General features: G+C 39.7%; 4 protein-coding genes across 5 annotated transcripts in view; 2 read left to right on the top strand and 2 right to left on the bottom strand.

Annotated features, from left to right (window-relative positions):
• SNTB1 (syntrophin beta 1) overlaps window positions 1–95,699 on the top strand; it is a 113,389-nt gene extending 17,690 nt beyond the window's left edge. The window contains exons 2-7 of the mRNA XM_058039096.1: window positions 38,202–38,418; window positions 53,753–53,960; window positions 81,281–81,420; window positions 87,975–88,171; window positions 89,700–89,890; window positions 92,286–95,699. Of these exons, the coding sequence (XP_057895079.1) occupies window positions 38,202–38,418; window positions 53,753–53,960; window positions 81,281–81,420; window positions 87,975–88,171; window positions 89,700–89,890; window positions 92,286–92,378 (1,046 nt within the window). The 3' untranslated portion in view covers window positions 92,379–95,699. The remainder of the gene's footprint in view (window positions 1–38,201; window positions 38,419–53,752; window positions 53,961–81,280; window positions 81,421–87,974; window positions 88,172–89,699; window positions 89,891–92,285) is intronic.
• Window positions 95,700–99,064: 3,365 nt separating this feature from the next.
• On the bottom strand, window positions 99,065–127,757 carry MTBP (MDM2 binding protein). Its single transcript, XM_058029614.1, has 22 exons — window positions 127,679–127,757; window positions 127,156–127,236; window positions 126,057–126,130; window positions 125,795–125,940; window positions 125,262–125,320; window positions 124,294–124,438; window positions 122,675–122,792; window positions 122,003–122,137; window positions 121,115–121,209; window positions 120,268–120,340; window positions 118,565–118,682; window positions 115,615–115,788; window positions 114,371–114,484; window positions 112,984–113,148; window positions 112,543–112,636; window positions 110,740–110,895; window positions 108,533–108,628; window positions 105,213–105,479; window positions 103,760–104,012; window positions 102,513–102,626; window positions 100,773–100,838; window positions 99,065–99,369 (listed from the first exon to the last, which is right to left on the bottom strand). Exons 1-22 carry the CDS (start codon window positions 127,752–127,754, stop codon window positions 99,334–99,336), a joined length of 2,655 nt encoding a protein of 884 aa, XP_057885597.1. The 5' UTR covers window positions 127,755–127,757; the 3' UTR covers window positions 99,065–99,333.
• A 70-nt stretch (window positions 127,758–127,827) lies between these two features.
• Window positions 127,828–156,919, top strand: MRPL13 (mitochondrial ribosomal protein L13). Of its 2 annotated transcripts, XM_058018804.1 has the most exons (7): window positions 127,828–127,906; window positions 128,457–128,580; window positions 131,337–131,430; window positions 133,206–133,266; window positions 141,549–141,635; window positions 141,953–142,074; window positions 156,482–156,919. In XM_058018804.1, exons 1-7 carry the CDS (start codon window positions 127,880–127,882, stop codon window positions 156,504–156,506), a joined length of 540 nt encoding a protein of 179 aa, XP_057874787.1. In that variant the 5' UTR covers window positions 127,828–127,879; the 3' UTR covers window positions 156,507–156,919. The 2 variants fall into 2 exon arrangements, with proteins under 2 accessions (XP_057874787.1, XP_057874797.1); XM_058018814.1 differs by lacking the exon at window positions 156,482–156,919 and having other exon boundaries at window positions 141,953–142,078.
• A 2,774-nt stretch (window positions 156,920–159,693) lies between these two features.
• COL14A1 (collagen type XIV alpha 1 chain) lies at window positions 159,694–274,132 on the bottom strand. The gene is made up of 49 exons (XM_058018790.1): window positions 274,031–274,132; window positions 270,706–270,827; window positions 265,033–265,149; window positions 263,795–263,938; window positions 260,668–260,754; window positions 239,797–239,952; window positions 238,995–239,114; window positions 237,497–237,661; window positions 236,940–237,101; window positions 235,439–235,587; window positions 234,372–234,501; window positions 229,929–230,074; window positions 228,492–228,621; window positions 225,192–225,331; window positions 223,425–223,551; window positions 222,326–222,465; window positions 219,203–219,335; window positions 217,979–218,050; window positions 217,112–217,263; window positions 212,966–213,095; window positions 211,823–211,945; window positions 210,339–210,488; window positions 209,584–209,700; window positions 207,649–207,795; window positions 205,359–205,433; window positions 203,880–204,019; window positions 202,570–202,693; window positions 200,883–201,026; window positions 198,785–198,949; window positions 197,226–197,264; window positions 196,887–197,025; window positions 194,520–194,662; window positions 193,554–193,663; window positions 192,181–192,339; window positions 188,095–188,172; window positions 187,728–187,814; window positions 182,517–182,570; window positions 182,017–182,112; window positions 180,718–180,771; window positions 180,228–180,281; window positions 174,461–174,514; window positions 173,509–173,580; window positions 171,446–171,481; window positions 170,964–171,030; window positions 170,277–170,465; window positions 163,073–163,150; window positions 161,976–162,131; window positions 160,529–160,621; window positions 159,694–160,438 (listed from the first exon to the last, which is right to left on the bottom strand). The coding sequence occupies exons 2-49, from the start codon at window positions 270,791–270,793 to the stop codon at window positions 160,299–160,301; spliced, it is 5,571 nt and encodes a 1,856-aa protein (XP_057874773.1). The 5' UTR covers window positions 270,794–270,827; window positions 274,031–274,132; the 3' UTR covers window positions 159,694–160,298.
• Window positions 274,133–288,358: the final 14,226 nt, after the last annotated feature.

Raw genomic sequence — 288,358 nt, 5'->3', positions numbered from 1 at the left:
TTTTTGGGAGGTGCCACTCTCCTTCTTTACTATGGGATACTAGCTTGGTGTCCAGTTACACATTTTAGGTGATGAAAGCTATGTGACATATATTCCCTCTCTTACAGTGTTTTTCAAGTTTTTCCTTTGCAACCCAAGGACATTTCTGTATCTCTCTGTTCTCATTCAGTTACATGGTTCTCCAGAACTGGAATTTTGTGTCAGGCAGGATATAGTCCAAAGAGCAGGAAGTGCTATATATCTTTGTTACAGTAATAATATGAAAAAGACATATATACTTTTTGAAAATGTTAGCATGTAATTGTGTTGTGTGTTGGCCTTGGCAAGAGACTTCCATGAGCATCCCTGTGCTGCACTGCATCTCTTTGGGGTTGCAGTGAATTGTGTGATGCCATGCCAGAAGCAGATTATTTAAACTTCCATGGGTTAAATGTGTGCTCCAGAAAAGATGTCATCTCAAATGCTCCTTTCTCCATGATGGAGCTTAGAGAGCAGACTGGACAGCAGTTGTGTCTGCAGAAGGGAGTTGTGGACTCCAGCACAAGACAGAAGTGCTGAGGCTGGAGGAAGAACCCAGCAAGATGGTTTTGTCACTGAAGCCAGTGTGTTGTGAAACTGCAGCTGAGCTGATCAGAACTTTCCTGCCATCCTCCTGCCCTTGGCAGCTCATTCCTGCTCCTCCACCTGAGCTCTGCCAGCTCCTTCCCTGTGGCCATGCTGTCTGTTGTGTGTTCCAGTTCCCTGGGTTGGCTTTCTGGGTGGCAGCAAGGCCATGAGAAGCTTGAGTCATTGGAGGTGCCTTTTGTGGGACAGCTCATGTGTAAGATCCATGTAAAGCCATTGTGAAACTGCGCTCATCATGCTGAGGCTTGTCTTGCTGCTGTCAACATGCAGTGGATGAAATCTGGCCCTGGTGAAACCAACTTCAAACACTCATTGATGGAGCAGGGCCAGGATCTCTCTTAGTGTTGCAAGTTGTGTCACAGTTGAGAAAAAAGCCACCTTTTCTCCTTTTTCTTTCTTTTTTTTTTTTTTTTTTGAAGTGCTAGACTTCTGAGTGATAATCTTGAATTTTCAGTGTTAATTGTGTCACCTACAAGTTAAAGTGTGCTTCTCACCTGCTTTGTATTCTGCATATCCCAGTTTTTATATAACCTTGTATTGCTGTACAAAGGATGGATATAAATCTTTTATACAGAATGTCGCCTGGATTGTGTGGGGGAGTGAGAAATTTTGCAGAATTAAAAGTACCTGTCCTGAACAAAGGCTGGGTTGATTTGGCAGCAAGAGCAATGACCTGAAAGTTGATATGAGGAGCAAGATGTAGAAAATTAGACACTCCCCAGGACCTTCAATGGGCAAGAAGAGAGAGAAGTGAGCCTTGTGCCAGGGAGCAAAGCACAGACTCAGCTGAGCCTCTGGAGCTGGGCATGTTTAAGTGTTGATTTGCATCAACACAGGGGGGAGACTGAAGTGCAGCAGCTTTGCTTGTATACACCTTGCTTAGAGAAAAAATAACTCTTATTCATGAATGGGTTTCTGTGCCAGCAGTGTCCTAGTTTCATGTTCTTGCTAGCCATACATAGACATGTCTTAAAAAACTTCAAATTCACTGTGGTCCTGGGCATGCTAAATTTGGTCCACAGTTTGCAGTGGCCACACTTGAAATGTGGGAATCCTGTGATATTTATTTTTTAGTGTTTTCATGGATCTCAGTTCTGGATGACTTGTCCTGTGCTATACGCAGTCAAGCTGTGTTTACTGTGCCTGCAGGCCATTTAGATACTTTGGCTTTTCTACCCATTTCATAGCTGTTTGGATTGTTTTTTGAGGTCTGCAGCCTTTCCAAATGCTCTGTTTTATTTATGTAAGGTTTTTTTACAACACTATTTCCTTCTGTATTCAATCTCTGTTGTATTAGTAACAAATTTGATTTTTAAAACTTGTTGCTTGTCATTTCTGTTGTGTCTGCTTTCTTATTTCTGAGTTTTGGTGACTCCAGCCTGAATGTTCTGGTTCTTTCCACCTTCACCAGTAGTGTGTTCCACTGCATCCTCTTCATACTAAATTAATCTGGCAACACTATCCAGAATACAGGTGCTTGAATATTTAAAGGCTTCTTTTCTTGAAAAAATATTTTTTTAAAAGCCATAAAAATCAGGAAACACCTCCAGATTTGTAAGAAGCTTTTCTTTAGTAGCTAAATTAGAAAATTGTGAATGTTCCAAAGATCTGCAAAAAAAACCCCAAACCCACAAAGCACTAAAAACCCCCAAAGAAAACACCAATAACAAGAAAAACAACAAACCAAAACAAAATAAAACAATGGAAAAAAAGGTGGTATTAGTAGGTTTGGAATGCTCTGAAATGATCTTGAGAACTTTACTCACTTCTTGGACTGTGCAAAAGGTGTGGTGACCCTTAGGTTTGGTTGCAAGACTGGCTGCCTCATGCCTGCAGGCTGGCTTTGCATTTCCTTATTCAGACAACAACTTACTTCTTATTTCTTATTTTTTTCTGTTACAAGTTATTTCTTAGCACGTGGCTTCTTTCCTGGTCCTTGACATGGCTCTTCCAGAAGATTGAGTGCTGCTATGTGGAAATACAATTTTGCATGATCCAACAACTTTAGCGTATTGATCTGGTGTGAGTTAGTGCACATGTGAGAACTTGGGGTGTTGGTCTTCTCGAGTGGTTGTCACTGTGACACCGATCTCCTTCCACCCCCAGCTGTGTGTTCTTGACTCTTCATGGTTCAGGCCTTTGTCTGAGTTTCTAGGGCCTGGCTCAGAGAGTTAAAGCAGCAATACTTTGGGGCTGTTGCACTGGCCATGCAGGCCTGAGCTGTCCCTCATGTGGTGTTTTTGCAAGCAGGCAGGGGTTGGTTCACACAGCTGAACACGAGGAGTGTTTGTGTTGTTTCATCAACAGGCTGAAATGATTCCCTACCGGAATATCTTTTCTGATTCCTTCACTGTCTTTGGCCCTGCTCCAGTTTTTCACCCAGGGCTCTGTTTTCAGCCCAGTAGAGGGGGTGGCAAACAGCAGTTTGTGGATAGGACCGAGAATTTGGCATGGCGCTTCTTGAACCTGCTGGAGAAGTTACTATTACATGCTGACTGGTTTCAGTTTTCTGGACAGCATGTTTTTTGAGCATTGCTAAATGCAGTGCTTTTGGAAGCAGCAGCCTTCTTTACATCCTTTTGCATTGTTCTTACTTGTTGGGGTTTTCATTTCCCCTTAACTGATACGTTTTAGCATAGTACCAGTTTGTCTGAAAGTTTCAAATTCTGTGAAAGTATGAGAATAAGAATCATTGTGTCTGAAACAGTGATTATCTCCTTTTTGGAGGGTTACTTGAATTAATCAACCTGACTAAAAAGCACTAGAATGGGGAGGCCATGGAAACCCCTTGCTGTGAATAGCCCAGATGACATCTCTCCAAACTCACAGCTTGAGCATACAGACTGAAATACCTCACATGTCCCTCTTCATGCTGTTCTATATTGGGTTTTGGGAAATATGCACGAAGTTTCCCCTTTGTAGTGTACTGCATCAGCCTTTTACTGAGGTTTGTGTGAAGGCATGGTCAGCAGTGAAGGCTGGAGATCAACACAGCTACATGGGTTCCTGGGCTCAGATTACCTTTCAAATATCCCTAAACATTGTTAGGTCCAGTGCCCACAAGGAAGTACACAGTGGAGGCAGTCAGAAAACCTTCAGAGACTTTTGCCTGTAGAGCAGATGAATAGTGGCAGTGTCAGCTTGTCTCAGCAATTGACGTGGTAGAATCTCCTGGTTTTCCCCTCCTTTCCTTGTCCTCTCTTCCCCTCCTGGGTCGCTGCTGTGAGCTGCCAGTGTCCCTTTTGTTCAGAGGTGCTGTGGGGTGGTGACAGTGACACATGGCAGATGGTGAAGTAGAGAACCAGACTATTATAGCTCTGCTTGATGCACCCATGATGGTTTTCTTTCCTTTTCTTCTGTATATGAACATCAAATCTTATACACCACATCTCTGCATGTATTCCTGTAGTTGTTTTTGCTCTTTCAAGCTCTTTCACATGGCTCTGCAGGTTAATTTTTCTAGACCTCACAAAGTCTCTCATCTCTTCTTCTCCCTTTACCTTTTTCTTTCTTTTATTTTTCCCTTTACACTAACACCAAAGTGTCTAAGCAGCAGTTTTCAATAAAATATTTGTTTCTTTGCTTTCTTGAAGTTGCAGCCTTCCTGTGGCTTGTATTGATGGAGGCCTCTGCCCTTTCCTGGAGGGGGTAAACACCAGGTCTCAGCTTTAGGGAGGTAAAACCCAGGCCTAGCTGCACATTTCTCACCTCTGTGGAGAGAACAATGCTATTGAAAGTTCAGTGGTTCAGAGCCTGTCAGTTTTGCACAGGACAGAGGAGGTAGGAGGATTTGGTATCTTTCTTGCAACACCAAAGGCAGCAAGAGGTGCAAGATGTAAGGTTGACCCAAATTTTTTTACTTTATATTGAAATTAAGCATGCTCAATCTGGAAAGGAGCTAAAATATTAGTCTGCCTTAGGTTATTTTGGCAAACGTGTGAGCCCTCTTGACACCAGTAATGGTCCTTGAGGAGCAGGATGGACATTAGAAAGTATAGTTTCATTGCTGTAACAATTTGAACATTTTAAATTTGGGGTGAGCAAACTTAGCTAAGAAATGCTAAGAAATGATAATAAATGTGCTCCATATTGAAATCTTTGTAAGTACTGATGTTTACTTCTGCTGATAAGGCTACAAATCTCCTGAAATGGAGGTGCAAAGTAGAGAGCTGGTAAATGTATCCTTCATATAAAGAAGCATTTCTGTGAAACTAAAAAGCACATCTCCAAATCCAATAAAAATTAGAGATGAAAAGTAATCTGTCATCTAATCCCAAGGACCTGCCACAGCAGTGAAGCTAACAGCCCTCACTTCACTTCAGGATTCCTGATGACGTACCTTGAAAATGGCATCCTTCATTTCCATGACAGAAAACTACTGAGTTTCACATATGTTTCCAGTTTACACATAAAAATAGATAGATGGAAATTTTTACCATCTATTAAAGTTTGAAAGGAAGTAGTTATGTTTAGTTAATTAGCTTTGCTGTTTGAATATCTACAGTCCATCCTTTACTGGCATGTAGATTTAGTAAAGAATCCATTACAGCAGTGAGAGCCTGGGGGAGTGTGTCTGTCCTGTAAACCCTCTTAGCTGATGGGAATTATGAATGTGTGTGAAATGTCAGCTTTGTTCGAATGCAGGAATAAAGAATGCTTTTGTAATATGCCTTTTTTTTTTTTTTTTTTTAATCTGGTGCTTGATCAGAGGTTTTGGCTTCACAAACCAAAGTAGTAGAGAGAGTGAAAAGGAAATAGTGTAGAAAACAAAGAGGAACCAAAGCATTTGCAAATCTTTGCAGAATGTTTGAGGCTGCTGTGTGGATGGCTTTGAGGGTGTGTGGTCAGCTTAGCACGCTGTTATCTTCATGTGGTCTGTCTGTGCCTGAAGTATAGAACACATAGACATATTCTGTGAAGTGAACCTTCATCCACATCAGCAAGGAGCCCAACAATTCTCTGTTTGCCTTTTCTCTCTGTTTTTGTGTCTTCTGGGTCACCATTCCTTGTATATTTTTCCTGGTTCCCACTCCGGTGTGTCGTGGGATTCCACAGCCACTGGAGCAGGGGGAAGCTGCTTGCACAAAGGCACTGCAGCTCTTGGCTTTTTTTGGGTTTTTTACTCAATTTAAGCTGTGAATTTTCTTGCTATTCAATTTAAAGGCCCTTCAATTTAAGTTATGAATCTTCTTGCTATTTCTGTTCTATGTTTGCTTCCCAGTAAATATGTACTTATCTCTGCCTTTCACAAACCTACAGAAAGTGCAATTTCCAGGCTGTGTTTAAGGATTGGGTCTTTTGCAGGCTGGCTAAGAAAACTCTCCTCTTATGCAAGGTAATGGTATTTTTCTTCCCCCAAGTGTCTCACCTGCTGAAAAAAATGGAGAGAAAGCCTCCATCAAAGGAGCGTATGACAAAGTCAGTATTAATTCAAGGCTGAAATTGTACATACATGTGTTTGTGCATTTCTGTGCACAGTTTAATGTCTTTGAAGCTGAGCAACATTTTTTCCCAATTTTAAAAACAGTCACTTTCCAAAATGTCCAATTTTAATGGAACTGAAGCGCATTGGGGAGAAAAAATAATAAAAAATGAAAGCAAGAAAAAAAGCAGAAGTTGTTATGGCAAAGCCTTGCATCCACTGTGTTTTTAATAATGAAACTATTCTTTCTTAAATGGCAAGGGAACAAATATTATGGTTCATTTCAGCAGGATCTTTAAATATGGTGAGTGTTAATGTACTTTATTTGCTGTAAGAATGATTTTTTTATTGCATCATTAGCAGATCAATTACATTCCTTTGAATGTGCTATGTCTGTAGGAGATTAAAACTGAAAGAGACCATGTGTGTTTTCTTGAGTCTCAATCACATATTGGAACCTAATCCAAGGCCTTTTTAAGTTGCTAAGTAGAAAGAAATATTTTCACTGACTTCTGGTTTCTTTGGACAAGTCTTCAGAAGAAAAATTCATTTGGACAATTTCATTCTTGTTACAAAATGCAAATATAAGTAGTGTATGAAACTGGATTTGTGCCTACATGTTTTTTAAAAAAAATGGTTGTTGTTTGGATGATTAGGAGATGAATGAGATTTTACATGTGCAAAACATGTATGTTCATCAGGTAGGTACCTTTGCTGGTGAATAGGATTTGGTACATTTATTTTTGTGGCCACCTAATAGACTGTTGGAATGGGGCACCCCATTTCCTTGGCAGGTTCAGAGCTCTGAACTTTAACTGAAAGACCTAGTGAGACTGTTCCCTTTTTCGTGCAGCTCTTAAACTGAAACAAGTTTTGAACAGTTGCAAACTTCCTCTTTACTCTAGAGAATGATGTTTGAAAGTAGCCCATCTTTATGTGGGACTACTAAGGGTATTGGTATTTCAATCACTATTATGGTGGCCTGGAGGATACTACTAGCAGGGCACATTTGATTGATTTTGTCAGTACTTTTTTACTACTTGAAGTAAAAGAGGCTTATTTAGAGCTGTAGGGGAACTAAGAGAAAAATGTTCTGCCTTGCAGAAGTTTCCAATGCTTCTGGGAGATGCAAAGTGTTTTGTTGACCCCCCCAGCAGGCAGACCAGAGATGTATTTTGTCTTGATCTTGTTATTGTGAAGGTATGAGATTACCTCCGAGAGGAGGAGAGCTAGAGAGAAAATTAGAGCTAGAGAGAAAATCTTGGGGTTTTCTCAGAGTCATTTATATTTGTCAGTACAGTGTTGCCTTGGGGATTTTTTTTTGCACTTGTTAAAAATAAAGACAAACCTCAGGGGGGGTGGGGAGCCTGGACAGCCTCTGATCAGGGTGTGGGAACAGCGTGGGCATTTGACTCCTTGCGACATCCTGTTTCCCCAAGTTATCACAGCAAGTCTTTACTCTTTTTCCAGCCAGGCTTCATGAGTCCCTCCTCTCACCCTGCCCTCCCATCTTTAACTCTTTTTCTTCCTGCCTTGGCTCAGAAGGAGGAGGACTTGACTGTAAGGATGTTTTTGCCACTGTTCTTTGTGGAGATGGATGATGGAGGTTGAGGAACTTTCCTGTGTGAATCCAGAAAATGTTGGCTGGGTGAGGACACTACCAAAGTGTGGGTTGCTGGCAGAAGAGAGATCTGCAGCTTTGCTGGCTGTTGGAATCACATCTTCCTAGAGGGACAGAGCTGGTGAGCATCCCTGGAGTGCCTCTGAGGGAGGGCTTCCCCCCTGGCCTGGGATGGGGTGGTGAGCACACCTCCAGCTGCTGGAATGCTCTCTCAAGGGTTTCTATTGGCATTGTGCAGGAAGCACACAGGGCTGCTGCTCACGAGCAAGGTACTGTCCAAAGCTGTGGTGAAGATCATCCCACAGCTCCCTCTGGGCTGGGACCACCCTTAGATATGAAGCTTTGATCTTGTGTGTGTACATAAACACCCATACAGATATGGCTGGATGCCTGCCACCCCAGGATTCTCTCTTATACTGGCCAGTAACCTGGTATTTGGGGGTGTCATGGTTTAATCCCAGCCAGCAACTCATCCCCACACAGTGCTCTCTCACTTATCCCTGTGGGATGGGGGAGAGAACCAGAAAAGTAAGACTCAGAAAACTCATGGGTTGAGATAAGGACAGTTTAATAGGTAAAGCAAAAGCCACACATGCAAGCAAAGCAAACCAAAACAAGGAATTAATTCACCACTTCTCATGGACAGGTGTTCCTCCATCCCAAGGAAAGCAAGTCTCCATCATGCAGTGTGGGTGACTTGGGACGACAAATGCCATCACTCTGAATGTCTCCCTGTTCCTCTTTCTCCCCCAGCTGTATGTACTGGGTGTGATGCTGCATAGTACAGAATGTCCCTTGGGTTGGTTGGGGTCCTGGCTGTGTCCCCTCCCAGCTCCCTGTGCACCCCCAGCCTCCTCACTGGTGGAGAGGCAGAAAAGGCCTTGGCTCTGTGTAAGCACTGCTCAGCAATGGCAAAAACATCCCTGTGTCATCAACACTGTTTTCAGCAAAAACCTAAAATACAGACCTCACATCTCCTCTGGAGAAAATTGACTCTGTCCAACCCAAAACCACCATGGTGGGGAATGTATAAAAATATACCTGAGTGTGAGGTGAGCCCTTCCTTCCCTTCATATCCTCTACTGCTCTGGACTGCTGCATTGTGCTCCAGCCCCTGCACATCACAGCCACCACTGGCCTTACCCCATAAATCTGTTTGAAGTTTTTTTAAGCTCTGGAATACCCGAAGCTATGCCTGCAGTATCTTGCAGCAAGCAAATGTAGAAGAAGAAATACTTTTCTTTTAAGCTGTCTAGCTGATAATTTCACAGCATGATCATTAGTTCTCTGGCAGGAGAAAAATGATGAATAGTTGTTGTTTTCTCTGTCATTTCTATCATCAAACACATTTTTTGAACATGTTCTGATATCCTCAGTCTACTGATATGTCTGGAAACTGGCACTTACAGCCATTCTTTTAATCCTCTCTGCCTTTTCTTGTTTTTCTAAATCCTTTTTGAGATGGGGTGACCAGCAGAGAAGTCTGTGCTGGGGATGTGAGTGTATTGTCAATGTATTTCTCTTTCTTGCAGTCCCTCGTTCTGATGTTCCCTGAGCCTTTTCCACTGTCACCTTTAGATTTCTTCACTGATTTGTAATAGCTAATGTTAATCTCATCAGTAATGCCTTATGGGAGTATCCTGATGACTGTCCAGATTGGCTTAAAGTAACCTTGGAACACTTCTTGTCTGGTGTAGGATTGGGAGACAGATAGCATCTCCACAGAGAACTGAAACCCCAGAGTCCCCAGCAGAGTGAAAGCAGAGGGATTAAGGTTGATGAGTGAACTTTACTGTCTTGTGAAGAATTGCTGCCAGCTCTGTTTGACAGACAAGCTACAAAAAATACATTTTGGCACTTCAACCCTGCAATAACTTCAGTGGGCATGGCATAAGGCACATGGGGAGGTTTTATGAGTTCTTTGTGACTCTGTGATGTACTTCAAGTGTCAGTGATTGCCCAACTCAGCCCTTCTGCCTCTGACCAGATCCTTAAACCAGGACATGGACCCTTTCCCTGGTGACGTGGCAACACTTGTGTCCTTCAGCCGTATTTGAACAGCTAAATTGCACCAAGAAGGAAATGCTTGGATTTGTTGACTTGCATGGCACAATTTCACCTTCTGGGTCAGAATTTCTTTGGGAACAAGGATGGAATCAGATCTGAGATGAGGTGAAGTCCTTCAGCAGACAAATGGAAACCCTCTGAGCTGGAGGCCAGGTTGTGAGGGCTGCTGTCTGCTTTAACCTTGCAGCTGATTTCCAGCTACAGCCCCAAGTGCGGTGGGGTTGAGTGTTTTTAAGACTGTTTACTTCAAACCTCCAATAATTTAAGTTTTTAAATTAATCAATTAATCTAACTGGAGGGGGTTGTAGGGGAGAAGCAGGACAGTCTCTATGGAGGCTCAGGTAAAACTGCTGTTTAATTGGAATAGGAGTTTTTTCCTGTCTCTGGATCCTCAATGTCATCCAAGCCAAAAGTAATATTACAAATAATTAATTTTAGTAATTAGAATATTTATGCTGTATCTATTTATCTGGTGACAAAGAGGAATACACCAAATATCACAGTATATAGCTGCATGTCAGTGTATTTTGATAATTCAATGCTCAATTAGATAACTTTCTTTTAAGAAAGAAAGTTATAAATTTAAGATTTAACTTTATAAAAAATGCAAATTAGGATAAAAATGTTATGTTTATTTAAATCAAGGCTTCCCACTGCCTTCATTGTACCAGCCAACCTCTTCCTATCTTTTCAGCCAGTTGAGTGTAATAATCTTAAAGCTTGTGAACAAACTGTACTTATTTATTTGCAAGCTCTCACTGGCTTGTACTGTTTTGTTTTGTAATATCTCTTAATTAACGAGTAAACCCTTTGGAGAGTCTCACTGGCTTATCCATTGACAAATCCTGACCCTGTTTAGCAGCACAGCCTGCCCTGATTCTGGCGCATGGTGAAATTTGGGGTGTCAGCATCCAAATATAGGGAGGAGTTCAGGGTGCCCATGGTCTAAATAAACAATAACTGTGAGGCAGAGGGAGAAGGAGAACTGAATCAGTATGTGCTAACATGCTGTGTGTTAGCTCCACAAGTTTTATTTTTTATTCTTAAGTCCTCATTTTATGGCTTTGCCCTTGGAGTAGCAGACATGGGGAACCCACGTAGCAGCCGGTGCTGCAGCTTTTCCTGGAGCAGGTAGGGCCGCAGATGGTGCAGTGCTGCAAGCTGGGAGGCAGTCACCCTTCTCTTCAGGCTGATGCATGCAGCACATCTCTGCTTGCATTGCCTCTGCTTGCAGGAGAGCCAGATACTTCCCTTTCTGTTCAAGGCGTGTGAGTTTATTGCTGGGCAGACTGAATGCCAGTGATGGAATTATCTCTGGTTTATTTTTTTCTCCCCTCTTTTCTCTTTCTAGCGATTTCAAAGTAATGATTTGAAAATTGCATCTACTTAGAACAGCCCTTTTCCTTGTAGCAATGCTGTTGAGAAAAACTTGAAAATAAGCACTCAAATCCTTGCTCCCAGACTTTCTGCAGTTGTAGCAGGTAAATGCACTCTTTACATGCATCTTAGGCACTGTGTAAGGTAAAACTCACAGCTCCATTCCACTTACATTTCTGTCTGAACTAATCCATCTAATCTTGCTTTTACTCACAACTGGCAATCAGATTTTTCTTCGTGGGAGTTCTACTGTGCTGATGATCGTGGCTGTTTTGGGGGGGTCTATCAAAATAAAAGTATCTGGGTGTTCTGAGGATGGTGCATTTCCTCAGACTCATTCCCAGAAGACTTTTGATGATGCATGCAAACCTGGTTGAGCAGAGGACTTGGACTAAAAGGTTCTTGAGTGTCTGTGCTAGCATGCTGATTTGGCTGTCCAAAAAGGTGAAGACTTTCACCCCAAAACATTCACCCTGACATGGTACAGTCTTTAGGTTTTTTCCTTTAGTGTACTGCAGACTTCTTGTTCCCTAACCTGTCTCCCTGTTCAGTTCCTGGTGCACCAGCAGCCTTGATAGCATTTGGTGGTTTGCTTCACGAATTTGAGAAAACAAAACTGAGGTCTTCCACGGCTGTTTGAAATTCAGTTCATGTCAGTAGTGATTGAATCCTGTTATCTGATGGTTGTTCAGTGACCTTTGCAAATTAATAGCTTGTTTGCTCTCCTTGTAGTTCTCAGTAGATAAATACTTATGTTACAGGACATGTTCATTGATGATACTTTTCTGATTTGTCTTGGGGTTTGGGGTTTTCTTTCTTCTCCCTGAAGGATTTCTTCTCTTTTGCACTTCTAGAGAGAAATGATTGAATCAAGTTTTAGGAATGGCTTATCTGTGCGTGCTGAGCTGTAGTGAGGGCTTGCTGAAGTGCTGGTTACTTTAGTAGGGAGAGGTGGGGATTTGCTAAGGATGTGAAAGCTAAAGCAAAAATATCATCCTGCTGAGCACAGAAGGGATGTGGGACAGTACCAAAACTCAAGTCTTAGACTAAGGAGTGCTTAAAGTTATGGTGAAATATGCTGTGCTGGCTTAGAGGCAGCTGGAGACTGTGTCACACATTGGGATTTTTTTGTTTCTTGGGGTTTTTTGGAGATGACTGCCCTGTGGGTTTGAATCTCATGCCTTTTTTCCTGCCAGTTGCAGATGTGCAGCTTTTTTCCTGTCTTTTAAATTCAGGAGGCAGCCAGATACTGAGATCTTCTTCCAGTCCTGTTTGCAGCCTGTCTACTGCTTATACCAGCTCCTAGACTGCTTGCTAGACTATTTAGAGCAGAAAAAAGCCCTGTTGTCAAAGTGTAACAGGTTACATAAGCATTGGAAAGCATTCCCTCTGGCACTTAAAAGTCTTTCAAGTGTCTTAGAAAAAAAATAAAATAAGTTACAGGCTTGCTGCCTTTTCTACCCCAGCCTTTTGTACGTGTGAAGGTAGGATCCTTGGTAACATTTTGTTCTGCCCTCCCAAAAGGTAAATGGCCATGCTCTTTCTGCTGCATTCATCAGTGACTTTATATAGAAAAAAACAGAGATGAGGTGAACCACTTAGAATTGGAGTGGGTTGACAGATCGTAGGCTTTTTAGCATTTCCTTTTTGAAGACAGAACTGGAAATATGAAAATTAATAAGAACTAAGTATTCTTTCCTTTTGCCTGTGAAGTTTTGTAGGAAGTTTTTACCTGAATAGAATTTAGAGTATAGAATTTAAAATGTAGTTTAATTCAGCCTTGCAGCACAAGAACTGCACGTGGTATTTCCAACTGAGAGACACAAGTTTAGGAGCAGACAGAGTACTTTGGTACCACCTGCCAAAAATAATAATAATAATACTAATAAAAAAAGCCCTTCAAAACTGCTTTAGTCATTTGATTGCCTGCTGTGTATTAATATTTTATTCATTTTTTTATGCACTGTCTTCCTGTCTAAAGTACCAGACGATTCTGCTTGTTGGGTGCAGGTAAAACTGTGTTGGATTTTAGGGTCTTTATCGGGGTTTTTGGTTAACTGAGCTGTTAATATTAAGAGAGCATCAAGCTTATCTGGTCTAATTCCTGCAAACTGCATTACAGGCATTGTTTTCTTAGCAGTGTGAGGCCAGAAGGACATGATGAACAGTAATCACAAAGTCAAAGTGTCTGTGGTGGCCATGGGTTTTCAAAATCCCAACTATGCCCTGCAAATTTGTAGATCTCAGTGGATGGCAAAATGCAGTTGTCAATGTGACTGAAAAACAAAGAAATGTCACATGGAGGTAATGTTTTCCCTGTATCACTTGGGCATGCTTCCTCCTCCCACTTTGCTGCTTTTCCATTCATGCTAATGAAATGTAGGTTCACAGAAGAACCTCATCTGAATAGATTCACCACATGTTCTGGCAATTTAATCTTTATTCAATTTAGTACTTTTGTCATACTACCACCTAATGGTTGTTCTATACCTACTGTAACTTTTTTGTACCTTAAGTACCTCAATAATCTGATACCCCAAGGTTTATTTCTCATAGGATTAGAGCAACAAGTCCCAAATCCATGGTTCCCATCCCCTAACAGTCTTGACCCCAAAATATTCAGTTGACCTCCTGTAATCTACTTTGTGAATTTGTCTTGAGGTAAATTCATCAAGATGACTGTAATTAAGTTGATATCAAGAAGAACAATTCAGGAGATGTCAAGAATTAGACCACCAAAAGCCAACATTTTGCATGCTTTTTATCCTAAAGAACGTGTTTTGCTGTTCATATTTGCCTTATATCAAAAACCTAAGAAGTTTTCTGAAGACTTTCTTGTCACTTTCATGTCTTGGTTGTAGAAGTTTCAAGGAAGGTCTTTTGTGTGTTAATTTATTTTGCACATTCTTCTGTGCTTCAGTTTCACCTGGGGGATGAATGGTTGACTTGTTGGCATTTAAAATTACATTTTTTTACAGACACATCTTAACCAGAAGAAGAATCTAGACTAAGAGAGTGATGCCTTTGCAGGCCAAAACCAGCTTGATAGTGTTGTGCTAGAATTGTTGGAGTCTCCTTATGAAACAAATGGCAGGATGTGCATAAACCAGCAGGTGACTTTGCTGTGGAAGAGGAAGCATCCCTATGCTGTAATGGAAAGGAGGCTGTGGCTACCACTGAACTGAGTAAGAACTGGAGAGGCAGCTTTTGGCCTTTAATTTTCTGTTTTCTAGGTGAATGTAGTTGTCATTTTTGTTTCAGTAGGCACATGGGATGACAGAGCTGACTGATCAGTTTAAAGGTTATTCATAAAATGACTCTCTGGTCTGACTGATCGCTAACAGAGACAACTGAAAGAGAAAAATAAGGTCCTATCACGTGCAACCTAAATGTGTGATACACAGCTTGGTGGTAGAACTTCCTGATGAAAATAGGGAGAAGGACCAACTGTCTACATCTGGTTTATACAAATTGGAATGTACAGTTTGTATAGCTGACATTTTCCTGCTTTGGGATATAGCTTCTAGATCTCTTGTTTGTCTCTTAATAATTGTTTTCTTGCTTGGTTTTGTGCTTATTGCAATAAAGACAAAATCTTCTTTCTTTTTTTTTTTTTTTGTTGGAAATATTGTTGTCAACTGGCACTGTCTTGAGATTAAAATATACATATTTTATTTGGGTCAGTATTAAATCAGAAATTACCATCAAGCTGTATTTTCTGATATACACGTTTGCAGCCTGCATAATTCAACAAAACTTTTGAACACGTTCAGACCAACTCAAACATTTGTTCCGTCTGTTGTACTCTTGACCAGAGTTTATTTGCTTTCTTTTTATGTCTGACTTAAAAAAAAAGAAATAGTTCCGCAGATGAAAAGAGAAACATCAGGGACAAATTTAATGGTGCCAGCAATTCAGAAGCGTTTCCTGAGCTATTTCGCTGCATCTGGTAATTCTTCGCATAATCTTCTCTTCAGAAATCTTATCTAACCAATTGTATCCAGGTGACATATTTTGAGCATTTAATCTTCAAAATCCACAATGTGTGAAACTTAAAAATTTCCTAAAGAGTTGATTAGTGTTAGAATTGGATAAAAATACAAACAAAACAGCCGCTCCTCGTGGCACTGACCCAGGGTCCAGGTTGGAGCCACAATCAAAAGCACCCTAGGCCCTTGGCCAAAATACCTGGATAAACTCTGGGAAGAGAGAGAATTGACCATATGTGTGTGTCTCTAATAAACTTAGTTGATGTAGACTTTTTTCCTTCCACTTTCCCATCTCAGTGCTGAGGAGTTGGGATGTGCCAACACTTGCCGTTCTTAAGGCTTCAAATAGCCATCGTTGATATTTTCTTAATCTTGCAGGTTGAAACAAGGGAAATTCCAGTTCAATATAAAGCAGAAATTCTTTAGAATGTGAGGTCAAACCCTGGGACAAGTTGCCCTGAAAGTCTGTGTAATCACCGTCCCCAGAGGAATTCAGAACTTGCCTGGGCAGGGCCATGAGCAGCTGGATCTTGGCTGGAGGTTGGTCCTGCTCTGAGCAGGGGCTGGACCAGGCAACCTCCAGAGGTCCCTTCCAACCTCTACAGCTCTGTAGCTTTTGTTCAGTGGTTAATTAAATTCTTCTGAAGGCTTTCAAAATGAGTCCAAGGTAAGGAAGGTAAACACAGATTCTTTGGATTAATTTATCATTACTTTCATCAAAAATTGAGCATCTGACTGCCAGTCAGAGATGTTTGCAAAAAAATATGCATGAAACAGGAAAAGGGAGGAAATTGGTAGGAGGCAAAGTTTTTCTTTCAGTAATCTGCTGGTAACCACAGAATATTAGTGCAAATATTTAAAAGGGAAAAGAGTACTTTGTCCTCTTAGAGGAAATTGTATTTGCTGGCTTTATTCAGCCTTTTCTTGCAATTAGAAGCATTTCTGTAAATAGATTGTGTATGTCCAGACTGTTCTTTATGTCTCTGATTTTGGTAAGCAAACCTGTGCCTGGCAGCAGCCTACCCGCAGTATATGTTAGCAAAGCCTGTATCAAGAGGATATTCAAAGTCTTTAATCTTGTAATGAAGTAGCTTACAAGCATTTCCCTGCAGGCTTGTTTGTTGGTGGCAGCTAAGCTGAATTCTCCTTTCAGCTCTGGCTGTGACAAAGTTCTTCATATTAGAAATGGATATGGGTATTTTTTGACCTTCTCTGGGATTAGTGTTTTTTTTTTTCCTCTGCATACACCAGTTTCATGTTATTGCCTTTCAGAATTACAGAATCATCAGGGTTGGCAGACACTTTCAAGGTTTGTCTACTCCAATCAATCCAGCACCATCATAATCACCCCTAAACCTGGCTCCTCAAGTGCCACATCCAAATGCCTCTTAAACAATTCCAGAAGTGGTTACTCCACCACCTCCCTCAGTGGAGTAATTCCAATGCCTGACTCTTCTTTCAGTGGAAAAAAAGGATAAATTCTAATATCTAATCTAAACCTCTCCACATGCAGCTTAAGGCCATTTCCAACTGACCCCTATCTCATTACAACCTCCTTATTAAATCACAGAGATTTTGATTCTTGCTGAAGTAAGGAAGGGGGTCAACAAGACCTCTGCCTTGGACTTCCAGAGGGTGGACTTTGGCCTGTCCAGGACACTGGTTCAGGGAGTGCCTTGGGAAAGAATGCTAAATAGTGAAGGAGTCCGGGAAGGCTGGACATCTTTTAAGAATGAAATCTTAAAGGTGTGGGAACTGGCTGCCTGTGTGCCAAAAGATGAGCTGGAAGGGAAGAAGACCAGCCTGGCTGAGTAGAGAGCTTTCTCTAGAACTCAGGGGAAAGAAAGCGAGTTTATAACCTTTTAAAGAAGGGTCAGTCAGTTCAGGAGGAGTACAAGGATTTTGTTAGGTCATGTAGAGAGAAATTAAAAAGGCAAAACTCAATTAGAACTCAGTCTTGCCACTGCTGTAGAAGATAACAAAAAGTGTTTTTATAAATACATTAATGACAAGAAGAGGGCCAAAGAAAACCTCCATTCCTTACTGAGCATAGGGTGGTAAACATGGTCACCAAGATGAGAAAAAGACTGAGGTACTTAATGCTTTCTTTGCCTCAGTTATGCCCAGGGAAACCATCAAACCAACCCCCTGAGCAGGTAGACATAGATGGGGAGCAGAGCAGACTCCCTGCAATCCAGGAGGAAGTAGTTAGTGACTTTCTGTGCCACTTAGATACCCACTAATCTAGGGCTGGATTGGATTCACCTGAGGGTACTGAGGGAGCTGGTGGAAAAACTTGTCAAGGAACTCTCCATCATTTATCTTTAGTCCTGGTTAAGCTGGAAGGCTTTGGATGACTGAAGGTTGGCCTGTAATGCCCATCTTGCAAGAAGGGTTGGGAGGAGGATCCAGGGAACTACAGGCCTGTCAGCCAGGGAGGGACAGATCATCTTGAGTGTGATCACAGCACACATACAGGCCAACCAGGGGATCAGGCCCATCCAGCATGGATTGGAAAAGGAAAATCCTGATCTGCTATGGCCAGGTGACTCGCCTGCTGGATGAGGGAAAGGATGTGGATGTTGTCTACCTGGACTTTAGTAAAACCTTCACTGCTGTCTCCCTCAGCATTTTTCTTAGAGGCTGGCAGCCCATGGCTTGGATAGGTGCACACTTTGCTGGGTTAAAACCTGGCCAAATAGCCAGGCCCAGAGTGGGGTGGTGAAGGCTCTAGAGGGTCAGTCATAGGAGGAGCAGCTGAGGGAGATGGGAGTGTTTATCCTGAAGAAAAGGAAGCTCAAGGGAGACCTTATCACTCTCTACAGCTACCAGACAGGAGTGTGTAGCCAGGTGGGGATTGGTCCCTTCTCCTAGATAACAAGCAATAGGACAAGAGAAAATGGCCTCAGGCTCTGCCAGGGAGATTCAGGTTTGGAATCAGGAAGAATTTCTTCACTGAAAGTTTGGCCAAGCACAAGAAGAGGTTCAAGAAATGACTGGACATGGTTCTTAGTGCCGTGGTTCAGGTAACAGGATTGTGTTTAGTCAAAGCTTGGACTCGATGATCTTGAAAAGTCTTTTCCAACCTTAATTATTCTATCTGGTTTGCATCCATGAGCAAAAAGGTGGAAAAGCCCAGAGGGGATGAATTAGTTTTGATTGAAACAGCAGCCATACTGGGTCCTCCTGATTAATGCTTGGTCAGCTCTGATGCTGTCAGCAGCACCAGGAGGGGCTACAGGTTGTGGTCGAGCCAAGGCGTGCAGCTCTCTGCTGGAGATTAACTGTGATCTTGTTTCTATTGTAACCATAGACTGCTTCAATGGAAGGGCTGTCTGGGCACAGAAAGGATTTACTTCATTGTTGAAATAACTTTTGGCCCCTGAATGTCTCCAAATACAGCTACCAAATAACTTCCTTAGAGCTCTGTTTCTGACCATTATTTTTACCACCCATCCTTGACTGAGACTGTGGCAGAGAGAGTTCAGTGTCCTGTTTTAGCTGCCAGAAAATAAAAAATATTTTCTATGCAAACTAAAATATGTTTCTCCATGCTGTAGTCAGCTTAGACCTCTATATGTTTTTGAGTATGGACTTGGAAAGCTTTGGATTTTCTTTTGGTTTTATTTCTACCTTGCCTGGTTTGAGGTTGATTTCTTATGTTTTTTTTTTTTTCCCCATAGCTTTGAATTTCTTACTTGTTATATACCCATGTAACTCTGGCATTTCAAAAAGTCAAGTCCTGTACTCTCTCCTTTCTACGTACACTTTTTAGCATTTGGAAATGAGGATCCCCAAAATAACTTTTGGTCAACGATACATATTAATGTGCAGAAAACAAGTTCTGAAAGACCTCCATATATAGCTTTACTTTTAACTTGTACCTTGAAATTGTGCATATGAGATTGGAAAGCATGAAGTAATGTGAGCCTGGAGAATTGATGTGATGAAAACCTTGGGCATTGGGGCCAGTTGTTTAAAGCTGTTGTTCAGAACAAGGTTCCCATGTGGACACTAGTTTTTCAGAGGGTGAGAGAATTGACCATGATTTGAGGGTACTAGTCATTATGCTTGAATATAAATGCAGTCTAAGTTCCTAAATAATTGTGTTCCAGATTAGTGCTTGCATTAGAGAAAAGTAATTTATGATTGCTGAAATATTTTGGAATATGGAATAAAGTGGTTTGTTTTCTCCTGTCCAGTTAAGACTAATTATTGTAATTTTACCATAAAAACGGAATAAAGTAGTAGTTGATTCAGTGATGGGAGAGGGTTTAGAGTGCAGTTCAGATTTTAGTTGTATAAATAAAATGATGGTTATTCTTTTAAAAGAAGAAAACATCAATTAAAACATAGGCAACATGTTGTCTAATTCCTGCAACCTTTTTTCCCTTTGGCAGTACTATATTCTGAATTTAATTCTTCCCTACAGACAGTCCCCTCTGTTCAATGCAAATGCATGAGTTCGTTGGCTTCAAAGTAAAAATCTTCACAATAAATACTGGTGGTAATAGTAAGAGAAATTAACAGTCAAATTTGCAGGGTTGTGTGTAACTGCATCATGTTCTGACAGCTTGGCCTTTAGTTTTAGTTCTTGTTCATGTCATTGGGAGCCATCACTGAGCAGAGCAGTGGAGTGAAGGCAGTCAGGGGCTGAAAGTCTGGCATCGCCCCAGGGACTGGGGAGAATGCTCAGCAGCTGAGTTTTACTGTTCAGCTCAGATACTATTAGGTGTAAATAGTACATTTCTGGTGCCTCACTTGTGATCTTGGATTTATGGAGACAAAAAGCAGGACATTTGAGAACCCTCAGGCTTCCACGAGAGACTTCCAAGGAGAAGTGAGCAGCGCTGCAGGGGCTGTGTGTGACAGGTGGTTCCAGAACTGTCAAGGTGAATATTGAGTTGTGTAATGTATTTCTTGGTGACAGGGATGTGTAGTTGTGTAGCTATATGAAAAAGGACAATACATTTATTTATTTGTTCTTCGATTGTCATGATCTTTTAAATTTATATTTCTGCTTAGTTTTGCCTCACACAGATAGTTACTTTAAGAGATTATTCAATTTCCCACCTGCTGAGAAAAGTCTTTATCTATCATCCATTCCTCTCTGTCTATGCAAGATGCCATCCAAATAAACTTGCACAGAGGAATTCCTGAATGTCTGTCCTATCTCTGCCTATCTAAGCTTTGTATTGGCAACAGGATAATCCATACTTTTGACTTGGAATAGGTTTCACAAGGAATGGGGAAAGGAGGGATGGATGGGTTTGAGCTTCCTTTTTTTTCAAGATCCATTAGTTGGGACTTGCAAAACTTAATGAACTGCCTTGCAACTTCTGATTATGGTGTGCAGTCAAAAGAATAATGTATATGCATGTGATTTGCGTATGGTAATGTAATCAAAAAAACCTTATGGAAACTCCAGAGCATTTAATTTACTCTTATTTTCCTGTCTCCCAAGTCTTTGCAGTAGCGCTTCGGCATTCACAAATTATAATTGGATGATATGACCTTGGATTTAAAATACTGAATTCGATGCAAGATCAAATACAGGTTGATCAAGTGGAGTCTCTTGGTCTTCTGGGGGAAGTTCATTCCTCTGAACTTTAGCTAAGTGCTTGACAGCTAACTAAAATGAGATACTGACTCTTCATGCTTGTTAACAAAGAAAAGGAGAAAACCTGGCAGCTCCAAAAGCTGATTTCTTCCCACTTTACAATAACTGCTGCATGAATTGCCCTCTTGAGAGGACTATTTATCTTTGTGAATTATAGAGATTGCCAGTTTCTAACATAGTAATTTTAACTCAGTGAATTCCTCCTATTATGCCACATTGTTGGCTGTCTTCATTTTAGATTTTAAGTTGTGTTAGATCACATTAAAGGCCTCCTTCTCTTCACAGTCTTCTTATTTTTAGTCATTTGATTTTGCTAACTTGATCACCAAGGGAATAGCAGCAGCATGTGTCTACCAAAAGCTAACTGTGCCGAAGCAGCAGAGACAATTAAATCATCTCCTGAAGTCTTGGGAGCTCAGCCAGGCCTGTTTTCTGTTCTACAAGATTTCCTGGTCTTTTTCATCTTAAAAAACCAATGTCACCATGCTTGGTTAAGCAGGGGGATTGGTGGCTTTGGCTGCTGCTCTGGATGCTGGTGGTGCCCAGGCAGTGCCATGTCTCTGAGCATGTGTAGGAAGAAGAAGGTTTATGGCTCTTCAGGCCTCAGTTCTCCACTCAGCTTCCATCAAGGATTCCATCTGGCCCTGTATGGAGCATTGCTAAGTGGGGATGACTATTTGCTCATGGGTACTTTTGGCAAAGACTTGACACAAGCCGAAGGCAGCTGCGTGTCTTCTGTTCAGGCTCTTTCTATTGCAAGGCAACAGGTTCCTGCTCAGACAGAGTGTTATTTTGGGCTTGGGTTCTCTCTGTAAATTCTTTGAGGAATGTAATGTTCTGGGTATTTTGCTGTGCATGTAATTGGACTTCCTGGTTATTTGCAGAAAAACATGAAGTCTGACAGCCCCAGAATTAATAGAGCCTGGTTTTCGGTGAATCCTGTTTCACAGTTGATTTATTTCTTAATCTAATTAATCAACTAGAAATATTATAAGACTGTGGTGGGAACTGATGTCTTATAAACATCAGAGTCTAGTGTCAAGAGTGAGAGTTATAATGTCCTAATGCAGGAGACATTTTGCTGTGCTTTTATATCTCTTTACCAAAGAATCTGCAAGGGAATAAAATATTTCATAACCACTTTCCTTCTGTAGATCCTCTGGTGTCTAAGAAGGGTTTGCCTCTGGTTATTTCCTTTAGCAGCCTGCTGATAATACTCTGCTGTTTGATCAGTGTTTCCAAGGAGGTACAGTATATTGTCTGAGGTTTGAGGTGTGTTTTCCTTCCTCCTGCCTCTCCAGCTTTTGGCGGGACTGCTGGGTGTCTGTAGTGGTAGCAACCCAAAAGCAAGACAGACTTTTTTTCATTCTAGTGAATGTCAGGATCATATCCCTGCAGTGCTGGGCAATGCAGAAGGAAGGCAGAGGAGACAGTGCATTGATTGAGGAGTTCAGTATTTAAGGATAAGGTGTGACAAGTGTGTGTAACTGCTGATGAGAATAAAATAGGGATGAAAGGTGAGAATAATAGTGAAGGATGGTGAGCTATTACATATTCTTAGTTTTGTGGAATTACTCAGGCCTGACCTGCCTGAATGATTGATTGTATGAAACAAATCAGATGGTGAAATAGAGCTGATCTCTTTTCTTCTCCGTAGTGGTTACCAGTTGGGAAAGCCCTATAGGTTTTTTGTCAGAAACACAGCACAAGCACAAAGGGGTATCCATAAAAAGGAATGTAGTGAGGATATCAAAAGCAGAAGATGGTAGGGAAAGGTAATTTAAATTGAATGCCTGTTTGAGGCTGCAGAAGGACTGTAGAGTAGTAAACAGAGAATATGTAAGAAGCAGAGAATATGTAGGGGAAAAGGCAGTGTGTGTGCCTTTGCTTCTGCTGATGTTTCTGTGTCTGATGGATGCCAGAACAGGCAGGGTTGTGTGAGCAGCTGGGGCTTTGCTCCATGCAGGATGGCCTGGATGGCAGCAGGGCTGCCTGTGCACACTTCCTTTCCTCCCACTGGAGGAGCAACTGTTGAGTTTAAAGAAAAACAATGGTCCTTCTAAAAGTGACAGCCCTTGCAAAGGAGCCTGCATTTTGTCACAGCACGAGTCAGAGGCTTGGTTTCAGACAGCTGTAGTTACAGCAGAGCTCTGCTCCAGCACAGGGGTGAGGGGCAATGGACACAGAAGAAGGGACTGCCTGGGCACTGTGTGCTTGGACCTGCTTTCCTCACCTCTTCCCTGGGGAATGAAGAGGCCCTGCTGCTACATGTACACTGTAGGAGATTGGGGAAATGGTTTTAAGTAAGTGTTGGACCAACGCAATAGCACAGCCCATCATCTTTTCCACAGCTATGTTGTTCAAGAGAGTCTCATCTACTACAAAAGCCCTGATCACAAATTTTGAGGTAAATATATGAGGCTCCTTCTTGAGTCTCATGGGTACATATCACCCGCTCACTCCTCAGTGTGTATTTAAAATGATAATTATTTCTGTTCCCAAGTAGGAATAGGAAGATCTGGGGTGCAATAGGACTGGTTGCACGTCTGGGAGAAAGCTGTTGGTAGCCCATTGGGTTAGTCTTGCTGGAAGGTAGAACATGACTTGATTGGCTGTGGTTTTTTCTTGGTGTTTTACTTCTCCTGAAGAATTTTTTGGGCTTTCCATCTCCTGAGCACAGCAGGCATCTGCACAATTACTGCGGCATGATGCAAAGAGAAGGGGGAAGAAAGTGTTGAATGTGGGATCCTGACAAACATTATTTAAACCATTGGAGAAGTGCAGCAGATTGACTCCCTGGCCGTCACTGCTGATAATGCTGCTCATAGAGCTTGTCAGCATTCCAGCTCCACGTTTTTATAACCATTTAATTACTGCCTGTATTGAATGTAGCTGGAATTCACCATTGCAGCTAATGCTCTGGAAATGCACTGTAGACTATAAGAAAGTGAAGAATTTCAAGGAGATAGGCAGGCAGTAATGAGTTTGCTCATCCTGTTAGGTAACATCTCTTTAACAGCCCCAATAAACAGTCTGTTTGTTTTGTGTTTGCGTGGTTTGTGGGTTTTGGTTTTGTTGGGTTTTTTTTGTTTTGTTTTTAGGATACAGTATCCTTGATTTGATAAAGTTTTCTTTTACTTTAAATCACAATCCCTTTCTTAAAACTTAATTTGACTTTATATTATTAAATATATTTTGTCTTTTAATTTCTTCTAACTCCCCATGCCTGCCAGAAGGTGGTGGTGGCCATACCGTGGTCCAGCCTGCATACCTCATTCCTGCTTTATCCAAGGCATCCATTTGCAGAGAGCACTAAAACTCCACTGCCAGAAATTGATCTGACTGGTGGGTGCTGAGCTGCTGTGAAGTGACCTGAAAATACTGGTTAGAGAGTGCTATCAATGTTGTAAAGATATTTTGTCAGGGAGACGATATTTCTGTGTAATGGTAGATAGAATTCCTGACATGAACATGTTCTCATCATTCACCAGAGCACAACATGTAGCTCATGGGATGCCTCTGCCCTTGCTGCTGTGCTTTCCCATGGGGACACTCTGCAAGCACAGCCTGGGAGCTTCTTGCAGCACCTGTCCCAGCACAGGGCGCTGCCAGGGTGGGAGAGGAGCTGGGGTCCAGCAGCAGCTGCTGCTCCCTGTGTGCAGCCTCTGCACGAGCAAAGGGGGAGAGGCAAGGGCAGCCTGGCTCAGCAGCACTGGCTGTCTCTGTGCCCCCTCGCTTTCCTCCTTCCCTTCCTTAGCAGGAGAGTTTAGAGGCTGCTGCTGTGGGAAGGAAAGGGTAAAAGGGAGGGTGAGGTGTTCTGGGCAGCGAGGGAAGAGACTGGCACTCAGTGGGGTGGTGAGAGGGGTGTGCAGTGTGTGCCCATGGCAGGGAGGCAGCAGAGGGGCTGGGGCACACCCTGCCTGAAGGGGAGCCTGCTGCTCCCTTCCTGACAGAGGAACAAATGTAGGATTGGTTCCAGGGGTTGAGGGGTAGAACCCCTGTGATCAGGTAACAGCTGCTGGAGGAATGGGGAGCCAGAAATCTCTAACAGTACCCTAGGACATGGCATGTGTTGAAAAGATGCATGCACATCTGTGTACATTTATAAATGTCCATGTGTTACTGAACTGGCTTGTGTCTGTATAGTTGCTCTGTTGTATATCTGCTGCTACTGAATTATCTCATTAACACTTTTGTTGAAGAGGGCTTTCTGGTCATTGATCATTAGTGTCACTGCATGCTAAGTACAAATCCTATAAACCTCAGAGTATGTGCCAGGTCTAGTGTTTGTAAGCTAAACTGAGATCCAGGGATTGTGCTGTCAATCTGCAAGAATCCTACGAGTCTCCTAGTCCTGCTGTGAGGGTGATGATGATTTGTCCCTTCAGTGGGCTAAGACAAGGAGGCAGTGCAATACAAATAGTGTGAAAAAAAGTCTGGAGGAAGCTGAAGTGACCTAGAAGTAGTCTGTTTACTGGCACAAACTTCAGAACTGGTCTGCCCTCTTTCACAATTGATAGGCTTGTACATTCTCTAATCTATCATGCATTTAATGAAACAACTACAGAATTATCCTTGGTTGAGCAAAGAGTGTATACAGCACTCCAGTATTCTCAGCTCTTAACGTGGGATAACTAGTGGGCCATTTTTTATCCACCAGAATAAGTTTCTAACACACTCTGTGCTGGAAGAGATGTAAATGTCACAGACATACCTCTGCCACCAGCTAGCTTAAAATCCTCTCCCAGATCCTCATGTTTTTTTCTTAAATTCAATAACCAATCAGGCAGATTCCTCAAAGGTTTTGCTTTAGGCTCTCCATCTGCCACCAACTTCATTTCAGCCTCTTACAGTCTCTAAAAGGGAGGCAGTTGCAGAACTGGTCTTTAAAGAGTTGTAGATGAGTATTGAATTATAGATAAATATTGAATTGTAGATAAATACGGAATTATCCGTTTCTGATATTTGCTGAAATCTAGAGTTTCAGACTTGTCCTTTAAAAACAGAAGCACAAACCTACAATAGCAATAAGTCCAAAGGTCTGCTTATTTATGTGAGTGATCTCTTTAGAAATTCATGTTGATATGATTCTCATGGTCTTTGGTGTGCAAGATGAGAGAAGAGTCACCTTGACTGTAGGGATACAGGCAGGCTGGTGTTTGCAATCTGCACTGAGGTATGGTGTCAGCACTAAAGCTGACCAAGCTCTTTTTCAGTGGTTCCATTTGGGATATCTCTTGTTGAACTGGAGTTCAACAGCTACTCGTGCTGCTACATAACCTGCCAGTGTTAGTTTTCCTCCCACTTCCCATTCTTTGCTTCTTTATAGACTATTCATATCTTCAGCTGTGACCATTTGACCTGAGCTAATTCCCACTGATAATGAACCCAATGACTTTGGCAGAAATTGTAAGTGACCTTGAGATCAGAAGCTCTTTGAGGCAGAAATTATTCTTGATACATTCTTTCCCCCTCTGTGCCCATCAGAGCTGCTGCTGTTAAAAAAAAAGGCAAAAAAAAAAAAAAAAAAAAGGCAGCAGCACTGATATAATCTGATTGTGCTCTCTGCAAGTAGCAGAGAGACCTGCCCTTGAGCTAAATAAAGCAAACAAGCCTCAAACAGATAGTTATCCCTGTTGTGTATCCCCAAGCCTGTGTAAAAGCACAGATGATGTGGCTGAGAAAGCTGTGCTTTCAGCTCCTCATTTCAAAGGTGCTTCCACACCAGAGCATAAAGCAAACCAGTTGCACTAATGAAACATGCACATGTATTATCCTTTGCTTTCACTCTGCAAGCCTTGCAAGCCTATTTACTTTTGCAACAGGATTATCCCCAGGTCTCACCGGACAGACATACAAGCAGGGTATTTTTTCCCCCTTTTTTGTGCATTGGCCTGAACTTGTGAAGCCAAGACAGAGATTGGGAGGTTCAGCAGAGCTGCTGTCAGTCTGCCCATGTATTGAGGACTTTTCATTCTGTGTGCCTCGAGGCCACTCTGCCTGCCCATACAGGCTCTGCTGGGCATCCTCATGTGCCCAGCTGCTCCCAGTCACTTCAGCTGTCCTTGCTTCAGACAAATGCTTTTATATCTATATTCAGGCTACAGCTCCAGTGTGAAAACCCTTTATGCCCGAGGTGGTGCTGAAAGTTTATGTCTTGATGGAATCCCTTCTTCGGAAGTAGCAGTGAGAACAACGGGAAATTCTTGCCACTATTCATTGTGAAAGCATCCTAGCAACTGTGTCACCCCAGTCAGGTTTTTTCAGTGTTTTTACAAACAGCACCTGCTACTGCTGTCTCTGTTACAGGGAATGCAGTGCAGCTGTAACAACATGGGGAGATATGTGCATGATTTTTACTGTGGGCTGTTCTGCCTGCTTATTTTCTTGTCGTGTCCCTATTGTCCTTTAACTTGTTCTCGATTTCTAAGATCTTTGGGAGGGGACCAGCTTTTTGTTCTGTGCTTGAACAGCATCTGAGGCTGTCATGCCCTGGTTCCTCACTAATCCTGGTTAAGTGGTCCAATAATACAAATGGCAAATAAATTTGAGATACAGACAAATTACCATTCCTCTCACTGATTAAACAAATGGTTTTCTGTGTGATGATTTGAACCGGTTGCATTTTATTACAGCCCTTTGAAGCTCAGTTTCTTTTCCAGCCTCTGTTATCAGCCTCCTGTACGAGCTGACCGAAAAGTACTTGGCAGGCAGTTTGCAGACTTCGAAAAACAATAGATTGTACTATTTTAACCTGGCTTTGACCTAACCTGAAACAGTCAAAACCGGTGCAAATGTGTTTTGATGTGCCGAGTGGACTTCACTTGCTGGCAGCAGCTGCTGAGAGCAGCCTGTGCCCTACAGGAGATGGGGGGACTGTGCTGGCCTCAGCATCAGCACAGGGCCAGGGCAGATTCAGTAGCTCTCTATAGTAGGGCTGGAATGAAGCAGGGAATTACTTTACCCTTAAATTGAAGATTAATGTGATTTTTTTTTTCTGGGACAGAAAACACTGCTTGTTTTCTGTAAGGATCAAGTGCCCACTGAAACGGGATTATATTTACATTATTATTGCAAGGCGATCTGTGAAATAGGCTTTCTGTGCCTCAGTAAAGAGCCATGACCCCTCACAGAGTTATCTTTTAAGCTGCATGCTAAACCCAGGGGGGCTTATGGCTCAAAGCTAATGGGGATTTAACTTCTCACTGAAAGGAATTTGCAGCCTAACCCTGTTTAGATGCTCTTTGCTCTCATTGATTAAATGCCCAGTCCACTGCAAGAAACCTAATAGAATCATAACTGTATAAATTTTCCAGTTGACAAAATGGATGCTGGGAAACTCTATGCAATATTTATTAGAAAAGGAGTTTGATCTTAAAAAGTCATTTTAAATCAAAATGTCAATTCGCAGTTCTGTTTTGTTTGTAGAGAAAGAAAAGAATTTGAATGAAGATGTATTTTTAAAGCACTTCACAAAACCATTTCATGGAAAAAAACAGTTTCTGAAATCAGTATTTTTGTGAGGATTCACTGTGTTTTGTGAGTTCACTGTGTTCACTAATTAGTTTTTGAGATCCTGTCTGTAGAATAGTTTTAGATGAGGCTATTTAAATGTAATAAACCTGCCCCTCCTCCCAAGTATTTCTCACCCCAAATTGCATTATGCACTGAAGTTCCAGGAGGACCATATTCCATCACAGATCATTGGCATTTTTTAAGATACAGTAACTGTAGCTCCTCAGGGATGAGAACAGAGGAGCTGTGGTCTTGGTAAGAGACTTTGAGATGCAAAGAGCAGCACACAGAATCACAGAATCACAGAATCACAGAATTTTCAAGACTGGAAGAGACCTATAAGATCATCTAGTCCAGCCGATGTTCTAACTGTTCAACTAGATCATGGCAGCAAGTGCCACATCCAGTCTTTTTTTGAATTCTTCAAGGGATGATGCCTCCACCACCTCACTGGGTAAATGATTCCAGTTTCTGACCACTCTTTCTGTGAAGTATTTCCTTCTTACTTCTAACTTACATCTACCTTGACGCAACTTGAGACTGTGTCCTCTTGTTCTATCCGTTGTCGCCCGGAGAAAGAGGCCGACCCCCAGCTCACTACAGCCACCCTTCAGGAAGTTGTAGAGAGTGATGAGGTCACCCCTTAGTCTCCTTTTCTCCAGGCTGAACAACCCCAGCTCCCTCAGTCGCTCTTCATATGGCTTGTGTTCCAAGCCCTTTATTAGTTTCGTTGCTCTCCTCTGGACATGCTCAAGTAACTCGACGTCACGATGCCATCCACAGTCCTGTGGCAGCCTAGCTGGGTTTCAGTCTCAGTCTCTTTCTGTATTAGTTCTGAGAATTTCCCATGCCTGCTCCAAGTGCAGGTGGTTTCTGAAAACCTTTTAGCTGATGCTAATGACTGGTGTGCTTATTCTTTAATTGTTGATTGTTGTAGTTTGTTGATAGGATTTCAGTGGCTTATTCCTAGAGAAAACCATAATCCCTTGTAGAAAAGAGCTCCATTCACTTGGGAGCCAAAGAACTGAGGCACAAGGATGTGGTTTAATGTTTCATTGTCCAACTCTTTTCATCACCCTTCCTGCATATACAGTCCTGTTTCCTTTACCCCTTGCAATACAAGGGGTGGTGTCATGTGAGCTCTTCCCTCCCTTCCAGTGCCTCAGTGAGCAATCTGTCTGCTTCAGGTGGTTTTCTTTTGCCTGTAGATGAGCCAGGAAATAGGTGTACAGCCAAGCCTCATCCCATGTCTGCCACTCTCCTGCTGAGTAGTCTTGCAAATGACTTTAGGTAGAGTGAGGCAGTGTGAGGCTGAGCTTGGGCTTTGAAACCAGGCATTCTGGATATCGCCATTGGCCTGTCCCGTTGAAAAGGTTGCAAACTAAAGGATTCCCCAAAACAAAGACTTTTATAATGATCTGATGCCTTTTGGTGTACAGCCCAGCCACAGGAGTTACAGCAAGTTCTAAGCTGAATGCGTGCCTGAGTTTGTTCGTTTTGAAAGCTCTTGGTATTGTCCAGTGAAGAATGAAAAGGGTGAACTGAAACTTTGCAAGTGATTGCAGCTCTGCTCTTCAAGATAAATCCTGGAGATCTTAGAAGATCCTCAAAGGTCTTCTCTTAGGGAGAAAACAGTAGGCATTGCAAATCCAGTTTTCACTGGCACTAGGATCTCTGTGACTTGTTCAAAGAGAAAAAGTAATATAGGTAGAAATCGAGTGCAATGCTGAGAACTGTCTGTGACTTACTGCATGACTTTGAGGAAGGCAGTTTAACTTGCCTGTGTCAGTTTAGCCATCTGTAAAAGAGGTACAATCATACACAGCATAATAATTTCCCTCTCAGTGAGTGCCATTTTCAGTCTACCCTGTACTTCTTAATGATTTGTGTGCCTGCTGAAATAACAGCATCCTCTAAAACCGTAATACCCTGTATTTTTCACATAATCACTAGCGGCTGAAATATTTGTTCTGACACTTGAGATTACTCATGTAAATAGAAAAATTATAACAGGCTGGCAATGCCAGACACCTTGAATTCCATCTGAGTGTGTGGGTGATGGGAGAGGGATCTATAAATACTGACAGAGGCAGGGAAACAAGCATGAGCAGCACACAAGAAATTCTGAATCAACTTATTCCTGACATATAGGTAAAAGATTTTAAAGTGTAATGTCAGTTTTGGGTAGGAGAAGGCCCTTAGGAATCTAAGTGTTACAGTTCCATTGAAGAAATGTATTTTGCTCCATTTCTCTGCTTTACATGAAGTTACATTTTTCTGTTGTACCTTTGAGTGGGGTTACGTACTCCATTTGACTAAACTACATAATTTTTCCTTTTTCAATTTTTTTCTTTCCTTTTTTTTTTTTTTTTTTTTTTTTTGGGTTAAACTTAGAACACATTCAGCTTTGGAGACAAGCAGAAGCTCCAGTTTGGTTATCAGTGAGTGACTCACAGGTCCTACAATGCTTTTTCTCAAAATGTGACTGCTAATTTCCATGTTCAGCTCCCAAATTGCCAGTTTCAGATGTTTTCCACTTCCATTGTGAAAGATCTGCGTAGTTCTAATTGCAGAGTTCAGTGTCACATAACAATGTAGCAAATGAGCTGTGTCACATTTTACTTAAAAATGTAGTAGGTTAGGCAGCTACAGTCTTTAGGTTTTGGCAGTAGTTTTTTTCAGTTTGCAGTTTATTTGATATGAGATATTTGTGCAATGTAGCTGCTTCTTGTTCTTCATTGAGTCCTGTTTCTTTTGAGTACAAGCTCTTCAAGATAGCATCAGTGTCTCCTAGATAAAGCTATAAGCATCTTCTTTTTAACCAAACTTGTACTTCTGGGATTTACAAGCTAAAATTTGTTTTTCAGATTATGAAGAGATGTATATGCCTTTATTTTGCTGCAGTACGTAAAGTTTTTGAAAGATAGATTAATAGCTTATGGGACCTTGACTCTAGAATTCATGCAGTTATTGTTAGTGACATATCAAAACTCTGAACTGAATACATCCAATTGATTGAAACAGAAACTTTGAAATTTAAAATAAACTAAATTACTTGAAGGAAACTGTAGGACATTCAGCATAGTAGGTATGTAATGGACATTCTAATGGAAAGTATTGAGAAACACCCAATGGAAACAGTCTGCCATTATTATTATTATTATTATTATTATTATTATTATTATTATTATTATTATTACTACTACTACTACTACTACTACTACTACTACTACTACTACTGCTACTACTTCTACAGTTTGAAAATTTTCTGTACCAGGTTACTGACAATCTGTGACTGCTTGTAATCAATTCATCTGCTTAAGTGCTGGTGTCACATATTCAGCCTCCAGTTCCATTGTTGATTCCATTATGTGCATGACATAAGTTTGTGTCTGATTAATTTCTGTTAATCTTTTTTGAACAGAAATACAGAAAATCTCACCCCAGCACTGAAATTCATCCTGCATTCCTCAAGCATGCATGCTGTTAACTTCAAACATGAACTTTATTATCAGACCATGGAAGTTGAGCTCACAAAGGAGCTGAAGGGGGATGGTCAGCAGTGACCAGCTCCAGGTGACCGCAGAGAGAAGTGACTGCAGGTGAAGCTTTCAGGCTGTCTGCTGCAGGCTGGGGGGGCCTGAGCTGTGTGCTCTGCTCGTGCTGCTCCATGTGCAGTACAAAATCATAGCTCGTGGAGGAATGAAAAGGAAATTATTATTTAGAGGCTTTACAGCTGACAAAATTGATACGCTGCATAAGATAAGAAGACATATAAAGCCTTCCCTCCCTAGAAAACATTTATGCTGAGGAAACTCAGAAACTGTTGAAGAAGTGTTTGGTGAAGGGAGACGTCAGGCCTAGGGAATCAGTGGCTGAACCAGCCCACACCACAGGCAAAGTCTCAGGAAAAGAAACTGAGGATAAGTAAGGGAGGAGTTTTTGGTGTTACACAGAAGCAGGGGATAGCCTGGGAATGTAATCTCCATTATGAGTGTAAGCTTCACAAGTGCTGAAACCAGAGTGGAGGCCCCTGGTGCGGGTGGGAAGGAGGAAGTGGCCACAGGGGCTGCTCCAGCCAAGACCTGTGCTGGGTTTTCCCCTGCCATTTCTTAACTTCTAAGACATTTTTAGTGGTCAGTTATGTTTTTTGAAGTCTGATGTAGATAACACAGTTTGGCTAATCACTGTGACCTATTCAAGTGGTCAAACCCATGAGGTTTCACAAACTGCATGCTTGCATGGTTTCCTGAGAAGGGCTTATTTAGTCCCATTTTCTCCTGTTTGATGGGGCCAGGACTGCAAATCTCTTGCCTTGTTGACAAAAAAATTCTCTTAACTACATAAAATTGCTTATTGCAAGGTACTTTGAAGGTACTGCCTTCATTTGTTGAGTGCAAGTGTGTGATGGTGCTTATATCCCTACTTAACATAGCTTCACCTTTCCAATAAAAGCAGCTGCAAATTTAAAAGCACACTGTGAAGTATTCTTTATATTTTTAAAATGCAGTTGTTGATCTTTTAAATCCAGCCTATTTGTACCCGACTGAAAACTCAAACTTGAAGCCTGATTGCTTACTAGCTACACTTAGGGCCAATTGCTAAGGTGCTCCTTTCAGGTAAACTTTATCTTAAAGATGTCTTTGTCTTCTGGATCCTTCTGAAGTTATTCTTTTGAAATATTCTTTCTTGTATTCCACATAAGAAGTATAATAAGTGCAATATATTTTAAGAAGGATTTAAAACAGTCCCTTATGATTTAAATCCAAGCCTGTCTCTTTAAGAGATGAATAGACAATTCAGTGAATTCAATGGAATTGTTTTAAAAACAGCAGAAAAGCACAGTCTTACTACAGGGTGAGAAATGGCAAAAGCATTAAGGAGATTTTTACTCTTACAAGGTGTTTATTTTAACTAATTTCTATCTTCTCCCAGAGGTGGAAATCTGATGCTTTTGGCAGATCAAGAGGTTTGCTATTTCACATCCATTTCAGCATGGGGGAAAGCAGATGATGTTAATGGATAATACTTGTCCGAGCGTAGTAACAGATGTTTCTGTAGGAAATGTAGTGGAAACACTGACAAGCAGGATTGTTGACTGCTTTTTGGTTTATGCCCAGATTAAAGCTGCTGAGGGGATCATGTGATGTGTCTTCATAGATGGTCTGATTCATAAATTCTTTTCTTTGGGTCGTAGTTTTGATGATGGCAGCAGCAGCTCATCTCATTTTTATACAGTGCTTCACTGTAAGGCATGCACTTGGCTTGAGTTTAGAGGAAGTTTGATCTCTCACATAAAGCCTAGCAGGCAAATGCTGGTATTATGTTGGAGGACACTGTGCTTTTCTCCTGCGAAGGGGAATTCCTTGATCAAGTGTCTTCAATCAGATTCGGGTATGTTGCTCCCTTTACTTTCGTACTGTAAACCTACACATCCTGTCCTCATTCCTGTAGTAACAAAAGAGCTTTCCTCAGGCTTGCTGGCTTCCCCTCAGTGGTCTTTGTCCTCCCTCCTAGGAAACAGTTTGAGTGTGTCAGAAGAGTCCCAGTTCCTCAGAAAGGCGTCTGGCCAAAAACCTGACCAAGTTGGGCTGTAGTATTTCTCTCATTAAAAGCCTGCTTCTTCCCCCCAGAAAGTCATCTGTGAACAGTAACAAAGCATTCATTGTGGAGTCCTTGGACTTGGCAGAAGCACAAATAAATGAAGTGCTTTTTTGGAAGCTACATTCCCTGTCTTGCAGATCAAAAAATAAATCCAAACTGTTTCAATGTGTATCAGTGGATTAATTCATTTGATTGCCACTTCCCTTCCTCTTCTCTTTGTGGGGAGGGGCACTCCGGAGATTGGAATTTTAATTGCTTGACCACAGTTTCTTATTAGTGGTGCAGCGAAAGGGTATGGATCATTAATTAGTACTGAATATAAGGATCTCTGAAGTTGAGCTATAGCATCAAACAAATGAGTTCAGACAACTCCTGACTAAACTTACAGTCTATAAGTAAATTAAGTTAAAATAATGAAGGTATTAGATTTTTTTCCTGAGTCCCTGCATGTTGTTTTCTGTGTTTGCAGTATTCTTAGGGTCTTAAAGATTGTGGCATTTTAATATAAATACATATTTAATATTTGTATATATGTTAGACATATGTACGTACTCCAAAGATATATTTGTTAGACATATGTATATACTCCAAAGATATATATGTGTATATGTGCCAATAAAATAGTTATTCATAATTTAAAATTGTTATGCAATGGCATGCTTTATTTATTTTTATTACTATTTTGAGGTTTTAATTCATTAGGTAGTTTCATCGGCAGTATATAAACCCAGTGATTTTGATAGTCGCTTTCTTTTTCAGTCAGTACTTGAATTTGTGCCACTAGATCCAAAAGAAATCCAGCTCTTGAGTGTAATGCTCTGAAAACAAAGTATTATTCACTTTATTACTTTAAAGTCCAATAGACTATATAATCTTTTTTCTGGTTTTAAAACTTGATGATGGAAGTGAATTGTATAACTGCAGTTTAACTTTGCTCTATCCATGATTCTCAGATAGTGCAGTGTGGAATAGGAATATGCCTGTAATAGATACTGGTATCAACTTGTTTTCTGCTATGAGCGTTAAGAAGTGGCTAGTGAACAGGCTGCAGAATGTAAAAGTGTAGGGTCATCCTAAATTGCTATGTATGTAGTAGGGTTGCTGGTGCATTGTTATAAAACAGCATGTTCTGCAGTATTTGCACCCAGAATTTAGAGGTAAATAGGAAATAGTTGCTGATAAAACTTATGAGTCATCTGAACAATGTGTGCCTGATCTCAGCTAAATTCATAAATTGGGCTTTGGTTATGGACATGTAATTACAGATGTTGGTGAAATAAATGGAAAGCAGTGGCTTTGAAGTTTAAGGAACAGCAAAAAATTATATAAATGGATCAAGTTATGCCACCTGTTCCACTCCCATATTATATTTGTGCTTTTATATGTATCCATTTTGGGGCTTTTAAAATATGAATCATACCTGAATTGCAACAGCCATAAAGTCTGGGCTGTAAAACCCAGCAGAATTCAGCCATGAATCCAGAGACCTGTGCTTGTGTTTAGTAGGAAGTGGGATGTTATTAGTAGAAGCTAGAAAAATGTGGGGTTTTTTGGGGTTTTTTTTTGGTTTTTTTTACAGAAAGCATATATTTACTTCATTTTTTCATTCTACTGTGGAATTTCATATGAAGATGGTGTTAGCAGTTTATTAGTGCATTAGGAGCTCTTTGTTCATATCCCTGGGACTGAGCAACCATCTTCTGTTGAGATGTAGTAGAAGCTAGATGTCTGTGAGTTCAGAAGTTGGAAGGAATTTTCATAGGATGTACTTCCTCAAGGTAGTTTCTTGGCTTTTGCTGTGTTTGAGGCTCAGTTTCTGGAAAGAGGATGGTGTTTCTGCTCTCCCCCTATTCGTGCTTCCTTTTTCATGGGACTTTATGAAGGACTGCAGCTGTCTGCCATGAATTCACCGGTACATCCCATGGAAACTTGGCTTTTGGGACATGGAAAGGCTGCCTCTTTTCTTCTGTCCTGTCTCTGGGGAATTAAATTCTCATTTTGTGTTCTGCTTAAGGTTCCAGCCAAAGTTTTTACTTCAGCTTCCTTCCTCTCCCTGCCCCTCTCTCCTCCTCTTAATTAAAATATGCCAGGGTTGAATGGATATAACTGCAACTGGAAGGACAAAAATAGCACAGAAGAAATAAAGATTCAGTTGAGACCTGGACCTTTATTTGGAATCACATTTGCTGGAATGTCATTGTACCAGTGTTCAAAAACTGACTGGATTACTTTTTTCAACAGAGCAATCATTAATCTCTGATTTTAAAGGGAACAAAATTTTGTTTGAAGTTGAACGTGATTTTCACAGCTTCAGCTGTTCCGCCCATGGAAATTAATGACAAGGTCGTGTTCAGTGTTAACAGGAATAGATTCACACATCTGTATCTGTTCTGTTCTTGGCTTCCCTAAGGCTGTGAGTACATCCAAACTGAGATGGCAGCTGCTGAAACCAGTATCTCTATGACACTGGCAACAACTGCTTATTTTCAGCACCTTTGAAAATCATGTAATTTTTGGAGTCCGCAAAGATGAGCACTGGTTTGAGGAGTTAGGTGACACCGCTTTTTAGATAATGGACTTTAGGTAGATATCTAAAAAGTTTTTAAAAATCAATCTCAACTCTTTTTGCCTGAAATAGTTTCTGGAAGCCTGGCAGAGTTCTTTGCCAACTCTTCCTAAGAAGGGAATGAATTAATTTAAGAATATACTCAGAATATGGTCGGACAAGGAACTAAAAACAACAGTGTTCAGTGGACTGCCTTTCTGATAAATCACAAATGGTCCTTCCCAAAAAGGAATATCCTAAACAGAGAAATCCTCGTGATTGAAGTTAACGTATTTTTTTTAAAAGGATAAAATGAACAATGGCAACATGGGCACTAAGGTGTTTTAGAGAAAAAGAGCAATAGGTGCTCACAGAGCCTGGACTCTAGATTTGTACTGGTTTCTCTCTTGGTAATTTTTTTATGAAATGCCTTGAAATAGTGCTGCTGAAGCTAATCAGCTGTTCTGTAGTTTTGATAATAGGAACACTGTTGTTCTTCTCCACTCTTCTGAATACTTCTCTTGCTTTCATTTTGAACTGAAAACCTTCCGTTGACTTTCCCTAATTTAACGTGGTTCACCGCAATGCCCTTTTGTAATTTACCCACCTTTTTGTTATTCAGTCATTCCCAGCTTCTTCAGCTGAGCTGACATGATGATCTGCACCATTTCCTTGAAATGTTCTCCCACAGCATTTTAATAACTCCCCCAAGCAAGTTCACAATGCCCAGGCCCTTTCAGATGGTGTCACTGCTGTTTGAGTTGTGGGGACAATTGAGTGGCAGCAGCCAGTGATGCAGCCACAGCTGTGTGCTGGGGGAATATTGGCTTAACCAGGGCACTTAAATGGGGTGTCTTGTCTGAGTTCCATCAGGTTTATGAAGGGGAAGGAGGCTTTGACTGGCAGACTTGTCAAGTCCATCAATAGCAAAAGCAACCATGAGCTTAAACTATGAAAATGATTAAAAAACAAGAGAAAAATGTTGCAGTATTTGCCTGCATAAAGAGGGGAATATGAAGCATATGTGTAAAAAAGGTATAACGCAATAAGATAATTTAATATAGTAAGATAATTTCAGAATCCTACATTCACTTTTCTTATCCGTTCTGGAAAAAAGCCTGTAACAGGCTGAGATCTAATCTGACACCTTCACTCTCTCAAAAGGCTCAAATTCCATTTAATTTCCCCAAGAGAAGGCTAAGAAGTGATTGGTTTTTGTTTGCTCCATATATATATATATATATATATATATATATATATATATATATATATATGTAGATTAGACAAAACTGCTTCCCAGCAAGCGGAAATAATTGTTGAGATTAGTGGTGGAGCACTGACAAGTGTGAACCAGAAGCGCAGAAGCGAGATGTGAGTTGGAATCACTGGAAGTATTGCTGGGACATTTTAGATAGGGGAATAACAGGGTCACTGTCACTTGGTTGAATGTCTTTCTTTAAATATCCCTGTACCTCAGACTGCTCATGGCTTCTGTGTGAAGCAATTGTTGCATGACTGATTACCCACTGTCACAGAAAGGTGGGATGGCTCTCCTGGCCCTGCACTGTATGGCTGTATGTTCTTACGTTGCTAATTCTGTTTTTCTCCCTCATTTTACTCATAGCACCATACTGATACTGGCAGCAGGCACATCTGCATCTTCTGTATTTGCACAGCTTCCCATGCTGGGATGCTTGGTGAGCAGAATTAATGGACAGCATCGAGGGTTAACACCAGTCCAGAGAACTCACACGAGCATGCAACTCCAGAATATTCATTTATTTACTGTTTTCCATCTCTTTTTCTCTCTTCCACAGTGAAATACATGAGAGAAGCAACCCCCTATGTGAAGAAAGGCTCCCCCGTGTCAGAGATCGGCTGGGAGACGCCTCCGCCCGAGTCCCCGCGCCTGGGCTGCGCCTCGGCTGAGCCCACGGCGCAGCTCTCGCTCTCCATCCACAGGGACAGGAAGACAATTCCCCTCAAGATGTGCTACGTGACGCGCAACCTGACGGTGCCAGACCCCGAAAACAGGTGAGTGGGGATTGCCTGGGGCTGGGATTTCACTTGCATCTTGAATGGTTGCTGCCATTTGCTGCACTGGGGTTGGTGAGCAGCACCGGGGCTCTGGCCACACAATTCAGCAAGGGGAGCCAGCAGCTTTGGGAAGGGTGGGTGGTGTTGACAGAGCCACATGAGGTGTGGCTCAGCTTTTGGGTTATGCTAGAGGAACCTCAATGCAGCAATCCAGCACTTTTGTTGGAAATAAAATCTCGGGGGGTTGTTTTCATCCTGATCAAGTGTCTGCTTTTGAAGGAAAAGACACTGTACACACTAATTGGTAACATCCTCCAGGCTGCCTAAATCTGATTCCACTAAATTGCATTTTCTTTCCTTTTTTAAATGAATATTGTTTTAAGAATGGTCTGGTTTGAGTATTCAGTTCTGGACATTAAAGTCAAGAAGAGGAGAAAAGTTCCACTTACACGGCATTAATGGGGAGTTTTTGTGACTTGTTTTTTTTCTTAATGTTAAAAATAGGATGAGGTTTTACCAGCCCTTATTTATAACATATGTGGAACAGCTGCACTGCACCAGCACACTCCCTGATTCCTTCTCTAACAGCTGCTAATAAAAAAGGGAGCAGTCAAGTCAGTGATACAGACTAATTCTCCATCCAAATAATGGCCTTTTCATTTTTCTGCAGTGCTCAGAAGCTGGTGTAATGCCTTTGATTCTCAGCATTTACATATAGGCATAAACAAAAGTTACATTTTCATTTGCAGAAAAGGATAAGGAGAAGTGGGAAGAGAAGAAAGTGGCTTGGGAAGGATGTAATCTCTGTAATCGCTTGCACTGCAATTTAGAAACTTTATTAGTATCTGTATTGTTTTCCATCTTTCCTTTTTATATTTGTCTGACCTTTTGATTTTCCCCCTCTATACTTTATTGTTTAGTATGACTTTACATTGCCTTGGCTCTTCATCCCACGTAGTGGTTGCCCATAGTCAGCGTAACTGACTGCTGACTGTAAAAATAACGCTAGCAGTCCTTCTCAGCTTAGATCTAGATGTTTATTGATATTGGCCACTCTTTTCCCACATATGTCTGCATAGTTTAAGGTTTGACAGCCGTATCACCTGTCTGAGAGTTTGTCTTTCTCTCTGCCATGGTGTGTATTTTAAAAATATTCATACAGGTTGCATTTTTGGAATCAGTACAATGTATTGATACTTTGCCTGCATTGACTTTATTTTCTCATATTTTTCCCCTTTCTTTTTTGATTTTATTGTAGTTTTCACCTTCTGTCGCTCTCCTGGCTCTCAGTTGGTTTGAGAGCCAGGACTGACTCAGAGGGACACACACTCATTGCTCATGGTACCTCTGCAATGGAGCTGACTTTTTTGAAGTATGCTACATGTGTGTGTTTTCTTCAGTGTTACTAGGAAGTAATGTGTGGGAGACTCGTATTGCTTGTTATCATGGTTTTCATTTTGTGTTGCTGTCATTTCCTGTGGAAAGAGTGACTTCTGATTTTTACTGTAGTCCAGCACAGTGCAGTCTGAGATGGATTTTTCCATCCAAGCATGCAGTACCTCAACGTCGTGGTAGCTGCTATGTTGTAGTAGCACCCCATGGATTAGCATCTTTACTGGTTTCAGTGTTTTTTAACAATTCTGAACACTGGAACTCATATTTCCCAGTATTAATGCTATTACAATGTAGTGACCCTTTCTTACTGGAATGCCTTCCAAGATAGTAATCCGATTCCAGAACAATAATTTTGTCTTTGCTCACAGCAGAGCCTAAGCCACGTCCTTACATGCTTACAACACTTCTGTTTCATAACCCAGTGAACTGACACACATAGATTTTGTAACTGATGGTGTCACTTTGCTGGATGGCCTTAAGAGAGCTCTGCTGGCAGGATGCCAAAGCATATGTTGGCCATTAAAGGGCTCCTTTGGACTATAACTGAGCTAATTTTCGTTTAAGAGCAAGTGTGGACATGGAAAGCCTGAGTTTTCCAGTGCAGTGATTTCTTCGCTGCAGGCTGGGGATAATGTCAGCAGCCTTCTGGGACCAGGATGAACTGATTTGATGGCCAGCATGAGAAAATACCTATGTTAAGGGACCCAAAAGGAAATACTTGCTTGTTGGCACTGAATTATCTCCAATTATTAGAAAGCTGCAGTGAAATGTGGATTTAATGGGCATGGAGGATTGTTTTTCCCATTAGAGCTGGTAGCCCTGCATAGGACTTTTTTCTTCTCATGGACGACTGACCTCAGTTCAGAGATTCTCAAGTCTGTGTCTACTCTCAGATGTTTTGGTGAACTTGTTATTTTGGAACAGAAGTGATGTCTGTTGCTTTTACAGCCAGCAGTTCTCAGATGTCTCCTTCACCTGATCTGCCTGTGGGTTCATTCTGGAGGAGATCTTTTCTGTTACCTGATAAAAAAAGTTGTAAGATGCCAAGGAGAAGACCCTTAATACAAATCAATACCAAAATTAGTGTGTAGGATTTTTTTTTATGATAAAAGCATGGCAAGAGGAGAAAAGATGTAGAGCATCTATGCCATTTTTCTCTTGGTGCAGGGCTTGTTATATTTTAGGCTGGAAGAAACTGGTTAAAATAACTGCTACTAAAATCAGTTGTTTGCTGTGTTTTCACTGATAAGTGAAAGTGACCTTTTTGGGGGCAGCAGTAAAGGTTAATGTCAGGCCTCACTGAGGAGCATCCCCTCCTAATGAAGGAACATGGAAATGATCATGGCTAGTAATGCAAATAAACAGAAAATCTTCTGCAGTGTAGAAAGCTTTTCATCAATTTCTGGTGATGATGGTAAGGAACAGGAGAAAAAAAATGTCTCTCAGGTGAAATTTTTTCTGTTGGTGCTTTTAAAATCTTGGGATATAATACAAAGGTACTTCTGTACACAGCACAAGAGACACAACATTCCCTGGAGAAATGAGACAATGCTATGTGGGTAGCAAAGGTTTTCTCATCTGCTCTTGAAGTCACCCTAAAATTCTGCTTGCACATCTTTCAGCCAAACGCAGCAGGTGTGGGCCTGGTCCTGTCAGCACGCATCATGTTCTTCCAGTGTCAGGAGTCCAGAGCAGTGTGAATCTCACAGGGAACTTCAGCAGGGTCCAGCCTTAATGACTGGGTTATTCATTGGCATGATTTGGCCCTCTGATGGGAAAGGTTTGCTTTGGTCTGGAAGCTAGGAAAAATGGACTGAGATGGATTCCCAGCAGTGAACTTTTCCTATCACTGTCCATTTCAGGATTGGACTAATTGCAATCAGAAGATAAAATTGATCATGTACATTCTGTAGGTGTGTGTTGGGTTTGCATGGCCAGGTTCTGGTAGCAGAGAAGCTACAGAGGTGGCCTCTGTGAGAAGCTGTCAGGAACTTCCTCCGTGTCCTACAGTGCCAATGGCAGCCAGCTCCAAGGTGGGCCCACTGCTGGTCAAAGCTGTTGGGAATTGTAGTAACACCTCTGTGATAACAGATTTAAAAAGGAAAATAAGAAAGTTGCTTTGCAAATGTAATTGTGGCCAGATAAGATTAGAGTGAGAATATGTGAAAGAAACAGCCCTGCAGCCACCAAGGTTGGTGAGGAAGGAGGGGCAGGAGATGCTCCAGGTGCCAGAGCAGAGATTCCCCTGCAGCCCCTGGTGCAGCCCAAGGTGAGGCAGCTGTGCCCCTGCAGCCCATGGAGGATCACAGGGATGCAGAGACCCACCTGCAGCTCGGGGAGGATCACAGAGATGCAGAGACCCACCTGCAGCCCGTGGAGGAGCCAGTGCCAGAGCAGGTGGATGCCCAAAACAGTCTGTTATGGGAAATCTGTTGTGTGGGAAATCTGTGCTGAAGCAGGTTCCTGGCAGGGACCTGTGGAGAGAGGAGCCCATCCTGGAGCAGGTTTGGTGGCAGGACTTGTGACCCCGTGGGGGATCCATGCAGGAACAGCCTGATCCTGAAGGACTGCACCCTGTGGAAAGGGAGCCACACTGGAGCAGTTCATGAAGATCTGCAGCCCATGGGATGGACTCACATTGGAGAAGTTCATGAAGGACTGCATGAGAGGAGCCCCACACTGGAGCAAGGGAAGGACTCCTGTCCCTGAGCAGCAGCAGAAACAACCTGTGATGAACTGTGCAGCCCCCATTCCCTGTCTCCTTGTGCCACTGGAGAGCCTGGGAAGGAAGGGGGTGGGGGGGAGAAGGTGTTTTTAAGATTTATTTTCTCAGTAATCTCAGTTATTTTGTAAGTAATGCATTCAATTAATTTCTTGAAGTTGGAGCCTGTTTTGTCTGTGATAGTATTTGGTGAGTGATTGCTCCTGGTCTTTATCTCAGCTTAGGAACTTGTTATATTTTCTGTCCCCTCTCCACTAGTGGAGGGGAGTGATAGAGTAACTTTGCTGGGTGCCTGGGATTCAGGGTTGACCTACTACAAGATGGCAGAGGAACTGGCTGGTATCTATTCATTCTGGACTCTGCACAGTGAGCTGCATTTGGGAATTGCCTGAGCTTCCCAAGACATCAAGCAAGTGCAGAACAGGACAGACTGAGACATTTACTCCAAGGGCAGCAATAGATTCAAGCAGCTTCACTACTTTGAGGTGTTTTTGTTTGAGTTTTTTTTTGTTTTTTTTTTTTTGCATTGGGAAATACTGATTCATTGAATGAAGTATTCCCAATATCTGTTGTGAAGCCATTGCTCCCCAAACTTCCTTTTGCACACATTTTTAAATAATAATTTCTTCTTACATTATTTAATAACAACAATGTCAGTAAAGCACAGTAATAGTGTCAGTGAGATTTAACATTTTGAACTGTAGTTGGTGTATAAGTAACTTATGCAGCATGAAATAGCAGTAAGATTCTAAAATGACGTTTCAAAATCTTAAATATAAAACAAATTCTAGTGAATTTGCATGTATTTACTTTTGTTACAATAAGACATGAAAACAACAGTTTAAGCTTTTTTAAAGAAAAAACTGAATTTCAAACAGATTTAATATGACATAGTAGAAACAAGTCCTTGCATCAAAAAAAACTTGAGTCATGAATGCTCACAACAAATATTAGGCATAAGCAGAAGATTGTAAAAATGCAGTAAAAAGACAAACATCTTGAAGTAGGTGAGGGAATGAAAGACCAAGCAGCTCCTGTACCTCTTTGAGTTCCTGCTTATATAATTTAAGGGGAACTGAGGGGATAGGGAGGCAAGTATTAGGCAGTAGAGAAGGTTCTGGATATCTCCTTGATGAAAACATGGTCTGGCTCATGCCCCCAGCCTGCCTCTCTCCTGTTTGGTGAACAGGACCATGCCTTGGTTCTGCCAGCTATCAGCAGGCTCTGATGTGCAGATTCTCCTCCAAGAGCAGTGTGCCTTAGGGGTGCACCCTTGCAGCCTGGGGTTTTCTCTGCTGTTGGGGGAATGGTTTCCCTGAGTCACTTAAGTTTGGGGCTCACAGAGGGCAGGGCTGTGCCACAGAGGGCAGGGCTGTGCCACAGAGTGACCAGAGATGAGTTACAGCCACTCTTGGAGAGCACAGGCCACACATCCCTTGTTTCCTGCCTCTTAGGAGGTGGTTTGACAGCCCTGAGCATAGTCAGTGGCACTGGCAGCAGCAAGCCCAGGTGGGGTTAGTGCTGGGCAAAGGCTGAGCCCTGCACCAAGGAGGAAGGAGGCGATGCCCATTTCCAGCACTGTGCTGGCAATGCTGACACGCTGGAGCTGTGTCACTCCTGGGTGGACATCCACAGCTCTGTAGGGCTTCCTGGGGAGGTGGGAATTTATTTCCCTAGTGCACAGTACAGATTTAGCTGGACTGGGCTCTGGTTTAGGAAACTGGGGCCTTTTTTCTGTTCCTATATGTTGTAGGTAGGCAAGGAAGGACAAAGAATTTATGTCTGCATGGGGGATAGAGCATGGATAAAGATACAGAATGGGTGCATTACCAGTATTAAAAGTTGTCCTCCACATCTCCTCAAGGAATTTGTGCTTTGCTCCCTGTGTTGTTATTGAGCTGCTCTCTGGCTGTAGAGCCTCTGTGAAATGCACAGACCATACTTAATTCATAGTGTTGTTGTGAGCTACAGCTTGAGCTCCTTGGATGAAAGGCACATAGCAGTTAATTATCATTATTGGTACAGACATGTTGTACTGTATGAATATCAATAAGTCCTTTGAAGAAGTCATTGAGCATGCTTGAGTCAGTCTGATTTATATCAAGAATTTTTGTTAGCATTTGGGTTTTTTTTCCTGGTGGGCTGTGTTTATTATCTCCTTAGATTACTATATCAACAATCCAACATTAAAGTAAAGCAACTTGAAAGAGTATAATTCAAATCCAGAAAAGAACAAAAGTGCCGATAATCAGGGTGAAACTCTGGTTGACTCTCCCCTCATCCTTAAATCACCCTGTTGTGCTATTACAGTGTGCTTGATCTGTTACAGCCTGGCCCACAAAAGGCTGTGAATTTAAAGTCATGATGAACATGTGTTTTTAACCTTAGCTTCCAACTATTTTACTGTAATGGATTCAAATCCAGCTTTTGTGTGAAGCTGGATGTGTCTTGTTGTGTTCCTGTTCTGTAACTGCTGATCTGCTTACAAAACCTGCTCTTTATGGGAAGAGATGAACAAGTAAGCAGCACCTGAGTTTGTCTACTGTTGCCTCTTTCAAGCTGAGAGAACTTAGGTAATTCAGTTAAAAAGGCATTGGCTGCATCCTCTTTAGTACTCTGAGAGTAGGAGAGGGAAGAATTTGGGGTATGGACAGCAGGAGTGGAGTTGTGGGGTGGGTCATGGGGAAGGCCTCCTTTTCCTCCTCAATACCCTGCATGGCTGTGACCCTTCTCAGTAGCCAGGGTCACTGCATTCAGGGCTAGGGTTGCCTCATGAGGCACTGTAACTTTGCATTTTTTCTCTCATAACAGTGTTTTGGGGGCAAGTCATTAACTGCTGCAATTAATAATCCATTAACTGCTAGATTTGATAATTAATGGTTCTATAATTTGTTGTCTGACAGTTCTCTGCCATCTACATCATCTGCTTTTTGGGCAGCCCTGCAGTTGCTGGTGCATTTTGCAAGCTGCAGTCATCTATCTTGATCAGGGGAAGTTTTCTAAACCTGTAGGAGCTGGAGCTTTGAAGCTTCTAGACAGAAATAGTGATTTCTAAATTTGTTTTTCATTATGTGAAATAGTTGTTTTCTATAATTTGTGAAACTCCCCACAAGCCAAACAGTTTTAGTCTGGGTCATACCAGCTTTTCTGTTAGCCACAGTTTTTTTCTCATCTTTCTTGAAAGGCCACTGAGATAATACACTTCTGTAGGACTATCCCTCCCATAAAGATGAGCATTTTTGCCTTTTCAAGACAAATCATGAAACTAAAATGAACTTCATTACTTTCTTTTTCATTATTAAATTCTTGTTCTGTTAAGTCCTGTTAAAATAGGTTTCTAATGTCCTAAAGACTGCTGTAGTCTCTGGATAATGGTTTGAGAGCTGAATTACTGGGAGATGTGCCAGGATCTGGGGACACAGTGGAAACCCGTGAGTTTTCCTGCAGGGTGCTTGAGATACCAGTGTAGAACTGGATTGTTACAGCATGTTGTGTCTGATCTCTGCAGGTCCTGGTGAATTTGGGACTAGGCATGTCTCATTTTCTTGAAAAAAAAAAAAAAAAAGAATCTTTTCTCCCTTCCCCATCCTTCTGGGCCATACAGGTGAGCTCCTGGTGTCCTTCCCATCTCCAGTATAAATCTAATAGGAATGGGTAAATCTCTTGCACGTGTAACTCAAAAGCAGTGTCTGTGCATGCATGCATATATGTGATTGTAAATAAAACTTTATGGATATCTGTGTGTATGTGTGAGCTGGACTGAACATGACCTGACAGGAATAAAATGTGTCCCTGTGAGTTGGGTGGTGAGGAAGGATGTGAGTGATGAGGAGGTGGCAGTAACTAAGGCTGGAAGAAAGCTTTTAGCTGGATATTTGATTAACAAGTTTTTAATCAAAGTCTTTATTTCCTGTGAAAATATTTAAATAATGAAAAAAAACCACCGTATGCTGGTGGGGTTTTGTGTTGTATTTTGGGTTTCTTTCAGCCATTGCTTCAGTTAGGGGAATTTTGAAAAAGTCAAAGAATTTGGATTTTTCCAATCAGCTTCAGCTGTAGAGGGTTGAGCTGAGAAATGGAAAAAAGAGCAAAGGAACTGGAAAATAATCAGGTGAAGGGAAACAGGAAAAAAAGGAACTGCCTTGGGAAATGGATGGAGGGAAGAGAGGAGCACAAATTAAGAAAAAGTGATTAAAGAAGAAGCCAACCAGCAAGGCAGAGCAACAAGCCCAGAGAGTGAAGACTGCAGCAGACTTTACTTAACAAAAACTTTTGTAAAAAAGAAAAAAACCAAAACTCTGAGAAGGTGTAGAAAGAGAGATGCTCCAAGAAATGTGTCACAGAGTAAAGGGAAAGGAAGAGCAGTGGGAGTGCTGCAGGGAAGAGGAGAACAAATAGTTAATCATGTTTTTATGTGCATCTGTATGTAAAGGTATATAAGTGCTGACACCCAAGCTTCTGCTAAATAATGTTGAAGAGCAGTTTAAAGACCCTGAGATGTCCCAAAGAAATAATGTTGATGTGCAAGGGTTTCAGTTTCCTGCTATGCTCCCAGTCCCCACAGTCCTTGTGTTATGGCTTGGAGACACTGACACCCTCAAGGCTCTTTTTCCTGCCTGGCTGTTGTCCTGTGCTCAGTGCTGGCCTTTCCCTCCCCTACCAGCCCATCTGCAAATTGGATTTCAGTCTCACAGCTCTGGTCTGGCCTGATCTGCCATTGATTAAGGAGCAGGATTTTCAGCTGGTGTATTTACATCTGCTTTCTCTTGCACCTCGTGTAGCCAGGGGAATGGCAGCAAATGGCAATCACGGTGTGAGCCCTGGTGCTGGGCTGCCATCAGAGGTGCCCCAGCTCAGTGTTGATACATCCTGAGGCTGGTCCTTAGTGCTTAGGTTGTGTGTGAATACTTTGCTATTTTAATAATACCTTCTGCTCACTTCTAGCTTGCTTTCTCCTGTGTTTCTGCTGATGGAAATTCCTCTTTTACTGTAGTAACAGTTTTGCTGAAGTTGCTGCTTCTTCTCATCACTTACACACAGCTTTTCCATCAGACTCCATGTCTATTCAGTGGGAAGATGGGTCTACTGCCAGTTGTGAAAGTGTCAGGAGATGACCCATGCACACTGTCCCCAGAGAAGCTGGCAGTATCTCTGGGACACTGGCTCCCAGGTGAGGCCTCCTCCTACAGCTCTCAGAGGCCAGTAATTGATCCAGAAGGAATTTGTGGCTTTGCAGTCATGGTTGTTTGGCTTTGGTTTTGCTTCACTTGGCAAGTAAGCAGTGATCCCTGGAATTCTTGATCATGGAAGTCAAAAAATAGATCTATAACATAATGAGACATTGAGACATACCCTGCTAGATAAGGCACACCTGCCATTTCTGTCTTCCAGCAAGACTTCCTTCTGTGACAACTCATCTACAAGACAGAGCTGATCTGTCAACAGCCCTACTAATTTTCCCTGTTTCCATATCAGTTTTCACCTGCACTTGTGGATCACATCCTCTTCTTTCCCCTGGGTCCTACTACAGCATTTCCTAACAACAAGAGTGGCATTCCTTTCACAAGACATTAATCCATCTCCAAACCCGTGAACTTATGCAGCAGCATGAGACCCTCCACCCTCTTCTCAATTTGAAGGGGGCATTTCCCACTGTTACCAGCTGCAGCTATATGCTCTTTGCCAAGCCCAGATGCAGCTCCAGCTGCTGAAGGTTTGCTTTGCTGCTGCTGCCTTGAGTTTGCTTCAGGGAGCTCTGGTCAGTGTATTGAATATACCAATCACATCTTCTGCTCTCAAAATTTCAGCATCTTCTAAAGTTAAATTAAATTCCTGACGTCTCTATGAAATAATGCTGTTTGTGGGTTTTTTCCCCAAATAATTTACCCCAACTGCTCCTTGGAACAGCACTTTTGCCATTGTTTCATGCTGATTCTGCTGTGAAGAAGGCTGAACTCTTTATTCCTGGATTACCAATATTCAGTAAAATTAAAACCAGAATATAAAAGAAAAAATCAAGAAAATAAAATAGAAGAGATTTTTTTGGGCACTGTGGTGTAAGAGTCCTGCTCCTTAATATTCATATACATTTAAAAACTATTCAATTACTTTTGTGGTTGCTCTGGGTGGAGAAGGCAGTCTGTGATGTCTCTGCAGGTTGGTCAGCATCTGCATGCAGTGGTGTGAGCAAGTCCCTTGCAGAACCAAATCCTTTTTTTACTTGCATGTGGCACAACTCCTCTGATATCCCTTGTATTAAAGCCCAGCTGGTAGCAAATGGAAATGAAATCAACTGTGACAGCTCATTAGTGATATATACACCCTCTGGTTGGACATCAGTCTAGTCCAGCTCCCAGGAAAGTATCTACATCGTTTGTAGCACTGTAAGCTGAAAGTCACCAAGTAACTGTTAATACAGCAAATACTCTTCTTACAGCAAGGGGACTGAGAGCCTTTCACATAGAAAAATTCCACTTGGTTACCAAGCAGTGCTTGCTTGGTAAAATTGCTTTCACTTCCATTTAGGTTCATCAAATGAAGATGCTTCTTCAGAGAGTATGCTGGGGAATTCACTGCAAGCCTAACAGTCTCTCTCTGGAATATTTTCCTTGCAGACTAAGTCCAAAGTTTCCATTGCTTAATTTTAATGTATTCTGTTCCTGGTTCATCTCCTGATGCAGCACATAGAATTCAAAAGAACCTTAACAGTTTTTCAAAATTTATTTTATAACAAAACCTACAACTTTTCAAATATAAAACAGGTTGTGTTCTTCTAAATCCCCCCATTTCCTGGAAAGGTTCCTATGTTTGTATACTCAGAAAAACCAAAATTATTTACTGTGGTTTCATGTGCAGACAGTGATAGAGGAGAAGTGCAGAGTGAACAGTTTGGCCTTTGATTCATCTTTAAGTTTGCAAAGTCAGTGACAGACTGTTTTGTTCCTCTCTGTGCCAGTGCAAAATCAAAGTAGTGTGATGGACTTGAATAACTCTGGCTCCAGCTTATCATTAACTTCAAGGGATTTACCCCACACTTTAATCAGTTACTGAGTACATAATCTGACCCAGGAAGAGTCATGAAGTGTAACTCAGTGCCTGATTTGGTCCTGAGCCAGTAATGGTGGCAGAAGTACTCTCAAGAGTTTTGATAAAAGGTATTTCTTAGATAATGAACACTCCTACAGAAAGAAGCTTTATCAAAAGTGGAATGAGTATGGTCTTCCAAACATTTGCTTTCAACTCCTTCTGATCCTCTGTGAAGTAGAAAATCTGATGAGAAGAGGAAGGGAGTTTTCCTCTTACGTGCCAGGCTGCAGCATTTGGAAGCACTGGGTTTTGTGTCACCCCCGTGTTCTGCGGGTGGAGAAGGGGATGCTGGAAACACTCCTCAGCTCACTGAGGGTCTTTGAGAAGGAGAGAGAAAATTACTCTTTTATTATAAGGTTTGCCAAATGATCTCTGAGAAAATGTGATATCATTCATATGCATTGCCAAGCTGGAGAGATGCCGCGCATCTTGGCAGGCATCTAGAGCTAACATATAATTCCTTTGGGTTGGTATGGGCTTTATCAGAAACAGCTCCATATGCAGTATTTACATAACTGTGGTGGAGTGTGAGAATAAACACAGCTGTGGCATTGCCCTAAATATTTCAATTCAGTGGGGAATTAAGGGAACTTTATCACTGAACTGCAGATAAACAGAAGTCAGTAAGAGGTGGTCAGTTTAGCAAGGAACAAATCAAAACTATAATGGCTAGACTGCTGGAAGCATTTAAGTGCCTTAGTCTTGGAGTTTACTAAGGTCACTGGTATTTTCTTCTTTTCAGAAAGTATGGAAATGCCATCAGTCAGCTGCTGTACAGAAAGCATCATCCATTTGGACTGGTGAATCAAAGCAGCGTGGGCTGAAAGGCAGAAAAGGAAAGAGTTTATAGGGATGCAGCACTTTCAGCATCTGATTGCAGTCAGAGCCCATGGGCTTCCGGGAAGATTGGAAGTTTATTTTATTATCTCCATCCCAGTTGACTGTGGAGACAGGAGTCCTGGGTTTTTGGTGGAAATCTGCAAGCTTGATTTCCTAAGGTTTTCTAGTCTAGATCTTACAATAATCACCAGTAGCAGAATTGAGTCAGTTGAGGATTTAGACTTTGGGGTGTTGCTGAGGAATGATGCCTGCAGATGTATTTCTGGGAGTGGAAAAGTGCTGTGGATAAATAATAATTTAAGAATAATTTTCAGCATGGTCAAAGCAGCATCCTGTATTGAACTGAGTTTTGAGAAGTGTCAGTAGTATTGTCCAGTCATCTTGTTACTCAGCTCATGGAACAAGGAAGACTTTCTGCAATTGTGGTGCATCAGCATCACACTTTGGTGACTTTGGACAAGCATTCCCAAACTAGCTCCATTACAAGTCACTGAGGGATGAGTATTTTTGCAAGCATGGCTCAGTATGTGTGTATGCATATGTTTACTAGAATTTAGACTTTGGTATCACATTTGAATATGTAGATATTAGAAAGAATATGCATGGTTTAGAACCCCTTATACACAACTGTTGACAACTGTCTAAATGTTCATTATTTTAGGGGATAGAACTCTTGTAGAAATACTTAAATAGTCCCATCAAGGCAAATGCACTTTAATGAAGGCCAGAGTACTAAAATACCTGCTTGTATGTTAATCCACTTGTTTGAAGGAAGAATTTACAAACTAGAGGTAAATAAGTTGCCATTTGCAAGCTCTTTCAGCTCTCAATAATTTATTTTTAAGTCAAAACCTGCTACAACTCTAACTTATAAAGAAGTCACACAAATTTTTTGCTGTTCCTTTGTAGCAGAAAAGCAGCACTTTCTTCTGAGTCTTCAGAGTCTGTGTTCAGCACTTTGTTTACTGCATGATGTGCAGCGAGTTTGTAGGTGGAAGTCCCCTGTAGAAACCACAGGCTTTGTAAAGAGCATTGTTTCACACAATCTGTAGGGTGTGTTAACATTTTTCAAATGCAGCACAGTACTGCTATGTTGTCCAAATAATTTATGTTTTTAAAAGAAGTATTAAAATGGGAGACAGAGGACTGAAAATCCTGATTGCTGCTCCTGGCCTGTTCCCTGCCTTGTCTGGGTTCTTCGCTTTTCCTTTTTTTTGTTGTTGAAATGAGGATGCTGTCACTGACCTCATTTGTGAAATACTGTAAGATCTCCTGCCAAAAACTGTTCTGTAAGTAATAAGCAACATTTCACTGATTACCACAATGTATTTTGAAAATCCAAGCCTGTCTAGCTTGTTTTTGGTGGTGGCTGCCTACAAGAACACACTCCAGCTGCAGTTCAGAGTCACAGTGGGACTCAGCAGTGGGAGAGCTGTGTTTGTGATGGAAAGACGGACTGGAGTATGGTGGCTGTGCATGATTGTAATGATCTGTGGACACAAATGGCTAAATCCTAACCATGAAGGAGATGGCTGTTTCTAGCAGTTCAGAAAAAATGGGAGTGTGATTTGGAACATGTCTATAAATACAGTTTTCTAGTTCACAAGACTGCCATCATGTATCAAGGAATTTTACTTTGGTACTTGAAACTGAAAATTTGGTGCATCCTGGGGTGGCTAAATAAGAACATTAATTTTCAGATAGTGCTGAACTGCAGCAGCTTTACTGAGGAAACATGCATTACTGTGTTGGCTCAGTGCTTCCTGAAAAATCAAACCACTTCTTAAGCTATCCAGTGATTTAGGACCCTGAACAGTTCAGCTGCTGAGTTTGGAAAATCATGACCTTTTCTATATTTAGAACAGTGTCTACGTGGAAACCTCCCCTTCTCAAAATGGACAGGCATGAAACCAGGGATCCTTCCTCTCTGAGCCCCAGAGAGCTGTGCAGATCCAGTCACCCTCTGTTCTGGATTCTGCTCTGGTTTAACCAAATAATTAAAACCTCTTAATTGTTAGTTAAGCTCCCGATTGCTGGATTTTGTAATTGCACAACAAATATTTGCATTACAGTCTGTTTTGAACTTCAACCTGAATAAATTCCACTGAACTAATTAATTTTCTGCTGCAGAAAGGAGTCATTGTGTGTCCCAGAGCCTGGGCAGGCATACACAGGACAGAAGTACATGCTTAGGCTCTGATCCCAGGTTGAATTTGGGAGGGTAGCATTTGGGGCTGTCACTGTACTTTTATAATAAAAAAGCACAAATGTGATACAGAGTTGAGTGATGGGCAATGACCAGGGCTTTGTTTCATAGTTGCTACATAAAGATAAAACAGGCTATTACTTTGTGGGTTATTTACCAGGTGTTCAAGTAAAATGGCCCACAAAGCTATAAAGAGCACACAAAGCCCCATTAATAACTAATAACTTCACTAAGAACAGAGCTGAAATAGCTGCAGCTGCCTGTCAAAGCACTTTTGTTGTTGTTGTTAGCAAAGGTGTTGGCACGGGTCCCATTACCACAATGAACAGGATTCATTTTCCTGAAAACTGTGTTCAGTTGTAATTTTCAAACCGCAGTGGAAACCACAGGATAGTCCAGTAGGAATGTTTTCTTTGAAACAGAACTCATTTCCTTCTACAGGAGTTTGAAAATCTGTGAAAGGTGCCTGCCAGCAGCAATCATATGATTGTTGTTAGCACTTTCTTGTAGCCACTGTTAGCAGGCTCTAAATGGAGCACTGAGGATGCTGGTAGATCCTGGAGAAAGCCAGCTGTGCCAGGCCTGTGTTAATGTGTAGTGGTATCACTGAAACCACAGAGCAATCCTAGGAAAATCCCTCTGTTTGGGATGGGGATGATTTTCATTTATCTCTGCATGGATAAAATAAAACATACTGTAAAACTCTGGTTGTGCCATGATAACCAGCTAAGGAAAGCAGCAGCTTATCCCTGGCTTCTCCACAGTCACCTTCCATGCAGTCTGTGGTTCTGGGCAGTGTCCGTGTCAGTGAATTTATATTCTAAACTCTATGGACATGCTGTATGAGGGGTTGCATCAGCACTGGCAAATCCCATTCTCAAGGATGTTATCATAATGCCAGTAGAGACCTGGCTTCAGTTAAGATGATCCTACTCTGTTCAGATGTTTTAAAGGTAAGTTTTTAGTGCTAGGTCTCAATATTAGTATCCAATTTAACTCATTGCATTCACTAAATGAGGTAATAAATGTAGCTGCCTATTAGTATATGAATGAACATAATGTTTTTCCCCCCATTTTTCTAGAATTATTGAAGTTCATTCACCTGATGCCAAGCACACCGTGGTGCTCAGGAGTAAGGATTCAGCCACAGCCCAGGCCTGGTTCAATGCCATCCACTCCAGTGTCAATGAGCTCATCCCCAGGGTGATTGCAGAGGTCAGAGACCAGCTGGGTAAAACAGGGATTGCTGGAAGTCGAGAGATTAGGCATCTAGGCTGGCTTGCAGAAAAGGTAATGGAAACACTCTTATTTTCATTTCTAAGCTCTCTATATCTTATTCTCTGTTCCTGAATTCAGCCTTGTCTGGAAGTAGAGAGACTAAATGAGATTCTGGGGTTTGATTTACCTTTCCTTGAAGACCTTTCTTTTCTTAACGTGCCAATTTTTGTGCTTTAAAAAATCAAGCAGAAAACTGTTATGTCCCCAGAAGTCTTTGCTTCTACATGCCAATTAACAAAGACTTTCCTGGGAGATCAAAAAGTCTCGTATCAAGTTCAAGGATGGGACATGAGTCACAAAAAGTGACACCAGCCCTTGAGTTCACTTGCTTTTACAGCTCCCATCATGTATATGAGTTGTCACCTTTGACTCCCAGCTTGGGAAGTACTTACTTGGTCCATGGATCACCCCTCTGCTGTGCCTGGCCTCTGGAGCTGGGCATGATCTGGAGCTTCCCAGAAAGGCTGGGAGATTGTTGAATTGTAAGCCTGCATTTGAGCTGAGCATCCTATCAGCCTGGGCTTGCAATTGCAACTCTTGCCCATCTTTCAAAGTTTGAGTCTTAAAATGTTTCATGCCCAGAGAAAAGCTGGTGTTCTGTTCGAGAGTAGTTTGGGATCTGTTGACCTGTGGAGAGACAACCCATGAAAGCACAGGGGTGGTATCAGCATTAGATTATCTGATTTTAAATCAGTAGTCTCAGAATTCGTTTTAGGCATTGATAACTGGTGAGTGTGGATTTGCTATGGTAGCAGTGTTTGAATTGTGCCTAGAAACAATTCCCATCCATCTGCTGCCTGGGCAGCCATTCAGAGCATCTCTGCCCCTCCAGCTGGGGGTGTGGAAAGATGTCGCTGTGTGCTCACTGCCCTTTCCACCTGTGCATCCAGCACAGACGTGCAAAACTGACTGTAACTGCCCTGAAAAAAATACTGTATGTTTGATCTCTTTTTGGGATTTTGTAGATGAAAATATGGAATCCACAGGCACAGGTGCTGTATTTCTATCTAGTGCCCTTTAAAAAGGCACGCTATTAATTTTTAGCAAAACATGGGTCACTCTACACCACTTGCAGTGACACAAAGATTGCCAAGCCTTTCAGGCAGATTTTGTAGCTTTTCCTGTCCCTCCCTCCAAGCTCACTGAGTGGGGACAACAGCAAAACTCTTTTGCTTAGTGCTGTAGAAAATGTAGAAGTTTGGGGGAATAATTTGGGATTAAAACACCAAAGGATTGGTAAGTAAATTTTAGCAGTATTAAACTGTACAGCCATGGGATCTTTAATTTTGTTTTCCTTTTTGTATTTCTTACTTATAAAAAGCTGAACATAAGGGGCTTTTCCTGTTGCAAAATGCTTTCCTCTGAAAGGGTGACTGTTCTGTAGTAGGTCATAGAGATCTTGTAAGTATAATATCCACAGATCATCTTAAGTGGACACATGGCTCCTGGTTTATGAATTTCCTCTTCTTACAGTTAATACACAATATCCCAATCAAATGCTTCTCTCTTCTCTCTTTTTCCTTTTTTCTTTTCTTTTTTTTTCTTCTTTTCTCTTTCCCCTTATGGGCTGAAATCTTATTTTGTATTACTCAATATGGACCATTTTGAGGTCTTTCTAAATTTAGTGGTAGAACTTGTTTTGCCTTTGTTAGGGTCATGCTTGGCTCTGTGCATGTTCCAGTGTATTTATGGTGGCTGTTACCAAGAGTTAGCCTTGAGAGATTTGCAGTGACATTGTTACTGAAAAGGCAACTTGCTTTTTTCACTAAAAACCATCCAGAACTGTGCAGTGGTAACAGAGTGATGTCAAAAGTTCCCACCTTTCTCTCATGTTGGAGACCTGTTGAAAAGTAGAGAAAATCCCTACATGTGGCAAAATGTGATGTGAAATCCTCTTTATTCTTTCTGGACTGTGGGCTGTACAGCCTGGATGAGAGAGATAACCTGCATATACTGTGTATATGCCAGCTGTTTGTGCATTGTTTCAGAGGAGGTGGTCAAGGCAGCTGAGGGACACACAGACCAGAGATGCTCCTTGTGAAAAAACTTGGGTTTGTTAGTGGGAAGAGATTGAACCCTGCAGTGATTTGAGGAAGTCCCTGTGAATAGCAGTGTGGTTCTTTGACTCTGCCTGGATGCCAGGTGCCCACCAAAGCTGCTGTATCACTCCCCCTCTTCAGCTGGACTGGAGAGAGAAAACAAAAGGCTTGTGACTTGAGATAAGGGTAGGGAAATATAATTCACCAAATACCATCATGGACTAAACAGACTCAACTTGGGGAAAAAGTAATTGAATTTATAACTAAACAACCAGAGTAAGGTAATAAGAAAATAAAACCAAATCTTAAAAAACCCTTTCCCCTGCCCCTCCCTTCTTCCCTTGTGGTTTTCTCTACCTTTCTCCCCTCCCTGTGGCACAAGTGGACCAGAATGGGGCTGTGTCAGTTCATCACATCTTGTCGCTGCTGCTCCTTCCTCCTCAGGGGAGGACTCCTCGCTCTGTCCCCCTGTTCCAGGGTGGGGTCCCTCCCACAGGAGAGGAGCCAGTCCTCCAGGAACTTCTCCAACAGGAGTCCTTCCCACGGGAGCAGTTCCTCACAAGCTGCTCCATCACAGGCCCTGCCTGCTCCAGGGGGGGCTCCTCTCTCCACAGGGCCACCAGTCCAGCATGGGCTTCCCACAGGGTCACAAAAGCATCTTAGACTGTAACTTTGGAGACAGCTTTTATTATATTACTTACATAGCAAATCCTTAAAGTGAATTCTCAGCAAATTGGGAAGACTGTGAGCTGAATTCCTCTGCTTGTTTGGGGAATGCAAAATGTAATCCCATGGAAATTTCACTGTAATTTGCTGTGATTACTCTGAGCTTCAATTAAGCTATTTCCTGGTTTGATATTTTTTATATGACTCTGCTCTAAACTTAGCTCTAAACTTCAACTTACATGACATTACAAAAATAGATTCATTAGGGGAGCCTCCCTCAGGTGGGTAACATTAAAATAAATAGTAGGTTGTCTAAGATATTAAGCCATTGCATGCTAACAGGATTCTACCACCTTAACTGAACTTCCCTGTGAGGAAAGCACTAAACTTGTGGTTTTCAACCTGAAACTTCCATTTTGCAATTCCACCTTCAGGTTCCTGGTGGCCAGTGAGGGTCTGTCTGCTGGGAAATAGAGAGCTCTGCATCACTTTAAGAAAGCAAATGTTCTCTGTGGCCTTCTTACAGGCAAGGAGAAAAACAGCCAGAAGCAATCATTAGAGATGCCATCTTCCCTCTGTTATTGAGGAAGTAGCCTTGTCCTGACCTTGGCCTTATGAGGAAGGTTTCTAAAGCTGACCAAGGATTAGGGAGTTGTATTAGTCACCAGTGTCTAAAACTTCTCTGTAACTAAGAGAAATACCAAGCGCTGGTTTGTGATGTGTGTGCACTCCTCATCACTTTGTGTTTCCTGTATTTGTCTTTTCCCTTCAGCAAGACCTGTGCATTTAACAGCCATGCAAAGCATGAGGGAATAGTTACATGTGGGTATTAATCTTTCCAGGTCTTGTCTTTTAATAATGTTCCCTGTAAAGATACTTTTAGCAACCAAATAAAAAAAAGAAGTTAGTAATGTCATCTATATTGAGGAGCTTTTCCAAATTTGTATTGTTTCTGCTCCTCCAGAAACACTTTCAATCCTTGTAAAAATGTCTTCTCCACCTTTCCTCCCCTCCTCTTTTTAATACTTCTGCACATCCCATGACTTACAGAGGAGCTGAAACAGGCATGGTTGCTCTTCTCCTTACACTTACCCATCCACCGAGTTTCTTAATGAGGAGCAAATTCTGCTCTGAACTGAGGAGCTGAAATACTGAGGAAATGGTGGTTTATTTTATCAGTCTGTAACATTTGCTGCAATAGAAAAAAATTATTGCTGGCAAAAGCTTTATCTAAATTTTTTTCTTCTTCAGTGCGAACACAAAAGGTGTTCTGGCAAAAGGGGTTTTGTGAAGGTAGCTTTTGCCAATTCAGCAGTCAGCCACACAAGCAAAAGCATGACTGGCTTCAGGGGCAGCTGGAACTGCAGCCAGGCGCCAGCATCAAGCTGGGTCAGTTAAGAAAAACCCAAAACTAAATAAAACCCTGAGCTGTGCATCTCTCTCTGTCCTCACTGTGCCAATGGTGCTTTTCATGTAGGCTTGGAAGAGAGAAAAAGCACTTCTGCAGCCAGAGACTGTTCTCCTTTCCGGATGTCAAATATCTTACAGGCAGTGGACTTCTTAAAATTATCTGAAAGCTCCTTTGAGAAACCTAAAAATAGGAATTCCTGCAAGTTGCCTTTCAGAATGTTAATTTTTGAAGCTGCAGAAAAAGTGACCTTATGGGCTTTTCTCACCAGATCTTAACCCCAGCACTTGGTTCCTGTTCATGTTGCTCTGCCTGTGCAGGGTGAGAGTGTTGCTGCTTCCCCAAATCTTGTGTGGGTTTCAGAGGGGAGAAGAGACCTGAGGGGAAATAACCAAAGCATGGTGAACCAGAGTTGTTTTTCAGTTCCTGACATTATCTCTGAAATGAAAAGTGTGTTAATATATTACAGGCTGTTCAGTCTCCTCAAACCTTAGATAACCATATCATTGTGTTAGTGCTGGAGTGCAAGGCTTGTCACAGCAGAGTGATCTTCAGTATCGAGCTGTATATTGCAGTATTACATTTATCTCCCTGCTCTCACTCTAATTCACAGGAGCTAGTGATAACAGGAAAATTGTGAGACGTGCAAGCTGTCCAAACAAGATTTAGGCAGATGACATGAGTGTGTATTTGAGGTTATTTTTCTTCCCCAGTATGAAATGAAAATGTTACCATTTCCTTAGGAAGCATGTTCACAGGTTAGCAAAATAAGTAGACAGCAACAGAGCCATATTGTTGTTCTCATCACAGACAAACGAGTTTTCAAAGAAATGGAGATCTTTAGTTTAAAAAATTTATATGATTTCCAAATTGTAAAAGTGAGGTTAGGATGTCTTTGCATGAGAAATCCACCAGCCCACCACAAAGTTAAAACATTTTGCCATTATTTAACATGTGTTCAATGTTATCTGATTTTATTCATTTGTAACCAACTTTTAACCACCTTCCTATGAAGCACAGCATCTGCTAGGCAGCATTTTAAAAAATGTGGCATGGCTGTGTCTGTGGTTGCAGCTGCCACTGTTCCCCTTAGCACTCCCAGCTCTTCCATCATGGTGGTGGCAGTTCTGGTAGAAAAGTCATTACTTTTGGAGGGACACCATTAATTTTCTGCAGGCTTTGTGACAGAGGCAAATCCCAGTGCAAGACCAGTAATGAGAACATGTGGCAAGGAAGAGGGGATTGGGAAGCTGCTGCTTCATTAGGCAGTGTGTCCCTGTTTCTCTGGGGTGGCTGCCTCATCGGGCTGCACAGTCTGAACCAGCAGCATTTTCAGGAATAAAATCCAGGTTCTGCTAATCCCCAGGTCTCTCTTCTGTGCCTGGAAAGTATCTGTGCAAGTTTAGGCTGAGCCTACAGCAAGCTTTGGGTTGTATTGTGTGTTAACTCAGTACAAATAAATATGTTATTTAATCAGATAAATTGAAAAATGGTTGATTGCTAAAAATACTGTTACTATTACTGAAATGCCTAACTTGGAAGAGATTTACAGACAAGTTTGGAAATACTACCCTCCTATAATATACAGGAAGAAGAGCGAGGCAGCTTGGTCCTGCTCTCCTGTTTTTTGTGGTTAAGGAAGGATGCAATTTCTAGTATCGATAATATATATCTGGTCATAATCTTAAAATTGACCTGACCTTTTAGAGATTACACATACCTCAAATGGAAAACCTTCTCTGTGTCCTAAGTTAGAAATTGCACTTTTAAATACCAGCTAATGACTTGCTGAGGAACACTTATATCCAAATGAAGAATTCTGGTTTTGCCCTGTGTCACTTAACCTTGCAGCTTATTAATTCCGGAACTTATTGTTATTTGTTTGCTTTGTAAAACAGCAGAACAGAGTTCTTAATTACATTAACAGTCTTCATTATCTGGGGTAACGATCAGCCTGTTCTTAGGAAAGACGTAAACCTGAAATAGCATGAAGAGTAATTTCCTCTCCAAGCTTCAGTGAGGTTCCTCCACAGGCCATTTTTACCAGCAGTGCCTTCGTTCTCTCATTGCTTTCAGTGCATTCAGTAAAAGGCTGTAGTAAGGAAAACTCAGGCTGAAAACAGCCTTTTTATTCACTGTGCTGTTTTAAAGGCTTTGCCTTTATCTATAACACCCATGGTATTTCTTCCCAGATGAGCAAATAATAAAATTAAGTGAAGTGCTCATTGCAAGGGGATTGGAAAGAAGAATAGGTATAAGCAAATAATGAAAAATTATAGGAATATGTTGCTAAATGCATGAAGGACCTGAAATCAAAAGTCTGTATTTCTGCAGTACAGTTGGTTGTTGTAGTGAAGGAAAACCCCTCAGATAATTACAGAGCACAGTTAAATAGTGAATGAGCACTGTTGTTCCTGTGGTAGCCTTCAGGTACTAAATTATTCTTGCAGAAGTTGAGCTGTGGTGTGAACTGGGCCCTGCATATCCCCTTGCCCTTCCCATGAGGGCTGGATTAGTTCTGGTCAGATCCCAGCAGAGGTAATCACATCCCTCCTGCTCTCCCTCTGCCTCAGCCTTGATCTGACTGTCCTTGCAGATGAGTTAGCTTTCTCCAAAAAATACAGCATATGTCTATCAGTGTTCCAGGAATTATGAGAAAGTTCCTTTTTATAATCATTCCTCTCCACAGAGTTTAATTAACTTCTCCCTCCCTGCATCAGGAAGAATTCTGAGCCTGAGGTGTGGCTGCTGCTCTGTCAGCTCTGCCTGCACAGGCAGGGGACAGCAGCCCCAGGCAGGACCCACACGGCTCTGCTGGCACAGAGAGCTCTGCACATCTCTGCTCAGCAAACCAGGTGGGGCTTGACAGGGAAAATGCTGGGCTCTGGCTTGAAAGGAGGGAGAGGATGGAAAAGGAAATGGGGGGTTCAGTGCCTGCCTGAGGTGTGGGAGCTGTTTCTCTTGGATTCTCCAACAGAACAGGGTGGTAGCTGTGGTACCATGTCCTAGTGTGGTCTGGAGCACATCCTGATGTGGTTCTGAGCACTGGCTTCTTTGCACAGTGTGTCTGCCACGGCATGAATACTTAATTCTTTGTTCTAGATGACCCAAACTGAAACTGCTGTTTGGCTAGGTTGGGTTTTGCTAGACAAGGAGCTTTAGATTTTGGTGGTTGAGGTATTTTCTTCCTAAATTTTGCTAAATTTTTAGGTTATTGGGCCTTTTCATCTTTTGCCTTCGCAGTTGCTGTTGATCTGTCCAAAAGTGTCCAGCTCCCCTTGTGCAGGTGCTGGGTCATGTTACCTTTTGGGGCTGTACAGGTTTGAAAGTCTCTGTTTGAACATATTTGCAGTACAGTTCATTTGAAAAAAAAAAACAAAACAAAAAACCAGCAAAGATACAGGTGTGATGTGAAGGAAGACTTTGATCCCCTTTATTCAGAAGCTGGGGAAAAGGTTCCTTTTTTCTCTCAGCCTGTGACAGAAAATAGTGCAAGAAAGATAGTGAAGGAATTGGAGGCAGTGATGCTCTTTGGTATTCAAATGTGATTTAAATGCAACATGAACCTCCTTTACAAAACACATTGCATAGGGAGCAGAGACCTCTTCTGAACCCATATCCAGCCCTGCTGTCAGTGGGGAGTGGAGGGTGGCCCTCTTAATTAAGTGCTTAAGTGCCAAAACAACTGATCTGCTTCTGCCCCAGTGTGTTTCTGCCTCCTCTCACTGGTGCACATTGGAGTGGGGTGCAGGTTGGAGCGGGGTGCCAGCAGTGGTGGGTTAGGAAAGGGGAGAGCCTGTTCTTGCCCAGCTGTAGGATGCAGGGTGGGAGAAACCAGAGCAGCACAATCGTTGAGGAAGGTGTGGAGCCCATCCTGGGCATTTGGAGATGCTGTGGAGTGGTTATTCAGGGTGAGGAAGCTGCTGTTAGGGCAATAGTTTGGGGCAAACTCAGCTGAAACAGAGCAAGGCAAAGGCATCTGAGCAGTAGGAAAGCCCTGAGCACTGACCCCACTGACCGCAGCCTGAGCAGCGCTGGGGACACCCTTCAGCCCCTGGATGCCACTTCAGTGCCAGGGGACAGGCAGACATGCTTACATCCCAGGGCTGGGCCCCCCTGAGCACACAGCCCTGCAGTGTGGGGGTGCTGGCAAACACTGTTTTGCAAGAGCTGTGCCCTTGCACTCTGTCTGTTTGCTCATTTCTCTGCATTTTTCTGCTTACAGGCTGCGTGTTAGGAGCATAAAAAGAAAGGGATTGTCTGTCTTAGAGAATCCTGGATTTCTCAGGCATTAAGTTCCCATCAAGCTGCATTTTCTCTGTTCAAAGTTACCTGATTCTCATTTGCTGGTTTTGTCTCCTGAAGTTAAAAATCACCTTCAGGGGAATGGAGGGGCCCATTGGGGGAGTGTTGACCTTCAGGCTTTGCCCAGTGTGAATTCCTCTCACCCCAGTCATAGTTTCTTTGGGGTTTTTTTCTACCATAACAATACTCCTATTTCAGCTTTTTGATTAATGACATGAATAAATAGATCAGAAAGCAGCAGAACTGGCCATAAAAAAGCCTCTTTGCTTTGCAGCCCTTCTTCTCCCCCCAGGCCCCTCAGCTGATCCCCAGAGAAAACTTCTGGCAAAAGTAGAGCTATTCTTAGTAAAAATACCCTAATTTAGAGGGAAACATTTGGATTTTTTCCTCTCTTTTTGCATTATTGCTCCACCACACTGACCCACTCAGCTTGCAGTCAGAGCAGCCCTATCTCCCCCCACAAGTGCTTTTAGGACAGGTGAGCTGGTTAATGTTGCAGGGCTGCTGTGGAAGAGCAGAGTGGCACTGCTGGTACAAGCAGGAGCCATGTATGCCTTGAAAGCTGCTTTGCCAAACTATGTTAACAGAGAGAAATTAACAGATTTTCCAACTATATCTTGAGGAGAAGTTGTGTTCTCTGTTGGAAAGAGGGATTGACCTTTAGAAGAATTAAGAGAGTTTTGATAGAAGGAGTGTAGCAGGAAAAGTTACATGCATTACAATTTTTGGTGTGGCAAGACATTAACTCAGTGCCTACTCTACAAATCCAGTTCAATTTTAATGCTCAACCTCTGATTATGTAACAAATTCCTAAGACTGTTAATACCAGCCTTTTACCTTATTATCAAATCCTGTAAAAATAAAATTATACTTCATAATACCATGAGAACCCTTACAAAAATGTGCCATTAGACAATTATATTGCAACACAGCAACTCTGTAGACTGCAGGGAAACATTTCTCATGCAGTCTAGTTGTTGTATCAATAATATTTTCAACACCCTTTGTTACTGAGGAAGAAAGAACGTCCTGGTACCATATGTAAAATAGCATATTTTGAAGTTTTGATTTCAGGGCTTGACTGTGGCAAAAGTGCTTGAGTATTGGTGAAATCCTTGTAAGAAGTGTACTTGAAACAAAGCCACAATTGAAAAGGTTTCATGTATCATTCCTCTTCCCTCTTCCACTCTTAAATTAATGATTGTTTTATTTTAGTTATTTTAAGATGGGAAATGTTATGACAACGGAGTTTTAACATTAAAAAAATATTGGTGTTAAAAAAAAATCCTTTTATTCCCTTTACTCCAGATTCTTCACTTCCAAAGATTTATTTCTGCCTGCAGAATTACCCTCTCTTCTTAAGTGGACAGTAATTGATAGTGCACATCACGATAATTAGTCTAACGAGTCTCCTAAACCCCAAGCCCCACAGCTATCTTTAAGCTCCACATTGTCTTTACTGTAATGTAAATAAAAGCTTTAGTAAAAGACTGAAAAGAAATTTGATATTGAGGGAGCCTTGTCCTCTCCAAGGGGTTTCCTCTACTCATTTTTAATGAGGCCCATATTAGTTGTCATTTGTACCTTCCCTGATGAATAGTTTGGAAGAAAAGCTTTCTCTGTGCACAGCGAAATTTGTGCCAAGTTGCTGACCTTTGCTTTTGGTGAGACCTCATTTGAGTCTGAGTCTCAAGCCCAAACATATTGTTGGATCAATCACGTTGATTTTTGGCTCAGATAGTGATGCAGGGCTAATGAGTTGTGCTGTGTACACATTAACCTCAGACCCGGAGCGCCGGCGGCGGCCTCGGAGCAGAACGCGCCGGGGCTGCAGGAGAGACATTCCATGCTGGCATCTTAATAGAGGGAGACAGGAACAACAGTAGGGCAGTATCACAGGTTCACTGCTTGTGGGATGTAGGATTTAATCAAAGCTGGAAAAACAAACTGCCTTCTGTTCTGTTTGGGGGAAAAAAAAATCACCTCAGTACCATAAAGGTGCTTTATGAAGTGTGAAATAGAGAGGAAAGCCTGAATGTTTAAACAGTAAGACAATGATTCTACTACCAAAAGGGAATCTGCTTCAAGGAACAGCCTTTGAATAACATTAGATTTAACCTTGTCAGATTTTACCATCCAACGATTGCAATGGCATTGCAAGGAATTTGGGAGCATTCAGGTATATTTTTTTTATTAGTAGATACCTTATTTAGCAATACTTAGCAAATTTCTTCTTTATTCATAAGTAAAATTCTTAAGACCGATTGTTGAATTACTGCAAACAGCTAGCATCCCTTGTGTTTCTGGAAGGTGTTTCTGGTCATTTCCAAAAGCAACCCTTCCCTCAAAGAACAAGATCTTGACCTCATTTTATAATTATAGATCTAGGGAGCGACAGTATTTCACGAATTATCTTCATGGAGAGATAGACAAAAATCCCAACATGCACAATATCCTTGTACTGACTGCTTTCCTCACTTGAGGGATTAGGAAGGGAAGAAAGGATTACTCAATGACTAGGACAAAAGCAACATTTTCAATTTTAATTTCAATGTAAGTTCCAAACAATCACATTTAAGGGACAGAGAAATAGAGACAGAATAAATTTGATTTCTGCAGATCACACACAGTTTTCTGTCCTCCTCTTTGTGCAATGAAAACTGATCAAAAGGCTGAAAGACCATTACTGCTTCAAATAGAAAATCCAGTGAAATCAAATGGAAAAACCCAAAGTCCGCAGAGATCCAGTCTTTGCTGTTACTTTGGAAGCAAGATGGGAAACAGCTGGAAGGGACAGGGTGAGAAGGGGGCAGAAGTATCCAAAACAGGACCTGCTAGAAGAGCAAAGCCCTCTTCAGGTGTGAGAGGCTGCCCCATTGCTGTGGCACTGCTGGGAGGGCATTCTGGCTCGTACAGTGAGCCTGTTCAATAGTCAGGGTGCAAAAAGGGGATCTGGAGCCAAAGTGCATTCTGTCTAAAGGACATTTGTCTGGGGGTTTTGACCTTCTGCTCTCAATGAAGTCACATTGAAGACAAATGGACTTGCCAAAGGTTTTCTCAGACTTTTCTGGATTCCCTGAGTTTCAGGTGTTCCTGCAGTACCAGTAGCCCTGCTGGAAGGAAGCACCTGGGTTTTAATTACTAATGACTATTAGCTGCAGTGAAGATTCCTGAAACTGTGTGAACACATTGTGTTATTCTTGGAGCTTTTTTTGTTTATACATTTCTGCTGAGCAAATGCTGCTCTGCAAACATTCATTTGTTGATCTTGTGCTGAAAATAGTTGCAGACATTGGCCAGAGTAGCTGCCAAAGTGTAGTGTGGCTATAGCTGCTTTTTTTGTACTTCATGCTGGAAATGCCAGTGATGTTTATGGAAATGGCTCTAAAAGGTTCACTTTGAAGAGAGAAGCCTGCTATGGGAACAGAAGCTCACCTATTCATATGTGGAATGAAAAGCTTGTACATTATTATGAAATAAATAGTTTATGGTGTTGTCTCTGGCTTCTGTCACCCTGGGAAATTTAATACAGGGCTCTTCAGGTTGGGGAATACGTTAAAACTTCATGTTTAAACATGTACATGTATTCATTCCACATAAGAAATCCTTATTATTGCTATGTTCTTTGGATCCCTGAATCACAGAGCTACAGCATACAGTAATACTCTCTCACCTAAATTTTCAAAACCGAGGTTTAAATCTGCTTGCTCAAAACTGTAGGCATGTGTTGACAAAGCAAAGGCTACTGGAAGAAATGTAAGAAGCTGGAAGTGTTGGAATGAGTAGCAGATTGGAAAGGGGTTGCACAGCTTAAATGGGGCAGTGTGAGAACCTTTTATGTGATGTTTTTGTTTGGTTTTGTGGGTTTTGGGAAGACTGGCTATTGAGGATGAGCTGACTTGCTGTTGGATTCTTCCTTTGCTGTTGCAAGAGTTTGAAATGAGAAAGAGAGCAGCTCAGGTTCTGGGGGTTGTTGTTGCGGCTAATAAAAAAAAAAAGTTGTTGTTGTTGTTATTATTATTATTATTATTATTATTATTATTATTATTATTATTATTATTATTATTATTATTATTATTATTATTACTATTTTTGAATGAAAGTGCCCAGGGTATAGCCAAAGCTGGAATGCCATGGTGTGAGATTGCAGCAGAAGTAGTACCAATAGGAGCAGACCCTGCTCCAAACTCTAACTGTGTGAGTGTGCAAGAAGAGGGAGACATGGGACAAAACATCTGGTATGTCTCTGCTGTGATTTTTGTTCCTCTGGGACATAAGCCAGATGAATGCATGCAGAAAAACAATTAGAGCTGGGGGAAAGGGAAGAGTGGGACAGCACTGGAAGAGCTTGGAAGATTGTGAGCTAAGGGGGCCTGGAGAAAGTGACAGTGGAGGGAGCAGATAATGAATAGATGAACTGCAGAGAGCTCTGGGTACAGACAGGTGTACAGAAGGTTGAGTGGCTTGGAAGGTATGGAAATCTTCTCTACTGGCAAGAATAAGACCAGCCTTCTCTAAACCTTTCATAATCACATAAGATTAACTCTTCACAGCTGCGCGAAGACTTCAAAGAGAGGAATTTTAGCTCCTCTCTCTTACTTTCCTTCGGATTGGACTCAGTTTGCACTCAGCAAAGGTCGTGTGCATCATCAGTTTCCGTTAGCCTGGGTACATCAAGTAAAACTTCAGTCTCTGCCCTCTTCAAATAACTTGAAACAGCTGCTTGGATATTTGCAAGTGCAAGCAGAAGGAATGGGTTGTGGTTACAGGATCACATTCAAGTGAGTGAACAGTTCTGAAAAACAGTGACAAGGAGGCAACCACTAACTGATAATGGTTACACACCTGTAGCCCTGTGTGGACCTGCAGAGTGGTTCACAGTTTTGGAAACAATAGCATTACAGGGTGTTGTGCTAAAAAATGAATTATAAGAATACCAGTCTCAGAGGTAACAGAGATCTCAGACTACTTTTCTTCCAGGGAAGCAAACAGGCACCATGTTGCCTTGTGTCAGCCCCCGACATTATCCGCTCAGTGCCCAGGATTCAGCAGCAGCAGCAGCAAAGGTTATGTGCATGTGCAGATAACAGCAAATGAAGTTTGCTCCAGATCTCCTCTTTCTCTTCCCCTTCTATGACTCTGCAGCTCAGCTTCACCATGCCCAGCACTGACTGTCCCTGCCTCTGATGCTGGCTGGGCTATCTGAACATGCCTTCTGCCTCAGGATGTACTTTTGAATAAATGGTACATTTAAAGGGGTACTAGTTATATGCATGAAAATGTTGTAATAGCTAGCCTGATTTCCATCTGGCATAATTTGGGAGTAAATCCATTGACGTCAGTAGAACTGAAAGGATATAAATATCATTGAAGTCAGACCCTATATTTTTAAGGTTAAGCCTAAAAAACCCTGTAACTTACTCTCCCTCCTCCCCCCTCAAATCTTTTCTCTTTCAAGCTCTGTCACAAATTTAAATGTCTTAATTAGGATTTCATCTGTTTCTGTCCAGTTAAATCAAGGATCTGTCAGTAAAGAATTTTAGGAGATGCAGAGGTGAAGCTCTCCTGACCCCCTGCCTATCTTTAGAACATCTCAATGGCTCCTGGTTCTGAAAAACCGTGGCAGCAGTTGTTCTCTTCTGCCTTGGTCAGTTGTGTCAAGCTGTGTATCTGCAGCTATGTTTAGTTCAGAGCACAAACATGAGGCAGAAATGGAAGCTTTCTGGCAAGCAAAGAACGTGATTTTCAGCCCATTCACATAGAATCGTGTTAATTAATAGATTGTTTTCTGACAAATAGTTAATTGTGCCTTGCTGTTTTCCATATGGCTAAGGAAATAAAAAAGCCAAAGAGGACAGGGTATTTAAAAATCCAGAAATTTTGTTATGAAACTGCTGACATGATAGCCAGTGCAATCCCATTTGCTCTACTTCTAAAATTGGTTATGTGAATATTATCAATACATAGTTCCCAATTTTCATTTTGCAGTGTTACTCAACTAAATTACTTAAGATTTTTTTTCTACCAATATATGAGGCCAGTACAGACTACAAAATAAATCTCAACAAATAGACAAATATTTATCTCTGTTGTAGGAATAAAAACAAAGAGAAATAATTTGTAAAATTTCCTAGTAGAAATAATTTGTAAAATTTTCCTTTAGGGCAAGTATTTTTCTAACACCAAGGGTGGAATTAGGTGTAGTCACTTGGTAATATACACACTTGTTTGTCTTCTTGGAGTTTCCACTTTCTTGTAGTTGCAGAAGTTGCAGCAGCTCTGTGATGTTCAAGTTATCCTCAGCCAGCTCATACTGTAAATGGCTGGCACTTGCTGGCTCGGGTGATTTATTACCCACAGCAGGAAAGAAACTTCCATTGATCAAATCAGTTGGGTCGTGAGATCGTATGTATCTTGTGCCAAAAATAATTTCTCTTTGGATAGGTGATATGTTTTTTAAGAGGTCTGAAAGTCTAATGCTGTTACCAAGAAGTTCTTTATTTTAATAAATTATGTATCCCAGGGTTATTTCTTAAATCTGAAATCTTAATTTCTCATCCTGGCTCCACAGGTAGATAACCTGTAGCATGCAATCTGGTTATACTAACTTTGGAGATTAACTTTATTCATCCCAAGTTTTTCTTTTAGAAGGATGTTCAGTTCTCAGTACAATTTTCTGAAAGTAGTTTAATGCTGTAATTATTTTAAAACTATGAAACACTGACAATTAGAACAGATAGTATTAGCTTTAAAAATTACATAGTTTGCAATATGTAATTTGCTGATATTTGTGGGATTTAGTTCTGTAGATTGATGGCCCTAATTGTGTATTTTAAAGTAATCTAGATGAAATAACATGGCTCAGCACTAAAGCCATTTGTCCTGTGTGGCCAGTTTAAAGCTCAGCATAGGTAACTGCCAAGTAGAATATTCTTTATTTTTCTTCCTTCTGTTGAATATTCATAATTTCTATTAACACATGGCCTTCAATATTTGCTTCTTTTTTTTTTTTTTTTTTTTTTTTTTTTTTTTTTTTTTTTAAGATAGATAACTTAAAAGAGTTGTTGCTGTAAATGCCTGGGCTGTGATCTTGCCTGGTCTTGTAATATAAACAGTGTCAGATCTGGGAAAGTCATGCCTCTTGGGAAGTGGCAGCTCACATCCTGGCTATAGGTGACAACCTCATAGCTTGAATACTTTTACTTTAGGGATATTTCTTTGACTGCATCTTCTGAGATAAATAGGGTTTATGAAAGCTGAGCTCTCGTTTTTATTGTATGTTCCTGGCCACGGAGAAAAGCTTGAAACTATGGAATGTCAGCAAAGCAAAAAGGCTTGATGTATCAGCAAGAACTAAAAATGTATTTTAAATACCAGGCAAAACTCAGACTGATTTTCGAGCCCCAGTTGACATCCCCAAGGGAAATTTGGCTGACTACAGTTGATAACAGTGGTTTCCTATTAAAGCTGCCTTGCCAGTTATTTTTGCATCATTAGGGATGTGTGTGTTTCTTCATGTGCCACACAGCTAGTGGTGACAGCTGTCCAGCAAATCAGAGACCAGTGACAAACTGCAGTTATCCTCTAGCTCTGAACTTCCTCTTCTGCATTCTTCCCACTGCCCATTTCCTCTGTGACCATTGCTCTCCTGGAATTACTTTGGCAGGGTTACAGTAAAGACCATCTTAAAACTACTTTTAGCTAAAAAAGCAAATTCAAGTTTTCTGTTAGTTTCCCAAGCATGTAAAGATACCTGAACTCACAGTAACCCCAGGACCACAGTGGATGTTCTCCAGTATGGGCAAAGATTTCCTAATGGTGGAACTGGCCTAGGACTACAGTAGAGTAGCTGAGGATTTGTGTCAGGGACATTTTTAAAGAGAAGGCTAGACAGATCTTGGGAACCAAGGTTGTCCTCCTCTGAGCAGTGTTCATCTTTCAAGTCATCCAGGAGGTTCTGGAGTGACACAGCTGGTGAGGGAGCCAGCTCAGGAAGGCAGCTGACTGGACCTGTTGTTTGGGAATGGAGAAGGACTGGTGTGATGATGTGATGGTGTGATGTGATGTGATTGCTATGATGATGTGATGTGATGGCTGGAGGCTGTCTTGGGCACAGTGATCACACAATGAGTTTTCAGTTTCTGGAGAAATAAGGAGGGGGTCAGCAAAACCACTAGTGTGGGCTTTTGGAGGGCAGACTTCATCCACCTGGAAGACTGGTTCAGAGGATCCCTTGGGAAGCAGCCCTGGAGGGCAGAGGAGTCCAGAAAGGCTGGACAGTGTTCAGGAAGCAAATCCTAAAGGCACAGGAGCAGACCCTCTCTGTGCTGAAAGATGAGCTGGTGGGGATGAAGACAAGCCTGGCTGAATGGGGAGTTTTGGCTGGAACTCGGGACAAAATGTAGGTTTTATGACCTTAGGAAGATGGGATGGGGAACTCAGGAAGACTTAAGGATGTTGTAAGGTTATGCAGAGAGAAGACTACAAGGGTGAAAGGCCATGCAGAACCTAACTTGGCTGCTGTGGTAAAAGACAATAAAAATGTTCCTATAAATACATCAGCAAAAAAAGGAAGACTAAGGAGAATCTCCAGCCCTTATTGGAGGTGGGGGGACAGAGTAACAAAGAATGAGGAAACAGCTGAGGTATCTAAAGCCTTCTTTGTCTCAGTCTTTAATGGCAAGACCTGTTGTTCTTTGAGTACCAAGCCCCCTGAACTGGGTTAATGGTTGGAATTGATGCTCTTAGAGGTCTAAAACAACTAAAACAATTCTATGTTTCTATGGTTCTATCTTCAGCTCTCTTTCTATGAATCTAAGCACTCATAATTCTGAACCAGTGACTGGCTTGGATTGATTTCTGCCTTCCTTCTGGAAGACAGAAAAATTCCACGCTCAGTTTTTCAGTGGGGAAAGTGGCACTTTTGGTTAGATACCATTTGTCTTCTGTACAGATTCCTTAGAAAATTAACAAATCACAAATCAAACAGAACTCTCTGAAAGGGCAAAGATTTTAAATTCAGTTTTGTCTTCATTAAGTAGTGCAGGAAAGTGAATTAGATATTAAATGGAATAGCTGTTCATTCCTTACTGGCACCCTGGAATCCACTCATGCCAAGATCCACCAGGAAGACCTGCTGGATGTTCTCCCAGCTCTCCATAGTGTCTGCCAAGGTGCAGCAAACTGAATACCTCTTTGGTGAACAGAGGTCTCTCTGAGCCAGCTCAGCTGGCTTTCTGGGGAAGAAAAAAATAATCCTGCCCATCATAAAATGTTGGATATGATAAATCAAAATGAAAAGTGCATGTTTAAGTTTCTCCCCCTCCCTCCCCCTCCACAAAAAAAAACCCCAAAACCAGATATGTTGCTTGAGTTTCTTAGATAGCTTGTGGAGGTCTGTCCTGATGATGGAGGTGGAGAATTTGTAACCATTTTTGAAAAAGGTTTCAAATAATCAAATGGCTTTGAGGCTGACAACTAGGTAAATAAACAGATCGGAAAAAAGACAAGTAGAATTTTTTTTGTGATAAATCTTAATAAGTAAATTTGGATTCCAAATTGTGACTAATTTTCACCAAATTTTTCAGACATCTGTGGCTGCTCCACATTCTTTCAAAATGAAGTGAAATTTTTAAGAATTCTAATTGAACTTTTGTTTTTTTAATAAGGCTTCCAAATATTTCTCAGCATGCTCAAAATTCCAGTTGATGAAGTACAGCATACAGATTTTAATTGTTTTTTGAATTCACTCATTTACTCGAGGTCATTAGTTGCAGCCTATCAGTATTAGTGATTATTGATCAATGACACACAGACTGAAATGACACAGTAGTCTGGATTGTCCTCCAGACAACATAATAACAATGAGAACAAAACATGTTGTTCTCTCTCTCTATTGCTCCCCTACTATTTTTTCTTCCAGCACTTGTGATTTATTATGACCCTTGAGTAAAGTAGTCAGATCTGTCAGTCTTCAAAAGGTACCAATCATGATGGGCCATTATTTCTGAGGCTGAATATTAGGGAAGACAGTGTGGTAGACAAAGGCACAGAACATCTCCTGGGACAGATTTCAGTCACTGTAGTTTTAATGTAGACATTGACGATTACTTGTCCTTCGCCAAATAGACACTGTAATAATTTCAAATTGCATTTTTCATGTTTCAGCCATCGTTAAAAACTGCAAGCTGCTTTCAAATCAAAAGTCCACCTCCAGCATTCACACTTGATTGGAGGCTGTTCAAAAGTGTTCTTGAGCTGATATTTAGAAATCCACACACTTTCACTGGATTGAAAGATGACAGCTTGTGTCTTTTGAGGCAATGGGTATTATTACTCATTTATCTTAATGTGGAACCCATTTGATCAGCAGAGGTCAGATTCAATTGCAAATTATAGACCCTTCAGGGACAGTGAGTTGAAACTATCGTGTCTGCACATGGATTCTGCACTTGTACAATTACCATTATGTCCCCCTGATGATGATGTACTCCCTCAAAAAGTGCTTCACCTTGGCATGAACAGAGCCCTCTGCTCACAGCCCAGCTCCAGCACACTGCAGGGCACGGCAGGGATCAGTGGCTGTTCCTGGTATCCTGGAGCATTCCTGTTTCCCCCACCACTAAGTAACAATATCTGCTCTTGGGCAGTGGCACAGGAGAGGTGGCCGAGCTTCCACAGCCTCCTACACAAAGTACAATCCCTTTCCTTCTGTGGCTGACCCTGACGTGAAAATAGTTCCATGGACTGAAGCCAAAGATGCACAACTGTGCTGAGCTCCTTCCTGGTTTTTCACAGGGCAAGCCTGGCTTACTGGAGGAAGGAGACTGCTCCATTTTAAAGAGAAGTACAGGCTTTTCTCCCAGCACTAGACTTTTAGTGCTTTGGGGTCCAGTGATTATTTTGGAGACAACACAGCTGCTCACCTCTCCCAAAACTAAGCTGCATCTTAGAAGTACAGTTTCTACCACATTTTAATTCTGTGATTTTTATTTAAATATTTATTAAACTTCAAATAGCTGCTTCAGCAGCTTTTTGGTGATCATGAGACATGTTTCAGAAAGCAAGTTTACAGCCACTCTCACGTGTAGTCCGAAGAGCCCACAGATAAGACACCTCACAAATAAGTTATGCATGCACACACAACAGATTGAAAGGTGTCTATTCTAATAGCATCCTCACTTCTATCCTGAATGTGTGCTTTTGAGCATGCTGGAAGAGAGATAGGTTGCTGTGTGAAACTGGCAGATCAAACAGTTGCTGACAGGTCATGGAGGTAAGTACTTGTTAGTGCCTCCACTCTTACTGAGTTTCTTGCTTATAAATAGCAGGTTTGTGCTCACCCCCACTCTTCAAGCTTTCCATTCATTTGTTCAATCAGTATAACTGATTAGAAAAGCCTGGGGTTAATGGTCTTTCCCTCCCTTTAGTCCTCCCTTCCCTGTGCCTCTTTTACAAGCAGTACTAAAAACGTGACCTCTTCCAGTCCAGGTTTGTTCCCAGCCAAGCTGTCTTTGAAGGGCAGTTGAACTGTGGCTGTCCACTATCTCCTGATGAGCCTCAGTGGCCAGTGGAGCTGTGCTGACCTTTCTGTGTGTCTGATTTGCATCTGTCTCTGTCCTTGTGACTTACAGGTTGGCCACTGCCCTTGAGCAATGAAATGTCTTCTTACCTTTCCTGCTCTCCCCTGGCAATTTCTGAGAAGCAATAAAAATGAAAACAAGAAAAGATAGAAAAGCGTAGGTTTTTCTACAGAAGTAATTTGGTTCAACACTATCATTTCAGGAGTGGACCTTTGCTATTTGCAAAGCTTTGCTATCATAAATTACTGCTATTCTAATTTCACACAGTGCTGTCATGGTCTGAAGTCACTGCTGTAGAATAAAATGTGTTTTACCCAGGAAGCACCAGCATATTTCTTAAATCACAATGGTCAGCTTAACTAAGATGAAAAGCAATCAGTGTCCTAACAAATGGTGTGGGACATTTGCCATGTCCTGTGCATACTGCCTGTTTGGTTTTCCCTGGAAAGATTCCTGACATTATCAGGAAGTTAGAATCTTCTGTCTCACTGAAGAATAGCTCTTATTTATGGATCTTCAAATCCCAACTGCATGCATAGCAGAAGGATTGTGGGTCATGGTTGAGATTTCAAAAATATATGCATTTTTTTCCTTTTTGAGTCCCCTGGACTTGGATTTCTGTGTTTTTAGTTAATCAGTTTCTGTGGATGTCAAGACAACACATCAGGATTTTAAAATTTTCTCATATTGTTGTGTAATATATTTTTACTTCAGGTAAAGTGAATAAAGTTTATGTGATGCTGGGATTTTAACTCCCTTATGTTTCTTATCTTTAATCTGCTGCAATGGAAATGCAGAGTGTTAGACTCCATCAAGATAGAAGGATCAAGGATGCACTTCTTATACAGCTCTAGAGGATTTAAGGCTCAAGGCAAATCATCCTGCAAACCCTTTAGGAGTGATAACTATTTTGTATTACTACTGCATTCATATTGGTGCAACATTCATGGAACACATGTATGAAAAACTGTATGTGAACAGAATAATTATACAACCAACTTTACCTCAGGGGAAATCTGTATGATGACTCTCTGATCCAAACCTGGACTTCTTCAGTTTTTTCTGGTATTTCACAGACTCACTCATAGAAGAAAAAACTTCTTCAGTTTTTTCTGGTATTTCATATAGGTTGCAAGGATTTCAACCCCCCTGCTCTAAGTAGACCCAACTAGACCAGCTTGCTCAGGCTCTTGCATAGTCATGCTGTAACTTGAGGGGTGGCCATTCATGGTCTCTCCCAGTATTTGACCACCATGACACACAGAAGAGGTTTTCCTGAGTATCAAATCAAAATTCCCCTTGCTCCAATTTGTGTGTATTGAATGCCATCCTCTTCCAGTGCACCTCCAGGAAGAATTTGGCACCATCTTCTGCACTGTGGAAGACATGGAGCCCTCCAGGCTTATTTCCCAAGGGCATGGTCTAAAGAGTTATTAGGAAAATCCCAGCTGACTTCACCAAACTCTGAAACAAACTTCTATTGCAAAATGGGGATCAGGCATTCCTGTTTGGCTGTACGAAAGGTCTCAGATCACCTACCATTCTTGCATGGGTGAGTTCACAGCACTTAGGTACTTTTCTTGCATTTAGAGGTCTTTGGATATGAGCCAGAGCTGTTTGAAAATCCCATTAGTCTAGAGAGTAAGGACATTGTTTGAAATATTGCTGTGTTGATGAGTTTGTGTTCATTTTGGCAAATGTTGGCTTGTGTCCTTTCATTTTAAATGATAATGAGAAGGAGTTCAGACTTGAACAGACCTGTCTTGAGAATGAATGTCTTGTCCATGCTCAGCAGTGCCTGTAACTGAGGCTGTCAGTGTATTCCTGGGCTCTGGGGTTGGATCCGTGCAAGGCTTGGATGAGTGAGGTCCCTGCTGTGGCTCCCACCTGACCCGCGTGGCTCTGGCTGCTTGCACCGCACTGGTGCCCACGTGTGCATCGCTCACTCACTGCTCTCTGCTCACAGGAGCCAATATTGTGCCCTTTGGGGGATTTTCATCTCTGCATTGACTTTAATCCAGATCTGATAACAGCACAAGCCACCTTTGAGCCACCGCTGAGGTCAGAAAAAGAGAAAAACAAAACCAGGCACGTTTACATTAGCTTTTTTTTTTAAATCCCAAAGAAGGTGCACATTATTTCCTGTCTAAAACAACAAAGTTTAGCAGCACAGCACATCTGATCTGCATGTGGTAAGGGAGGTGTTGCTGTCCCCTGCCTGGGCTGTCACTCACACCCACTCCCGCGTCGCAGTGTGCCTCCCGTCAGATGAGCTCGCGCAAAGATCGGCGTTGTTGCATATGCTGGGGTGTGCAGGATGTATTTCTGCATCCCTGCTGTTCATCTTGCAAAAACCCTTTCAGTCCCAGCTGTTATTTTCAGGAACTGACAAGCGTGTTTCTGTAAATGAATCAAATTTATTCTGAACATGGATGTAATCCTTCATCAAAAGACAATGAAATGGCAAGAAATACATAGCATAACATATCCCAGCCTGTGTCAAATCTGCCTTGTCAGCACAGAGAAATTTTAAGGAAGAGGTAAAATAGCAAGAAAATTCTTTCCTGATTGCTCCTCCTGTGCTCAGTGTAAGAGGATAGTGTAGGTCTGGGATTTGGGAGGAGGTGTTGGAAAAGGGGGTTAAAAAAATCACTTAGTGATACACTTGCTAACTTCACAGTGGTCTCTGAAAATACACATTTTGGATACTTGCTGCAGTGGAGTCTGCTAGCAGTTTATAGTTTGTTTACTAAACAGGGAATATAATTGAAATGTTCCTTTTGAGGCAACAAAAATATAAAACAGCTTCTCAGAGTAGACCAAGGCCTCTAATTTAATTATCTGTAAGCCTCACAGATTAAAAGTATTTTTTCATTCATTCCTGACAGCCTGAAGTGGATAAATAACCAAAATTTAAAGAAAAACCTTTTGAAAGTGAGACCTGGCAGATGAAAGAGCAAAGGTCCAAACAGTTGTAGAACGATTTATCTCCACTGAGATCCCCACTGTCTTTATGGCAACTAACTATATGTGAAAACTTTTAAAGGTTTGGAAGCTGTGACACCCATTGGAGGGGACAGGGGTCCCCAGCACTTCAGGCATGACAAGCTGGCTCCTTTGAAACACTGCTGTGTGCCAGGGGAGTTACTCCTTAAGGGTGCATTGTGAGCAGTGGCCAGAGAAGCAGCAGGAGCAGCCATACAGGTAGTGTTGGGCTTGTGTCACCACTTGCACTCAGTCCTTGACACCACAGATCTGGTCCCAAGCACAGCCTGGCACTGCAAAGGCACCCAAAGGCAGCCAGAGCTCAGGCATGTCCTGGGTGTGTCCCAGCCCTGTGTGTTCCACCTGTGTCCTGCACACACCTGTGTCCTGCCCTGGAGCGTGGTTGTGTCAGCCAAGGGCTGATGGCCAAGGCTAGCTACTGGTGTAGCTGCTGGATTTCAGTAGCTGTTCTTGCACACCTTCTGCCTGCCCCCACATTCCTGTCTGTTCCCACTTTGTGTGCCACAGGAGCGTTTGCCACCCCAGCAGAGACTGCAGTGTCCGTGTGGGGCAGAACGCTTCACCTGACTGCAGGGGAGTCTGTGTCTGAGCAAGCTGTGAACACAGGTTTCCTCTGGTGTCATCCCAAGCCCAGCCGTCATGTAATCATACACAAAAAAATTAAATTTCATCATGTTAATGCAGTATATTAAATATTTTCTGAATTTGGAAGGTAAAGCAAAGAAATGCTTAGGGGAAAAAGTGGTGTTTCCGTGTAATGGGGTGAGTAAATGAGGAGCAAAGAGGTTTGGAGTAGCAAAAACTGTTCTTCACAGCACTTATTTTCTTAGAAAATGTTCTCCCTTTTCAAGTTTGTGGTTTGAGACTTTGATCTAGGGGCATAGTTTGTCTAGGACACAAAAAAAAAATCAAGTTTGCTTCTGGTATAAACATTTACATCTTCATTGAATTGAGGTGGAATTTCACCTGGGAATACAAGTGGTGACCCCAGTGACACATAGAGGGAACACTGGTACTTGCTGCTTGGAGGTACTTGAGCAGTGGCCAGAACACCAGAAAAATATTTGCTGATTCATTTTTCTGTGGAGTACTTACTTTTCTGTAGTTCATCTAGAGTTGATCTAACAGTTTTGACTTTGAAAAAAGGTTGAGTTTGAAAAGTTTTTTAGAGTGGATGGGGATTTTATTTATCTGCAACACAGATCGATGCACTTTGAATTGTACATGTGCAAGTGGGAACTGGAGCGAAGAAACTGTAGTGCAAGTGCCAGAACTCTGCAAAACTCTGGCTATGAGTTAACCCTAATCATTATCTAAAACCATGCCTCTAAAATGTATCTCAAATTATATTTAAATTTACTGTTACACAGACATTTCATGTTATCTTTATGGTATGTCAGATACTAAAACCTTTAAAACTTGAATAAATCCTTCACTTAGCTGCCCATAAGCAGCATGTTTTTTGCTTTTGTTTTGTAATTTGCTATTTTATCAATGCTTGGTATGACACTTGTAGATCTGGATTAATTTCCCATGCTGATTTGTGATGAATGTGCCCTGTAGGCTAATGGTATCTGTTCAGCCTCTCTTCCTCCTTTGTAAAATTTGCTATTACCATTTACAGGACAGCATGTTCTCTTTGACACTCTCCAGAAGTGCCAACTGCCTGTTGAACAGCATGGCATCAGCTGTTACAGCCTGATCCAAACCCTACAAAATAAGGGAACAGTGATGCAATTCAAGGTTTTTAAGGAAAGGCAGTATCTTTTATTAGATCAGCTGTTACAGTTGGGAAAAAACAGGCAGGCTTTCAGGCACACAAATCCTTCTTCAGGTCTGAAATAGCAGCAGTGCTGCTTACACCAGCATTCCTCATCAGTGAGGCAGCTATGGTCCCTGTAAGGTTTAAAAGCTGTGTTTAGGAGTGTGTGCATTGCATGGCCGTGCTCACTGGGGAGGGCCTCAGAGCAGAGCACAGCAAACATCATTCATCTCCTCACCTCTTCCCAGTGCACACCCCACAAACCAGGGGTACATCCCACAAGGACAGGTAGTGCAAGGTCACTTGTTCTTGAGAAAAGTCTTCAATACCTTATGACCAAGCCACATCTTCCCCACAGTCACCCTGCTGTTGGGAAGGACTGAGGCAAAGCTGTGGGCTTCACAGTGCAGGTCATTAACTTCAGGATTCCTGCTGGAGATTCTGTCTCCTAATATTTACAGCTCTCCAGCAAAGAGTTGTGGGACCAGCTGGCAAAATCAGTTTTATTCTCTTTCTTGTAATTGCTTTACAGGGAACAGTGTTTCCCAGAGTTTCTGAAGTCACTGTTGACTGACCAGCCACCTGATAGCAAAACATGTGATTGGAAATGCTCCACAGGCAGGATCATTCTGCAGAAAAGCTGTGAACAGCTTCCCATAGTCTTTAAATTTCATATTTATCTTCCTTTGTCTTTTCTAGAAATCTTCAAAAGTATGTACTAAAGTCTTTCTAGTTAAAGAACAGAGGTGAGGTGGTCCAAAATTAAACATTAACACTAACATTTACTGAATGTTAACATTACCTGTGACACTCATTTCTGTATTGCCACACTAGGACCTGGGGTGTGAAGAGTAGTTAACAGCTGTGGTATTAAGAAGCTGAGGATGGTTTTTGCTCATGTGAATATTTTCATGGTATGTGGACTGTGAGAAATACGGATTTTGCATTCTTTCCTGAGTGTAGTAACAGGTGTGTTAATTATGTGGCTTCTCTATTCAGCCCTATTCAAAAATGAATGATTGTGTTTCAAGAAACTGTCACCACAAAAAAAATGTGAATAAGTTTTAATGCTTCTGTAAAAACTCAAAGGATGAACTATTTATGACTTCCAAGAGACATGAAAAACCAATGAGCAAGTAATGCTGTAAACAGGAATATGATTATTGGAAAAGCATAGTTCAGAGGGAGAAATACATACTAAAAATCTTAGTTTAAGATCTGGTTTTGGACATTGTGTTCTGAGATAAAGGTGTGTTACATTGCTCTTGAAAGCCCTTAAAAGTTTAGAAATTTGTGGGAGCCTGTCTTTGTATAAAATTCAAGTGTTTCAAATGTGGTTCTGAATTACCATACCTGGGTGTGTCTTTCCCAGCCTGGCCAAACTTTGATCCCTTTTATGTTTCTCCACCCAGCAATGTGCCCAGTGACACATGCCCATGGCAAATAGGCTGGCATCAACCACAGAACAGCACAGGCAGCTGCTTCTTTATCCCAGAAGAGGTTTTAGTGGAGGAGTCATAAAGACAAGCAGATTATCTGGCGAATTTCAGAATTTGTTTCATTCCTTTTAGTACCCAGGGACGATATTTGTGTTTGAAAGCATGGCTGTGAGTGTTACTGTGGACCAGTGTTTCTTTTTCTTTATGTGCACCAAAAGGAAAATGATTAGTTTCTCCATGAAAGAGCTTCATTCTTACTTGAAATAAAAGTCCTTACATATTCCCAACTATTTAAAGACACTTCTATGCTGCCAGAGTAGAAGAAGTAAAAACCAGGATCCATACTTGGTCCCCATAACAATAATTGTCTTGCCATGTGGACATCACACATCTAACTTGCAAAATATAATTCCAGATCTGGATTCTGAAGCCAGTAAAAGGCTCTGATGCTCTGGTCTTTGGACTTCTTTGACAGAAAGGTTTGAAATGTGAAGGCAGATCCATTACCAAGTCAATGCTTGAGATGAACCCCACATTTATGTTGTATCTCCTTATAAAGGCATTTCTAAAACTGGAAGAATAGTATGAAGGAAGGAGAAGCAAAAAAAAAGCCAAAAAAAAAACCACAAAAAAACTGCTGAGGAAAAAACTATCTGCTCCCAAACCACTAGTTTTTGCTATATGTCACTCTTCTTTAATAGTGATGATGTTACAGCTTTTTTTAACAGAAACAGCAGCAGCAGTGTCCAGGACTCAGGTTAATGTGCCAGCTACACATGAATGGTGCACATTATAAATATACATTGAAGGTCTTTTCATGCATACCACAGCTAACTAACAGCCAGCTCCACCTCAGTGTTCTTCCAATTCTGCATTTATGGAGTAGCCTGTAGTGAGGGGAGTCTGGAAATGGCAGTGCTAATGGTAGCAGCAGATGACTTTGCACATTATTCCCTTTCTGCTGCATCTGATTATAAATGCAGGTGGGTGATGTCAAAAAGCCAGGGAAATAAAAGTCTCGTGTGTTCATTTTGTCACCCAGTACTCAACATGTTTGTCTCATCTGGCTTTGCATGCTGGCAGCTTTGTCTCTTGGTGTTTCACTGAGACTTTGCTCTTTTCCAGGTGCCAGGAGACAACGAGAAGCACTGGAAGCCAGTGTTGGTGGTTTTGACAGAGAAAGACCTTTTAATATATGAGAGCATGCCTCGGATAAAGGAAGCCTGGTTCAGCCCTGTGCATACCTACCCCCTGCTCGCCACCAGGTACCTTTGCTTTTCAGTCATGACAGCTTTCAGGAGCAGAGGGAACAGCTGAGTCAGCCAGGAGCAGGTATAGCTGATACACAGCTGGTATAGCTGATACACAGCTGCAGTCACACCTGAAATACTGTGGTTGGAGAAGCAGGTTCTTCTTCAGCCGAGCTTAACTCCTCTCTTCTCCTCCATTTCAAGTTCTGGCTGACGCTGACAACCAGAAACTCACTGGGATTTTGGATGTGGCAACTTAGCTTGGATACAGAGGCAGGAGTGATGAAAAAGCTGAAAGCTCAATCTCCTGAGATTCCTTTCTCAGTGTGCAGACCTGTGAGCTAGGCAGAAACACCCTGACCTCCAGGCTGCAAAAAGTGTACTTGCTGCCCTGAGTTGAATGTTGTGGTGTGGCAGTTCTGCACCACCAATCTGGGCCTTTTGGAGGGTACCACATGTGACAGAGATACTTTCAGCACAGCTTCTGTTCCTGCTCTAGCAAATTAATTCCTGGCTTATTTAGCTTAAAATTGTAAGCTTGGAAGACACATTCTTGAATCTAGGTTAGCAATAAGCATTTGCATTATTTTGAAGGTATCCATTAACACTAATTCAGAGTGAGCTTTCCCATGGTTGCCTTTATGCAGTGGAAACTGTTTGTGCTTCTTGATGTGAATCTTAATCATGTTTCTCTGCCAGTATGGTCAAAAGGCTTGAGAAAGAGCTGTTGTTCCTTGTTTCAGCCTTGCTACAGGCCTCTATTATACCATTTTCAATGAGTTCTCATTCAGAAGGGCTGGTTGCCCTGGCCAGAAGCAGTGGGGCTCTTACTCACTCTCATTAGTTAATTTTTGTTCTCTGTGTCTCCCCAAATGAACTGGCGCTTTGCTGCTAAGTCATTATGTTAAAAAAATAAAAATTGAACTCACTGGTTTATATTGATGGTGTGTTCCATCAGTGGGAAGCCACCTTCTGACTCCCCCTTTGTTACCCTAACATGGGTGAGAGACACCAGCTTTGCAGCCTGCTGCATAGTATGGTGCTGGATGCCATTGACAATTCTAGGGGACAAGTCCCAGTGAGAGCTGGGTGAGGTATTGCAGCCTGTGTGCAGCTGTGTCTCTATGCCTTAGAGACTGAGAAGCAATAGCACCCCAGCAGAAAGTGATGCATTTCCTCCCCTTTTTTTCAGGGTCTCATTTTCACATGAGCTCAAATCCTCCCTAAAGTGACTGGGTGTCCTGTAGTACATCCTGCCCCTTCCTGGCCACACGTTGTCATGTGTAAAGACAACTCCTTGCTGAGTGTCACCAGCTCCCATCATCAGTGAGACCAGTTTACTGCATCAAATAATCTAAGTCCACATCTTGGCCCTGTTACTTACTTACTTTTTCTCAAGAGGCCACATTGGATAGCAGCCAGCCTTGCCTTGGGTGGGGATGGTCATCTCCTTGTCTGATGGGGTACTTTACTGAGTAGAAAAACACTGGCCTTCATGCTGGAGGGGGATGAGAAGTTACACAGCACATATGTCAGGCTGCTGAAGGGTCTTTACAGACTGGGAAGAAAGCAAGCCAGGATGGTCTGTAAGAAAGCCAAGGTGCAGTTCAGAAAAGACAGGTGCCAAGTTCAGTGCTGGGGAATAATCATCTTTGATGTTTTGGGGTGGAAATGAGCAACAAAGTAGTTGCTCTGCCAGGAAGCACCCAAGCACTGTGATAAAATTGCTTCAATCTAACATGTTGTGTTTTTCAGAGGGGAAAATGAAGACAATCATCTTGGGTTATAGCAGAAGTGTTGCATTTTGGGCAGATGTAGTAATCATAACTACAGAGAAGGAGTAAAGCCTTGGATGATACTCCATGTTCATGAGAGGCATTGCACTTCCAAAAAGATGCCAGTTAACTGTGGAAGGTCTAGAAGACAGCAATACAAATATGTAACATAGAAACACTACCAGGAGGGAAATACTCACTTAGTATCTTTATCTAGAGAAGTCCATGGAAAATATGTAAATAGTTTTCAGATGTGAAGACACAAGGAGGACAGGGGAGTATCTTTTCCAGATCCCCACTGAACACAACAGGACATAGTTGACTGCACTTGTGGCAGGGAATTGGTGAGGTACTGGTTTAGATTCTCTGGGAAAGGCGTGTGATCCTCATCACTGGGGACATTGAAGGATGGGTGACACACAGCACAGTTAGCCCCGCTCTGTGAAGGGGGATCTGCTGGGTGACCTCTTGACAGCCATTCCAGCCCTATTTCTGTGATTTCTTACTACTATCACTGAATGTAACACCTAGAGAAAAAGACAGCAGCTACACAGAATTTGGAGTTGAGAATGGAGTCACAATGTGATAAGTACACATATACAGCAGATTCCATAAGTTACCAGATTCCCTAAATTATTACACCTCCTGTTTTGGATGATTTTGATTAAAACTCTGCAGGGTCCTGCTTTTATGATACGCTACACTGAGTACAGTTATAGCAAAAAAGTAGAGCAGGTTTTCTGTTGGTATTGACTGCTGTGTTCATTCTCGGTCAGTGATTCCCCTCCTCGTGACGAGTTTTTTAATCCCCTCTGTGCATTGATCAGTGCAATTTAGAACTTTTCACCTGGAAAGTTTGCAGAGCACATGTTGTAATCTTAGCTGCTCCCATCTTTCAGATTTTTATGAGTCCTTGGGAAAACATTTTTGCTTAGCTAATGCATATTTGAAAAGCTTCTGAAACTGGAAAACTTCAGTACCAGATACTGTACAGAGTCATGCTTAATCTACCCAAGACATAATGAGCAGAGAAAATTGGAAATTGGTAGAAGGATTACAATCTTCTCACAGTCCTTTAACAGCAAAATTTCTACATGCCCTTCTTGTTTGTTGATAAGTTTGCCTACAACCTATGGAAGCCATTAAGACGTAAAAATATTTTCCAGTCAGTCTTTTCTAGCTTTGCATGGAATATAAATAATAGCTCAAATAAAACTGAGATCAGATTTAAGTTGTTCATTTAAATCTCTGCATGGGGAGGCACAGCAGCTGGCACACAGCCCTGACTCCAAGGACCTTTTTGTCATAATCTCTGTTTCAGTGTTTCCTTATGCCTGAATAACAGCGTCTCCCTCTAGCATGGGAATGGGGCTTAAGTAATTACATCTTATATGTTTGCAATCAAATTCCATTATCTATCATAGCCAGATATGAAAGGAAAGTGAAAAAAAAAGCAGCCCATGTTGGGCTCTGATTAAAGATCAGGTAAGAAGCTTTTGTGTACAGCTGAAGTCTGTAACCAGAAAGTATTAAAGCAGTTTGATAGCTAATGACATAGAAAAAATGGGGAAGGGAATTTGGGCACTGATTACTCATCTGGGCCAGTGGATGGAGGGACCGGCAGAGAGCACTGGGTGCCCTGAGAGCCCCAAGAAGTGTATGGGGTGCAATGCAAGTTCCCTGCTTGTCTTCCCAAGGCAGTGCGGCGGGCTCTGAGTGCCTCCATGGAGATGAACTGAGGGAATGTGCAGAGGTTTCCGAGGAGCACGGCCATTCCAGGGCAGGTTTCAGTGCTCACTCAGGGTGCCATAGGAAAGGTCAGATGGCAGTGGGATTCTAACCACAGTGTTGATGCACTTGTACAGGGTCTCTTCTGAGCTAAATCTCAAGTGAGCAGCTGAAGGCTTCCTTTGAATGCCAGCTCTGGTTTCACTGTCCTTTCTGCAGAGACCATTAGATCTGGCTGTTGCAGTAAATTGTTGAAACTCTTCCCATAGCATTAGGATGAGACGCAGGTCCCAGTGCTTCTCACCCTGCACCAGCACCCCATGTCAGAACACATCGATCTTGCTGTCACACGTTCGCAAACCATAAGGTTAGAAAGGTCCCCGAAATACAGAGAGAGAAGGGAGAAATGAGAGAAGATCAGAAGTGGCTCCCTGGCCCCGGGGTTGGTTTTCAGCCGCTGCGCTCCGAGCGCTCCGTGAGGGGTGAGGGGCTCCGGGCCGTGCCCGGCCTTCTCCCGCCCTCTGGCGGCGCTGCCTGAGCCGGGAGGAGCCCTCGGCTCTCGGGCTCCGGTGCTCACAGATTCCCCCAGAAACCTCCACAGAGCACAGGAACCTCCAAGGGCTTGTGTGAATATTACCAGAGCCAGGCCTGGGGTGCTTCTTCAGCTCTGGGGTGCAGCACACACCACACAGTCCCCTCCCCTGCTGTCACGGTGATGGGAGGCAGGAGCGAGGGGAAGCCTTCTGTGAGGTTTCTAAGGCTTTTTTTTTTTGCCTTTTAAGGTATCTCTGTGGTCTTTAGCATGACATACCTTCTATGTAAATGAAATGGACCACATTAATGCAACTTTATTAAAGCATTCTTTTACCTTTACCCAAATACATGAGTACTGATAGCTGGTACATAAATACTATCAAATGTCGTCCTGCATGCTTGTCTTGTTCATGTTTAAGGGCATGACTTTCCAAAGCATCATCTGGAGTTGCCTGATAGAAAAGCATTTTTAAATAGTGAGACTGGATTTTTAATAATCAGGAGATAATAAGAAAAGGCAGGCAAGAATCAATGTTAATGTTGGATGTGTTCACATACTTTAATTTGTAAAGTACATCTTCATTCTATCCATATGCTGAAAAATCTACAATACAGTACTATGGATACAGCATGAAGGTGTGGGGGAGTGGGTGGTGGTGCTGTGTGTTTTGGAAGGAAATCAAACATCGGAACCATCTGTTTATTATGTATTCAATAACATAAGTGATAGAAAATGATTTTTAGTTCAGCTGATGAGCACTGCATAAAGGAGATGACTCAGGAAAAAAGGTGGAATAGTTTTATTTCTAATGACAAACTTGATGTGATTTTCCAGGCTGCTTTTCCACAGCCCAGCAGCCGAAGGCAACATGAGAGCAGTGCCTGGGTGACCACCCAGGGACAGACAGCAGCAGATGTCACTGGAGATTTCAGCTTCCTGATTCCTGCCTTAATTATCAAGATGTAGCTTCCCCTCAGAGTTTGCACCCTCTCATACCAAATGAAAGAGAATTAAAGTTTTCGGGCTGTTTGTTTGCCACTCAGTCCCTGATTGCAAAATCTGCCAATAGTAGAGATAGGAGGCCCTGAGTATCAAAGTTGAGTGGGGCATTAACTCAGCTTTTGCAGAGGGGAAAAAGCCCTTCTTGTCCTGGCCATACACAGGGCAGGGCATCTCTGACCAAGATATTCTGTGTCTCGCCTCCCAGGAGCTCTTGGGAACATAAAAGAAAGTTTCCATGAACTTTAGTGTGAACAAATCTTGCAAACCTTCTCGTGGGGTATGAAAGAGGGGTGCATTTGTTTACCACAGTGTGCATCCCAAATGTCAGCACAGACTGTCAGGGAATTGGGGGAAATTTCAGATGCCCTGTGGCTGGTGTTTCAATAATTGAAAAGCTGAAGTTGTGCTTTTTCTTTCCTTTCTGCTTTTTTCTTTTCTACTAAAACATCTCTGTTTGGTGGCATACCCATACAGTGTCAGCTAACAGGTAACTGTTCTTGCTGATGCCAAACAATAATTTGAGGGTAAATTAGTATTCAGTAGATTAATATAATCTAATGTTTTCTCCTTTAGCACAAGTGTTCTACTACGATGCCACATGCTTTATAGACTACTATGAACTATATTGTTTGGCTATAGAAAGAAAAACAGAATGCACGAGACAGAAGTTTTTCAGACAAATTTCCTTTTGTGATTGTCTCTGAGGGTTGGTCTCTTAATCTCAAAGAGTGATGAGCTCCCCTAGATGATTTTTTTCACATGTAAGAGTGTTGTGTCCCTAAGTGAATCCTGTGTTGAGTGTCCATACTTTCACAGGTAAAAAAACAACATAAAAGGGCAGATTTAAAGAAGAATTAATTTTTATGAGATATTGATTTTCTCACTCAAAAATATTCCCTGCTATTTCTGTTTGCCCAGATGAACAAATCTTTCCTGGCCACAGGAGATCAGCTGTTGATGCTAGGCAAAAAAATGTTAATTGCAGAAAAATGTGAGAGAATTTCAGATTACAAGTAGCTGCAACATTTTGCATTTTACAGGTTTCTTATGGGAAAACTAAGTACAAGACAGTACTTTGGCATCTACATATTTTACAGAGCTTCATAGTTTATTCAACACTATTTATCATTGAATTTGACAGCAGATGTTTAAACTTTAGAGCAAATGCTGCTTTACCATGGAATTTGGATTCAGCTGCCTCATCTGAGCCAGCACTTATATCTGTGAACCAGATTCCATCACCACAGACCAGTCAGGGATTTCTCTCTGCTCCTCATCCAAAGGGATGTTTTGTACATTTCATTAAGTAATTTTGGGACATCCATGTCATTACCTGTGTGTCCAGCTGTTCCTGTGCTCACTGCCTTGGACCTTCACTCTTCTGAGACAGAACACAGAGGAGATGCGAGTTCTCATGCTCCCAACCATGTGTGTTAGGAACATGCAGAGCAGAGCTGTGCTCAGGTGGGCATTTTGGGGCAGTGCACTGTTGTTGGAATTTCCTGATGTGTTTTCAAATCCAATTGCAGGTTGGTTCATTCTGGCCCAGGAAAAGGCTCACCCAAGTCAGGGGTGGATTTGTCTTTTGCAACCCGTACCGGTACAAGACAAGGGATTGAGACTCACCTGTTCAGGACTGAGACCAGTCGAGACCTCTCACTGTGGACGAGGAGTGTAGTGCAGGGCTGCCACAACTCTGCAGAGCTCATCACAGAAATCACCACATGTGAGTAACACCTGCAGTGCTGCCATTTCCACACCTCACACCCTTCCTGTGACACTCGTGGCAGTTCAGGTTCCTGCTGCTGGAGGTGATTTACTTTAAAAATGTGCATGTTTAGGGATTCTACTTGTTTAAAATGCTGTCAGGTTCTGAGCCAGTCCCAGCTGCTGTTGTTCCTGTGTCCAGTGACACACGCACTGTCATGCTGACTTTTGGGTTTGTTTTCAGCATGTTGTTTCAGAAACAACTCTGTAGTCAGCCATGTAGGCCTGCATGTCACAGAGGAGTGATTGTCAGAGGTTGGTCCAGAAACACACAGAAAAGAGCATTTTTCTGAGATTCAGGAAACTCCTGTGAGCCTAGCAAGAGTTTCTCCTTCAGAGGGAGGAGACAGAAGAGGACTGGCACATTCACAAGAATGAATTGGTCATTTATTGACCCAGCTCTACGCAATAGAGAGTAAAAAACCACAAACCAGTCTAATAACCACATTTTGATAGGCAGTAATTTCCTTCCCTGAACATCAGGGTGTCACTTCTCAGCACTTCTGTACATGCAAAATCAACTGGAATAGAAGTACTTGGCTCAGATGCTCTGGAGTGATGCCCTGTTTGGCCAGGTAGCTGCAGCCCTGGTGTGGCTCTGGGGTTTGAGGCTGGGCCTTTCTCTTGGGTGCCTCCAGGCTTTGCAGTCCTTCCCCTGCTCATCCTACAGTTGGCAGGGCTGTTAATGTTGAATTTTATCTCCACTCATTTCCTGAAAATGTGAGAGCAGGAGCCAAAGCAGAAATCCAGCCATGCCAAAGGGCAGTTCTTGTTTCTCAAAGCTCAGGTAGAGCCACATGGCTGCTTGTCAGCTGCTGGGCCCCAGCCCCACAGGGAGCTCAGGATGCTCTGTGAGGTCTCTGATGTGCAAACCAGCCAGAGAGCTCAGGGGGAGCCAGCTCAGAACAGCTCCATCTCCTCAGCACCCTGACACAGATGCCATTCTTTCCAAAAGAAGAAGGGCATCAGCCCCTTCTTTTATCACAGTGCTTTTGTCCCACTGCTAAGGATCCCTCTTGATAGAATTGCTCCAAGAAGGTGATGGAATAGTGAATTTGGGATGTGAACTCCAAAACTCTTCATCCTTTAATTTGGATCATGGCCTCTGTTTCAGGGCTGAGAGGAAAATGCAGACTTTCTGCTGCAGTAGCTGTTATATACAATTATCTGGGCCCTTTTTCAATTACCATGACACTAATGAGGACTCAGGAGTGTCTTCATCTTTGTCAAAATACTTTAGGGAAACCCTTTACAGCTCCTAATTTTCTCCTGCATTGTGTGCTGTGTTTATTGATTCTGGCTGTGTCTGTCAGATGCAAGAAGAGCAGTTGTGACTTTGTCAAGGTTTGGAAGGAGGAAACAAGGTTTGGAAGTCTGAGCCTTCTTAAACTTCAGTACACCGGTTTTTGTCAGCATGTAGATCTATGATGGAACATGAAGAACTGCTTTTAAGAATGTGAGAGACTAAATCTTGATTTCTTCTCCAGCTTGCACATACAAAAGCCAGGAGTGCCGCTTGACCATCCATTATGAACATGGATTCTCTCTTACAACTGAACCACAAGATGGTGCCTTCTCCAAGATAATTGCACAATATCCCTATGAAAAACTGAAAATGTCCTCAGATGATGGGATAAGGATGCTTTATTTAGACTTTGGAGAAAAAGATGGAGAAATTGTAAGTACTGTGTTGAGCAAAGGGATGCATGTTACCATCTCTTTGGTTGTCCTACAGGTTATGAGGGTGGAGAAGCACTAATGGAAGTTAAACTAGATGAGCACTGTAGGCCCCTTCCAACTGAAATACTTTATTTCATTCTGTTCCATTCCAACAGCTGGCCAGTGCCAGTTCCAGTACCAGTATATAGACTCTGTGTTTTCTAGCACAGCACAATGGTCAGGCTTTAGGAGGAGATAAACTAAAAAGACAGTTAAAATTGTAAAACCATACAGAAATTAAAGATTTGTCATATTTTAGAACAAACTGTACCTCTAAATAGCCAGATGTTAACATTTTTGCACTTATCCATTTCACTTTTTTAAATTACTGAGCGTGAAAGAACTTAGGAATGAGACCTTATTAATTCCAATGTACACATAGGGACTTCATGTTATGACAACAAGTTATGTTTTAGGTGGTTTTGAACATGTAGTTGCTGAAAAAAGAAGCTACAGATGTTGTGCAAACTGTCTGCATAGGCCTCGAAGCTGTCACAATGCATATTCCAATGAGCAGTTCAAATCCATTAATTATGAATGTAAACATCGTTTTTCCTGACATATTTTTCAGCGGTTCCAAAACATGGTGGGCACTTAATTCTAAACATCATCTTTGTTAACATATACTCTGCAAACTGCTTATTGTCAGGCTTTGAAGGGAATTTCTTACTAGCTGTCAATAAAGTTGATTCATGACAGCTGGAAAGGTGTTACAAATGAGTGTTTGAGATTGCTTAAAAAATCACCAGCAAGGGTATCAGCAAAAACCAGATTTAATACTTAGCGACAGCGTGACAGAGTTTGTTGGTGAGATTCACTTTACTGCCTACAGGACAATTAAGGCACACCAAGGAAACAAAGCAGCAACAAAACCAGGCAATCAAAATCCTGGCAATCAAAATCCAAGCAATCAAAACAGAAATGAACTGAGAACCATCCAGGGGGCTTGTGTGTGTTAAGGTGTGCATATCAAAAGGATAGTGAAAGCAAGGATAAAAAGGAACATGGTCTAAAAACTTAATAGCACTCAAACTTTACAGTACTTTAACTTAACTTAACCTGACAAGTTTAAAAAGGAACAACACTTAACTTATACCTAACTTAACTTATAACTTAACAATTTAACAGAGGAATAACAGCATTTAACCCAACTTATTACATCAAAGTTGAACTTGCTCAATAGAAGAATAACATTCAGCAGCTTTTAACTTAGCTTACAACTTATGACTTAACCTTACTTACAGGCCTAACTTACTGAGATATTGGAGGTCCTTAAACATCTAAGAAAACAGCATGTCTCCTGGATTTGCTAAAGCATATACACAGGTGCATGCACACAGACAGAAGGAGTCAGTGCAAGAAAGGTACCTGTGAAAAATTCCCCTCAGAGGTCAGGGAGCTCTGAGAGGTCCCACTCAGAGGGAGATGCTGGTCACAGCCTGCTGCAGTTCAGGAGAGCTCAAGGGTCTCATTTTGGACAGCTGTTTATAGGGGCACCAGAGTCAGCTTTAGTCATAACAATGTTTTGTCCTCGCCACAGTTTGGGTCGGCACTTTCTTTGAAAGTGTGAGAACAGCAATGTTTTGCCATCCAGGCAAGGAAAACAGTTTCCAAGGTTGTTCATAAAGAAAACAGGAACTCCTTAGACAGCAGTATTCCTGGGAGCAGGCACTGTTTCTGATAAGCTCTAGAACGGATGAGCCCAGGTGCTGCTTTTCAAGGCCAAGGCCTAACAAGCATTTCTCAGATTGCAGTGCAGCCTGGAAAAGGGAGGGAGCAGGGCAGAACGCACCATCACTAAAGGAAAACGTGGTTTGTTTTGATGTGACCCTGTTGTTGGGCCTCTGCACACTGACAAGCCTGTCATGCTTAGCAAGGATGTGGTGAGATCAGCTGAACTATGGCTATGGAAAACAAAGTCTGAGTTCAGTCTCACTGCTGGCTGGGGGAACAGAGAAGCAGCTGTGCAGCACTGGCTGAAGGTACTTCAGCTGCACCAACAGCAGATGCACTGGGCATCAGAGCAGTCCCACTACCATCCCAGGCAGAAATGGCCAAAAAAGATTGGGTTGAGCCTCTTCAGAAAGTGCTTGCAGAATCTGATTCAGTTTTCTGCTGCTCACCCAGGTGATACCAAGCCAGAGGCATCAAGATCTCACCTGCTTCCAAGATGCTTATTAGTTTTAGTAGCCCAAATATTTGCAGCTGAATGCAAAGGAAAAACAATATGGTGTAGAGAAGAGCTGTTGTTAATAAAAGCCTGTTCAAAATACCAGACAGCAGTTTGAGTACTCAGTAAATGATTTCTTGTTTGAGCTATAATTCTCAGCTTGATTTTTTTTCTGTACTTTCAGCAACTGGATCTTCATTCCTGTCCAAAACCAATTGTTTTCATCATTCATTCCTTCCTGTCAGCAAAGATCACGAGACTGGGCTTGGTGGCATAAGTGGGATCCATCTGTTTCTTCAAAGAGAGACGGGGTAACCACACTAACCTGAAGTACAGACAACAGCAGCAACCTGTCCTAGCTGGCAGCAGACACCAGCCTGGGACTCAGCACTGGCCATTGGTCGTTTCTGCAGCCCTCCCAGGCCCAGGTTTCATTTTGACCAGCTAAAGAGATGGCATGACAAGGAAGACGGGGGATTTCATTGTAAATAATGGGATTTTAAAATCCCATATGAGACCATAAAAGTGTGTAGTACCATACATGTAAATGTTTCAGAAGCAGAAATTGTGCCTATTTCAATGTACTTGTCTATGTAAAGTAAAGGGCTATGCAGTCAAGCACTTGTTGGTTGTGATGCAAGCCAAGGTTGGTTGGGGAGAAATCCTTTAAAATTGTCCCATCACCTGGAAGCAAAATGTTCTTTCAGTTATAATCTGTGCATCTCTTACAGATTTTTCTTTTGGAGCACTGCCAGAACTTGTTGCATGAATACCCAGCAGAGCCTGCAAATACAAACCTTTAAGGTGGACACTCTGAAGCAATCCAGCTGTGGGCAGCTAACAGCTGGAGGCCCCCCCAGGGGCAGTTTCACATTAAGCAGTAACCACATGTCACCCACATTCGCAGTGATGGAGCCAAAGCAGGGCCAGCCACAGGGATGGTACTGAAAGCCAGCTCAGGGGGCACAGGCAGGAGGTCCCTTTGTTAATGAACACAGAATGCATTTTTATAGTGACTTCCCACCACAGCTTAATGAGTTTCAGCTATCTGGGAGCCCCAGCTCAGGTAAAAACTGCCTGAATCCATTCTGAGGCAGGGTGATGCTCCTGCCAGGTTGTCTCCAGGGCAGTTTTCCAGTAGACAGCCATATTAAGATTCTGTCCTCCTATCCCTACTGAGTCCCCCCCTTTGCTTAGACAAGGCTGGTTGTGTGGTCTTCATAGAATAACAAACATAGGGAAGGAGGAAGACTTGATTTTATGAGTTTGTGAAAAATTTATTGAAGCAGCTCCACAACAGTGAGGAACATAAACCAGGGCAGGAACATGAGCTGCAGTCCTTGACATGGAACTGCTCCTATGGGCATGACTTGGCAAGACCAGGTTTCTTGCTGAGGAAATACAAGATGTTCATCTCCATGCCCACACCTTTCTGGTGACTGTTTTGCAGCAGAGCTTATTGTTGTGACTCAAAACATGATTCAGTGAGTTTCAGCCTTGTTCACAGCTACTTGAGCAGCAAAAAACAGGCAGGAACTGACTTTCAGCACCAGAGATGACACACACAGCCCATACCAGGAAATAATAAACTGGCATGACATGATCTGGTGGGAATAGGAAGAAGCAAAACAGAGATGCCACTTATGTTGTTCTTCCTTTTTTAAAAGAACAGCTTCACACAGGGGTGGGGTTTTGTCTGTTTTCAGAGTTTTGCCCTAAATTCACACTTTGAAGGACAGGAAGTAATATATTCAGTGGTTTTGGATGTTCAGTTTTCATATTGCAACATTTCTTTTATTCCTGAGAAAGCACATAGATTTCAATTCAGCATCACTTGGCTGGCAAAAGAGAAAATTAAAAAAACATTTTGGTTCCATGTTGTTTTTGAGCTAAGTTTGAGAGTTAAGCATAAGTCATGTTGTATAGTCAAAGCATAAAAACATGGTGATTTCCATAGGTATCTTAATCATCAAAACAAATTAAAATAGTAGGATGATGGGCTGAATTCATAAATACAGAAAATAATCACTGAAGAACAGCTCAGTGCCCCACTGGAAGAGCAGCCCCACTCCCAGGACCTCTCACCAGTCAAAGCCATGCCAGGGAGAGATCCACCCAGCTCTGCACTTTTATTGTCATGGTACTTGCACTTAAAAATTAATTCCTCATGTAAATGAACAAGGAGGTAACGTGTTACCTAACCTAGCAGTAATTTCCAGATGGACATTGCCCATTTAGTGACCACTGCCAGTCACACAACTTTCTGTGGCAGTTCCTTGGGGCTCCTGGGGCTCGGGAGCTTCTGGGAGAGCCCTGAGAAGCTGAGAGCAGCCGGTACGCAGGGGGACAGGGCTCTGAGAGGAGCTCCCGTCACCTCACCAAGGAAACTCTCGTGTCAAGTCTTTAAAAACCAGTTCAGGACATTTTTATTGCTGTTCCAAAGTACAACCTAAAAATTTGGAGATAGGCTCCTATAAAAGTGCTGGAGGAGTAGGTTAAATCCGTATGTAAACTATACTGCAATATTTCCTTATTCCTTTTAACACAAATCACTGGAATGTTATACCTAATATGTATGTGCATTGTAAATATTACAAATTCCTATATTAGTGCCAACAAATTAAATTACACAAAATGTAATCTAAGGTGCTCAGTACTATATGAAGTCTAAGTGAATAACTAAGCAGTTTGCAAAGAAAATTCATATTATATATATTTATAGAAAAAAATTAATGATGATTACAGATGCTATTTCTTCATTTTCAGATTTTGGACTGATTCATATTTGGATGGGATAGACAAATGAACCTACTCCACATTTATAAGAGTATAGTGAATATTTATATTTTAGAGGAAAAGAATATATTTAATAAAGTCATCTATTGGATTTTTGTGACGTGAGCTTACTTTGTATCCAGACAAACTATCTGGAAGGCTGACCTTTGGTTTTGGGCTGGGAGAAATACATTTAAACTTCAGTGCTTCTGTTAAGAATTCTGTTACTGGAGGGAACTGTTAATTGCATTGGTGGAATGACTTAAAAATTTAAAATTAAAAAAAAAAACCCTGAAATCCCACAGGGATGTTTCAGGGCAAGTCATTCAGTCATCGCTGCTGAAGTTGCAATGCCTTTTCTTGTTGCTTATACCGGACTAGGTGGTAACAGAAGACTTACAAAAAATTAAGAAAAAGCAGAAATTTCTGCTCAATCTTCTGCATTCAAGGACTGAGGCCAACATGTGCCTTTTTTCTCTTATGAATGGTTATGGGAAAACAATTTTTTTATTTCTCCTTTGATTTAATTCTTAACTTAGTGGCCCAAATAGAAAAGCTAACTGTGGGAATTTAAGCCTTTTCTTTCAGTCTGACCCAAGTTATGACAGAACAGCCTTGTGGAAAGCCTAAAAAGGGACATTCCAGAATTTCACTCTTTTCACAAAATAATTACTATAAATGGAATGGTCTTATCAGAAAGTTTGTATAGCAGCTTCACCATGAGAAAGACTGGGATACATATTGGAGCAAAAATGTTATTGGAAAAATGTGATGTAAAGTGTTTGTTAAAAAAAATAAAGCTGCTCTGATTGTGTTCAGGGAATCATCCTGGTGTTTCTGACAGTCCTGCCCTTCAAATGGAACCAGCATCTCTCTTAAGGTACTTTAGAAATCAAAACAAGACTCTTGACAAAGCAAATCAGCACCACAAACACCACTAGAATTAATCCTTTGCAAATAACAAAACAAGTGTTTTCCTTCTGCAGAGTGTTAGAATTTCTTCCTCCCACAGGACAGGGCATCACCCTCCTCCACCCAGCTCATTGCACTGGGAAGCTCAGCTGATTGGAAGGGAGACTGATCTGATTTCCAGCTGAGAGCATTCTCAGTGTGCTTTTACCCATGCTTAAAAGTTAATTGGAGCTTCTTTGGTTTCAGTAAAAGCAGAATCAGAGCCTAAAGAAATTATGTGCTCCAGATCATTATACTACCTTTGATTTCTAAATTTATGTTATTTTCCATAAAAGTCAAACTGGCAGATTGATAACTAGCTAGTTACTGAATCTATTTACTATATAGAGAGACCATTAATACAGTATATATTACATAATTTTATATATTATGGACACTTTTGAATTCAGTGGTGACCTCAATTTTAAAGAACAGATATTAATAATATGTTTGCAGAATTTTGAGAAACTCAGCCTGCTTGCTTAAAGTGAATCCCCAGACTAACCAGGACAAAATTTTTATTTAAAAGAATGAGGGGAACAACATTTTAAATATTTAACAGAGATGACAACCTCCTGTTGAACATCATCACCTGCTTTTCCCACATGGGATTAGCTATTCTTTTTTTTTCCTTCATCAGAATTTCTATGCTTGTGTAAATAATTAGAGGTATTAGGAAACAAATTCAGAAAACAAATTCCAAGGGAGAATTGTGAGCTGGGACAAAGAAGTGGATTTGGACAATTGTTAGTACCCAAGCTAAATTCTGTGGTAGCCCAGTGATACTCATCATGTAATTAAAATTAATTGCTGTAATATTACAAGTAATCATATCACCAAGTAATTGCATCTACATCAGTGCTGTCTTACCCTAGTCCTGTGGGGAATATAAGCACATAACATGGATGGATAATGTGCTTTTACATATAATGCATAATGTTATTATGCTATGTTATGTGCTTGTTATATAGATGGGTAGATTATGGGTAAAGCAGAAATGTGTACTGGTGAATTTGATTTATATCCTGATTTGCAAAAACATGAAAGCAAGCACCCAAAATATGCATAGGGCAGACTGGATTTGGGGGGTTCAGCAGCCACAAACAAGAAAATACTTTGAAGTTCAGATTCACAGGGTGATGTTACATTCTGCATCACTGAAGTTACAGGGTATCAGCCAAGCTGCAGGAACTCTCAGTGTGGGGTTTTGGAACTATGACAGATGTAAAAAAATTCGGTTAAATGCTGTTGCAGTGGACCAGATCAAATTATTGTGCCTACATTTTGTAGGTTAAGAGCATGGACAGGGAAGTTATCACAGCTCAAATGGGGCACAGTGTTATTAAGCCACAATAATAAACCAGCTACCACTTGTCCTAAAAAGCCACTAACACAAAGAGCAAATGAGACATGGGTAGCAGTGTATTAGTTCTGCACTGGGAACTGTGCAGAAAACCAATACAGCAAAATGCTTATGCTTCCCTAACTGCTTTCCTGCTGATTATTTCAGGCCAGTCTGAGTCTACAGAATTAATTAAACCAATAAGCATTGGGTTCTACTTGAAGTACAAGAAAACCAGTTCAAAGTATTAATTACTTTCCTGAAGGTATTTTCTTTGCTCATGGCAGCTAGCCTCAAGGATTTATGAAATGTAGAGCTTCTGTACTTTTACTTATCAACTTAGGTATTATTATTAACTACAAAGTTTTTCAAATTACAAATATATAAACTTCCCAAAATTAAGTAGAAAATACAACTCTCAGTGGCTTGCTTTAGTATTCAGACAAAAGTATCAGCATTCAGGCTGAAGAGATAAGGCTACAGCTTACAGCTTTTCTCTCTCTGGATGTAGAGCCTTTCCTGATTCACTATAAGATGTTAAGAAAGGTTAATGTCTTCATTACTTTCTTGTTTTATATTGAATGCAAAGAAATGTGAGCCATACACAGTAATCATTACATTGGAGCAATTCTGTGCATGCACTTATTAGATGATTATATAAATAACTCTCTTCATTTCATTTCTATTTCACCAAATCACTAAAACTGGGATGCTGTGGATGCGTGGCATTCTGCAGACAAATGAAATCCACCTGACAAGTAGTTATGTTTGTCCTGGGCTTAGATGCACACAGTACTCACTAGAGCCCACTGTCACAGCAGAACAACTGCAGAGCTCTCCTCTTGCAGCTCAGTTAAACCCAGTACACACCCAGCCAGGAAAGGTCTTGTAGAGTTCAGGACTGGTAAACTTGGGAACAAAGCAACAGAACAGATGAACTCAAGATCCTGTTAAGACATGAAGAACCTCCTTAGGGCTTAGCTTTACACCAGATAGAATTAAGCAAAGAATAATGTCCCAAAATCAGGAAGGCTCTTTAGAGAAAGCACAGATTTTACAGTATTAAGTCTAACCTCCACATGGTTTAGTTCGATTATTTTTTCACAATATTACATTTCATTTATATTTGTATTGCTTAATCTGTTTTCCTACTGGGATAATATAGCAAACAATAGCCCTGCATCTCTATCAGTTTTAATCCTGTTAGTTTATATGATAAATAGGAAATTCTTAATACAGAAAGCTTAGTACGAACTCCACATCTCAACAAAATACTAACTTGAATAATTACATTAGTCCCAGCCAGATACATGCCAGAGATTAAACAGAGGCCAAATTTAGTATTTTACTGGGTTTGCAACACAGCCAGAAACTCTTTTTTTCCTTACATTTCAGCATAGCACACCAGCTCTTTTCCAGTTCTCACCATCCTCATTACCAGTATTGCTTTGATTTTCTCCTCTTCCAGGAAAAGAAATCTCAGACCTCTCCTTAGATATTTTTCTAAGGAGTGTTACAAAGAGCATGCAGGAAATTATACTGAAAAGTCAGCTTGTAAAACAAAGAAACTTTCTTTAATGGGACCTTGCACCATGTTTCAAGCCATGCTTTTTTCTTCTTTATATTACAACACAGAGATAATTATGGTTCAAATTCTGATTGTGTTTGTTTTCACCTGCAGAATAGGAACTGTTCTTAATTAGTATATAAACTGTCAATGGCTGATGCTGTAAACAGCTTTTATACAAGAGCTAGCTGAAGTAGAATAGAGATCTTCACACAAAAAGGAAAAACAAAGTAGTAGTTATCGAAATTAAATATGTGGGAGTATTTATTCATATAAAAACCAAATACACTGGTTGAAAAATATACAAAGCTTTATAAATCAAGTCAAGGTATATTAGTTTTAACAAACATAATAAATACACATATAAAATACAACCTCTTTTCATTTGAATTTAAAAAAAAACATTAAAAACTTTCAGTATAAAAAGTTTCCAACCTTGCTCCAGTGCTTGAAGAATGAGTCTATATAACTCCACTGACCACAGTCCTCCCAGTGTGCAGACCTGTGTGTGCATTGGGCAGCATAATGCTTCTCAAGTCAGAAGTGCTCTGTCTCCACAGCTCCTGGGAAGGTGTGAATAGAATCCACACAGTGCCTCTACTTGCTAGTCTTCTCCAAAACCCATTCAATCACCTGGGCAAATAAATGAGAAAGCAAACAATTTACATACCTCCTGGTCTTGAAAGCAAATTAAGAACAGCTCATAGTTATCAATTCTTTCTTTAGTCCTTTGTCACCATTTGTGTATTATTTATTAAACAGGATTTAAAAGCAAACTACTCAGGAGAAGAAGGTATTGTTAATAATCTGAGAGGATACAGCATTGCCCTGGAATTGTATTTAATCTTACAGACTGCTTTGTCTTTAGGAAAAGGCATTTTTAGAACCCCTGAATTGAAATACTTCACCCCATTCTCTCCATATACCAGCAAGAAGGTGCACATAATGCCAAACAGCTCATGCTTCCGGCAGTAAAAGTTCCTAATGCCAGAGAAGAAAGAATGAAGGGTAATTTGTGCACTGCTGTCTCTACCTCCATTATCACTGCTGCTTTCCAAACAGGGCAGTTGTTCAGACCACTGACTAAATACTCTCTAATACAGAGACATAAGCAGTTTAGGAGAACGCCAATTTTAATGTCTTTTGCCAACAGCAAATATACAAAAACTGACCAATTTTCTACCCAAAGATGGAGGTGAGAAGCAGTGTATCAGCACAATAGCCCAGTTCAACACCAAACATCACAACCCAATAGATTTTGAACCTTATCATTGATACAAAGCAATCCACAAAGGAATACAGCACAGAACACAGCAAATACTGCTCTCATACAATAAGTTCTCTGGGGATCTAGCAGCTTTCTTTCTATTACTTACCCACCTCAGTTCAAATTCTTCCATATAATTTATAATTATGAAAACTGCACCGTAATTCTGCATTATGCTTTTTTCCCTTTTTTTCCCCCAAATCATGGAGTCACTTCAGTGTATGGCTCAGAACTTAGTACCAGAGTTACTTAATTTCTGGAGGAATATTTACTTCTGTCATTTGCTCTGTGCTGCTGTGCATGTAAGTCCCACATTATGCACAAATAACCCCACCTGATGTCCCTTGTGCTTACAGTTACTCACAAGCCTAAAATTACTCATTTTCATTGCTTCTTTTAAAAATTTATTTCCTTTCATAGACCTGCTTATCACTTCCTAACCTTTGAAATGTTATTTCCTTCAACACAAGAAAAGAACAACTCCCTAATGATCCTAATTAAAGAAAAATTTCATCTCTTTTTTTTTCCTGTTTGTTTGTTTCAGTGATGTAGAAACATTTATTGTCTTCATTTCTGTTTCTCACTGTGGCACATCATCTTGGCAACTGTAACTAAAATATCATCCAATACCTGGAAATTTTCCCTTGGAACTACTGCCTGAGAGTGAGATCAGATTGAAATGAGACCCACATGCACCTTTCATCTCTTAAAGCTGTGGACTAAACCATCATGTAGTTATGTACAGGAATAAGTAAACACATGGTCTTACCTGCTTAGCATTGCTATTTGCTGTTTTCTTCATTTCATCAAGAAGTCCTCTAGAAGTTTTTAAGTCCTAAATATGAAACAAAAAGCCACAGAAGTCAGCATACAGTCACTCTAATTTGGATTATATGAGCCCTGATAATCAGGACAGTGTAACACTTTTATCACCTTGTTCAGAACAAAACAATATTTATTTGCCTTTGTTTTTTTAATAAAATAAAGACAGTCATTTAAATCTCTTCCAATGGGTTATGGGTTTCCTTACAACAGTCCAAACCTAGTACTCAATTATGATTGTGTCTTCCTAAATTTCTGCATATATCTGCACAATTTCCAGTATTTTTTCTTCAATGATATTCAAAGTTCTTACAGTCTTGACTGAAATCCCGTTTCTATATAAACATGGAAATCAGCTGTGAGCTTACCCTGTAATACAGAGTTGTGGCAAAGAACAGAGAAGCAGACATCAGAAAGGAAAACCAGTGCAGAAAAGGGAAAAAAATCTAGAATGGCTTTTCTGTTTTGCAGTCCATTTAATGAGTCCAACCTCATCTACTCTTTTAAACAAAGCAAGAACAAAACCTTGCCTGGAGAGAAAGAAAATGCATTTACTACTTGTCTCCAGAGGAAAATGATACCTATGTTACCATGCTTTTGAATTATGCAGCACACAAAAGATTCAAAGGACTCTCACAGACTTGGAGCTGCAAGACAGCTCAGGAGAAGACAATCCTGTGACACCTCTCCCTAGAAAGGACAGGATCACTGCCACATTCTTCCTTTTCCTTTTCTACTTGAAATGGAACTACAAACCCTGATTTGCTCTACTTACACATCCCTACCTGCAGCCCTCTCTGATTTTGGATTAGGAGATCTTCCTTCAGGACATATTTCAGGGAGATGTTGGGAGCACTTAGAGAATGACTGCACAACTGTGTTCCAATTATTTAAGAAATTGATGCTTATCAGCAAGATGTTCTGATTGTGTGAGCATCCAGCCCTGCTCAACTTTCTTTTAGCTTAAAGCACCATTACTGGAGTTGACTAAACTGAGGTGGTTCACCCACAGTGATAGGTTAAACACATGCAAATGAACAGAACAGCAGCTCAGCTGGTGAGCAATAGCTTTTAATCACTCCATACTGTAATTAACTTGATTTTGTGCTCAGACCAAGTAATATGGGCTTCAGCATTGACTCACAGTCTCCTAGGTATTGTGGAAAGAATTGTCATCTCCCCCTAAACATGAGGTTGATGCAATTCTACAGGATGCTGCTGAGCCAGTATGTGTTAGATAACAGAGAACATCATGTCAGGGAACTGCAGTTTCTGAGTCAGTTCTGTAAGATTCTTATTGAGCCAACAACCTTAGAACAAAGGAGAAAGCTGAGCTGTCACAGCTACAGCTGGGAGATACTCTATTGCCTCCTCAGCTGCTGCAGCTCTTAGGAGTGACCTAACCTAACAGGCCCATGCTTTAGCATATTATTTCACTATGTATAAAAGGCTACTGCTTTAGAAGGTTTTAAAACAAGCAAAACCCCACCAAATTATATTGCAAAACTACCTTCTCCATTTGACAACAAGTCCAAAGGTCTCTCCACACAACGTACACATGACTAACACACCACTGGGAAATATTAGCTTAATCAACTCTGAATATCCCACATGCTATCTCAAGTTTTATTTAGGTGGTTTCACTTAACTAAGAATAAAGAGCTGTAAGAGTGTGTCTTCTAGTTACCTTTAAGTAGAATTTTGATATCTCAAATAGACGCTGGCTGCATGATGCAAAGCACTTATGATCTTCTGCAATTCCATGTTTTTGAAGAGTCTTAGCAACCACCTCCTTCAGCATCTTGGAAACAGAAGGAAACATACTCAGAAGTTCATCCCAACTATTGACATGAAAAATTGTCCATGGGAAGCAAAAAAGCCCAACACAGAAAACCTGATCTTTTGGGATCTTGTCTGCCTTCAATCTATTGCCAAACATGATCAGCTCACTGCCTGAATCTGAGCAGTTATTTAACAGTCTATCTCCATTTCCTTCATTTTAAAATATAAAAAAAATGAGTACATGTCAAAGATCAGTGAACAGTCACATGGAGCTTGGAAGATAAAAGGAAGTCAATATTATCTTGGGGTTTTTTTTCTCCAAAATAATATATATATAAAATTATCACTTTTTGCTGTACTTGTTTGATACATGCATATTAAATACACTTACACATACACATTCCCTTGTTTGATACATACATATTAAAAAAATTTAAAATCTGATGCTAAAGTCTCATTAGATAATTTCCTTTGACATTCTTTACATCAGAGATGTTTAAACTCTGCTGTAAGTCTGAATGAGTCACACCAATTTATGCTTCCTTGGACCATTCCAACTTGCCTTTGACAGTACCTTAAGATTCTTGCAGTGTTCTTCTTGTACCCTGGGATTAATTTAAAATTTGTATCACCAAGTCAGAAATAGTTTTGTACAATGTATTGTAGAAGAGGCATTCCTAATATACACAGCTAATAATTAAACATTATTCCACCAATTATTTAACTGCTATCTCAATTAATGGACTTATAAAACTACAGAAATTTCTTTATTCTCAGACTAGTCTGTTCCTCCATGATGCCTTTGACCCTTCCAGAACATGTATGTCTTTGGTGCCTTTAGGTTTTACATTAATCATCTATATTTCATAACTCTTATTAATTGCTATTCATTTCCACCTTTTTTATTCCTCATTGTTATCTCTCTCAGCCTTAATTTTCTGGGCATGATAAAATTATCTTTGCACACTTTTTCATTCTTTGCTTCTGCAGCACCCTCCTCAGTGATTCACTTACACAAGTGAACAGAATGAAATTCAGTAACAAACGCAGATGAAGATAATTCACCTTGAGTTAAAAAGTGTTTACAAATCAAGTCCCATGGAAGGAAGTTAAAGAGCTCTTCTTCACTAAGAGAACAAGGCAGATTTTTACCCTGGTGTGTTTCTGGGATCTCGACTCCTTCTCTGGCCTGGCAGGCTGGGGCTGTGCGGCCGGGCCGGCGCTGGCGGCAGCTCGGTGCCCGTGGCCGGGCGGGTTCGGTGGCGCTGCAGCCGCACCAGGGGACCTGTCCCTGTCCCTGTCCCTGTCCCAGCGCTTCCTCGGCACTGCCACTGCACGGTGACTCCTGCTGCTGCTCCCGCCTGCCTGCCACAGCAGCGACTCTGTGCTCTCACATCTGCTCAGCCTACAAAGAACAGGAAAAAACCCTATAAAAGTCACTCTCAGGTTTTCTACCGACTCTTTTAGTGCCATTGTTTCTGCTACAGAGGCTGCTGCTTCAGAGCAGTAAGGACTGAGCATTCCTGCAAACAACATCTGAAAACAGCAGACAGGAAGACAGGATTCTATTCTGTAAAATATTTTGTATTAGAAGAGCACTCTGCTGACTGGATTGGGCTGTGATATGTAGACCCATTGCACCTCTGATTAAAAAGGTCTAGAAACAAATTGAAGAAATCAGGTAACTAAGATAATAAAACTCTTGGGAAGAGAATTCGTCTCTAGTCTTCGGATGAGACAAAACTTCTTCAAACTATCTCATTTCTTTTGGCCCTACAGGAATGTCACAACTCATCTTAACTACAGAAAGTTGAGCATCATAATTCTATGGGAACATTATAATCCTTGATCCTTCAACTGTAAGAGCATTAGTAATTCCAAATGCCAATTTACAAAATGTTAAGTATAATCACATCTTCTTTTCTAACTATTCGGTAAGCTGCAAAAGATATACTTATTTCTAAAATCAGACTTCTGTTAAAGACTTATGGTGATTGGAATGCAAAGGCTATCAACCTGGAAATAAGGAAGAAGTGAAGTATTACAGTAAAAAAGTGAATTTGGAAATATTGTTACCTAGCAGCTATTATTCAGTGATAGAGTTTGCATCTTCTGAGTGAGGACAAGATAGAAAGGGAAATCTTTAAAACTAAACTTCCAGAAAAGACTTTATTAAACAAGGCTGACAATAAGATTGGATTTTGGTAGGTCATCTTATGCCAGCGGTCCTTTGGATGAGAAATTCAATTATTCTGTTTGTACAATCCTTGGCTTTCTAAACCTTTAGCTGTTTATTCGTAGTACAGGACCCCTGACTGTTTCAATCCTAGATGAAGCTGTCATCTTTTCAAAGGCACTTGAGACTGCAGGATATAACCCCAAATCTGTTAAACAAAGTGTGCCTGTGCTGCATGGTTTTGATTAATCTAATGCCATTGATCAGAGATCACACTTGAGGAAAAAAAAGAAACCTACAGAAGAGGATTAAACAACTAGAACATTTGCCTAGATAGCTTCACTAAAACATTTTGAAATGAAAAGATGCAGCTCACAAGAGACCACTGAAACATTTCATGCTAAAGATTCATTTTATTCAGTGCATTACCTTTTCTTGGGATAAAAGTAATCCAGGTCTTTTGATCTGCGTTTTAGCCTTGATGTCTCTGTTTTGAATTCACTTTGCAAAGTCTCTCCATCAGGGACACTTCCAGGCTCTGACAAGACTGCAGGAGATGGGAGAGGACTCAGGACAAGAGGCACAGGGCAGCACTCTTTGGTGCAAGTAGTCTGAGTTTCATAGCGAATAAGGCGAGTTTGAAGTTCAGCATATCCTACATCTCTCTCCAAGGCTCTTCTGTCATCAAGACAGTATCTAAAATTGAAATTGAGTGAGAAACCTGTGAGAGAAAGTCTCTGTTTTATTACAATCAAAAAACTTACTTTTGACAGTCATGTGAACTCCAAAGCCTTTTTTTGTTTGAACTGTTATACTGTTTTGAAATACAACTTTTAACAGCCCAGTAAATTAATATTTGCCTGGATTTTGCTCTACTTAAGTCCAACTCCAACAAAGAAGCTGAATTATATACTATTTGTAACTCTTTACCCTGTTCTTGTAAGATTCAAACTCTTTGAAATGCAACTTTTAGCTTTGTCTGAGATAAACACTGCTGTATGAGAGATTCACATTTTTTAAGTACTAAAAATAGAAAAAAGTATCACTGAAGAAGCACAAGCTTCCTATTGACTACAATGAATAAGTGGTTTGATCAACCAAATCAACAGAACAAACTGTAATAACTACAGTGGGGCTGAAAGATAACAAACCAACAAGTGCTAACTCAGTGAAACACACATGAGGTAACACAAAATGCATCCTAACTAACTTTTCTCTGCCAGGATTACTTGCAAGAGAACAGTGTTTCATCACCCAGTAACTCACTGTAGTGCAGGGAAAGGTAACAGTAAACCCTGTCTTATTCCAGCCTCTGTTACAAATTGTTTTAAGCAGTGTGAGCTCTTGCTCTGCCCACCCATCAAACTGCTCAGCAATGTTTCCTACTCTCAGGAATGCAAGACACATTCTTTACTTTTATCTCTTGGCATGGAGTCATGTTAAATTGCTAGTTCTGATGTTTCCATTTTCTTCAGAGTATTTTCATATTCAGGGAGAAAATAACTGGCTGATGAATCAAATTTCTACAGTTGAGGAAGACTTTCTACTAGAAATAAATTCATTATCTGATAAGAGAGTAAGCTGTCTGAACTTCAAAATTTCAAGGTATTTAATTTTTCTTATTTATATTCTCAGTACTCTGAGTAGTCACATACCCTACAAAGATTAAAAAATCCATTTAGCTTTAGAAGTTAAATTGCTATTTTACTCACTGCTTTAATGGCAATTGCTTTCTCTGTGCAAAACAGCATTCAAGTGTCTGGCACATGTTCATTACACCAAAAATTTGACTTAATCATAAATAGGAACAGCCTGATGTTCACAAGTCCTGGTCTTCATGGGGGACTTCAGCCATCCAAATTATCTGTTGGAGGGCCAATATATAGGACAGAGGCAATCCAGGAGGCTCTTGGACTGCACTGGTAACTTCCTTCTCTGAGTGAGGTGAGGTGCTATGCTGGATCTTGTGCCCACCAAGAAGGAGGGGGTGGTGTGGAATGTGAAGCTTAAGGGCAGCCTTGGCTGCAGTGACCATTAAATAGTGGAGTTTGGGATCCTCAGGGCAGCAAGGAGAGCACACAGGAAGCTCACCCCTGGACTTCAGGAAAGCAGTCTGCCATTGACACAGAGCTCTGTGGCATGGTCAACACTAGAGGGAAGGGGTCCCATCCAGAGGCTTGAGAGGTGGCCCTGTGCAAACCTGATGAGGTTCAACAAGGCCAAGTGCAAGGTCCTGCACCTGTGTAAGGGCAATGCCAGCAATAATACAGGCTGAGTGAAAAATTAATTAAGAGCAGCTCTGGGGAAAAAATTGCGAGATGTTGGTGTCCCTGCCCATGGCATGGAGGCTGCAATTAGATGATATTTAAGGTCCCTTCCAACTCAGACCATTCTATGATAACTGTTGCTCCTTGGTTTTTTGACAAGACTTTACCTCCAAATATAAATCCAGCAGCTGGGCAGATGAAAACTGCATAGTACCAAACACATCTGAATTCTCTTGTTACAATATGTTCTGCTCCTACACTACCTCCCACTCTACTGCTTCCCTCCCACTCTGCTAAGCACATTGCCCTTGCAATATTAATATGCCAGGATCTTCCTCCTCTCCACAACACCCTGCAGTCTATATCTGTCCCATTTTGCTAGAAGGGGCAGCACAAGCTGTGCTGTCCTAATTTGGAATCTCAGGCACACTCCTTGCTGAGGTCAGGCAGGGCAGCAAGATATCACATAGCAACAGACAACAGACAAGTGGTTTCTTCCCGCACCCACCACATGCATTTCTCTTTTCTACCCAGTTGCCTCTCTGTGCCACTTATCACAAATCTAAAAAGGCTAACAGGCTCATGAATTACTGCTTAGAAAAAGAGATAACTAAAGAGATAGGAGTGCTCCATTGCCCTATAAAACTTGGCTAAAATCAGCAGATACTAAATACAGACTTAATCAAACTATTTGTAAAATGAATAGGGAAAAAATACCAGCAGCATTGTCAGTCAATTCTGATAATCTGAAAATGTGATTTTAGGAGGCAGCAGAAGATTGCACAAAAACTGAACTAACTATGCTTGGTATCCACTGCATTTCTTAATATATGCTGCATTAAGACTGTTTCTATGGAAGAGTTATGCTTAACTATCTACTCCAGCATTTCTGTAGCCTTTTTCCTTTTCTTCTCAATGTCAATATTTGTACTTTTCTAGACTATTTTTATACAGCTACATTGTGTGACAGTTTGCCCATTTGTCTGCTTTGACAAATAACTATTGCTGGCTGGCTGAGATGAACTAACAGTCCTAGCCATATGGATCCTTTAAACATCCTCACCACTAACACTTGCCTGCTGGTGTTTTCAGGCTCCCTGAACATACAGGTAGCAGCATCACAGCAGCTCTCATTAAACCTTCTGACTATCAGTCTTAAAGTGTCAACAATTAAATATCAAAGCAGAAACTATGCATGTACTTAAAACATGTGCTTCACTAGGAACTTGATATGTACTAATTCCCTTGCCATTTGTAGCTCTGAATTAAAATTTTCAGAGACACTGAGGAGAGACACAGCAGTACAACTGAGAAAAAAAGACCTTCAATGTTTCTACATTACCATCAAGGCAGCAATGTTGCAATTGAAACTAGTGACATTTAATCCATAATTAACATACCCTTAACATGTTGCTTGAAACATTTCTAATTACACTTAGACATGAAACTAAAGAGTAAATCTGAGAAAAGAAGGAAACTTACTCAAGTCCATGGTAATGGCATCCAGCTGCTTTTTCAAAAGGCAAACCTCTGAGTTTTCGAGGAGTAAGGTCTGGTGTCAAAAGAAATGCATTTTCACTGAAAGGAGGAAAATAAAGATCTATTTTAACCAGTTACCTTCAGGATAAATTATACTTCCAAAAATCAGAAACAAATGCCTTCACATATGAAGAACAAAACAGCATGTCTTGCAGCTAAGCCCCGAGGATAAAGCATCAATGGAAAATTAAATCTGTACTGAAGTGAGAATTTAAGTTCAACTAATTCCTACTGAGCTATTATTGTTGCAGAAGCTCTTAGAAATTTCTCAGATGGCTAGGTCACTGCTCCAGACAAGTTATCAATAGAACTAGGCAATATCACAATGGGACACCTGAGTGGTAGAATGAACTGAGAGGAACTGAGAAGTGACCTCCCATTTCTCAATCACACACTGTAAGTAGTGAATTCCTTCACCTTCAAATTGTTGCCTCACCTAACACTCATCTTTCCCAGCCTTCAGAACTAATGGCTTGTTTCCTGGGATATTTCAATTCCAGCTAGCAACTCTCTACAGCTAAATCATAAGAGTGAGTGTATTTGTTTGAGGGTATTTCAAGGGAATAAGCCATAGCAAGGCAGACAGAAAGATCCTGCTGCCAGATCTCAGCATACCCTGACATTTACCTCTAAAGAAGGGAAGACAAAAAGGCAAGATGTAACAGAATCTGAAACTTACACATTGCTTCAGATTTTATTCATATAGACTGCCTCTACACCATTTCCACTGGAATAATCTGAGAAAAACATCCAGGAAAGATGTGATACTGAATCTAGCAAAATGATAATTTGGAAAGACTGTCAGCCAAAACTGTAATCTATCAAACTTCTATCTAAGCTCAAACACAGAAAACAAGTGAACATGCCTTTAATTCTCTCTCAAAATCTCTTCAATCCTTCTGTTGGTCAGGAAGATCCTTAGGTCCATATTCACTGTTCTTGATCACCTACTGTGCAAAGCTCCTCATAATTCCAGAGAATTTAGTCAAAGCAATTGCTAGGGGAGTGAGCAGCTCGGAGTACAGTGTTCTGCTGGACTCAATTCAAATTCAGAGCTCACTCATCTGTAGCTCAAAGCAAATCATTCGAGACACTCAAGGTATTCTATGCTATAGTGCATCTCTGGAGGCTTTGAAAAAAATCAAAGACTAAAAAAAGTTTTTTTAGTGAAAAATTATTCACTTCTTTCCCACACAACTAGTTGGAAGGAAAATATTTTAGCCAAAATTCTAAATCTTCTCCACTCATTAACAACCCAGTAGGAGATTCTAAATCTTTACTGCATATTTTCTAATTTGCTTGAATTGTCTGCTCAGAACATATTCAGTTTAGTTTCAAAACTTCAGTAACTATTTTACACAACTCTCAAAAATCCTACAGAAAATCCAAAATACTACAGAAACTTTCCCTTGCACAAGCACTCTTATTACATATAATGAAGTCTGAAAAATGATCAAGGGCTGTATCAAATAATTGCATCATAGTTTTATTATTCAGTATTAAAAAGGTCAACAAATATAATTGTAGTGACTGCAAAGACTGTCTTGCCTACCTAGCACTCTGTGACACACTGCATAAATAGTACAAGTTCTGCTTCTACAAACACCATCTGACTCTTACAGAGTCTGGCCTTAACTCTAATAGATGTACAGATCCTGAAAATTATACCAGTAACTCCATGAATCTATAAAAAGCATGACAGGAGACAAACACAGTTAAATAGGCTCAGATATTTTCTTATTTTGTCTTCCCACCTAGACTCCCCTCCACTGAAAGAAATCACACCCAAAAAATTAATGCTCTACCACAGTAGCTTCTGCTTTACTAGAAATACTCTTTTGGAAATGGACATATAGGGCAGGAGCAGTTTGGCAGGGCTCTACCAGTAACCAGTTTGTGCTTCAGGTGATGATTTTGTTATTTAAATGCCTAGGAGCAAGATCATCATCTCCAGCCATTTCTGAAAGAACTAAATAGCAATACTGACTGGAGACCAAAACAGTTCATTTCACTGGCAGGCATGTGACATAAGGATGTTGCAAGTTATAAAGTCAAATCCAGTTAGGCCATTCTGTGACTCCCATTCCACCCTTTTTACACCCCCTACCCCAGCTGTGAGTTTGGTGTTAGTGGCTCCAAGATGCTCATACCGCTTGGGAACTTGCAGGGGCTGGAGCTCCCCCGTGGGCAGCCCCTCTGGGGTGAAGAACTTGAGCAGCTCTTTGGCATCCAGCAAGGTCAGGGACTCCCTCTGGCTGTCCTTGTGTCCCAGCAGCTGCTCAGGTGAATGTGCAAACAGAGGAACTCTGCAAAAAAGGCAGCAAGCAAAGACCAATCTAAGATTTTTTTTTATAAACTAATAAACTCATTTAATATTAAAAAAAATATTAAATCATTGCTACCCTAGCGCAATTAAACTAGTACCAAAGTAAAATGAACGAAGTTGCTCCTTGAGAACATTAACACAGATGTTCATGATAAAGAACATGATAATTGGTGCAAATTCTCTAACATTTGACTGAAGAAAGTAGTTTCTTCAAGAATTTAGAGTGTGGTTATAAAATACAACATGGGAAGATGATTATTCACCCCTTTTTTCTTTTTTTGAACAAAAATTGGTTCCCATAAAAAAAAATTACACAATATACAGGAAAGGAACTATACAGTCACTACTGCATGCAACCCTCCACTCTTTTTTAGTGTTTTCAATCAAGTACAGCAAAATTCTCCCTCTTCTCACTTTTTAAGCAACACATTGTATCCTAACACAGGGTAATAAAGATACTCAGTTCAGATGATGAACAATAAAATTAACACTGACTATGTAAGAGAAAGGTCCTTTAGGAAGCTTTTTGACAGCTAATTAAAAGGAAGAACTTTACCTGTTTGAGAAACAAAAGCCAATAATAATAACAATAACGATGATGATGAGGATGATAGTAATACCACCATGAGAAAGCTAATGTGAGAATTTACCATGTGCAGAACTCCAACCTAAGCCATGGCCACCTATGGTACTTGAGAGAAATGGGATGGAAGTGACTCAGAAAAGGACAGCTGGACACTTGCCTCTACAGGTCTGTCAGCAAGAACATTAACATTACCAAAGACCATTAAGCCACAGAATCCCAGCATTGGCTGAGCAGGAAAGGACCACAAGGATCACCGAGTCCCCTCCTGGCCCTGCACAGCACCGTCCCCAAGAGTCACACCCTGTGCCTGAGAGCATTGCCCAAACTCCCCCTGAGCTCTGTCAGTGCTGTGACCACTGCCCTGGGGAGCCTGTTCAGTGCCCAACCACAGCCTGGGTAAAGAACCTTTTTCTAATTCACAACCTAAACATTCCTTGACAAGTCTTATATAAAGTGAGAGCTCAACTGAAATCAACAGGCTGCCTTAAGTGACACAAAGACCTATGGGTTTCATGTGAACAGTATTGAAGGTAAAACATAACTAAATATAAATTTAAACATAAAACCAATATGCTCTTTGACTTCAAAATTACTTGATATATGGTATCAACTATTGACTATCAACTACTGATATATGTTATCAACTGACTAGGAAATATGAGATCAGAACACGCTGCACATGTTGACAAATACAGCTAAATTATTTATATTTATTAGGGTATGTTGTGAGAAAGAAAAGCTTTTGTATGTTTTCCTACCATAGCTACTATTTTCTAGAAGTGCCATTTTGGTAATTTAGTTTTAGAACTATTATACTTTTAGCTAGCTTCCAGTTGCATTTAGTCAATAAAAATCAAAACAATACTTCTTTAAACACCAATAAATTACACCTTTGGAAATTGACAGAAAAATAGTTTTAGCCTCTTTGAAAGATTATCAGTAAGTGTAAACAGTTTACAGTATGGTTATCAACACATAAAGTTCCTCTATAGTAAAGTTTAATGGCTGCTCCAAAGAAAATCACCAGTATTTCATTATTACCTCATTTTTTGCTTGTTTTTTTCAAAGTTTTCCAAATTCTGAAGAACATGTCTTTCTGGCCACTCCAGTGGATTTGGCTCTATTAAATCAGGCTCTGCAAGAAATACATGTTGAACAATCCTAAATAAAGAATCTTATTCCTTAAAGAGACATTTATACAGTCCTTTATCTATAGATATTCCTCGATGCCACTCTCTAAAAGTATGTAAACAAAATACAACATTGGTGATGCAATCAGAAATGTTTTCTGGACATTTTTTTGTCAAGGAAGAAAAAAGAAATGCAAGGGTAATTTCAGTTTGCAAAATAAGCCTAGAAAGCTGCTTTACTTTTTCTTTCCCCTTTTGTTAAAAATTACTCCTTTTAGTAAAAGATTGATAACGAGTATGAGAAAACATCCAAGGAAAATAAGTAGCAAATTTTATAAATAAAAATACTTACCACAAGTCTCAGTGCATGACCTGGTTTTATTGCAGACCTTCTGTAGAACAGGTTTAGGAAGATTAGTGCTGCACAGGTCCAAAAAACATTCTCTTGTGAGTTTTAATAAGCTTTTAAACTCATTGGTAGAAATAACTAGAGGCTGCTTGGTCAATTCCTTTCTCTCTAGAAAAGAAAAAATAAAAGGTACTGCATCTGCTTAGTAACAAAGAACAACAAGAGCCTGCTAAAATACAATTACACAAGAAAATCCCCACCCAGAACCCATAACAAAAGTAAGTTAACTTGACACTTACTATTGCACCAGTAAGACATGGGTGGTTTATTCCAAAGACAAGTGAAAAAACAGCAGTGAGAATAGCTGAAGTCACACATGATTCATGATTTTATTGTCCTTTAACTTCTGGGTGTATGCATTTCTGAGTGTATCCAGGTTTGAATCCCCCAGAGACAAACACCTGGACTTGCTGAGTCACTGATAGCCTGTTCTGGTCTCTTTGGTCATAATATCAAGGATCAGCTAATTTTGGTATGATTTAGGACAATCAGTGAATCCCAACTGCTCCTACTCAGCCTCTTAATGGAAATGGGTGACCCACTCAAAAGAAACTAAAACACAAACTCTGAAGCAGGCCCAGCCTCAGGGCTGAAGCAGACAGGAATCTGAGAATGACTAAGTTAGCTGGGGGTGTGGGGTGGGAGACAAGACTACTTACAGGAATCTTATTTTCTTTAAGCTGCTATTCTGTTAATGATAATACACTTAAATTACCTCTACAGCAGGCCATTTTCAATAAGCCAGACAATCACTCTGAAGCATTTTTTCTTTTAATTGGGTCTCTTTAAGCAATGGACTTAAGATGGAAAAAAAATCAGGACACTCAAATGGACTTCTCTGCAATGTCAAAAATCTAAGGAGGACGATCCTTCAAGTTTTTATTATGGATGATGCACCATGATAAATCTAACAAATCTCCAATGCATGGTTTTCCTCTGCTGCTTAAGACTTTTAAAAGAAAGAGTAAAATTGTAAAAAGCTGAAAAACCCAAACCCGAATTCTTATTTTTGTAGAAGGCATATCCAGCAGTAAAGGGGAAATCATCATAGAATTGCATAGAATTATTTCAATGCTATGCTCAAAAATTCAGAGTATTCATGTAACAACCACCAGCACTAATACAGTGTTCTCTTTTCCATTATCTGACAGATAAACATGGATGTACTTACAAGTTTCTTTTTAAACTTCTGCTATTTCTTCACAAAGTGATTCACACACTTTGGTTGTCAAACAAGTCCAGTTTTGTAAGGTGAGCCATCCCATCCAATGTGAAATAAAGACCTTTTAAATACCAGTTTGAGAATTACCAGAGCTTTCCCATTACTTACTGAGATACTCCTTCAAGGCAAAGACTTGGAGACGTGACAGTTTTGTTTCTCTCTGTACAATATCCTCTCCATAATAGCATGGCAGAGACTTGATAAAGTCAGAAATATGAAAGCCTGTACAGATTAGAAGAAATTTTTATTATAAATCTCTCTTTGGAGTCATTACTTAATAAAAGATATAAACATAGGAAACATAAAAATCTCATATTCAAAAGAAACAACGAGACTTTAAAATATGGCCAATCATTGAAAAACCAAACTAATTAATTCCAATTTAACATCAGGAAGATCATTTCAAAGAGATGCTGACTATTTTTGAATTTCTGTACAAAACCTGTATAATGCCAACACAACATGACAAACATTTAAAGAAGGTAAAAAGATCCTAGGTTTGATACCACGGAAGAAAACTTTTCTCCCAACATATGGTCAAGGACTTTCAATCCTCTGACACTGTACTAATGGGATTTTAATTAGGATAAATGGCTGAGTAGTCAGTCCTACCACACACAGATTTATTTCAATAATAAGGAATTAAGTAGCTAAGATGCAGGTCACTGTGCTCCTTTTCTCTGCCAGTGTTATTGAAACAGATACAGGAGTTAGTAGAGTTATCTGGTAGGTGCAGTTGTAACATGACAACTACTCCATGATAAATGGCTGCACACCTGCTCTTCCCTAGTGGAGCAGTTAGGATAGGAGTGCCAGCTCATACCTTAAACACTCTGCAGTAACACGGACATGGGCAAAGGGACTGAAGGTTATAACAAAACTCAACTTGTCTACAGGCCTTGCAGTTTTAATTTTAAATCATCAGTGAAACAGGACTTTCAAGAGATATTTACACAGATTTTTGGCATGGGCTGGTCAGTCTTTACACCAACAACACACACTTCCTGAACTTTAAGCTTCACAAATTTGTTTTGCATTAATATTACCTGTACATCCTTTACAATAAACAAATTTCAACTTATCGCGATTATGAGAAATAAATGACAATAACTTTGCATAGTCAATTGTAAAAATATCGTAGCAGTAAATTCTGTGAATAAAAAAGCTCTTAGTATATTTTCGTATGGATCTGGAAAAGTATACTTAAAAGACACTTTCATAAAAGATGTAATATTTCTCCTTGTTTTCCTTCTTTTAATACTGACTGGAGTGAATAAAAGGAACTTATGAATTTTAGAACTTACCATTTCCTGCATTCAGACACTCACTAATAAATAAGTGATCACTCTTACCTGACTCTGTTTCTTCTGCTTTTGCCTTTAGCTTTCCATTTACTGCAGCAAGAGTGGCCAACCCATTGATCTGGCCAGCTGAATGAATCAAGGTTGCTTTACATCCTCCAGAGCCATTGCCTTGTAGCAAGAAATAATATCGGCAAGATTCTCCTTTCAGTTCAATTTCTGGAACTTAACAAACATCAAGACATAACTGTGAAACACCCTCAGGAAAACATCTTTAAAACAAACTATAATCCATCATCAAAATTCTTTCATTTGCTTTCTTCTGTTCTGTGAGAAATCTTACTAATCACCAACCAAGAGTTCTTTAACTGGGCTAAGTAACAGGCAAGCCTTTAACTGGCAAAGTTACATTTTCACAGGAAATAACAAAGAGAAGTTTCTGTTCTGCTGGGTAAAACCAGGCCTTTCTGCATATGTGCATCAAAATAACGTAAGTGTTCAATGGACAAACATACAACCCTAGAAGAAAAGGAAGTATTATACACACTCTTCCCAAGGACACTGCATTATTCATTAATAAAAGCTTCACTCCCTGCTTTACCCTTGTGCCTGGATGAAAGATAAAGACATTCTGTTTTTGAACACTGGCATATAGAATGCAGTTGTGAAAGTAAATTAATGTGGGACCTGACAGTAACACTGAAAGGATGGGTTTGCTCTTTCCACACAGAAAACATTTTATAGCACCTTGGAAGACATAGCGATCAAGATAATGAATACTTCTTGATGTACTAAATTTCAAAAATCAAATATTTTAATTTCATAAGATATCTGCGGTACTGTCTCAATAATTAACTTTATGGGAACTTAACATTTATTAGTATCATAAATTTTTGTTAGCAAGAAATAACATATTCCTGTGTTTGTTGAAAATTTATAGTTAGACATGGGAAAAGAGGGTAAACCTCACTACCTCAATACATAAATTCAGAGAAAGAAAAAAGAACAATAAAGAAAAAAATGTTCCAGAAACATTGTCATATTGTCCTGCTTCCCATGTCATTTGAAATATATTCCTTTCCCAGTTTATCTTGGAATCTCAAAGCTGATTCCTGATGAATAAACTTTTATTTCACGTTTTAATCTTAGCATTCAAGAACTACTGATACCAAGAATCATACCTTCCCCACAGATGGGAGAGATTAAGGATTCACAAATCCTTAGTACAGTGAGATTAATGTTAGCCACTAAAAAATAAACAGTTTTCAACTAAACAAAAGATACATTTAAAAAGCAATATTTCTCCTCCTATTGTAAATTTTACTCAAGAGGCTTAATTAGAACCTATTGTGTATTACTGATCACACAATAATTAATATTTGTACAAAACCCTTCCACTGGAGCACAGGACAAATATCCTGCAAACACTGGGGATCTTGTGCTCATTTGGCTGCATCAGCAACAAATACAACAAATACAAATTCTGCTGCTGTGACTAGCTCCACACCCTCCATACACTACCACTTTCAAACATGCAGAGATAACTTTAAGTCTATATAATGTTGATGCCATTTAGGTTTTGCCTTTTTGCTTCTTTATGTTCTCTCCATTCTTCACACATATATTTCTAACTCTGTCACCTATTGTATTAGTAGCTAGTTTTCCCAACACTTTTCCATGACCTTCCCCTAACCAGAAAGACAAAAATTCCAGAGTCCAAGCCCCAGGAGGTACAAGGCCCCATGCTATCTTGGCTCTTCCTGGGAACCAAGGCTCAGAACAACTCTTTAAGATACATCCTCATGGACAAAGTACAACTAGTGCTGAAAGAGGGCTCCAGAGAAGGTGCTTGACCTGGGGGGAATTACATTACCACTCGTTCTCCTAAGTGCTTTTTATCTTATTTCCTAAAACCTATAAATGTACTCATCCTTTATCTTATTTCCTAAAACCTATAAATGTACTCATCCTCATGGGGGGTGGGCTTTTGTAGACATCTTTCCATAACTGCCTCTGAAGGCCTTCATTAAAGATCCTCTTTTACTTACTTGCTAAAATTATCTCAAGTTTCATTTCCAGGTTGGGAAAAAGGCAACACTGCCAGCACCCAATTCATAATTAAGCTTCTGTCCTGTTCTGTCCTGATCCTGATCTGCATAGTTGTTTTAAAAAATTGTCTTAAGTTGGCAACAGAAATAGTCACTGTTCCTTGGAATCTACATTAATTATGTATTAGACCACGTATAAATGACGAGATTATGAAAGAAGGCAGAATCCAGCACTTCACTGTATCCCAGGTAAGTACTTTAAGCACTGGATTACCACGAAGTTCCTTTGAGCCTGATGTTTCCATGTGCCTACAAACCTCAGTCACTGCTTGTATAGTGCCTCCACTTGCAGGGCACATTTACTGGCTGACTGAGAAGCTTCTCCCAGCCTTGGTCTGCACTGATTCTCTTCTCCCACCTTCTGAATCAGGTTTCTAAGCCCTGGCACAGGGTGTGAGAGTCAGCTGCCATCACTGCAGCCCTACAGGAAGCACATTCTCAACCACAGGTTTAGCACACTGACTCCCAGGTGAATGGAGGCATTTAGCATTTCTTAATAGTCTGTATTTTCCGAGGAAGAGATTGAAATTAAATGCAAGTGCACTGGACAACCTCTGGAAATGCTTAAACAAGAAGGAAAGCACCTCAGTGAAGCAGACTGGAATTCCATCTGCAGAAGTAAACGTCTCCACCATGGATTTTACAATCACCTTACAAAGATGTGTGGAAATTGGATCTTAACTGACAGACAGGACACAAAAATGGTTCTTTCCCCAAAGCCATTTTTCTTCCTACAAGTCTGCATAGCTGAACTTGCATTGACCAAATCTTCTTGTGTCAATGAAGATTACAATCACTGATTTAATTTCATTGAAGTTAGAAAGAGAATCCCAAATGTACAGAAAAAACTCACCAAGAATACACACACACACACCCAAACAAAATACACATACCAGAGATGACCTTGGGTTTCTTAGCCATGTATTCCTTCCATTTCTTGGAGCTCAGCTGGGCAGGAGATGGGATCACTACACTGCTTACATTGCATGGCAATGTAAATAAAGCTCCCACCTAAATAAGGAGAGCAATTATAACACATGCAATATTAGTGAAACCTGTTTTACACTTCATTCTTGAGTTACTGTTTTGACATTATTTCAAATCTAGTTGAACTGAAGAAAAACGTCTCCACTAAACGTACCTGTCATTCACATCAATCAAAATGGAACTGCATTTGACACAAAAGCTGTAAAAATTGTGTTTAGTTTTTGGTCCAATTGAGGGATCATTAACTGCTGAATTTCCATTTCATACATAACAAAGTATTTATTATATATTGCAAGTGTCTCCATAGCCTGGCTACAAACATTTTGGAAGAGCAGTACAATGAAAAGAGAATTCAAGGACAATAGTTAGCATCAGTGACACTGCATTCCTATGAAAAAAAATTATTTTTTTATTTTCCTTCCAACATATTACCCTTGTCTCTTAACCAGATACTGGACTATGCCTATGTTTCTACATAGACTTCAGACCAATAAGCACTAACACAAAAATTGCAGACATATTTGAATACTCAAGTAATAAAGCAATGCTATTACAGCTATTAGAAAAGCCTACAAATGTGCAGTATTTCCAGTAGGAGACTGAAAAAAATCCCTATGAGAAACTGTTATTTTCAAAATATTTTCAATTCAGCATGTGCAGACTCTAAAAAGTAACCTGAGAATGTGTTTTCACTGTTTGGGCACCTTCTTTAGAAACACTAGAAGAAATGTGAGCCCTATAATTGTAAAAGATGTATGACCAAGTGTTCAGTGTTCTTAAGTAAAATGAAGATTACCTGGGATATTTACCAATCTAAAACCATTTAAAAAGATATTTTTGGCACAGCATTAGAAAAAGGACCTTTTTCTGGCTAAGCTAATGGAGAATGCAGTAGCAGGGGAGAGAAAGAGTTACTAAAACCCAAATTACAAACTGAAAATGGAACATACAGCCTGACAATGGGATACCATCTCCACAGTAAACAAAAAACATACGTTATTCATAATAAGTGTATCACCATTTTCAAAGATGCAGGTTTTGTTTTGAATGGCATAGATTTATTTTATAAACACTAGAACACTTTCCTAAACAAGATGTATTACCTTGTATGTAAAGGTGATAGAATGTTCAGGAAAAACATCTTCAAACTAATACTCTGGCTATGAATAATCTCACTATCATTCCGAGGCAGAGGAAGGAGGGAAAAAGTAGGACTGTGAATGTTTCATGAACTCTTTTTAACCAAAACCAGAATATGCACATATGAAATAAAAAAAGCCTACTATTTCACAGTAGCTAGATACATTTTGTGGGCTGCACACACGCCTGCCTTTTGCTAAAAAAATCAACAGCTCAATTACCAAAGCACAGAAATTATCTATCAGGATAGGATTAGAAAATGTTTTAGGAGACTGAAACTTAGCTGAGATAAAGAGAAAACTATTCAATAGTTATGTATAGCATGCACCTTTGAAATCCATGTTTGCTTTAGAACTAAATATTGAAGAAGCTTAGACAGAGACCAAGTTTAAAAATATTATTCACATATCTCTTACAGACAATATAGATACCTTCATTTTTCTGCTATACATATATAAAAAGGTTTTACCTTCCCAGAGAGAAAAGAAATCTGGTCCAAAAGCAGTGTAGGTGTCTTCTTGTTATTCTTTCTTGACAGGCTCCTGAACAGAACAGTTTAAGGAACCTCATCTTCACAAAGAACTATGCATTTCTATTTTACAAATCAGATTATCATAATATTTAAAAGAAGCACTGCAAGCATCTAATTTTTGATACTACAGTATCACAGAACATAAAAAACTCACCTTTACAGGTAAAGTGATACACTTGAAAATGCTGTATGACAAAATACTCCACTGACATCTCTATCATAGGCTGACAGAAACAGATATTTATATATCCAAAATCATAGCAGGCTTATTCATCCTAAGGTATTATTGGTACACCAAGACTAGAACCAAAAGTACATACTTTTAAAAACCAATAGTAATATATCTTGAGATCTCTGCAGCACACACACTCAAGAGAGAACTCCTCTGCTAAACCTTGCCACAGATTTTGCTGCTGCACATTAAAAACACAGTTTGTAAACAAATGTTCCTATATTGTGAAGCATTCATTCATTAGAAAGGTTTGAGGCTTTTTTTAAACTTACACAGAATAAACATTTCTCTGTTCTTTTCCCACAAAGAAGATGCACATCAACAGACAAATTATGTGTGCAATAGTATCAACAATACCTGGTTACTGCTAATGTAACTTAAATTCCAAAATTAAAAAATCCAGTTGTGAAGAATCACTATGACTATTTCAGCAGGCTAGAATGGAATGAGCCCTTGCCTATCCTCATCTGCCTGTTGCTTGCATCAGTAGATGCTGATCTTTCTGCTACAGACAATTATCAGTAGTAGTTCAGATCCTTAAAAAAAGGATACAGCTCAAATTCCAGATCTGATATGAAAATGGAAGGTAGATCAGAGAGCATCACCATCTGCAAAAATTCCAGCGCAGGACCATAGTAATGAAAAACCTGAAAAGAGATCAAATAAAAACCTATATATAGAACACTATATATGATGTATCACCACAAGTTCCTCAAGTGTTTTGCTGAAGGTATTAGCCTTGCAGATAACATCTGAAAGAGGTATAAAGGAATACAAAAACATTTCACATCATACTAAATTATATTAAAAAAGGAAGGTATTTATTTTTTTTAAATAAATCTGACTTTATAGAACATCAACAATGTGCATCAAATGAGTTCTCTTACCCAAAATAAAATATGATCTACCAGGAAGAGACAAATGCAATACAAAATGCACATGTTTTAACAATGAAAATAACAAACTCCAAACCGATACCAATTTTCATAATGCTCATTTTTGTTTTCATCAACACATGTGATGATGAAAACAAAAACACTACGATTCTGGAGTTCCCACCAATTATCTACTTCCAATAGAAAACATGAAACACCAAGAGTGTAAAAAGAAAGAAAGCCAAACTCTTAAAATTAAGTGGGAAGGGTTAGATAAACACAGAATTCATAATTTAACTTTTAATATTTTGACTATTAAACTGAACAAAGTCTCAATTTCTACTTGAAAAAAATCTGATGATGTATTTCTAAGAACAAACAGATGAAGTTTTAAGGACCTGTTTTGACATCAGAGGTGTACAAAAGAAGTATTCCTCAATTTTATTCAATAATTACTTCTTTACATAACTCAGTTCTGACTAAGGTTTCCCCAATTACTAATTTTCTCTAGAAAGTAAAACAGATGAACTCTAAAACTCAAAGAAAGATCAAGAATAATACTTGCTTCTGGCAAAGTATCAGTGTTCCTCAATTGGCACTCTTTTTTAGCAGCAAAGCAAGAACTTAAATTTGCACTCCTGAATGTCTTGGCTGAAGTGCTCTTTATACAAAATTCCGGAAAATCTACTCCTGATCCAAACTAGAAAAAACAAAAAAGATTATAAATATTTCAAAAAGAGATAAAAATTATTTCTCTTCAGCTAGTTAGATGTGCTATTTTAAACAATTAATATTATTTTTTATCAGGTCTGTAAAATAAGAAAAAGACTAGACTTAGATAACCAACTATTAAATCCAAAATCACAATACTGAAAATGTAAACAACGTCACAAAGGTTTTTGCAGAAACATTAGGTATATGCTTGCAACAATGACTCAGAGTTACATGACAATGACTTGTGAGAGATACAAAACAATCTAATTTTGAACAGTAAGTTTAAAAAAAAATTTCAGAGGGAAGCATCTGAATTTCTGAAGTTCAGATCTTGATGCATTGATGTGATTTATCATTTCATCCTGCTACCTACCCAGACACATTGCACATTACCTTTGAATTACATAGTTGAAACCAAATTTGGCTTAAAGCATAAAATGCACTGCATAATAAATGCTTTAAATGAGGTATACAGATGCTTTAAAAAATAACCACCACAATAATAAAATAAAAGTTATTTTACCTTTCTTTCCCATATCTGAATCTTTCCTCTCCAGAGTTCATTTAAATCAATAATATTCATTATATCATCTGAAGATACCAAGTCTGCTGACAGATAGTCCGCAATCTTTTGCCAGCTACTGTAAAAATATCAAAGAATTAATCTCACTGAATTTAACATTACAATAAATATGCGGTACAGTTTGGCTGAATTTACCTATGACCTCTTAGCACAGAACAATCTTGTGTATGTCAAGACAGACAACAAAGCTTTATAAAAGCTCTACATTCCAAAAAGTAAAAAATATTATAATATTGCTCATTCAGGGCTTGTAAAGGAAGTAGTTCATATGCTCCATGAAAGGGACAGCAAAGAACTTTGACATCAAATAAGGCTGGCAGTGGCAAGCTGCAAGCATAGCAATGTTGGCTGCTAGAAGCTGCAGCAAAGCCTGGCAGCCATCAGTGGGGCTATCACTGGTCTGTCCAGATGGCTTCTAGTTAACCCTCTAAATGGAGATATGATTGCAGCACAAGCATAATCTAAATTCAACAAGAGAGAACAGCCAGTAGCTGTGGGTTCTGCTGGCAGTCTGTCTCCCAAGGGAAATCAGCACCATCAACAGAACAGGAAGAATAAGTGAAATAACTAATCAGAGATCTTCTACACTCAAATAATCTCACTTTATATAAAAGGCAGCAGAAAAATGTATTCAGTCAAAAGCTGATTCCACAGGATATCAATGAGCACTGAGATCAAGCACTCATGGAAGTCACTGAGTAACTTCCTTGTCCTCCACACACCTCAGGAGATACTGTATAGTAGGTATATTGCTTATTTTATCCAAGGACTGAACAGTAACCTTTTAAAACAGTTTTATTAATTAAGGATTAAGTTTAACCATGTATTCCAAGAAGCAAATTTCAATCTTTTGGGCATGGAGGGGAAGGAAAGTGGACACCTTGCCAAGTTGCTCAGTATCTGCACAATCGTTCACTTAACAGGATAAAAACCCCAAATCACTGTGGTTTATATGGTGAGATATATCATGGCCTTTACATGTCAAATCGAGGACAGTAAGTAAATTACTGGAATCAATTTCAACTTGAATTAATAGTCTCAGTAACTCTTCATACTAACAAAAATTGAAAAACATACAGGAAGTAAAATAGAGTGTTTATATTCCTTTTTCAAAAGGGACAAATGAAGCACTCTACTTTTCCTCCCTGAAATGTAATACCAATAGTAATATAAAATTTGAAGTAAAATGACCAGTAGTATGGATTCATTTTAAAAAACCTGGAAAACTACAATCAATATACAAGTTATCCCATAGCATAATACAACATGAAAACATTGTAGGCACACTGAACCCATGGAAAGGGAAGAGAAAATATTTAACTTTTTGCTCCCACAGAAAACAAGAAGTGCAGAGGACTGGCTTTTTTGTCTACTTCTGTGGTTTGCATTTACAATGAATCAGAATGAGTAATTCCTTCCTTCATACAACAGACAACTCATTTATGCATTTTCAAAGTACACATGTAAAGTACCCCACAAGCTGTTTTTATTTCAACCCCCTGATCTATGCTAGCACAAAGCAGAAGTGACCTTGTTTTAGCCCTGAATAAATGCCATACCCTTTAGCATCACTTGCAGCAATAGTGATCTGTGCAGAGTGCCACTCTCTCAGGTGTTTCAGGGCACCAATAGCAGGTAAGCAGTCCTTTAACTTGGGTCCATCACATTCAACAGCCTGCAGGATTACATCAACCATTGCTCTGCCTACAAAATAGTTGTGTATGACTCAAATATCATGATTCAGTAAATTTTTCAGTCATTTAAAGATAGAATAGTATTGGTTATCATTGATTGCACTAAAACCAGCAAAAAGAGCAAGTAACTACAGGATTTAAAACACTTCTCACACATTTTAGCTCATCACTTGCTGCTCCTCTTTGATGAGCACAAAATATTTCACCATTGCCTCAGTGACAATGAAAAGTTCTGTCCCTTTCTCCTCTCTCACTCAGCACTGATAGATGAGATTTCTCTCCTGTACAACTAAGCCATGTCCTTTTCCTGCTTTTAACACTCTAAGCTGCTATTTTTCATTCTTCTTGAATTCCTTTGTTATCCCAAATCAACTTCTACATCATTATATAACCCAAACATGCAAGGTCATATGTATCTCCAGTTTACAAAATCCCCATCCAACAGTTGTGATGCATTTTCCTCCTCATCTTCTTGGCTCACAAGCTGTTAAATCAGATGTAAGCCTGATATCAACATCTTCCTTTTTTTAATAAGAAATTTCCTGTGTTGAGTTTTGTATTGCTTACTGTCTATGATTACTTTGGTGTCATTTCATATGGATAAATTTATTATATAACTATTTTAAACTCTACTGAACCTACCAAAGAAACAAGCAGCAAACTAGTCCTCAAGCTGATCTGCAATGCCAATCATGCTCAAGTTCCTAAACTACCTTCAAGAGCTACATTAAGTTAATTCAGCACCCAACTAAGGTTCTCTGAACTTTTCCATTCACTATCCTTTTACCAAACAAGATAAACTCTAATGAAATTGGTTTTTAAAGATAGATTACCTGGGGCAGGCAATTTATCAGCTAATTGATGTAGACTTTCAGCAGCTTCATCATAGATACTAAAAATGAAGAACAACATGTTTGGAACCAAAATATAAACAAAGTCATTTAGAAACAAAACATTAAAACCAATGAATGGTACCTGATGTATCTTACATCTTTAAAACTCTGCACAAACACACCTAGTCTATGAGAAATCATCTCCTCTTTTACTAAGACAGAAGTAGGCCTAATGACATCAAAATAATCTGAAGTAAAACTGGAATTATGTTCAAAAGGAATTAGCAAGAAATTTTTGTATATATAACGTTGGCTGTTAGGAAACTATTCAGTTATCCTATAAAAATCATCTGTAAAAAAAATTAAAGCTATGCTAAACAAAATAAAAGTATTTTCAGTTCTAGCAGGGAATTGTTCATAGTTAACTCTTGCTTTAGTACGAACTCTCACTTGTTAAACTTTCTTGATCCCCTTGGGTCATTGCTGATAGATGTCAGATCACTGTTCTTTAAATAAAACAACAACATACATACTCAGCCAGAGACAGTGATTCCTGACCGTTACTGTCATCCTCCTCAAAACTTTGTGTGGTTCCTAGCTTCTCATCAATGCTTGCTTGGTAAGAGTCTTCATTTTTCTGTGTGTCAACATTTATTTCCTCCCAGTCAGAACTGCAGAACTAATCAAAGAAAAAGGCTTTAATAAGCAAAAAGAGTTTTGAACATCACAGTTTTAGCTTGTTCTACAGTTAGGCAGATGGTTGAGGAACTTATACTCTGAAAAAGTTTGTCTTACCTGATAATAACCACAGATGACATGACTTGCAAAATACCATTTCTTTGCACCGGGAATACCAGCCACTGAGCAAGCTGCAAAGAGATAAAACAATTATTTTAATTAATCAATTCACTAGAATCTATTCTTCCTATTATAATGAACATCTCTGCTAAAAGAGATGTAAGTCATTTAATTTGCAACAATTACTTGAGTTCTACTTTTCTTTGGCACTGTAATTAAGCTCTAAACTTATGAAAGTGTAGGTAAGTGTCCTGGCAAGTGTCTATTACTGACCTTTTGACTGCTAGTAAGTAAGAAAACATTTGACCTCTTCTCTGTTCTGGGTAATATTGCTTTCTCTTTGCACCATCTGTATCAGACCTGAACTAAGTAACACCTTTTGTAAATATGATTTAGAGTTCACAAAATGAGATGCTCTATCAATATTTCTATGCAATAAAAAGCACAGAACTTGAAAACAGCTTAACATTCCCATCTCCATAAATTTTAAGAGCTTACAGTGGTTTTCCCACATAAATCCCAATTATATGACATGTGACAAGATGAGCTTATAACAGTAGATATCCAAACCAAGTAAAGAAGCAAGAAAGCATTTTTTGATTAAAAAACCCCAAAACAACAAAACACAAACATGCAGCCCCTAAAAGTACTAGAGTAGACCTTAAGACATCTATTCTAAGGTAAAAAAAAATATTTAATATTAATGGATTAAGGTTCTGAATTGTTACCCAACAGATGAGTATTCTTTCTACTGAAAAAATCAGAAGGCATTATAGGAGTAACTAAAGTATCACCCTTCCCACTGACTTGGGAACCAAGCCCTTTCCTACTCTTCCTTGCTCAACTGGACTGAAATTTGTCAACTCTTCAAAACCCTTCCCTTTCACTTCTCACAACCAATCAGTGTAATCATCTCCTAACACCTTAGCTGCCAAAATGATGTCAGGTTCTCTGCAGAAACAGGAGCAGCAGGAACAGGCCCACACCACAGCAACTGGGTTTACATAAATTTCTGACTTGTCTCCCCCAACAGTACACTCATAGGCCAATTCCTAGATAGCATTTGCCCCACCCCACTGTGCACTGCCATACTTACCTGGGAATGTGCTCACATCTGCGTTTATACATGCTTTACAACTTTCTTTCAGAAACTGATACATGTCTGCAGCAATCCCAGCTGGAAAACGAAAAAAAAAAAAATCTTAAAACTACTTAATTATGGAAGCTAAACCTTACTTTCTTGCAAATACAGTATAAAGTTCAGTGTGATATTATAAAGAGAATTTAGGGAAGAAAGGGGAAAGGGGTTGGTTGGGGTTTTTAACAGAACTGTCACCTGCAGATACACAATTTAACAAAACAAATTTTCCTAAATTCTCCTTAAAATCACGTTCAGGAACACATTACGGAGTCATAAAGCAGGAACCCCCCCCTGAAGTTTCTGCAGGTTAAAGGCACCAAAGACTTTCAGTCCGAAAGCGAAGGGGTGTCTGAGGGTGCAGGAAGAGGAGAGCCCCGCGGACACCAGAGCAGTGCCCGCCCCGGCCCAGCGCCCGCGGCCCCAGCGCTGTCCCCGGCCGTATCTCCGGCGGTACCTGCGGCGGTACCCGCGGCGGTACCCGCGGCGGTGGCTGCGGCGGGCCCGCCCGGGGCCCTGCGCTCGGCCCAGCTCAGCAGCAGCACGTAGCGCTCCATGGCCGGCCGGGCCGCGGCGGGCGCCGCTCCGAAGGTCCCGCGCTGCCGCCCGGCACCGCCCTCCGCAGGGCAGCGCTTCCGCTTCCCGCGGCCGCGGCCGGCGCTCCCTGCGCGCCCCGCGCGGCATGGCGAGCTACAGCCGGGCGGCCCAGGTGAGCGCGGCCTCCCCGCGGGCCTGCGGCGCCTTCGCGGCCGCCGGGACAGGGCCTGGGGCCATGAGGGAGCGGGCGGGCACCGAGGATCCCCCTGGAGCGCCCCGGGGTTGCTCCCGCTGTCGCCTGAGCGTGCCGCTGGCAGGAACCGCCGTGTGCGGCGCGGCTGGGGACGGGGAGGCTCAGGCTGTGCGCGGTCCGAAAGCTGCGTGTGGGGGAGCTGTGCGCTTCACCTTGGGCGTTCAATGTCCTGCAGCGATGTTACGGCTCATGTAGCCATGATGGAAGCTTGCAGCAGGAGATCTGCGGTTTTGAAACAAAGGTTAACTCGGTGCCGGTAACCTCTCAGTGGTGTTACCCATGTACATCCCCTGCGTTGGGTGCGTCGCCGTGCTCCTTCCCTTTAAAGGTTATTTGAAGGGGGTGGTGCTGCATGTCAGTATTCCTTCTAGTGTTATTTGAATGTAAAAGAAGTGTTGATTTAATTGATGAAGATAGATTATGCTAATGTGAGTTTTCCCTATGATAAGTACTGACCCTCTTTCTTCAGCAATGGGCTACTTTTGGTAGAGCCTGGTACCTCCTCGATGCGAAGATGCAGCCCCCAGGAAAACTAGCAGCTGCCACTGTCATCAGACTCGAAGGCAGACATAAACCTATTTATCATGCACTAAGTGAGTATTGCAGTGGATGAAAGCAAATTTGCTTTTCTTCAACATGCATGTTTCTTCCAATTTCAGTTTTAACATCAAGCCTGGTACACAAGATTATGTTTCTCAATTGTTTATAAACTACAAACTAGTTGGTTTTCTTTCTCATCTTTTTCCATCATATCCATCCACAACCTAATGTTGTTTCTTTGCCAATACATATGAAGGTAATACATTTCTTTACCAATACATACTTGTAATTCATTTTGAGTAACTGAATTACAGTGGGTTCTTCTTTCATTTTTTAAATAAACTCACAACATGTTTTGTTGATCTTAAATGTAAAGATTTAGGTCAAAGTGCACATAAATAAGTATCTGAGTACTTCCTTTCAGTAGGTGCCCAGCACCACAATCTTGGAGTGCTTCATTCTGAATAAGGTGCCAAGCAGTCCTGTTTTCATGAGGGACTGGGTACAGACTGAAACACAGGATACTCTGAACATCAGATATTTTTTACTGTGAGAGTAATGGGATGTCATTGCCCAAGAGGTGGTGAAGTCTCCATCTGTGGAGATTTTCAGGAGTTGGTCCTGCTTTGAGCACTGGGTTTAGATGGCATGACTTTCAAAGGTCCCTTCCTGCCTCACGCATTCTGTGATGAGGAGGCTGGGACCTGTCTTTAAATGGGGAACAATCATTGTTGAAAGTTATCTTGTTTAAAAAAAACCTTTTGTTTTTCTTCAAATTAGAGATTCAGCTATAAAGATGCATCTGTAATCCTGTTCATTACCTGTAATGCCTCTCTCGTGGGGATAAGCATTTTATAAATAATAAAGAGTTGATCTTTCACACCGCTGGTACAATGTTTCCTGTAGTACCCATGCAAATTTTTCCAGAGATGTTACTGTAACGTAAAGGAAGCCTTGAAGTTGGCTCATACATGTTGAAGGGTATGTAGTAAAGTTATACTCAATCTATTTCACAGTAGGAGGTAGGATTTGTAGTGTTGTCAAGACCTTTAAATGTCACAGTTCTGCTGTTGCAAATTTTGTTGTATCCACAAGATGTCACTGGAGACTTAAGGCTGTCTTGAGAAATAAAGCAGATGCTGAGAGGAAAATGTTTTGTTTACCCTGTGCAGAAGAACTTTGATACTTTTATGTCTGTGAATTTATAAAGTATTTCAATGACAACTTCATTTTGTTTAAAATGTGTAAATCAGTGCTAGTTGCTTTACACATGTTGACACCAATTGCTTGGTTACTGATACTGAGACATTTAGGAGAGCAAAGTATGCAGGAATTTGTGCTTTATGTATTTGATGTTGCTTTTGCTTCTTTTTTTGAACTAACAAATATTTAGTGTCTGTGAGATAACAGCTGCCTGGACAGAGTAACATCAGGAAGATTTTGTTATTGTTTAGTTTTTAATTTGGTATTTGTTAATTCAGTGTTCTTGCAAGTGGAAAACTGTTGGCAGAAATTTCCTTAAGATGAGCTTATTGTGTCATTTTCCCAACCAAAAGACCAAAAAGTCACAAAGTGGCAGTTCCCTGACATTGATGAAGTCATACAGTGTTTGTAGAACTGAACTGTCAGCAGTGAAAGGCTGCAGCAGTGCAGCAGCAAGGCTGTGTAAATTACATTTGCACTTCAGCTGTAATTGAAAGTGGAGCATTAAAAGCATACAAGATTAAAAATTAATAGAACCCTTAAGGTGTGAAACTTGCTTTGATTTATTATGTGCTCCTATAAAAATGAATGGTCAATTTAAACCTTGCTTTGTTATCTACTCAAAAATGTTTTAATCATGTGAGTCTCTTCAAATACTTGTGTTCTGATATGGTGATGCAAATGAGAATGAACTTTGGAGAAATCATTCTCACTTCAGTTGAATGGCTGATTGCAGCTTATACAGCTAATCAGGATCATTACTTCTAAAATTAAAAACTAAATCTTTTCTCCTATTTATGTGATATTTTTGAGATAATAGAGGTTCTGTTAGCACTTCATTACTACAGAAACCTTATTAAATCAACTGTTTCTGGCAGGGTGTTGTTAATACATTATAAGCCTTACACTTAAAGAACTTCTGATGTGAAAGTTGCTGGTGTAACTCTAAATGTGTGTATGCTGTAACATTTACTTCTGTTGGATAGATGACATTGTAGGGTTTTTGCCAACAGAGCTGTTGGGGGTGGTGTTTTCAGGGCTTTTTCTCTCTGCCACTTCCCTCGATGAAATACTTTTGTTTTATATATTTTGCCTGAGAATGTAACTACTTAATAGAAGTATTTTACTTATCCAAAGTGTTCAGGCATTCAGCAAACACAGACACTGTTTTTATGAGAAAGTAAAGAAATACTTAGTATCATCTGGAACTAACCTTTGTTAGTTTTTTTGTTTGTTTTTTGTTTTGTTTGGTTTTTTTTTAATAAAGGCGCATATGCAGCATAATGTGTTAAATAGAATAGAAATTTGCCTGTAAGCCAGATTTCCAAATCTTAGCTGAATATTTGCAATGGTTTAGGCATCTGGCCTAATGGTATTTTACCTGCTTACCTGCCTTCTAACTTGGTAGCACTAAAAATAGTAATTAAGGTTGGTATTTAAATGCTGATTTGGATGATGACTCAAAAAGCTGAGATCTTTAAATTTCAGTTTTATGGAAGGTGTATTTATATGCTGCTATGTATGTATTGCACACATAATAGTTGTTACTTTGACTGATTCCCTCTGTGGTTTTCTTTAATATCTTCCACTTACTTCCACCTTGCAGATGACTGTGGAGATCATGTTGTCATAATAAATACAAGACATATTGCCTTCTCTGGCAACAAATGGGAACAGAAAGTATATTCTTCACATACTGGGTAAGCTTTATAGTAAATAAAGCTTGTGGCAATGAGCTTGTGGTAAATTTTATGTCATATTTTCTTAATAATTGAAGTCTTTTATAGCATATTGCTTTAATAGGGAATTCCTGCTTTAACTTTTGGGGGGTGGGGTTTGTTTGTTTGCATGTGTTATGATGTTTAAAATGGTGTAAACCTTTTTCCTCCTGTCTTTTTCTTTGCTTTCTTTTTGTGTTGTTTTTTTTTTTTTATACCCAGTGTATGTTGCTAGGGAAATAATTGACTCAAAAATAGTCAGATCAATTGAATAAGTTAAAAGATTTGGTGAGTGAGGTTGGGTCTTGTGTTAACCTCTGGACCCAATGATATGGACTATTCTGCTTACTGTGTAATAGAAGATACTTCCATTGACATATTTGAGACATACACATATATATATATATATATATATATATATATATATATAATATATATATATGTATATATATGTGTGTGTGTGTGTGTGTATATACATATATCTATATATATGTATATATATATTTAGAGAGAGAGAGTTACCAGCTTTAATTATTTTATCCTACTGGGACCTACTTACCTAAAAATAAATATTGAATCAGAGGATGAAAAACAATTTGGAAAAACAATTTAAAAATGAAATGCTCTCAAGCTGTAGTGATGTACAGTAAATTGTTATACACAGTAGTGTAAAATATATTTCTGGTAGACATAACTTGTTTACAGTGGAAAGTTCAATAATCAACTGCAGACAGGGTGTCCATGATCAGTTCAGTGCTCCTATTTTATGCAGTGATACTAATTCATAATAATCTCTGAGTGTCACAATGTATCCAATTGAGGGATGAATAAATTACACTGAGAAAGCTGATTTGGTAGTGCTAATGGTGCAATCCTGAAATTGCTGAATTGCTGAGAAATTCTTGTTCAAAGGTGTTGGAAATTATTGTGTGCTTTTTTTGGCTCCATCTCCCCTATGATATAAAATTTTCTCTAAAAACTGAACATACATGTTAAATCACTTGCTTAAGTACCTAAGTTGGTTTTGAACAAATAAAAGAACTGTACACTTAAAACTAATAATTAAGTCCATGCAGCTCAGTGGACATGTCTTCATGATGCTGGGACTATTTTCATTTCACTTAGGCTGATTCCTAATAATGTAATTCAATCAAAATGGAACACAGCATTACCTGAATTACCTGAATTCCATGTAATTCTTACTCCATGCTATCATTCATTTTAAGCTTATGCAGAGATCTGAATTAGTGCAGCTTCAACATGTCATATAGGCTTTAGAAAGATGGATCCATTGCAGTAAAATTAAAATCTTATTACTGTAGATATGCCAAGTCTTGCTATGATTTATTTAGAGTAGCAAGAAAATAAACACAGTTCAAAGTGGATGTCTCTTATGTCAGCCACAAACTGGTTGTGAGTCTTGATCATCTGGAAATACTTCAGAGTTCTGCATATCTTATTTCTCTTGTATTCTATGGCTGTTATGGTGTATTTAATAAGTAGTTTTAGAAGCATATCCATCTGCTTGTGAAGCACAAGGTTTATCATAATCAAGTGAATAAACAAGAAAGCACAAATGGTGTGGAATTAAATAGTTGACAAGATAAATAAAATACAGGTTTTGGGCCCATGAGAACAACTTCCTTTTTGAGGGCCTGTAATACCACGACACCATTGTTCAAGATGCAGTGACGCTTTTGTTAACATCATGCTTCAGCATGTAGAATTAACCTTGTATGTTTGTTTCATTTTTCTAGTTATCCTGGTGGTTTCAAGCAAGTGACAGCAACTCAGCTCCATTTGAAGGATCCAACTGCTGTAAGTGTTTTTCCCTTCTTCAATTTTTATTTGTGAAACCAGTTAGTTTCCAGTTATTTAGTTCCTCTTAACAAATGGGATCAATTACCTGCATATCTAAAGTTAAATTACTACTACTAGTGGTTCATTCTACTGGTAGTTCACAGAAGCTTGGCTTGTGACACCATTTTTGCAAACAATGTTTTCAGGGTTAGAGTGTAAGTTGTGTATTTTTGTCATTCTTCCATGCTGTCCAAAGGAGCAAATCAAACTTGTTTACTTCACTAATTTTTCACTTATTTACTTCCTTTTAGTTTCAGGGGTCTGACCTTTCTCATAAGTGAACTGCCTCCAGTTTGACTGAGCTAAGCTGTATTTGAGCTTAATGACCCTACTGCTTTTTTAAGAGTCAGCAAGAATAATGCTAACCTTAAAAAAGTTAGAAAGTGCATCTGCCTCTTTTTCCCAGTGAAACTCAGTGGTAGGTTTTAAGTGATATTTTTTTAAATCTTTTCTGAAATACTGTGTGTTCATGGTCTGTGAAAGAAATGGAAAAGTTGATTATGTTGAACATAAGCCTATTTACTGTCTGTGTTAGATTACTGTATATTCTAAAATGCAGTGTTCATGTGTTTGTACTGAGTAAAAAAATAGGGAGCCAGATATGAACATTTTGGCTTACACAGTTATGAAGTAACTTCTACTAGAGGTTTGAATGGACAACATTGGAGGACTGAATTTTTAAAGTAGTAATGTTTCAGGGCATAATACAAGACCCACAGGGATCAATAGGCATTTATGTTTTGTTTTGAATTTGAAATACTTTCATTTGGGTTACTTCATAGAAAAAATATTCAAGTTTTTTTCCTTTACCTAGAGAAATTTTGTCTGCTGTAAAATTCATGGGTTTTATCAATTATTTGGAAATCCTGGTTTGTCCCAAGTCTGCCTTATACAAGTGCAAGTACTCAATGAAAAAGTAATCCACCATATGAATTTGCCTGGTTTCTGTTTTTAATGTCACAACTTCTTTAAATAAAATGAAACTAAATCCTACATTTCCATATAATGTTCTGTCTAGAATTTTTCAAAACAAATGCTTTTGCAAACAGCCTCTAAGATAGTTGGGAATTACTGATAGTTCCACGTCTAAAATGGATTCTTCAATCTATTTCATTTGAGCTTCAGGCAGATGCTGAGCACTGGGAGGCAGTATAACACAACTTGATAGGGCATGAGGCTTGGATGTTCTCTAAATTACCTTCTGGCATTCGTTCTGAAATACCTCTTTTATTGCCAGACTCATAGATGAATTTCTCTGCAAACAGAAGAGGATTCAAATGCACTGCCAAAAACCAAAGCATGTTGCACAAAGGCTCAGCAAATGGTGATGTGGCTCAAATCTTGGTCTAATTTAGCAGCAGACACTGTTTTTTTAACACAATGGTGGAGAATCTTCAGCAATTAACTTTGTCATTCTGTTGAAGATGAAGCATTCAGTTGCCTCTCTCATAAAAATATCTCAGACATGTTTTTGTCATAATTAGTAGTAGTGGGTGGTAATTTGGCACAATATATTCTGTATGTGTGGCTGTAATGGGTTTTTGTGGCTGGAAACATTTGTTTACTAGTTAAATTGTGTTGTTGTGAAATGCATTGGGATATGACAAAAATGAAAATCATGATGATGCTTTATTAGCAGATTTTATTTTTAGAACTAGCTTTTAAAACCTGAAAAAGTAGTACTACATCAGCCTAAGTAACATATGCATCTTCAAATCATAATCTAAATGACACATAATTATTATGGAGACTTGTTAAATCACTTTCACTTCCTTTCTGTTTTAATCACATTAAATTCACTTTCTGTGAAGCCAGTGGAATTAGGAAGATTGTAGGAAGCAGGCTGTATCTTCCTGTGGCATCTGAATCTTCATTTCTAAAGTGTTACTTTCATCCTGGAGGCTACTGCTCTTACTCTGCCCTTGGACTTTCTGCCTCCTGCTAATTCATCCTGGTAGTGTTCATTAGGATGAGTCATCATTGCTTTTGGAAATAGTGCTGTTACAGAAATTAAGGCAGTAAATTAATGGAAGAGACTATTTCCAAAGAAAAGATGTTGTAAACTTCCATGGTGCTACATAGCGATTTTGCCATGGATTTGACTATTTTCAGTTTATATAAGACTTCTTGAGTGTGTGTGTATGTAGTAGGACTGCAGGAATGCTTAGCACTGTCTTTATTTACATATATCTCAATTCTAACATGCAAATCCCCAAGATAAATATTTTTCTGTTAGTTTTGTTTCTAGTATACAGAGTGTTTTAGGAAAACCTGCTTCACAGCTAATGGCTGGTTATAAAGATTGTAATGAGTAATTTGATGCAAAATGCTGTAGTTTATGCTTACATGGGAGGCTGAATGCTGTAAGTATAGTTGTCAGAATTCAGATAAGGATACTGTGGTATCATCCCTTAACATTTCTAGCTCCTTCCTAAGATGCCACCAAGTGATATTCTCACTTCATGGGGGCTGACCTCATTGTATCTATCTTACTAATTTTGGAGCTTTACATTCCTTGCAGGTGGTAGTTAGTGCTTCAGAGGGTTTGTGCTGAATTTGAATTTACATGTGCCTTTTTTCAGAGGGCCATAGGATGATTTAGACTGAAGAGAACCTGAGGAAATCTCTAGTCCCACTTCCTTCTCGAAGCAGTGTTAACTTCTAGGTCAGATAAAGCTGCTGGGGTTTTATCCAGACAGGTCCTGAAAACTTCCTATGGCAGCTGTTTGTATCCAGGACTTCTTTTCTTTGTTGAAAGGAATTAAAAAACCTCACCTCTCCAATCACGTGTCTGATCTCTGAGGTATGATTCTGTACCTGAGATTAGAAAAAGACTCCTTTTTTTTCCCATTGCTAAGTATCTTCCATGTTAATATGGGGCAGTGAATGCAGAAAGAAGTCTGTGTAGTTGGTGTTTCGTGTAGAGCTTAACTTAACATTCCTTGTTCATTTTGCCAAGGTTTTCAGCACTTCAGAAAAATTTGTGCTTATGCAAGGGTGAAAATTAGTATGTTGACAAAAAGATAGCAAAAGTACATAGTCCAGCACATTTTTACCTTAAAAAGTACAAAAGTACATAGTCTAGCACATTTTTACCTTAAATACTTGTGAGTTCATTTGGGAGACATGAGGAGGGGAGTGTCTCTGAATCTGTCTAAAATTTCTACTGTTTTCAGTTATCTGCTCTTCTTCAAAATAGCAGAGAATAGAACTCATCTAATGAACTTGGCTGGGCTACTTTAAGAAGTGCTTATTGAAGAAAAATAACCAGCTTGTTCACATTTCTCTGACTTAGATTGAATGTAAATTCTTGGACTATTAAATATGTTCTTTAGGTGCACCATGAAACTTTGTTGCTGTAGTTCAAAACAGCCACTCTGTTCTTCAGGTTAATATAATGTTGGTATTCTGTATGGCAGCAATAATCTCTTAGGATATAAGTGGGGAGGCAGCATTAGTTTCCATTGGAGGTTGCAAAAAAAAAAAACTGATTGAAGGATTTGGGGTGTTTTCTTTGCCAGGACAATCTTTTGAAAATAAAGGAAACAGGTAAGCCTTGGGATTTGAGGTGTAGTTGTTTGGAATGCATAGAGCTTTGGGAATTTCTTGACTTTAAAAAAAAACTTGAAGAAGTTTTATTTAGCTGCAAAACTGCTGATTGGCATGAGATCTGCACTTTCAAAATTAGACTTCTAGGTACTTGATACAGAAAGATTAAAAGATGTAGTTTTAAATCTCAGATTTGAGAGGGAGCAAAGATTACCTGAAAAAAATCCTGGGAAAATCTTAAGACTTTTCATTCAAATGCCTGCAAAATAATGTTGTCAGATCTGATCTGCAGAAGTATATAGTAATCATGTGAGGACAGAGTTTTCAATCAGTTTTTCTCTGACTTGTGATTTGAAAGGTAGGCAAAACTCAGCTTAATTTTTTTTTTCTGGCTGCATCGGAAACTTGACCCCAGAAAAGAAAAAGAAGAAATTGCATTTGGTTAAGACCAAATGCTCAGTGAGAGGATTGACCTTTGCAGTATTCAGAGGCTGTATTGCCTGTGACAGAGAAATAATGGGCAATAATTTTTCAGAGTGAATGTTACCTGCTAGGGAAGATTATTAAGTGAAGCAGGGTGGCTCAGTGGAAATGTGCTGGGAGGGAGCCTCCAGGGGTGTCCAGGTTTTGGTTTGTTCAGCTGCTGGCACTGATGTGAAGGGGTTTAAAATGTTCTAATTCTCCTTTTGAATGCCCTGTAGCAACTGCTTGCATGTAAAGACTTGCCATTATATCTGCCTAATAATGGGCTTTTGAAGAAAAGCTCAGACAGAAAGCACAGTTAAATCTTGCTGTTGCTATTTGAGAACTTATTTTCTTTCCATTAGTAAGGGATAGTTGCTAGAATAATATGTACATGCTAGAAGTCAGTTACTGAAACACTAGAAGGAGTAGCATTTTCTTCTATTACAAGGGAGTAATGTGTTTTAATTAAGTAGAACAAAACTTCAAAGACTGGATTAGTAGGCACACAAGTTAGTTTTGCATGGGGAGGAGAACATTCTATCTCAAAACCTCTAGGTGATCTGAGTAAGTCTTGGAACTGACTTGGTCATTCTCTTCATAGTACACAAAAATAAATGCTTGTATTAAAAAGTCTTAATCCATTCCTTATTTTTGAGTCAAGTTAATAATTTAAAGAAAACATTAAGCTTCCACATTTTTGTTAAGTGGAAGCAGCAGTGGAAAGCCAAATTACATCCATGTGCATGAAGTTTAATTTGTCTGTGACCAAATGATTTTTATGGTAGTATTGAGTAAATTCACTTTTGCTTGTACAAGTTGTACTACTTGCACAACTGTCAGAGGTAGAAAGTTCTTTGTGTTGTATTTTATAATGTGTGGGTGAAAACAATATTGTATACAGAACTGAAAACCATGGACTGGTAGAAGGAAGATGTGCCAAACTGTACCTCCAAGTAACTGCTGTATATCTTGAAATTCTTCTAGAGTTATTTTGGTATGCCCTGTAATTAATCACTTTGTTTTCTCTGGAGCACTGTGTCCTTCCCATGTTCTAGAGTTGCTTCCTCTTGATTATTGGACTTAATTCAGCTGTTAGGGTAGACTTTCTTCTTGAAATTCAGCCAATTATTGTGTGCTTCTCAGTACTAGGAGTGGTATTGCTCTGTTGATTTCCATCTTTACAGTATGTTTTATCTGGCAAAGAATCTTTCTCAGAACTTGTCTCCACCAGACATAGTGTACTAGTAGCACATAAGCCAAAGTTTGTCACAAAAATTACAATGTTTGGGACTCACAGTGTTTCAAATAAATGCATTTTAATTTATTTGTACTCCTAAAATGTATTAATACTTGTAAGGGACTGAAAGTGCAATGGTTTTAATACAGCTGCCTTCTGATTCATTTCCTTCTAATTAGCCCTTTAAATTGGAAACTAAAAGAATAGTGTCATATAACTGTGTTACTAAGACCATGTCTATGCTGTAAGTGTATAAATTAGCCAAACTGGAAAAAAGGTATTGCAATATTCAAGATGACAATTGCAATTAGAGCCAGTGGGAACTTTGTAATTCAAAAAAAAACCAGGGCAAACAGCATCCCTGTAGTGTAAAAATCCCCAAATACTAACACTGGGGAGGCTGTGTGCTTCTGATGGTGGATGTCTTTACCTGATGGAGAAAGTGTTATGGTCTTTAGGAATAAGTATTTATGAGGATATGGAATTTTATGTATTTATGAGGATGTGGAATTTTACACATTGCCAGTACTAAAGATAAAGTAGTGGGGGAGGAGGCAGTGAGCGTCCATGAATAACTGAATAAACTCTTAAGCTGTGCTAATCAATTTCAAAATAAGATCAAGGTTGCAGTGAGACCTGTGTGTGGGCAGAGCTCTCTGCCAGTCTGAGATTCCACAGAAAACACTAGCTTTTTTAACTTTCGTGTAAAATTAAACTCTTGCTATTTTAATAGCTCAAAGTAAGCATAATGACATAGAAAGCTGTAAGGTTTTTCTTTTATTAGAAGTGTATTACAAGCATGTAAAAAAAGGGTTTTTTATTGTTAATTCCTGAAAGAAACAACATGTTCTAATGTGTGTTTTCAGGGAGCATGGAATCTGGGTTTGGGTTTTGTGTGAGTTCAGTAGCAGATTTGAAGTTCCATACTTTTTTATTTAGGGTTGGTTTACTTTTAGTAAAACTTGAGCATGTTCAGGTAACAGAAGAGCCCTTACTTAACACCTTGCAGGTATTGTTGGTTGGATCTGCCTTTTCTGTGACACAGCCTTACTCAAGGTGCAAAAGCAATCCGTACAACTTCACTTAAGCCTGTGCTTTACTGATTTTTTTGACTTGACACCACAGCAGTGAAAGTGGAGTTGTGGCTGTAGGCAGAATTTTGGGCAAGAAGTTGGATGTAAACTTGGTCTTTCCAGTAGCTGGGTTTGGATTTATTTTGGCTTGTAGAAGAGTCTTTGAGGCAGAAGTTAAGATGAAGGAATTTTTCCAGCACTACCTTCTGTGTCCTGGCTCCCTGTTTAGCCTTCTGCTGTGTAGCTGGACTAATGACCTTGCAGTAAATCAGAATCCTGGGCTCCTGTCAAAGCAGCATGGCCAGCAGGGTGGGGGAGGTGATGCTCCCCCTGTGCTCCACTCTGCTGAGGCACCACCTGGAGCACCATGTCCAGCTCTGGGGCCCCAGCACAGGAAAGGCATGGATATGTTGGAGCAGCTCCAGAGGAGGGCCACAGAAATGATGGGAGGGATGGAACACCCCTCCTAGGAGGAGAAACTGAAAAAGTTGAAGTTGTTCAACCTGGGGAGGAAAGGACTCTGGGGAGAGCTTATTGTGGGCCTTCCAAGTATATAAAGGGGGCTTACAGAAAGGATGGGACAGACCTTTTATCAAGACCTGTAGTCACAGAACACATAGTATACTGACCTAAATGAATTCTAGTTTGTTCTACAAGCATGAATAACTTTTATCCCTAAAAAGCATTAGTTTTCATCTTTGATTTTTAATACATGCTTATTAATTTTTATTAGAGAAGGTATCAAAACTGTATATTAATCTGCATGGCCTGCTATATTTCTCCTGTCATCTTGATTCATTGCATTTGTCCACAGATTTATGGTACTGGCTGCATAATACCTGAAAATCTTAAGTTCCACCTGAGAACTTGGTGATTGTCTCTAAAATTTCAATTGAACCCTTTAGTTAATTTTATAAAAATAAGTTATTTTGCTCAATACACTTTGGAAAATATCCAGGTGCCTGTGAATTTTGTGCTTAGTGCCCTGCATTTCAGTGTGGTTTATTGGCTTGAGCTTGGTGCTGCTCTAAGCATGCCTGGCTACTTTTTGATTTGGAGCTAGTTTGTATCCAGGTGTCCTGGAGCAAACATTTTACTTACAAAATTGCACGTAGGTCTAGTTCTAAGTGCTTTGCTGTCCTTCATGAAACCTTTTCTCTCTCCTGCTGTTGTGTTGTAAATGTAAAATTATTTTACATTTACAAATGTTCCCCTTCTGGATGAAGTCCATAACAATGTGGTTTGTATTTAAATAAAAGGCATCTTTGCTAGAGTCCAAGAGAAAATCCTGTTGAAATTTGTTTACTTTACAATGAGCATCATCTAGAGTAGATGTACAAATTCTATTCGTTCCTGATGTTTAGAAGTGAGATTGTTCATCTGGAACCAATAGCAAGGGTTATAAATATAAATAGTAAGTTTGTAATGCTGTGTTTTGGTATGTCAGCTTTGCTGAAGGTACAAAGCATTAATTATAAAAGTGTTTTAAACACATCAAATTACACTGTTAAACTAGTTGCTGGGAGCACTTGGGAAATTTGCTTAAGCACTTTTTTTTTTCCTAAACAATGTGTGTATATAAATATGAAATAAAATACAGAGTTACCACAAGCTTTTCAATTCTTTGAAGATCATGCACAGTCATCCACAAAAAATGCTAAATATAGCTCTTAACTTTCTAAACTGAAATTTTATACATGGGTCTTAAAATAAGTGTATATATGACGAGGAGTAAGTATTTCTTTTTTTAAAATTTAAGTCTAGAGCTCCTTCTGAATGTGGTGCCAGAATTCCTCAGGCTGAAGGATGACTAAGAGCTTCAATGATGAACAGTGTGGAAGATGGAAACACTATTAACCTATTTCATGTTATGGGTAACCTCCCTGATTATTTGTTACTATGTTACCTTTCCTCAGATTGTTAAACTGGCTGTTTATAGAATGCTTCCAAAAAACCTTCAGAGAAGAACTCTGATGCAGAGGCTACACCTGTTCCCCGAAGATGTGAGTAGCCATGCAGTTACATTTTCATCCTTGTGTTGTATAGAGGTGAAGAGGGAGTGTTTACAATAGCACCCGTGTCATAAGCAAGTAAATGAAAAGAAAAATCCCACTTCTTTTTTATATATATATATTTATATGTAGTTGGGGTGTTTTCCATATTATTTCACAGAGATTCAAGATGTATGAGATTGGCGTATTTAAGTCAAACAGTTACCATGAAGAATGCAGTACTATTGACAAATTTTGGTCTGGCTTTGTGGGCAGGGGTGTTGTTTGTAAAACAGTCGTGTAGTTAAGACTATTCTCACCTGTCTCAGGTTATTCCAGAAGATATAGAGAAGAACCTTCTACAAGAGATTCCTCAGCCACGTGCAGTCCCCAAGAGGTTGGATGAATATACACCAGAAGAAATTGCTGCCTTTCCGAAGGTTTGGACTCCGTAAGTATCTTACATTTTTTAAGAGGACACATTGACTGAATATGTATTATGTAGGCTCCCACATTATTAGTAAGAAAAAGTTTATGTTTTCAACTCCCTGCTTCATCAAAATGAAGAAGGTAAAAAACCTTCATTACCTGGTTTGAGTTGGATGTGCTCTATAATGCATAACTGTTAGCCATAGCCAAAGGAAATGCCACTCAGGTCTGTAAACTTTCAAAAGCTTATTAAAAATCACTTCCTCACCTCAGATAATACTAAAATATGTCTGCATCCATTCTGTGTAATGGAAGCACCTCTGTGTTACAGTGTCTGTTAAAAGGAGCAGAATCCAGCAAATACATTGCACCTTTTTCTGAGCTGAAACGGGGAGATCAGTTTTGACTTCTAACCTATGTCAGTGGTAAAACTTGGTATATTTGCTTTTATCCTCAATACTGAATGGAGCTGAAATTCCTGAGACCTCCTGGTTTCTATGAGATTTCTGTGGATTAGCCCTGAAGAAGTTTAGATTCTGCACCATTGACCAGAATTCTGCAGTACACTACAGTAAAGCTGATAAGCCTGTTCCTGTTATATTGTGTGCTATAGTCTTCTGTAACTGTCTTTAGTATGAAAACTGATACAGGTTCTCCACAATAATTTAGCTTGAATGAGGAGCTGGCACTTAGTTTTAGCTCACTAATTGGGAATGTCTGTATTGTCAAAGGAAATAGAGTTGTGCTGACATAGCTTTTAAAATGCATTTCTTTGTCCCCACTCACTACCATAGTTCATCTTCTTAGGACTGGGCCACCTTAACTGTGTTGATTTGCAGGTGTGTGTGGCAGAGGACAGATAAACTTGATGCCATCTAATTTAGTCATTGCTGTCAAACCAAGTTTTGTAATATCTTCATGTCAGCATATTAACTTTGGGGAAAATCTGCAGGTAAGAACACTCCTGCAGTTAGAATTCCCCTCCCATAATTTCTTGGAACAATCCCTCTGGAGGAATCCAGACCACAGAGAAAATAAGCATCCTCTTTTTTGTATCTTTCTCTCCTCTGTAGTCTCATCTGGATTGATTGCTGGTAACTGCACTCTGTATATACAATCTTACTCCTTGCCAATTATGGGGGCTGGGGAGTGCAACTGCCTTGGAAATCATCTAGCAGATTTGGAGGCTTTCAGCTCAGTGCTTCTCCTGTGGGAGAGCTAGGGAGCTCAAGTGGGTATTATGGTGAGAAAAACCAGGGAATAGGTGGGCCTGAGAGGAACAGAATACTGGGTGTAAAATGAGTGAGAGAATGTTAAAGAGAAGTGGAGGTGGTGGGTTCTGGGTGGGGTAGGGAAAAACAAATAGGAGTTTGGGAGAATTTTAATGCTCTGAGTGTAGAGACTGGGGCAGAAGTTTCCCTTCAACCAACTGCTCCATCTAGAGCCACATTTAAAGGCTTGGAGACACACCTAACCCTTGCTGTGTCAGACTTTTGTCCCACCTGCTTTTATGCTCCCAGGAGCTGGTAAGATCTAGCAGAGGGAGAAGAATGAAGATGGTTATCTTCCATCTCTCTGCTAACTGCAGGGCTCATCACTGGTGTGATTTTGGCTTCTTGTCCTGGCCTGCAACCAGGCCATTGTTGGTGTCACATAAATTTTGATTTAACCTTCAGCTCAATTTTTTACCAGTTTTGATCTTGGGAAGAGTTTCCAATATGAAGTAATGGGAAAAATAGTAATGTTTTTCCTGTCTGAATGAGAAAGTGTATTTTGATTCTCTGGCATTCAGATTTCAGGGCTGGGGGAGGAGGAGGGCTTAGCTGGCAAATAAAAGATGAAGAATTGAGCAAATTTGATAAAATAACTTTCTGATGTGAAATATCTTTATATTTTTATATATATTTAAAATAATGTAAATATCTTTATATTTTATATATATAAAGTGAAATATCTTTATATTTTATATTAAGAGGTCTGTAAAAGGGGACTTAAAATGAACCATAGCCATGTGCCCACACTGTTCTGATTAAAATGCCAGCTGGAGTGTCTGAGAATAGACAGCTTTGCACCAAACACATCAAAAGAAAGGGTGTATGAATATGCAGAGGTAATAGAATCTCTGTTCTGAGTTTTTTCAGTGTGTGAAGCCATGGAAGAAGTAGTGTTGGCATTTTTACAGTATTCCTGTGAAAGACTGGAGAAGGAACAAAAATATAAGTATTTACATAGTCTTCTTTTTAGAAGCATATAGCACAAATATGCTATATGCTTCTAAAAAGAAGACTATGTAAATACTTATATTTTTTATACTAGAAATATATAATATTTCTAAATACTAGAAAATGTACAGCTTTGTTCAAAAAACCAAAGAGAAGTTAGGTTAAAATATTGTTACATAAATTTGATAATTTGAGATGTACTGAGAAAACAACTATGTGACATGAAAATTATTGAGAAGAGAAAACTTAAAGGGAATGTGTGTTGTTTTGTAGAAATCCAAATATTGCAGAGATATATTTGCTTCTCAGAACACCAAACTGACTTTGGGTTTTGGGTTTGGGTTCCTTGTCATTTCATTCTTGTCACCTGCCAGGCTGCCCAGGGAGGCTCTGGAATCTTCAGCCCTGGAGATGCTCAGAACTCCCTGCACAGTTCCTGAGCAAGCTGATGTAATGTTGAAGTTAGTTCCTCTCTGAGTGGAGTCCTTTAGATGCAAATTATTCTGTGGTTCTTTATATGTGGGGAAAGCAAGCAAACATAGTAAAATAGATTAATATTTTAATAAACTGTGTTTAAAAGACCCAGTGCTTAGGTTGCTAATCTTATTAGTCCTGTTTGGCTTTTCCTTGGGCTGTTGTTTGTTACTCTGTACTAGGATCTCAGAAATCAAGGTGAGAACACGCATTGCTAAAATGAGTACCTTGTTCTTCTCCCCTTCATTCTGCATTTGTGATGTAAAAAGCCTTGTTATGGACTTGGATCTGTGAGTTCTGTAGAACCTGTAGATAGCTTCCATGCAGTATGAGCAGTCCTTACAATGAAGCAGAAAATGAAGGACACAGAAAAGCTTTAAACTCCTCTTTTTATTTTCTTCTTCAGATGGTTTTAGTAATTCTTCCTGCCTTATGTGACTTTTGGTTTTAATTATTATTTATCTTCCATGAAGTTTTGAGCCTGGTGACCAACCTAATTATTAAAGAGAAGATGCTCAAAATGAAATGAAATATCTCTGAGAATGATTAGAAAAGGGAGGAGTGACAGGGAGGCAGGGTTAATGGTTCAGCTTCTTTCTACAGAAAAAAATAGTTGATATTAGCCCTTTAAGATACCTGTATGCTTTAAGGGAAAAAATCAAATGAAAAGCAGAGCTTAATTAAAGGTATGTAAGTCTGTAAATACAGATTGTAAGTCTGTAAATACAGATAAACACAATTATGAGTAAAAAATTAATCTTTGAGGTTTTACATTAAAACTTATACTCAAGAAATGCACCTTACTGTATATAAGCCAGACATAAGATAGGTAATAGGGAATGAATGTAAATATCTGAATTTATGTGAAAATTTATGAATATCGGGGGGAAAATACCCTTTTTCTTTTTAATTTGAAATAATAATGTAAATTTTCATTTGGAATGTGAAGAATGTGCTCAGTGCTGCTAATGTTATTGGAAATTTTTGCTATATTTTGTGTTAAAATGTCTTGCTAGAGAGGGTTCTTTAAAGGCTGTTGTGATGGTAGTTGGAGACTGACCCATCACAGAGAAAGACACAGTGCGCAAGTGGGACACTAAAATGGAGAAATAGTTTTAAGGAGATCGCAGGTGGGGAAACCCAGCACATCGTTAGGTTTTCAGTGGTAAGCATTCCCATCACCTCTCCTTCCACCACGACAGGACATCAAGAGGGATCCTGCTCCATGAAGGGGGAGAATTCAAAGTCAGGATATTCCTGGTCAGAGAAGCTTTCCTTGAGCATTCTTTCCTTTTATTCCTAATTGGAGCCAACTGGCTTTCCAACTTGTGCAGAGGTTCTGACTTAGATCCTCCATGGAGAGGTCTGAAGTAAGTGGGATGGAAAACCATGTAGATACAGGAAAGTAAATTATGTCTGTTCCAGACATATTTCAAGGTGAAAAAGATCAAAAACAAGTTCATTTGACAGAGTTTGATCTTGTACTGTGAATGAAACTTTTATTTCAAGTGTGTTTGAAATTTCAGATTGTATGTCTTTTAAATGAGTTTTAAACAGAAATCATCACAGAATTCACCAAGTACATATGACTAAGCAAACAATTCTGTTCCTTGAAAGCAAGGATACATCAGATTCATGGGCACATTTTCCTGTTATATACCATTTGAAAGTTGTTTAACTGTCTGGGTATATATGTGTTTTGAGACAATTTTAAAGGCAGGAAATTGTACTTCAAGAAGTATTTAAATAAGAATGTTACCAGAAACAGCAGCCCTGTGTTGTTCCAGTGAGATGGATGCATTCCTGGGAGTTTCCCTTAAGAAAGCAGAGCTGTCTGATTGCACAGAGTGTGCTTGGGCTGGTGCTGGTGTGCAGACTGAGTGCCTGGTCCACTGCCAGCCCTCCTAGGAGCTCCCCTCGGGCCCGACAGCTGCTTGCTTGGCCTTGGGGGAACAAGTTCTTCCACACTTCTGAAGTTTTCAAAACTTGATATATTGTAAACTCTGCAATTTGCTTTTTGAAAACCAAACACCTTCTTAATGTTTATATTTCTGAGTAACTTTCCTGATTTCTGCCCCCATCTGTACATCCTGCTTTGAGGCAGGGAGTTGCAGAGCCTGGTCTGAAGCCATGGTTTTGTTCCAGCCAAGCAGCATGGCTTAGGCAGGGTCCCAGTACTGACACTGCTTGTCATCTCCATGCCATGGCACACAGATTCCTGGAAGTTCGTCAGCAGCACTCTGTGGCTTTGAAAGCAGAAAATCACAGTGTTCTCAGACAGAAGTTTGTAGGTGGTGAAACACAAGCATATTGGATGCCTGTGAACTGCAGATGGCTCTGATAATCCTCTTACATATTCTGTCACTCCAGTTCCTCCCCAGTTTTGTCTTGCCAGACTCAAGCAACCAGAAGCCACCTGTGATGTTCCCAGCAGATAAATGGGCACTGGTAAACAGAAAAGCTTTTGGGTTAAAAGTCCTTTCAGCCACCAGTTCCTTTTCTGTTTTCTTAGAAAAACTGCAACAGTAATTATCTTCTACAATTTCTAGTGCAAGTTTCTGTTTTTAGTTACATGCATTATTTCTGGAATGTAGTAATTGAGCAGAAAAAGAAGCCAGAGATATCCTGATTATGTGCCTGAAAGGATGTTCTAAACAGTACTTTTATATGTGCAAGGTGCTAACAGGTTTTATTAGGATTTTTGTCTCTTAATTTCTTCAGATAACTTCATGAGGAGCAGACACGAAAAGACGCTCCACATTTTATTGCATAGAGAAATTACCTTTGGAGTATTTCCAGTGATTTGCTGTGTTACAAATTATAACTTGCAGTTTTTACTAAGTTTATAATATTTTTTTTCTCCCTACAATGACGTATGAGGTAAAATAAAGGAAAAGAGTGATCACTCTAGTTACCTTGAGAAGAGCAGAGGGAAAGCCATAAAGCCATCTCTAAAGATGGTGAGGTCTTGAGTCATTTTTGTAAGAACCATCTCAAGTTTATTTATTAGCCTTTAAAAATTTGGTACCAAATTAAATTTCTCCATTCATTTTCTTAGAGTGTGTCATTTTCTTAGAGTGTGTCTGCAGCTTCTTAGGATTTGTATTGTGTTTTATATTATGCCTCACTAGGTAATATTTGGTTTTTATCTTGGGCTAAGTATTCCCCCTCCAACTTAAGTGCTCATCTTCTCTCACAAAGCAGGCCTAGCATGTAGCAGTGTTGAGAGAGGACTTGGCCCACAGAAACTTCTGTAAAAGACTGCAGCCAGTCTTACTTTTTCCTAAAGAACAAACTGTATAAACTAGGAAAAAGCTATCCTGCCAATCCAGCCCAGTTCTGTTCCAATGTACTCTTTGAGGAGTCCCTCTGGCAGTTCATTTTCTGTGGCCTTTTTGCCTCTTGGTAGAAATTACATGAACTAACTGGAGATCATTAATCCCCAATCAAATCTAGTAACTATCACTGGTAAATTTTGGGGTTTTTTTTATTAGTGAGGGTATAAAATGTCTCAGAATTTTGTGTAGCAGATTTGTGTTCATTTAAGAGGAGATTTGGAGGTAAGCAAGTCCCACATTTCAGACTGCCAGAACTGGATCTAAATTCCTGTGCAAAAAGCCACACAGGTACTTAAGAAGAAAATTGCTCTCCTCTTCATTAGTTTTTAGCTGCAGGCAGCACCTGGACACTAATCAAGAAGGGTCAGTAACTCAGTCATCTTAAAAATCCAATACATCCATGTTCAGATTGTTTAGCCTATTGAATTCAATTACTGGCTTTTCTCTGGCATGCCTAAAACAGATCAGTGCTCCTGATTCTCATACTCTTTACCTGGGGGCAGCTTAGGTTGTTTCTAAAACAAGAGTTGAAGGTAAGAGATAACAAATGGGTAACTGGGCCCTTTTATTTGTACTTTCGGAAGAGGCTCCCAAAAATAAAGTTCCAAAGCAACTTTCCCTTTCCCTTAAAACCTGTTTATCTCATATGTGAGAATAGAAACTAAATGAATGGAAATTTGACAAGGAGTAGGAGAATGGTTGTATATGATACTGTTGAACTGCTTGCCCAGATGAAATTAGAGTTAGATTAATTTTTAATCACTTTTATAAATGTCTAGATTTCCTTTTTTCACTTCTGTGGCTGACAGTAAGTCTGGAAAATATTTCACTATTCCTTCACCCACTTCTCTGTTTATTTGAAGAATAACGTAATTCTTTGTCCAAAGCCAAGTGTACAGTGCTGCTGTGTATGCAGCCCTATAGTTTTTAGCAGAATATATCACTAAAAAAGTAACCTTCTGTTTTCAAAAAGCATCATCTTAACAAGGTGAAGCTTACAAGTATATTCCATTGATTTATCTTTAATATTTTTCCAGACAGAATTCATATAAGCAAGGCCAAATTCAGGGAATTACAGTAAGTTTAAAGAAGCTTAGATCAATTTTTCTTAACTGAGGTTGTAACTACTTTGTTTTAAATTTTAATAAGCCATTCTTCATTTCACTCAGAGTACCTAAATGCATATCAGATAACTTGATTTAAGGACCATTTTTAAAAATTACAACAAGTGCTACTTTTATGCAGAAAAAAGCAAACAAGTTGCACCTGAAAACCACAAAATATACATCTTAAGTTTTGTTTCTGCATAAAAGGATGTCACTATAGCTGCACTGTCATAGCAGTATCACCTTTTGTTACTCTTGATACAAAATGCAGCTTCTGTTACTGTTGTTTGTTCTACAGGCAAAATAAGTTATACTTGTAGAAGTGCTTTTTAGGCAAGACAACAGTCTGCATGAGAACAACACTAACATGGAAACAGTTCTTGTGCTGCAAGCAGAGGAATTGAGGGTTGGTAATAGGCCACAGTGTGAATTGGAAATGTAGTGATAGTTGAAATATCATTAGCTATTTCACTGATTATTTTACCAGAGGCATAGAGCTAGCATGGTGCACCTTGAGTAATAAGAATGATTCTTGATTCTTCTCCCCCCCACCACCCCAGCACCAAACTGTTGGTGTTTGAGTATAACCACATAATGTGGTTTTCCAGGGAATGATAGCAATGTCTGATCCTTGAGTTTTGATTACTAGTGTGGTTAGTGAAAAAGATGAAATGTGTTCAGAAAACCCCTCTCGCTATAGTCCCCTTACCTAATAGCATTGACTTTGGCACAACTTGCAGTGTTCCTGAAAAATACATACATTCCTCTTGTTTCAGAATTTACAGTAAATTTTGTCTGTGTGTTAAAGTTTTTCTATTAAAAAAAAACCTTAAATACTCAAAATTTTATAGTTTATTAATAAAATAACTTTAAAATATGTGCCAGATAGACAACAGATTTCATGTTGTGTGTATTGTGTGCTGATTTTAAACAAAACCAAATTATTTGGAACCTTTTGTTTTAAGAAAAGGCTAAAAGCCACCTATTGCCCTTAATAAGCAGATATGAAAGATGAGCCACAGAACTATTCTGTGTAAGCAGACTTCTGTCATCAGTTAGCAATAATTCCACATTCCTGTGATGGTCATTTCCAGAATTATGGAGAAGAGCATCACAGTAATGCAGATTGAGTGTGCCTGCCAGCACAGAGTAATGGGTTCAGAGTGGCTGAGGGCTAGTAACTGGCATGATCAGCCCACAAAATCTTTTCACTAATTGGTCTTCCCCAATCTGTCATCCATTCAAAACAGTGTTGCTTATAAACTCCCCTAAATGAGACCTTTATGAGCTAGTGGATATTTGTTAAATACTTTAAAAATTAGGGTAGGTTAGAAGTGCTTTAATACCAATTATTTCTTTGTTCTAATTTTTCAGCCAAGTTTGGAGAGGTTTTATCCTTGTTGTTTCTTAAAATTCTTGAAACTTGTATAAGAAAGTCAGGGAGAACTGTAAAACTACACAGTCATGCTGAAGTCTCCTTCAGCTTTTTGAGGAACACTACACTGTTCAGGAAACAGGATGGGGAAAAGGGGAAAAAAGGCTGCTGGATAAAAAAGCTAACATAGCAGCCACAGACCTAAAACCCTCTGGGGTGAGTTACTCTTAAAACATATTGATAACTGTGAGTTAAGACCAGTACTTTTTTGGTTTTGTTTTTGATGAATAACCTATGCAAATGGGAATCCTACCAGACATTAAATTTTTCAGGTCATACAAAGTGTTGTACAGACTGTGAGTAGAAGAGATGGATGTGCCTTTCCTACATGATGGTTATTAATTTTAAGGTGGTTTTCATGCATCTGGTGTGCTTTCTGTCATTCATGGAAGCAGTAAAATCTTAACAGAATTCTAAGCATATACTCTTCAAATTTTTCTCTTGTACCATGTCTCTCATCTCAGTCACTGTGTTAACCTGTGGCATTAGTTAGCCTCAAGGCACCAACCTTTTGCAGTGCTGATGCAAAATGTTTTCTGAACATTCCTTATTACTGCTGCTGAGAGTGCAGAATTTCCAGGGAACTCTGGGTCATGTGCTCCAATGATTGCCCGCAGGTGAAGAGAAAATTGCATTTGAGACAGAGCTTCCACAGCAGGTGTGCATTGCTGAGTCAAGAGCAGGTATTGACAGGTCACTTACTGTGCAGCCCTGCCTGACTCCTCAGCAGAGGCAGGTTTGAAACCATTAGCAGTCATTAACACAGGCTTGCAAGCACACAAATGACTGCAACAATTCCATGAGATTTGACTTCATAAAACTTGTTTTGAAAAGTCCTAGACAATGCAGTGTAACAGCAAAGCCCTGTGAGTAGGGATTGTTTGTGGAGAGATGGCTATCCAGGGTTTTTGAGCTTGAAAGAAGATAAGGTCATGTTATCAATGCTGTTTATCAGCAGTATGCAGTAGAAGAATCTAGGGAGGTGTGACACTTCTTTTGGAAGAAGGAAGGGCAATGTTGACTACAAATTGCATTGTTATACCTAATCTCAGTGCATTTAGAAGTTCTAAGAAACAAAGTCATTTGGATTAAAATACGTAGTTTTGAAGAGGTATTCTGAGTCATTAAAAATGAAGAGAATTTTTTTTTTAAGTATTGTCTGGATTGTAAAATAACTGCTGTACGTATAGAATAGACAGTGTCATATATAACTCAACAGCCTTACCTTTATTATTTCTTTAAGGTTAGTAATGCTAACCTGTCTGCTGTAAGATGCTACAAGGTTTTAGCTTGTTTAGAAATAAGATGGTGAAGTTGTCCTGTATATTTTTGAAATCAAGTTAGTTGCACTATAACACAGACTAGTGATTACTTAGATTTGGCCTTCATAGAGTAACACACACCCCCCTTATTTTATTTTTTCTGAGGCTGTTTTACCTCCACAAAGCATTGCTAGGCAAAGGGAAACATCATTGCTGGAATGTGCTGACAAGAATTTAATAAAGATGGAGCTGTGCAGCCAGTCTATTCAGAACTGATTGAAATAAATATTCACTCCAGGAGTTGAGAGTTGAACACATTAAACTATTGCAGAGGGTCTCTGTCCTGTCCTTCCCCACAGGAAAAATACCCTTGAAAGAGGATATTTCACATCACATTGAAAAAGAATATTGAATGTGCTGTAAAGTGGGGGGTCCCATGATAGTTGCAGATATGCAAGTAGGTCTTTTTGTGCTGATGGTTTCTGTTTGCCATCTGAGATGTTCAAAGGCTGAGGTCATAGCTTAGTGAGCATTTTTTCTGGCAATAGGGCTCAGTTTTAAGAATCATCCATCAATTTTCCTGCCTCTCTATTCTGCTTGTGTGGCAACAGAATGGAGAATCAGAGAGCTGACCTAGGTTAAAGACAACCTTGTTTTATGCAGCTGCACAAAGGGGTGTGTGTGTGCTGGAGTTGGTTGGAGTTGCTGGGAATCACATATGTGTTCACCAAATTTCAGTATTAATTAATGACACAGATGCCAGCACTACACTCTGCAGTGCTTTTCAAAACATAACTGTAACTCCAAAATCTGCAGAGACACTGAAGAGAGAACTTTAAATGGCAAGTTTTTGCCCAAGGACGCAAGCCTCTTAAAGTCATCTTTAAAGTCCATAAAGAAGGGCAGAACTTCTTCATGTTCTAGGGTTTAGTTTGACCTCAGTCTTATTTCATGAGGTGGAGTACAGAGCAAAGAAGTTACTGTTTTGCTCTAAATGAGAAAACTCTCACAGTCCATTGGCTTTTTTTCAACACTGCAGAGTGTAGGGCTGGCATCATTATCAAAAGACAACATTTATATGAAATACATTAATTCTGCTGAGTTTGGGGAATTCTCTACCAGTTACAGAGGGGACCACTAAGACCTTTTTGTTTTCCATCACAAAGGCTGATCCTAGGAGCTGGACAAAGCTGCAGGTTTATCTGTTCTGTAAGTTTCAGTGGCTGTGAATTGTCAGCATTTTACATCAGCTGTATTTCTCTTTTGATAGCTGTGAATATGGATAAAAATTGGGAAAATTTATGGAATCACAGAATTGTGAGGTTTGGCAGGGACCTATGGTGGTGATCCAGTCCAACCCTCCTGCCAAGGCAGGTCCCCTAGAGCAGGTTACAAGGGAATGCATCCAGGTGGGTTTTGAGTGTCTTCAGAGAGAATCCATGATCTCCCTGGGCAGCTTTAACAGATTGAAAAGCTGTAATCAGAGTTCAGGAGCAGCTCTTCAGTGCCTCTTTCTCAGTGGTAAATTATTTGTTGAGAGAAGCACTGAGAGGCCTCCTGTAACAAATGGGTTACTGATTTAATTTGCTGAGTATTTTGCCTAGAACTCACAGAACTGTCTTAACACTTTTTATGTGGAGTATAAAAATGTTAGTGAGACAAATATTTTTTACATATTTTGGTGGCAGACATCTGCTGCACAGACTAATATTGCATATTTTCAGTGAACCCATAATAGTTTGTGTTTCAGCATAGATTGCAGAGACATTGGTTCCCACATTCCCCCATTCCCCTTTGTCTTGGAGTCTCCTGTCACTATACAGCAAAGCTTTTTTTCCCAAAGAAGGTTACTTTAAAAATAAAAAGCAGAGGAGAAGCAGCTATGTGAAGTCTTGCCTTTGGGTGAATTTCTGAACTGTCTGTTCTAGGAGATAGCATTTCCTTTGTTTCAAGAGCATAAACTCTGGCCTTTGCTGAGGAAAGGCAAAAGCACTGCCATCAAAGAAGAAAACTCTCACATGGATTTGTGTCACTTATCAATGAGCAGTTACCCATTGATGCTCACAAGTGGTTCATAATTCTCTCTGAGTAGACAGCATTTTTGTGGCTTCATATTCTTCATCTGACAAAATGCCTATAACACTCCTGCCAAAGGCAGTGTTTTCCAAGGCTTAGCTTTCCTGGTGCCAAGAATTCTTCAAAAGCAGTCCAAAAGCCAAGTACTAGTGGGCATAAAAAGCCTACTGTGGCAATAGAAAAGGCTTTAAAAACTTTTGTATTTGTTCACACAAGTGTTTCAGTGTGGAAAATCCTGTCTTTAGGCTTCATTAACTTCAGAAGACTGCAAACTAAGAGTCCAGTGTTTGATGCATTTTTGTACATTTAAATTTTAAGACAATAAGCATTAAAGTTGAAATGCAGATTACAAGCAAGCAAGAAAAAAGATTTTCACTCCAGAACAAAGTGCTGTGAGACCTGTAGTTCTGCAGCACTCCAGCATAACCCTAGATGGAACTTTTAAGGGAGCCATTCATAGAAAAATGCAAAATCCTTTGAGCAATGTACAAGAGAATGGACTGGTCTCTCTAAAGACAGAGTAATAACTGTAAGCTGCAAGACAAGGATGTCTTTGCCATGCTGTGTTGCCTGAAATCTTCCAGCACTGTCCACCTGTCCAGGATGGATGTAGTGATAAAACTTCTAAGTCACTGCTGAGAATTTTTCAACATCCCCTACTCTTACCACTCTACAAACAGTTTGATATAATGAAATACCTATTCTGGCATGCAGTGAGATCTGAGTAACAAAATGTGGAATGGCAGAGAGGCTGGAGCCAGAGGATGTTTAAGGCCCCTTCTGACCCAAAGCATTCTCTGATTCTATGAATATCTCCAAGTACTGAAGTCTGGGATTCTAGGAAATGTGATTTGGCTTCCCAGCACACACCAACCATCAAACAAGTCCAGCATTAAGCAAGTATGTAAACAGCATATATGGTGCTTGCAGCAGTTCTGTCATGCACAAAAGATACAAGTCCAAATATTAATACAGAATATGCTGTTTAAATGGGGCACAGAGCAGCTCTGTGATTCATCACAGTATGAAGACTAGCTCTTCTTTATAGTTGTTCTGTAAAATTCACACAGTTTTATATGCTAATCTTGAAATAACACAAACTGAATTCCAGACTTGCTTCATGTGAGAACCTATGGGCTCATACAAGAGTTGTGTGGATGATTTCACTTTGCAGTGCTATTGCTTGGCAAAATCTGAAACTGCAACATAGGACTAAACAAGTATTGGATTTCTGTGAGGCATCTCAGCAGCCATTTGAACTCTCAGTCTTTAAAGTAAGCTGTCTGCTTCCATTGCTGTCTGCTTTTCATTTCCATTATTGAGTTGAATTACAGATAAAATGTACCACCTTTGGAAATTCAACATGGTGACTGTAGTGGTTTGCAGGTTATCCTGTATACCAGAATTTTTCATTCAACTTCATGGCAAATCTCACCTGTATTCCTTTAGATGTCTCTAAAACCTTTGTTAATATCTGTCTTGTTGAGTCCTGTGAGTTCCCCAAGCTGCTTTGATTCTCAGATGAGAGGAGCAGTGAGGAGCATTGTGTTCCTGCAGGCTGCAGCTCTGTGTGGGATGGGGGCTGTGAGGGGCGGCTGCTCCATGCTGGGCAAACACCAGGTGTGTCCTGGGCACCTCAGAGACCCTGACCTGCACTGGGTCACACAAGAGATGTCCTGGGCACCTCAGGCACCCTGACCTGCACTGGGTGACACCAGGCCTGTCCTGGGCACCTCAGGGACCCTGACCTGCTCTGGGTGACACCAGGCCTGTCCTGGGCACCTCAGGGACCCTGACCTGTGCTGGGAGTTTGGGAGTGACTGGGCAGAGTCCAGGATGTGCAGCTTCTCTGTAGGACATGGTAGGGACGTAGATGTGCACCCAGTCCGCAAACTCAGCATTTTAAAAGCCATAAGCTGCTCTGAGCTGTGCAGTTTCAGGCAGAATGTGGTTCCTGCAGCCTGTGGATGAATGGCAGGCAGGCAGGGAGAGAGATGTGCCTGAATAGGAGATCACAGAGGGTTGCAAACAGCAGTCAGCTTCTTTCTGTTTTCCACATCTGTCATCCAAGCAAAGGGGATTGCAGAACTTCTAAGATTCAAGTTAGGGTTTTTTTTAAATCATTGGTTTTAACTATTTTAGTAGTGTTGTGTTGGACTTTGCTGTTAAGTAAAACTTGCCATCTTATCCATGGATTATTCAGTTGTTAAAAGTGGAGCCAAATCAGTGTCTGGGTTTAAAGCCCTGTGAGACTGCATTCAGTTCAAGGTGCTTTTTTGTTTTGCTTAGGAAAGTAGGAGTGACCAACTAGTCCTGATGTCTGTAAATTCTTAGAGATCTTAGTAAATATCTTTAATTTGTTCTGTCTTGTTTGTGTAATCCAGAAAATATTCTTAGTCAAAAAAAACTTCACCAGAGTGAGGAAATAAAACTAGATGAGGCTGCTACTACAGCCTTAAAGCAAAACCACTGCAGTGAACATGCATTTCTTAAAATACTTTTTTTTTTCCCCACAGACCTAAAGATTTTCGAAGGAAGTAATAAGAATGAAAGAAGTGCCATCAAGAGTGTCTCTCCTCCTTCAAAGAAAATTCTTCTAATATGGAAGCATCTGTGTGGCTCAGTCAGCCCTTCTATACTGAATGTTTCTGACAGCTGTTAGTAAATTTGGCTTGGTAAGATTATAGAAATCACTGTATTTGAAACAGCTAAGATTAGGTATTATCTTGTCAATGCCATCTGTACTCTGTATTGTATGATCTGGTATTTTTTCATGACATTTGATTTAATACTGTTATTAAAGAATGAATACCTTTGTAATGAGTACTTGCATCTCATAGAAACAATACACTGACTACTGCTATGAAGTAGCTCACTGCTGACAACCCAGTGTAGAACAGATTTCCTCAAAGAGCTTGGTGAAATAACAGGTATTAAAGGCAGATCAACAGAGAGATACTTCTCTTTTTTTCCCTCCTTCAGCCTCAATCTGATTTTCATTCAAGTCACAGGAACATGCCTTACCTACTTTAAAGAATATATTGCAGAACAGAGAAGCATTTTTATCATGGAAACTAAATGAGGAAACCAAACTTAAGTGTTGAATGGTGCAAAAAAAGTCTTAAAATTCACTTCACTTTTGGAAGCTACTTCCCTGAAATTCCTGTCTGCTTTCCTGCTCTGAAAACCCTCAAGCCAAAGATGTTCTGGAGATAAGTAAAGCACCTGTTGTTTTCTGTGTAGTAGGAAATGCTGGTACATTGTGTGCCAAATTTTACAATGTCTAGTGAGGAGAATTTGAGTGTTCTACATCTGTTTCATACAACCATCATACAGGAAGAAAACCAGTTGTTTATTTATAAACATATTTCATTACATGAAATAAAGGTTTGGTATTGGGCCTTTCTTTGACATTCAAATGGGCTTATCCCAGGAAAAATTCCCACCTAGTGAATGTGCAGCCTTCACTTCCAAGTTAATTAGTACACTGCATTAACTAGTGAAAGTATTTTTGAAAGGCCTAGGTTGCAGTAAATGCTCTTTTCTGTATAAGTACACAGTTTATTGGTAAGATCTGTGTGGCATCAACTGTTCATCATGTGCTGAATCCTTCAGTCAGCAGCTTCACTTTCTTAGGTGGTCTGGAAAAAAGACACTCTTGATTATTCTGAGACTGGATTTTGGAGAAAATCCTGACAGAATGAGTCTTCTTTTGGCAAACATACAATTCCTGAATAGTATTTTTATAATTGGGTAGAGCACAGAGTAACTAGTTAGTTACTCTATTACTCTAATAAAGAGTAACTACTACCCTAATAAAGAGTACTCTAATAAAGAGTAACTCTAATAAAGAGTGACTATGTATGATTAATGATACCAGCAGCATTCTGGTCAGCATGGTGCCAGTAAATGGCACAGTAAATAGAAAGTTAAAATAAATTACCTACTGCAATTGAATCTCGTGCTTTAGTATATAAATTGTTACAAAATTTGAATGAGTATGGCCACTTTATTTTCCCCAAGTAATTTGTTTAATTGACTCCATGTACATCCTATGGTGTGAGGAGGAGGTGGCAGTGGCAGCCTGTTGTGCAGGTGTGCAGCACAGGGGATCCCCCAGGCCCAGAGCACCAAACTCCTGCTTCCAGCTGCTCCCCCAGCCCAGGAGACTGGTGTGGGAGCTGTTGGACTGGCACAGCACAGGGGACATTGACTGCACACCACAAGCACCCTCAGGGGTTTGGTCAGGCTGTTCATGGAGTAGATGTCAACAATTGCCTTATTTTGATCAGTGTGATTATGCTGTATCCCTACGTCCCTGGTGTTGCCCTGTGGTCTCATCAGTCTCTGCAGTCCCAAAAGAACCTGAGATTTGGATATAGTGTTGCAGGCCAGTCAGTCATGACTAATGTATTGTGCACTGTTAGCAGGAGACTCAAAGTCTTCCAAAGACAAAACAGGCAGAATTGCTGGAAAAAAAAGCTGATTTTTTCCATCAGTGACCTTCTCTGTCCCTACCACAGGACCTGCAGGTCAGCATATCTCAAGCAGAACTCTGAGCTGTCAGTAGAACATGGATGGGAGTGGGCTAACCAGGGAGGGGCAGAGGGAACTTGCAGCTGGGGTAAATTACCATGGGTGTTCACAGCCAGTGCCAGCAGGGAAATTAAAATTAACCCTGTGACCCCAGGCATTACTGTATTTAGTTTTAATAATACTTCTGAGTATCAGTTGCATGTGCCAGGCTGTGGTACCTGCTTGGGGCCAAGACAGCCATGGGGCCTCAGTGTTCTGTCAAGTGGGGTTAAGCTGCTAAAAAATAAAGTCCATAAACTACATTATACTTTTCTACCTTCTATTTTAAGTGCAAGTGCAGGTAATGAAATGACATTAAACTCATATTCTATCAACTTTTATCACATTTCCCCAGGAAAATGGGTGGAGTCAGAGGTGAAAGAAGTAATGGGAAAAGAGAAAGAACCTAGGAAGGTATCCAGCCCCAGCCAGTGCCTACTAGTTACATGTGCAAATCATGTGTGCTACTAATGAGGCTGAATTCCAGGTGAGACAATTGGAGATTACACAGTAAAGGTACCCACTCATCTTCTTCCTGGTGAGCTAAGGGAGCTGCTGGCAGCAGTCAATACCTGACAGGCTTTTCTTTACTGTAGAATATGACTAGACCTGCTTCCAGTCAGGGATGAGCAGGAGGATGGTCCTGAGATGTGCAGGACAGCCTCTCCATGTCTGTATAGGGCTGTGAAAAAGTCTTCCAAACCTATGCTTTCATAAATGGCCATTCTTGAGCCAAATCTTGCTCAGTCTCCAGTGCTGTTCAGAGGTGTTTATTGAGTCTCTTTCTAACTTACCTTGTTTGTAGATGATGAATTGCTCTGTGCTCAAGTGGTTGGGTTGGTGGTTTGCCTTCATCTCCTCGTTAGCTGATCCAAGTTGCCATCCCAGTTACACCTCCCAGTCTTTTGACTTGGGCATGTGACATGAGGAATCTCACATCTACAGTTGGTACAACTACCTCAGCTGAGTTACTCTCTGCACTTGTCCATATACAAGGTAAAAATAAGGCTAAGTAATGTTTATACTACATCATTTAAAATAAAACTGTTGCCTCAAAGTGTTGAGAACAGAAAATGTATTTCCTTCTCGTTACATTCTGTCCCCTGAAGATCTAATGCAATTGTTTTGAGTTAAAAATCAAATGAATACAGAATTACCATACAAAAGCTTGCAACTTTTATTTGCGTACAAAACAGAAATGAAAGAGGTTCACAATAAATTATCAGTGTGCTCCCACAGAACATTCTTGCTTATTTATTTTAGGTGAGTTAAGAAAACAGTGGTCTGTAATGTAAGAAATCTTTACAAAAGGATGATAACTGGGGTGCAAGGACACCTGATACATTGTTCTCCAGTGGATTTAGTCAGGTTACTCTGCTAGTAAAGCAATTAATCCAAAACAAAGAGAAAGTAATCAGCTGAGAAAAACTGGATAACAAAACATTAACTTTTGTGAATGGTTCTACACACACCACCTAGCCAGATACATTTTTCAGATGCAGTTTGAAGAGTGAATGGAACAGTACTCCAGAGAAAGATCTACAAGTGACCTTTCATCATCAGCTAGCACCAACCCACTAACATACTAAACTCCTGGCATGCAAGATAATTACCATTATTTGTTGTGTCAACTGGCCACGTACACTTTTTTCTCCTTTAACATAAGAGCCTGTAAACATCTTCAGTGACAGGTGAGAAGGCACTGGGGCAAAAGGCCAAACACGGGTGTGCATAAAATGCTTCCCTTTTTTAAGCAGTTCATTGAGAGGGGCTTTTTCCATTTGCCTTTGTGCGTTCTGGAGTCGTGGCACTCCTTTTGGCTATCCTCCTTGCGAAGCGACTGATTCCCGGGGACCTCAGCTCAACGGCTTCCATCTCTTCTTGGACAGGAGTGAACTCTGGTTGAGCAAGATGAGGTGATGGATAGGACTGGGAGTATGGGGACGGTAAGGGGTAGGACCCGTGAACTACGTACGGCTGTTGCTCACCATCATAAAGGTCCTCAGGGTCATAGATTTGGTAGGAGTTATGTGGCAACTGCACTACTGGGATGTCTTGATCAGTTGGCTCACCGTATCCACCTTAACCCACCACCACCAAGAGTATTCATACGGTTAACACAGGAGAAGGGGAGTAGAAAATTAAAGCATTCATTAGGAAATTGACATTTTATATATAGATATATTTCTATATCATGTGTGTGAGTATATATATAATCTTTAAATACACATCTTTTATTCACATAAAGGAACAATGAAAACATTTAACAAAATTAATAAGCTGGAGCAATTGGAAACCCACCAACAGACAGCCAAGTTAGTTGGAAACCACCACCACAATTTGTCAAATGTCCAATTGTAATACTGTGCTCATTATACACTGCACACTCTGCCTGCTATAGCTTATTCCAATTATGAGCTAGAATACATGAGCAGCAGGCAAAAATGGGTCAGGCAATAATTTTTTAGCAGTGCCAGGAAGCCAAGTGCATGTACAGCAGCTGTAAGTTCATTAGTGGTAGTCATTATCGTTGCTGGAAAGCACAGAGCAGTTCAGCATCCATCTCTGACCTTCAGCCCAATGAGACCTGAACCAGAATGAGCCTTTCACCTTCTGGATTCGTAGCCATTGTAAGGGATTGGGCCTTAAAACAGGAAATGAACAATGGGGAGGGGAAGTGAGGAGAAAAGGATAGGAAGAGACGACAACAAAAACATTCAGGTAAGTAAAACATACAAATAGCTCAGGGGCAGATTAAACTGTAAATATCAAACAAATATGCCTTATGCATAACATTTGTAGTTTAGCACTCTCCTATTTAATTTTGATTTTAGATTGGGTGATTTAAGTTTTGGTAATTTTGTTAACTTCTTCCCATGGCCTCTCCATGCTACAACAAGATGGGAAAGGAGGATACAGAGAAGATATAGAAGGAATAATTTTTTCCAGGTGGCTTCACTGGTTAATGATGGACACGTGCATCCCTGTGCCAGGTTACACTACTACAGGTTTAGTAAGGGTCATGCTCTCATGCCACTCAGAGGCACATGGAAGGGGAGGTTGAGCAACACATTTGAGAAACTACAAGTGTAAAAACTCTGCTGTCACAAACATGAGTTGGTAGGGCTTCAACACAGAATCTGGAGATGGAGCAGGCTCATACAGCTACACAAACACATACAGGACAAAACCCACTAGGCAGGATCAGTTTTACAGGCTGGGATCAGATGGAGGTCACTTCCTTTGGTCACTATGCTGGGTCACCTTCTCTTCTTGCTGCAGTCCCACAAAGTAGAGCCACACTGGACACGCAGGTTTAAGGAGCCACCACCTTTTAGTGCAAGTTTCACTGGTAGCCTCCATCTCACTTGGGCTGTTAGAAAGTGCCACCCACACCTCTGCCAGGGGCAGCAGTCCCGACTCCTCGCTACTCACCTCCCATGCCGTAGCCAGCGCAGGAGGACGGGTCACAGTACCCGGGAGGCCCAGCAGGGCCCGCTGAGCCCGGGGACCCCGTGTGACCAGCAGGACCTCGTGGGCCTGGAGACCCTGGTGGGCCCGGGCTGCCAGTCCGACTTTCTCCTGGAGGTCCTGCATAGAACAGGGAGATGAAACATCTGCATAGTGTCGTTCATGAAAGCAGGAACATGAGGCCATCTTTCCTGGCCTGGAAAACATGGACTGAGTGTGCTATAAACACTTCCAGGAGACAGCCTGAGAGGAGGAACAAGGCATCCTGGCTCTGACTCCTCTGGGCAAGCTGAGGGAAGACTTCAGCCTCTGGCAAGGAAGACAGAGCAGCAGCCTGAGAGGAGACCCACTTCCAATGAGCTTCCTCTCTGGCTGCTGCTTCCTTTTCCTTGCCAGAGACAGCTTCTAGGCAGAACTGGAGCAAATGTTTCACCAAACATCAGACTTCTGGAAAGGGATTTTCATGGGGAAAGGACAGCCCTGGATGCCAGCACAGCTCTTGATTCCTCCCACTCCCTTTCAATACAGATTCTGGGTAAAGCTGTGACTTGATACCAGTGCCTAACAGCCAGGATATCCTCCTGAGGTCAATGCAATTTCACTCCTGTTTCTACAGGACCTGGTTATCACTCTTTCTGCCTTTCCAGGACCTAAATATAAATCCATGTGATATAATGTGCTTAATTACTGTACATTTCTCTGTCAGCCTCCGTTTAGATATGACATTAAGTCAATGAGAAAACAAATGTAATTAGTCCAGACTAATTTTTCCCCTTCTAGAACCCATGTCTGGAAAAAAAAAATACATGAAACATTTTAAAAAGGTGGGCTGGGGAAGCAGTTTATCATAGGGAAAATGAAAGTACTTGTGTGATGGGTGACACCATCATGTGGCACATCCCAACATGATATTACATAGTAAGAGCATTGTAACAGTTAAGGTGCCTGAACTGCTACTTACTCTTCTGCTACTCTCCTTAAGGAGAAAGACAGAGCTACTGTAAGCTTCCTCACACATGGGTCAGAATGGTCTAATCCAGATGCCTCAAATGTAAATTTACCTGTGGATCCTGGTGGGCCTCGGGGTCCTTGTGTTCCAACACCTGGATTGCCTTTCTCTCCTTTCTCACCTGGTAAACCTAAGGAAATAGTATTCAGTCACATTTTGATCAAAAGTGTGAGCAGTGTTTATTATTTAACCAGGATTATAGTTCCATATGTTATTTTTCATCTAAAAACTGATGGCAAAGAAGGAAGAAGGTGAAAAATGAAAATTATTTGGTTCTTTTTCCATTCCCTCCCCTGACGGGAAGGGGGGGGAAGCCTCTGAAGGGAAATGTCGTTCTTGGGGTCTTAAACATTCCTGCTGCCATGGTGTTTTCATCAGGATGGCATGCAGAGGCATCAGCCAGTTTCCAGCTGCACTTCCTGTGGAAAGCTGCCTCTGGACTACCCCAACGTGCAACCATTGTACATCAGAAGAGTCTTCCACGCCTTGTAGCTATAAATTACTGTGGTGCCCATATAAGTCAAATTTCAGTGCTACAGCAAATTTTCCTTCAAACATTCACCGACTAAAGAGTGGTACAGCACAAAATTGTTAATGGAGAGAATTGTTAGCAGTTACGGCAGATTCTTGCTAAAACATGAGAAAGGAGTTTCATCGCAGTCAAAATCTGACTCCCAAGTAAAGCCCAATCCAAGTGTTTCCCAGTCTTGAAACTCTGATATTCCAAGAGGCAGACCCAGTGAGTTGTGCTCCTGCACTCGCTCATGGCACTAAATTTCTCTCCCTGTGTTTGATTCAGGGAGATCACAAATCTAGTAATTCAGAGAAAGCACTGCTTACTTCCAGCTTTCCATCTCCTTCTGCACTACCACTATGGCATCTCATAAAAACACTTTCTATATGCAGCCATCACAATAAGCAGTGTTGAACTATAGTAGCTGTCAAAACTATAAATTCCAGACCCTGAGTTTCCACTGGTGACTTGGAAATTCTCATAAAGTCTGTGTTTGATTTGGATGGTTCAGAGACACCAAATCCTGGCTGGTTTGTGGGACTTCCCCCCCATTTTCCAGACCTCCCTCCCAGCACTGGTAATTGCTCTCCCGGCTTCACAGTTTCCCTGCTTTCAGAATCAAAGTCTATACATGGCACCTTCATCAACACAGAGAGCAGAAAGAAAACAGCTGCTGCCCTGGATGGGGCAATATCCACAGTTCAACTGACTGGGCTCAGGTAACTGCTGCCTCTTAGGGCAAAACAGCTGGAGAACACCTCATTTTTGCAAGGAATCATAGAATCACAGAATATGCTGAGTTGGAAGACACCACAAAGATCATCGAGGCTGGTTCCCAGGACATCACGAGAGTCACACCCTGAGCCTGAGAGCATTGTCCGAATGCTTCTTGAGCTCTGTCAGGCTTGGTGCTGTGACCACTGCCCTGGGGAGCTGTTCCTGTGCCCAACCACCCTCTGGGTAAAGAACATTTTCCTGATATCCAACCTATGGCCATCCACTTCAGGCCATTCCCTTGGGTTCTGTCACTGTCACCACAGAGAACAGATCAGTGCCTGCCCCTCCTCTTCTCCTCATGAGGAAGTTGTAACTGAGCAAACCAAGTGGCCTCAGCCCCTCCTTATCAGGTTTCCCCTCAGGGAGTCACAGAAGATCTTTTACCTTCTTAAGCTAATTTGCAATGGAAGCAAATAAGTAAATAAAAACTCTAAGTGTGAGAAAAATTGTAATTAAAACCCATCAGTGGCAAAGAATTGCTCACATCAAGTTTATCAAATATTAGTCTGCTGAACTGAAGTGGATTCAGTATCTGTGGATGAGTTCTGGGTCTTCTGCAGGGACAAGAGTCTTCTAGGGCAACTTACTGTCTGACCCAACCACATGGAAAACACAGGCCACACCACTGCAACCAGTAAACCCACAGTGAGCACATAATTTTTAACCAAAGCATGGATGACCTCTTTACCTTACCTCAGCAAGGTTCTCTGCCACTGTCCTGGCATAGTTAAGGCATTGCCTGTTTCCCTTCTTTGCCTTTTATTTCATTCAGTTGCATAATTTTGAGGGAAGAGTGGTGGTGGCTTTTTCCACATGCTTGAAATTTTGCTTAGCCCTGGCTTGCTTCAAACATATGCAGAAACTCATCTATTGCAATTCTCTGTGCTGCAGGCCTTGTAACAAGGTAACTGTGTCCAAATTATCTCTTACCCCACAGGACCTGCAGGGAAAGGTTTGCCCTTTGCAAAAGGCAAAGTCTGTTTGAATTGCTTTTTTCCTGAGAAGACTGACCCACTACAACCATCTGCAATCTGCCCAGCTGTTTAGCACAAGGACCATTGCTTATCCTTCTGCATGGTAACATTACTTGGTGACTTCAAAGGCAGCAGCCACTATGTTTTGAAATCACAGCCTGCCATGCACTCAATTGTAATTATTAACACACACCAAACTACACACTTGTATGTGATGTTCACAGGATAAAATGTCAGTAAGAAATGCTAAACATGGAACAAATCTACTCAGGCTAAGAAGAAAACATTCATTCTAGAATAAATGATGAATCTCTTGTGCAGGGCAAAACTTCTTTAAAAACAAACACGGAAGGCCAAGATAAAAGTCTGCATCAGGTTTCTTTTAGTCTGATTTCCAGTAAAGTTTATCCAAGTTAAAGAGAACATAAACACTGATGCAAAAATATCCTACTCCTAAGGCAAAATGGTCATGAGTTAAAGCCATGGGTTTCCCTAAGGGACTTAAGAGACTCACAGACCTCCTGGCTCACTTCTTATAAATGGCAGAATATTCAAAATTCACCCAAGTCATCTTTGGTGCCAGCAGAGCATGGCTTACAGAAAGCCAACCAGACAAGCCATCACTAGTGGGTTACTGCATTGCAGGTTACTGCAATGGGTAATTGCCCTCAGAATGAAAGTCTGCATATCAAAACTTGCCATTTGAGTAAAAAATGCCTACAGGTCCCAGGAACTGCTTTCATGTTTGTGCTCTGGACGTGCTTCAGAAATACCATCAAACTGTCTCTCCCCTTCATGCTAACAATGGGTTTATGTCTATCCCCATCCAAAATAAGCAATGTCTTCATTTCAGCCCCATGGAGATCACAAGCAACTGAAATCAATGATTTCCAACCCTTCACTAAAGATAACTCTGATAGCATCAGTTATTGAAAACAACACCAAGGTCATGAACACATTCTCTAGCAAAGAAAAATAAATTTCCATGGTATCTGCACAAATGGAAATCTCAGGTGTTCTTTAGCTAATTTTGTCTTTAAAGGAATACTGTCCTGTGAGGAGAACTATGTATTGCACTTAAGAAAAATTAAACTACTACCAAAAATATCCTCTTTTCAAGATGTTCAGCTGTGAGCATAGTGTAAAATAACACACAGTTGTGGTTTTTTTCTTTCTTTATCCAGATGAAGCTAAAACTGGAAATAAAAATATTTAATTGACAAAACTGGCAAAAGTTCCATTTAATTCCACTGAAATTTTGCCATCGCAGCTGTAAATGTGTCTTTTGATAACACATGTTTAACTGGGGCTCTTTCATATGAAGCCAGGAAGCAAATAAAGATGAAGCTGTGCTTGAGAACAGAAACTTTCCCAGTGACAGTTTAGGTATTTATTGTACTTTAATCATAGTGGGATGGGCTGAGTAGCTGTAAGTTTTATTCAGCACTTCAGAACACATAAGAGTTGAAGTCCATTCAGTAGTAGAACTGCACTTCCACAGCATCTGAAGGTTAGCAGTGCCCCAGAATAATTTTACTATGGCTTTTCCATTTTTCCACAATGTTGAGAAAACAACCCATGTATTATAAAAATAACTGGAAACCAAAGAGAAGAAAAGAACGTGTTGATTCTTTTGGTTTCTATACTATTTTGCAGAGGTGCAACTATTTCCTGGGCACTTAGAAGCCAGACAATAGTTGTTTAAGTCCCAGATCATAAACAAAACCAAAACAAAATATGTTCAAACTAGCTGAAAGGAGAATAGAAACCAATGCTGTGAGCTAGTTAAAATTAAAATAGAGATGAGGGCTGTGAATAATCAGTGTTTGGTTTTTTTCCAAACTCCTATAGTTATGCAAATAAGCAAAGGGCAAAATTCTAGTGACTTATCTGGGATTATGTACGGCAGGGCCCTGGTAATACAACGTGGCCTCTCAGCTGGCAGCAGACACTGAGAACTGGATCTGTCAGAGAATGGCTTGTCCTTTCTCACTGAGGTGGTCTTTCCTGGAAGGACAGCTCAGTGTGTTACCAGTGAGAGGAATCCCACCCAGGAATGGGACATCATGGACCTAGAAGTTCAAGTGGAGGTTTCTAGCAGAACTCCATACACTCATCCATGTCTCCTTCCAAAGCCTCTGATTAATGCTTGGCAGAGTGACAAGGAAAACAAGGGAAAAGAAGCTGTTGGCCAGGCAAGTTAGCAGGGAAGTTCACTGGTGTCTCTCACTGCTGACATTTCCAGTACAGCTCTCTTTGGTGCACCATTTCTAACCAGTTCCACACCTGCTTTCTGAAGTGTTCCCTCCTTACAGGCTGGGATTGAGGAGGTGATAGGCAAGGGAGGTGAGGTGAAAGAAACACCTGGCCTCCTCACCTTTTCATCTTCCTGCTCTACCAGAACCTTGCCCCGCAGCTCAGAGCCAGGAACAGGCTCCTGCAGCAATTCCTACAGTTTGAGGGAGAATAAGAAACACTGCTAGATAAACAAACAGGTGGTTTTTCCTTCTAATGACTATTACTGCTCAGCACACTCTGTTGCAGGACATTTTCTGAACTTAAACGTGGAGCCTGACTTTCAGAGTTGCTAATCAGGCATTGGGCTTGAACATTAAATTGGCTTCATATATAACCAAAATGCTGATGAGATCAGTGAAAAAAAACACATTCTGCATAAAGACTTCCAGGTGGCTGGTGGGAGATCTTCAGGACAGGATGATACGTTGTGTTTGCTGAACAAGTTAAATGCAAACAGTGTTTCAGAACACAGCAAGGGATGGGGTCTGACTCCATTTACCCTCCTCTCTGTTGTCACTGGAAACTTTAAAACCCTTCCTTCCATCCAGAAGCTGAGCGATTTTAGTCTGCTGCTTCTGTGTAGGATATGCATTAGGAATAAAGTGAGAATTGGGAATCCATGAAAAATTTCCAATCATTCTCCACAAGCATGAGGCTAGTTAAATAATTTCTAATCTTCATTTTTGCATTTTGAGGTTAGCTTCGAGAAATGGATTCAGAAACACCCCAAGAGTCTGCAGCAAAAGGTATCTTCCTGCTCAGTAAAGTGCTACAGCATCAAACACACATCAGTCTGAAAGTTCAGTTGCTTCTGAAGAAATCAAATCCTCAAGGAGTAATAAATCATTATATACTTTTGCCTAGTTTCTGAAGGAGCTCCTTCATCTTTCTTCCAGATTCTGTTCAAGGCTCCAGTTACATGAATGTCCTAAAATCCATTTCAACTCCAAATAAACCAGCCAATTATTTTGTCCTAAAGTTTACACATGCATTCTTGAAACAACCTCATTTTAAGCTGAAAATATTGTAGAACACTACCAACATTTGGTATCACATTTTATGAAAATCTGACTGAAGTTCTGAGGGATGCTTGATTAGAGCTTTCTCTCTACCAAGTATAAGACTCCCCACAAGCACTACCTGCCAAAATCAGTCCCTTCTAACACCAGTTATTCATATGGAGAGGAAAGGGTAATAGAGAGGGAAGGGGCAATATTCTTTCTAATGTCTTTTTACCTTTTCTGTACTCTGCTGCCAATGCTGCTTCCCAAACATTAATATTGTCTGCAGTGGGCCAACCCACATCATATTTCATTTAAATTACTGTATCTAATCACTCTGTGATCCCACAATGTGTGTCTGGACATCCGCACAGCAAATACAATGGAAAGTACAGAATATGTTGGACATATTCCTTTTTTGTAGCCTGGTGTTTTGTTTGTCCCTTTTCTGAAGTCCTAGCTTGAAAAACCTCTTCCCAAAAAGAAGGGAAAGATTTAAAATATGCTGGTGTGGAATCAAATATCCTGAAATCTGCATTCAGTATCTCCAGACCACCCTTTTAAAAGTCAGTTCCTCGATTGTCTCTTCCAATCTTCTTTTCTACTTGTCTCACACTCCCTCATTCCTTCTCCTTCCTGGACAGTGCCTGGTTTTTGCTCAGCTGGAGCAGGCAACAGCAGGACTGAAGGGTCAGTACCTGGAACCTTGCCTCTTTTTTCAAAATGGTGATGGAATTCACAGTCTTGAGGGCAAGACTCACAGGTTCACTCAAAGATTTTCTATTAAAAACAATGTTATAACTATGGTCATCATGGCTACTGTGAACTGGAACTATTAAGCTCCTGAACAGTCTACACAGCAATTAATTTTTAAAACCCCATTAGCAGACTTTGTAACAGCAACACCAATTCACTGCTTGTAAATATCACATTTGTCTCTTGGGTTTTGGGTCACCTCCTCATGTGATGTTCTTCAAAGCACTTTCACAATTATAGCTCTACTCAGTAGTGTGTCCTGAGGTTAGTGCTACTCTGGGACACAAAAGATAGCCCAGGCTGCACAGAAAGAGAGTAAATGAAACATGGAACTTGTTTTGTTATTAGACAGTGCTCATGGAGGAAAGGAGAATGGGATCTAGCCTTCATATGAGAATACAGAAGAGAATTCTTGTAAATGTTAAGTGTATTACTTCTCTCTGACCTCACCATTTCTTCTTCTTGATTCTCTCAACCCCTCAAACTAGGAATTTTTCCCTCTTCTTATCAATCTTGCTCCTTTCAGGTGGCCATTACTCAAAAATTCCTAGACTGACATATTTGAAGTTATCAGAAAAGCTCAGCATTTCCCCACATCAGTTTTGCATCTGACTTTTTTCAATTGCTCTTTTGCTTATACATTTAGGGATTCTGCTCACTTTGAGGCCTTACTAAGAAGAAACACGATGTGATGGGATCTGCACAATTAAATTCCACCAATCTTCAGCAGTTAAACATTAAATCTCTGTCTGGTCCTACCAAAACACACTTGGCAAAGCCTGCATGACTTTCATGACAGAGTCTCCAGAGCCTTCATAATGGTCTGTGTTAAGCTCACTAATTAATTAGTGAGAAAATGTTGCTTTCTGTAGTCAGTAGACAAAAGCTGTTAGAATGTATCAGGAAAGGGAGGTATTTGTGAAGTATGAAGCCTACCTCTTTCTCCTGGTCTTCCTGGCTGACCAGGGCTTCCTGGAAACCCTTGCATGCCTGGAGATCCTTGCTCACCCTGTGGCCCTGGAGCCCCTGGCCGACCTGGCTCGCCAGGAGGCCCCGCGATGGTTCGAGTTGAGACAGACTGGCTGGGGATCTGGTTCAGAATCGAGTTATATCTTGCCATATGACCTGTCAGGAAAAAAAAGTAGCAGTGGAAAATCTTGTTCAGCAAAGTTTCAGCAGAGTACTGGCAGGTTCTCAACGCTGTGGTCTGTCATGGTTTGGTATTATGAAGTCGTGCACTTGTTGGAGGAGAAATAACAGGTTACAGAGTGCACAGAAAATGGAAGAACTGTTATGCAGGATTTTATTTTCTTACTTTGGCAAGGGTTTGGGGGGCTTTTGTACTTTATGTCTATAAAAATTTAAAACTGGTACAGCAGAAGCTTCTGTAAACTGTAATAGCTTGGAGACAATTCCAGCATTTTTTTCAGGCTGATGCTAATCAGCTCTAGTTGGACACAAATCCAGTTGAACATAAATCTAGTTGAAACATAAATCTCAACTGTCTAGTTTAAAACAAACAGATCCCCTTGGATATTTTGCAAAGTGTCATATTTGTAAGTAGCTGTGGCAGGAAAAGATCCATTCCAGAGAGAGAAGCACGTGGACTGTCCGTGTACTTGCCTTGGATGAGCTGCTCACACACTTGACGAGCAACAGCCCGGACCATAGCCTGGGACTGGAGATCACCCTGGAAAACAACAGCACAGAGTCATGAAACAGCCCTGAGCTGACAGCACTTGGAGCAAAGAAGGATATTTATTATTGCTGAGACATCATATCCTCACAGATGAGAAAGGAAAGCCAAAGAAATTTTGTGATTTCACTGGTTCCCATTTCTCTTTTTGGCCAGCAATCAGAGGTCTGAGAAGATAACCCTAATGAGAGATTTGGAGGCATGCTTACTGCCACATACTTCCCACCTTGAAAACATCAATGTAGCTATATAAAAGACATGTCTGGAAAAGAAGGAAAGTTTGCTTAATTGCAAAGAGAAAATTACTGTTCCTGTAAACAGAGAGAAACATAAATTTTTTGGAAAAGTTCTTTATGAGAAAGAAGGCCAGGCAGGAAAAATCCCACAGCTAACATGAACACAGACTTACCCTTTCACCTCTTTCCCCCTTAGCTCCAGGAGGACCCTATGAAAAGATTTATTACAAAATTAATTCTCATTTTATTCTGTTCAAAATTTTAACACCTGAACTTTGTCTGCCTTGCAGATTCATAGTAAAGGGAGAAGAAAGAGACAATAAGCCAGCTTTCAGGAGGTTATGTGACAGTGACAAATACACTTCTATCATTTCAGTACTGAACAAAATGTTCACCTTTGGCAATTACATGGGAACAATGACTTTCACAAGTGTTTGCCACACACTGAATTCACTTATTCAAAGTCATAGCAAGGTCAGGCCACCACATGATGCATTTCATATGGCTGAAACAGGTCTAACTTTTGCAAAATAGCAGCCTGAAATTTGCTGTCCTGGGACTCTGCATCCCTTATGAGCAGAGCAAGCAATGGGATTAAACTGCACAGAAAATTACATTTGACATTAAGGATAATGTAATACTGTAATGATGGTGAGGAGGATTATGGATTGAAACAGGTTGTCTGGGGCACTTGCACCTTCACCAGTGTCATTTTTAGGCTACACATTTCTCAGGAACTCCTGAAGCAAGGAAAGGAGTTGGTCAGAGCCTGGTGCTGATAACACCAAGGCCATGGGTTTGATGCCTGTATGGGCCAAACCCTTGAGAGCTGGACCTGATGATCCTTGTGGTTCCCTCCCCACTCAGACTGTTCTGTGCTTCTGTGTAGGTAACCAGCTGACAGATACATAGTTAAGCACAGTTTATTCTGTCCTTGGAGAGAGGAAACTCCTACAAAGACTAAAACACTATTTCAAAGGACTCTCTTCTATAACTCTATGTTTTGGAATAGAAAGCTAAGTGATTTTTCAGCCACCTGTTTATTTCTGCACAGCTAGAGTCTAACCATGCACAGCAGAGCTATGGCATAACTCACAGGAATATCTACACTCTAGAAAATTTTGTTCAGTATCTGGAACATGTGTTTGGACAGGAACTGCATAGTCAACATGTTACATATTTATAGTAAAGGTTCCAAAGCTCATCAAATCTCCTTTATAGATTCCATGATTAGACTTAGAAACTATGCATAACTGGGCATTTAGATTATTATGTTTGCTTATAAATTATCAATCAATTTAATTTCATTTCCACTTAACCAAATGAAAATGCTTGCATTGGCCTAAATCTCCAAACCAAACTGAATTTTGGAAAAAAACTTCTATTCTGAAAATAGAATTTACAAAAATACACACTGTTCCACTTTGATGTCATTAAAAACTAAATAGGATGTTTACTGTAATAGATGGGAAAAAGCTGAGCAGGCTTTATAATTAAACAAGTAGTCAAATGTTAAAATATTAATACATAATATTGTCTGAACTCTTACAGAGACAAAAAAGTCCACTATATATATTCTCTTTTATATCAAATACACATTGATTTCATTGTTGTATTCCTTTCTTCTAGTCATTTTTTGTGAGGTTGTTAAAATAATTAATAAAAAAATAGCAGTTGAGAGATAAACTTAGTATTGGAGGTTCCTAATACTAATTTTAGATATAGAGGATATAATTTTCCAAAAATTACATAAATTATATAAAAAGCCCTAGTCATTAGTCAGTTTTTCTAATTTAAACACAGAGTAACCTCAAGAGCCAGGTTTTTATTCATATATTATTTTCACAGTTTGGAAATCAGGATAATATTTTGGAAATAATCAGGTTAACAAAGACTTAAATTTCCAGAGAGTCGCTGGAAGGGCAAAGGGAAAAAAAAAGAAGAATGTAATTACACAAAGACTTCAAATTCACATAGTTGTGTTTTTAACTTCTGTGTTTGAGTCTTGTGTTTTGACTTTAATCCCCATATTCCAAACATTGTATGTAAGATCAACAAATATATTTAATTACAAAGAACGAACAAAGGAAGGTCAATATGATGTTTAACTTAGCCACTAACTGCAAACAGATCATAGGCAATAAATATTGAGGAGTTCTGTCAAACAGTGAAGCCAGGCTCAGAAACCAACCAAAGCACAACAGCAGACAGTGAAATATTAATGAGTTTTACTTACAGGAGCTCCAACATCACCTTGTGGCCCCTGACTTCCAGTAACACCTGGAACACCTGGAGCACCAGGTATGCCCTATGTGGAAAAAGAAGAGGAAAATAGTGGTGATGACAACCAACATCCATGAGTCCTGATGAGGAGAAATGCACAGAAAGTTCTGTCAGTCAAAGATTGAAGACTCCCAGAGAGAAAATTAAGAAATGCAATTTGTAGGAAAAAGAGCACCATAAGCAAAGCTCTGAGAAAAGCACTTGAGAAAAATAACTTGGGCTGCTTTCTGGAACAGCAGAAATTGCTGAACCACTGGACTAAATCCTGTGATGTCAATCCTGTGTTCAGGGGGGATGACTCAGAATGTTTTTCCAAAAAACATCAAGATGGCTTGGAGAATACTGTGTACAACCAGCAGCTTCTTCCAATCTTTTAAATCTCTTAAGAAGGCATTAACTTTGCCTGGCTGCTCCAGCTGAGAAGGCTGAGACTGATTCTGAAGACAACATATATCCTGCATTAGAGGCTGGATGTAGCCTCTGCTGTCTTCCTTGATTACTCTGTGGAGCACCTGTGCTCACCTCCAGCCTCTAAACCAAGTTTAACTTGATGGTTCACTTCAGCTAACAGTCCTATGGAATTTTTGACAAAAAAAAAATCTTGTTTCAAATGTTCAAAGCAGTAATTCCCTCTTTATAGTGCAGTTGCTTAACTAAGAACAAGCTATCAATCTATTGACAGAACAATTCTCTCCCCTCCCCATGGGAGACATTTTCTTCTTAAGCTAAGTAGAAGTGGAAAGAAATTACACTGGACAGGAGCTCTCTGCCAACTCAGTGCTTCATGAGAATTCTGACTTCCCTTGGCCTTGCTCTATCCACTGTAGCATAGATAACAGTGTGATCTGTAATCCCCCCAAATCCTGCTGACCTTTGCAGTAAGAAATTCCATGGGCAATACTCACCATTGGGCCAGGAGGTCCTTGTGGGCCTGTGGGTCCATCCTTGCCAGGAAAGCCCTATAAAATATAAATAAATGCAATTTCACCAGCTTTTTATATGTACTTCATGAATCTGTTCTGTTTAATCTAGAAAAACTTTTTTACTTTTGTTCTTTGGTTTTGTTTTACTTTGTTGTTGTGTTGTTTGTTTTTTTTTTTCTAAATTAATACCTGTTGGTAGTGATCTCTTACAAACAAATTTCCTTCTTTGCCCTGGGGAGGATTTATTTCTGAAAAAGAGGCTTACCAAGATTAAAACAAAAAAAACCCCAAACAAACAAACAAACAAAAAACAGCTAGTCACACAATTTTTTTTAAGAAAAAACAATACAAAATTCTTCATACTGGCAATTTTCACTTCTGAGTGAATTTCACTTAGAACACTTCTGTAGGGAAACAAGAGGGTTTTTGCTGTCAAACCTCTCTACCACAAGGTCACATTTCTACATCTGTTCTCAGTGGCTGCAAGCATTCCCATGCCACTGATGAGGTGCTGAAAGATGGCAAAGGAGAGAGGATCTCTGTGCCCAGCAGTGCTGCTCATGGGCTCCAGCCATCCCCGAGCCCTGCCTCGGGAAGCAGCGGGAATGCTCATGTGGTTTCCATCAGGAACGTGCCTCAGAGCTTCCAGAAACAACAGCCAAAAACTAAAGATAACTTGGAAACTGGAAAGCAAGTACATCACAGAAAAAAAGACTGACCAGATGTAGAGGAAAATACACTATTATTAAAGTATTCTTTACTTCATATAAGATAATTTGATTAATGCAAATTAACCAATATGTGCATTTTGTATCCACATGCTAAAAAGCTTGGTTTCTGACCAGCCTGATGATTAAACAATTCTTTAATTACCATACAGCCTGAACAGGAGATATATGGTTTTACCTCTGGCTCAAGACCAATTTGAAAGGTGGTTTATGCTAGAAAGTATTTGGTTTATTGCTGAAATGTTTGAAAACGTTTATGGTGACACACACAGTAAAGAACATTCCAGGCCTCAGTATCTCATGGAGCTTCAGAAGAAAAATGTACAACTTTTTTGGTTTGTATTTTTTTTTCCAAATCATTGTTTCTGACATGGTTTTAGTAATGAATATAACATATACTACTAGTTTTATGCTTTGCACAGTTTGGAAACAATTATTCAAATCTGCAATCATATGGCATAAAACATGGCTGGGGAATAATATTATCTGCCATATACCTGGAAAGGTTTTTTAAAAGCTCTAGTGGATGGGTGTTTTGATGATAAAATAAGCCACACAGTCAACTCGCATTATGTTATCTAGGTATCCTTAGACTTGATAAGGAAGCACCTTCATATTCCACAGTGTAGCCAGATGAAGCTGACTCCTTCATATTTATGTTTCACTTTTTAAAGCAAAGATATAAACCCTCTATTTTTGCTCAGTTTTAAAGCAGGATGAAAACTCATTTGACCCTTTTAAGGGCTTAATTTAACTAGGAGGAGGGAAATATAGTGCTTTCCACTGACTTCTAGGGTCTAGTGTGGAGTCACACAAGCTTCTGAAGAAAAAGAAAATCGTATGTCTTTCTCTTCTCCCACCCCAGCAGAATTAACAGTATGATCAGCAGTACATTTTCTTGGAATATATTTCACAATTTCCTTATTCGGAGCAGTGCTCTTACTCCTGGCTGCTCAGTAATCACCTCTTGTCTCTTCTCCTAGGGTTTATTTCTCTTGGCATTGTGTCTGTATTGCCCACAAAAGATCACCTCCTACTTCATTTGCTAGATGTGAAAATTGCTGTATATAAATCAAATAGAAGCCTGGTTCAAGAAAGAGTATGGCAATACCGATTCTCTCATGCTGGCAAAAGACTAAAGATATTTGTTTGTGCTGCCAGCAGCATTTGAAGATGATGTTACTCAGACCACCTGATGGCCAGAATGGATCTGACACTCATTCTGAACTTTTGAGCTGAGAGCAGAGATTAGAAGTACCAGGAAATTGGCAGGAAGAGTGGGAATTTATTTCTTCTGGCTCTTTCTCCCATAATTTTTAGTGTATGTAATGTAGAAGAAAATAGAGCACAGTGAGAATTCACAAAGTTGTATTCTGAGTACTGAAGCCTTGTAGATTCTATTTAATCTCCCATTTATTGAATTCTCCTCTTTGCCTAACCACCTCTAATCCAAGGGGAATGACTGGAGGAATAACATAGCTCTGTCACATCCAGAACAGAAATGACTCTGCACAAAGCCACTGATTCTCTTCCATGGAACTGCATGTCCAAGAACAGGATAGGACAGATTTTGATGTGTGACCTAGAATGTAGGTCTTAAAATCAAGGTTTATATCACTTTGGAAAGTTAAATTAAGACATATTTTGCTAATGGCATGAAAAAAATTTCTAGAGAAAGAGACAGAAATTTTAGAAGGGATTTTATTTGCCAAAATACAAATGGCATCACTGGTAAAATCTCAAGGGTGCTGAAATCAGTACTGCTGCTGACCTCATTATAAACTCTCAAGCTTTCTGTAGCCTGGGATTTGTTTGAGGCAACTTGTGGAGAGGTGACTTTTCAAGCAGGGCTAGATACCAGCAAAAACTTAACTGAAGCTACTGAGCCAGGCTTGAAAAACTTTCATGTAGATCCTTTTAAAAACCCCTGCAGCCTGGGACACATGACTGCCAATTCAAGATCTGTCTGTCAACATGAAATGCTTGGGACTGGAGAAACAGGAGAAACTTGGAGAAACAGGATCTGCTCTCTTTACTAAAACTCCCCTATATTGTTAGCTGCAAATATGGGACAGCAAGAAAGGACACCAAACAACCACAGCTACAGCCACACAACAAAAATAAGTCATTTTACATTTATAAAATCTTTTCTGACACTCTGGAAGCAGATGAGAGAGGAGGGGACTGTTCCTCATGTAGAGTATGAGATGAAGATTTAAACAAGTTACCAGACAGGTATAAAATATTGTCATGCATATTCTGAATATTTGCTTTATTATCAGAAAAAAAAACATTTTTAATCTCATTTAACTTTCCCAAAGTATTTTTATTACATCTCATTCTTCATAGGGAGGGTATGTCATTATGAAAATGACCTTTTTATGAATTCACATAACTGACAGGGAAGACGTTCTATTTCTTTCTAAAACCCAAGAAAAAGCAAATTAATCAAGGACTAAAAACCAAATTCAGAAATACAAAAAAGAAATTTTACAGATTAAATTATGAATTACAACATAAGAAAGGAAAATCAAACCCTTTCCTCAACTGATTTCAAAAAGAAAATCAGAAAGCATGAACACTAGAAATCAAAACAAAAAGAAGGGGAAACAAACTGTAAAAGTGAAGGGATTCCAATTTTAAGATACTGAAGGAAAAAGAATCTCCATTCATTCACTTCATTAATCTAATATCACATTATACCCAGTTCAAAGTTCTCAGAGATCTCCCAATAAATATCACCCCTATGCTTACCACCATTAAAATCAGTGTGATTTAACAACCTGCCTAAGTACTCCACAGCACTACTACCACTATAATTAAAATACTTAGAGATCAATAAATACTAAAGGGGAAGGGATGACTAAGCTAAGAAAAACACAGAAAATTTCAGTTCTAGTAGTATAATACTTGCAAAACAGTTTGGCATCTTGGCTAACAGGAGGAAACCCAACAAAAGGAACATTATAAAAAAAGGCAATTTACTTCTCAGGAATTTTCCAGTTCCCCTTTGCTGATGCAGTTATGTCCTTCAGAATTATCTCTTTTTTAAGTGTTGGGTCTTCAAAGGGACTGCGGTGAAATAATTGGTTTGGATCTTTGCCCATTAAAAGCAATTTCATGTTGTCATAACTTCACAGGAATCAAATGAGTTACAACACCATAAAATCAGTATAGCATAATTATTTGTTGCCAGAGAAATAATTACAGCTGGACAACATTGCATAAGGGTCTCACAGAGACAATACCAGGCTAACAGAACTAATTTTATGAGCTCTGGGCTGTTTATTCAGCTCCCGTGATTAATAGCAGAGAAGAAAGAGAACACACAAATAGAGCATTATTACTCTATCTATAAAAACAGGCAATTTATGTAATTGCTTTACCTTTTTATAGACAACAGTGGGGTATTCTACTGAATAAACAGCATATGACTGTTCCAGGCTGTATCAAAAGCCTTTGCTGCACTCAGCTTTCCTCTGGAATACCATCCTGGCAACAACCTGGTGACTCCCACATGTGGGGGGACTAGAGCACTTCTGAACTGGTGGCTGGATCAAGGCATGGCTGAGGGCATCCTCTGCTAAATATGAGGTCAGCTACAGAATAACATCAAAGCACAGAGTTCTTTTCTCCTTGAACTGCAGGCACCTCGACGTCCCTCATGATGAGGAATGCAGGGGGAGGAGGCACGCAGAGCTCACTTGGACAATGTTTAGCACCATCTCAACTTGTCCAGGACCAAGACCAGACAGAACATGGCAAAAACCCAAATGTTCACCAGGGTCCAGGTCTCTATTAACCTGGCATGAAAGCTGGGCAATTTACAGGGAAATATTCCAATGCAGCCAAAAAGAAGACATAAAAACATGTAAAACCATAATATTATAAAGTATATCACAATATTATAGAGTATATCGCAATATTATAAAGTAGGGGGGAAAATGCATTTACTTACACATTTCAATACAATTTAATTGAAAATTAGAAGGCTATTCCTCCAATTAGATTATTCATTTGATGATAATATTGCATAAATCTTTATTTTAATAAAATGCTTTTCTGTTCTTGATTTTTAGAGGAAAAAAAACCCATTTATCTATTTCCCAAATTCTACAGTAACAACAGTGAAATTACTTCTAGACATATGTTTATGCCAATGTTTAAATTCATAATAGTGAGTTCAGATAGATGTTTTGCTACAGGGTTTGTGTTTTTTTATAACAAGGTCAGAAAATCAAAGAATTCCCAGATTTCTCTGAAGTTCAAGTTACATTAACGTTTCCAAAAAAAGGATCATGAATATGTAAATCTTGCTCAAATGAAACTGAAAAGTTATATTTAATAATGAACTTCTGCTGTAGACAGAAATCTAGTACTATGCTAACAATAACTTTCCAGAGTCTGACTAATAATGAAACAGAAGTCTCCCCAAGGAGACAAGGAAGAGGAGTTATAGGCTTAACTGAACAAATAAAAATGAATTTTCTTTTACTGGCTCCTAGACAGACTGTAAATATCTGCAGTTGTTTCACCAGGAGCAGAATAAGGTTGACAAAATTTTGGTATTATATATTTTTCACCTTTTTTTCATGTCAACTGTTTCTGCAGGTATCATTCTACGTTCAATGTTAAATTTCCTTGTAGTTGTCTCTGTTTCATTACTTAGCTAGAAAGCAAATTTAGATCATTGCCTTGGATTGCATACCAATTATACACCATTTAACAACCATTTAATTTTAAATATATAAACCAAGAGATTAATTGGCAATGCTGAACACAAGTGAAATCTACTTCTACCAAACACACAAAGCACAGGCATCGTGCAGGGGTCCCATTACACATCTGAACCCTCAGCAGCAGACAGAAGGTCATCCGCCCTCCTGTGCCTATTGGCACAGAGAGATGATCTCCAGAAAGGACAGAGGTGGCATTCATTATAATAAATCAGCCATGTTGGGAAACATTTCCATTATGGAATGGGAACAAAACACATGTAAAACATACTCATTTTAGCTTACCCTTTGACCTTGAGCTCCATCTCTTCCTGGTGAACCTGAGGCTCCTGGGACTCCCTAAGCATTACAAAAGGAGAGAAAATTATGAGATCAAATTAACAGAATCCAACTATTTTTGAGTGAAACTGTATGACATGTTTTGGATAAATGGAACTAGGAAGCTCAATAATGGGTGGCACCATAGAAGAGATTCAGTAAAGAAGGTATTTCTGTGAAATGAGAGATGAGTAAACACACATCATTAAAATGCAGATGTGTTGAGTCTACAGAGACAAAATTTCAGCATTAAACAAGAAAGTAACCAGCTCTTCAGGCCCAAGTGAATCAGCTGCTGCACAACAACATGCCTTGGATTCCTCCTCTTTCTAAATCCCTGCTCAAATTCACCCCAGCAATACATTTCTCAGCAGTTTGTAAAATGTGCCCTAAACTCACAATCATATCAATTCAACATTCAAACTTAGTCAGTGACAGGGTATACAATAGAGAATACCTGCAGCCCAGGGAAACCAAGATCTCCCTTCTCTCCCTTTTCACCTGGTGGCCCCTGCAAATAAACAATCACACATAGTAAACAAAATACATGGTTACTTTTCTGTTTTTAATAGTTCCCTTCAGCTTCTTAAAAAAAGCAAAAAACAACAAAGGAAACCAGTGAAAAAACAAACTATGTTTCTTTCTGGAAGCAAACATACAGACTCTTATTTGCAAAAATGCAAATGTAGAAGTCATAAACATTTTTAAAAAACTCTAATTTTAGAAGGTTTCATAAGTAACCTGATAAAACTATAGCCATTTTGCTACAAAAAAAAGGTAGTGATTTTCTTTTTCCCTTTAAAGGAACTGACTTCACTTCAGGCCTCAGTAGTATCTCCAATAATAGTGAAAAAATGGGTTTACTGTGGAAACTGGGCATGTTTCTATGGTACATATGCATGAGAAGAATATACTTTTCTAAATAATAAATAAATGTTACTTTTTATAAAAAATCAATTTCTCTATGAAGTAACTGCTCTTATTATTAAAGTATTCTTATTACTCTGTATGACAACACAATCAAGAATATACAGCTTTGGTTAACCATTATATTTTTCATTAGTATCATATAGGCTGGAAAAGGATGAAATTTTATTATAATGTAGTAGATTTGGAAAAAAAACTAGCAGAAAGTAATATATGGATTATTACTTTTCTAGACTTGTCTATACCCATCCACTGGAGAGGTGTATGAAACAAGATAAGTGCTACTGATTCATTATTCTAACTATGTTTATTTATTAAGAAACTCTGTGATTTATTTCACAACAGCCTTGCAAATCCAGGCTTAATCACTTCCTCTGATGATAGATTTCATTATGTAATGAATAGTATTGCTTAATTTTGGCAGAGAATATGGTGTTCTTGCTTGGGTACACCTTTCAAGTCAGAACTGATCTGCAATGAGCACTACAGCCAGAAAAAGAGGAAATATTAACATTTTGGTCAACTGCCATGTCACAACTCCCACTGCAATTTATTTTCCCTTGACTCCAGGCCTGGATGCTAATACCCAGGTCATATTCAACCTGCAATCAAATACTTTCAGATGACTAAAAATTCTGTTCAAAATAGAAAAACAGAAATTCTGGCATTGAGCCCACGTTCACTGGAGGTCATACCCACATCTGTGATTTCACCTCAAATACTGAAATTCAGATTCTGATCACAACACCAAAAGCTATTTCAGTCTAGTCTAAGCTATTTGCTGTTTAAAAGATCATAGAAAAATGCCTATTGATTTTTTAAGTCTCACTGGAAGCCCTTGAATAGAAAGTCCACTGGGTCCTTGTGGTCCGGGAGGTCCCTGCGGTCCAGGAACACCAATTTCACCTCGAGGTCCATCTGGTCCCTAAAGTAGCACAGGACATAAGTTAAACTCTTATCATATGGACAAAGGCAGCTTCTGTTTGAAGAACTAAATGCCAATAGACTCAAAGACATTTGAAATATGAGTTAAGATATTTGAGCAGTTAGGGTTTAATTTAAAACTGTCTGGTTTCTTTATAAACACACACACAAAAAAGAATTATTTATTCCATGAAAATAGCATTCTGAAATTTATATCTTTTATCAAGGATCAAATAGGACAAGTAATTGTTTTGAAAAGAGCTACAGTAAATGCCAGTGACATTTCACTATGCTTTTTCCTCGAAAAAGCCAGAGACAACCTGGAATTCATTTCAAGGTTTCCATGCAGCAGAAATAAACCAAGAACCCATGCATCTGTCAATTGTAGAGTGCTTCAAAAAGTACCTTTGGACCTGGATCACCACGATGACCTTTGGCACCTCTGACACCTGGACCACCCTGTAAAGCACAAGCACGGGACTCACTGAAAACCAAAACTCTCAAACAGAAATGAAATCCAGAGAAGCCCAAACAGATTCTTCCTGTTCCTGAATCAGCATTCAAGAATCAGTAAATATCCTGTCGATATCCTTCCACTGGAGTAATTAAACTGGGAACATGCTGAAGTGTGGCCACGCACAGGAACAGATTTAAACACAGATGTGACTTCTTAGAGCCAAGAATGCACACTACGTAAGAATGAAAATAACACTGAAAGCTATGATATGGATGGAAATGTGGTCATGGGTTCCCTTCCAGTTGCCGAAACCTCCTGCACATCTGTCTGTTCTCACCAAAATCACATAGTTAAAGGCTGAGTTCCCAGAAAGGCCAAGAGCATTCTGGCCTTTATCAGATACAGCGTGGCCAGCAGGACCACGGCCCCTGTACTCAGCACTGGTGAGGCCACACCTCAAATCCTGTGTCCAGTTCTGGGCCCCTCACTACCAGAATGACATTGAGGGGCTGGAGCACATCCAGAGAAGGGCAACAGAGCTGGGGAAGGGTCTGGAGCACAAGTCTGATGAGGAGCAGCTGAGGGAGCTGGGGGTGTTTAGCCTGGGGAAAAGGAGGCTCAGGGGGGACCTCATCACTTTTACAATACCCTGAAGGAGGCTGTAGCCTGGTCAGGCTCTACTGCCAGGTAACAGCCACAGGATGAGAGGAAATGGCCTCAAGTTGAACTGTGGGAGGTTTCCATTGGATATTATAAAAAATTTATTCACAGGGTTGTCAAGCTTTAGAACAGGCTGCCTAGGGACATGATGGAGTCACCATCCCCAGAGCTGTTAAAAAAACATGTAGATGTGGCACTTGGGGACGTGGTTTAGTGACAGACTTGGCAGTACTGCATTAACGGCTGGACTCAATCATCTTGAAGGTCTTTTCCAACATAAACAGTTATATAATTCTGTCATTCTAATGTCTTAGGGACAGTTTTCAGCAAGGACAACTCCAGACCCAACTAGATCTACACCATGGTTTAATTTAGAGCTATTGCTAGATAAAATGCTCTTATGGACATTCTTCTCTTTTTGCTTTCTTCAGCAATACCTACATCTGCTCATCATTTATTAACCAACTTTTGCCTTCTTTATTAGTATAATCTGAGACACTGGAGTACCATATATCTGTGGATGGCTGCCATGAATGTGTTTTGCAACAGCATCTACATGTGCTTTCTGTTCTAGGACAGCATAAATAACTTCTTTTTCACATCAGTTTCCCTCTTCCCCCATCTGAGTATGTTGCCTAATCTTTTGGAATATGAGCTTTACAGGTATTCTGCCTATCATTGTACTCATAAAGGACCTTGTACAACCAGACACCACAGCTGAATAGAACTCTTTAGGGGCTACAGTAAGTACTTACAACAACAACAGCAGTTAAAGAGATAAGAATAGAAAATATGCCTATATGCAGTATCTATGAGACTTTAAATAGGAGAAATAACAGAAATGTCTGGAAATCCCAGAGTACTGTTGCCCTTCAATGAAGGTGTCATGGCATGGTCTTCACATATGATCACAGAACAATTTTCCATTACCTCTCCTAGCTCCCTCGGGCTTCTTTCTTCCATCCCTCATCTCCATGGCCACAACTTATTCCACCATGACCAGCTCTGACCCTAAAACCTCATCCCATGCTCTCCATGGAACCAAGTTCCAATTGCCAGTTGCAAAATTCCAGATACTCCTATTTCTGCATTCCAATCTGCTCTCCTTTCTCCTTCCACTGCCTTACTCTGAGATTAAAAATTCTTCAGCACAATGACTGCAACTTTTTAACATAAACACAATCACAGTTTTCTCCCATTGTGTTCTCATAAATTGATTGTATTTTTACTAAGAATATATGCTTAAAAATAGCCTGATGCTGAACTATTAAATGATGTGCTTTTGAATTCATGCTGAAGTTGGCACACTTGTTGGACAAGTGTTGGTATACTTGTTCATGTCCAACCCAGTAACCTTGCTTGGTAAAAGCACAATTTCCAGAAGAGCATTTATTTAAGATGAAAACATCAGAAGAGGCCCCCTCATTTTTTTCATAGACTTATTTTGGTGGTTATTCCCCAGCACTACTAAGCCTGTGTGATCAGTTTCAGGTTTTTGGGGTTTTTGGGCTTTTTTTCTGGCCAAAAATTCTTGTTTTGCCTTCCCTTCTTTTGAATGACTTCTTATTAGCCAGTGCTTTCTCCCATTACTACATAACAGTAGATTATGTCTTGATAATCTACTGTTATCAAGACATCTCCTTGTCACCATCATATTTTCTGGAAAAATCCCCTTGCCCAGGATCCTTCTCCTGGGAAGCTGCAAAGCCTCAGAGAAAAAGGAGAACAATATTATCTCATTTGATTCTCCTGTGTTTTGCTGCTTTGGAATATAGTTGGAGATGGTTTACCAACAGGTGATTGTTTCATTGGTTTCATGTGAATTGTTTTCACTTAATGGCCAATCACAGCCAAGCTGTGTTGAGGCCCTGGAAGAGTCACGAGTTTGTTATTAGTGTGTTTTAGCAGACTTACTTCTGCAAGTATCCTTTCCCTACTCTTTAGTATAGTTTAGTATAGAATTCTTTAATATAATATAGCATCTTAAAATATTAAATTAGCTTTCTAAGAGCATGGAGCCAGATGCATCATTCCTTCCTTCATCTGGGAACCCCACAAATACAAGACCTCCTAATTTCTTTTTAACAGCACTGAAAGCTTTTGTTTTTGGCAATTAAACTTGTCCAATTCTTCAACAATTCTGTCTCCTTCACCTTCTTCAATTCTGCAGCATTCCTTTCAAATGCAAGCATTAGTTTTACATGATATCTCATTTTTACTTTGTGTGAGGAACTTCAGACAGCAGGATCAAATTCTGCCAAAAATGAAGCCATGAAAACAGTATCCCATGATGAAAATTGCCAGATAATCCTAACTCTAAACAACACTTTATCTTACCTGAAGTGATGCATTTTCTAAAAAGTTAAAAATTCTTTCTAGAGTTACTGTCCCAAACAAATGGAAGCATTTTATTTGGAGTGTTTTTAGCCTAATGTCTAAAACTGGCTACATGGTAGGATCCTGATCTCTTAAACAGAAGAATCCTTGGCTTGGAGAAAAGTCACATGACATTTTAATGACTTGGAGCTCTCCTGACCAGACATAGCACATATGACTTTCTGACTTTTGGTTGGCGCAGAGATGAACAGTGACTTTATTCTTTTTGCTCTGCTTTTTTCATAGGCCCTGAAATATTTTTTTCTTTTGTTTTTCTTTTTTTTTTTTTTTTTGCAGAGCTCTACCATCTAACTGTCTGGCAAAAAAGCATCACTTATAACAGGCTGAGCTCCAGAATCACATATTTCCCTGCCTTGGCAGTGATTTTTCTGCTTGATTTTAAGCTTCCTCTTGCCTGGCACTATGCTATTCAAAACATGGTTAATTCTAAATGTAATATATAGAAGCACATTATTTTACTACTGAGTTAAGCCTTAGCAATTCCTGATCCATATATCTTTTGAACTATAATAATAGACATCCAGTCTAATAATTTTCAAACATTTTTCATTTTACTGTGAAATGTGGTCAAACTACTCAATTTAAATGACATTTTTATGTGATTTATCCCATTTTTTACAGAACAAAAACCAGATGCTAAAATGTGGCAATTAAAACTTTCATCCATACTTGTTTAATAACCTATATTCAAATAGGAGAACAGAATAATTTCTCCTTGTTCAAGATGCAGCTCTTAAGTGAATTTCCTCTTGAATTTCTTTCCAGCTTTTTGTAGAGCTTGAAGAACAGTTCTTGCAGAAAGACTACCCTCTGAGTTGTCAGGAGGATTAATGTCTGCTGGGACCTACTATCTGAAGGCCTTATGTGCAAGTCAGTTTTGTTGTTAAACATGCATCTCATGTAATTTGTGCACTTTAACATCAAAAACATTTTCCCTCACTTTCTTCCCTGGCTCTTTAAAAACATGCCCTTGGTGCATCTGGGACAAAGCATGAGCCAAGAAATATGCAGTTCAAACTTTTCACAAGAGAGCCTCATCTCAGACTCACTCAGCAAGCAGCCCTAAGATACCAATCATATTTATCTAGTTGTAACAGAAAAAAATCCATGACCATTCAACAGATCTCCAAGTCAGGATTCTTGTTAAACCAAATCAATAATGGACCATCACAGAGCCTTTCTAAATTGATAAAAATCAGCCTTGGGATGTAAGACTGAGTTCTCAAAACTTAGTGGGCCTGAATCTCTAATGTCTGGTCTGATTGTCTGAGTTTCCACAAGTCAATAAAGAGAAAGCAGATTTATTCCATCTAAAATACTACACTGACACAGAGGGAAAGTTAAATAACTGTTTTCTGCAAGAGGCTATCTAGTTCCACACAAGGAACTTAGACACACACTTACTTAACACCTACACAGCAAACTCTTAATGATTGCCATCAAAATCACACCACTAAGCCTATGTAAAAGTTGTAACAATGTACATTTCATCATTCACTGGAAAGTTTAAACAAAAATTAAATTCAGCTTTCCACAAAGGCAGATTATTTCATTATTTCTTCCCTTCACAGCTCTTGGATACCTCTCTGCCTTTAAGAACTCTCAGAAGAACCTGTACTTCCAGCTCTACTTTCCAATAAATATTTTACTTAGGTAGGGTTTTTAAGACAAAAAAGTCTTCTTTCATCACATACTACACAAGTGGCATTGTCATGTTCCATATCTTTAATTGATAAGAATTCTGTAAACTGTGCATTTCAGACTTAATTCCAAACTATATTTAATACACATCTGCTAGAGCAGACAGAGAGGTGATTAAAAATTGGAAAATAAATGGCACTACCTATGAGGTATCTAATGCTACAGACAGATAAAAGGGTTCCAGGTCTAAAGAATACACCCACTGCTTCAGCATAATCCTTCTTTATATAATTCATAGCATCTTCATTACAAACTGAATAGAATTTTATCTCTTTACCAGTACTTGTAAGTGTAATTTAACCTTATTAGTTATACAATGGCAGTATATTCACAGTATAAAACAATAAAGGTGGCCAGTGACTATTTGGTACAGCTCACTACAAAGCTGAATAAAACCTTACCGGTGGTCCAGGAGGTCCAAGGGGACCCTTGTTGGCTTCTGAACAGGAACAAGCATGAGGAAGGGCAGGGCAATTTTCCTCATCTCTCTGTGAAAAGGTTAAGATAGGAGAAGAATGATGTGCAGAACTTCAAATGCTAGGTATTTTATCAGTCTAAGACATAGTATTTAGTACAGTTTAAGACAGTACTCAAAAGCACCTACTTGATTTAGAAAAATACATCTAATTGACTTTCAATAGGACAAGTAAACCAAGCAGAGATGGGCTTTTACGAAAACTTTAAAGCATCCATTCCCAAAAAAACATTTGTCTCAACAAAGTAGAAAATAAAAGGTAAATTCCACACTTATTGAAAGAGGTTTCTTACCAGGCCAGGGAGTTCACAGCATTTGTCTCGATTGGCCCATGAGGTAGCACAAATAATGTCAAACATCTGTAACTGCAGCTGTTTCAAAACAAAGGTGGTGTACAATATGACTGTTAGATCAGTGCAAAATGGAGCCACCAGCAAGCAAAGCCAACTTGATTCAAGCACTCAGATTAGACAAAGGATTTTGACTTTGAGCAGCAAGCCACAAATACCACATCCAAATGGCAAATCCACTGCTTTGACCAAATGTGTGTCCAACCAACTCATCTGAACTACCAGACACTACATGCATTGAGCAAAGCTGTTCAAGGTTAGATGCTGCATGCATTTGTTGAATTTTCCCCCAGTCCTTGCTTAAATTCTTTATTTTGCCCAGTGGTGTCTTCCAGTATCTTATTATAGCAAAAAAGACATCAAGAGTCAGGCAAATAGAGTCTAGCTTCTCTGAATAACTCCTCTTAACCCTCTGGTCTGCTCTTCAGATTTTATCTGGGACAAGGTCTTCTGTAGACTATTACTTACACTGGAGTTGAGCCACAAATAATATTTCTCATTTTTCCAGTTTAATTTTACTTTAGAATATGGCCTCTCTTATCCGTATTATCCCCAGGCAATGATAGCTTAAGAATGGGGAAAAGCTTGCTCACCACGTGACAATATTGGGCAAAAAAAAATAATTCCCATCACAGGTCTGGGAACATGGTTTGGACAAGAATTTAATCTGCAAAAACACACACACACACATGCTAAAAATAGTGGCTGCTTGATACTCAGAAACAATATACTAAATAGGACTCAGTGGTAAAACCAATTATGTCCTTTACAGCCCTCGCTGAACAAAGGGGTCTACAGAGATGAAGCTTTCTTCTGTTGCTATTTCTATTCTTTTTCCATGCCTTGTTTATGTGCATACTGAATAGGGAATGGTATGGAACAGAACATCCCATTAAATTAACCCCACATGTTAAAAAATTTGAGGAACTGCTAGAGCCAGAATGCTGGGTTTGTTCCCATTATTTTCAGTGGCATTATTTTAAGATCAGAACAGAGGGATGAATTTTAAAATTTTCTTATGACTGCATTGCTTCTAAAGCTGTTAAAATTAACTACATATGTGCACCTTTGGTTTTGCCTCATTTTGTTTCCTTTTAAAAGTCAAATACTATATTTTAAATAAAGGCATACTTTCATATAAATAGACATTCTCCTCACCTGCCAGCAGATTAGCTGGTTTGTGGATTTGCTGTACTACAGATGCAGACACAATGAGCTGGCACCACACAAAACACCTCAGACAGCTGAGTGCAGCACGGAGGCAGCATCTGGACTCTGAGTTTGGCTACATGGAGATCCACCCTGGGTCCAGCAAGTCTGTGCCCATGTCTGTGTCAAATGGAAGCTGGGGCTGCACGGGGAGCCACTTAGTGTCCCTCTTTGCTGCTCATCCCTAAGCTCCTGTCTCCAGGAGGCCTCATAGTGCAGCAGCAGACAAAAGTGCAGGCACACACTGCTCTGGGACACAGAACACATGAGTATTTGCATGATATTGCTCTTAAGCAAATCACTCATCAGAAATGGGGTGCAGCCACACCAGAGCTGGTTCTGTAGAGAGCACCTTAGGTTCAGAGGTTGTATTGCCATTTTTTTCCATAACTCAGTCCATCCCAAGCTATTCTGTTGTCCTGATCAATGGTAGGACAAAATTTATAGATAGGTATGTACATGTATTCATTTTGTCTGAACTAGGCAATCTGGACAATAAGAATAAAGTCTGTTCGTGTAAATTAAAGAGCAAACAGACATTTTCTGAAATGCTGTATTCACCAACCAAATGCTGGACAACTGAGTATTCTTTTTAAAAACCATTATGTGGGTTGCTCTGACTCAAGCTAAAACCCAAAACAAAGCTTTCTTTGCTACTCTTAAACATTTATTCATAAGTCTATGCATTTATAGTGATTTTGCTTTCTAAATATCCAGCCCCACAAGCTGAATCAGTAAGGTGGAAAAATCCTCATCTAACCAGGCTACAGCTCTGCAAACTTCTCAACAGACCACGTTAGACAATACTATTAACAGTATCTATACATGCAAGCAAACAAGGTTCAAAGAGGAGGAAACATCAATAAAGAGGAGGTCTGTGAATTGTAGATAATGTTTTAAAGTTGGACTTTTCATTAAATCCCACTGAAGGAATAGAAAACATTACTTGCTGCTGGTCCCAGTCAGGTTTCATTGCTCTGGCTACAATGCAATCCTGAGATGACTCATTCAGGAGTGTTAAAAGGGTTTGGCATCTTGAGCCTAATCCCCTGTTTGATCAATGTCTGTCTGTCTGTCTGTCTATCTATCTATCTATCTATCTATCTATCTATCTATCTATCTATCTATCTATCTATCACTGCCTGCTCATTTTACCATTGCACACTGTATATATTGATGGGAAAAAAAACTCTGGTACAATTATATTTCCTCAAAATTGAAATGTCTGGCAAAATTCAAATGACTGCTCTGTATTGATTTATCTTTAAAATACACCAAAAATATTCCAAGAATGTTAAACTGTTCCATGTGAATACAATTAGAACAAAACATCCACAATTTTGTTCCAAACTGTCCACTTATTTTTACTCTATATAATAAGCATGTCTAAAACTAGGAGATCTACTAATCTAGTAGCTGTTCTGAGAATCTCTATCCTGCCTCCTACTAGATTCCTTTGATGTCTTTTAGAGTAGGAAACCATCTCATCTGTGTCTTAAATGTGACTATTTAAAGAAGTACTGCTCAATATTAATAAATTGTGCAGAATGGAGACTTCCGAGGATGGCATTTGGGTGCTTTCTTGATTTGTTTCTAATTTGATATATATGGTAATACCAGAAGACAGCTTTACCCTACTAAAGAATTTTCATCTTCATCTACACATTTCTAATCTTACATCAGCTTTACAGTTCATTTGAACAAAATCAAATTTTTCAGTGAGTGGGCAGTCTGATTTTTTTTTTATAGATTACTAGGTTCTAACAAAAGACACATTTCTTTCCACTTCTTTACAAAGGCTTCTCTAATTCCAAGATTTCCTAAGTCTGCCTTTTTCTGTTTCTATTGGAATGTGCCTACAAAGGTTTCTCTGTGTAATTGTCTTTCCAGGCTTCATATAATTATTATCCATCAATTCGGGCCCTAAAAGCTCTTTCTTTTCATACAGAGACATATTCTGAGGGCTTATTTTTTACTAAACAAGAGTATTTTCATATATTAACAAGTAAATACATATTTGAAACCTCATTCCTATTCAAGTCAATCCTTGGTTCAAGGTTCACATTCTCTGCTAAACTCATTCTAGGGTCAAGAAAGTTCAAGGAAAATTAGCAAACACTACCATGCACAAAAACCTCAAAATCTCCCAAACAAAACAAAACAAAACTGAAAGACATGCATTCGTTGTCAAGCAGAAAGAATAATCAATTACTGCTTCTAGGAGAATAATTTCAGAGGAATGAATGAGCACTTAAACTGAGGGAGAGGGGAGACTTTTCACTCTTAAAATATCCTGTATTATAAAAGAGCTAAGTAAGCCAGGTATACTTGGATGGGAGCTTTTGGGGACAGTCTGTGCCAAACCAGCTCAATTTTTTTAGTGAACAGACAGTGAATTAAGGGGCAGACAAAGAATCAGAGGAATAACAGACATGGGGAGTAGTTACAAAAAAATTTAAAAACCAAAGTTTAAATAATTCCAGGCAAAGGAGTTATGCATGACATTACTCTATGCAATTATTTTTGGAACTTAAGTAATATCTGAATGTATCAACTGTGTTTACATATGTTTTTGAGAATAAAATTTCAACAATATTGAGAATAAAATTTCGACAATTATTTCATTTATTAAAATAATAAAAAACAGATTTTGCCCATGCTGACAACTACTACAGGCTTTTGCAGAATTTCTGAAATGCTGGGTCTTTACTATTTAAAATGAATTCACTTGGCTTCAAGTTAAAAGCAACTGCAAAGTTCCAAACCATTTGATTTTTAGAATATTTTAAGTGTTGGAAAGAGTTGTTCTGTTCCACTCACCGGTGCAGAATTGTCCCTTGGTCCCCTGGATCTCACCATCCTCCCCAGCACTTCTATGCCATCAGAACTAATATTCCCTGCTGCATTAATGGTCTTCTCACCCACTTCCTTGCAGTCAATAATTATCTTGGCCGTGGTCTTGCTGATAACAACATGCAACTGAGCAAAAGAGAAGATGCTTTAACACACAAAGGAGCCCATGAGATAAATGTGTTCTTTCCTTTGGAAAAAGGGGGGCATTTTTGAAATGATCTCCTAACTCCATGTTTGCTAATGAAACTCCAAGAACACTCCAAAGCAAATAATCTAGACGACCTCTAGAGGTCCCTTCCAACCTGAATTATTTTATGATTGTAAACTGTTGAATGAATTTAGTTTATTTTTCTACTTCTGGAACATCTGCAAAGAAATTGGCAACTTAAATAATTTAGTCAATAAATAAATAATTTGTCCCAACAAAAGATCTACACAATGTTCATTTACTACTCAGATCCCACAGAACCTTTGATTTATGTGGCCATTCGTTGTATAGAGCATTGAATTTCACCATTACAGACATTATAGCCAGCCACATGCAGAAGCCAAAATTTAGTTTGTAAATTATACATTGACAGCAAAAGCTGCCATAGTGAAGTTTTTACACTGAAAAAATCAAATCACATCAAGTGCAGTACGGAAAGCAGAGCACAACAACCAAATTCTTTCCTTCTGCCTTGATCACACTCTGTTGTCCCTCACTGTGCAGCAGAGACACTCCCAGTAGGACGAACTAACTACAAATATCCTGTCATGAGCAAACTCTCAAGGCTTTTGTTTTGTTTTTTTTTTTTTTTTTTGTTTAGGAAAGTTCCAAACATCAGGAAAAAAAGTCAATGACAAAATTACCCTCTACAACAAATAGGTGCTGCAATCCCAGTGCTGCTTCACCTGCTTTCAGAAAGAATGTTAAAAGTTCTCAAATAACAAAAGAAAGTTCAACATGGCATAGCTCTTAAAATATATTTTAAAATTACAACTGATGAAAAAATTATCTTTTTACTGGAAATTTTATTTTGAATGACACTGCCAATCCAAATCTTAAAAGGAAAAGCTGATTTATTTCTAAATTACTTTTCAAGATATGTATTTTTAAATGAACTCTAAAACACAGGCAGCAAAAGTATGAGATGAAAATTTAACACATCAGCTTCATGGTAAAAACTATGATTTGTTTAATGTTAATCTAATTCTGCAAAGAGATGTATGACAGTAAAGTAGGTGTTACAAAATACATTTTTGGCAGTAATTGACCTCATGAAACATGATTTTGAAACACAAAAAACTCATAAGTTTTTATTCAGACTGCTTTTTCCCCCCCTATTGTTGTTACTAACCTTATGAAAACTCCCATAAAATATCTTCCTTATTTCAGGACCTTCAAAAGTTACAGTCTGAAAATCTCCTTTGTAGTCATAGTTAAAGAAAGTCAGAGTTTTTCCACCATCTGTGTGAGATCAAAATTAAGGGCTCTATGTTAAAGAAAAGTCTTTTACAATATTTGAAAGAGTCAATTTGCATTTAACAAAGCAGACCAAAGATGACAGGTCATATGTTATTAAACACATTCATAAACAACACACTGACCTGCAAGTAACAAGTTATATCAGAGAAATTCTCTTTCCTGGTTTGACAGGAAGGATGGACCAGCAGTTCTGAGTCTACCTCACCCATGTTTAACTGGTTTTACTCTCTCATTCATTCTCTGTGAGAGCTGGATGAGAAAAACCCTTCTTCAAGCTGGCTAAATGTCCAATTCCCACCTATTTCAAGGTGACAAACTGGCAGCTATCAAGAACAGGTATCACAGTAGCTTCATCTTCCCAACAGTATAACCTTGTAAATTATAATCCCTGGTTCACAATTGTGAAAGTAAAACCAAGGAGAAATGAAGAGCCACCAAAAGCCTGTGGTCCTTACTCTGCTTTCCACCAGACTGCATTTCCTCTACATATTCTCCCAGTACCACTGGCTTATATCAAGACAGATTTGATCAGAATCAGACTCAAAGCACTGGAAATCTTAAAAGCAGATGAGTACCTCATCTGGAAATCTTAAAAGCAGATGAGCATATCAATAGTATAGATCCTTGGAATCCAGTTTAAAGCAGTTAACTCAAAATTTGACTCTAACTCCAAATTAAGCTCAGTCAAATTGAATCTAAAAGCCATGCATTAGCGATTCTCCCTGCCAGATTCAGGTGGTTGTTCTGGCAGCAGACTGAAACACTAGCAATAATAAAACTAGACACAGAATTAATCATTTGTACAGTTAAAATCACTGATAAAACAGAAAACACATACTATCTAAAATAACTCCAACCAGTGGTTCATATGCTTCGTTCAAAATCTCCCACAGAGCAAACGGCTCCTGCGGCGTGTCCGGCAGCACCCGAAAGAGAAACGTGATGGTGTAATCAGAAGGGAGACCTTCAGGATGCAAATACCTGTGAAAGAAATAAGCAGTCTTTAAAACTGGAACAACACTAAATCTGGTGATTTACGCATCAGAATTTTGCAGAGCATGCTTTCTATTACTCTGTATATTCCCTTATAAATCAAGACTGAGAAGCATTATAAGTGTCTATAAAATCTACTCACTTGATAACTGAAAGAATGCTTATGAAGAAAGTAGAAGTTATTGTCTCCCTTGAAATTTACAAAATTGACCTTAAAATTTAACTTTTTTTATATAAATTAAGAAGATCAAATCAGAGGTCAAGAAGTAAAGCTGAAATTAAATATATTTAAGGCTTTTAAAAAACAATAGCCACTCTCAAGACCTTTGAAATTGTTTCATTTGGGAGACAATGGAAATTGCTTGGAAGACCAGTCTCAATAGACATGTCCTTTGTCATTAAACCATTATAAATGGATTAAAATTAGGAGTGACAAAACCGTTATAGGAAGCTTTATAAAATATAGAGAAGGGAGTTTATACATTTCAAAGCCAAAACAAAAGAAAGTGAAGTCAGAACAGATCACATACTGAAATACAATCTGGTTCCCAGAATTTATGCAGAAGAGAGAGGAAGTTTATGATATAGAAGTACTTTATTTTATGTCATTTCAAAAATCCATTATTTCTTCAAGTTGAATTTAATGTTTTGTTGTCAAATCCCAAAGTGAAACATTTGGTAAGTGTCTAAGACAATTGACTGTATGTTAAATGTTAATTAGTCTGATTCCTTAAAACCATAGTAAGGGAATCTGAAAGAAGTCTCAAGAGTTATTAAAACAATTTATTTTGAAGTGTTTCTGGCACATAGTATGAATCCTGTTGAAAAGAGATTTAACATGATATATCATCCATATATTCTGCACAGTCAGTAGATTATCAGATGTGATGTTACCGTGCCCACAGAGAAAGAGGGGGAACTCGATAGATAAAAGAAAAAAGCCTTTACAGTGTGTCCATTGTACAGAATGAAAGCCAATTCAATAAGCAGAGTGCGTTAAATGCAAGGTTTGGGGACACAGAACTCAAAAAGGAGAATAAATTTAATGGCATTCAGTGCACAGATGAAGTGACAAAGCCAAGTGGTATTTTTTAGACATACCTGTGGATCATCAAGAGAAAGGTGTTCTCTGAACCATGAAAAGGAGTGAAAGTCTAATGAAGCAGTAAGACTGGGCTGGGGTGGCAGCTAGAGAATAGCATATAAAGGCAGCAGATCAAATTAGAAAGAAGCAGAAAGGGAAAAAAGTGAGAAATATTAATCCCTTGGCATTTCAGTCCATCAAGGGCCAGGAGGAAACAAAGCAAGGAGAATGGGAAACAGCACCAAGAAGTACAGCTCCAACTGGGACACAACAGGATAATCACACACTCTGATGATACCCAATATAAACCTTCAAATTCCCACTGTTTTTCTCTGTTATTTATCTTAGATAAATAATATTTTTCATTAACCTTCCCACGTGTAATTCATCAGAGCCACTGCTTCTCTCTGGTGCTACTTAAAATGGAGTGGGGGTCTGGACTGAGAGGAACCCGACACAATACAGACACTGTTTATAAAAGAAACGGGGTTTCCATCATTTCCTCTCTGAGGAATGACAGTAAAAGTTCAGTCAGGGGATTCTTCATGGCCTCCTCCATAAACCTCCCAAGACACAGTCCCTGTGAGTGAAAGATGTCCTGCCTCCCTCCCAGGCAGGTACTGGATGGGGCTCACACAGACTCACTTCCACATAAGGGTGTTAATCTTCCCTTGTAACCAGTGGCTGGACACAGACTGCAGTAGAAATGGCTGAGGAACAGCTGAAGCAGGTTCTCTTTCTGACCCTTGTTTCAAGGACATGCTGAACTCTCTGAGACTTCAACCTGCATTCCAGAGGCACCCTTCACAAAGTGCTGCAGACTGGAATCTGCCCAGACATGGGCCTGCATGAAATTGCCAGGTGTTACACAGACACCAGCCTGAAACAGGCTCGTGGGAAAACCAAAACAGCCAGTGGGCTTACCTACTTTTACCTACAATTGCTATTTTTGAATTAAACTGATTGAAGGGTCAGAGCACCAAACAGTTTTCCTATTCATCAGTATATCACAGATCATTAGCACCTCTGCCCTTCTGACTTAAAAATATGAGTCCCTGAAATGAATAATTGCCTGCACTAGAAAATTATCTTCACGTGGTTTTTGAGTATTTATATGCAAATACATACTTGGTAGGCTGGGATACCAAGGCATCCTTGTGTAGTCTGTAACATGGGAAAACATTAAATGTACCAGGTTCCATGGAAACCCCTTCCACAGATGAAAACTCCTTTTCAACCAAACCAAACATTTCCATCATTTTAAATCCTGGAAGATATCAAAAGGCATGTTTTATTAATTTAAATTAATACTGCATCAGAGGATATAAAAAAAGACATTGCCAATTGTATCTAAGAGTTTCATTGCCTGTTAGCATGAAGGGAAATGTATTGTCTAATACTGCAAAAATAATCTAATGAAAATTATTCCATAAATCAGAAACAAAAAGGAACACAAAAATACTGTACCTGCAAAATTATTGCCATCTTTAACTACGAGTGGGCAGGCTGGAAAGGAAAAAAAGATATATTTAAGAATACAAGAGATGTCCCACTGAGTCAGAACAATCATGCAATTAGACTTAAACTCAGCACTCTACCCCAAGAGCAGCAAAAGGAGGCTGGGTAGGGAGGACAGGCAAACCTGGGCACTTCCTACTCCATTCTGTCGATGCTCCTCAAGATCCCCAAGGGTTGTAGCAAAGATACTAAGGGGTGCTCCCTGTGTGCTCTATATAATATATTTGTATGGATTTCTTGTCCATTAATTTGTCTAATTCTCCTTATAAACCTGCCTTCACACCTTTTTCAGCAATTTCAAATTTGTTGGGGAAAAAAGCAACAAACTCATTGCCTGTTGCATAAAATAAAGTATGTCTTATATGGGAATTTAACCAAGTGTTCCCTAATTCTCTGTGAGCTTTTCCAGCCTAACCCATCTCAAGTTCAAGTACTGCAGCTGACATTCTCTGTGCCTTTTCAAACTCCACAATAGTTTCCATGAGGAAGAGAAACCAGAACAATCCCTAAGATGGGTACTCACATTTTTAATAGCTGCAAATCTGATTTATACATTTCTTTTGGCAGGGAAGAAAGGTCACTAATATATTTCAGGAAAGTTGCCCTGGGAAATCAACAAGCCTAAAGCAGCGTATCAACCAAGTATGGCACCCCAGGATACTCACATTTGAAGATCACTTTTAGAAAACAAGCACAAGTGACCCATAAAGGATACTGTTGAGAATTGTCAGTGTTTAACATTCTCTCTACCACTGAAGGTAGAGCTCATGGTCAAAATCTCAGAACTGGTGGCTCACAAGCAACATCCTTTTAGCTTACCAGTTCTGACAATTCAGAGTCTCATGATAACTCACAGCCCTGTGCACAAGGACTCCTTACAATCACAAATAGCTCACATCAGTCGCACAGCGCCTGCTTCCTGGCTTATACACAAGGAAATAGGTTGTGGGCACACACCTAACATCATGTGAATTACTGACCAACAATCATTAAGTGTTGCTCTGGAATGCCTATTCTTTAATTTTCTTTAAGAGACGGAAGTGTGACTTTCTCACAGATTTCAGAATTTGAGTGTGTTTTATCCTTTTCCTTAGGCTACAACTCATCTACTTTCATAACAAAAATGTTAATGACTGGATCTCTATTAATAAATTAACCATGTGACTTGAATAAGAAAGAATGCAGCTAGCAGTATTCTTACAGAGGGTTAAAGTAGCCTAGAAAATAATATATAATTATCTTTTATGATTCTGAAATGTCAACAACATCTGAAATGAGTTTTTGACAACCAGTGGCTGTATTCTGGCTTTATAGAAACAACCATTAATTATTTTGAAGTCATAAAACCTTCATTTCCCTTATCTTCTGCGGAAATACATTAGAATTATAAAGTCAGCAGTAAATTATACTAAAAAGATCAAGAATTTGTCTTAATACGAAATTAATAGTTACAATCTCCCCAGTATTTACAGTGATTTTAGAAACAAACATAAATCAAAATGGCTAACTTGCTGATGCAGTTTCACAAACAAAAGTGATCAGCTCATCTTCAATCTTTGTAAAGGCATCAAAGTCATCCACGAAGAAGACATGTCTTTCACTGGGCTTGCTGCCAATATTAACTAACTCTGAATAGTCAGCATCAGCCACTCCAATAGCAAAAAAGGTAAACCCTGTAAAACAAAAAAGAACACTCCTGTGAGTCATTCATTTTGAGAGTGGAAGTACAATATGAACACAACTGTATTTGCACTGACTCCTTTCCTGATTAAACACCAACTTGGACATTTAATTATTACCCTATAGCACGAGAAAATTCACTTATGTAATCTAAAATAGAAGTAAAACATTCTCTGTGAAATATTTCTTCTTGCTATTTATGTTTAATTAGTTAAAATTAAACCTTAAGTGTTTTCTTGAAGATATATGACCACTCAGTAGTTCAAAGTTTTAGCATACATTTAAATACTTTTTAAATTTAATACTATACTCTATTACACAAGAATATCCATGTATCAAGTACAGAACAAATAAAAAGTAGAGAAATTAATTTCCTGCAGGTTCTTTACAGATTTTTTCTGTGCCACGTGTTAGTACATGTATTATTTCAAGGCACTGCTGCCTCATGAGAGAACACTGAAATAAATGCATTCTCATTTCATCAGCAATTTAACTGCACTGGTTGCATCTGTTCTATATATTTAGCATTAATATTTTTCAAAATATGAGCCTGACTTAAAGGATTTAAATCAAATGGAAACTGTACCCTACATGTTTCAGGAGCAACAACAGCCATAAGGTTTTCAACGTTTTCCTTTCCATAAGAGATGAAGGAAAAACCTCTCTACATCAGGCTGAATATAGTTAATGGATATATTGTTCTAGCATGGCTCAGTCACAAATTTATTCCAGTCAAGCAATATTATCTTTAATAAGTTTGAATAAGGACCAGGGGCATTCATCACCTTCTGCTGAGCTTTAAGCATAACAAAATTTTGACTTAATACATTATAGCAAAATCTTCATGCCTCATCCCAAATCAGCAGCTCTTTGTGCCTCTCCATCACAGATGCCCATCAGTGCCTGCTCCAGCCCATCTGCAGCCTCACTGCAGCACATTCCAGGGGAAATGGGAGAGGGGAATTTGTGTGCCACATCCCAGCAACTGAACCCTCACAGAGTTCCATCTTCTCTGGAGGCCATTCCCAGTCCAGCAGCTAATAACGCAAGACTTACCTGAGAGATGAATATTTTATGTTCAGTTTAGACAAAAACTCCAATTTATTAAAAAATACATAGTTTTCTTAACTGCTACTTAAAACAGGTCATGCAAGCCCACTGTTTTGTCATCTGCTTTATTGATGAAGCCCCTACACTCAGCATCTAGCAACAAAACAAGGAGGCAGCCAAGGTGGACAATTACATGTGGTTTCAGAAATCAGTGAACTACATTGGGAACTTCATGGCTGTCAAAGCTAAAAGCAAATAAAAGGCATAAATGCAATTTCTCTTCAGGTCACCTCACATTAAAAGGAAGACAGCTTTTTTCTTCCATCCCTTGGTTTTGTGCCAAGTGGCACACTGTGCCCTTTTGGTTTTGGTACAAACTTCTACAACAATTAATCCACTTCTTAGGCTTAGACTCACAACATGGTGTGGCTGCTTAAAGCTCTAAAATTGAAGCCTTAAAGAAATTCCTAGAGGTAATTTGTATAACATGAGAGCAGGTCAGAAACAGTATAAGAATTTTCAATGAACCTTTTGTGTAGAAAACAAAATAGTTCAATTTGCTCATAACCACTAGACTACATTTTATAGATGATAATCCAGATTCTCAGGATCATATTCCCCAATTTCTTCATTCTGGGAGCAATTCCATTAAGTAATACATAATTTTAGCACTGCTGTCAAAATGAAAAATAATTCAATTAATCACTCAAAATACCCAGAATCTAATCATATCCTAGTGGTATTCTGTGTTTCTCAGCAATTGCCATTTTCTTTAAAACTGGAGCAAAGGCTATCCTTACCTCATGCTCACATTTAGATGCAATTAATGAAAAAAAAAAAGAAAATGTGAGTTGTTTTTAAAACCACACAATTTACCATCTAGTTGCATTTCTCTGGAGACTTTGTTCACATCATCCTGTGATCGTCCATCAGTGATGACAACCAAGACCTTTGGAATGCCCCTTCTCATGCCTGCATCTCCTGTAAATAAGATTTCTCGTGCATGTTTAATGGCTTTGCCTACAACACAAAAATTGACATTGACTGTGATATAAATCCCATCTCTATTGGCTTCTCATATCACATGTTACACATACATAAAAAGAAAAATCTGTCGTGTCCTCAATAGTCCGTCAATTTATTCATTCTGTATTTGTTAAAATCAAGATTTAGAAAAGTTTGATTTTGACCATAATGTTTCAAGTTCCGACAGCTTTGGCCCTCTGTTTTTCAATCCAGAAGAGGAAGATCATTAACATGATTTGTGTGGGTGTCCTGGCTTCAGCTGGGATAGGCTCAATTTCCCTCTTTATTGCTGGTACAGTGCTGAGTTTTGGACTCCATTTGAGGCTAATGTTGATAATGATGTTTTGGTTGTTGCTAAGCTGTGCTTACCCTGAGTCAAGCACTTTTCAGTGTCTCACTCTCTGCCCCTGAGCAGCTGCACAAGAGGACTGGAGGAGAGTGGACACAGGACAGCTGACCCAAACTGGCCAAAGGGATACTCCATGCTGTAGAACATCCTGCCCAGGGTATAAACTTGGGCAGTTGGCCAGGAGGGGCCAATCCCCCCAGAATGGGCTGGCCACCAGTGGTGAACAACCATAAGAGCATCATCTCTTATTCTTGGGGTTTCTCTCCCTCTATTTGTTATACCCCTTTTTATTACTATTACTATCATTGTATTTTACTTTATTTCAATCACGAAACTGTTGTCTCAGCCCACAGGCTTTACCCTTTTCTGATTCCCCTCCCCATCCCACCAGGGCTAGGGGTAGGCAGTCAGTGAGCACTGTGTGGTATTTAGCTGCTGGCTGGGTTAGAGATAGCAAAACTTTCCTGTTCTGGATTGTAGAGCACTGTCTGCATTAACAACTGAGAATGTCATTGTAGTAAATGGAAAATTATTTTGATAATGCTGAAAGGGGATGCAATGCAACAGCTGCAAGAAATTTCTGTGAAGTCTGAAAATAATAAAACATATGGTTTCCAACTAAAACAGATTTTAACCCTTTCAACCCTCATCTATAATTTCTTTATATCAGCAAACTATTTTAAGGGATAAATGAAAACGCAACCTTAACAAACATCCTTCCCCATCCCAGTCTTAAATATCCCACAGAGGCTTAACTGTCCTGGCTTATACCCAAACAGACACTCCACTCTCACCAGTTTTCTACATGCCCTGCAAGCTGCCTCCCACCCTCTGCCCTTTATCACTTTTCTGCTCACTTGCCAAGCTGATTTCATATTACTCCCCATTCCACCTTCCACTACCCCCAAATTAATTTGCTTTACCCCTCCTGCCCCTCTCCCTGCCCCCCTGATCCTTGTTATCACTGTTGATCAGTGGGGTGAATATGCAGCAGGAGGGGCTGAAGGGTGTAAACTACAGATTACAAAGACTTTCTAATTTCAGAGCCCAACCCTTCATCCCCAGTGTGGAGACAGCATGCTATTACTGGTTTTGCAGTGATTAATTAAGCCATTTAGCAAATGAGAAAGAAATACCACTTAGAGAAGCAGGGGAAAAAATCTGCATTACAATCTCATCCTTTCTCACCTGTTTTTGTATTTCCTCCTTTGTAGGCTATTTGCTGAATAGCTTCAAGAAGAGTCTCTTTTGTTTTGTATGCATTCAATTTAAATTCTGTCCTAGGATCATCACTAAACTGAATTATTGCCACCTGTGCACATAGAAGATGTTGATTACAAAAGCACCACCCACTGTGTGAGCAAAAAGTAAGTGAATTTGACCATTTAAAACAAGGATTTATCTTGTAATTTAGCTTAATCTTTAAATTGAAGCCAGACTTTTTTCTCTTTAAAAAAGCTTTCAGTAAATAAAGTTCAATTTTACTCTGCAACTTTGGCAACCATCTAACACTTTCTGGTTTCATTTTGCAGCAAACAGGATGAGAACAGTAATACCCATTTTGGCAGAAGCACTCTCAGTCGAGCCCAAAAGCAAAATCCTGGTTACAGCTGCTCACATGTGTACAGTTACTTACTCAGAACTGCTGGGACTTAATTCAGTCTCCATGAATTAATAACTGCACACAAGTAACTTAAGCTAGGGAGCAAGAAAGATTCAGGAATATATTTTGAAATATTGCCACTGTCAAATATGACACTACTGAGTTAAGACCCTGTATTACAATACTGTACACTAAGCCCCGACAACTCACAAAGCATATATATTGATCTTCATATTCCATAAGTGGTGCCCCTGATTTAAAAGGAGCTATTATGTTTAAACTTGTGACAAAGTTTCTGAAGCACCATTAATTCCATTCTGGAAAAATATCTGTATAGCAAGAAACAGTAAAAACTAAGTATCCTTCAGGGTTTGGACAAGTTAAAACTAATTTCCAATGAGATCCTAAACCCCATATTATACAGGTAACATTTAAAGCAGTAACTTATTTGCCAATAATATGTTCTGGAGCACCTCTCTAAACAAATACATGAATGGAACAATCATTGCAAATTTTATTTGAAGCACTGTAGATTCTGTAGTGTGTATGATTCAAAATAACAGAACCTTTAGTTTTCCTTATCAATGCCATTTTTAGCTTATTTATAAATAAACACTACAATGAGTACCAAAAACATGAACAAACTTAAATCTCATTTGAATTAGAAGAGATTGAAATGATACTTAGCCTTCATGCTACAAAAATTTATACTGAGAATTTTAACATATGGTGTGCATAAAAAGATATTGAAAAAAGATACTGACATGGAGCATATTTTATATTTTCACTGAACTGTGAAATGATGTCAGTTACTTCTTGATTCATTTCACTTCTGGTCTAGTCTAAAATACCCTGTCAAGTCCACGCACCCTCCATCTCTGCACACATCGATTACCTGTGTTCCATCAGGACCAATCTTATCCAAAGCTCCAACAGTGCTATAAAGGAAGTTAATTATCTTATTGAAATTGTCATCTCCAATACTCCATGACCCATCCACCAGGAATGCCAGATCAGCTTTGGCTGCTTTGCACACTGAGGAAGAAAGCAAGAATTTTGGAATTAGAGCAATGCCTCAACTCAAAAATCTCAAAAATCACTTTAAAAAATGCAACCATCATGAAAAGCTCTTATTTAATATTAGCTAATACATGTTAGCTCAATGTTAGCTTCATTCAACAGACCTGCTGGCATTGACCTCAGTGCAGGTGTAGAACCAGCTGTGCTCTGCAAGGGAGAATTGTCTGCACCAACAGATCCTGTCACAGAACACACTTCAATGGTCCTTTAAAGTCTGGCTTATCATTTCTATTTTCATTTAGGTTTTTAAGTAAAGTGACACATGAGCTTATACAATGCCAACTCCTAGCATGGCACAGTAAGCAAGATGACAGAATTTCAACTGTGGAGGTTCCCACTGGGAAAATCCATTCATAAAGTTACACTAAGGTCTGCAGTGTCTAATGCACTTCAACTGCACTGTGCAGGGGCAATGCAGGTTTCACCCATCTCATCTGATTCCAGCATGTTCTTATGCAAAATGGCCTGCAAGAGCCGAACATTGCCCACACAAGTTGCTCACTCTTTCATGGGAACTGGGAACCTTCAACACTTCACAGAAATCCAAGTCTATTGCTTGGGGTCAGAAGTAAACTGTCTCAAAGCAAAGTTATGTTTTTCAACATATTTCATCTTCAAATTTCATCTAAATCCAGAGAATAGGTCAAGAAGATACAAACCTGTATTTTTATTTTCTGTTGATTACTCCTTGGATAACAAAACCCCCTCATTATCTGCCCCTATGCAGTTCTAAACACACCTACATACAAGGTCTTTTTTCCCTGTGCTTGTGGGTTAAATTCTCAATTTATACATGTCAGTTTGGTCCACAGACTTCAAGCAGATGTATTTGATCCTCAGCCTCCACCAATAATGCTCCTCTCACAGAAATATTATAAGCCTCTGTACAAAATATGATGCGTTCAAATAATAATAAAAGGAAGTCTGCATTTAAAGGGAGTCTGAATATGGCCCATACTTTTCACATTACCTAAAGTAGGCATACTTAAAAATAATGCTGCTTTTCAAGTTTAATTATCCTAGGATGTCTGCTTCAGTTGCAAAATGTGTATGGTTTAGGAGGTTTGGAAAAAGGAAGTGTCACATATATTAACCACCCTTTCATCAAATTTTAAAAGTAAAACAATTATGTCAGATTTTTGGCTCATTAAATTTAGGCCAGCTGCCTTAACAGTGTTTCTACAGCAAATGCCTTGTGAGATCTGCTCCCCACAGGTCTAAAATACCATCAGAAGCAGAAAAACATTGCATCAACACTTTAAAATTACTAGAAACTCACACGTGTAGCACTTACCCTCTTTTGCAGGTGGGATCGTAGGTGGTGGAGGTGGTGTTGAAGGTGTTGTTGGTGGTTGAGTAGGAAATGGTACTGGAGAATCAAAGAAGGAACATTCAAACATACTTAAAAGCCCAATATTTTTAATAAAAAGCATTTTCTACTCATCTCTACATGAAAAAAATTCATTATCCCTAATCCACTAGTTATGCAACTGGAGATAAATGTGGTGAGTGCACAAAAGAAATGTCACCTGAAAGAGAATATTACTAATGCAGAACAATTAATGGCTGCATGTGCAGTATGAATGATAAAATAATACAACTGAACTACTATTGGAACTGCCCCTTTTTGAGATCCTCCAGCGCAGCAGACCATGTGCCAGCATTATTCTTGACCTAAAATCCATTATTTGTTTTGAAAAAGGTCTGTGTCCTTTTCTTTTCTCAACAAAAGTCCTCAGTAACAGAAAGTAGGTCTTTAGTCACCCTGGAAGGAAGAAGATCTTAGTCCAAAATGCAAAGACAGAGAGGAAAAGCAAGCCAGTGCCTGCACTCAAAGCAGATCACAGTCTTCCCTGATCAAGACTTTTCTGAATTTTGTCAAAGATCTTGTTATGCTTCCAGACAGAAACACAGCTCTGACCCCAGCTCTAACAGGACTGTGGCTCTGTTGCCTGCAGCAACTTCTACTCAAGTTGTTTAATAGTTTTTGAAAGTGTCCCTCACTCTTCTCCTGAAAACTGACATTGGAATTTCAACCTTGCAGACACCTAGGTGAATACCCAATTAAAGCTTTTCTGAATGCAACAGCTTTATTTTGCACCTTTCAATACAGCCCAGCTGACCTCTCAGAGATAAAATGCACATGCATTGACTTCCACAACTCTGTGGGAGGAAAAGCTTCCACATTCATTCAAGGGTTTTTCCCCCATTTTTATTCAATGCATTTAGCATAAGAAGCCACAGGTTACAGAACATCAGTCCTCCAAGTCTAAACTTATTTGCTGTAACATCTAAGTTACATTTGTAGGCAATGGAGAGTGTTAGATTTGGCAACCTGAGAAAAGAAGCCTACATTTGGGGAAGATCAGTGCAAACAGGATTCACTACATGTCCACATCCCACTGCAGCTCATGGGGGTTTTCCCAGTGGCTTCAGCAATAGAAAGGGCTGGGACTCTGAAACACCTACACAGAAGTAGTGCCCAGGACCTCCATGGCCACAGCAACCCAGGACCAGAGCCATTAAGAAAGGGTCACAGCTCCTGTGAGGGGACTTGAAAGGCTGCTCTCAGCACGCAAGAGATGCAGATCACCCTGAAGACTGTTTCCCTTTTTAAAGTGAGACAATAGTTTACACAAATTATCATAAATCATCATTCTCAAATGGACATATGGGCCAAGGTGTGCTCTTCCTTGTGTCTCCTAGCTCCCTGACCTGCAGAGCACACTAAACACAACTCCTCAAAAAGCAGAAGAAGCTTGGCTTTATGCTAGCTGCTCAGAGAATGAGCCCGGAACCAGGAAGAATTGGAGTCATGCACCTGTGCAAGTTTTCCCTATGTGAAACCATAAATGTGGGAGGAAAAGAAGAAAATTAGAAACACTTTCTACCCTGAGAGAAAGGGAACAGTATTGTGGTGTATAGCAATATACTGTGAGAAAACAGGAAATGCTGAGATTGGAAATGGGCTCAAAGAAAGATAAAATATTCATTCTAGTAGTCCCATGTTTTACTTCACAGTATTTTGAGTTCATGAGAGCAGGATCTTGACTTCATAAAACAGCTGTGAGGTTTTTTTTTCCTTTTTGCCTGTCTTGTAGTACTACTAATAACAATTAAGAAGTCTGGTTGGTTGGTTTGTTTCAAAATACTTAAATAAATTGGGTTTTGAGGTCCCATTTAACTGTAAATTATTCAAACACTAGTTAATTTTACTAAATAACAAGAGCTGCAGGAACAAAACTTTCTCTGTTTGCCCATTTTTCTGTATTTTTTCCCCAAAGTAATAGATATTCAGAGTATCCCATAGTGGGACTTTCTATGAAGAAAACTAAACCATCCTCCCTGTGTCTTTCTCATTAGAAGTCCAATAGAGTTGCTGAATGTGACTTAACAATTACTTCACAGCAGTGGTGTAAGAACCATGCACACCAGTGGAGGAGTCACAATGTACCTGAAAAATCAATAGCTCAGCTAAAGAACACTGTGCAGGAATAGCACATGTGTGGGCAAAGGGCAGAACACAAGAAATACAATTGAGCATTATTGTGCTGGCTGAACTCTCCCTCCTCTGTTTTACTCACACGTTGTCTCCGTGATGCTCACAGCAGGGCCCTCCAGCTCCTGAAGCTGGGTATGAACACTGACTTTATACTTGGTTCCAGGCATCAGCTCAAAGAAACAATGTCTAGGTGTCCCTCCACCAAGATTTACTTCTTGCTTTTTTCCATCTGGAATTACAAAAGAAACTATGAAAACTTTTTTGTTTTTTTACTGTTTTATTGAATAATGTGATTTAAATCATAAATAAGAAGAGTACATAACAGCACATGAAGGGTAAGAGGTTGGCATAAGTTAATAAACTGCCTGCTGCCTTACTTTTGGAAATTGACCTCTGTGCAGAGGTCTCTAACATTTCATTATTCATACTAAGTAGGAGCTGAGGAATGTGTCAAACATCTTCAGGAAAAAAAGATTAATTTTGCCCCATGCACTGAAGGCAATAAAAATCACTAACACTATCATGAACAGGCTTTGGATGCAGTCCTAAATTATGAGAGTCTAACTAGGAATTGTTGCATTATGTAATTCCATGGCATCCTTTGTCTGTGCCTCTGGTTCTCAGCACACGTAATGTGCTTGGTCACAACAAAGGAGACTGAACTAAATATCATATTCCAGCTTTCACTAGTAGCCACTTGGCAAGATGGTTAAGTAATAGCATTTACAGGGTTCCAAAACTGATTCTGCTAAATTCTGAATTGGAAGATACATTGACAATAGAAAAAGGCTGGGTACTGGAAATAGCATAAGGCATGTTTTAATAACAAGAAAAAATTTATCACGATTTAAAATCTGCATCAGGAAGAAGTGAAATACAAGCCACTGATCTCATACTTTACAGAGTATATAAAAATGGCAAACAATCATTCAATGCTTCTCAGGTGTTACACTAGTATAAAAATATTCAATCACTGCCTGAACCAGACACACACCAGATTTGACAATCAAGTCCCTTCAGGATAAATACTAATAAGAAACATTTGTTCACACTCTGGGTTATTCTGCTTGCATTTAGGTGCTTTCAGCTCAGTTAAAACAATTCTGGCAGTTCTATATGAAGAAAGTAGGATGTTGGCTAGCTCCCAGATGAGAGGGATGTCTGTGCTGTCTCAGGCTGATCTCTGCTATCTGAACAGCTTGTCTGTATTTCATGGCTTCAAATAAACCTTATCACCATCCACTTGCCATTCCACAGAAAGGTCATGCCTTTTTTGCCACGTGATCAGGGTTACTGTCCCTGACACCTTTAACACAGCCCATTAACTGCACTTCTCTCAAGTTATCCAAGGTTTTCATTTGCCGCCAGTCAGAAGACCACTGATGTCTGCTTGGATAAGAGAATTGGTCTGCACAAACAGTGACAAAATGTTCTTCTGGCCACACCTGAGAACCAGTGAGGCTGAAGAGGCTGTAATTTACCCTCTATATATACTGTGCTAAAAGCATCAAGACTCCTTGTGTGACTGCATAGCATGGTGTCATGTTTATCCATATGAATAACATTACTACTATAAGCTACAAAGAAGCATCAATAGAATGAGAACAAACAAAACTGGGCATGGTCTGGATTCCTTCAGAGCTTTTCTGCCCTCTTCTCCTGTCTATCCTAATCATACAGAGCTACTGCTGGTGGTGTATTTAGAAACTTTGATGTATTCAGTTCATCCTTATCCATCTTCTGTTCCTCACAGCAATGAAAATCTCAGGTAATCACCTTTCTTCTACCAATAGATTGAAGTCTCTGACATAAAATGCACAAGCTATCAACGTGTTTGACATAAAAGGACAGGGATGCTACTTCATTCTGAAACTGTCAGGGGTGCACACACCTCTCTTCTGTCCATCATTTCCAGTATTTCAGGAGCCAGTCTACAGGTCTAACTGCATGCAATTTCTATGCAATTCAGTTCTCTGGATGGGGCTGTAGCTGCATACCAAATTATTCAGTAACTTACCCTCGAGTGACTCTATGACCACCCTGTAAGCAGTGGCATGTCTGTGGAGCTGCCACTGAGCACACAGACTTGTCATGCGGACTTGGTAGGAGTCCAAATTCGGCACACCCAAATACACTGAAAATCAAATTTAAAAAAAATCAGTTTTATACCTCTAATAAGACATACAAGAAAAAAAAGACAAAATTATTACAGTTAAACCAGTCCCAATTAATTTTTAACAAATAATGTCCATAGCTGCTTTAAAAAAATCAAGAAAATCTAAAAGAAGAATTTTAAAAAGTAGTGAGATTTAAAAACAGAAGTTTAGAACTTTAGGCAATTTGCTTAAAACTATATAATGAACATTGTTAAAAAGTTCAGTTATTACAAGTAAGTATAAAAGTATCATAATAATAGCAGAATTTCTGTCAAAATCTAATTTAAAAATGAGCTTTATCTATATAAAGAGCAAATAATCTTATATATGGATCTAGAAAAAATATACTAAACAGATTTTCATGAAGGAAATTTACATCTACTACTAGGCACATATATTTTTGGCTAATAAATGGTATCTGCTTTATGATTCCTGTCTTGCTAACATCCAGCAGAGCACTGAAAAGCCTGGTAGAGTCTCACAGAAAGAGAGACTTTCATTTCAGGAAAACAAAGTAAAGTCTTCCACGTGAAAATTTATTCAGGGAGCTGCAGAAAGCCACAGTTGTAAGGAAAATCAGCTTGTAGAGATCTGAGCAGCATGAAATCATTCTTACAGGTTTTGGCCACGCCTGTCAGGGCATCACTGAAGCCTGTTGAGTATGAAGCAAATACTTTAACACTGTACTCCGTTCCACTGAGGAGATTCAGAATGAGAATAGTATTAATATCATCCCCTACAAAGGTCTCCAATGCAGGACCAGGAGCTGCAAAATATGAAATAAATTAGAAAATCATTTGCTCATTCACTAAATTAGAAAAAATTACAAGTGTTCATAAAGTTACTATTTTATGCCTTATTTTTTTAACCGTACACAAATACAAAGACATTCTCCTCAATCCTTGCATGGAAAGAAGACACAAAAAACACACTGGGGAAGTTCAGCAGTGGGATTCATTAAGGCAGAGCTAGACACTGGCATCTGTTAAAACCCTTTCGTTCTGCTTCAGTGACTTACTACTGCTCTAAAGAGGCAGCCAAATATCTCCCCAGTTTGATTGTATGCCAGGACCAACAGGGGGGACAGAAGATGCCAGCCAGCACTACACTCACTCAGGGCTTCTTATACAACAGCATCGTTTAATACTGTGCAAAAATGATAATGAAAATAGAAAATAATGAAACTTCCCCAATCAGAATCACAAACAGCTCCTTCATCACCTCCCCCAGCTGTTCTGGATACACTTCAGAAACCAGGCAGCAGTATTGTCTTTGGACAGTATTTTAGTCTCTCAATGGTCAATATCTGTGATTTGCCGTCAATAGAGGACCCTGTTTTTCTAAAGAAATTTGAAGGATTCTGGATGTCTTGTCTAGCTGCAAAGTACAGGCAGGTAAAGGATGCAGCACACACAAAATGGACAAGGAATAAAATGTCAAGTGTCTGAGAAGAAATAAAAACCTTTTATTGAGAGGGGAGGGAAGCTGAAGAACAGGAGAATACAGAAGAGAGGGACAGGAAAAAGCAGACAGTCTCTGAAAGATAGTCATGATGAAATGAAAAAGCACAGACTGAGAGAGCTGGGATTAATCAGCCTTAGGATTGGAAGTCTAAGGGGAAATCTACTGCTGCCAACACCTACCTCATGCAAGGTGGCAGAGAAGATACAGACAGAATGTCTTCAGAGGCAAACAGGAAAATGTAGGAGAAAAAAGACAAATTTTGCAACATAGGAAATTTTTATCATATATTAGCAAAGACACTGCCAGTGACAGTCATCAAAAACTGGGAGAGATGCTTAGAGCAGTTTTAAAATCTCCGTCCTTGGGGAGATTATAAATTCAACTGGCCAGGGTTCACTGAAACCTGTTCCAAGCTGGCCCTGTTTTGTTCAGGGAGGAAGACCAGATGATCTCCAGAGATCCTCTCCAACCTGCATCATTCTGTGATTATTAAACTTTCATATTGAAAAATACAAGGCACCAAAGTTAATAACACTTTCAAGGCTGTAGCTGCAACTGATAGATTTAAGAACAAAATTGAGTGAAAGATGGTGTTCAGTCAGAAATAACCCAAACAAAATCAGTTTAAAAACTCACTGTTGACAGGCTTGTAGACAACTCTGTAACCCATTGTTGCTGAAGGTGGGGCATCCCAGCTGATACGTAACCTGTTGTACCACTCCTCTGAGACACGTAAATTCCTGGGAGCAGACAGGGGCACTGAAAAGAAACCAAACTGGGATTTTACAAGTTTATCTCATACAAGCTTATACAGAAAAATCAAGATATGCAAATAAAAAGAGTGTGATACCCATTAGTCTCAGATTTACATGTGAAATTATCAGGATGAAACTCTTAATCAAATTCATCCTTTGTATTACTCAGTGGATTAGCCACGAACTTTGATCAACAAACAAATGAATTTTTGAATTAATTCCAAAATTTGTCCCTACATTTCTTTAAAAAAATCTTACTTTTGTTTCCTAAAAATGTAAGGTAATTTAGAGATAATTATACATTAAATAGTTTCTTCCGATCCAAGTGCACTAATGTATAAATCATGCTCTTTTGAACAATTAATTCTGTAGAATGGAATAAAAGGACTTATTTACAAGTGATTTAAGGCTCTGCATAAATAGCACTTCAATTAAAACAAATTATGTAAATTAGGAGAACACTTCAATAAAATTATACTATCATGACTACAAGGGCATAATGAAATGATTTTTTACAATATACAGTAGAGAGGAAGTTTAAGCGACAGCTGAGTAATCTTTTGGTACTTGGTCAGAACTCTGGAGATAATGCAATCACTTTTTATAAAAAGTTCAGCAGCATTTCTACTGACCCTTAGAAAGCAATGATCTCACACAAAAGAAGATTGAACAGTACAATGGTTGGTTTGATACCATCTCAGCAGGCTTTGTTTACTTTTTTTTCTGTATTAGTTGGCTTGCCCTTGGTGGGCTGGTTATCAAGCATTTGCCAGTTCTATTACTGAACAAGTTTCTGCAAACTCAGAGTATTTGAAAATAAAATACAGCTTGTCTTTCAGAAGAAACCCATTGTTTATAAATCAATCAACTGAGATTAATTTAAAGTTCAAGTCATATAAATCATGCAAAATAAGACCACATTTATACTAAAATACATTCCTACAGCCAAGGAAAAAAAGCCAGAAAGAGTAAGTCTTTATTCATGCACATCCTGGCCAAAGGCAGGTGGAAAGTTTGTACTTACAAGTTTTGCCAGGAGCTGAGACACTGACTCCCTCCCCATCAGAATAGACTGGGGTTACAGTGACTTTGTATTCTGTATGAGGCAGCAGAGGGTGAAGCAGGAGAGTGTTTTGTCTGCTGGGCACCATTACCTGCAGGGTCAGAACATGCAGAAACAATCAAGCTTTATGACTAGAGACAAACCACTTTATCTTACATGGTCTCTGACAACACACTCCACTAGCATTGCTAAATAGCTTGCATTTTCAAATATTATTGATGTTCTACAGTAAAATAAAATCACTACACTATCCACCCTTTTAACAGATCCATTATACCATTATACCAAAACAAAATAAAGGAAATGTTCCTATGAGATGACACTGTTTTATATTAAACCTATGAGACACTACAGGTCCATAATGCACTGGTATTGTTTGGATCAGAAATACTTAAACTATTTCACTGCATGGACAAAATACATCCTCTTGATGTATTTATTCTGGACATATTTAGATTTTCTGAAGCTCAGTGATAAAGGCTGATCACTTTGTTCTCTGGAGACAAAAAATCCTCCCTCCCTAGGAGGAAGGGAAATCAGGTTATGAGATCTGGAAGCATTGAACTGAGCAAGCAGGAATAAAAAATGTTTTTCTTGTCTGCATCTGATCTGGAGACAAGCAAATGAAGGTGGCTATTTAGGAGAGGAAGTAGGATGGCATCCCACAAATACCCAAATTGCCATGAAACCTGGAAGATCTGTCAGAAAAATCCAACCAATCCAATCCAAACATGGTAGTAGAGCAGCTGTAGAAATTCCTCTGGGCAGTTTTTGGTTCTAGAGTACATGTTTCAGCCTGCTGATTTAAGCACAGGGAAAGATTTCCCTGTAAGCAGCTAGCTCCAAAACTCTTCAATAGATTGTTGTATTTAGCCAGAGCCTCAAAAACCAGCATCACAATAATGGTGGCAGGAGTGCCAAGCAAAGCCTTGCAATTGCTTGACTCACCAGTAAAATTTAACCTCAGAGAGCCTCCAAAGCCTGTATGGGAGGCACTTACATCACATGGTATGGGCATGGTAAAAAATAAAAACTAGTCCTATGTTTCCTGTGCAGAGATCTGTGCTCTGAAGTGATGCTGTTGGAAGCAAGTCCCAAGGTCCATCGTCACATTTTGGACATTCCCTGGCCCATGGCCATTGTGTGAATCTGTCACCTGAGCCAGCAACTACACGGATTTGGCAAGGAGTTTAGAGAAGCATAAGCCCTTTGAATTCATGGGGGGAAAGCAGAAAGTAGGTCTTTAAAACGGTTTTGGTGTTTCAAAGAAGACTGATGCACGTGATGATGGCAAAGGTTTGCAGCATGAGCTCAAGGAAAGTCTCACCAGTTTCACACTCCAGGATACATTCAAACTACTTCTAGTTTTGGCAAGTGATACAAAGAGGGAAATTTATCTAGCGCACCCAGGTGTTGAGACTCATCAAAGTGCTTCGTTCTTTGATCAAAACCGAACTTAATCCATTAATAAATGTTCTTGAAAGATGTCCACATTCCTCTTCCGTACACATGCATTCAAAACACACAAACTAAATTTCTAAAAAAATCCAATCCAACAAATTTTTTTAGTTTTTAGAGTAGTGGATGCAAGCATTGAGAATTCTCCTCTCCACATGTGCATAATCTTCCACAGATCAATATAGCTTTCAGCAGTGAGAAACAATTTTGGCTTTAAAGAAAAAATGAAAATTGATCTTTCCAGTATGTACAGCACACCCAAGAACACACATGCAATTTAGAGCTTGACCCCTCTGTATTCTATTACATTTTCTAGTCCCTGATTTTCAGCCAATTGCATCAAGAATTATAAAGCTTATTAGTATTTTTATGGAAAGGGAGGAGTAACTGAAACTTATATCACTGAAATCAGAGCCAAAAAACTTAAGTACTCACCACAGAGCTGTCACACTATAGTACATGTAAGCCCAAATTCCACAAAAACTTTGGTTTCTGCCTAAAAAATGTACTAAGCATAAAAACTCTCCCCTAAAATTGAACATCTGTGTTGTTTTATTGACATCTGTTGTGCACCTCTCAGGTGCTTGAACATGGTAAAATACACTCCTTCAATTAAAATGTGCCTAATTCTAAGCATAATCTTACATAAATCCTTTTTCAGTAAAGTATTTATGCACATGATAAATTTCAAAGATGAAATGTGGTTAATCTGTTTGCTGAATTGTGACCAAAGATAATAAGGCTTGAGAGTGTACTTAAAATTAAATAATTTGTGAGAATAGAGCCAAGATACCTACCTAATCATACAGTTTTATAATTTTATTCAATGAACTTTTGAGTTAGCTGTAACGTCATTTTAATAGTCACAATTTTAATACCTTTCCTACAGTTTTAATTTCATTTTAACATAGTAGTCATTGAATACTAAAGCAGAATGACATTTATATCCTCAACTGAACTAGAAAGGTGAAACAGTGAATTTGGGATCAGAATTTCAGAAAATCTGAGTTAATCTCAAAAGAATAGTACAATTTGTGTGATTATACTGTGCAAGTTTTCCCCTTTATTATATGTTATAATAACATATAGTTGACATAATACCATAGAGCATGTTTCCTAGTCCAAAAGGATGCCACTACATTGAAAATTCGTTTTCAGGTCGTAGTTGAATTAGGTGGTTAAAAAGTACATTTCCAGCAGGGTCACATAAAAGATGAATAAAACTGAAATGGGAAAAGACAAATTCATATTTTCCTAGAAAAAAGTATACTCTACTCATTTTAATATCTTTATTGAAATATCCTGATATAGGGCTAAAAATGTCAGCTACTAAATATCAAAAGAGTAAAATAAATTTTAACTGCCCTATGAAAAGAAGTGACTCAAGTGGCAGACACAGAGGGAGAATGCTAGGGAATATTTTTTAAATATACTTACTTAGAGCCATCCACAAATTTTATAACAGATTTTGTGGAACACTAATACTACTACACTACAATACTGCACTACTATACTGCACTACAATACTAAGTTTTCCCAATTTAAAAATAAATTTTTTGAAAGTCACTTAGCCTAGCTGAGTTCTGAAAGTATCTCAGAAATTGTCGAGTGTTAAAATAATGGAGCTCAGGTTTCTTTTTTTTGCAGGGGAGGGTGTGTGTTTTGGTTTGTTTGCTCTAAAGGGTACATGCAGTGCTCTTCATTCTTTCAATTATTTTCCAAAGTCTTAATGACCAGAAATTTTTCAGTGTAGGACATGTTTAATCTTGATCATCACATGGTATTGGAAAAATAAAAAATATTCTCAGGCACTTAGATTTAAAAAGTGCTGTCCTTATTGTGACATGTTCAGGTATTCAGGTTCATGAGAAGTATGAAAACTCTGCATTTGAACTTTAATTTCAAGGAGAGGAGAGGAGAGGAGAGGAGAGGAGAGGAGAGGAGAGGAGAGGAGAGGAGAGGAGAGGAGAGGAGAGGAGAGGAGAGGAGAGGAGAGGAGAGGAGAGGAGAGGAGAGGAGAGGAGAGGAGAGGAGAGGAGAGGAGAGGAGAGGAGAGGAGAGGAGAGGAGAGGAGAGGAGAGGAGAGGAGAGGAGAGGAGAGGAGAGGAGAGGAGAGGAGAGGAGAGGAGAGGAGAGGAGAGGAGAGGAGAGGAGAGGAGAGGAGAGGAGAGGAGAGGAGAGGAGAGGAGAGGAGAGGAGAGGAGAGGAGAGGAGAGGAGAGGAGAGGAGAGGAGAGGAGAGGAGAGTAAAATTGCTGAAGGAAAAAAAAATTGCTTAAGACTGTAAAAACATTTAAGTGTCATTAAAACACAATCTCAGGATAGAAGAATGCCTAGAAGTAAAAACAAAATTAAAAGTAAAAAACCCAACTTGGATGAATTTAAAAAAGGACAGGAAAAAAAAGACAGCCAGCTCCTCTTGAACTGTGATCTCATTAAACATTTGTGTGACTGGGCCTTGATCTGACATTCGACTGCTGTTGCCTGCAGTGCAGCACGTGCTGTACAATTAGAACTTTGAGGTTCAAGCTCACAGTAACATCAAACACAGATCCTTTACTAATTGCAACAAAATTGTCATATAAGAAGATACAATTTCTTAGCAATTATTAAAGAAGCTTGTGAAGCCAATAACAAAACTCATACAGACCATTCTTACTGCTTCCTCAGCACGGTCCCCTTCTGCAGTGAGATAGGTCACCCTGAACTGCTGAGCGCTGTAGTCAGAGATGTCCCATGTCACCCTCAGGCTTGAGGTTGTTTCATCATCTATAACAAGGTTTCTGACTCCTGTTCGAAAAACTAAGTCCAAGAAATATTAATTAGTATTTTCTCAATTATATTTTTAGATTTAATATAATTTTTACTCTGTGCTGGTTATCACCAAGTAGTGCAAGCTCTCCTGAAGTTATGGTGGCTCTGAAGATCCACAGTGGGGCAAAACCATGTAGCTCAGTCATATTTGGGCTTAATAATACAATAACTGTAAGCACTTGTTAAAATAATAGTTATCCTATGCTTCTATTAACACATAATATCCCATCTGCTTTGTTTTTCTTACTCAGTTCATGGGGCTTTAAAATAATCCAAGCTAGAATGCTACAGAAGAAAAATAACCCAGAAATCTTGCTCCTTAAAAGACAATTGTCTAATTACAAGGAAAAGAAAGAGAACACTCAAAACTAAACAAAATTCTGAAGAGTTCCCAAGCTCACGTTTATAAAGGGAAAGAGAAATTCTAGGTGAATTTTCCCAATCAGTCTCTGTACTCCTACCACAGGTACCATTCAGAGTCGCCAGCCTGAGTCAGGGGCTGGCTCCTCATCCGTGCCAGGCCTGTGCAGGAGGCTGGGCACACACAGAAGGGGGTGCAGAGCAGCAGAGTGTGCCCCTCTCAGCAGGGGCTTGCCTTCCCCTCAGGAGCATCCTCAGCAGGATCCCAGCTCTGCCCCCAGCCCTGGGGGTGCCCCAGTGCTCTGCACTCCTCATTTGAGCTGCTGGCATTTGCTCTGCTCACCTGCTGTGCTGGGCTCAGGGCTGGTGGCACTGGTGGTGCTCACAGGGCTGGGCACGGTGGTAGCACTTGCAGCTGAAAGACAGGGCTCAGTCACTGACAGCTCAACAAAACATGGAAATCACAGCATTCCTCCTGTATGCCTAATTGTGACAATGAAACTGTGTGCTCACACCTACAAGGATCCCACACACTTCAGACATTTCAGAGACTACAAGGGAATTATTCAGTTAGATTACTTTAGGCACATATATTTGCAGGATTAGCATTTAGATCTGCAGATAAGACATAATCATAAACTGTATAATGAGATAAGAATGCATATATTTTCACAAATTTCTGGCTGAACTATGCACAATAGACTTCCACTTTGACCATTTGTTAAGGTTGTCAAATTAATTAAATTGAAAGTTTTTTAAGGGTGTTTTACTACTGTCCAAGTAAAAAACAGAAAGCACACTTAGCAACACAGGGATGTATCAGCATCATTTGGATGGGTGTGGGCTTCTTGTCTTAACAGAAGATTTAGAATTAAGCCTGCAGTTAAATTACTAAAAACAAATAAATTTTAGAATTTACACATAAGAAATATAGTCATTTACTTATCCAAATAATTATCAATAAAAAAGTAATAGAGCAATCTTCCTGAAATACAGGCCACTGTTTTGATAATAAACTATAAAATAAGCTGGACATGATTATCAAGTTTTATCTTTGTTACTTTCATGTCAATGTCACAGGAGGCCTGTGTAAACTTTTTGGACAATTATTTCAGCCAAGAGTGAATTCATCTGTAGTGACTATAAATTAATCAATAAGAAAAGATTATATTGGAAATGCCAAACATCTTAAATTAAATTCCTGTAAATTTTTTCTTTAAAACATTTAAGACACATCCCTTCCAAAATCTGATGTACCTTCTCAGAAGGAACCTTGTTCAAAGACTAAATACTAAAGTGTAGGATGGGAGAATATCTTCCCAGATCCAAAGGTTATTAATACCACAGCTCAGAAAAGGAGCCAAACCATTATTTTGATTTAATGCCATCTATCACATAATATTAAATAGGAAATACAAAAGCTAGTCAGCAAAGCCTTGGTGCTAAATCACCACATTCTTCAATATTATAGCTACCCAATCTGAACCAGATTTTATATATAAGGTAGATGCCTCAAATTTAAACCACTTAAACATTTTTTTTAATTACAATCAAGAGTTTGTCTTACATGTAGCTCCAAGAATAGCAACAACTTCGCTTTCACTTTCATCATCAAAAACTGCCAGCAGAGAAACTTCATATTCTGTGTCAGGCAACAGACCCTCTATAACATGACTGTCTGCATCTCCATTTATGACCACCTAAGTTACACAGCAAGATTGAAGAATATCAGTTCAGCATCTGATTATTTTACAGTAATTGACTAAAATGAAAGAATGAAAATAGATTTTCCTTTAAAATAAATAAAATTTATACTCAGTTCTGCCAAAAATGCATTAGTACCACAGAGTACATCTGGAAAAAACACTTAAGAATATTTTAAATGTAGAGTATTATGCTTTCACCAGAAGCTATTTAATTGCTAAAGCTGACCAAATGCTTTTTTTTTTTTTAATCACTACAATTCAAAACATTTATCAATAAAAACAACATAGCAGGATAGATTAACTTTCATTCATATTTCTACCATTCAAACATTGTTATGACAAATGCATTCAGTATCTGCCCTGCCTTTAAAAAGGCTGTTTCAATGCCAGAACTGTAATCTCAGTTATGGTTCCACACTTCTGAATGGAACTTGAAAGAACATGTACTTCAGACTTGGGGATTAGGAGAGATGTGCTGATGATTAGTTTGCTATATGGTGTGGAGTTTTGAATAGTCATTTTCCTCACTTCTAGCTATGACAGCAGGAGAAGATTGACATGCAATGTAAACTGTAAGCAAGTTTCACTTCAGATTTTTGTGTGTTTCGTTTATTTTATTGGAAAGGATAACCAGATGGGAAGGAGCTGGAACAAAAGGGACAATAAAACAGAAGGTACAGGAGCCTGAGCAGTAATTCTGGTGAAATGGACTGGCCAGTTTTGGGAATAGTTTTCAGGTTACACAAACTACAATGAAACAACCTTTCTCTGGGTTAACACTGACAAGCTTTTAAAGGTGGTCCCTGTAATACTCAACACCAAAGGAGGACTTAGAATGGAAATCAAAGAAGAGACATGTCCTGTGTAAAATCTGCCACAGAGCTCTGCAGAAACAGTGAATCACACTTCCTTCTTTAACTACCACAGGAGATTTCCTGAGCTGGTCCTGGGGAAAAAGGACCATAACACAATCACAGACCTTCTGAACTCAAATAAAAAAGAAAAACAGAAAGAAATAAATTGGGGCCATGCCCTCTACTACTATAAAGTGATGAATCAGGCATCCCATGCTGCACACTTTCTGGCACAGATTTTATTGGAAAATTTCAGGAATAAGCTTTGAGTCAATCTAGCTGTATACTAAGTAGGTGCATGTAATGCTTTTCTTTTCAACTCCCCAGTGCCTCTAGTTGTGTATCAATTAATTATAAAATATCAATGCATAATTTCTCTGTCACAAGTAACTTTGGCATACTTTCTGAAGCATCACTTCCTTCACCCTCCCCTCCTAGCAACGAAAAAACAACACAAAGTTCAGAACTTTCAAGTGGGCAGGACAAATAGCAGCAACAAGCACATGAGTGCAACAGCATGCATTCTCTACTGTAAGCCAGAAATAAAAGGTTCCCCTTACATTTATTCTGTTTTTTTAGTGCTAACACTCGACTGCACGCTCCTCACCCTTCAGCAGAGTGGGATGAGAGGTGTGTGATTAACCACTGTCCCCTGACCCCTCTCAGCTAATTGGCAAGTTGGGTCTTGGGAGAAAGAAGGAGGGAGTGCATGTCCTTTATCTGCATGACTGATCACTTAGCTGGGAAAGGAGCTTAAAGAGGCAACAGCCTGGAGGTATTGTGCTATCCTAGGCCTGACCCCATTAGAGAGGTCACGCAAGGAGAACAGAAAGCAGCTTGGGCATCTTTAATATTTCAGCATTCTAAAGTGTTAGAGCCTCCAGCAGTTCTTTGAATACAGTGAACAAGTAGAACCTTAGCAGTTCAAATAGTTCTTGATAATTTATTCTCACACTGGAAGAATACAGATACCTCAAATCTCATTTAAAAATGTGACTTGAGGGCTTTCCCTGGCAGCTACTCACTGGAACTGAAATAGAAACAAATGAGTTCATCTACTGCAGAAGAAACTGCTAGTGGATGACCTGTGTCCACTCACTCATCTGCCAACTCCTTTTTTCCCCTGCTCACGCCTCTAATTTCTCTCTTTCTTGCATGACTACCTCTAACTAGGTGAAAGAGAGGAAAGGAATCAGGCTAAGCTAAATTTACAGAAAAAATGACACATAACCTAAGCTGTAATGACTGCTTTCTGTGCTAATGGATGACAAAATATTGCATGAAATCTAGGGCCAGGTGGGAAATGTCATTTTCCCCCTGAGTTCTGTACCCAGATAAACAGTTTGCAGATGTGGCCTCTGCACACACTGCTGATGCCAAGAGAGAAAGATGTTTGAGAGTCACTAAAGACTGAGAAGTACAAAAGAAGTCAAAATAATGAGTTCATAAATAAAGAAAAAGAGGAAATGAGACAGACAATGAAAATTTGGGAAAGGAGAGAAAGTGTCTATCTTTCTACTTTGAAAAAGAAAATTAAAAAGGAAAAGTTAAAGGTATGAAAATAATTTTAAAATTTAGACTGATGAAAAGGGTACTATGGAAAAGGTGTACAAGGGCTTAATGCAAAAAATACAGCATTGGAGGGAAAAAAGATAAAACAAAGAGGAATAGATGAACAATCTAATAAATTAACTATGTGTACACTTTCCCTTTGTAATGTTACCTACTAAGGCTTCAGAGGTAATTTTACTGTGGCCAGCACATTAGACAAACTTTGAGCTTTATCTGAGGATATCACTACTCTGGCTCAGCTACCATCATCATCTTCACATCAAAGTGAAGAACATGAACCTCTAACAACTGAAGTGGCCCCAAACAACAATGCTAGTTCTAAGGCTGTTGGCACATAACAGATTAGATTGACTATTCACAAAATATCTCTTTTTTCCTTACTTCCTCTTCAAAAGAAAACAGTAATATTGGTTTGATTTTTGTTTACAGAGCTTTGCAGTGGGGCAGATTTTTCTGTAAGTCAATTTGCCATATTTAATTAGCAAATGTTACTGCATAGTTGTCCTCAGAATAGAATTCTCCCTCCTTTTCACCCCTCAGGATGTCAAGGCAACTTACCTCCTCAGACTCCCCTCCATCCAAAGGAATCCATGCCAATCTGTAAAAAGCAATATCTGATGAGGTGGGCTTCCAGCTGACCCTGAAACTATCTGTGGATACTTCATCAATTTCCAAATGCTGGGGAGCTGGAACTCTTTCTGGAAAATATTACACACAAGAAAAGTGAGAGTGAATTATTCCCTGACACTTGCATAGATGGCAACATCAGGCACACACTATTTTACTTGCAGTTCCTTAAAAGAATATAACATGGGAGGTAGATACCAAAGGCACTACAGAATTCTTTGCCCACTTATTTGTTCTTAGAGAAGTAGTTCTGTAGTTCAAGTAAGGGAATAGACTCTTTATTCTAACTGGACAGGCCTCCTTGTCCTTTCTACACTGAAGGAGCTGCATGAAACTCCAAGTCCATCTCCTTTGCTCAGAGCTCTGTGCACAAGGCTCTTTTCTTGTACTAAAGCCAAGTCCCAGTCTCTGCCCTTTCCAGACTATGTGTACATTTCTATTTGCACTTTCCATGTGTCAACATCTTGCTCCATACATGTATGCTCTCCCTTCCTCTTCCACCTTATCTTTCTCTTTCCTCTCCTTCCTCCTTTCTCTTCCCATTGTTGTTGGAAAGCATTGATATGTGTCATCAGCCATTTGTGTAATGCAGAACTACAGTTACAGAAACTATAACTGTGTTAAACTGCAGGAACTTTGAATGTCCTATATTTTCTCCTTTTAATGTAGTTCCTCTGTGTCTATATAAAGTTCTACCCCCTAGTGCCTGGATAATTTAGTGGTTAAATGTATGATTCAAAACTCATCACACTTCATCTGGAGGTACAAATGCCATCACACTGAATAATGCTTCACAAAGCTGTGGAGATGTTTGCATGATGTCAAGAGATTACTCATGTGAGTAAAGAGGCAACTGGACCCATAGTAAGGGAGCAAAGAAGCCAAGAGCAGCAATGAAAATAACAGAAAGCATTCCATATATTTGAATTCACAGCCAGAGACCTTTGCTGTAACTAATCTTACTTTCCAGTAACATAAGAAAGTATAAAATTTCTTCTTGGAAAGCCTTCAGAAGTTCAGCAATACTTACTTGTGGTAAAGCTGCCAGTAAGTGGTTCAGATTGTCCCTCATCATACTGGGAGAAAAGAGCAACAGTGTACTCTGTAAGGGGTGCCAAATTTTTCAGAGTATGCGTTGAAACACGACCAACTTCCACCTAGAGAAAGCACAATTTTCAATAGATATTGACCATACAACACATTATCAGTGTGTGACACTCTTCTGGGTAATAATGATACACAAGGAGAATGTCATGCAACAAGTAGAGAAATTCAGTGAAACTACGAACAACTATAAACTCAGGCCCATCAAAGCTGACAAAACCAGTTATAATAGAAAAATTGCAAAAAATGAGAATTTTGCATTCATGGCAAACCATGAAAAAAGAGAATTCAGCCTTGGTAAGCCCAGCTGTTCAGCTAACATCAGCACTGCATGTTCAGGAACCCAGAAGGCAAAGGAGCTTTTTGTGCCGCTAAACCTAACCTTTTATCATGGACAATCACTGCATAAAACCCTCATGTTTAACATTTTTCAAGAGACAGAAGAGAGTTTTGTCTGGTCTCTCTCCAGGCTGCAGTTAAGTGACTTTGCCAGGGACATAAAACTCAAAGCTGTATAAACAGTTTATCAGTCCAACTACTGAGTGCCACATTAGCTCAGCACCACAGGGAAAATGCTACCAGTGCAGAGCAAACAAGGACATGCCACCTGTTCTTTAACAAGGGAAAAGTGATCTGAACATTCACTCACTTTACAAAGTATACTACAATGAGCCTGAGATGATCAAATACCACAGTCACCAGTACAGTCAGGCATATTATCTGTATTAAGGGTAATCAATGGGAAGAAGTCAAATGATTCCTAATTTAAATTTTAAGGGACCTAGCAGAGAGAAAAGAAACAAAACATTGCATAGGTAATCTCCTCTCTAAAGCGGAGAGCAGTTTCTTCAGGTTCAATACAAATATTCCACTTTACACAGATGAAAGGCCAGATATGTCCCAGAAGAAACATAATTACAGATAACTACCATTAAAGACTTCTTTTTCTTGAGGGCCAAGTTCTCCCTGACAACTTATTTCCTAAGGGACTTGGACTGTTTTAATAACCCCCTGGACTGTTTTCAAACCCACTTTAATAATCAAACTAAATCATACCCATTTTTAAATGTATATTTTAAAAAATTAATATTTCAGTATGAATCATTCCATCCCATTTTGCATTCAATCACAGAATTCATGCTGCTAAAAGGTATTATAAAGCACCCTTGGTAACAAGGCAGAAATAAATATTGCAAATTATTAAATGTAAGAGTCTAAGTTAGAACAACTTGGTATTGCCTTAGCACTCTGTTAAAGCTAAATCCTTTTCCTAGAGAGTCTCAATATAGAATTAAAGCAATAAATTTTGAGAAAATGTGGCAAAGCCTTCAGATGGTCTTTTTGAATGAGCTTGAGTCCATGATATGTGATCCATCAAAAGTCTTATTATCTGAACTGAATCAAGAATAAATATTTCCATACTACACATTTAGTCAGGATCCTGCTCCTAGCAAACCACTGTCCCCTGGTCTCCCTCAGTTTATGTGCCCCCAGCTGCTCAGAGTACTCTCCCCCAGACATATGTACATCCAACATTAAGCAAACTCTTATTTACACCAAGTTTCTGAATTCTTTTGCAAATTTTTTTTTAGAGTTTGCATGGTAGCTTTTGTTTATAAACATCATCCCTAATAATTACAGAAGTTTGGGAAGGTTTGAGACTGGTTAAGGGAAAAGTGTTGCTAAAATTTACCTCATTGGTTTCTGTCCCGTCTGTTTTAACGTACATGATGCGATAGCCATTTACGTTTTTGGAAGCAGGATCCCATGAGAGCTTAGCACTGTTGTGTCCAACATCAGAAAATTTCAAGTTTGCTGGTGGACTTAGAGGCACTTAAAAAGAAAAGAGGTAAAACCGTGAAAGTGATACCAGGTTTTAGCTGGGAAATTTTTCATGTCTTAATAATAAAGAGTATGTTTTCCATCCAAAATTTTATATCACCAGTATTTCTATTCAAAGGCCTACATTAAAAGGGCTTTGCTTTTTAATGAAACAGAACTTCCAGATTTCCTAAATGTATCTCAACTGATATTAAAAAATAAATAAGTTATGATGTTGTTCACTGCAGATATCACAGCAAGATTAGCCTACAGAACACTTGCAATAGATTTGGGGTTGTATTTGTGAATTAATTTAAATCAGCTAGTACTTCATCCTATACACATTTGGTTTTCATGTGTATCCCAGCAAAAATACTTCATGACAGTAGAACGTGGGCAAAAATCCTTCTGAATCCTGAAACACCTTGATATAAGGAAAAGTTTTTCCAAAAAGTATAACCAGCTGAGAAGATCTCCAAAGATGCTACTTTTACGTCTGCCTATCCTTTCTGTTAGGAAACCTTAGCTGTTTCCCAAAATGAATCCTAGTTAAAGTCTTACTGTTATTCTATATATTCCTTGACTGTCACGAGCTGAAGGAAAATGAGGTCATGCAAGAGACAGTCTCAGATTACACCCACTTCTCTGTCACACCACAGAAAGCAATTTGTGCTGTCTGTTACTCTCAGCAGCAGGTTCTGTATTAGTCCAACATCTGCTACTTTCCTCTGAATGTTAAAACCTTTCTCCATCCATCCTGCCTTCACACACACACTCCTCACAGTCCACGTGGACAGATAAATATCAGCACTTCAGAAGCTGCTTCCCCCACACAATAGCACCTGGGAAAAGGCAAAGACTTTAAAGGCCTCGTATATTCTGTGAGATCTCTAGCCAGGCCATTTATCAAGGCAGAATCTGCAACCAGCTTAGGAACAGTGAAGTCAGCTTGGCTCTCAGAAGAGAGAAGACGGGAACACACTGGAACTGCAGTAGATGGCTTTGCCACACATTCTGGCATTCAGCATATTCCTCTGAGTCTGGTCAAGGGAGGTTCACGTGCTGGCTTTCCTTTCCACTTTCTGTCAGTCATGAAATGCACTTAATTCCACCATCCAGGTCACACAACAAACTGCGTCAGTCTCAGCTCCTTCCTCTTGGAGCCAACTCCTCACAGCACTGCTCTCAACCTGGTGCCAGACTTACGGGATATTTACAGCGAGCCTTGGAAGAATCCCGGCCCCAGAATGAAACTACACCCTAGAATGAACTTGCTGAGCCTGTCTCTGGCATAGGAAAGGTTTTGCTACAGTAACCAAGATGATACAATGAGTAGAATATTATTTACTAAACATAGATTATTAGAAAATGAACCTAATACTACAGCAAATTTGGCAGATCACCCTTCAGGCAGATATATGCTCCAGGAAGAAAATACAGGTAGCCTATTCATTAATTGTAAGCCAGAAATAATCACACTGAAAGAAAAAATAAAAAGAAAAAAAAAAAAAGAAAAAAAAAAGAAGAAAAAAAAGCAGCTTAAATCAGATTCTGGATGGGTAAGGCATTACTGCCAAACACCAACAACAAACAATGTGGGACAGGCATGACCACCAGGAGCTTTCTGCCTCCCAGATTACCCCACTGCTTGATTCATCTAAGCCTGCTAGCAGAGGGCTTATTTGAATAGCTGCATGACAGGAATCCATCTTCTTTCAGTCCTATAGACCAGAGATGGCTGCATTGTGTCATCCTAAAAAGAAATGAAGGCTGCGGAGAAGTGAGGGTTTCTTTTTTATTCTGGTCTAGTAGCAGCAGTAGTGATAATGGGCTGACTAACACATGTTAGAAGTTTCTGTGATCAGGCAATGGTCATGAAAGCTCAGCTTGTGCCAATGTATCTGGAATTTGTATGTAATCTTCCATCCAATGTGTTAGCCAGCTTTAGAGCTCTGCATTCTCCAAGATTCTCCATATGGTATGAAGTGAATAGAAGCTGGCACAGTCAAAAACTGCATAAACTACTGTTTAGGAGAAATGAAAATCTGATACTGGGTAGATATTGGCCAAAGGCCAGAGTGAGAGATACAGGTGGAGGGGGGCTTTGCAAGATGAGGAATGAGGCATAAAGAGACACAGAAAGGTAGGGAGGGATAAGGAGCCAAAGATTTGATTCTCTTTGTTGGGAATCTTCCACACTCATTTCAAGTTGACAAACATACCCCAGTTGCAGTAGTTTGCTATTGGAACTTGTCTGTCCACAACTGTCCTCCTAGAGGAGACCCAACAAACACCATTCCTAGAGTTTCTTCCCCTCTTGCTTGCTGACCTTACAAGGAATTGCTCTGGGGTTTATTTTTCCTAGCATTCGCATGCCTGAACTCCTCTCACTTATTAAATGTAAGTCACTTTCACCCTGACTGGAGCCAGGAGCACAAAATAAGAGGATTCACTCACTCCCCTGCTGGGAGCAATAGAGATGTCACTGAATGCAGTCCCAGAAATGTCCCAGAAGCAAAATTACTTATTTTCAATTCCTTTGTCTTCCAAAGGCTGGAGCTATTTACAGAGCTGACATGCAGTCTGTGTAGTTTGCAGAGGACAGAATTTAGCTGGCAAAACTCTTGCAGCTTATTAAAAACACACCATCTATCATGAGTGCACAGCCTTTCCAACCCTCCATTCACCAGATGTTAGGCAGCAGGGGTTGGACAGAAATCTTCTCTTTGCTTCTTTTCTGTCTGTACTGCTACTGAGCCAGAGGAATGACTTTCTCCACATGAGCAGGCTCACACACACACACACAGACCCCTGGTTTTCTAGCTAGAGGAGGCTAAACAGAGCATGTTTCTGTTTTCATCAGAATGGTCCACGTGGTGACCTTCATTCACCTTCAGCAAGTTTAAAAAACTGTCAGGAATTTAGCCAAGATCAATGGGGGCATCCATAGTACCACTACCAATGAGAGAGACTTGGTCACAACCCTGTTGCAAAAACAATCTGGTTTGTAGAAATCCTCATTCTCTGTAGATTGAGTATCCACAGTGAAAAACTTATGTAAAGACCTTACCCAACTGTTCAAACCAGATAATCAGATGTTTGCTCTAATACGTGCTAAGACCATTCTGAAGTTTTGTTAACAGTGAAGTGAATATAGATTTGAGCTGCCTACATGTAGTTTCTTGTCCTGTGAGGGGATCACTAGCTTCTTCTCCAAACATGGCATAAACTGTGACGGTATATTCTGTATTTGGCAACAGTCCATCCAGTTCAAGATCTGTTGAGGTCTCTCCAATTTTTATCTAAAAACACCACAAATCAAAAAAGATACATTATTTCTGAATTAGTTTACAATGAGGAATAATACCAGTTAAACACTTGAAATTAGATATATGATCAAATTTTCTACTGAGCATTTGTCTGACACTGCCTGCAGTGCCTTGCCCAAGGTTTTGGGATTTTGCACAATAATAAAAACTTTCAAAAAGCCATAAACCAGCATACAGGTAAAAGGACTTTAAAAGTGACTAAACATTAGCAATTATAAAGTATGCCTCTCCAGAATGAGCAGCTACCAAGGCCTTTTCCCATCTCCTTTTTCTTATTCCCACTCCCATCTATACTTTGGTTCATCTTCAGTCACAAATCTGAAAATCACATCACTCATTGGAGGAGTTGATTTCTATGCACACTGAGGCTCAGGTTTGTTGCTATTTGTATAATTTTCCTTTTCCACCTATTTGTGGAATAATATACCCACATTAACTGTACTTTTTTCTTTGGGGTAAAGCTCAGTCCTCCTGAAGCAGCCAGTTCCCAGGGAGGCCCCACTTTTAACAGAATTATGTGCTCACAGGCACTGAGCACACTTGGCAGTGAGCACAAGTCTGTGCTGGCTCTCAGCAGCTTCATGCCCTCTTCACAAGCTCACATGCCCCTGCATGCTTTATAGTGTTCTTGCTTGAACACTGATAATGTACATAACCTTTATTATACATATATAAACTTGAGTGTAGAAATTTTAAAATCCTAGACCAAAGTTCCATTGGTTTTATATGTTAGTGACAGAACACTAGACTTTACCTTATCCCCCCCTTCTTTTCCTTTGAAAGAATGTCTTCTAAAATCACTTTTGATGAAAGATGTTATCTTTACATTTAAAGATAAAGGCTGAACAGAATGAAAAGAAAACCAATGACAGTTTTCTTTCAGACCTACAAATTTTACTTAAAGGTCCTGATGAGGACTTTAATAAACTTCATATTTTTCTGCTGACGCACTTAGGAGATATCTTAGTTTTACTTGATTTTTTTCTTTGCGTGTTAGTTCTATAGGATGATACAATATCATTCTATAAAATTACAAAAGAGTCACTTAAATTCAGTTAAATTTGTTGCATTTTTATGACAATGACATAGAAATAACCAACTGGCACTTGCACTTTATTCATAGCCTCTGACACATACAATACTCAATCAAGTCATGGAAAAAAATCCAAGTATGTGGATCATATTGGAAGTTAAAAATATCTACTAGTTTGTTCTTTAAAATACCGATTTTTAATTTTTTTTTTATTAAATGCTATTCAAATGAAAGCAAAATACATCACCTCCTTCTCATCTGCTGCCAGTCCTTCTGTGAGGGGTGCATAGAGGATCATGTACCCTGTGGCACCCAGGACCCCATTCCACCTCACTCTCATGCTGCTCTGGGACACGTCGTACAGCTGCAGATCTGAGGCCATGGGCAAGGCAACTGCAGTGGAACAAGAGACAGACACTTCAGTTCCCTCACTTGAACAACCAGCTATTCTTCAAACACTTTGGTTTACCCCAGGAAACACACAGGAATATAGCTGTGTCCAGGCATGGAAGCGGAGTATCCTACAAATAAGATCTAATTGGTGCACAAAAGAACTCAGAATCAGATAAACAAGGAAATGCTAACCCAAACCAATTCCAATGCCAGGGCAGATTTATGCCTCACAAAGCATTTCAGCACAGTTTCTATTAGGAACCAGTAGGAGTTTTAAGGGATGGCTCTTTCAGGGTCTAATTCCCAAACTGGAGTGTGGCTGTGACAGGCATGAGGTACAATAGCCAAGAAAAACCCTGGATGAGCACACTGCACAGATCAAAAGACTTTGGCTGTAAACTGCTGCCTGTTTAAAGCCTGGACTCTCCAAACTGGCACCAAGGCCTGTATCAGTGGGATTATATGGGTAAGGTCATCCATTGCAAATCATGGCAAATGCCATCCTGATGAGGGAGAGCAGGTTGAGTGAAATTCAAACAATATCAGGAGATTTACTTGGGGATTTTAGGCATGGATACTAGAACACAGTATCAATCTGAGTTTCCAAATGCTTCTTTGCATATTTATAACTCTTTAGAGTAGTATTTTGCACTTTCCTGGTTGTCCTCACTTTATTCTTCTCACAGAATAACATCCCATGGCCTCTCCACTGCTGGTGCACCACTGAAGAATCCCACCAAAATATTCAGGCATGAATATGGAGAAATATGAAGAAACTTTGACTACTCCTTTGTAATTTTTACATTGAGAATAGTCCCTAGAATGACTGAAATGGTCTGAAATAACAGAAGACAATTGCTAACTAATACAAAACCTTTTCTATTTGAAATTCTGAAGAATCTGACCTGCACACAAATATTCAGGACCAAATTCTAATTTCAGTCACAGAGCTTCTCTGGACTCCTTGCCCAAGCTAACGCTTGGAGATACCCTGTCAAGTTGTTATCTCCAAGTACATCTCTTACATTATCTTCAACAAGCTCTAACAGAGCTCTAACAGAACCATGGCAGCCTCATCCTTTCTTGTTCATTGAGGCTGTTCACTCAGTTTGTCATTCCTGGCTGTAAACAGTGGCAAAAACTCAACCCAGGTTTCTCTTGAGGTTTCCACTTCCAGGTTACTCCACCTACCCATCCAAACCTTTCTCAACATACCTCCCTCCTACTCAAACCCTTGTTTTTGTATTGATTGATAGTCCCATGAATTCTCACAATTTCTCTAATTACAGGGAGAAACTACCCATGAACATTTTCAAATGTACTTCATTCTCCTTGCTTAGAGCTCCACTCACACTTCTGATACCCACAGCAACAAATTACATGTTGAGATGTCCTGAAGCCGCCTTGCACCATACTGTCTCATTCCTATTCAAACTTCCCCAAGGTCATAGAGTATCCATCACCTCTTCTTCCCCTTATTTTGATTCTAAAAAAACTATAGGAAAAGTGTCCTCCAACTGTAACTTTTGACTTGCATTTTCACTCTCAACAGGAACCGGTAGATACTCCAACAATATATATTAAACCTGACAAAGAGGTGACTGGAAATAAAATGCGGTGTTTTGTGGTGGAATTTTCAGCCAAAGAGCTCAAATCTCAAATATAAATATCTAGCAGATAATGCTGGTTTGCATCTTGGACAGTTACCTGACTATCCTAATATTCATAGGGAAAATTAAACATAGGGATAAATTCATAGGGATAAATTAAACCAACTAAAACCAGCTGGAATAAACGAAACCAGCTGGAATAGACTAAAACAGGTAAAAATATATTTCTAGCAAATTAATATGTGAATGAATTTCATATTTATTTCAATTTAAAAGTGACAATGAAATCACAAAACTTTCTACTTATCTCTACATTATGCATCTATCTGTTTAGATTTCACATACCTATAAACTATTTTCAATGTTCTAGATAAACAAATGCAATTGGTGACTATTTTAATAATGCAGTCAGTATTTCTCACACAGGCAGGAATGTAAACTACAATTTTCCATAATTTTCCATTAGAATAGTTAAAAAATATTTTAAAATTGCAGGTATTTTTAGCATGTGGATTGATTAATTCTTGCACATGTCAGGCTATTACTTCCAACCCACTATCAAAGACAGCTGCATAAAATACTTGATGCTGCAGGACCCAGGGGTATGATCTGATCAAATCTCTGAAAGCCAGCAGGGCTGGGCTCTGTCAGAACTTGACTGGGTGACTTCAAAGGAATACCAGGTGCAATACAGAACAATCCTGTTGGCTCAGTATGTGACTGTTCTGTAAGCTTCAATAAATTAAACAGGTCCTAACACTGCCTCGTGGGGTATAACATGGCAGGAGATGACATTTTGGGGGACTGAGACTAAAAGAAAATTCTAAAATAATCTTATATGATTCTATTTTGTTTTCAGATTGAGAACATTAACACTGACACAGAATCAAAGAACCACTGAGGATGAAAGGCATCTCTTGAGGTCATCTGGTCTAATTAACTTCCCTGTTCAGTCAGGTTCAGATAAAGCAGGTTGCTTAGAACCTTGTCTAGTTGGGCTTGAAATATGTCCAGAGATGCAGACTTCACAACCTCTCTGGACAATTTATTCTAGTGTCTGACCACCATTACAATAAAACTGTCTCCTCTCTGGTTTAAATTTAATTTCATGGGCTTTTAATTTGTGTCTGTTGACTTTTGTCCTGCTAATAAGCACCACTGAGAAAAGTCTGGCTCACTCCTCTTCTGCACTCCCTCACATCAGGGATTTGACACATTGACAAGTTAACCTGAACCTTCTCTTCTCCAGGCTGAGCAGTCCAGTTGTCTCAGATTCTTGGGAAAGATGTGCCAAGCCCTTAATCATCTTTACAGCCCTTCACTGAAGTCACTACATGAAGTTCACATCTGTCTTGTGTTGGGGGAACCCAGCACAAGACCAGGCACCCAGGTGTGGCCTCATCAGTGCTGAGCAGAGGGCAAGAATCATCAGCTCCATAAATCTGCTGGCAATTATTTTCTAATGCAATCCAGGAGGCTCTTGGCCTTCTTTGTGACAAGGGTGCTCTGCTGGCTCACAGTCGGTTTGCTGTTTGCCAGGGCCCCCTTCTCTGCAGAGCTCCCTTCCAGCTGGGCACCCTCAGTGTGTAGTGACACATGGGGCTGGCACTCACAAGGGTCAGGACTCTGCACTTCCCTTTTTTGAAATGCATAAGGTTCAACTTGTTTTCCTCTTCACATTCCTTGCCAGATTCAGCTCTAGGTTGGTCTTGGCTTTCTGAACTTACCCCTGCAAGATTAGACAACAGCTTTATACTTCTCCTGCGTCATTTGTCTCTTCTTATACATCACTTATACATTTCTTTTTAATGTCTGAGTTCTGTTACAAGCTTCTTGATTATCCATGCAAGCCTCCAGCCAGTTGGTTACCAATTGGCCAGTAGGGACCTTTCCTGAGCTTGTAGGATGTGATCTCCTCCTCCGCCATCAGCTCTTCCTTGTTTCTGTGTATGAGCTGCAGCAGAGCACTGGCTCCTTGATCACTTGGGTCAGGAAGGTGATAAAGCACTATAGAAATCCTATAGTTTTCTTGAGCCCTGCTGCTCTGTTCTTTCAGCAGATATCAGCTATTGATATACCGCATATGGACTTCTTGTCTCCTAGTCTGAGCTATACAGTTACTCTTTACTTCCATTCCTAATGTTTTCATATTTACTAAAAAAACCCCCTGCACTTTGTATAGAAATATATTAAACCGTAAATATATTAAATCTTACAATATCCCAAGGCATCATTTTACAGACAGAAAATAATTAAACCATTGAGAAAGAAACTTACAGAGTTACCTTGCAATCTTTGGCACTGGTGGGAATCACATGCAGGTATTCCAGGTCCCACCTAAATCTCCACTCATCAGATCATCTCCAGCTACAAATCTAGTTTTTAAAACTTGGCTCCACACCCAAAACACAGGAGTGTTCTAATTTAGGGTTCAATGCAACCGACTTCAAAGTTCAGCCCAGAGATAAAACCTTTCTCAGTGTTTAAATATCCACAGAGCATTCGGACTTAGGAGTTCAGCCCAGAATCATTAAAACAAAATTTAATTTAAGGCAAATGCACTAAAATAAGGTAAGTTGAAAAAGACTGCCTTCTGTGTTTATTTCTCACAAAGACTAATGCCTGCACAGTCTGACTAATCAAATCTGACTAGTCAAATCTGCAGCAAGCACACTAAGGATACCCACGTGTGGTTTCTGTTCCACGGAGGCCCTCACTGGCAGCATTGGAGTAGATAGCAAATACAGCTATTTGGTACTCAGTTAAAGACATCAGGTTTTTCAGAACTGCTGTTGATTCACTTCCATCTACCACGACCTGTTTAAAAGAAAATTTAACTAAATATGCATAAAGTAAACAAACTATATTACCATAAAATCAATCAATTCCTCTTTTAGGCAATTTTTGCAATGCACTAAAGTTCAGTTCATGCTGCATTTATATACAGTAAAGTGTCTGAAAAAACAGCAACCATATACATAGTCAAAATGCTTATCTAATATGAATAGCCATTCAGAAAAAAGGAAGAGCTTAGCTGAATAAAGTGTATGGGATACAGTTTAAGGATGCATACATGGCACTTTTTGATATAATATCATCATAAATATTCCCTTAGTACACACACAAAGAGTACTTCAAACTTCCATCAATATATATCCCTCCTCAGTTAGTTTCTAGTGCAAAAGGAAACAAAATATAACCTTAGTTAAATCCGTTTGCTCTTCTGCATTTCCATTCAATTTGATAAGTTGTCAGCCGGAGTCAAAAGCTTGTTCCACTGCATTTTTTCCATCTCCAAAATGTTGAAGTCCCACCCAAACAAACAATTCCCTCCAAATCTTCAATGACCAATTGTAGATGTCCCAAATGTAGATGTCCCAAAAGATATTTTATGAATATCTTTTTCTTAGAACTTACCATCACCTCCTACCTCTTCTGCTCTTGTAAAAAGAGTGGTGCAGGGGGTGTCAGTAGAATTGCTTCAAGTAACCATATATGGTAAGGAAAAATGCAGGCACCTCACCCCACCCCCTGAAAGTAATTATTATTATAGCATTTAATTTACTTTAAATTGTATGACGGACATGTAGCCTAGCTGCTACCTAACCTTTGTCACCATCCAGTGTGACCAACCTCCTTTCTGGAGCCCTCACGGGGAATTTCAGAGTGCATTTAAAAGAGAACCACAGATTTCCTGTCTCGTTAGTTGCCCCTCCTGCATTAAAACCTCCTGGGCATCTTTTGCTCCTATTACCTCTTCTGGCTGTCCTCCTCGAGTGGGGTAGTACACCACCCTGTACTTTTCCACTTTGCCTGGTGCATGGGCCCAGCTGACCCGGAAGCCTCTCGCTGTCACCTCCGATGTGACCAAATCCGAGGGAGTCCCAAGAGAAGCAATTGTTCCTAGGTTGGGGACAACATAAATTTTTATACCCTTCTGCACAATAATTGCTTGGTTTGTTATATTTTCTAAAGCTCTAAATATTTTCCCCCATCAGAAAATCAAATAATTGGCTATTGCTCACTTATTTAGGTTATTTTCAATAGAAACAAAGAAGTAATAATGAGTACTGGACAAGGAGTTTCTCTGGGACAAAACCTCCCTGGCCTTTTATAAATCTTTATATGAAAAAGACAAAAATAAAACACTAAGCCTTCCTGACCTTCTTCCCATCACTATTTCCAGACCATTCTGCTGAGGTTTTTTCCAGGTTGCTTTCCTCCCAGTCATGAAAAACACACAAGTACATATACAGCTGTGATCTCCTGTGCTCCTCAGCAGGTTGGAAACTGATACTGCCTGTCAGCCTGCTGAAGAGACACAGTCAACAGTGATCTTCTCTGGCAATCATTCTTTTCCACAAAGATGTCTCATCTATCCATGGTTTTTCCATTTTTTCTGCTCAAGAGAGCCTTCTTTATTGATATATATTACATATATCTATATATTATATTGAATATATATATTATATTCAATGTATATATATATATATATTATATTCCATATATCCATATATATTATGAGAGAGAGAGAGAAAGAAAATAACTCAGCATTTCTGTGCTATTAAGGAATCACAAACCAATAAATAGCAACAAAATCCACTGAAATCTTTCAGAAAGAAAGGGCTCAGGTAGAACTGTATTTCTGGCAAATTGCAACACTTTTTCATAGGCATATCTTTTCTTCAGAAAAGCCAAAATAGTTGTAGTCAGAGGAGGCTTTTTAAGATAAGAAAAATTTTCTTTGCTGTTATCGTTTCTTATGAACCAAAATATATTTTTTGTGTATTAAATCAGAAAGAGGAAAATCCATCAAGAGGAGGGACAAAGTAATCTAAATAGTTGAAACTCCTGAGTACTTATGAGACAGTAAAAACATTAAGTTAGGAGATGGAAAGCACAGCATGAACATAACAATTCCATGTGCAGCTGTTAAACTAATTCATCCCCAAAACTCTGTATTACAGAAAGATTTCCTTACCTGCCACTTGGAAATACTTACAGCAGAATGAATGCACTTTTTTTTTTTTTGTACTACCAAATACCATAATATTTACCTCTACTAAAAACAGAGAGCAAAAGATCAAAGATATCTAAGCAAGAATAAAACATAGCTAGGAAGATAACTTCCCTGACAGTGGAAGCAAAAGAATATATAGCGTGAGTCTAGTGCCAAAAGCCAGCTTAGGACTGCAGGTATTTGATTTGCAGCTCTAAGTTCATCATAAGTTACATTAAATTTTGTTTCTCTTTACCTTTGATTTCCTTTTCCTGCTCCTCTACTCGTGAGCACACTGTTCTGGTAAGACCTTCCACAATGGTATGCATGAAGTTAAAGTCAGCCACGTTGTAGACATGTGTGCTGTCAGGCTCAGAGGCAATCTCTTTGAGTTCATTGATATCTGCATTCTTTACACCTTTTATTGGAAAGGAGAATAACAAAAATATTTGCAATGAAAAAGAAAAAATCTAGTATACACAGGGTTTGATAAAAAACTAATAATATAAAACTCTGTTTTAATGACCAACTACAAATTGCTCTGTTTTGAAGATGTCAATGCAAGATGTTAATTTCTGCCACTGTAAGTGGCATCTTTTCAGCTGTCTCATGAAAATGTAGTATCCATGTATACTGCTAAATTCCAGTTATAACAGCAATGTTATAAGCAATTCTTATAAAAGATACAAATTAATGATGACATGATTAATGATGAATAAGGCAGAAAAGAACACTTCCTTAGTACAGCCAGCAACAGATACAAATACACTTGAGTACAATGGGACATGTACATGGATATGGCAGAATACTCACCAATAGCAAACAGCTCAATGCCAGCATCTCGTAGGTTTTTAGCAGGAGGGATTACATCATCTTGGGACTTCCCATCAGTAATCAGTATCCCAATTTTAGATACCCCAGGCCTTGCACCTGCTTCAGGCTTAAAGCTGTTTTCCAAAATGTAAGTTAAGGCGAGACCTAAAAAAGAAAACATTTTAAAAGACTTTTACAGATGAAACATCTATTAGCTTTGCCAATATCACAGTGTTTGTTTTTCTACTCAATGTAAAAATTCTGATGAAGAATAAGCATAAAAGAAGAATTTATTTACTGAAAAATTAAATTCCAACAGCAGCCTAAACCACAGAGAAGCTGAAATTTATTTTTAGCAGCCTTTTGATCAATCAATATATTTTAAACTGGCTGTGAAAACCTAAATTGATATTTCTGTAAATACATCATCTTTTTTTTCTTACTCTACCAAGTTCTACCAAGTTAGAACAGGAAGTTTCCTCTCCCTATATTGCTTATATGAAAGCACATGCTCTGGATAGTTTAGTAAATCCTCATGCTACATATAATCTTACTTTTGTTTGTTTTTTTATTTTTTTCCAACTTACAAGTTGAAAAAAAAGCTTTGTTTACTCTAAGGGAAATCTGATTTTAATAAATGCTAATTATTTGAAAGGAAAGAAGAACAACAGCTTCAGGACAAACTTACACATCACCATGAGATCTTATCTGAAAACTCTTTTAAATCTGTACAGCTAATGTTTCTAACTCATTTTCATCTAACGTCCATATAAAATAATCATGATAATTTACTACTTCCTACCACCCAGTAATCTCACTCCTAGAATCATACTAGAGTTTTCTGTCCTTTGTCCCACTGCAATCACTCCTTCTACCAAAATAAAGACTGTTGCTTATTGTTTCTTCTACTCCTTACCCGCCAGGGGAAAAGAAAAAAGCAACAATTTACTTAAAGCCATGTCTGGGTCTTTGGGTATAACATTCCAACATTACTAACTGCTGCTTTGATGACACTGGAATTGTATTCAGAGACTGTACTTTTCCCAGATTGTCAGGCATCTCCCCTTTATCCATCACTAAGTGTCTCTGAGGCTTCAGTGCTTTAACTACTAAAAGGTCAATGGAAACCTAAAAGCCCAGGGTGGTCATTTGTAAAGTTAGTATTACCAGTTGTCAAATATTGAAACAACATTCTTTCCTTCTCCAGAATAAAGCTCTGTGCATGAACATTATAAATGGATTTTGCATTTTCTTCCCAGCAGGTCAAAGATTTTACTTCCAGCACAGAGAGTTAGGTAACTTTGTGTTATGAGACCCTGTCCTGATTCCCAGTGAAGCCAATGGACAAGCGCTTCAGAAAAGGCTTAACTGACACAGGATAAAGTCCTTGGCAAGCTGCAAAACCCCTGTCCCTTCTACCCTTCATAACAAGCACTGGCACTTGTTGGGCTGTGCAGCAGAATGTGTTTTTTAATAAAAGGCAGAGCATCCCCAGTACCTGTCAGCGTATTCCCTCCCTTGTAGGGCAGGTTACGGACTGCATCCAGAACAGCCTCCTTCGTGCCGTAGGCGTTCAGGTGCCACTCAATGCGGGGATCCCCGCTGTACTGTGCGAGACCTAAGGAGCCACAAAGAAGGCAATCCATCAGAAGACAAATCAGGTTTTTTCAAGTATATAGACTTTATGTACTTGGTTTCAAGTACCTTATCAATTAGCTTACTGCAAGGAGCTTTGCTACCATACTAGAAAAACTGCATTGGTTGACAACAAAAAGTAGCATGAAATTGTTCAAGGTGACAACTCCACAATTCACTTTCAAGGCCTTTTACTCAAGCGCTAATTAAATGAAAAGCAAAGAAATACAAAACTTTTTCAGTTACTAACACTGCAAAAATTCTTTAGAAGAACAATTTTACTTAATGTACCTTTGAATGGTAGCAGATCAGAAATATAACATTTCAGCCAGTTTAAAGCACAGAAAAAGCCATCCATTGGCACATTCTGCCTGAAAAAATTAAACTGCAAGTGTTTGAGACTAATGCTGATTGAAGTCAGTAAGACTGTTTCCACTGTTTTCATTTTTCACTAACATTGCATTAGAGTTAAGTGGAGGATCACAGTAAACAGTGAAGAATTAATACTACAAACATTCCAACAGCATTACTCTGATGATAGAAGTGCTAGTGCTATATGAGGATGAATCTTGCAAAAAAGAGTAGCATTACGCTGTTAACTATCATGAAAAGATAACATTTTTAGACTGCTGGAGAAATATTATGAAAAAAGTGTGGCACCTTACCTACTCTTGTTTTCTCAGATCCCACATTGAAAGCAGAAACAAGGTTTTCCAGGAACAGTCGAACAAGCCTGAAATTGAATCTGCCAATACTCCAAGAACCATCTACTAGTATCACAATATCTGCAATTGCTGGAGTTTTACAGGTAAACAGGCTTCCTGTAAATCATTAAAATTAAATCAATATTATTAATTCGACAATAAAATTGTAATCCAATAAATATATGCCTTCTTCCTCCCACTTAGCTTGGTAATTAAAGCTTTCTTCCATAGAAGAAAGCAAAATGACTACAAGTGCCTGTTCTAACTTCAGTTATAGAATAGTCTGGCCATTATCTACTTCAGTTCTTTCATTAAAATGTTCAAAATTACTTTTGGGAGGCCTATGAAAAGAAATCCTCCTTCTAGAAATACTTTAGAAAGAAAATACTAACTGCCACATAGCACAACCAAACCAAGAGTTGGTTTTCACTCCCAAAGCACATACACAATTTCAGTCCCCATACACAGTGAATGACACATAGCCTTAGGCACAGACAGTGCAGAGAGAGCTACCTAGAGATGCAGACATATAAAACAATTATCAAGGCCCTTTTCACAGGCAATAGAGAAAACCAGGTGTTTCTATAGAACTCAAAAGCCCTATAGAAAACCACTAGGCATGACTGTAGACTTGTAAATCCAGAAGTGAATATCACTCCTGCTCCTGGGAGTTGAGCAGAACTGAAGGCCAATTGAATATGCTGTATTAAACCTAAGTAGGAGGCACTTAATACAGCAGAGGTAAAATGCAAAGACCTCAGATTCAAATTCTCAGTCTCTATGAGAACAGGCATGAGAATGAAGCTTTAGTCTTACAGATATACAGAAAAATACAAGAGAGTTAAAAAAATTTAAAAAAAAACAAAAAAAACCAAAAACCAAAATAAACTACAGAAAAGATCTGATCACAATTAGCAGAAGTACACATTAATGGTCTCTAAGGCTTAACTAACCAGTGGGAAAATGAAAGAAAGAGAAGTAGAGATTAGACACAAATTGCACTATGAGCCAACTGAGAACCTAAACAGAAGTGCCACATTCAGTTTGAGAAAACACCAGGAAGAGAAGAAAGGGAATGGAAAAGGTTTTCAGAACCTCAGACAGAATTGCCATATTCTACAGAAGTGGACCTGTGACTGTAAAATTAAGGTAGCTGAAACAGTGGACTCGTAGGGAGGGAAACAAAGGAATGGTGCTACACAGATATAAGAAATTAGAGCTTATGTTTGAAATACAAAAATACAAACTCCACACCGGATTTGCTATGGAATAAAAGGGGAAGTAGGAAAGACAAACTAAAGCAGGTTTAGTAGAATAGATATGATGCATCACGTACCATTTAGGGATGAAAATCATGACCCTCAATACAGTAAAAAACAAACATAGATTAGTGAAGTAAGCTGCAGCCCAGCTTTTATAATTTTTGTCAGGATCCACTGTATAAGTTAGTTCACAAAGAATACTAACAGTTCAACATGGTGCTAACAGGAATCAGCAAGTACACTGCCAGAAATAAACTGATTTGAGCAGAGATGTTCAGCAAATAAAAGAAGTAAGTCAGTGAGAAATTATCTAAAAGATGTTTGCATTAGCTCCCAAGAAATTCTCCTGATACACAGAGAAAATAAAACATATGGTTAGCAACTTTAAACTTTCACAACAAATTATTAATGACAATCTTTTCATTAAATACATAACCATGTTCTCACAGGCAAAACCAATCTGATGTGCAGAAGGAGTTCCATTGGTAATAATTAAGGGTTAGATTCATACTGTAGTGTAAATCCACTGAGCATTAAACCCAATCCATAAAGTTACAGTTAATGTCTTAAACGTGCACTACAAATATTTTTAGAAGAACAGGGAACATTTCCTACGTGCAGCTAGCAGTGCAAAGTAAGTTCTAAACACATGACAAAAATTCCACTTACAATGATGCCAAAGCAAATATTTTATTTTAGCTTTTACTGTACAAGACAACACTATTTGAATTGGCAACACATTTTAATGTATTGACACTGGGGGACATTTAGTAAGCATCAGAAAAATGATCTTAAATTGGAACATAATTCCAAAAGAGGTCCAAATCTTTATGTCACTGAAGTCAACAGAAAAACTTCCCTTGATTTCAGTGGGACTGGAATCTGTTTTGTGATTTAATAGGAATCTACTAGTCATGGCAAAATTAATATTTCAAATATCTTTGGCAAATAAACTTCCTGTTCATCAGTCTGCAATGATTGCAGTATCTGTCTTCCATTAACAATTGTGCCATTCTCACACTGGCCATGACTAGCATTGCAAGCTTCAATAGAGCTACTGGCAAAGTAAAATGCTACTCAACACCAGTTAGAATGAAAGCACAGGGCTCCTGATTCACATCCAAACAGCTGTACAATAGCACAGATGTACCTTTCAGTACTATCCCAGAAGTTTAATCATATGGCCCAATGAGGATAACAGGATTTGTGTGGTTGTATTTTCCTTCTCTACTTCTAAAATCTTGTGCTGAGTATGAAACCCAGTTATTACCTTTGGTAATATTTCATATAATTTCATATCAACAAGTTTTGCCTATAAGGCTTCTTTAATCCTGTAGTGATGGCTTTGTAGTGATTTTATCAGTTTTAGTAAATCCATGCAGTGAAGCAAAATTCAAAGAATAAAGAAAACAATAACGACATTCCTTTCCATGTTTTATTTCCACATCATCAGATCAATGCAAATAGTATAATCCAATTATTTTTTGTTAAAGAAACTTGTGAGGTTTGATCCAAGACTGTACTGCAAGGTCACAGTGTGAATATTTGTTTCATTCTTCGTAGGTAGGAGATACTTGTTGCATCTTTTCTGCATTAAACATTTAGGTTTTTTACTTCTGTACACCCACTATTTTGCTTATGTTTTCTCCTTGTTGTACTTAATAGAACTGTAGAAAGTTCCCTAAAAGGGAATAAACAACAGTGAGACATTAAACAGAATAATGCAGTGATAGAATCTTTAAAACCTGATAGGAACACAAACACCATGACATCCTAGTTAATGAATTTAGTCTAAAAGACACAGTGTGTAGCAAATAATTTCTGCACCCCACTGTGCTTAGCCAGTTTCCATTGCCAGTTCTTGCAAATGTCTTTTTCAATAATCTTTCCATACAGTCATACATGGTCATGAATTCCTGTAGGGTTTGAGGGTAATTTTGAACATTTCAAGAATATACACAATTTTAATTGGCAATTTTCCCAACAACATTTCTTAAAGGAGGATGACAGCATATCATTCAACACAATAAAGCTCTCAACACTCAGTGTTTTAGTCTACTACAAGGTTCAGTAGTGTGATCAGGTTCGATAGTGTGCTTATTTCCCTTTTATTCAGTCATCAAGAAAAGAGTAGAGAGAAGGCCCCACTTCCCTCTGAAGCATACAATACTCACCACTTTCAAAAGTAGGACAGTAGGGAAGAGACCAGTTACCAAATTTTATATCATGTTTCCTAATGTCATATAGAAACCATAATTCTGATTCAAGTGCTGCATTCCACAACAAACAATAACAGAGCCTGTGATCTTTAGGTAAGCAAAAATAGCAAAATTGCACAAATTGTAAAGTCAGAATAACAACCTGTATATTTTGCACCAGCAACTGTCTTCAGTTGCTTCACTTACAATTGGAGGAGAATTTTTATGGGGAAGAAAGTAAAATATTAATGCACCATCTTCCTAGCACTACTTGGCAGAAGGAACTTGCCACTCTGCCAGAAAGCTGAGGAGGAAGGGACTCTGCCTGCTCATTTCTGCTTTTCACAGAAGAAGGCACAGACTCAAAATTCCACCTTCAAAGGCACCAACATAGAGCAAAGGGCTACCAACAGTGTTTTAGGGTGAATTATTTGCCCAAAACCTGCTTCAGTACCACCAAAAATCAAATCACCATGAAGAATTTTGGTTCCTTGGTTTCAGGGAAATTTTTCAAAGAGCCGGCACTGAAAGAGCTTTGCATCTGCCAGATGACGTTTTCTGAATTTGATTCCTTAAGCCCCTAGACACTGAAGGTGATTTGCTGGCACTTCCAATATGCAAGTGTTACACTGCTCAAAACCATGCCAAAACTGTCTGAGAGTGAAGCCAGTGATGGCAATGCTGAAAGAAAGATCCAGACAGCATTTTCTGGGATAGAGGGAGTGTTATTGGAGCCTGCAAAACAGGACCCTTGAGCCACCCCACTGAAGGGAATGGAGTGTAGAGAGAGGCCTGGGAGAAGCTCTGACAGTGTGGGGGCTGCACAGAGCACAGCAGGCTTGACAAGCTCCTGGAAACACTGACCACCTCTCCAGGGCTGCCTCCCCTACCTGCAGCCATTCCTCCACACACGTGCTGTGAGCAAGTGAGCAATGGTAAAAACAGGAGCTCAACCAAAAACACCTGCAAGCCTTACTCACAGAGAAATATAAAACTATAATTTTTAATCTAGAGAGGGTATTTTGACTCCTGTAGTTAATACTACTACTCTTTGAAAGTTCCTTGACAGGCAAAGGGAGAAGCAGCAAATACAGGCACTGTCACATGGGAGGACTCAAGGCTTTAGACAAACCAGTTCAATTTGCATGCAGTTATGATATGTTTTACAGAAACACATTTGATATTTTGCCTCCCCTTGGTATGAAACTCTGTTCTCATTTTCAAGAGCCAAAACACACACTTCTCCTGCTAGAAGTTAAGACTATAATTCTTTCTGAGTCTGCAATATGTCGTTTCCTTTCTTACTCTCTGTCACAGTGGAAAGTCAAATAATATATATGGAAGGAGAGGAAGAAAGTTCAAGTAGAGGTGAATAATAATAATACAGTATGAACAGAAGACTCGTTCATGGGATAACAAAGCACAAAAGGCAAGAAGCTTGATGCCAGCAATGAGTGAAAAATACCTTGTGAATAAAGCATGAATGACAGAGAACAGCCAGTCCTCCACAGCAACTGACAGCACCACGCTGAGCAGAAGCACCACTGAGGACAAGGACAGTGTAAATCTACATTAGCAAAATGTCACATCTTTTATTAAAAAGGGTTAAAAAAATTAAGGGACGTGAGGCAGTGTCCAGCTCCAAAATTCAGCAACTCACTAGTCCACACTTCTGACATTGATATTATTGTTCTGTGCTGGTGATATCATCCTTGCACTTGGACCTCAGTTTAACACATCCCATATGTCAGGCCTATGGACCAGACAAATGGATATAACATAACTGCTGCTCTTTAAACTAGATCCAACCACAGCTTGAATTTGAAGAACCCAAATGTTGGAACATTAGGTTTAATGAGCAGCCCCACAAGGTTAGAAGTTTGTCCCTGGTCCCTAGGAAAAAAAGAAAAAGCAGCCAGCCCTTTTCCATGTGCCTTATTCCTCTCCAGGAAACTAATATAGCCCAACTGGCAAGCCTACAAATTAGTTATTTGGTGGAGTTGGAATATTAAGATTTACAGAATGTGTTGTGTCTAATCACATCACATTTGACTGTGAATACTGTAGTTTAAAAGTTTTCTGCTTCCAAAACACAGCATTTGCAAAATACTATTTATAGCATACTTTCTGAATTTAAGGCCACAAAACTAATCAAAGCACTAGTTGATAACAATGAATTACCTATATATACTGGTGATAATTCTCAAGTGTGAGAAAAGGAAGCATAGAGCCATTTTCTGTGCACTTTTTCATACACACTCAATAACAGTTGTACTTCTACAGTAAGTAGTCACTAGTTTATAAAAACTTCTAGAACTTTCTTTCTAAATCTGAACATTTTATTTTGAGGGACAAAAAAGTAACTGTGAAAGAAAGTGCTGATGTCTCCTTGCAGGCCATTGTTGATTGATAGCACTGAAGAACACGTCTGCAGTAGCTTACTAAACAGCAATACTAAACACTCCTGATCTGTGTACCTAGACAGAAAAATATGGCTTTAAATCCCCCTAAATTTAGAGTTTAAAACATTTGTTATAATTTCTCTTCCAACAGACAGCATGTCGACACAGAACAAAGCAGCCTGCTGAAGTCTTTCCTGAGCCTGAAGCCCAGCCTGGCAATACACTCTGTCCATTTAGCCACAACTTACACTGTGGATGATCAGTAATCCTCCTGTAAAGTACATGAAACCTAAGAAACTCTTCTGCAGATTATAGTGATAACTCTCTGCTTCTCTTTCCTCTCAGTTCTGCATCTGAGTGCAAGAATGTTTTAAATGAAACAGCTGTCTCAAGGTCTAAATTACTTTTCAAGACAGAAAACAGTATATTTTATTAATATGGTCATACTTATCTACCATTCCTATATAACAAATATGCCAGGATTTAAAAGGCTTATTTCTCCTATTTCTTTAGTAAGGTATGAAAACCCTGACAGTTTTCTTTGGCTGTCTAGAAGACAATTAATCAGGGCACTTCAGACAAAAGTGGTACTCAGAAATCCTCAACATTAATTAAGGTGTATGTCTAAATCCCTCTAAACCATGATAGAGAACTGGCCTGTGCCTGAGCTCATAACACAACAGGTAAAGTAACAGAGAAGAGCCTGCTGAGAGAACAGTCTGCATACTTATGAAAGCAGTTAACACAGAAATAATGAAAAACTAGTTGAAACAAACTGCAACAGCACAGTTAAACTACAGCTCAGCATTACAGATCTAAGTACATATGATATCATGGACAGTGTATCTAGAAACAAAAAGGAGAGTGCAACACAAATGCAGTGCAAAAGGCTTCCAAATTCAAGGCCCTATATTAACTTCATGCAGTTCTTGAAATAATATTCTCATGATGTAACCAGTATATATGCTTGTATAAATACAAATATGCAGTGATCTTTAGAAGCATCACTAATTTAGGATGTCATGTGTCAATCTAGAAAGCCTCAGGATGAAATTTGTGCACTCTTGAATGTAGCAATTCTTCCATTCTCTAACTAGCAGAGGTGCCTGAGTAAATACCTAACTGTGAGAAACCTCATCTCCCAGAACCACAGGGTACTGGAGGTGGGAAGGGACCTCTTGAGTTTGGTCAAACTGCCCTAATCAAAGCAGGGGCAACAGCAGCAGATTGCTCTGGGCCACGTCCAGTCAGGTTAAAGAGTCTCCAAGACTCCACAACCTGAGTAACCCGCTCCAGTGTTTTATCATCCTCATAGCAAAATAATTTTCTTTGATTAAATATAATTTACAGTAACTTTAGTTTGTGTCTACTGCCTCTTATCCTTTGCCTGGACACCACTGAGAAGAATCCTCTGCCTTCTTTACTTATTCCAGAGTGTATTTTTACACAGTGGAAAGATATCTCTCAAACTTGCTGTCCTCCAAGCTGAACACTCCAACTGTCTCAACCTCTCCATTTATGAAAGATGTTCCAAACCTTCAACCATCTCCATGACCTTTCAATGGACTCTTTTCAGTAAGTCCATATCTTTCTTCTACTAGGGAGCCAGTCCAGCAACAGACACAGAATTCCCCATGTGCCTTCACCAAGGCTGGGCTGAGGGAAAAAATCACCTCCATCAATCTGCTAACAGCTTCCTTCCAGTGCAGCCCAGGAAGCTCCTTTATGACCTGTGTCTGTGTTTGCCTCCCTGTGCCATGTGTCTGTGCTGGCTCAGGGTCTCCTGACTCCCAGGGCTTTTCCTGCCATGCTCCACACCAGCCAGTTGGCCACCAGCCCTGGTGGTGCCTGGGGTTATTCCTGCCTGGGGTAAGACTCTGCTTCCCCTTGCTGATCTGGCACTGTTTGACACCACTGCCTGCCTATGCACTGAGCAAAATTTCGATGTTGAGTTTGAAAGGTCTTGAGAGTACAGAGAAGAGATGAGATATGAGAGGTATTTCACAGGCCACAGGAGCACAATCCCTGTGCTCAAAATTTACAGTTTTCCCTTCCTTTACCATACTAGAAAGATCAATGCAAGAGACCAGAAATTTTAGCCCACATTTCTAACCACAAGCAAATCAAATCCAAGCAAAGCCTCTGCTGACATGAATTTCATTTCTGAAATAGCTGTCTGCACCACTATGCAGCCCTAATTCTGCTAACTTTCCTGCATAAATGGAAATTAAATATACTCAGGCACCAAGCTGGTGCTGGTGTTCCACAGAAGGTCCTTTGAGTATTCCAGAAGGGCAGAGTACAAGAATACCACAGCTCTGGAGAATAATGAGCCAAAGACACACACACCAAACTCAGCAGTCAGAGAAGGAAACAGGACTCCCTCATTACATGCAGAGTAAGAGTAGTATTATCAGCACAGCCAACCACACAGGTGAGAACACCTCTGAGGTAGAAAATGTGTCCCCACAGCCAGGTAAGTTCCATTTTACCTACAACCTGGCACCTTTTAACCAAGGGACATAACTCAGCTGGAACACCAAGGCTTACTCAGCACAGGGCACCAGGAAAAGGGCGCTGACCATGAGACAGCCCAGAACCAGAGTCCTGCACCAACAGACCCAGAAGGGACATGAAGATCTCAGACCATGCAGTGAGGGTGGAAATGACCCCAAAATCATCTCTCCTCAGTACAAGCTCATGCTTGCTGTTTAACAACAGATGAATGAGATAGACTGTGAAACAAGACTCTCCTCAAATGAGAAACAGTAAAGAGCAGCCTTGAAAGAGAACTTGTATGGCAGACAACTTAAAACCCAAAAATTGGGTGTCTTATAGTTGTATTCAAGACAAGGCCATCTCACAGACTCTGAAAACAGATACCAAAACTTTAACCTTTCTCTCCCATTTTACTGAGCATAGCATAAAACAAAGAAGATTCTTCAGGGTATGCAAATCCATGATGAGTTTGCTGATGAATGCATCAATCCTTTATGAGTACACATTCCTGCAAGAGGTTCCTGGTCTTGCACTTCAGTCTTTAATAATATATCTGTCTGCTACCACCTCCAGAAAGCTTTTTTTGGTTCTTCTTCCAAGATTGCCACACAAGTTTTAAAAAGCGGCCCAGAGTTTCAACTTGTTACTATGTGTCTTCCCTGTTATATCAAAGACAAGCATCACTCATGACATACCAAGACATTTACCTAGAATATACACAGTCCTGAGCAAGTCTACAGACTTCAGACTGTGTGAATCCATGCTGCCAGAGGATGAAGAACTGTTAAGGAATGCCTCAGCTGGGTAGTAATTAAAGTGTTTCAATTATGAAACATGTCAACACGGACCCTGAATCTGACTTATGGGAACATCTCTTGCTGCCAGCAGAATCCAGCCATGCCAGTTGATTGGATGGATACTCAAGAGCTAATGACTTGAAGAGATGAAAATCAGTCTGAAGATAATGAAAGACGATTCATTCAGCTGAGCTTCTATTAATCCATCATTCAAGAATGTGAATAGCAGCCTCCCACTTCAACTACGAATAAATTGCACAAAAAAAGGTCAATGCCTGAGGGGAAAGCTACCAAGGGAAAAAAAGAGGCCAGACAAGTTTTCAGTTGGTAATAGTTCCAATTTATGAAGCATTATACATATTTACTGTGCAGAGATATGACGAGAAACACAACTCAAGGGTTATGGATATGAGGATAAGCATCTTTTAACTCAGGTTGTCAGTCTGAGTGGTCCTAGTATCAAGAGCTGGATCACTTTATTAATAAAATTAAACTTCCATTGAGGTTCAAGATAGGCTAAGTCACTTTGTCTACTCAGAGAGTAGAAAGAGAGCTAGAAAACTGTTCTTTTTCCAAACTGCAGATTCTCTAGATATTGGTACTGTCAACACAGCGTCTACACTTCAATAAAGTGGTTGCATGCAAGGAGAGTTCCTAGGGAGGGACATTTTGGATGACAGAAAGTGAATCTCTCCAATCTCCAGCTTCTATTTTAGCAGGAATATTTATGAGAGGTAGTACCTAACCTTAATCTGATATTAATACACTGACAGGAAGAAATGCATTCCCTCCTACAGAAAAGCAGAGTAAGGAGTTAAGCAAGTGGAATTCCTGGGAAAGAATGAGGACTGGTCATCCTTCCTAATGCCAAGCTTTCTATCTTCAGAATAAAGCAAGGGTTTATTCTGAAATAATGTCAGAATATCATCTGGAATACACAAATTGAAGAAGACATCCAGTAACCTCCAAATTAATACTCACTCTCAACCTAGGCCAATGCAAATAAATAAAATTTTACACCTATCCAGAACAGACAAGGCCATTACAAACACATAAGAGAGACTTCTTTAGGTAAAAATCAACCTCTTGCTCCCAATTTCTCTTTCTCTCTCTTCCTCTCTCTTCCCCGGGATTTCTTCTGTCAGGATCAAAGTGTACAACTCAAGATGAACTCTTTCCCAGTTCCAGGCTTCACAGTAATTTCCAGGTGTTCAGTTTCAAGCTAGCTGTCTCTCAAAAGTATATTTTTAACTTATTCAGATTATGTGAACACACTTGCTTGTTATTTAATTCGGCCAGATGGCAGATGTAAATGCTGCAGTCTCTAAATGTAGCTTGCTTTGTTTTCTCCAAAGCAACTACCAAATTATGGCAAAGGAAAAGCACTTAAGAATTCTGTCATGTCAGTGCTGATACTTCCCATCATGTTTTTCAGTCATGAGAGCCGGGAAGGAGTCTTCCAAATTACCCTAGCCAGATCCATAGAAGTACTGCCATTGCAGAACGAAATCCAAGTTGCAAGTAGTACTCAAAGGATGCAATAGCTATTTCCTCCAGAGAAATCCTCAGGATGAATTCCTGGAATAAGCATTGATCATCCACAGCACAATGAGCTAAACGTTCTGGACAGTGAAGACGAGTTTACCCAAGAGTTTCCTTGCGTCAGAGTCTTCCTGTAAGTCCTCCAGTGTTTAACAAGGAAATTCTAATATACAAAGCTCTGCAAGGCAGCTCATAGGTTTATAGTCTAGCTTGGAAGCCCAATGGATGCCTCTCATCAAATTCTACCTTCTGAAAAGTACAGAAACCAAGATGGCCTGGGTGGAGCATCCAAAGTTCACATATCAGAGAGAGCAATGGTATATTCTGACAAGTCTACTTCATCTTCTTATTATAACAAACATTTTCATCACCCAAAGTTGAGGGAGAAAAGGAGGAGTTCCAGAGAAGAATGGAAAGCCATGACATTTGGCACAAATTAAAAAACAATCACTGCCAAAAAACCCCATGCTCTGATGACCTAACATGGATGGGGACAGGATTGCTGGGCAGGTTCTACATGGAGTCTAGTGCAGACATCTTTTAGCACATATCAGTATGGTGATCTAACCACCACTGAAACCACTGGCTGTAGGCATTTTAATGAGAGCCCTATTGGCGAAGTTCAGATGGTCAGGTGCTGCTTTCACTAGAGAAAGCTGAGAGAGGAGACATCACGCACTCTCTGTTTGGGCTAAGGTTGGGCAGAACAAAGCCAACTGAGTCCAAAGCCAAGGTGATTGAGTCAGAAACCAAAATCAGGTCTACAAAATAATGTCTGGGCTAAGCAACCTCAGAATGATCAGAGTAGCATAGTGAGGGGAGCACAATAATAAATGCTTGCCAAAGCTTTGTGGTGATACAAAATGTTCTAATAACGTTGAAGCATGGTCCAAGCATTACCCTGACTTCTCAAGGGAGGTGTAGGGATCTGAGACCATTCCCCTTGAAGATGCATAGAAAATAGATTCATTTCTACATTCATATTATTTTAGTTGATTAGTAAGTGCTAGAACAAGCAGGTATACACCACACACACAAGAGCTATTGACAATCAGGTCAAAGCATTGCACGTCACTGCAAATGTCATTGCATGTCACTCAGTGCCAAAAGGTAGCTTTCACTAAAGGCTACAAACACATTTGTCAAGATGGTAAACAGAGAACTGAAAGGTAAATTAAAAGAACTCCTGAAGTAACAGCCTACACAGAGCACAAGTCCTCAGGGGTGAGGCAGCTAATGACAGAAGAAGTGCATCCTGTTTCATCCATGACAAAGTAATACATCCCCACACTCCCTACAGACACTGCAAAGGTGAAATGTTAGCCTCAGCATTATTCATAGACATCTTTTAGGGAAATGTAAGCAGTAGCCTAGAATCTAGACAAATGCCATCAATAGTTCTGAAATTCATTATATTTTCTGATGCAGACTTTCATTTACAAATGTCAAAAACTGAAAACTATCATATGGAAGTACTCCACAATGTTTAAATAACCTATCTACAAAGTAGGCAATGTTCTCATTTTTGCAGCATCAAGAAACTGATGCTTAAGACTAATGGCCAGGGTTATCTCTACACTTAGGAATGGAGGATAAGGTAGAAGATGTTGAGCTAGTTAGTTCTGAGCAGGGAATTGCATTCACCAGGGAGTGTGCTGTACTGAACAGGATTGCTGCACTACTATTGGTTTTGGAGTGAAATAGGTTGCATCTAGGTCAAACAACCCTTCAACATTGTATTCCACTGCACTGGAACAGAAGAAAACAAAAGGTGTGCAGAAACTTCATTTTCACCACTTGTGTAATTCCAGCATAGACCCAGAAACTAAACAATAAATACAGAGGTTTCATCCTGCTTGTATCTTCTGAGATCAGCAACACATTTGGATAACTTGATCTTACTTCATAATGTGGCTCAGACTGGTGGGTCACAGCTTAGGGGGCCATGAGACAGGGGATACAGGAACAAGTACCTGGGGACTGTGCAAGATCTAACAGGATATGTTTAGGAGAGGAACTAAAAACATTGAAAGGTAGTTTGGGGTAGAACACATATGGGAAAATAGAACAATGAAGGCATCAAGGGGACCAGTTCCATCTGCACAAATGGCTGATTAGTACTTGCTTGGCCAAGCCCTGTGCTTGATCACCCCAGACCTATTGGGACTACGTGCTCAGTCCTGATACTGGCTGGAGCTGGGGCGCTGGGCTAAAGGATTCAGTCATCCCCAAAGCAAGACAAAAAATAGTATTTAAAGTGGAAAAGCTAAGTACTTTCCAACAAACTTTGCTTTTACCCTCAGACTGCAAAAGCAGAAAAACCTGCAAGAGCCGAAAAAAGATAAAGATTGCTTAGGAAAAACATAATACACTGGGGGGAAATGCCCACACAGCATAGTTATCATTTCTTTCTTCTGCTGCTCATAATCAAGACCCAAAGTGTCCTCCAGAAAGCTCAAGGAAACCCTGCTAGTAAATCAAATAATCATTTGTGTAAAGACATAGTTAATGAGTTCCATAGCCCATGAGTTCAGTAAGTTATAAAAAAAGTCATGACTAAAACCAACATTTGCAGTTACATTAGCCAGGATGAAGTGAGTAAAACTATGAAATGCTGCCAATGAAGCAGAAGTTCAGAAGGTATTCATTCCTGTGGCTTAGTCAAATACCTCACAGCACTCATTTCACACTGTCTAGTAATACTTACTGAAGCATCTGACATTAACTAAACAGACAAGTTAATAAATTAGATAAGTAATGTCTTCTGAATAGTACCTTAATATACCTCTCTGTGGATTTTTCCTACCCTACTTAAATAGTGCCATTCAACAGCTATAAAACTGCAAATGTCAAAGCTCATTTGCATCAAATGTATAGGAATGTTGAAAGAAGAATGCAAATCAGTAAATTTTCTAAGCTTACCACACCTCTCATTTTTATCACTGTCAGAAGACTGATTCCACCTCACTCCAAGAGCTATTAAAACAGAAATCTCAGACAAGTATACCATGAGAAAGGTTATGCCTTCTGCATTGCCTGACAGAATAAAAAACACATTATGAAAAAAATAATAATTCAGAAACATTTACATTGAAAGACTGTAGAACTAATGTAAATAATATTATCACTAATAATGAATAACACATCAGGAAGTTCAAAAAAATTATCAAAAACTAAGCCACCACAAAACAAAATAACTTTGGATTTGTCTACACAGTTTTTACAGGTAACTGAGCCCTGGCAGATCATACTCACCCAAAAGAAACTGCAGGCATACTTATTACTACTTAGCAGGTAGATATCACATGACAGATGGCTTCAGGCTTTCCGGAACACTTTATGATACTAAACCCTGAAAGTACTAAAGCCTCAAAATGTAGTACAATAGAACTAAAATCTCTTCTCCATGCATCACTGAGTAGTGAAGAAAAAAACAAAAAAAGAGGAAAGTGGAAACAGCATGTGTCAGAGGTAGCTAAATGAGCAGCTATTCTTCATTGTATTTATAACTTATATATGTATATATCTGTGCAAATAATCATAATCATAATAATATCAGAAACGAGGTTAGCTTCATTAAAGATCATTAATAATGTTAAATTCTTTCAAAGCAAACCTTTGTTTCTCTTGACAGGTAATTTTTATCTCTTCCTCAAATACTTTTTAATTTAAATTAATATTCAGTGCAGGACTATTGATCAAGGCACATGAAGTCACTAGCTGCTGTTTTTAACATTAGTTTAGATTATATTACTTACATACAAATAATGTAACCTGACATATGCACCTAATGCCAAGGCATGGCATTACACAGCTCATTTTACAGAGCTTCTGCTTTTCTATCTCTAAAGCCCACTATGATTTCTATGCTGTTTTTCACTCACTCACTACTTAAATTTTCCATTGCCACGTTGTCCATGTCTATTCATTGACAATAGATTAGTTATAAATTCTCTGTCCTAAATTTCCACCTGCTTGTCCTAGTCTTCCACAATGTGAAACTCAGATCTAGCCTTTATTGTCAACCAATTTCTCCTAGAGCTTCCTCTGTTTTTCATTTGGGCAGGGAACTGGGTGGCATCACCCATTTTCTCAGAGCTTTCAGTTGGCTCCCCACCAGCCCAGAGAACTCAGCTAATGTTCCAGTTCCAGTTTTGCTCCTGGCATATGGTAAAGGTGACTCCCATCAGAAAGAGGCACTTCAGGGATTGAAAAAGCTGCAGTTCCCCCAGATATTTTAACTCAGCACCACATCACTGGATTTTCACAGAAATCGGTGAAAAATCCACTCCTGCCCCTAGTGGGCTTACTGTGGGGTAAAACACAATTTTGATTCTGGAAGGCTGAACAAACCTCCATATTCTGTGCTGGGCACTGAAGATCCCTGACCTCCCTAACCAGTCATACTTACTGTATGACTCTATTACATGCACTTTACAATGAGAAAGTAATTAACATTGTGATACACAAGTCACAGTCTTTTGTGGGAGTTTTCTTTCTCATTGTTTCAAAGTCTACAGACTGTAAGGCTTATCCTGCACCACCTGATTCAGAAGAGAAATCTGACCCATACATGCTCTATGCATCTAAATCATCTTGGTGTGAGATCTGCATAAGGGAAATTCCAAACAGGACAGGTTAAAGACTGTGTAAATTCTTTACTCTAGTAAAGCACTAATGGAGCACCTTTGGTATTGGGTGTTTGTGGCCAGGTTTGGCAGGCGGGAGGCTGCAGGAGGCCTCTGAAAGGAGGCCAAGTGTCCAGGGACACATAGTGGCACTTATGGGAAAACATATTTAAGAAAGGAACAAAAATGCCCGGCAAAGAGTGAAGGAAAGTTAGAAATGGTGAGAAACAGCAGAGAGAAGCCCAAGGTCAGAGGAGAGCGTGCTCCACTGCAGAGCAGATATTCTCTGCAGCCTGCAGATGACGTACATGGAGAAGAAAGGTATGAGAAGAAAGGAATGGAAGAGGGAGACCACTACACCCTGATAACAATCTCTCAACACCCCTTTTACATCACTTGCTTCCTCTCTGTAGGGAATTGGACTGAGTGTAACTTGCAGTGATAACAAGGGAGGAGGAGAGGAGTCTGGGAGGAGGTCAAGCTGAGCCTGGGAAAATGGAAAGGAAAGCTGTTGTTTTAATGTTTGTCTCTTTTGTTTCCCACTACCCACATTAGCAAATTTTTTAACTGGCAATAAATTAAGTAAATCTTCCCCCACTTGACTCTGTTTGCCTACCATGGTAACTGGTAAGCAGTTTCTCTGTCTTTATCTCAGCCTATGAACTCTTTCATTCCTGTTGTTCCTTTTTTCTCTCCCATCCTGCGGGGGAGAGGAATGAGCAAGCAGCTAGGTGGGAGTTTGGCTGCTAGCCTACACTAAGGCACCACACCTCTCAACTAAAAATCCCCAATCAAATCAACATGAATGCAGATAAAATTGGCCTCAGTGTTTTGTTGTTTATATTGAAATGGGTAGTTAAGCCCAGTTCAGATACATGGAGAAATATTCTGCAGAAAAAGATATAGTCATATATTTGCCAGAGGATATAGTCAAAGCACTGATTCTCCCCTCCCCAAAGGGATTTGATTAGAGAATCAGTCATAGAAGCTCTCTGAGAAACTGTAAAACATCTGAGAAGGCACAGAATGTATTAACCCCTGTCACTGTACAGAAAAGAGCATTGTACATGAGGGAGCTGGAGAGGAGCCAGGGTACAAGCACTCAAATATCAGTGCGTGCTGAAAGAAGCTGCATCTGTGAGCTTTTTCTCAACAGACAGAAAGAGAAAAGGCGTCTGACATTATTAATATGAGTGTGCACAGCAGTGATAAATCACTAAGCTGAAAACTGACAGGTTCTCAAAAATATAGAAAGGAGATTCAAAACTTGAAAGTGGTCATGCAGAAGAATTACAGAAAGTTTCTGTAAATCAAATATAATGTGAACATTTGATGGAGGAGTGCTAGACATTAAGCCTGAATTAATTTGGCACCATGACATTACTGGATATACACTGGAGCTTTGCTTGTGATAAGAGCACAATACAGCAGAAAAGGAGGGAATCTTTTCCAACTACTTGAATGAATAGTACAGAATAGATGGAAAATTTTAATCTAGGTTGCTGAAGCTGCTTCACTAGCAAGCCATACAAGCTGTTGACAGACTTTCATAAAGATAGAGGAAAATCCTAATAACAATTTAATTTAAGGACAGAAGAAGAAAGTAAATTTTGGAGTTCAGGAGAAGGCATTTAGAACTCCCAGCACTGCTTAGAGTCTTAGACAGTTAGTAATTAAATAATGGACAGTACTACATAAACAGTCCTCCCAGCCACACATGAAAATAAAAGTGAAATGCTCTGGAACTACCTAGAAACATGAGTACAGGTATTTATTTATATGTTGCATTTCATAGCCAAGACCTGGTTTCTAGGAGTAGAAGGGTTATAGTGAAATCTTTGTCCCATTGAAATGGAAAGAGAAATTTCTGGGGTTTATTGTGTGACCCTGAAGAAGGTAAATTAGCTAAGTATTTATCAACAACAAGTTCATACAATTATGTAGTGCCTTTCAGGAAAATCAGCAGGATACATGACTTATCAAAATGCACAAACCAGAGCTTGTAACATTGAAAGAGTTCTTAATCTTTTTTCATACTCACTGACAAGTACATTGATGTGCTTTATTAGTTCTGCCCCTGAACAATTATTTTAGATTTTCTGGTTTACTAATGCCAGTAAGCATCATTCTGTAACAAGAGGTGCAGATGTTCACAGAAGGCACCTCTTTATATCAAAACTTGGCACTATTAACTGGGGAATTGTGCTCCTCCTTCACTCAAGAGAAGAACAGAAGCCACAACCACTGACAATAGTAGCCCGGACAATGGTTGTTTTCAATTTGTGTTATAGGCAAAGATCGCTCTTGTTCTCAGGTAAGATATTATTATATCTAACTCAACCTAGCTGTCAGCATAAAAGATTTTTAAAAGGTTATACAAACAGATTAATAACACTTTCAATAAGGTCACAGACATCACCAAGCCGGGCATGACTCTCCATCTGCTGGAGGGTAGGAGAGGGTAGGATCTAGATCCAGCCTGTGGCCCAAGGCCAGTGGTGTGACGTTCAACAAGGCCAAGGGCTGGGACCTGCACTTGGGTCAAAAACAACCCCAAGCAGCACTGCAGGCTGGGGAACTGTGGCTGGAAAGCTGCCCTTGGGAAAGGACCTGGGGGGCCTGGTCAGCAGTGACTGAACAGGAGCCAGGGTGGGCTCAGGTGGCCAGGAAAGCCAATGGCATCCTGGCCTGGATCAGAAACAGTGTGATCAGCAGGACCAGGGCTGGCATTGTCTCCAAGTACATTGTCCCTGTACTTGGGAATGATGAGGACATCCCTCAAATGCTGTGTCCAGTTCTGGGCCTCTCACTACGAGAAGGACATTGAGGGGCTGGAGTGTGTCCAGAGAAGGGCAATGGAGCTGAGGAAGGGTTTGGAGTGCAAGTCTGATGAGGAGCAGCTGAGGGAGCTGGGGGTGTTTAGCCTGGAGAAAAGGAAGCCCAGGGGAGACTTTTGTCACTCTCTCCAACTCCCTGAAAGGAGGCTGCAGCCAGGTGGGGATCGGCCTCTTCTGCCACGTAACAGTGACAGGACAAAGAGAAGTGGCCTCAGGTTAATCCAGGGGAGATTCAGATTGGATATTATGAAAAATTTTATGTTGAGAGAGGATAAACATCAGAACAGGCTGCCCAGGGAATTGGTGCCATCACCATCCATGGAAGCGTTCAACAACTGAATGGATGGCACTTCATGAGATGTTTTTGTGGACATGGTGGTACTAGGTCAAAATCAATGATGCACATTTTTCCCAACCTTAATGATTTTATGATTCTAATAATTTCTTCTGTAGTGTTAACTCCCAAGGTGTAGCCAACTTGACCAAAGATAAAAATACAGACACAGAATGTATCAGGGTTGCTATTAAATCCATCAAATTTAGCCATACAGTAAATGGTTATGAAACCAATTAACTGCTGGCCTGAATTAATTTGGTTGTACTCAAATAATTTCCTGTCAAACATCAGCAGAGGATCAAGTTATTATTCATGGGTTTGCTGTAAAATTTTGCACTTATTTATTTAATCCATTTCTTTCCGACTTTTCCTTATTTCTTTGATTCTATTTCAATTTGAGGTGGAACAGTCTTTATATATTAAACTAGGAAAGTTTTGATACCATTCCTTTCTGTATATCCATTCTGAATTCACTTCTACCCCAGCTACACATTTTTTGCTGATGCTGTTATTTTTGCCCAATGTTTTCACTTGGAATCTCACCCCACTCCTATTGCCATTCAGTTGTAATCTTCATCACTTTGAATAATCATTATACTGTGCAAAGCAGAGAAATATGCAATAGTTAGACTAGAGGAAAAAGTTCTGTTACTGTATACAACAATATATAGCTGAGTTGGAAATAGGGCTAAACAAATTCAAGAATTCATAAAAATTAGCATAATATTTTTTTCTTTATGATCAGGTTTGCTGATCAAGAAGTTTCTAAATTTTACTTTAGTTTTAAATGTGCACCCCAGTTTTCTAGTAAAACCTGTTACAGTAAGTATAAGGCAATATCTTTCCAGAAGTGCTGGATGCAGATGTACTTTGTCCATTTACAAATTGCCCTGATACAACTGAAGAAATTCAGATGAGTAAAAAGTGGTGTAGGGATGAGGAAGGTGACTAAACTAAAGACTTCAAAAGTAAACATGAATCCTAAAAAGGGAGAGACTGCAGACCCAAGCTCCTCTCGCCAATTGCAGTTTTGCCCTTACTCCATGAAAAAGCATAAATGCTCTCCCGCAGTCTGGCAGACACTTTCCTCTGTCTGTATTTAATCAACATTTTCCAAGTACAGACCCAGTTTTCCCTCCTTCAACTTTTATCAATTGTCCCTCATTAAGAAAGCAAATCACATTTTCCCTCTCAGTTCTGTAATTTCTTCCAGCTCAGTCTACCTCCAGACATGACATAGGAAAATCACCCATCCACTACCCTGTCATGCACTAGCAGGTACAACTGTCTCTTTAGTGTGGCACACACTAGCTAACATTCTTCCAATGCACCCAATGGAATTCAAGGGTGCTTTGGTTTGAGAAATGCTGTATGGAAACAAACTTGCATAGTGTTAATAAATACAACATGACATAAAAATGTGGTAGGAATAAAAACCCACAAAAGAAAAATTTGCGTGGGCTTCAAGGAGCTTTGGGTGAGGTCTTTGACACTTTCATTACTGGAGACAGATTTATATGGAAGGGGAAAATGGGGTCCTTGAAACGGTCCAGTTTATTCACAGAGAGACTATTTAAGGTCATACCAAGCTCTTCTTGTTCTATATACCATAAATAACCACTGAAGGGAATAATTATTGTTGGGGTTACTTCATAAAGAAGATGCTATTTGAATTTTAAAATAACAGGAAATAGAGATGCATATTAGGCTTGAAATAGATTTTCATCCAAACTAGACAAACTTCTCATGGCAAACAGTATCACATTTCACCAGAAGACCGACTCCTTGCAACAGGACAAAATTAACTCCATTTTTTTCCCCTCCTTCAAAATGTTTCAAATGTTTTCATATATACAACCTACACAAGGACAGACTTATCAAGTTATTATGTGACTAATTACACAATATTATTAATTTGGTGGGAATTAATACTGCCAGTCTGTCTGACAGCCAAGACAATAAGTTGTTATTAGGTGCACACACACCTGCATGATTCTTCTACTACTCAAAGTGCACCCGGTGGTGCAGCTTTTAATATTATCTAAAAGCAGCTTTTAATATTATCTAAAATTATTTAATATTTTTTATCTATTCATGATGACATTTAGGACTTTATAAAAAAGAGAAGCAAAACACAGAAATAAAACCAATACCCCTGCAGCAACTCTCCAATATTTCTGAAAATACTGTTTTTTCCCCCTCTATTTAATTTAACCCTGGGAGCCACATTTAAAGTAATGACTTACAGAAAATCTCTACAGTGGCCAAGTTAAATAAAGAAGCTGATTATATTCAGAATATCACATAAGTCATATGTGTTATGATCTGACCTTCCGGAGCTGGTTTACTCGCATTTGTTTTTTCTGGATCCTTCACCTTGGATTTACTTGTGTCTTTTCTTCTTTCTATGTCTTTAACTGTAAAGTAAGGGGGAAAATCAATTAATCAAAAACAAGGCAGTTAGAAGCATGTAATTTTCTTCTTCCTGGTAAAGTAGGTGCACAGAGCATCTGAAGATATGTTTAGGTAATGAGTTACTGTTTCTGTGTTTTCCCTCCCTCCCTTTGCATTTATTATTTTCATGGCTCTTCCCCCATTCTATCATCATTAAAGCTCTCAAAACTGACTCTCTTCACACACAAGATTCCAAATAGTGACATCAGCACCTAAGCCCATGCAGACAAGATCCCACACTGGAAATATAGTCCAGCAAATTGGCAAAGCTAGCTGGGGAAAGTCCAGCATTGCAAAGTTTCCCTCCAAGTCAGTCAACACAAAAGCACACAAGCCAGCTGTTACACTGTCCTCTTTACAGAATCAGCTTAGATCACATGCCCAAATCTGTAGTCAAGGCACCAAATACTTCCAGGAGTGCAAGGCTGCTCCAGAGCTGAGGCATTGACAGTTTCCCATTCCACAAGTGGGTGGGATACATCCCTTACTATATCTCCACTCTCTCACAACAGCCAAGGAGAACTCCATTTGATTAGCAATTCCTAACATTACATTAGTAGCCAGTAGTGCTCTACTAATGGTCTGAAAGGTTCTGACAAAGTCACTGCTAAAGTCACATATTGGGAAGAAAAAACCCTTCCAGAATTTTCTTGGAATGCTCATTGGTATCCACACTCCAGCTGTCTGCAACAGCCAGGAAAAGCTTAAAACAACGAAGCTGAGAATATCTTCCACAGAAAAATAAAATTCTACTCCAATTACACTTCTTAGTTTATGTAAAATTGGATTATGACTGACATTCATCCAAGCAGGCACTGATCCTCAGCCAGGACCAAAGTCTCTCTGTGCTACATCTTTCAAAAAAACACTGTAAGGGCATGAAAGGAGGTTATCTGTCTCTTGACGGTGTAAGAGAGACAGTGCAAATATTCTGTTGCACATTAGTGGAACCAAAGTCAAACGGACTTCAATAATCTACCCAATAGTACGTGGAATATCTGAATCAACCAGGAGTGTTCCAAGTTCTAATCCAAAATATAATCACAAGTCTAAGTTCTAAGGAAGACAACGAGCTGACAAACATCTGAATGTGATTTTCTCAGTATGACAACCCTTTCCAGAACCTACAGTGCTCACACTCCTAACAGAGGTGAGAAAAAAAAAACTGAAACTTTGACTCCTCTCCTTCCTAAGATAACATGCGTGACTGTGTATCACCTCTGCCTTTAGCAAACAATTGTGTAACTGATTTAGGAGCAAATTCAAGTTCACAAGTTTGCTGAGGAGCCAGCTTTTACCAAGGCAGATCTTGGTTATTAGCTGAGTTACAGAATGCCACAACAGCACCAGGTCTTAGTCAGAAGTCTGTGTTTAATCCTTAACTGAACAAGACTGATTAAAACGAGAGGTGAAATACCAGAATAATATCGGCCAAAAAGGATGCTGCTGCTTATCCTTCTGGGAGCATTCCTTTGAAAAAAGCCCAAGAGCAAAGCCAACTAGCTGGCCTCCTCTAATGCTAGAGCTATTGAGGGGCAAGTCTCCAGAGGAAATGGTACAAAAGTCTGAAAATGTCCAAAGGAGGCAAGTTGGTCACATCCTGACAGATTTCTGGACTTGGGAACTGTCATAATTCCAACCACACAGGAAGAGTCAAGACAGCAGTTTTACTCCAACATTTACACAGACAAAGATTTTATCTAGTACATGATCTTAGTTCATTAAACACTATGTATTAGAATAAGAATGCATCCCTCGCTATATAAAGAGAAATACTCTTTTACAATAAAATTTTATTGTAAGTTTGAGAATTCTTAGTACATCAGTTACAACTCCAGAGCATTAAAACCATACTTCCAATGCACTAAGCCAGAGTATTCTCAAAACTCTTTATATATTTGACCTTTTTTCATCTCAAGAATTAGTGGCCACATGTCAGACTGCAAGGTTAAAAAAACCCTATAACACAGGAGAGCAAAAAAAGGATTTGTATATATGCTGTTTCTGCATTCTTTACTCATGAAAGGCATCATGCTTTTAAATGAAACTCCAGCCTTAAGTGCAGGAAAGAGAGTATACTAAATAGAACATAATCCCCATATCCCTAAATCGTGTTGCCAGCTCTACTTTTCCTAAATGCCATTTCAAAAACAGCTACACCTAATATTATAGAATTTGCTGTTGCCTTCTGTAGGCTTCTTTTTAATGCTAAAGTAATCTGTGGTTTTGTGGGTTTCCTAACCAGGACAGAGCTTAAGGTAGTAAATACACAGTTGTAGTGGTGAAAAGCTAAAAGGACTTGGATACATGCCACATCAAGTACTCAGCATATTTTATCTTGTGCTGGTTTTAAGAGAAAGGTAGCTTGGCAAAGACAGTGAGGAAAATGTAGCATCAGAGAATTCATTAGGCTTTCAACTATACTGCACGGCCACATTATTAACCAAATCTCCACTAAGCATATTTAAAACATTTAACATGAAGATCAAGATAAATCAGATAGGATGTGTATATACCACTATGATATAGATAGTAAAAGCATGTCTTGATCATATAAAAAATTAAGTTTGTAAACATATTTGACAGGTGAAGACGATTAAGAAATCAGCCTTTCATACTACTGAACTAGCATCTATTAGCTAGTTGGAACAGCTATAACACTGTTTTAATAAAAAGGAAATTTTTAAAGTATCAGAATATAGCACTTTATTTCTACTCATTGAAGATTCTTTCCATGAAATACCAGCTAATTTCCTAATGAAACAAGGAAGAAAGGGATGCCAATCCAATGGAAACAAAGACCCCAATGCAAGAACATGCAATGCAATTAATTCATGCCTCCACCTATTCTTACACCAGTTAAAATACAAGGATTTGATTTTCCTTCCACCACAAAAAAACCTGTTTTTCCATCATTCCCCTTTGTGTAAGACTTGTTACCATTTCAGAAGTTGCATTAAATATCTGATACATTCTGTATGTCAGCCATAGAGAGACACTTACTTCTGAACTGGCCTTGTGCTGGCTTACTCTCCTTGTCTTCACTGAATGCAATGATCTGAAGGGCATAATTTTGATCTGGAATGAGACCTTGAATAATTGCTTTGGTTGCAGTATTTTGAAGAATTAATTGATTTGTTTTTCCACCTATAGGAGAAAAGACAAAAACCAACAAATACATAACTTTGTTTGCTTTCCTTATAGTACAGCAAATGTAATGACTTAAAAATACCTCAAGCTCTACCATGACTTAAGCATTCCCACTTTACCTAGTTTTGGACTATCCATACAGCCAGGCCAGAGAACATCCCAGAAAAGCAACAAAATAGGCAGTCTAACCAGTTTTCTTAAACACAAACGCTCTTAAGATCAGCATTTATATCTAGGCCTAATGAAACAGCCATGGTGTCCAGCAAAATCATTAAGAAAAAGAGAAACAATTTACAAAATCTGCCAAGTTTGGTAACATCATACCAACAGGCTTTCCCTCTGTGATTGGTTGCCAGTTCGGACCCTGCCATACCCACATCATCTCTGAATACTTGCTTTGCCAACTTTCTTTGTGCTAGGAAATTGTCATGTATAAATACAAATATTGAACAAATAAATACTTGTTATTGAACAGGTAAATATAAATATTTATATGTCCATTTACATATTAAGATTGCATGCCAATATATATAAAAAGATGTATTTTAACCATATTTTAAAACAGTTTCTGTTCTAAATTTAATTTTAAATGTACAGATGTAGGACCTTTATAGCTCTATACAGCCACTTGGTATCTGCCTTTCCAAGTCTTCATTCAAAAAACTTTTAAAGATTACTTGTTTTCTTAGTTCTTTTCCTGACAGCTCACTAAGGGATAAAGGACAAGGAGATCCACCTTGAAGGCTGACTAAATTAGGATTCCAATACTTTCCACTGAACAATTCCTAGAATTCCTTACACCCCACTGGAAGAAAGGTAGAGACAGATGATCAATGACAATTCCCAAAGACTACACATGAAGCATAACTAGCATTGACCCACCTCTGCTACCTCAAGCACTTGATTCCCATTTTCTGTGCCTGACCACCCTCTAGTGAAATCAATCTCTCTTCTGTTGACCAGCCAGTACTCCATTACCCAAAGCTTGCTCACAATTTCTTCACTGTGAAGGATGACACTAAACTCTGAAAACCTTTTATGCTTTGAGAACACAGTTTTTTCACCTCAAAAGAGAACATAGAGACTTTTACCTGAACTTGGAGTGACAAGAAGTTTATATCCAGTGAATTGCCCTTTGGGGGCTTTCCAAGAGATCTGTACACTGTCAGGACCCACTACATTATATCTTAGTCGTGTTGGTGGGGACACTGCAAATTTGGAAAGAAAACAACATTTTAAATTCAAATAAAGACTAACCAATTTTAAACAAAAATAAACACATATAGGAAGACAACACAAAATTTTAATGGTAAAGGATGCAAGTTATTTAAAATGTCACATACATCAGTTTATTAGTTTGTAAAATGACATCCCCAAGTGTACTACTTCCCTCAGACAGACCTTTTATGTCTTTACAAAACAAACTAAACAACCTAACAGCAGTGGACAGAAAGACAAAAAGTGTTAGATGTTAAGACACTAGTTTAGCAGGCAAAGCTGGTAATAAAAATGCTCTTTGTTAATATATGGGAATTAAAATTGCTCTCTTGCTTACACTGACAATATGCATAACCTACACTCCTTTACCTCTAATTATTGTGGGCATTTCCCCACATTTAATGTCACCCAGGGCCAAATTTTCAAATCCTTGTGAGGAGAGAATAACCAAGAGAAAAGACAGGTGTGCACAAGGCAAAGGGAACATCAGCTGCTCAATTTGCAAACCTGGCTAAAGCAGCACAAAGCTTTGCAGCTGCAAACACTGCTTCAGTCTCATCAAGACTAGCAGGCATGCACAGGCCAGTCAAGACTTAGGGGAAATCTGGATGGTAAGTAAAATTTGGCTTCTATTTATATTGTGATGTCACCCAGGATTCAAAGTGAAGCAGCAGGTGAAATGAAGAAAAGCATGAAATGACTGAAAAAGAGGCAAATATCAATGAAGCAACGCACATAAGAACAAATGGAGAAACTGCCCCATGTTGTTGCCATACTATTAGCAACTTTGTGTCTCTGCACATAAATGAGTTTTTCACAGGTTTACATCCCACTGCTCAGCCAAACTCCACTGATGCTGGACCACACTCTACAAAACCTTTCCACTCTGCTTTGGGGAGGCACATCCCGTTTTCACTGAAGAGCTGCAGCAGAGCACCTGGCAGGGCAGCCTGGCTGTCAACAATGGGAAATCTTCATACAGTCAAATAGAATTTGGCTCACAGAAAACAAACTGATCTACAGGGAAAGGCAGCCAGGGAAGCTACTTACAGGCTGAATGACAGAAGGGCTGCAAAACCTTTAACACCTCCAACCTTATTCCTCCTCTTCCCATTGTCTCCACAGTGCCCTGAACAGTCTCCATCATTTTCCAAACCCTTGGTGCCTTTGCCACTACATCTTAAAGTTTCTGTTAGTAAGTCTAAGAAATCAGGGAAATTAATCTGAAGCAGGCAAGTGGCAATTTCTTTTCCCCAGGGCTAAATTGCTCTTAATTGACTAGGCTCACGCCCACAGTTTGTTGGTCCTTTAGATAAAATAAACCAACAGTATCATGATATGTCTGAGATTTAGGGATTACAGCACATGGAGTGTCTGAGTCAACAGGCAGAATGTGCTGGCCAACAATTTCTGGCCTCTCCATTTGACCTGCTACAGCCAATGCAGCTCTGGCACCAGTAGCAGCCAAAGACCTGTCCTGAACCAATAACTTTTTCCTACATGCTACTTTTTCCAGGAGCTTGGGGGAAGAAAGAAGGAAAAAGGCATGCTGTAGTTTTTTGAGATTCGGGGGTGCATTTTTTTCCAGGTCATCCACTATTAAATACATTTTGGATCTTAGAAGTAAGAATTTGGAGGTTCAATGCAAGGGATACATTCCCTTGCATCCAGTCTCTCATTCCCTAAGTGGCAGTTTTGTCAGACCAAGGGCAGGTTGCGCAGTTCTCCTCCTTGAGGCACTTGACACCAGAACAGAAAAGTGCATAAGTACCAAGAAGAGCTTATCAACACCTGTGCATTCTTAAAGACCTCAGAGAACAAGCTCAAGAAGAGAAGCAAGGGGACAGAAACAGCAAGGAGCACATGAGCTCCCCACACTCAAAGCTGCTCTGATTGGCAGCACTGGGCTCACACCCAACCCAAGCATTTCCTTAGTTGCTGGGCTCAATCTTGTCAGACCTCATCTTCAGTTCTGCCTGTCACCTCCCTGAAGTTTAGAAAGAAAGAGGCTGCGAGCAAGATTGTGTGCAGGAATCACTGCAAATACAGCATCAGTTCTTTGAAAATTTGGCCCCGATAATGCAAAATGTTTTGCTAGGCAGGTTTCTGCAAGAACATTCAGCATGCTATAATTGTAAAAACATGACAGAGACTATGGCAAAAAGTTTTCAAAGCCAAGCAGACTGTAATTATGGATTACAGTGTTTAATTCATTCTCAAGATTCATTGTGTCTTTAAGCTATACATAAATCACAATAAATTGGGGCTGAATGAACATGAGTGACAAATCATACCTAGAAGTTTGCAAAAATACAATTCCTTTTATTATTTTGCCTCAGGAATAGAAAATAAAATTTTAAATAATGGCTGCATGCAAGCGTGAAAATGCTGCAGATTTTACTGGGATTAAGTGGTAAATTCATATGGGGATTAAGAAGCAGAGCAGAGAGCAACAAAGTAACATCAAAGATTGACCAAAAAAACCCAATCATGTCTTAGAATTTCAGAGCTCACTTTGTCTGCCATCTTCCTTTCCCATAATTTCTTTCCATCCTGCTTTCAGCTTGGCTATTTATGAAAGCATCTTCTAACAAAGAAGCATAGTTCCGGCCTAACTGCTATTAGCCATCACCAAAACAGGTAAATGTACGAGCCCATAAAAAACAATCACAGACCTTACAAGCAAAGAAGGACACAATCACCATTTTTTCTGTATACTACAGAGTTACAATGTGAAAGACTAGAAAAGGGGTGCCAGAATAGTCTTTACATAACTGGTCAATTTTCACTGGGTTGTTTTTGTATTAAAGGCAGCAGTGCAGTGGAAGGAACATTCCCACACAGCAATAACCCATAAGAAAGAAAATAATTATTCAGTAGGCAGATAATCAACTGTGTCTTAGTTGTGCAAAGACTAATGTTCTGGCATAGAAAAGTACATATAGCTAAGGAAGTTAAAAATCTAGCACTCAAACAGACAACAAAATATTGATGGGAATTACTACTCATTCACCAACCTGAAGAGGATATCTTTATTTCTTTGAGTCTTTATTGTCTGTGGAACAAAATCTCACTTCTTGCAGAAAGGGAAAAAAAATCAATCCAAGCTGAGTCAGTTAACTGATAAAAAATCAGTAGCTAGATCTCATTAAGTGGTTTTACAGGAATGCAAAAGAGAATGGCTGTCAGCAACATTAGAGCAGTCACCCAAAAGAAAACTGACAAGTTCAAGGTTTTGGTTTATGCCACCAGGTAAATTAGCACTCCAAACACATAACTCTTTCAGACAACTAGGGAAGGAATGTTTTCAACTCTTACTGGAAAGGAAAAATACAATAAATTGCTTATGGACAATTCTCCAAAACATCCAATAGTCTAAGTTTGGATACTAACTAAATATTGTGGCTTTCTATTTACTGTTGTCATAAGAATTGAATAAGGTAATATGCACTGCAGATACTTAGCAATTACAGTAGTAACACATGAAAATTATTGCTACACAAAGAAAATCCATCTTTAAATAGAGAAAAACACTCAAACTAGTTACTTTATGGATAAATGAAAAATTCTCAACTGGTTTTCTTGCCCAGCACTAATCAGGTACTATATAAGAACATAAGTAGACAAAATGTGTTATTTATACACTAAATTGAATGGGGAAGAAACAGCAGAGTTGAAAAAATAATTGTTGTTGAGTCAAAACCAAACAGTGCTATGTGACACAGTGAGATACAACCACATAGCTCCTCTGAAGGGATAATTTGTAGCTTCAGGCACGTTGGCTTCAGTCTCAAACATATTCTCCTTTCCAAGAAGTCACATTACACACCTTTACCTGAGCATCTTTGCCAAAGGAAGGAAACACAAGCTGGAGCAAATGCCAGCTCTTCCTACTTGTTGGCAGAGTGTACAGTTGATCAAAACAGATAAACAAATGGTATAAAATTGTAAATAGTTTGCCAGCTGCATGAAGAGCTTACTTCAAGAGGTGGCAAACTTGACAAAAAGAATTTGAGAAACACCTTATTACTTTTAGTATACCAAGAGATTTTTTTCTGGAAACATGGAATAGAGACTTCATATCACCTAACTCAAAAGAATAACAGTCGTGTTGGGCTAAGGCAATGGTCCACTTAGCTTAATATCACACTGCTGACAGCATTCCATAGCTGATGCTTGCTGAAAGAGTCTAAGAACAAGGGAAGTATTGTTCTTTATTCCAAGTACACCAACTCTAGCTTCTGCTAGGGTGAATACTGTGGAAAAAAAACCCCTGACCTTCATTTCATTGTATTGGTATTAAAGGGAGAACACTCTCCGACTATAACTGGTGGAAGCAAAGGTTTTAAAAAGTGGAGAAGAATATAGTTTTCCAAGACCAAGGAATTTTGCAAAACTTTCTGGAGGTGGACCTCAAACCCCAGACCTGTTTTGCAAATCTTAACCATATGTATTAGGACTGAAATACAGAGAAAAGACTAACCATATGCTTTGCTTTATTGGCTCATTAAGTCACAAACATTCTGGAACTAATTTCTGACCAGAATGATGCACTGAACATTGGGAACATACATTTCTTGATTCACCTCGCATCGCCGACATCATACATTACAGCTTACACGTGTCCCTCAGTTCTGGGAGAGGCTTGTAAAATGCTCACAGATTTCCAAACATCCAAGAGTGCATCCTTCCCCAGCACTCGAGTGCCACGCAGACTGGACAACACTACTAGCTGCATTGTCAGGATTTTGAAAGCCTCACGTTGCCAATAGTTTCCAAATGTCCTCATGAATAATACATTACACAAATCGCTTTAAAAGACCCCAGGATCCAATTATGCTCCTGGGTTATGCCCATGCAATCTCATATCAAAGGGATTACATAAAACTAAAGTTGAGAGAAATGCCTTTCTTTAGAAATCATAAAAACTCATTGGTATTCTTCCTCCCTCCTTCCCCAAGCAATAGGATACATTTTCTCTAGCAGTCAAGTCACTGTCAATACAATCCAACAAGTATGTAACAATCCCAGCAGTATCCTTTAATATTCACAAAGGAGATTTGCATTTTAAAAACTGCAGAAGTAGTCTGTGACATTTAACAGATCTGTGCAATATGGAATGATATAAGCACTACAACAGCTACTGTTCCAAAACATACATATTCCATACAAGATAAAAAACATGCATATTCCATGCAAGCTTTACATCACAGCTGATCCTTCAAACTTGCTTGATTACATAGATGACAATAAGAGCAATTTCTGATAAGTACTTTCATGTAAATAGGAGTAAAAACGTGTATAATTTTGAGACACATGATTTTGCACAAATATTTATGCTATTTGAGATACTAGGTTCAAAGAGCACACATGAAGATGTAATTCTACTCCCACCTGCTCCCTGAGCTCAGCAGCAAAATTCTTGCTTCATTTCATTATTATTGGATTCACATTCTATTAAGCAGGAAGTAACACTTGCATTTGGAATAAAAAGTCTATTTCTGCACATCAGAGTGAAAAACTCCATCTTCTTGTTTGTGACTCACCTTGACCCTGGACATCACTGATGAAAAAAGGTGTGACAGCTAAGAAAGCCAAGAGAAAACAGCTCTGTATCTTGTATGGACACAGCATCTTCCTCCCCTCAATACACACAGTATCAGCAGGTCTGAAAACACATGGAACAAAAAGACTTACTAAACAGGAAAAGAAAAGCCATCCACTTTAATGAAAATTGTGGGGAAAATCTGGATTTGATTAAAACAAGCAAACAAAACAAACAAACAACAAGGAATTTACCACAGACATCAGTGGAGATAAATTTTCCTGGCAGCAGTTTTATGACCAAAGCACATTTTACCTGAAAGGGACAAAGAACCCCACTTGGGCTACGCAACAGTTTTGAAAACTTGGCCCACATAAAAAGGAACTGTAAATTCTTCGCTGATCAGACACGAGCATTGGAAATAGAGTAAGCTATAGATAATAACAAAGTACAACATGTACTTCTACACAATCCAGTTTTGTAAGAACCTTATCAAGGTATCTGTGGCAAAGAACTCTGAAGCTTTTTTTAAAAGGCATAACTTTGTTCTGAAGGAACTCACATCCTCTTCCCATTGCCCATTTTCCTTTTTCTACTTTATTCAGCTTATCCTGTGCTTTCTGTTGTAGTGTCTGCACCTACAGTCATGGTCAAAACCATTTACACTAACTTGACCAGTTAGGAGAAATCAACACTTTAGAATGCAGTAGTATATGAACACTAAAGGTAGTCCTAGGTGAACTAGCTGGGTTACAGGAAACAATTCTGGTTCCAAAGAGCAAGTTTCAGAATGAGCAATTCACCTGACCACAGAAGTTACCTTAAAAACAGCGCCAATCTCAAGATACAGCCTAGCACCATACTTATAAAGATTTCTCTTTCACTCAACTTTACTGCACTAGTTTTAGTCAATTTTCTGGGCCAAGAAGACAATTTTTTGCTGTCCTCACCTGTTAAAATTCTACAGGATAAACAAATTAAGATAATTAATAGTAGATTTATTGCAGGCAGCAAAGAGAATTTGAAGGTTTACCTGGGTAAATTTTGGTTTATGTATTTCTGTTTTGTAGGTTTCTCACATTTACCTCCTCTGTCATGTTCTTGAATAGTCCTGACATACCATCATTGTATTTGCCTTACATGTTTTCCTTGTCTTGAAGGCACATGGCAAGTGGTTCATCCACTATCTAATATAAAACCAGACTGAAATACCTCAATCATTATTAAACAGAAGAGGATAAGACCTACATCCTCTTCTCTCTCTGAGCATTTGCAACCTGCTATAGCTGTACCAGTAGGACAAACTATAGTCCTATAGTTGGTATGTCTACTGTCACAATACCAGTCATGAATGCTTGATACAACTTCTAGAAATATATACATTGTAAATTCCATCTCCAAAGGAGGTTATCAGTTTTGACCATACTATCAACAAATTTCACATTACTTAAACATATATTTTGAATCCATCTCTCATATTATAAATCTCTCAAGATAGAGGAAAATACCTAGAACCCACATCAAAGATGTGCACCAAGAACTTGCAGAGTTCTTAGACCCATCCTCCAGACAGAATTCAGAAACCTGTGCAAAGTTCCCAGGTTTCCTACTACACGAACCAAAGTGTCAAACACCCAAGGACCAGAGTCAGCAGACAGCTGCCTAATGACAGGCAATAGGAAGACCCAAGAGTATCTCAAAACAGGCTGAAATCCATCTCTGTGTATCTCATGTTGTGTACTGATGCCTCTCACTCAGGAATACAATCTGGATCAAGTAAACACAGACTCTCAAAGCAACTTATTCTTCCAGGCAGTTACCACTGATGATGTGTGGATTGCCTCCCATAATAACCCAGACATTAAAATATTCACTCACAGTGGTGGCTGAATTCCCCATCTGCTACATTTAATATAAACCTTCCTCCAAAGCAAGAGCTATAAATACTAACTGACCGATAATCCTGTGTTAGAAACATTGTCTACTGCTGCTTTAATAGAAAAGCCAGAGAAATGAGATTTATTGGAATAGACATAACTGGTGCTGGATCAACTACACACAAGTTCATCTCCGCAATGATCCGAACGTCAGGGTTCACTTAACCAGGAAAGGAAACCCACGTCTGCAGCCACCTTGTGGCTGACATTGTGTGGTACTAAAAACAAATATCGTATTCCTTCTGCTCTTTATGTATTTCACCTTTTAGTAAGTATGTGGTAAATGAGTTATCTGCCAGACTAGCGCTAGGACTGACACCAAGCAAGCCAAGAACCCTGCCATGAGGTGAGCCCCGCTCCTCGGAGCATCTCTCCCAGCTGGGCTCCAGGATTCCTGGCACGGACATGGCCACAGGGCACCTTCTCCTGAGGGAAGGACGTACCCTCTAGAGCAGGGGGACAAACGCGGCACACACCTTCGTGCTGGGCCCTGCCCCGGCTCCGCGCACCCAGCCCAGGGGAGGAGGCTGAGCGCAGCCCCCAGGACGGGCAGGTCACTCGGGGTTTGCCCTGTCTCGGTGTCTCGTTGCGGAGCAGCGCTCACGTCCGACGTCCCGCTGGGCCAAGCCGGAGCTCGACCAGCCCCGGCCCCGCAGAGGGAGGCGGCGGAGGGCACCGGGACCGCGCTCTCCCGCTCGCCTCTCCACAGCCCCGCAGCGTGGGGCCCGGGGGCCGCGGCTCACAGGCTCCGCTCCTGACTCCCGACTCCTCTCCGGGGGCTCCCCACCAGCAGCACCCCCCCGTGTGAAAGCGAGAGCCCCCGCCCCGGGCTAAGGGAGGGACCGCGGGGAGCTCGCTGCCTCCGCCGAGCTGAGGCGGGGAACGGAGCCCGTGAGCGCCAGGGGCTGCCGGCAGCGAGCGGGGACCAGGCGGAGACGCGCTCGCCAGCCCGGGCAGCTCCGCGCAGAAAGCGCCGTGCGGGGCCGGGGCGGAGCGACTGCCGCGACACCGCGCGGCGCGGAGCGAGGGAGGGAGGGAGGGAGGGAGCCAGGGAGGAGGCAGCGGCGGCGGGACCCGGGCTGCAGCCAGGGTCTCCGCCACAGCAACAGTGAGACTGATGGGGTTTTAATTACTATCAGCTATCAAAGTAAGGCCTTTGCAGGGGGTTTCCTAAAGTGGTTTCCTAAAGGGGTTTTCCCGTCCGAGCCTGAGCTCGCCACCTTCCATTTCTCCATCTCCTCCTCCCTCGCCCATCCTCCCTCCGGCGCTCCCGTCCTGCCGCCCCGGAGGTGTCCTGGCAGGTTGATGGGAAGCTCTGCGGTCCTGCCTGTACCCCCCCGCCCGCCTGGCCCCTGCCGTGGAGGAGGACGAAGCGCAGCGCACACCGACCTGTGCGGGCATCAGCCGGGGAGCGGCCGGCGGGGAGCGGCCGCTCGTTTTCACGCGTGGCTGCGGGCGCTGAGCCGGCTGCGGGAGAGCCGCTTCCCTCCCCGCTGGCCGCTCCGCATCTGATAAGGCGAAAGGGGAGAGAAAGGAGGCGGGCAATTATAAAGCAGAAGGTGGAAAGAAGGGGGGAGGGAAGAGGCACAGGCGATGCCTGAGATCCCACCCTCCGCCCCCGAGCCCCATCCCGATCCCCGCGGCGGGGGCGCGGCCAGGTGTGCGGGAGGCAGGAACGGGGAGTGCGGGCAGCGTTCCACGGGCAGGTGCTGGGCTTGCCAGTGCCCTCGGTATTCTGGGTTTTCTATCTGTTAACTCATTTTCCTCTCTCCAAAGTTCCTTATTCACTTAGTTTATAAATTATTTCGAAGCTGCCTCCTTTGCAGTACGGCTTGGAATGCAAGTGTTCCCCACGCCAGCTATTGAGATGTGTGGATTAGTGATTCATTGGGGAAATATTTATATAAAAGTGTTCCAACACTTTTCTGGCTTAGTATAAACCTTGATTAAAAGTGTTGTAGTACATACCTACATTTTTTGCCATATGGATACACACTGCAATAGTATGTGGAATTGCAGAATCTATATTCTGTACTTCCATAGAAATATGAGTTGCCCTGCGGTATATCCTACTGAATTTACAATCGAAGCTACTATTCACAAAGTCTGTAAGTCCTGAGAATTTAAGAGGTGAATGAAAATATTCATTACAACATGCCTGGTCATCTGTATAAAATTACAAATGAAATCACTGAAGAAGTTAAGAATCAGTCACAGGTGATACAGAGATGTGCATACTTTCTTAATGTAAGTAGGGGCCCCTTCTAGGGAAGGGGAAGGCAGTGAGTCACAGGGAGATGACTGTGACTAAGTGCAAAGCAAGACCTTCTGTTGCTGAGGAGGATTCCCAGTCCTGCAGATTCTTGTCCAAATTCATAGTGCATGGATGTCTTTCCAGTTAAACTGCAGAAGTGTTTGAGCTTTAAAGGAACTCTTTAAGTTTAATTATTTTCTATAGCAAAGGTTCAAAAGCATTCCTAGATCTAAAATGCATCTATGAGATTCCTAGATTTTGTTACCTGCAGTTATTCTACTTCACTGCCACCTGTGTGCAACAGCCAACACACCTACCAGTCAAGAAGAGCAGCTTGCAAGAAAAAAATTCCTCTGAAAGAAAAAGGTGTTCAGGTTATTGATGTTAAATACGGTACAGTTTGTACCTCTTTCCATCTCTAAATTATGTATTTAGCTAAAAAGTATTAAATTTATGTATTTAGCTAAACAGTAATAGCCAGAAGAACAAGAAACTGTTCATAGAATTATAGATTATGCTGAGTTGGAAGGGGGCCATCAGGATCATCAAGTCCATCTCCTGGCCCTTTGCAAGACTCCTCAAGACTCACACCATGTGCCCAAGAGCATTGTCCAAATGCTTCTTGAATTCCATCAGACTTAGTGCTGTGACGACTTCCTTGGGGAGCCTGTTCCAGTGCCCAACCACCCTAAAAGGTAAAAAAACCTTGTCCTGATATCCAACTTAAACCTCTCCTAACTCAACTCCAGGCCATTCCCTTGGGCCCCGTCACTAGTCACAAGAGTGAAAACATCATGACTTTGCACTGATCTTCACAATTGTAAGGAAATTGTAACTGCAGTGAGGTTCCCCCCCCCCCAATCTCCTTTTCTCCAGACAGAACAAACCAAGTGACCTCAGCTGTTCCTCATATGCCTTCCCTTCCAGACCCTTCATCATCCTCATGGCCCTCTTTTATTACACTCTAATGGCTTAATGTCTTTTTTACGTTGTGGCACCCAAAACTGCCCCAGCATTCGAGGTGAGGCTGCCCCAGAGCAGAGCAGGACAATCCCCTCCCTTGCCCAGCTGGTGATGCTGTGCCTGAGGCTGCCAGGGCACTGCTGGCTCATGTTCAACTTGCCATTGACCAGGACCCCCAGGTCCTTTTCCACAGCTCTGCTCTCCAGCTTCTCATTCCCCAGTCTGTACACACAGCCCCATCCCAGGCACAGAATCTGGCACTTACCCTTGTTAAACTTCACAGTTGGTGATTGCCCAACCCTTTAATTTGTGGAGATCTCTGCAGGGCCTCTCTGCCCTCTAGGGAGTTGACAGCTCCTCCCAATTCAGCGTCTTCAGCAAACTTATTTAGTACTCCCTTGAGTCCTGCATCCAGGGCATTAATGAAGATGTTGAAGAGAACTGGGTCAAGAATGGAACCCCATGGGACACCACTAGTGACAGTCACCAGTCTGATGTCACCCCATTCACTACAACTCCTTTTGCCTCACCTGTGAGGCAGTAGCTTAGCTATCACATAACTCAGTTATCCAGCTGTGTGCTGGACAATCCAGAAGGATTCGGTGAGAGACAGTATCAAAGCTTTTATGAAGTCCAAAAGAAACACATTTAGTGACTTCCCTTGATGGATCAGTCTATTTGCAGTGCTCCTGAAGATTCAGTAAATCTAGAGAGGTAAATCAATGCAATCCACAATTGCTTGCTGGCTCAGGTATTTCAGGGTAGGACAAGGAAGAGCCTGCCAAGAGGAGAGTCTGGTTCCCTCTCCTTCTCCTTTTTTTTCCCCTCCTCCCAGATTTGTAATGTAGTATCCAAAGCCCATGAGCACCATCCTGTGGCTGCAGCTAGTTGGAGTTTTGTGACTCAAACAAGACAGGTCTTGAGGAGCCCACTGATGGGTAAATAGATTCTGTAACTCCTTGTAGCCTTCAAATGTCTTTATACTTCAATTTTTGTCAGTTTGCATCAGAATTGAAATTAATATTTTAAGATTATGCAAAGTGTGTGCTTTCAGGTGTAACTTGGGTTGGTTTATTATTATCATATTCTTTTCCTCATTTATAACTATATTTTAACATAATTTGACCACTTTTAGAGCTGGTGATGTTTATTACCGTTAAGTTTACTCAGTTTTCTCTGGAAGGCACAATAGATCTCTTTGCATTATTCCAAGGAAGAACTATTGTTCACAAGTTCAAGGTAAAAATTAAAAGGTAAGGTTCCTTGAAAGAGTTTGTATAATGTGCACATCTGGAAATAGAGTAAGAACACACTATGCTTAATATTAATGTACAAATTATTTACCAATATTTCCTTCTTGTCTTCCATTAAAAGCAAGCAAACAAACAAACAAAAAACCTTTCAATTTTAAGAATTAATTTAATGATTGTGAATTTGCCCCATAAATTTACTTTCCACTATATTGAATTGGCCAAGCCTCAGTGATTTCAAAAGAACAAGTATTTAAAGCCACCACATTTTAAAAGTATTCACATCAGCTATGATGTGGACCATCTTTTGCTTGGCTAGTGTAGATTACACAAAATTTCTATAAATAGGATTACATGGCAATGATATAGGAAATACAGCTGGAAACAATTAATCCATCACAAGAACAGAATAAATGCAGGCTCACGGCCTCAGAGTGACCTGGCTGAATATCTCATGGTCTGATTAAACCAAGCAAGGGATCACCAGCAGCAATACTTGTGCAAACTGAACAGAAACCAAAATAATGGAGGGTTTTGGTCATTGTGGGGCAGAATTGCACTGTAATTATAAATCCTTTTATTTTCCCATATCTCTTGGTTTTTTAAGATATACTTAGAATATTTCTCTTTTTTCATATACTAATGAATGCAATGTATATAATTTTTCACAAGATTTTAGAAATGAGAATGTCAAGTTTGGGGGATATTTTTAAATGGCAAATAATCAAAAACTAATCAGGTCTTGTATGTTTTTATTAAAATGATTATTGTACTCTTTTATTAAAATTATGTTTTTAAAGCTAACTAGCTTTTTTAACTCCTAAACTATGGTTTCCTTTCCTTTCCTTACAAAAAAAATTATAATTTTAAATGCCCTTTCTCCTCCAACATCCAAAAGTTCCCATCTCATCTAAAGATCTTGACTATGACACACCTATTTGAATGACTCAAACTAGTCCCCAGGCCTAAAAACAATTCATAGATTTTTCTCCTTTTTTGCTATTAAAAGAACTCCACAACACAGAGACAGAGATAATACCTGAGGTGAAGTATGACAGACTTTTGCTTTACATTTTGTTAAATATAATGGAACATGTAATACTCTCTGAAAAGTGGTTTGCCAAGATCAGTCTGTTAACACTTGCAGTCATCAGCTGATCATTACTATGAAGTAAGCCATGCACTGAGAGAGAAAAGAAGGACTTAGGACTGTATTCTGCCCAAATTTAAAGAGATTAAAAATATTTTAATTATGATACACCTTCTTTAACATATTAGCCATGCATGCTTACTTTTTAATTTTTCTCTTCATTAGTTAAGAAAAATAGTTAAGACAATTCTTTTGAGATATGAATATACAGTGAAATAACTTTTGAGCAGGGCAGCTATCTTTTGTGAAGTATTTTTTTTTTTTTTTTTGTGGCTTCCTTTGTGCTACAACTATTTCTCTGATATCAACACTACAAGTGGGGCTTCCTACATCTCTGTTTTTAGGCAGGAACAAAGTAGTCCAGCTTTGCTTCTTTATTTGTTGACATGTCTGATGAGTAATTTTCATTTTCCTTGTTACTTTCAGAGCTGCCAGCACTTTATTGAGCTGCTAGGTCGATTCCTCTGAAGCTTATTACACATAATGAGGTAAGTGAAAGGGATGCAGAAGAAACCAGATTGATGCTATGGCCATCAAAGTGAAAAAATTCATGTTCAGAATTGGTCCTGCTCCTCCAAATACACAGGAAAGAGAGCAAAACTGGGCAAAAGGACCATAGGGAAAAGGAAAAAAAAGCCCCAGATATTATTCAATAATGCATTTTTCTGTTCTCTTCTCAGTATAAAGAAGGTAATGACAAGAATGACAAGGTTAGCATTTTGTAAAGTTGGCTTTTTATTCTGCAGTCAAATTAGATCTCTTCATATTTCAGAGGTGAGGTTATCTGCTGTCTGTTTACACTTCCACATCTCAGCCAGTTTCTGAGCCTTTCTCTGGCCAGGTCTGAGGAATAAATGTAGCTGTATGAGCCTGGAAACATGGTTAGGAGCTACTTGCACCCTTCTGAGCCTCTGACAAGTGCATTTTGTCAGATCCATTAGGGAGGGACCTCAGCCACTTGTTAAAGTCCATGAGCAGCAGGGAGGCTGAGGTCAGCTTACTGAGATCCTGAAGGTGCAAATTCCTGCGCCCACAGCCTCCTCATAGCTGCAGTGAAAGGGCAGAGCATCAGAGAAGTGATGTTATCCTGTCTGACATGCTCACAGGGCAGGAGCCCATCTTAGCTCACTGGACAGGGAGGGCTCCTGTGTGCTCTTTCTCCCTCAGGCTGCAACAGGAAGGAGGGGTTTCTTTGTCTCTTGCTGGCAATGTTCTGGACTCAGCAGCATTATGCAGGATCACAGAGCCTTTGAAAGGCACCTGTGGAGAACATCAAGTCCAACTCCACCTGTTAAATGAGGGTCACCTAGAGTGGATTCCCAAGGTCATGTCAGGTTGAGTTATGAGTATCTCCAAGAATGGAGACTCCACATCAACCCTGGGTGACCTACTCCAATGTTTGACCACCTTCACAATGAAGGGAAAAAAACTTGCCACAACACAAATATTTCCTTATGTTCAGATGGAATCAGCTTGGTGTCTCCCACTCTAGGGCATTTTCTGCAAAGTCAGTCAGCCACCAGTGTGTACTGGTGTCTGAGGTTATTCCTTCTGAAGGGCAGGAGCTTGCACTTCCTTTTGCTGTACTTCATAATGTTCCTATTTTGCATTTCTCCAGCCTGGTGAGGGTGCAACATATGGCAGCAGAACCATCTTATGGTTACTCACTCCTCCCAGCTTTTTTTGCTATCTGTGAACTTGTTCAAGGTGCACTTTCCACCATTGACCAGTCCAGTTATGAAAGGTCAAAGCAGTATTGGCTCTGGTATCAACCTCTGAGGTTCATCTCTGGTAACTGAGCTCCAGCTGGACTTCACGCTCCTAATCAGAACCCCTTGAGCCCAGAAATGCAGCCAATTTTCAGTTCATCTACTGTCCACTCATCTGGTCCAGTAGTGTGTCTATGAGGAAGTTATGGGAGAAAGCATTACTAAAGTTAAGATCAATACACTGCAGTCATTTGCTCCCAGACTACACGCTGAGACTTCATCAATCCTCCCAAGAGAGCTCTGCATCTGGTGGGTAGGGACACTGGGACACTGCCAGCATGGAGGAAGGCTGCCCTCAGTAAAGAGGAACCACCAGACTTTGTAAAGTTGGATCTACCAGCAGCTGGAAATGGGTAGGTACAAATACATTAGCCTGGCAAAAGGTTTCACTGGATTGAGCTGCAGTGTGGATTGATTTGCAGCCCATCAATGGCACAGCTCAACGTGGTGAGGGAAGGATTCCCCCATATTTTACTGAATAAGCATAAGAGTTTCAGATTCTGGCTGTCTGTGCAAGAAATAATTTTTTTTGGAATGAAACTGTGGCTGAAATGTATATTTAAACCAGTAAGAGCTGGAAGCAAGACTGTGGTGGTCTCTGTAATAAATACCCTAAGTAATGAATGCAAGGGATGTATGGAACAGGAAAGAATTCCTTTCCAAATAGCACATATCTTGAGCTATTACCTAAAAGAAAGAGTTTCTTGTCTTTCCCCTACCAAGCTTCTGCACTGAGTTCCTACACAGAACACCCTTGAACACTGTAATTATGCACCTCTGCCTCACTCTAAGCACTTTTCTTGGAGACAAGCTTTACATGAGGAACAAGATTTATAAAATGTTGTATACATGATGGTCTGGTTTTGCATTTTGTAGATTACTGAAAAACTGAATTTTCAGTTTTTCCAATTTGCAATTTTAAGAAAAACATCTGTTCATTAGACTCTAAAAATAATTGTAGTTGTCTCCTAGAATAATATCACATAGCATTTTTTATGCCACTGAATAAACACACAAAACTAACTCATCTTTAAGACAGTATTTTACTTTTCTCCAAATTTTTATTCATTAAACTGTTTTATTTGTAAAGTTTTCAACAGCCTGGTTGTCTTTGCTGCATTTTAGGGGTTTGAAGTGGATGATGAGAATCAGATGTGGGTACTTTGTTCCTCTACTCATTTTTAAGCATTACAGTTGGAATTTTCAGGAATAGACTTAGTTTTCCAATATTTATTTAAGCATAGGTTAGACATATAAAGTTATATTTCCATGAATAAAATACTGGATTTGCCTTAGCAGAAACTTTATGAAAGAGAAATGGTCCTGATATTTGTATTTGCCAAAGAAAAAGCAAAATAAAAATTTGTAAAATTTTTTGTAAAAAATCCTACCTTGTATTTTAGAGTAATTTTATACAAAAATGTGAACAGAGAAAAACCAAGAGAAATATTGATTTTTAAATTTGCTGCAAACAGCTCAATAAAATCACCCCTACTCAAACACTCACTGAAGAAATTCAGTATGCTTTCCATATTTATAGTCCAGGAGTATTTAACTTTTTATTTATGTTTTATTTTATTTACATTTTATTTTTCCACTAAATACTGATACTAAAAATCAATATACTGGAAATCTCATTTTATCAGGTGTGAGAAGAATTTACAGCAGTTTGAAATATTTTTCTTTATTTAGCTGTGAAGCAATAACAGAGGGGGGCAGTCTTGGATAAACATCTCTTCTGTGTGTTCAAACCCTCTGTCTTTTGTGCTTCTGCAGATCCAAATTCAAGTCTGTTAGAACACAACTCTTTGATCTACATTACAAGAGTCAAGAAATTATCAGTTGTACAGACCTGGATTACTTTCCTCCTGTGCAGAAAGGTTCCACTGAAGCAAAGCCAACCCATTGAAGCTCCTTGTGCAGGAAAAGCTGTTGCCGTGGGATGGACTGTGGTGCTGCTCAGGGTGATGGCTGAGGTCAGTGGTACCTGCACTGCAAGAGTTCTTGTGCCTGTGGTCTTTGATTGTGGAGGGATAGAATGTAAGAAAATAGTGCAGAAGGTTGTCTCACACCTGAGGAGTTGCAACTGCACTAATCACCAAAGATAGGAACAGGCCTGCCCTTAATAGGCCACAGCTGTGTTCAATAAGAAGATGAGTGCTACAAAAGAGTGGGTTGGATGGATGAGGAGGGAGTTGGAGTTTGTTGGCTGTACTGTTAAGAAGAAGAAGGGTTCAGTGCTGTGAGGAGCTGACCATGAGGAATCACTGAGAACTTCGCAATAAGATGGCAACATTTGAGCTCTCCCTGAGACTGAGATGATCATTTGGTTTACCAAGACCTGTGATAAAGAGGAGGCTGTTTTGTTTCTGCTCTGCATCTGTTGCAGAATCAGCTGTGTGTTGTGTGTGCACTCACAAAGTGCATATGCTTCCCACTGGACATGATTAAGCACCTAAAATATAAATTCAAAAATAACAGGAAGTTACACAGGAGGAAAGCAAGTGTATACTCTAGCCTTAAAGAGCCAGCAGAAACTGTGCTTCAAAGTGATCTGATGATTTAAAGAATTATAGGGTATTGTGACAAAGAATGAGAAAGCGGAAAAAAGGAGAGGCAAGAGTCTACAACCACAAAAAGCGGATAACATAACATCTCAAAAGCTTTTGGGTTAGTCTCTTTTTTTTTTTTTCTTTCTTTAGCTCGCAACAATTAGAGACTGTATTTTATGCTGTTGTAAAAACTTTTTTGAGTATATGGCTCTTGCCCTGAATGTAACCTCAATCCATGTTCTCCACAAAAATAGGTAACAATAGGATATTTGACAACGCTCCATCCATGACTCTACATCATTTTCTAGTATTTGTTAAACTGTAGTGACAGACTTCTCATCTCAGACTTCTTGCCCAAGTACCATAATCCCCATATCATCACTTTTTTGCTCTTTTGTTTTCGTTATCACTGTTTGGACCCTTTTGTAATCTTTAATTTATTGGTAGTATCTTTCAGAAAGGACAGTTTAAATGTTCTTGTAGTATTGGCACTGGCCACAGTAATGTTATTTGTCTTTCAGTGCACAGAAAAAGTTTATCTGTGGCCTGTTTAACACAGTGTTTGAGGTCAGACAGGTTACAAAATACTAATAAAAATAATGTTTCTTACACAGCGTTTCTTAGACCATAATCTTCAGAGATAATGGTGGGATAGTAGATGTTCTTCACTGTCTTGCACAATCTGTCCTGATGTTTGCAGTCTTGGAAGAACAGTCAAAACACCTACTTTGGGCCACTGGGTATTTCACAATGTTGTTTTTTGTAGTAATAAAAATAGCAGATTATTATTATTTATTATTATTAAGCACATGGGAAGGAGTTACTGCTGTTTGACCCATCAGCCAATTCGTCCCTTCAGATAGCAAGGTTTAACCTGACAAATTAGTCCTTAAAATCTGAGAACTCGGAATGCTTTTGCACTGGGAAGTGAGTGTGTGAGTCCTTGTAGTAACAGACTCTATGTTCACATTGCCTTTGCATATGCTGGCTTGCTGGAGCTAATATTAGCCTGTGTAAGAGACTGAGTACACAGGCAATTAGACAGCAGTTCAACTACATTGAGATGCACCATAACCCTATTTCATACTGATCAATTATTTTCTGATTTTTTATTATTCCCAAACACAGCCAAAGGAATAACTTGCCTTCCTGTCTCCCATGCAGCAGAGGTCACACTCCAGGGAGGAATCAGATTGTTACTTGACTGATATTAACCTCTGGAGGACTCCCCCTCTTGGCTTCCCTGTGCTCTGTCACTCTTTAGACTGCCAGCCTGGGAAGTCTGGAAAGCTGAACAGGAGAATGTGGATTTGGACAATGAGACTTCCTCAGTAAAATGATTATGCACTGGACCTAAAATATGCAAACTGTAGGAGTCTACAATAGGGATTTGAATCTGTGCACCGATAAAAGAAACTTGGTTGGGGTTTGATTGTGTTCCATTAAAATGAAGAGCAAAACTCACTGGAAAGGGAAGAGGGAGGACATGATCAGCTTATTTCAAAGCAAGCTATAAGCACCTTTGAAATTCTGTAATCTTCAGGTTCAGCTCACACCCAGAAGCTCTCCTTCAGCGGTTCTCCTCCAGATGATGCAGAACCATCCCAGTGTCTGTCCTTTAGCTGCTTCTGTATGGTATCAGAGAAAGGAACAGGCAGTAATGAGGCATTTTGTTACTGACATCTACTGTGAGTGCATAAAGATTTCCTAAAATCATGTTTCTGCCCTTCTCTACAGTCTGAACTGCATTTTCATTGCAATATATCTGCTGATATTTTTAAAAGCTTGGGTATTTTTTGCCTGCACACTAATGAAAAAAGAAATAACTGGAATGAAGAACAGCTTTGTTTCTCCAATATAGTGCATTCTTAGGATGTTATCTTTTTATAAAAACTTCCACACGGCCATTTGCCACGTCCAGAAAGTATAATTATAAGACAAATTCAGATTGCTATGTATATTCTGTTAATATTCCAAACTTTTAATCATAAAACTCAGGGCATGTGCAGTCTCCTCAGCAGAGGAACACAGTAAGAATGCAGTGGCTTGTTTGTGTGTTCACAGGATTAGGTGAGAGCTTAGTGTGCCACGCTGGAAGTGGCCCATTAACACAAGACCCTGAATGACAGACACCCAGTGCTTTAGTGAGGCTGGAACAGTACCCTGAATATCAGTGGAACAGGTCAGTTCTTTACTGGCACAAGGAGCATACAGTTTCCTTTTAGTTGGCTTTTTTTTTTTTTAAGATGTTAGTTTAGAGAATCATAACAGTCAAATCTGTACTTCTCATGTTGAGTAGTATTTATTTTTAAACCAAGGCTGCATTTGGTGGTGAAGTCCAGTGCAAATTTAAAACATAACTTCCTAAATATGAGCTGTCTTATGTTTCTGCTGTTAAAATCAGACTTCCAGTAAGAGGTCAGACTGTGATTCTTCTTCTAATCTTACAGTCAGGTGGCATTTTTGTATACTTAATGGAATTATTTCTGATTTTCCAGTAGACAAATAAAACAGAAGGTCACCATAAATATTTATGATCACAATTGTCATTTGCCTAACTGCATTCTTGAAGAATTTTCAGCACTATTTGTTAAACTAGCATTAATTTCCTTCACTTGCTTAGTGAGTGTATAAGATTTATAGAGCTTTCAGTGTGTGATTATTGTCAGTAACAAAATCAGAATCATTAATGGAAGTAAAATTAAACATCTGAACTCTTCACAATTCTCCCTCTTTTTACAAGAATGAAACTGACATTTTGCAGCTGTCATAGTTCAAAAGATGTTAAGCTGTCATATTTACTTACAAATTCCCACTTATGCTATTGTACTGTGCGAAGCATAGCAATGCTCTTTTTTTGGCTATGAAGTTATTCCTTTGGAAATCCTGTGGGCTTGCCTTTAGCAACAGGCAGGAATATGCTGGAAAATCCTGAGCTGCACATGCTGCTGTCGCAGACATCTTTTCATTAAAAATCCTTTCTTAGGAGTTTTCTTCCTGAGAAGCTGAGAGGCTTCAGGAACAAAATGTAAACAATGGTTATCTGCTGCTGTGGAATGCAACAGGTGCATCTGTGATTGGCCCATCTTGGATGTTTACAATTAATGGCCAACCACAGCCCAGTTAGCTTGGACTCTCTGTCTGAGACACAAATCTTTATTATTTATTCCTTTCTATTCTTAGCTTAGCTGGCCTTCTGAGATGAAACTTTTCCTTCTATTCTTTTTAGTATAGTTTTAGTGTAATGTATATGATAAAATAATAAATCAAGCCTTCTGAACATGGAGTCAACATTCTCGTCTCTTCCCTCACCTGAAAACCCCTGTGAACACTGTCACATGCTGCTGAGTGCTTTGTCCTTGGCCCAGCTCCTGCAGAGCTCAGCCTGTTCCTGTGGCCTTCCTGGGTAAACACGGCTGTGGTCGCGCAAGGGACGCTTGGCCTCCATGTGTAGCCCCACATTTCTCTTCACAGAGAAAAGTAAGGCACAATTCTTCCCAAGAATATTTCTGGGATTCACATTCTCTGAACCTCAGAGAAAGAAAACACAATTCTTATCATTTGCCATGCCTCTGTTTGTGCAAAAGTAGAATATAACATGGAGATTGTTTACCCAAAGTCATGGTGTTTTGTTTCCTTGGCCTAGCAGGACCTATTGTGGGTGTGTGTCGCGACTGTCAGCTGACAGTCACGAGGTTCAGTGCAGTGTGTGCAGGGTTGAGTGCTTGGCAGATTTAGTTTCAGATGTATAGAATAATTTAGTATAATAAAGTAATTAATTAGCCTTCTGATATCCATGGAGTCCTCCTCATCATTCTCTCCCCTTGTTGGGGCCATCACAGCATTGCTATAGCTGCGTCCTCCCACGTGCTGCACCAGGGCCTGGGCCAGCCCTCAGCAGCTCAGCCAGCTCAGGGACTGGCACTGGGGCTGGCTGCAGACAGAGCCTCTCCCAGGAGAGCCTGCCAGGAAGAGGAGCTGGGAGAGCAGCTGGAAGGTGACTGTGGAGCTGAGGAGGTCGTAGGTTGACTGCACATGGCAGGTTGAGGTGACTCTGGCATTTCGGGATCTCCTGACCCTGGCTGCCGTGGGTATCTGAGACAGAGAAGTCCAATCAAGCATGACCTGTGCAGGCCCCTCAGGCAGGTTCCAGAGCTGCAGGCTACCTTATCAAGCTCAGCTCTTAGTGAGATCAGCTCTTTAGATTTCAGCCCTTTGCTTGCTAAGTGCCTTGGGCAGACACAGGGAGAGAGAGGAGAAGGCTGTATAAGGTTCCACAGGGATGTCTTTATTGAAATGAAGGTATCAGGGACAGCTTTTCTGAACTGGGCAAAAGTAGCTCTTTATATAGGGTGAAATAAACAGGGCCAGGAGACTTCTTCTCCTGTGTAATGCCTTTATTAAAAAGTGATCAGCTCAGGATTGGGCGGCTCGACGGGTCTGCAGCGTCCGTCGTCTCCCAGGGCGACTCAGAGGAGGAGGATATGTGCAGCTCTGTCCACCAGGGGCAGAGCTGGGGATCAGATCCTCTTGGGAGCCTTTTTGGGTCTCCTGATCCCATAAGATGGTGTCAGATGTTAGTTTCTCCCACTCAGTCGGCCTGCTCTCAGCTCCGGGGTCAACTCCCATGGTCAGGGCGAGAGGGTCCGAAGGTGTTCCGCGTCTCTGCAGGCTCAGCACTCGGTTCCTCACGTCCAGACATCACTCTAGTCTCTCAACTCTTAGGTGGCTCGTTGTTTTTGGGGTTTCTCCATGAGTTTGGAGATGGGGGTCCCACAAAGCATTCTGGTCTTGCGAGTCACTTTGCATAACCCCCCCCACCTTCTCAGGTGTCTTCACTATTCTGGGAAAGGTACAACTTAGCCTCGGGCAAGGTCCCCACCCAGGAGAAGGGCCATTACCTCGCCCCGGCCAGGGCTTTTACTAATACAAAAACAACCATTAACGACAACGACCCGTGATTACAATAACAAAACACACAGAACTTGGGCAGAGCCAGTGGTCTGGCTGCCTTTTTGAAACTTTTTCTCATAAAAAAATATTAACCGAGTTTTTGTTCATAACATAGGGTACACGAGTTTTGGGAATTGTCCAATAGCAAGGGTCTGAAGGAAAGTGACCTATAATCTTACAGAGAGATAAGCCAGGGTCTGAAGGCAGGAGAGGAACTTCTAAGGTCCAGTCATCATGACTTGGCATTTCCCATCTTAGGCTGCGGACCACCAGGAAGGCCTTGCAGGCCCTGCGCCTGCTACAGCGGGTACCTGGCAAGCTGGTGACAAGTCTGACAAAACTGAAATACTAAGTTACAAACAACTCATTCATGGCTACAGAAGATTCAAAATACATAAAGGGAAATATTTTTCCACAACCATGGAGCCTATGGGGTGCAGTCAATGTGGGGCACTGCTGTCTTTGCAGCAGCATGTGCCTTGCTTGCTCACTGAACACTGTCCTGCAGGCCAGTGGCCAAGGTTTCAATGAATTTCAGCTCTGCTCCTCTGTTTCTTTGATGGGCTTAGGTATCCAGGACATGGTTTGTATATTGTGTACACTGGATCTAGGAGCTCACGTGATAACACTTGGGAGTGGTGGATGAGGGAGCAGGGGATTCTGAGGATGTCCTGTAAAACCATGAAGAACAAGGTGAAGAGGTAAAAGCCAGCTTGTAAGGCAACAGTCACATGCTATAGAACTAGCAGTGAAATCTTCAGTCCCAGCAGCCTTCTAAACACACAAGTTGTGTCTTCCTCCTTGATTTTTTCCCCGGTTTTGGCAG

Source organism: Melospiza georgiana, chromosome 1 (assembly GCF_028018845.1).
Source record: "Melospiza georgiana isolate bMelGeo1 chromosome 1, bMelGeo1.pri, whole genome shotgun sequence".
In the NCBI taxonomy this organism is placed as follows: Eukaryota; Metazoa; Chordata; class Aves; order Passeriformes; family Passerellidae; genus Melospiza; species Melospiza georgiana.
The sequence above is the reverse complement of the archived record's forward strand: the minus strand, read 5'-3'. Positions and strand labels throughout refer to the sequence as shown.

Excerpts from the sequence above, each read along its gene's own strand:
- COL14A1 (XM_058018790.1), bottom strand. The coding sequence starts at position 270,793 with ATGCTGTGTCCATACAAGATACAGAGCTGTTTTCTCTTGGCTTTCTTA. Across the intron at positions 225,332-228,491 it reads CACAGGACAAGAAACTACAT|TGCCTCTAAGTCCACCAGCA; the intron begins GTAGGCAGCTCA and ends TTTCTTTTTAAG. Across the intron at positions 197,026-197,225 it reads AGATGGCAATAATTTTGCAG|GATTTAAAATGATGGAAATG; the intron begins GTACAGTATTTT and ends GATATCTTCCAG.
- MRPL13 (XM_058018804.1), top strand. The coding sequence starts at position 127,880 with ATGGCGAGCTACAGCCGGGCGGCCCAG. Across the intron at positions 128,581-131,336 it reads ACCTATTTATCATGCACTAA|ATGACTGTGGAGATCATGTT; the intron begins GTGAGTATTGCA and ends TCCACCTTGCAG. Across the intron at positions 141,636-141,952 it reads TACACCTGTTCCCCGAAGAT|GTTATTCCAGAAGATATAGA; the intron begins GTGAGTAGCCAT and ends CACCTGTCTCAG.
- MTBP (XM_058029614.1), bottom strand. The coding sequence starts at position 127,754 with ATGGAGCGCTACGTGCTGCTGCTGAGCTGGGCCGAGCGCAGGGCCCCG. Across the intron at positions 124,439-125,261 it reads TGATAAATTGCCTGCCCCAG|GCAGAGCAATGGTTGATGTA; the intron begins GTAATCTATCTT and ends ACTATTTTGTAG. Across the intron at positions 102,627-103,759 it reads GATCCCAGAAACACACCAGG|ATGCTGAAGGAGGTGGTTGC; the intron begins GTAAAAATCTGC and ends TCTGTTTCCAAG.